The sequence below is a fragment of the Microchirus variegatus genome, assembly GCF_963457635.1.
Source record: "Microchirus variegatus genome assembly, chromosome: 6".
Lineage (NCBI taxonomy): Eukaryota > Metazoa > Chordata > Actinopteri > Pleuronectiformes > Soleidae > Microchirus > Microchirus variegatus.
In genome coordinates this window covers 1,116,555-1,390,084 of record NC_139807.1, presented here as the reverse complement: position 1 = coordinate 1,390,084, position 273,530 = coordinate 1,116,555, and the positions used below count along the sequence as shown (strand labels likewise).

The 273,530-nt window shown below is 39.7% G+C and overlaps 4 protein-coding genes across 7 annotated transcripts; 3 read left to right on the top strand and 1 right to left on the bottom strand.

Moving 5' to 3' along the window:
- Positions 1–30,636: 30,636 nt before the first annotated feature.
- atp11c (ATPase phospholipid transporting 11C (ATP11C blood group)) lies at positions 30,637–72,201 on the top strand. The gene is made up of 30 exons (XM_083890637.1): positions 30,637–30,768; positions 45,397–45,516; positions 49,584–49,673; positions 54,653–54,733; positions 56,373–56,480; positions 57,866–57,994; positions 58,078–58,166; positions 58,762–58,812; positions 59,731–59,795; positions 59,915–59,996; positions 60,083–60,233; positions 60,732–60,929; positions 62,042–62,212; positions 63,184–63,392; positions 63,490–63,561; positions 63,654–63,727; positions 63,827–63,930; positions 64,346–64,527; positions 65,164–65,430; positions 65,511–65,685; positions 66,677–66,779; positions 66,927–67,072; positions 67,810–67,869; positions 69,236–69,363; positions 69,490–69,625; positions 69,718–69,783; positions 69,872–69,975; positions 70,062–70,218; positions 71,398–71,488; positions 72,105–72,201. The coding sequence occupies exons 1-29, from the start codon at positions 30,742–30,744 to the stop codon at positions 71,485–71,487; spliced, it is 3,435 nt and encodes a 1,144-aa protein (XP_083746763.1). The 5' UTR covers positions 30,637–30,741; the 3' UTR covers position 71,488; positions 72,105–72,201.
- Positions 72,202–79,545: 7,344 nt separating this feature from the next.
- On the top strand, positions 79,546–116,316 carry mcf2a (MCF.2 cell line derived transforming sequence a; the record flags this gene model as incomplete). Its single annotated transcript, XM_083890595.1, has 30 exons — positions 79,546–79,651; positions 84,786–84,854; positions 84,952–85,066; positions 85,821–85,911; positions 88,075–88,194; positions 89,182–89,298; positions 90,027–90,176; positions 90,256–90,371; positions 90,512–90,626; positions 90,767–90,886; positions 90,970–91,161; positions 92,425–92,616; positions 93,333–93,504; positions 95,677–95,753; positions 95,840–95,925; positions 96,172–96,238; positions 97,220–97,323; positions 97,969–98,038; positions 98,151–98,243; positions 98,326–98,418; positions 99,673–99,798; positions 99,885–100,106; positions 101,371–101,463; positions 101,599–101,677; positions 102,619–102,682; positions 103,891–103,991; positions 104,480–104,577; positions 115,848–115,960; positions 116,082–116,185; positions 116,276–116,316. The coding sequence occupies 30 exons, from the start codon at positions 79,546–79,548 to the stop codon at positions 116,314–116,316; spliced, it is 3,306 nt and encodes a 1,101-aa protein (XP_083746721.1).
- Positions 116,317–119,487: 3,171 nt separating this feature from the next.
- On the bottom strand, positions 119,488–123,687 carry f9a (coagulation factor IXa; the record flags this gene model as incomplete). The annotated part of the gene is made up of 8 exons (XM_083891378.1): positions 119,488–120,080; positions 120,882–121,008; positions 121,092–121,432; positions 121,512–121,643; positions 122,597–122,710; positions 123,064–123,088; positions 123,173–123,354; positions 123,633–123,687. 8 exons carry the CDS (start codon positions 123,685–123,687, stop codon positions 119,488–119,490), a joined length of 1,569 nt encoding a protein of 522 aa, XP_083747504.1.
- A 13,831-nt stretch (positions 123,688–137,518) lies between these two features.
- fgf13a (fibroblast growth factor 13a) lies at positions 137,519–224,204 on the top strand. 4 transcript variants are annotated; one of them, XM_083891158.1, is made up of 7 exons: positions 137,519–137,703; positions 139,327–139,489; positions 177,156–177,323; positions 203,717–203,827; positions 209,193–209,296; positions 218,049–218,247; positions 222,161–224,204. In XM_083891158.1, exons 2-7 carry the CDS (start codon positions 139,441–139,443, stop codon positions 222,295–222,297), a joined length of 768 nt encoding a protein of 255 aa, XP_083747284.1. In that variant the 5' UTR covers positions 137,519–137,703; positions 139,327–139,440; the 3' UTR covers positions 222,298–224,204. The 4 variants fall into 4 exon arrangements, with proteins under 4 accessions (XP_083747284.1, XP_083747286.1, XP_083747285.1 ...); XM_083891159.1 differs by lacking the exon at positions 137,519–137,703 and adding an exon at positions 138,992–139,084; XM_083891160.1 differs by lacking the exon at positions 177,156–177,323.
- Positions 224,205–273,530: the final 49,326 nt, after the last annotated feature.

The following is a 273,530-nucleotide window of genomic DNA, read 5'->3' as shown; positions in this document are numbered from 1 at the left end:
TGGAGGGTTATTTTCAGCACGAGTTCCCCCTCCGCGGACACTTTATCCACGCGAGCGACGCGCTCACCTCACATTAACTTTCAATAAGCTTTTGTTTGCGCGGAATGCAGATTGTTGATTTCCTCGTAAATCAATTATACTGAATTAGTACGAGCGCCAAAATAATCGAAGCGGGCAAAACCTGTTTCGGCGTTCACGTAGTCGGGCATCTGACTGAGGAAATGAGAGCTAAAGATATAAATACAACTGTAAAATAGGCAATAAAATAATACAACAATAAAGTAGACAATCTGGAAATATACAGACACACTACTTTGTTTTCCTCTCTCGTCGTTTTTTTCCCCTCCGCTTTGGGCCTCGAACCAAAAAATTAGCAGTTACAGGGCTGGAATATTCGGTTACAGATGCATTTCCATTCGATTGTCCTAAAAGGGGACGAGAAAAAGTAAGCGATACGACTTGGGGGGGGATCATATTAATGTAACACACACACACACACAGAGCGTAATCCCACAGGACTTCCTTCCCATTCCCATTAGAAACCACACCCAGGAGGACAGGTAACAGGAGAACGCCTTTCACAGGGTCACAGTGGACGAGGTGGGAAAAACAGGCACGGCTGCTTTTTCTGCCTTATAGTTTCGCCTCTGTTTCGTTTTTAAATTTAAAACAATCTCTCTCTCTACGGCTACGGATTATTTTAATATGCTGTCTGTGAGGTTCTGCCGTATATGCAAACTGATCAGCAAGTTCCTTTTTCTCTCTCTCTCTCTCTTTCTCTCTCTCTCTCTCTCTCTCTTTCCTGCTGCAGCATTAGCCTGTGAGCTCTCAAAGAGACAGTAATATGCACTGATGAAATGTGCAAGATTGGGATCTTTTGTGCCGCCGCGTTATAAACTGTCATCGTAATGCGAGTGCGCAGGGAGTTTGGTGGAGGGGGGGGGGGGCGGTTGGATGAAGGGGTGGGTGGATCAGGCCGTGTCACTGGAATCCGCAGTGTTGTGAGAGAGCCCCCATACCTTTCAGCTTCATTAAACCAATTTCACGCAGAGGTGAGCTAAGAGAGGAAGCTCCGAATCTCGGCACAGGCAACAATAGTGCATTGAAGGGACGAGGCGAAAAAAGTAAATTAGATACCACTTCACAGACGGCAAATTAAAATCCGAAAGTTGGAGAGGAAAAAGTTGAGGGCAGATGATTATGTCTTTATTGTGCCCTCCCCTCCTCAATCGAGATAACCCTCCCTTCCTTTTAGCGGCCACCTTTGCCCCCCCCTCCATCCCCCCCAACATCCTCACAACCGCGAGAAAAAAAAATAATGATCTATTTCTTGTCTGGTAATTGGTTTCTAAAGATGCTCGATGTGAAATAGCGACCTGCTCGCGGCCGTCCTTTCACAGCCACTTAATTTGCCGGAGCTTATCAGTTAGATTTGATATCCAGGGGAAAATCACATTCATTAAATATTAACACGACGCTTATTTCTGCCCCTCATCGCCGCTCTATCAGAGCCAGAGTCACAGTGTTTGTCACTGCTTCAAAACCCTCAGTAATAACCAAAAGTAATATATTTGGATAAATATTAGTTTGGATTTGAATTAAATACAAAATAATAACATTAAATACAAAGGTGTTGCTTTAATTACACCCGAAATCTGAATTATGTCACATTACAATAACACAATACTATGGTGTGATTGCAAATTTAATCAACTTTTTATATACTATTATACAAATACATCATCATTTGTTCATATAGTCATACACTACAGTGTATTTTGTTGTTTTTAATGTGACCTGCAAATAGAAATAGATACTAAAAATGTAGATGCATAACATGGAAACCCTTCACATTAGCAACATTAGCAACATTAGCAAACATCTGCACTACCATTCAAAAGTTTGGGGTCACTTAGAAATGTACTTTTTTTCAATGAATATAACATTAAATTAATCAGAACCAGACGACTAGCTTGTTTGTGAACAGCGAGGCTTGTTTTTAAGTCAAGCTAAGCTAGCTAAACTCGGCTAAACTCGCTGCAAACGTCTGGTTTTTAATGGAATATGTACATAGGTGTATAGAGGCTCATTTCCAGTGTTCTAGTCGCGTTAGAAGGCTATTGGGTGATTAGAAAACCCTTGTATTTGGAATAAAAATCATTATTTCTAATCTTGTCAATGTCTTGACTATATTTTCTATTCATTTTGCAACTCTTTTGATGAATAAAAGTGTGACTTTTAATGGAAAACACAACAAAAATTGTATAGGTAAGCCCAAACTTTTGAGCCGTAGTGTATATATATGTGATTTAAAGTAATAAATATAATGAAAAAGCTATAGAAAAGAAGACGGAAAGATGGCAGCAAACAAACACTTGTTAACGCCGTGACTTTCATCTCCATCGTCTATGTTTTTGATGTAAACTGTGTCCACGTGAGTGTCCAGTGTTGGTGCACTTGTAGTGGGCACTAAAGCTGGCCCTCGCTCTCAGACTGGCTGCTGGTGGTGGTGGTGGTGGGGTCACCCTGGGAGCCACGGGGGCCCCCACACAATGCCCTGGCAGCAGCAGCAGCGTTGCTTTTTTTTTACTAGGCCTCGCGCCGCTAGCTTTACGAGAGAGCCAGACAGATCCCCTTCATGCCATAAAGCCATCAACAAGGGGAACAAAGAGGGCAGGTGCTGAGGGCTCGCATTGAGAGCTCACCTGCACCCAGCGGGGGAACACACTGTGTCCAGCCAAGCCAAGAGGCCTCTCCACATTCACACCCCCCCCCCCCACAAACACACACACACTCACCAGGCACTAACGGGCCAGCGTGGCTCTGAAAGAACCGTTTCCAATCAAATCTTAAGCTCGTAGTGTACGGGAACACACATTCACCATGAACTAGGTGCTCACTAACATGCATATAAGTCGCATACTAGCCCTTTATTAGTCAATATCAAGCACAAATTAACACCTTATGTAGGAAAAATCTTCATTCATTTCATAATAGAGGTAGAATACGGTGTTAATATGTGTTTAATAATTACTAATGAAGGACTAGTATGTGACTTATATAATTTAGTGAGCTTCTCGTTAACGGTGAATGTGTTTCTTAATCTAAAGTGTTACTGTAAATGATGATAAATGTGATGAAATGATTGACCCAAAACAAGCTGCAACAGGTCGCTGCTGAAGTGTAATTATCATCAGTATTTGGGAGTGAGAGCTTTGGGAGTCGGCCAATTAGGATTGCTTTTCAGGATTATTTTTTTTTTTATTTCTAAAAGATGGAATTTTAGACGAGGAGGATGACATGTGGATTTACATAATAAAGAAAATGGAGCATTTATGTGGAAGAATCAGAGGTACGCTCTTAGAAATAAAAGTGCTAAGTAGAACCATGTCAGGTTCTTCTGCTTGTCCTCACAGGAGAACCCTTTTTGGCTCCAGGTAGAACCTTTTTTATAACATTGGTTTTACCAAAAACAAACCTGGAAACGGGTACACTGCCGTTCAAAAGTTTGGGCTCACCTATACAATTATTTTGTTGTGTTTTCCATTAAAAGTCACACTTTTATTCATCATAAGAGTTGCAAAATGAATAGAAAATATAGTCAAGACATTGACAAGATTAGAAATAATGATTTTTTATTCCAAGTACAAGGGTTTTCTAATCATCCAATAGTCTTCTAACGCGATTAGCAAACACAATGTACCATTAGAACACTGGAAATGGGCCTCTTCACTGAAATAGAAGTGCTAAGTAGAACCATAAATGGTTCTTTGGCTTGTCCTCATAGGAGAACCCTTTTGCAGGGTTCCACCAAGAACCCTTTTAAAGCCCTTTAGTCAAGAAATGGGTTTTAAAAGGGTTCTCTGGATCAAAATGGTTCTTACTGGAACCATTAGTGTTACCAAGAACCCCTTGAAAAACCCTTTCTTCATCAAAAGAGTTGCAAAATGAATAGAAAATATAGTCAAGACATTGACAAGATTAGAAATAATGATTTTTACAAGGGTTTTATAATCATCCAATAGCACTAACGCGATTAGCAAACAATGTTAGAACAGTGGAAATGGGCCTCTATGTACATATTCCATTAAAAAGCAGACGTTTGCAGCTAGAATAGTCGTTTACCACATTCGCAACGTATCTCTGATTCATTTAATGTTATATTAATTGAAAAAAAAAAGTGCTTTTCTTTAAAAAAAAAAAAAAGGAAATTTCTTAGTCAACCCAAACTTTTGAACGGTATGGGGGTGGAATCAGAGGCAGATGGCAGAGCTGAGGATGAGGATGAGGAGCAGACTAAAGCCCAGCAGCCACAGGTAGAGTCATGGTGGCGTCAGTGCAGACAGACTGTCAGTGGGGGCAGACGATGAGCTCCAGTGACAGATGTGTGGTGAATCTTTAACTCTGCTCGTTCCTGCATCTGTCCTCCCCCCCCCCCCCCCCCAACCTCCTCCTGTGTGAAAGAGGCGACGAGAAAGGCAGAGCTATCACTAAACTTATTGATTAGTCCGCGCCGACCTGGCCGACTTCATTTAACGACCTCTCGGGGAGTCATTAATGAAACGCCATTGTCTTTGTGATCACTTCACACTTTCCTTCCCTGGACATGTGGGGAAATCCCTCCTGTTGCAAACCTCAAGGCTGCGTTTTAGAATTTAGAATAAAAGCGCACTTGTTGAAAATGTTTGATGTTGTTTTATAGATTTAATCCTGTAAGAAAATGAGGTCATGCTGAGCGACATGTTTAACAACAGTAACATAAATTAGAGGCCGGCGTTTGCTCTTAACTGAAACAGCAGCCCCCCCCCCCTCCTCTCGTCATTGTCTGTGCTTAAATCCCACGACAGAGAAACCTATCAATGACAGTATAAATGATACATCCCACTTTATTCTGATTTATACATGTGCTCTAATCTCCTCAGAAGGAAGGGGACAGTGTCCCCTCTCTCTTTCCCCACTCAGCCATGGCCACTGGCTGGAGATGGTTTATTTTAATTGAAAATTAGCAAAACAAAACAAGGGCAAGAGGATCCCTGAATGGGGCCCCTTTCTCTGGGAGCTCCTGTGCCGTTGAATAATGCATATGGGAGAAAGTAAACAGCAGCCGCGGGCCTTGCTGGGGGAACAATGGGCCGCACACAGCCCAACCAGGGCGCCTGATTTTATTACTGGCCTGTCAATCCCCCCAGCCTGGGAACTGTGGGACCTCGGCCAGGCAGCAGCTGCTGACCGCTCCGACACTGACCCAACACACCCAACAACCTGCAGGGTGAAAGTCTGACACACCGGTGCATACCTCCACTGACCGCACTGTCCACACCGCATGGTGCAAGAGCACTGACATGCATCCATTTCCTGTTTATCAGTCTGAACACATCAGGAGTTGAAATGAAAGGGGGGGGGAAAAGTTCTTTAAAACTTTTAATCAACAATTAATATTAACGTTTAATTAATATTAAATTCAAACCCATCCCACCTCAGAGGCTGTGATATACTGGGGTAAGTTTTTTCCCCTTCCACTAGACTTAGACCGGTCTTTGTGTGTGCTGTTCCCTCGCCCGGGTCGCATTGAGATTCTGGTCTTGCTTCTGGCTTCAGCCAACAAGTCCCAGTTGCCATGCCGACTGGCAACTCGGTCTCCCAGGATGGATGAGTAATGATGTGATGTGGCTGCCGCGCTCCAAACTTTCCAACAAAGGCCTTATTAACGTTGCCGCACCTCATAACGCGCCATTGTTGTCAAGGGCTCCTGATATTAACCTGCGTGCACCGGGGGCTTTACTTCCTTCACAGCTGAGATGGGTCTGGGGTTTGGTGACGGTGTGTGTGTGTGTGTGGGGGGGGGGGGGGGGTTCTGATAAAAGTTGGCTGGAAAAGTGCCACCACGCTCCAAATTTTTGCTCTCATTTTAAATTTGGATGCTAGTAAACGGGTCAATTTATCGACAGTAGCTCAGTGGAGTAGAGTGAGTTGTCTTGGGTTTGACTCTCGGCTTGTGACTCGACATTACCCATGTGTCCTTGAGCAAGACACTTAACCCCCCCGTTGCTCCTGGTGTCTGCACTTTATAAAAGTGTGAATGAATGGGTGAATGTTTGTGTATCTGAGCATCTTTAGAATCTGCATCTAATATATGTATGTGTGTATAAATAAGCATATATGTGTATATATACATATATATGCCTATATATCTAGACATATATGTGCATATACATATATAGTCACAAGTATGTCTGTATATATGCGTATATATACATATATGTCTAGATATATTGGACATACATTTGTATGTACATATGCCTATATATAGACATATATATGTCTAGATATATATTTGTGTGTATATATACATATATATGTCTACATATATATATGTATGCCTATATATTTAGACATATATGTACATATACATATATAGTCATATGTATGTCTATATGCGTATAAATACACATGTCTAGATATATCTAGACATATATGTACATATAGACATACATTTGTACATATACATATATATGTCTGGATATATATATGTGTATATATCTAGACATATATGTACATATAGACATATACATTGGTATATATACATATGCCTATATATAGGCATATATGTACATATATGTGTATATATACATGTATGTCTTGATATATATATGTATATATATCTAGACTTATATGTGCATATAGACATACATTTGTATATATACATATGCCTATATATATAGTCATATATGTACATATATGTGTATATATACATATATATGTCTAGATATATACATATATATGTCTAGATATATACATATATATGCCTATATATATACGGATATAATGTGCAAATATACATACGTAGGTATGTCTATATGTATATATACACATATATGTACATATATATGTATATATAGTCGTATATATGTATATGTACAGTATGTATATATATATATATATATATATATATTATAATTATAATAATAAACTGGCACAGTACATAGCATCAGAAATGGAATGATTAAATTACAGCTGCAAACTTCAGTGGCTTCAATAATCCCAGTCAAACTGTAAACCTCCTTTTTTATAGTAATATTATTATTATTTTTACGGCTTTTGCTCGTTCTTTTCATCATGAAAAACTCTCCTCTGACCTTTTTTATTCAACACTATTTGGTTATAAGTGAAGTGAGGTGAGCGTTCAGAAGTCTGCTCAAAAACCAAATCCTCCTTCACCTCGACAAACAAGCAGCACTCTGTGGCCCGTGAACCGTCTACAGTGGTCAGACCCCGCACAAGTGTGAACTGTGCCGTAAAGGCAGAAGTGTGCGTGTGTGTGTGTGTGTGTGTGTGTGTGTGTGTGTGTGTGTGTGTGAGAGGGTGATGCCACAGGATGTGTGAGTGTTTGACTTGGTTTAACAACATCCTCTGACAGAGACACCACAGGCTGCAGATGAGGTGAGAGATAAGAAACAACTGTGATCCAGGCCTTCACCCCCCCCCCCCCCCCCCTCCAGTCCATTGTCCTGCTTATCTCTAATGTTGCACTATCTGCTAATAATAGGGAGGAGATGGAAGGAGGGGTTGTTATATCATGATAAAGAACAAATACACCTTTTTCCCCCTCTCTTAATTAAGGTGTGGTTTGGGGACACACTTATTCTATTAGAGCTCATATGACTCCAGATATCAACACGTCGTACAGCCATTCGTTAAACAGCCGATCATGTGATTCTGATGAGTGTAGATGAGTGCAGCTCCTCCCTGTTTTCAGCCTGTTGAGTCAAAAACGCTCAGGTGCATCTTGTCCTCTCCAGTTTCCCCCCTCGCCCCGGTTGAGAAAGGATGCACCGTCGTAGGTTATCGGCACACAGAATCACCACCGCTCTACCTCCAGACTCCACCGTACAGAGGAGGAGAACCAGGGCAGGAGGAGGAGGGGCTTCTGGCAACGTGTACATCTCTGTTGCCACGGGAAACCGCATCCATCAAGTAAAGTCAAGCGTTTACCTGTGTGGCTCAAGTGACAGTGGAGGAGGAGGAGGAGGAGGAGGATGAGGAGGAGGAGGAGGAGGAGGAGGAGGGAGTGAGTGAGGGGGAGGGGTCAGCAGCCCGCGGCCTCAATCTCTGTCCTGGAGGAGGTACACACACACACACACACACACACACACACACACACACACACACACACACACACACACACACACACACACACACACACACACACACACACACACACACACAGTTGTGAGTTGTGGGAATGTTTGTCCCCTGAGACGCTGTCCCCTTCCTCCCTCCTCCTCCCTCCTCCTCCTCCTCCTCCTCATCTCTGCAGCTATAGCTCCAGCAGGGCTGGGCGAACAAGTTCAAACACACTCAGCGGAAGCTTCCAGGGCTTTGGTGTGTGTCATTCTCCAATTAAGTTTAGTTGTATATCAGAAAAAAGGACGTTGTTGTATCACAATGTTTTACTGTTAAAGCTCCAGTGAAAAACTTGCTAACACATTATCTTAAGGAACACATATTCACCATTAACTAGGTGCTTACTAACATGCATATAAGTAGCACACTAGCCCTTTATTAGTAAACATAAAGCAAGAATTAACACCTCATGTTAATTCATGTCATGGGAGAACAAGGTTATTTAGTCTAAAGCCCAATTTATACTCCTGCGTAAAGTGCTCTGTGTAGGTTATGCAGAGACTCTGCGTCGACGCAGAACCTGTCGAAGAGCCTCTGCGTCGTCTCCGACTCCACGAAAGTGTCCGTCACTCCATCAAGGGACAACGGAGACGGCCAGAGTTGCGATTGGTCCTCAGGACAGGCCGAGATATCGCTGCTCTGTGCCGGCTCACAGTGAGCACCGAGCGTCCACAGAGGCGGAGCTGAACACCGCCGATAACGCCGCTGCCAAACTATAAATACGTCATATCTTAACACACACAGCACATGTTTAGACTCTAAATGGACAATTTCTCGCCTCAAATTATCTTAAAACTGCGTTCCGTCACACAGAAAAGTGAGAAACGGCCACTGTTTCAACAACAACAGTCTTTCTCTCTCTTTCTCTCTCGGACGCCATTGCTCACTGTAGCCAGAAGCACAACAACCTTGCGCAGCGACCCCTACTGATCGGGTGGGAAATTGCAGCATGTATCCGTCACCACGACGCAGAAGTATAAAGGCTCGAGGCGTCTCCGTGGTGACGCAGTCGGATAACGCATTACGCAGTCGGAGAAGTATAATGTGGCCTTAAGGTGTTAATATGTGCTTAATGATTCCTAATAAAGGGCTAGTATGCGACTAGTAAGCACCTCGTGAATACATGTTCCTTAATATAAACTTCTGTTCAGCTTACGGCGGAGCATGTGTCTTCCATTTGAGACGATCACATTCTGTCAGAAGCCAAAAACCAGGAAAACAAGGCCTGTAAGTAGCATACTAGCCCTTTATTAGTAAATATTAAGCACATTGGGCTCAACTATACAGTTTATGTTGTGTTTTCCATTAAAAGTCACACTTTTATTCATCAAAAGAGTTGCAAAATGAATGGAAAATATAGTCGAGACATTGACAAGATTAGAAATAATGATTTTTATTCAAAATACAAGGGTATTCAAGGGTTTTCTAATCAAACAATAGCCTTCTAACGCCATTAGCAAACAGTGGAAATGGGCCTCTATACACCTATGTACATATTCCATTAAAAACCAGACGTTTGCAGCTAGAATAGTCGTTTACCACATTATCAATGTATAGAGTGTATTTATGATTCATTTAATGTTATATTCATTGAAAAAAAAGTGCTTTTTTTACAACTTTTGAACGGTCGTGTATTTGTTTACATTTAAAAGTCACACATTACACCTTTAAACAACGATGCAAGGACTTCCTTTCCGCCCTATCAGCTCCGTCTGACGAGGCCATGTTTGTATCTTCGCTCATCTGGACTCACATGGGCGTCGAAGCGTGTCCATGTGTCATTTATTAAAACATTTTTTAAAAAGCGAGCAGTGAGGGTGTGGCGTCGGCTCAGCTGTGTCATCTTTCATGGAAACACTCGCTTATTTCAAAAATTCTCATGGAAGTAATTAAAAATAAATCATCAGAAACTCTGTTATAGATACCGAAGAAGCATTAATTACACCCCAGAGCCATTAAAAGTAGACTAGTCTCCGCTTTAATTACAATCATTCTTTAACGCGATCACTTTTGAGAATTCATCATGTTCCTCAGACTCTAATGAAGCCAACTCACAACTTCTCTTGTGCGACGTTACATTATTTATACTGGGAATAAAAATAAATCACTGCCGTGACAACGCAAAAAACAGAGCTGAGGACACTTTGGGTTTGATAAGAGGGATATTTGGTTACACCTGGTGATATGTAGATAAGATTAAAGTGGAGACAGTGGTGTGTGTGTGTGTGTGGGGGGGGCAGAAAGGTTTCATCACTGGTGCATGAAGAACAACATCTTAAGGTGGTTTTGGGGCCAGTGGTCAGAGGAGGTGAGACTCTTCGCTGGGCTGCAGGAGCTGCGGTTGAGCTAATCCTTGGATTTGGAGCGAGACGTGGCTCCAGGACAGGGACCGAGGGGGGCGGGGTCAAAGGGTCGTGTTTACCTGCGGCAGGTATTTCCTCTGGGAACTGATAAGACCCAGGGAGGGGAAGTGCTCTGTTCCAGGTGAGTGCAGAGAGGGGGCCTGCAAAATGACACCGTACACAACCATGCACCACCCCCCCCCCCCTTTTTTTTTTTTTTTACTCCGCCCCGTAGGCTCCGCCTCCAGACACAAACGGGTCATCTTTAGTGCTCATTCTCTGACCTGCTCTTTTGATTGTCACTTTATATTTCAGATGAATGTACATGACGGGTCAAAAGTTTGGGGTCACTTAAGTCACTCAGAAATGTCCTTATTTTTTGAAGGAAAAGCACTTTTTTTTCAATGAATATAACATTAAATGAATCATAAATACACTCTATACATTGTTAACGTGGTATTCTAGCTGCAAACATCTGGTTTTTAATGGAATATGTACATAGGTGTATACACTCTTAGAAACAAGGGTTCCAAAAGGGTTCCTCTACAAGGACTGAGGTTCTACCTGTACCTCCCATCCAATGTACAATGTACCATTAGAACAGTGGAAATGGGCCTCTATACACCTATGTACATATTCCATTAAAAACCAGACGTTTGCAGCAAGAATACTCGTTTAATACATTAACAATGTATACTCTTAGAAATACTGGTTCCAAAAGGGTTCTTCTACAAGGACTGAGGTTCTTCCTGGAACCATTTGCTTCTGGAAAAACCCTTCCCCAAAGAAAGGGTTCTTGGTAACACTAATGGTTCCAGTAAGAACCATTTTGATCCAGAGAACCCTTTAAAACCCCTTTCCTGAATAAAGGGTTTTAAAAAGGGTTCTACCTGGAACCAAAAATGGTTCTCCTATAAGGACAAGCCAAAGAACCTTTTATGGTTCTACTTTCTAAGAGTGTATAGAGGCCCCTTTCCACTGTTCTAATGGTACATTGTGTTTGCTAATGGCGTGAGAAGACTATTGGACGATTAGAAAACCCTTGTATTTGGAATAAAAGTCATTATTTCTAATCTTGACTATATTTTCTATTCATTTTTCAACTCTTTTGATGAATAAAAGTGTGAATTTTAATGGAAAACACAACAAAATAATTGTATAGTTGAGCCCAAACTCTTGAACGCTAGTGAACCTGTTTTCAGGTTTGTTTGTTGACAAATGAAATGAGCTGCAGTACCGAGCAGCTGAGGTGTCACTGTGTTTGTTTTTCCTCCTCTTCTTCCTCACCCTCACCTGGAGGCCCCCCCCCCACCCCCCCACCACCACCACCCCTGGGTGCTGAGAGGGGTCAGTGAGCTAGAACATGTTAACAAGCAGAGCCACAACTGCTGTAGTGAAAGACACACACACACACGTGTGGCCCTCATGGAGAACGTGGGCTCATCTGTCAAATTTAGATGAAAAAATTGAGTTTATAGTATGTTTTTGTTGACATTTAATATATATAAAAAAACAATATTATAAGGACACGTTTTATTGTTTGTTTCAAAAAAACATTAATGGATTAGTCTAAGCTGCCAAAGCAGGTGTGTGTGTGTGTGTGTGTTCAGTGGAAATATCAAATAACCCAAAGATGCTTCTGTGAATCTTGACACCTGTTCATGTTAATAACTGTGTGTGTGTGTGTGTGTGTGTGTGTGTGTGTGTGTGTGTGATCTTCAGCTTGTGTCTTGAAGAGTTACCGTCGCTGTTATCAGCATAATAGACGAGAGCGCCGTGTGAGGAAGGTGTGTAGTGCTGCCCTCCTCTCTCCTCTTCCTCCTCCTCCTCCTCCTCCTCCTCCTCCTCCATCGCTGCAGAAAGCCTCATTAGTGCCCGAGGAGCTGCGGAGGTAGCACACGGCTGCCATTGTGGCCAATCCAAACATCAGGGTCCTCTCCATCCGAGTCCCCCCCCCCCCCCCACTTCAGAGCCCCCCGACCAAAATCCCATTTTCAGGCTCTGCAGCTGCCCGGCTCTGCCAGAGCACTTAGCTGTGTCATTCTATCCGGCTCTCCAGGCGGCCCCGAGGAAACAGTCCTGTTTTGTGCTTGGCATTCTCTGATATGACTCCAGAAATGGAAATGAAGCAATGGATCTTCATTAGGAGGAGAGGCAGGTGTCCACACAGACCCAACCCCCCCCCCCCCCACCCTCCACCCACCCCCCCCACAGCCCAGGTGAAGGAGGAGTGTGAGGACGGGTGACGCCGGGTGAAAGGGATTGTTGGGAGTTTCGACCCAATGATGAGCCCATGTTCCACACACACACATATGTACCTTCTCTATCGTCCTCCCCACCCCACACCTCCACCCCCCACCCCCCCCGGCACTTAATTGCCCATGTAATGAGCCTCAGTGAATGGGATTACTTGTGTGCAGGCACTTGAGGACCCTGTGCATCGGGTGCACCTCCTGCAGCCCCTCATCTCCAGGGAACACACAGAGGACGAGGATGATGTTTTCTATGAAGAACCCGGGGGGCAAAAACCTCCTTCCTCGCTGCATCTGGCCTCGTTGCATTAGGGCCCTCCACACCCGCGCTGCCTCTCCTCCACCGCCCTCTCGCCCCCTTTTGTTTCCTTAATTATTCATTACAGGAGAGGTGGCCTTCGCTTTGAAACCTGTGGAGGTGGACGAGCCACAAAGCGGCGGAGGATCCTGGAGCCCGAGACGCCCTCGTCTTCTTTGTGACGGAACACCTGTTATTTCCTCTGTCCTCGATCAACTTTGGCCCCTTTTTTACCACATATTAACAAATCAGAACCACGCGTCTTTGCAAATGCTAATCTATTATACTTACATTAAGATGATGCCCGTCTTTATTTTCTCCAAGGTTGTGACCATAAGATTAGTTAAATAGTAGAATATCGTGTAAACGCAGAGTCCTGCACTAAACTGAATGACCGTATACGCTGCTGCTAATGTGTCTATAAACGGAGAAGAAAACACTCTCCATGGTGCCCAGCTCTGCTTCTCTTCTCACACTGTTTTTGGTAAAATATTAGCCCCCGCAGCCCTGTGTGCGGGGCGGCTGACAAATAGAGGCCTGTTGTCCCCCTTCTCTCACAGGGCTGAGGGGTTAATGATCCCAGTTTCTGGGGGTTAAAACCTGCCAGTAAGCCTTTCTCCGTGCACCCCGACAGATGTTGCTAGGACTTTAATGTGGTTATCAAATCGAGTGCCCTCCAAGCCCTGGGAGCTCATTGTGTGCCGATGCATTCCTGGGCTTTGCCCCGGTGACGAGGCACCCTGGGCCCACGCTGGGCTCCTGCTGAGTTTTCCAGCAGCCCCTCAGAGCTGACAGCTCGGGCTGCCCCCTCTTCCCTCTCCTCTCTCCCCCACACCATCACCACCTCCTCCAGGCCCTCTCTGTTCCTGCCCCCCCCTCTCTGTTCCTGCCCCCCCCTCTCTGTTCCTGCCCCCCCCCCCCCCCCTGATCCTGTCCCCTCAGTGTCACAAAGTCATCCTCCATCTCCCCTCTATCCCACAGTCACAATGCTTTCACTCACTTTCTCCAGCTCCCACTCACATTAACATTTACCCACATAGAGACAAACATTTAGCGACGTGTTAAAATACTACATATATTTTGAAGAAAAACGAATTACCCCGAACCATGTGTAATTGTCATTTTTTTATTATTATAATAATAAATAAGAGCTTTATTTGTATAGCATCTTTAAAAACAGCAGTTTACAAAGTGCTTTTACGTACAAAATATACACACACATACATAACAGTATAAATAAAATATATAATAGTTGGTTCAAGGTGCTTACAAAGACAGAGCAATGAGATAAAATGATGAAAAAAAAGATAAAATGATTAAAAGAATAAAACGATACAATTATTTAAAAAAATTAATAGATAAAATGATAAAAAGGTAAAAAAGATACATTGATTTAAAAAATGATACAAAAAAGAAAATGATAAAAAAAGATAAAATGTTAAAAAAGATGAAATTATAAAAAAAAAAATTATACAAATAACATCAAAATGATAAAAAGGTAAAAAGATAAAATGATTAAAAAAAATGATAAAAAAAAAAGATATAAAGTTAAAATGATAAAAAAAAGAATTAAAAAAAATTAAATGATAAAAAGAAAAAAAAATGTAATGATACAAAAAAGATAAAATGATAAAATGATAAAAAGATAAAAAGACAGCATCACATAAAGGCCAGTCTATAATAATGCGTTAAAAGAAGACACTTTTTCAGGCCGTTCTAAAGCGAACAGTCTCATCTGAGGTCATCGTGTCTGTGATGTATTGACGAGCTTTAAAAGTGATCAGTAAAATCTGAAAAATCAATTCTAAAACGTACAGAGTGAAGCAAAGATTGTGATTAATGTGACGCCGTCTGTTAAAAACCAGTGATTTATCTTTGCCAGGTTAAAAAAATAAATCAATAAAAGGTCAACTGTGCATGAATGTACTGTATATATACAGTAGATTACCTCAGCGATGACCTGGAATAAACTGGTATGGAATGTACACACAGTGTCACAGTGGTGTGTGTGTGTGTGTGTGTGTGGTATAAGATTGTGTTTCCACCTTAAATCGCTAAAAGGGAGAAAATCACTCTTGTGTGAATAGATTATTTGGGGCAAGTGTGTAATGACACACACTGGAGACACACACGCTGCAGAGAGACGCAAACATTTATTCCACGGTAAACAAGTACGCGACGGCTCATTTGAAATGGTAAACAGGTCCCGGTGTTCGTGGTGTCGGTGTCGCAAACGCGCTCTCAAAGAGCGGCGACGCTGACGGCCCTCGGGCTCGACCTGGTCTTTCTCTGCAGATACAGTGTCAGTGCCGGCAGCTGTGGGATTGTTTGTACACACATGTACGCGGGTGCTTGATGATAATTGCCTCGCAGCTGCACTCTGGGTGTTGTTTAGTGGCTCATATTGTGTGTGTGTGAGGCGTTAAGAAGAGGTGGGGGGGGGGGGGGATGTGGGAAACAGTCGTCATTAAAGTATTCAGTAACTCAATTAAGGACTCACAGTTCCTCAAGCCCCTCCCTGCTATCCTACACCTATGTCCTCCTGGATAAGACCAGAGTCTGTGGCCCCGGGGCCTCGAGTGTTTAAGGTCGCTTTCACACCTGTAGTTCGATTGTTTTGGTCCACAAACAGGCGTGGGTACGGTTTACTTTCACATATGCAGAGTTCTAAACGAACCAAGAGTAGACCGCGAAGACCGTCGGCACCGAAACTGGACTAACCCCTGATTTCCGCCGCGGAACGTAAGCGCCGTACCTTGACATGCTTCTGCTTGGAGTTGGAAGATGAATTTTTGTAGGCGGTGATGAAGTTTTGTTTTTCGGTAAACACAGCAAACACCATCATTAACTTGTTCAGAACATTTAAATTGGCACATTCCCGGGACGGACTGAACTGCTGCGTCTTCATCCATTGTTTCGTCCATTGTTTCGTCTCTCAACCAAATCTGACCATGGAGTTGGGTTTCTTTTTGTTGTTTTTTTTAATAGAAGAAGTAGTAACGGGTACTCATGGTTATGGATATAAATGTAGTGGAGTACAGAGTATAATATTTGCCTCTCAAATGTACTAGAGTAAAGTAAAGAGTACTCCCCGAAAATGTTACTCAAGTAAAGTACAGATCCCTTAAAATTGTACTTACTCAACTTACTGTACTCTGTTACTGTCCGGCTCTGAATCAATGTGAGCATTTCCACCGGGCACGCCGCTGAGGTTCCGAGGCGCTAGCGCACCCTGTGGAAATCCGGGATTATCCTGTATTTCATACCCATAATGCATTAAACTAGACCGCTTCGTCCCATTTGGTAAGGTTGCTTTCACACCAGAGGAACCGTACCAAGGTAGGGTCCGAGACCAACCCTTCAGGCAGGTCTCGGACCAGTTTATTTGGTGCGCACCAAAGGACCGAGATTACATTCACACCTACGCAAACGAACCGAACCACAGCCACAAAATGCTGTAGGTGTGAAAAGCACCCCAAAGGCCACATTATACTTATCCGACTGCGTAACGCGTTATCCGGCTGCGTAACCACGGAGACCCCTCCCCGCAGATACGCACTGCAATTTCCCGCCTGATCAGTAGGGGTCGCTACGCTAACGTTGTTGTGCTTCTGGCTACAGTGAGCAACGGCGTCCGAGAGAGAAAGACTGTTCTTGTTGTTGTTGTTGTTGCAGCAGAATAACATTGAAAAACAGTGGCCGTTTCTCACTTTTCTGTGTCCCGTAACGCAGTTTTAAGATCATTTGAGGCGATAAATTGGCCATTTAGAGTCTAAACATGTGCTGTGTGTGTTAAGATATGACGTATTTATAGTTTGGCAGCGACGTTGTCGGCGGTGATCAGCTCCGCCTCCGGTTCGCACAGTGGCCGGCACAGATCGGCGTTATCTCGGCCTGTCCTGAGGACCAATCGCAGCCCTTGGCGTCTCCGGATTTTGTGCACCCGGAGATGACGGAGAGACTCTCCGACGGGCTCTCCAGCGACGTACAGGGGTCTCCGTAACCTACGTAGAGCACTTTGCGCAGGAGTATAAATTGGGCTTAACTCATTAAGGTCGAGAGAAGACGGCAGAGTGGAGTTAATAGGAAACTGGTGTTCCGCGGCGGTGCTGCCAACCTGGTCGTCACTCTCTCCGAGTTGAGACCCTCATTATGGTCATTTTTCATAGAGCTGTTATCAAGTCACTGTGCGCAGAAGATGGATGGACAATTACACCGATAGGAACCTCACTCAGGGACAGAGCAGTCAATAAAACTTACTTTTTCCGAACAAAAACTTCATTTTCAAACATATTTTTTTAACACACATGATTATTTAAAAGTGTCACATTTCTCTAACAGTCTATTTTAATTGAGTGAAGCGGCTGCAGGCTGCGGTTGCCAAACGATGCATCTAAGCACTCTGAACAATGACGGGCAACAATCAAGGTGTTCAATTAACTGTATAATGATTAAGGCGTCAATTACCAAACTGATTGATGGCGCCAAATGATCCGATTCATTTTCTCCATCCAGCGTGAAAATTGGACGCAGCAATATGAGAAATTGTGCCGATTAATGGCGTGAATGTGCCGGGAAGCTCTGCGGCCGTGATTTAATGTGGTAGAAAAATAGACGTAAACACTTAAATGCGTATGCGTTAAGAATAATAAGAGGATTAAAGTTGAAGAACGTCATTTTATTTACTTTTGATTGACTAAAAGAGGTCGGCGTATCATGGCTTTCTCCTCTGTGTTGCCGTAGCTGGTGATGATGTTCCGCCGCCGCTGCAACAATGGCCAAAACAATGTTTGAAGAGCGCCTTGAGACCAGCTTGGACTAAGGCTTTAGTTTTTATTCTGTCCGTGTTGTCAATGTGTAGAGGGATAATTGAGGCGATCCTTGACTATGGGATCTATTTATACAGAGCATAATTCCCCCCGTATTCAGGCATTATCATGGTGTCAGAACACGCACAATGGCACAATAAGGTCAATATAATGAAACTCCAAAACAATATGGTGTCATTGGTCGGAATAAAATAGTGAGCCACTCCCGGGTTTGTTTTGTTTTGTAACAGTCGTTTTGTCTGCGACAATACTGAACTCATTACACAAATGTGATTATCATTATGTGATAAATAAACGGGGATATCTCATGTGTACTTTAACACACTATGTGCGGGAAATTTTTTTAACTGAAATTTTATTTATGGAGCTGCTGATTTTCCACAATATATCAATAAATTAAACATTTTAATTAATTTGAAAGCATATATGAGATGATGTTGATGTATTTTTTTGTTCATTAATTTGCAACAAACACATTACTTTCTTTAAAACCAATATTATCAGCTATCTTTTTTTGTTTCTTCCGTTAGCTATTTGACAAATCCCCCCCTTTATTACATCCCCATATCATTCTGCTTGACTTTCCCTTGAATCCCCTGAATTCAGTTATTGATTGCCCCGTTCAGTTTCACTTGGAAAAGGTGGATAAAAGGAGGTTTTCACTTTTTCAATTCGATGTGACAGCACCCTAACAAGAATAATGGAGCGCTCCCATTCACAGGCAAATGGAGCTAATCCGGCGTGGCCCCTCTGCTCTCAATGGAGAAGTCACAGTCCTTCCCGACCCATTCCATCACAAGCCCCTCTGTTCAGAAAACATTCAAAGTTAGCTCCAACTCCTCCAAAAAGACAACACCGCTCTTTGTGTTCGCCTCTCAAACGGGTAAATAGGTCCATAAATGTATACAGAGTCAGAGAGGAAACAAAACTCAAGCATATAATTGGTTTGTTTTATGTGTAATCTGGTTTCACTGATTCCTCACTGTGCATTCTGACCGCTGTCAGTCGCTGTTTGACGGATATTCGCGAACCCGTTGGCGTCGAAAAAGCGGAATCTGGACATGAGCGACGTAATAAATCTAAAAGATGAATTAATTTAATCATGATTGTTGTAATTCCAGCAGCATGAGTTTCCTGCTCTTGGTATCTTCTTCCTGTACAGGTGTAAGCACTTGAGCATTGATTTAATAGCTGTCATTTTTGACATACATTACAGAGATTTTATTACAGCTGATATTCTTACATTACAGCTGCAGCAGACGCTCATGATATAATCTCAAATCCTGTACTCGTCCTTCACTAATAGGGTCCTTTGGTAAAAGAGGCGGCGCCGTTCAGGGCAAATAAACTCAGTGTAACTGTTGTAGTGTTTATGTTTACACTTTAAAGAACGCGTCAACTTTGTATTCTGCTGTGGGTCAAGAAACACAGAGGCCTCATTCACTCTGGTTTGACTTTACCAAGACCAAACAATGACTTTGTAAGACGTTGGGCAAGACCATTAAAGTGCCACAGGTTCACTTCCAAAGAAAAGAGGAGATTAACATGATTTTGCTTTATCCGCCGCATACAAGCGGCGTCACAAAAACCATAAAACACAAACCCCAAAGGCAGCCCCCGTCCCGCTCTGAATGTGCACTTGTTACCGCTCTCAATTCAGCTTTCAGCCGCCTTTAAAGAGACAAGTCCCAATCACAATATTGTCAAGGCTCTGTTGGTTTTCTGGTTCAAATCCTTGTTCACGCTGTTTGCTGAGTACTCATCTGCTGTGACAGCCTTCAGACAAACAGCTAGTCCTGAAAGAGGTCTCCCACAACCAGATCTTTCCTGCTGAAATGTTCTATTCTCTCTCCATCAAGTGGAACCCGGGCTATTGAGTTGGCCCCTGGGATCCCTCCATTGAGGTGGGCTATGGGCCAGTGCTTCGCCCCTCCTTGCCCCAGGCCACCCTCATTCTCCCAGGACACCTGTACCCCCAAAAAGAAAAAAACCTCCATCGTGGGAACCTTCTCAGTGTCTTTGCCACCTGAGCTGCTGGCTGTGCCAGCTGGGAACATCTGACAACACCATCGTGGAGTCACCAAAGATAGTCACAGTGTGATCGAGCTTTTAGAACTTTATTTTTTTTTTTTTTTTTAAACCGAGCGCTTCTTGAAGTCAGAGGAAGATTAAGGAATCTCCACCGAAAGTTATGAATCAAACTTGTGTCAGCTCGTGATCTATCGCTCCCATTTGAGATTTGCATATCTGGAAGAAAATATGCTCACAAAAACCCATTTGCAGCCTCCTCGGATCACACTTACACACACACACATATACACAACCTCCCTCGTTGCACCCCTACCCTCTAAATCTCCATGGCACACTGCAAAAAATGGCATCAATTAATCAACATTCATGAACCGTTTACTTGAGCTCTCCTTTGTGTGCGGCAGGGCCTAATCCAGACAGAGACCAGGCTGTTCTGCAGCAGTGCAGACTGCGTCACTCCACCCTTTGTGGGAGAAACCCATCAACTGGTGTTTCAGGGAAATGTCTCCCCCCACTGAGAGCTTGGCCTCCCCCCCTCTCACCCTCTTCCTCTTGTGCCCTCTCGGTACTCAGGGGCAGGAAGCTTCTATCTCTTAGAGGAGGCCATCCTTCCATCCATCCATCCATCCATCCATCCATCCATCTTCCAATCCAATTCACAGCCGCTCCACATGTATGAAGACATCTGTCCATATTTGAGCAGATATTCCATTTTGCAGCCGTTTTGAATGTGCCGATACTTTCCCGCATAATAACCTGCCAATTCTTCGCCGGGCGCAGAAGAAGCAAGTTTAATTGGGGCTGTGCGTTTAGAGCTCCTTCTACAATCGCACAATTACGGTTAAAATGCGATGTTTGCCACCAATTTGCTGCACTTTTCATACAGTTTAGCCCTGGTTCTCTTTTCACAGGATGCAAATTTGGCTCATTTGGCTTAAAATGGCGCGTAATTGCTCATATTGAAATCCACACCTTTCTACAAGAGGTTCCTGCCGGTTAGTTCTCATTAAACCTCACGGAGAACAAAAAATTCAACTCCCGATTCCGTTTCAGCACCATCTGTGTCAACTTGTGTTAAAAGCAAGGAAATTGGAAGGAGATAAAAAAAAATGGATCCTGAGTGCATGGATTGAAAACTTAAAAAAAACCCAGTTTGTTCAAGTTCGTCATTGCATTTTTTTTTCCCACCCCTGAATCACGTTTTCTAAATTTATCCCAAATGAGTAATGGATCCATGTGTAGATTGGATTAGTAAAAGGATGTATCACCAGCGAGTGAAAGCAAAACAAAACAAAGCAACATTGCTGATTAAAATGAAAGCTTTTTTTTTTTATTTTCTTGTGTTTGCCCCGTTCGACCTGAAAAGCGTTCAATTAAAGCACGGCCCTAATTAGTTCGGAGGGCATGTACGGCTGGCCTCTCTACATTCAATCACAAGAATGGTGTGTCAACCCCGACATGTGATCACCATCAAAGTGTTTTCCACTCTTTCCTCTTTCTTTTATATCACTGTCTTGAAAGTTATAGAGAGGAAAAACTCCCTCTTTTTTCCCAAAAGGCCCTCTGAGGCTGAAGTGGTGGCCTGAGCCCACTCCAAACAATGTCCTACAAGACACTGTTTAAATTCATATCCGCTCGTCCTTTCTTCGCGCGGCGACAACACAACAAACCGCTGACCCACCGGTACACAATTAGAAGTGATGCGGCAGTTAAGGCTACAAGCAACCTCCGTTTAACAGTCTGTCTTTGACCCTCCGCCATTGAATAAATATAATGCCCCCAATGAGAGTAAGACACTGAGGTGAGTGAAAGGGGAGCCCGGGGAAGATTTTAAGCCACAGATAAGTAGTTAAAGACCTTTATAGAGTATAACGCCATTATCCCTGCTGAATAAAAATAGGATTTAGTGTTTTTTCCACTTAATTTAAATCAAAAGAGTCCCCACCTTACATATTGCACTGGTAATGTAATGGAGAGAGAGCCACAAAAAAGGCATTGTGGCTCTGACACCTCCTATAGTGGGACTGTGTTGTCCTGTTAGCAAAGGCGAGAGAAAGGTTTTTCTTCGCTGCATTGCTATCTGCTAACACATTCTAATTGATGCTGCAGCATTCCTCCACTGGATGCATTCAGTGAATAACGAGCCTTGGACTGAATACCCATGAATTGGTCCCCACCAAGCAAAGCAGTAAAGCCTTTGCCCCCCCGCGCCCCCCCCCCCCCGCCCCCCTCCCATCCCCACACTGCCACCACCGCAAACCTCGACCAAACACCACCTCCCCTTCCAAAAAAAAAAAACCTGCACCCAAAGCTCTACTCTAGCTTTACTGCCCATTAAAGCACAACCATTGTGCACAGACTCAGTCCACAAAAGCTGTCAATCTCTCCCCGCTCCTCCAAAAGCTTGGACTCACACAGACTGGAGTGACAGACACCCCCCCACACCACCACCACCACCACCACCACCAACCCCCCAAAAACCCACCCCGGTTCCCCCCCCCAAAAAAATCCTCTCCCTGAAAACTTCTCAGCTAACTACCCCCCCCCACACCACCACCCTCTCTATCTCACTCTTGCTCCCTCTCTCTCGCTCTCTCCAGCCCCAGTGCACAAAGCATCAATCTGTCTTCAGGCCCAGCACCCTTGGCCCTTTGTCCCATCTGCAGGTGCCTCTGAAAGCACCCACGGTCGCCCCCAGCCTCTGCACACGCCACGCCTAGTCCAGGAACAGGAACTGCTGACAAAGGCCCAGTGTGGGAATGAGGGATGCGTGGAGGGAGGGTGGGTGGCGTGGAAGAAGAGGGGGGGGGGGGGGGGGGGGGGGTCTGCTCCAAGACAGATGGCTGGGGAAGTCTCCCAACTCCACCACAGGGGCTGTCAGTTTAAATTCACAACTACCGAGGAGACACATGGGCAGAGGCAGTAAAGAAATGTCCACCACGACGTTCAGCAGCTACTGTACATGAGCACAGACGCAGCAGGTCATACAAAGTTATCACACACACACACGTCTGCTTTCATGTATTTAAATGTGTATTATTTAACAAAAAACACCACCATATATTTATGCTAACTTAAGTTATCTATCTGTTAGCTTAAAGTTATCTATCTATCTATCTATCTATCTATCTATCTATCTATCTATCTATCTATCAATCTATCTATCTATCTATCTATCTATCTATCTATCTATCTATCTATCTATCTATCTATCTATCTATCTATCTATCTATCTATCTATCTATCTATCTATCTATCTATCTATCTATCTATCTATCTATCTATCTATCTGTCTATCTGTCTGTCTGTTTGTCTGTCTGTCTGTCTGTCTGTCTGTCTGTCTGTCTATCTATCAGCAAATTTATCTATCTGTTAGCTTAAAGTTATCTGTTAGCCTAAAGTTATCTATCTATCTATCTATCTATCTATCTATCTATCTATCTATCTATCTATCTATCTATCTATCTATCTATCTATCTATCTATCTATCTATCTATCTATCTATCTATCTATCTATCTATCTATCTATCAGCAAATGTATCGATCTATCTATCAGCAAATGTATTGTATCTATCTGTTGGCCTAAAATTATCTATCTATCTATCTATCAATCTATCTATCTATCTATCTATCTATCTATCTATCTATCTATCTATCTATCTATCTATCTATCTATCTATCTATCTATCTATCTATCTATCTATCTATCTATCTATCTATCAGCAAATTTATCTATCTGTTAGCTTAAAGTTATCTGTTAGCCTAAAGTTATCTATCTGTTAGCTTAAAGTTATCTATCTGTTAGCCTAAAGTTATCTATCTGTTAGCCTAAAGCTATCTATCTATCTATCTATCTATCTATCTATCTATCTATCTATCTATCTATCTATCTATCTATCTATCTATCTATCTATCTATCTATCTATCTATCTATCTATCTATCTATCTATCTATCTATCTATCTATCTATCTATCTATCAGCAAATGTATCTATCTGTTAGCTTAAAGTTATCTATCTGTTAGCTTAAAGTTAAACGGAGCATAAGCAGCAGTTCTTTTCATTTATCATACACAGACGTCTGGTTTCATTCATATATATATATATTTATGCTGTACATTAAATAGTTTTTATTTAACACATACATTATAAAATGGAACAAAAAAACATAAACAATAACTAAACAGAGCTGTTATCATATACATCCAAGACATATAATGTCCTCCATCTTAAATGGTCCTTAACCTCTAGTCTCCTGCTCTTCTTTCTCTCCACAACCACATTTAAATGCTAAAATCTTACCAAACACAACACTTAAAGTGCCAGCAGCCTGTGTTTTTAATATATATATATATATATAGTTTTGTTATATTTAAACGCCACTATACAAGAGTCTGCGCTTGTGACAACAATGAACTTTAGAGAAAGTTTAACTTGAGAACAAATTGTCACTATCACAGTGCTGCAGCTGCCTTCCTCTGTGCAACAGGTTTGACATGTCCACTGAGGATGTAACTGGGCTGCCACCATGTGGACACACGCTGCGTTACAGCGACTAGTTGAACTCAAATCAATTCAATAAAGCTTTATTTGTCCCTGAGGGGCAATTCAAAAGATACAGTGAAGCAGACACACACACACACATACAGTTGATACAACAATCCACACACTGTCTGTCTGTCTGTCTGTCTGTCTGTCTGTCTGTCTGTCTGTCTGTCTATCTATCTATCTATCTATCTATCTATCTATCTATCTATCTATCTATCTATCTATCTATCTATCTATCTATCTATCTATCTATCTATCTATCTATCTATATGTTAGCTTAAAGTTAGCTGTTAGCTTGAAGTTGTCTATCTGTTAGCTTGAAGTTATCTATCAGCTTAAGTTATCTATATGTTAACAAAGTTATCTGTTAGCTTGAAGTTATATATCTGTTTGGCTCAAAATGATATATCTGTATCTATCTGTCTGTCTGTCTGTTAGCATAAAGTTATCTGTTAGCTTGAAGTTATCTATCTGTCTGTCTGTCTGTAAGCATAAAGTTATCTGTTAGCTTGAAGTTATCTATCTATCTATCTATCTATCTATCTATCTATCTATCTATCTATCTATCTATCTATCTATCTATCTATCTATCTATCTATCTATCTATCTATCTATCTATCTATCTATCTATCTATCTATCTATCTATCTATCTATCTATCTATCACCAGGGAAGCTGTTAAATGAAACACTTCTCAGTTTAGCCACATGGTGGCGACATAGTCCAACCTACACCAGTGTGTCCATTTGATGGTAACATTGTGATGTAACAAGTCCTCTTATCATTTCTTCTTCTTCTTCTCATTTTCAGCAGTGATGCTGTAATTTTCCCCATTCGTCGGTTGTGTTTCCTTGAATATAATCACATGTGTGGTTGTGTTAAATCACAGCGCTGTAATGACCACAGACTATAATTGTTTCTCAGTCACTTTATTGGCTCACAATCACAAGTGTTTAGTGTGACCTACCTTGACACTGGAACAACAGCGTTAACAGTTAACACACTCTCCTTAATCTGGAGTGACACATTAATTAATGTTAGTGGCAGAACCTGTGTTTGTCGTGCTATTCCTCGTCAACAAGTATCTATCTGTGAAAAGACCTATTACGCCAAGCTGTCACTGAGTTTAAACTCATTTGACAGCTTGATAATACGTGAGACGAGGTTACAGTCACATCATGTCAATCCAAACGCCACAGACGTCGACAGACAGCATATACGGTCGTGTGTTATTATAAACGGTGTAGTGTTAACCTTAAATACATTTGAAACATTCACACGGGGACCTATAGATCATTGTTTCTCAACCCTGGTCCTCAGGAAACACTGCCCTGTCATGTTTTAGATGTTGCCCTGCTCCAATACACCTGATTACATTTTTGTAAAAAATGGACAAAAGTTGAAACATTGCATTGAAAAAAATAAAAAATTTAAATATGATTTTTTTTTGATTTGACAAAAGTTGAAACATGACATTTTTGAAAAATAATTAACAAAAGTTGAAACATGACATTTTTGAAAAACTTAAAAGTTGAACCATTAAATTTTGAATTTTTTTAACAAAAGTTGAAACATTACTTTTTTCTTTTTTTTTACAAAAGTTGAAACATTCCATTTTTGATTTTTTAAACAAAAGTTGAAACATAAATATTATTTTTTAAACAAAAGTTGAAACATTACTTTTTTTTTTTTTTACAAAAGTTGAAACATTCCATTTTTGATTTTTTAAACAAAAGTTGAAACATAAATATTATTTTTTAAACAAAAGTTGAAACATTAAATTTTTCTTTTAAACAAAAGTTGAAACATTACATTTTTGATTTTTTAAACAAAAGTTGAAACATAATTATTATTTTTTAAACAAAAGTTGAAACATTACATTTTTTTTTTAAACAAAAGTTGAAACATTACATTTTTGATTTTTTAAACAAAAGTTGAAACATTACATTTTTGATTTTTTAAACAAAAGTTGAAACATTATTATTATTTTCTAAACAAAAGTTGAAACATTAAATTTTGATTTTTTAAACAAAAGTTGAAACATTATTATTATTTTTTTAAACAAAAGTTGAAACATTCAATTTTTAGATTTTTTTTTACAACAAGTTGAAAAATTAATTTTTTTAAAAAATAAATTAACAAAAGTTGAACCATTTAATTTTTTTTTTTTATTATTATTTAATTTTTTTTTTTACAAAAGTTGAAACATTAAAAAAAAAATTCAACAAAAGTTGAAACATTAAATTTTTTTTTTTTTTTTTTACAAAAGTTGAAACATTACATTTTTTTTTTTTGTAAGAAAAGTTGAAACATTAACTTATTTGAAAAAAAAATCTGCAGAGCTTGATGACGAGCTAACCACTTATTTGAATCCGGTGTTTTTGGAGCAGGGCAACATCTAAAACATGGCAGGGCAGAGTTCCCTGAGGACCAGGATTGGGAAACACTGCTACAGATGACAGCTAAACAATAGCTCATTTAAGATGACACTAAATGTGACTGTCTTTGTTTGATGACATGTACACAGTACATGCTGTGTCTGCATGACAGCCTTGCGTGTCTTAAATTATACAGAGATGATTGTAAATCCACACTGGGTAAATGGCTCTTCCTGATTAAAACGAGGCAAACAGGATTTTACAGCTGTCACGTCTTGAAACTGCAAATATTTGCTGATGAATAAGTTAAACATTGCTCTCGATACACAATCGTATTTGACCGTATTGTTTCTCTGCCATCTATAAAACCTTTATCAGCTCTTTGGAGTGATCACTGATCGTTTCCACTAAAGCAGCCAGTGACCATGTGATGATCCGATGACACATAACATCCTGTGTGTCCTCAGGCCGAGCGAGCCGTCGCGTGTCCTTGAATGATTTAATATTCTGTATACGTCTATGTTTTTCTCCGTCTGCTGCACCCTCACTACAAATGACCACACTTTCATTAACAGCAAGGATGTCACCGGGAAAAAAAAAAAAAAAAAAAATGCAAAGTCGGGTGCCACATGCAAAACAGCAGCTAAAGGGTGACTCATGTAGTAACACGGAAAAACACAAATCACCTGATGGACTTGTTGACCTCCACGCCCCTGAAACCCACAACACGTCGCCGGAGCGTTCGTTTGATTCATGACCCGAACAACATTAAGTATTCTGCATACTGTAGCACGTTATGGTTGCTTTTCTGTCATTTCTCTTCTTCTCTGTCCTTCCTCTGCATTTTCACCTAGAGAACTGCTGCTCACTGGGTATTTACTCTTTTTTTTTTTTTTTTGCCTATGCAATGATTAAGCATGAATATCCCAGTAGATTCATGAAGGGCAATACATGCAGATTTGGGGATTGGGCAAACTGGACACTCTGAGTTGACTGTTATACAGTATATATAACACACAGACTTTATCACCACTTCAAAAAACTATCCCTTTAAAGATCCACTGTGAATCAGTGAGATCATAGAGATTAAAAAATAAATAAATAAAAGCATGGACAAATCCTTCCAATCTGCCAGTTGAAGCTAATCAGGAAATAAAAATATAGTCAGTAGCAAAAAGGGGTGAATTATAGATAGATAGATAGATAGATAGATAGATAGATAGATAGATAGATAGATAGATAGATAGATAGATAGATAGATAGATAGATAGATAGATAGATAGATAGCTTTAAGCTAACAGGTAGATAGATGATAGATAGATAACTTTAAGCTAACAGATAGATAACTTAAGCTGATAGATAGATAGATAGATAGATAGATAGATAGATAGATAGATAACTTTAAGCTAACAGATAGAAAACGTGAAGCTATCAGATAGATAACTGAAGCTAATAGATAGACAGACAGACAGATAGCTTTAAGCTAACAAATAGATAACTTTAAGCTAACAGATAGATAGATAGATAGATAGATAGATAGATAGATAGATAGATAGATAGATAGATAGATAGCTTTCAGCTAAGAGATAACTTTAAGCTAACAGATTAGATACATTTAAGATAACAGATTAGATCATTTAAGCAGGTAGATAGATATATAGATAGATAGCGTTAAGCTAACAGATTAGATAACTTTAAGCTAACAGACAAATAACTTAAGCTAATGGTCACGACTGCAAGTTTGTGGTCTTCTTAAATAGCACATGATTCATTTTTGTAAATGATGTTCCCATTTAGAGGACAAATAGATGATAAAGCAAGGCACATAATTAGCGAACAGGTGCTAGGTCCAACAGGTGGCTGGCTGCAGGTGATGTCTGTGAACGTCTGGTTGCAAACGCTCAGCACGACGCCGGTCAAACTGCCAATCTCTAAGGCTTCAAAATAGGAGTTCAGATGGTTATGGTTGACGTGAGACTGAGACTCTCCCCCTCCTCCACCTTTCATTACAGTATGTGGGTCAGAGAACTATAGTGGCCTTTGCATGCCAGAGATAATGTTGTTCCTCTTTGTTTGCGTTGCAGGCTTTTGTTTCAAAATGTCACATGAATGCTCTGTGGCTGATTTGTCTGTTCTGTAAAAAAAAACATGGAGACAGACAGCCTCTGTGAAGCAAGGCCTCTGTGTAAAGTGCAAATAAAAGGTTTGATATAAAGCTAAAGAAACCATCCATCCATCTTCTACTGCTTTATCCTCTACACGAGTGTCGCTGGTGCCAATCCCAGCTGACATAGGGTATGTTTAGGACTGTGGTAGGAAACTGCAGAACCTGGAGCAAATCCACCCATTTTTAAGCGACTGTACACTTAATCACAAACACACTTCATGAATGTTTACACTGAATGTTTCAGTGTTGTCACAAGCTGCCAAACCCTGCTGCTCCACACCTTCATCCTAGAATCTAGGAAATAATTCAGGGGCGTCAAACTCAAATGACCCGGGGGCCAACGAGCGTCTAGTCTGGTCAAGAGGGTCCGGTTTAGAGAAGAAAAAACCACAATATGAGCTTAAAATTATAACACAATATGCATATTTCACAATAATAACATATATATGATGCTAAATAATAATAATAATAATAATAAATATACATGAGTACATGTACTTATATATACATGTTTATGAATGATAATATATACATAAATAAAACCAAATATGTTATTATTATAAAATAGAAAATTGTCATATATATATAATAATAATTAATAATTATCATTATATTCTGCACAATATTTTACAATAATAACTCATATGATGCTAAATAATAATAATAATAATAAATAGCAAAAACAGAACTATATCGAAAACGAAGTAAAACTACTGTGGGCAACTGCAATTATGCTTATATATGTATATATATAAATATGTAGTTAATACCAAAAATGAAATTATTATTTAAAACAGAAAATTGTTATTGTTGGATGTCAATAATTACAAAAAAAAATTTTTTTTTAAATGATCATGATATTCTGCCTATTTTCATGATGATATGATACCGAGTTTTGGGCCACATGTCATCCATTTCGGCGGACCGCGTGTGGTCCGCGGGCCGCCACTTTGACACCTATGTCCCGTAGTTATCCGGGAAATCTTGGACAGAGGAGAGCTTGTAGTTTTAAGACCGAGAAGACCACACCACATTACCCACAATGCAGCTGGAGCGAAACTCGCCGCACCTTCTCTCCGGGTGGAGCCTGTAAACGTGGGAACGTCTGTGCCTGTGCTCGCTGCTGCTGCTGCTGCTGCCGCCGCCGCTGGAGGAGTGAAGCCCGCCTGACAGAGGGGGTGGTTGAGGTGACTCGTACACGGCAGGGATTTTTTTAAAAACAGGAGTGAAGTTTATTGGACGCGCGTGTCGCGGCGCAGTTTCCGGGGTCAGCGCCAAGAAGACGGTCTGAACATCGACAAATGATTTTTTGTACGAGTCTCAGCAACAGGGCGCACCGGGGAATGTCAGCCGCCGTTACAGCCGCGAGCACAGGGAAGCGCGACGAGTAAATACACCGCAGCGCCGACACATTTCCTCAGGGGTGTGTGGTGTGTTGTAGTGGTGGTGGTGGTGGTGGTGGGGGGGAGAGAATGCGAATGGTGCGAAGGTACCGGAATCAAACGAAATGGAAACCACCATGTAGCGTCTGTACTGCGGCAGTCCGTGTAGCTAGAACTAACGTTAGAGTAGACAGGAGTAGATTAGCCACAGTTAGCTAACATACATGTAAAGTTATCACCGGGAGACGCCGGAGCAGCGGAGCCTGGAGGGCGTGCGTCGAATCGGGGAAGAGTTTCGCCAGTGTCACGACATCAACGAAGATAAACAAGAAGATGCTTCGGAGAAGACTCAATCGTTTGGTATGTACACACACACACACACACACACATATACACACATATACACGGACACACACATTCTCTGTTAGCTCCTGACATCAAGCTTCTCTTGCTAACATTTGTAACTGCTCTAGTTCCGCACTCAGAGAAAGTAGGTTGATGGGTCGAGTGTTCTCCTTCCTTCCTTCCTTCCTTCCTTTCCTTGCTCCCTTCCTTCCTTCCTTTCCACATTTGTTGCTGCAAAATATATGTTTTTATTTAACTGGGTGTTGTGCAACAAACTCTTCCTTCTCATATGAAACAGATGCTGTTTTTAACAAGTTGCTTAGCTCACTGTTAAATGATGACCAGTCAGGAAGTTGCGACACATGCAAGCTGTGATTAATTAAATAAGTAGTGATTAAACTGCACGTTTTTTCCTTTCCTTCCATGCTTGCACTCCAACATGTGACCTATCACCTCTCACCTGTTATTAAATGGACAGTGAACACATCATGGCAGAACAACCCCAAAGACATGTTTATTTTTTAGTTTTAGTATTTTATTCACTTGGCACTTGATCAGTCAGTGTGGCAAACAATCACCAGAAAAAGTGTCCCAGCTGAGGTTTTTAAAGAGTTTTTAAACTCCAAGTTCCAGGGATTGTTTTTTCCTCCTCTCTGTGCTTGCGCAGCAAATTATAGACTTGTCTACTGTTGGAGAGTAAATATGCAAAGACACCTGTGTCTCCTAAGACGTGCCAAGGATTTCCTGATTGAGTGTTTTATTTTTTACTCTTTAGAATTCACATGTCAAGGTTTTGGACTTGTAAACTCAACTTTTTGTTATAAATGACCAAATGAACTGCAAATACAGGTCACATTGCTTCTTTTTCTGGTGTCTCAGATGGAAACGGGGATATATATATAGTATGTGTGTATATATATATATACATATATATATATATATGTATACGTATATCTATGTATATATGTATACGTATATATGTATACGTATATCTATGTGTGTATACGTATACATCTATGTGTATATACGTATACATATATGTGTATATGTATGTATACATATATCTGTGTGTATATGTATGTATACATATATCTGTGTATATATGTATGTATACGTATATGTATATATGTATGTATACACATATATACATGTATGTGTGTTTATGTACACATATATACATGTATGTGTATATATGTATACATGTGTATATATAGATTTTATATGTGTATATACAAATATATTATCTTATTACACACTGCAACAAATAGCACTCACAATAATTGAATACTGGTGAATGAACATTACCACTTTAAAACAATTCATATATATATATATATATATATATATATACATACATATATATATATATATATATTTAACCAATATTATAACAGAAATTATGAAATGTTACTTTTTTTTGAAGGATGTGTTAGATTACATCTCATGTCATTTCGCAGACATTTTTAATCCAAAGCGACTTACAATAGAGTACAACCAGCCAGGGGTGGAGTTGAACTTGTGATCATGATGTCTCCTGCCTGCAGCTACTCCACCCCCATATATGTCCTTGTAACATTTCATCATTTGTGTTGTATAATGTTGGTTCAATAAGTCATGTGAACAACAGACAATTCACCAAACACTCTCCAGTGTGATGAAATGGCTTTGAAGCTCTTAAAATGGCTTTGAGGATCTTATTGGACATCAACGTTTCCTCAGAGCTGACTCTCTGGCCAGGGGTAGTGTGTTCTCGGGGTGCCCGTCTTCACAGCAAATGTCTTCTATAAGTTTATAGATATGTTCCTATTGAAGGTAGAGTAAAGCTTATATATATATATTTTTTTACAGTCATTGCAACACTTTAGTGAATCCTATTATTTCTTTCAAGGTTACTGTGATGTTACATTTTCATTTTGTGCCATAGTTGTGGATTCTTTTTTATTATTCTTTACAATCATGTTTGAAGTTTTTGGACTGAAGACGCGTTATAGCGTTTTCATAGATTTGACATAACAATTATGCTAATTAATTGTACTTTAAGTACAATTTAATGCACTTTTGCTGTTGCCGTGCGTCCCGCCGTTTGCCATTTGCTCCTCAGTACAAGAAGAGGTTTGGCACTTTGCCCGCACAAACTGCATTGACATCATGTTTTCACGATTGGCCGTTCTTTTAATGCATACCCTTATAAAGTTCATCCGTTGCTTTTTTTTATTGCCCCCTCCGTACAATAATCCGTCATAAATGAGCATCGTTGGAATTGGCGTAACTATCTGCAGAGCCAGGTTTGTATGCATAACTGCTTTTAATGCGTCTTATCATCCTCTTGTGCACAGTAACCTGTTGTCACCAGCAGGTTGAATCCCCCCACTTACTATCTGAGGCGCATAGATACTGGCAGTCACCAAGGAGGAGCCATATAATATATAATAATTATAGTGCTTGACCCCCCCCCCCCCCCTCCCAGTCCCTCTCTGTGATGTTGCCAGGTCAGCTGATTTTCCTGCTTGTGGAGAGGATTGCTGCTGTAATTTCTCCTCAGTGTAAGCAGTAAATAATATTTTTGTGCAGAGCAGCCAGCCACACTGTCACTGATGCACACAGTGCACCCGTTATCTCTTAGCTCTGCCTCACACCACCCTCTCTTTGCCCACGGCAGCTACATGTGCATCATGAAATGTAGACGGAGTGACTGACGACGCCTCATGTGTCTCGCGATGATGCACCGTGCCACTAAACCTCCAATGTGTCTTTGGGAAATCAGTGGAGATGGCTGACAGTACTGTGTGGTGGGGGGAGGCGGCGGTGGCGGCGGCGGCGGCTAACGCTCTGACAGGAATGCAAAATCACACAGTTGGCTTTGATCTTTGCTCAAGCCCTTGAAGGGCTGCAGCGGTGTGATGATCTGCAAGAGGTGGAGCCTGGTGGAAATGTGTGTGATGGTGTTCATTGTGGGAACTGGTCAAACCGTACCAACACATCAAAACACCTTCACCCACATGACGTCACGTCGCTTATTGTCGTTATAACCAGCGCACTGGACGCTCCTTTTAGCTTCTTAAACTACACCGACGTCTGATTTAAAGCCCTATAAATGGGGAAGTTTATCACTTTGTGCTGATTTGTCACGCTTGAGTATCAAGACCCCTTCCTGGCAGGAAACAAACGTCCACATCGTAAGCGTAGAACAGAACATAACATAACATAAAAAAAGTCCAAACAAACAATTTCCCCCTTTTTCCCCAGTGTGTCAGTGTTCTTTGCCGACTGCAATAAGCCGTGACGTTTTGTCTGCCTCTGTGATAAATGTTGCCACCTGTCAAAAGTCGTTTTTTTTGCGTTTTCATGTGGACAGGATTATTTATGATTCTAAAAATCCCCCTCCTACATGTGGACTGTCCTGAGAGCTTAGATGTGATTGTACACTACTGAGGTAACCGACATGTTACTCCGTCATGGTAATTTCAGTTGTTTTAGGACAACCCTTTTAAGTCAAAAATATTTTCTGCCCGTTATCTTGGTGCAAAACTACTTGGGTTTGCCTCTTTCTTAGTACCTTGCAGGCTTTTAGCCAGCAGGGCGTCTGGGTGTCCTGGGGACTGAAAATAATATATGGAATTAGACGCCCTACTTTTAGGCAGGACGCCTTATTTTTTTCCTTCCGTTTCCCCCCGGTAATTTCGCTGAATGTGATCAAAATTAGGGCCCTGATGTAATCGACGAGCGCTCCCTTGTCCAGGTGCCGATTGGACCCCAAGTCACACGATCAAATACCTCATTATTACTAGTGCTGGGCACTAGGTTAACGCACATTAACTCATGACGACTGACCGGGAAAAAGACGCGCATGACGTCATGTTTACGTGCCGCGACACCGCAGCCCAGGCACCGTTTACCAGATAGCTCCGTTAGCTGCATTCGCTCCTTTAGCGACGTTAGCGTGCCTACAGTCTTAACTGGAGCCGTCTATTAGAGTTTAGTGTTACTTTAGAGCAGGGGTCACCAACCTTTTTGAGACAGAGAGCTACCGTAAGGGTAAAAAATAATATGGAGGGCTACCATATAATATTTTTTTGTTTGTTTACCATTTAAATGATTAATATTATGCATTCAACTGCATACACATTAATTCCAGTGCTTACTCCTAACGATTACCAGTTTTTATAAACAATATCAAAGATATTTTACTGAGAGATCATACGGATACATGCAAGTGAGGTGAAGTGAAGTGAGCCCGCGGGCACCGTATTGGCTGCCTGCGGGCTACCAGGTGCCCGCGGGCACCACGTTGGTGACCCCTGCTTTAGAGACTCATTTTAACGTTGCGGAGTCACGTAAACATTTCTGGTAAGTCGTCATGGAAACTCTATGATGCGTTAATGTTGACGCTGTTAACCGCCATTAACGTGCCCAGCACTAATTATTACGGTTATATTGTTCTTGCCAATAAAGATTGTATATTTAGGGATGCACCAAACATTTGGCGGCCAAAATACTTTTATCGCCGAAATGATGTTGTGATGACGCACGCAAAAACTGCGGCCAGCAAGCGCCTGTCTATACCCGCTTAAAGTCTGTCCAAGATCAGGTTGGAACGCCCAGTAAAACGGTTCCAACAGGATGCCAGTACACGGTGGAACAGCACCTATTAAATGCTGGAAAGTGAATACAACGCAGTTTATGAACTCCCCCGCGACCGAACATTCTCCATCTTCTCATCTCCTTTGAGCAGTTGACTGAAGAGATCAGCTCATCTGATGCATCCGTTATTCCCTTAGTTGCAGCGCTAAAGCGTCTTCTACACAAAGGTTGAGACCACTGAGTAAAAACAATGAAAAGCGCACTCTTAAACCCTCTAAAAAAACCTTGGCCTCTCACCCTTCTGCTTTCCACTCTCTCTTTTCAGTGCACTCATTAGGTCTGCTAGTCTCTACTTGACTGTAACCCATGGCGTTAGCGAACAGGCCTCTACCTGGATGGAAATGTTATGTGTGTGACGTTTTGTGAGGGATCGCATTTCAATTTGGAGTCTGGAAGCCCCGAGGGCTTCTGCAAACCTGTTTCTCAGGTCAGCGTATGGCACCCACAAAGTACGGCGTACACAAACCTGTGTCAACTCGCGTGCAAATCACTGACGTCATTGCAGTGCAGGTAAACATTGACATGTATACAGAATGACTGTGGCCATCTCAACGCGCATGTTCAAAACATGTTCAGTTATGTCAAATTTGCAGACCTGATCTTGCTCTATTAGCTCGTCGGGCGTAGCTTCTTTTATGCCGCGTGTGAGTTGTGTGTTAGTTAGCACTGCCTGCTGGAAACACATTTGCTGCTTTAATCAACTGATGGGATACAGGAGTCCTTAAAACAGAGTTGTCACTCTTGGTGCGCAGTGAGGGTTAGAGTGCATCCGAAGGCCACACGCCCTACAACCGTTTGATTTATTAGGCCTGTTTGATTAGGAGAGAGGCTTATTGATCAGACCTGTGCACACTTTTGCCACATTAGTCTTGCACTGTGAATTGGCTCGCAAGCACAATTGCTTATTTTGATTTCTTACTCTTGCTTCCTCTCGCCATCTGGTCTTCGGTGCCATGTCCAGGAGTCGGTCGTCTCAGCCAAAGGACCTCGTCTGCAATGTAGAGCGGGTTATTAACATATATTCCGTTGTTTTGAGGGAGGCAGTGTGAAGACATCTGGCCGTGGGATGGTGAAAGTGTGGTGTGTGACTCAAACCTGAGAAAGTGAAGCGATGCACCTAATGCATACTCTCTTTCAGGGCTCTTGTAGTGGTGAGTTTAGAGTGGGTGGTTCAGGTATAAGAAGAGGGACCACGAATGACCGTTCCAACCGTCTAAAAACCTCAGTCGAATCCTCAGTTTGTACCTCTAAATAATTCACGCAGCCTCATTTATTTTGAATTCCCCTCACATTGCGCCTCCTTTTCTTATCCACGCATCCTTGCCAGACCAGTTGCATTCAAAGTGCACCCTGTCATCCATAAATGTATAAAGGCACGTCCAGATATATCCGCTTCGAGCATTTGCAGTGAGATGTGAAGGAAATGCTGATATGCGCGTGATTTGGTGGCGGTTGTTCTTTTCTTTGGCGACGTCTTTTCTCCGCGGACGGCAGCGTCTGTGATCGTCCCCGGGTTCTTCATTGTCACCTGAAATGATTCTGCTATCTGCTGACACAAGAGGAACAGCAAAGTCCATGTCAGGATTTTACAAGCACTCAAAGACACGCGGACATGCCGCCGCCCACTCGCTCGTTCAAACACCCAGGTTAAGCCAGCGGCCACAATAATTATCTGTACAGCAAACAGTCAGCAGTCACGGGGGAGAAAAATGGCTTCCTTTTCATGTGGTGACAGTTGAATGGGAGGAACTGCTTGGGTTAGGAAACGCAAACTGAAACCCAACATTGATTTTTGTCATTAGTCTTGTTGCGTCTCAGGATAATGAATTGAATAACCAGGTGATGACATCGGCAGTAGCTGAGATGGAGATTTTTAAGGTTTGTCAGCACTGGGATGTACAATAAATGACATTTTCTTTTTAGTATTACATGGCTCTCTGCCAGATATGATGGGTGCAATTGTACTGCTTTGCAGTTTACTTAATTTACAACCCAACATGGAACAGGCTGTATATCAAAGCTAAGTCGCTGAATCACACATAAAAACCTAAGTACAGAGATTGTGTGCTCTTAGTTGGGGGGGGGGGAGAAAAAAACCAAACATACTCCATTTATGGCTACACCACTTTAAATTCTCTTTAATTATAGATTAAGCGTGACAAGGCTGCAGCTCAGAATGTGCCTGCTTTACTTTTCTTAAAACAATGTGTGTGGGTTTTTCTCCGTAGGAACCTTTCAGAAAATAACGCACTTTTAACTTTTAACGTCTTCCCCCATAAGTATTTTAATCTCTTTGGGTATTTTAAGCTTCTTTGCTTTCTTTACTCTTATTTTGCACCTTTGTAATGTCTTACAGCCACTAGTTTTATTGTTTATCCCTTCGTTTTAGTTCCTTTTATTTGACCTTGGTGTTTCCTCATTGATGATGCCGTTTCCTGACTATCTCTTTTAGGATGTTGTCACTCTAAGTCGAGTGTTTTATTCAGCTGTGTTTTGAGGAAGAACACGTCTTGAGACGATGTGAACGACCACAGACCTCTGTCAGCATTGTGTGACTTCCTGTCATCTCCCGACAGTGCTCATGCTCATTTACTGGATATTTGTCGTTCATACAGAAAACTATGACCTTATCCTTTATTTTAGTTTGTGGTCTTTTCATCAAAATGTCAGCACCATTTTTATTTGAATGTTAGTCATTGGGCGGGCGTCGGTAGACGATAGTATTGCACAACATGCCTGGCACATGTGTCTGTGGCTTTTCGAGGCGGTTAAATGATTGAGGAAGTAGCTCCCACTGCAAGGTCTGAGATGAGTTCCCCCCTCCTCCCCTCCATTGTCGAGGGACCCAGTGTAATGTAGGCCAGTACCAGCCCATGGTACAGTGCGCCCTGTGTCTTGTACAGCTGCAGGGATGCTGGTAGAACAATGGGCCTTTTCCTGATCCACAACAGCTCCTTAGGATCAGCCCCTCAGTTCAAGTTGGACTGTTATCACTGCTCTGTGTATGTGGGGGTTATTCAAACGGCGGACAAAGGAGCGAGAGTAGCCTCTGATATGGGGTCTGTAAGTTACGCTATAGGCCAAGTGTTGGTGAATCCATGATGAAGGTAACACCTGTTACAGTTACTGCTACAGTTATCAATCAGCTTTTTGACCAGGAGGTATATTGTTTTTGTCGTTTGTTTGTCCGTCTGTGAGAAAGATAACTCTAAAAGTCGCAGATGGATTTGGCTGAAATTTTAAGGAAATTTTAGGCATGATCCGTAGACTAGCTCTCACTATTTTTATCGCTATTTTGATGGGGGGGGGGGGGGCTGAGCTGCCCTGGTGGAGGTCTGCGCTCTCTGAGTGCTTCTAGTTCTTTATAATGTAAACTTTTTGTGTCATGTACTTTGTTTGTGATGTTATTAGTTTTGAGAGAGGGTCTCTGTTGAGTCATTTTCCTGTTTGTGCTAAGCTGTGACATGGACTTTGGCTTTTTGTTAATTTAATCAAGCTGTTCAGCAATATCTAATATGATCTAATTTTTAGTCATGTTGAGGAATGGAGGGGGACTTAAATGTGTTTCATTTTTCACTGTAAAAAGAAAAAGTTGAGAACTCAACATTTCAAGGCAAAATTTTTGAGTTTACAGCCCAACAAAAGATCTCAAATTTTGATATTGTTAGACAAACTTGTAAGTTTTCCAACTCAAAATTCTGTTTTCAAACAGTTTGGCTCACTAATCTTGTTCAGATAATTAAAAAATTTGATTAAAAGAAAGTTGAAATTTTGAGTTTTCTCAACTTTTTCTTTTTTACAGTTGCTTTTAAAAAAAAAAGTGGATGAAATCTGTAGCCAACCAACCTGTAAATTAATTTAGCTTTGGGTAGCTACAACAAACAATATATTAATAGATATTTAATGTGTCTTTAAGAGACTGACACAGAGAACGAGAGACGCGAGAGCCTGATACAGTAGAGTAAGCTTTATGTTGCTGTTCGGCTGCTTTAACAGTTGTCATCAACATTTCTGGAAATGTTTTATCGTGGCTGACAAATCTACTCCGGAATACTATTTGGTGTTTAGGCCTGTACAATTTAATGTCACCGTCTTCTCATCGTCAATCTTTCTTTTCCTTTTATGGTTTGTGGTTTGCGGTGTGAGAGAAGCGCTAACAGATTATACGTTGGACAGAAGATAAGGTTGACCTGCGATGACTCCACTTAAACGAAGAGCCTTATTGTAAAACTGGATAGAGCAGATAAGTCGGAGCAAATGCACGACTCACTGAGACACTCTTAGTATGTGCAGTTGCATGGATTTAACAACAAATCCTTGTTGCAGAGTGTAGTGCAGTGTTTATTACTGCACATGCAGGACTTTAAGAAGTACCACTGTTGGTCCCGAGTGCTCTCTCGTCTTTGCACGGCTCCCTCAGTCCTCATTCAATGTGTTCTAAGTAGATTTTCTAAGTGGATTTGTAAGCTCCATGTACTGAATGAGCTTTGTTTCTTGTCAAACGCTTACAAAACCACAACAGCAGACTAATCGGTGTACAGGCCACTGTGTATTGTGACGTTTTCCAGTCTACAGCGTTGGATATGTTTGTGTCCGGGTACAGGGGTGTCTGTGCTCTTGTCAGCCCTGCAGCTTTGGCACTGCTCATTTTTCTTTTTACACATCACAGAATCGTCGTTTGCAGTTTGCTTAGAAAGACTTGTCGACATCAAACACGCCATGCTTCATTTAAACCGTGATGTCAAGCATAACAGCTTAAGATGCAGAGCAGTCCTCGGAGCCAGAACTACTTAAAGTATGCACTCTGGAGGACTCGTCGGCCATAAATGGCAATATGTTTATGTCAAGAGAATAAGGGCTATGTAAAAGGAATCGTTTTATTGATACTAATATAGGTTAAAAACTAGACTCTCAGATGAATAATCCTCCTAATAAGAGTGTCTCTACAATTTGTTTTCCTTTAAACCACCTCATCCTACAGGGTCAGCGTCAGTTTATGAATAAAACTATCTTTTAAAAACTTTGACAAAGCTCTGACTGTTAGAAAAGGACTGTGGTTTTTCATTACGGCGTCTACAAGCCTCGTCATTCTCTGGTTACCCGGCTAAAAACACACAGATTGTGACTAAAGTGGGATAGTGAATAGTGAGATGATGTGACAGGACACGGTGTCATCAGACCCGGGTCATCATCGGGATTTTGGCAGTGGCTGAATGCACTGCTGTATTTCCCCAGCTCTCATCCTCTGCACTAATCTGTTTTTGTTCCGCTCAGAATATGCCTGTCTTCTTCTTCTTCCACCATGAACCTGGTGTTTTAGAGACCTAAAAAATGAGAAGATTTTAAAAAATGCTGCTTGAAACGGAGACCTGTGGAACCTGTATCTGCCACAATGTTGTCTTTGCTGAATCATCATGTTTGTGTGTGGGGGATAGCACGATAACGATATCTCAAGCTTGAGTATCTGCCGATGCCGATATCGGTCTGATGCAGTAATTTTAGACCTTTAAAACCACAAAGCTGTTCACAACACATTTCAAGCTATTCCAAAGACCTAATTCTCCAACTGTGTAAAGCAGAAATAAACAGCCCACAACATGACTCTGCTAAAATGCTACTGCTGAGTTTTATTGACATTTTACAGTCTGTGTATAGTGAAGCGTGATATAATATAGGATATTATCTGATTTTACAGATTTGGATTTGTACCAGCCCGCTATCCGATCCAGTGATTTTGACCAGTATCATCCCGACTTGTGTATAGGGTAATGTTTCCAGGCACTGTTTACCAGTTAGTCGTGTTAGCCTACAGTCGAACTGCGTTCCTTGAGAGACTCATTTTACCAATCGGGAGTCACGTAAACATGACGTCACCCGTTAGCGTGTCCAGCACTAGCATAGGGCTGTAATGACTGATTTAGTTGTCTGGTCCACAAAATGTCAACAAATGTTAAACATATATTTGTCTGTGTTTCCCAAACCTTAAAATTATGATTTTTTTTTGTTTTGTCCACAAACTTGATTTCGTCATTGGTTAATAATTGCTGCCGTACCTGCTCTTGCCACATGACCCCCCCCCCTCCCCCTTTCCTGGAAGACAACAAATGGCCACTGTAGAACACAATATGGAAAAATCTGATGTAGTACTTGGACTGGCAGGACTCCCAGTCACCGTTTTTAATGTGTTTTGGTCATTTTGTATTCTAGTGTGATGTAGAGGAGTTAGCTCGATGGCACTTCATTGTTGTTTGCCTCCCGGAACGAGCAGCGTCTGCCCGTCTGATTCTGATTGTTATGTCGCCACCTGTTGATCTGACATGCTTTTGACTATTTTTAAAAATGGGGAAGGGAAACCTCTGTTTCCAAATATATCCGTCCACATATGGACTCAGTCTTAAAGGCTTACCTTTCCTCCCTTGTCCCAAAGTGAGTCCATATTTCCATTTAGTGTGCAGTATATATATGTGAGGTACAGTCAGTTCTCTACCATAATTACTGACCGAGCAATTAAATCTTAGCTCAATTGAGCACTGGGTGCAGGCTTTACTGATCTCCTCTTAGTTTTTGAAGCTGATGCTTTGACATCAACAATTATGCTGCGTTGATATCGACATATTGGCGCTTGAATCTTGGCCGTTTTTGCTTGATTTGCACACTTCCTTGGCATGGAACGGCTTTATTTGACCTCTGACAACAAGGCAAAGACAATGCACTCACACGTTCTATTTTTTTTTTTACTTGCGTTAGCATTTCTAGTGCAATCTATTTTGCTCAGCTCATTTTGGAGATGAGCATTTCTGCTGCACATCTTAAAATTGAAGTGGGCCCTGTGGTCCGGCCCTGTCTTTATATTTTACAGTGAATCTGTCACTAAATCAATGATTGTTTTAATAGTTCTGTTATCTTTAGGACCCCAGGGCATGGACTGTTCCCTAATTTTATATAGCGTCTCATTTTAATCATGAATTATGTTTGGGGCAGGTGCCAACATTTCTTTTGTCATCCCATAGCTTGCTTTTGTAGATTGTTGGAGAGCTTTTGACCAGTTGTCTTGAGCTGTCCCACGAAAATGCTAATCATGTCTAATCCTGTCCATCCTGGTCACTCCCAAACAAAAAATCTCAGCATCTTCAGCTCTGGAATCTCCAGCTCTGCCTCCTGTCATTTAGAGAGTGCCACTGTCTACATCCGTCTGTCACACATGCACCCTCTCTCTTGTGCACTGTCCATTTCCTTGTATGGTTGACCCCAGGTAGTGAAACGAAATCCTAACCCTAACCCTAAACTGGTCCACTTTCATTACCTCCCCAAAAAGGAAAAACTGAAAACCATTTAACTTAAAAACAGATGATTTGTTTATACCATCTTTGAAACCCTAACAGTAGCATGACTCATGTTTGTATAATAGTGGGAGCATAGTTACAGTAATGCTAGTGGAAGCTAGCCAACTAACACTGTTGAGTGTCTGACCTGTAACCCCCGAGTAAATCCTTTGCTTAATGCGAATTTGATTTGTAAATTGTTCCTTTGCTTGCATTTTCGTCTTTGCTCTGCACAAATAGCTTCCTGTAATTGCCCTGCATTACATTTACATAAACGGTAACTTTTCAGAGTACATGGACGGAAAAATGACACAACGTCCAGAAGCATTGCATTGAAATAAATGAACAATGGTATAGTCCACGGGGGTGTCCTTGGCTCACGGCTCCTGCTGCGAGGCTGATTGTTGTTTGACAAAGAAAACCATTGGTGATGTTTGTGTCCTTGGATCCTGTTGTACTTCCTTTCTCCCTTCCTCTCTCGTCCTCCCACTCCTTTTCTCTTATCTCCCTTCATCCTCTGGCAGCCAGGTCTGTTGGGTTGAGTCGGAGGAGTGTCGGCGTGGGCAGGGAATGGTGCATTTGAATGCCGTGCTGAAGTGTGAACGTTGCTTCTCACGTACGAGTGTTATGTAAGCCTGTGGTTGTAAATATGTCAGAACGAAGGCACGTTGTTTTTGCCTTTATGTTAATGAAGATGGCAAATTATGAAGTGAACAGAAGTTGTGTAGTCTGTGCTCCTGCACTCTCGTGCATGAATTAGACTTTCAAAACACCGCTTCATCCAAACCTTGCTTAGTAACAGACGTTTGGGAGCTCGCTGTCCAGGTGGCCGTAATTCACACTTTCGCTGGCGCTCGTCCAGGTTCCGATGTTCATGGTAATCTGTTGCATAAATTCTACTCGAGCAGAGGACGCAGCTACTTTTGGAAAGTGGGGGAGGGAGGGGAAACGTTGATTGGTCAACATCTTATCACTGTAAGATGTCTGACGGGTCATTTAGTTTACTTTTATTGGTGGGAAAAATAGTCTATGGTTGGTGAATTGGTGATGATAAGAAATAAGTGGAAAGTGCTAAATAGGTGTATTAGTTTTGTTGCCATCGTGCTCCTCCAACATGTTCCCATGGAGACAGTTAGGTGACAGAAAGAACGTAGAAAAGAGCGTAGCTTACATTTTTCAAGTGGTCACAATGCGTCTTGGGTGTATTTGGACAGCTTTTGCACACAGGTGTGATTGTGAACATGATCGAGATGTGTTGATGAAGGCCACATACGGTGGTGTGTACTCAGTGCGTCCTTGGCCACACTGAAGTGTGACATCATGCGGCTTCATTATGAGGTTTATAATCACCAACAACGCTGTCCGACCCAATATCAGCACTCGCGTCCTCAATTCAAATCTTATTAATTCTAGCGCTGCGCACAGCATTGATCTGCTCAACACCTGCTTGTCTTTCTTTGGCTCTCCAACACGTACTCATACTCCCACATGCACATTTTTTCTTACCTCTATTTCATTAGGAAATCACGTTTAGATGTCAATTATTTTCTCGATGAATCGCTTGGTCCATAAAATGCCCAAATTTTTTAAAAACCATTGATCCGTGTTTGTCAAACCTGGAAATTACGATGTTCTTGAATGTCTTGTTTGAATGATTAATTTTTTAATGATTTCTTTGTTATGTGGAGCAAAGAAACGAAGACAATATTCACATTTAAGAAGCTGAAACAACCAGAAATCTTGTTTTAATTGTTTCAGCTCTACTCTCAACTTATGATAAAAGCACCTGAGACGCGTGTAAATACCAGACATAAACATGGCTTCGAAAAAGAATGTTAGTGAATTGCATGATATCTAAGCAGTGAGCATCAGGTTACCTTATGCACAGGACAATAAACCCACTTGTTTCCACACAGTGTGTGGGAAATGTTTTAAATTCCAAAAGGAAAAGGAACCAAACTTATCTATATTATTATTGTTATGCATGTTTGGATAGCTCCTGAAACACTATGACAACAACCCCTGGTTCAGTGTCCTTCCTTTGTGATTCACCCTAACGACCATTTATGGAAGAGGAATGCTTCAGCGACACAATAATGAGGGGAGCCCAGTGTGTCTTTAGCTCCTCAGTCAGTGTGTGTATATATATGTGGATATATATATATATATATGTGTGTGTGTGTTTGCTGGTGTACGCATCACCAATACATCATGTAGCTCAAACCCTGTAAATCTAAGGGGAGCGTCGTCGCCCCCTCCAGCTGCCCACGCTCATTACTTGTCATCGATGAGTGACCACCTGGGAGAGAAGAAATTAAGTTATAGTTCACGCACAATCACCGTTTTGGCCTTGGTGACCCTCGCCATCATTTTTCTTTTCCCCCCTCACGAGTTATTGGCTTGTACTCAACATTTCGTGATCAGGGTGCTTTTTCAAATCGTTTATTGTTCATGCTCCACCGTAGAAGAAAATCTAATCTTTTAATTCTTGACCTCGCTTCTTGAGGAATGTAACCCTTTTTTTTTTTTCAAGAATGGATTTTTGTGATCATTGTGTGTTTGCTGAATCTGAAACAACAATGCACCACGAAACCGAGGTTGTATTTTCTCGATTGTGATGTACATTTGAGTCTTTGTTGGATGTGATGGATTGACATTTCTTCTCCTCTCCTCCCTCTAGCTTGGCAAAGATGAGAGAAGAGCAGACCGTAGGACAATCTATGTTGGTCATCAATCAGGATCCACCAACGATGCCATCATCCCTCCCAAGTTCTGTGACAACAGGATTGTGTCCTCCAAGGTAAGAACAGGGTGTCCGTGTGGGGTCTTAAAAAGTCTAAAATCCAATAATTTGAATTTAAGGCCTTAAAATGTCTTAAAATCTCATAAATACAATTTTGAAAGGTCTTAAAAATCTATCAAAGTTACTTTTATTTAAAACATGCATAAACTTTAGACTCGCTTTGAAATGTTTCTGTTTTTGAGGATGCGATAACACAACTACAACACGGAACTAAAGTAGGCCACCTGTGTTCCCCCGGTGAGAATTTATCGAGCACCACTAGCTAGTGTGCTATGCGCGCGCCGCAGTGTGTTACAGCTTAGCTTAGCATAGCAGCGGAGAACGCCCACAGCTAAGCCGAATTTCAAAGATTTGTGGCTCCAATTCTCCTTCATGTCTTTTGTACTTTTTTTGCCAGTATGGATTTGAAATGGGTCTTAAATTGTATTCATTGTGGTCTTTAAAAAGTCTTAAAAAGTCTTAAATTTGACTTGTTGAAACCTGCAGAGACCCTGATGAAGCACACTCTTTTTGAGCAAGAACATGGGATAAAGAAACCACGTTGTGTTAATACTGCAGCACTGTCTACAAATTGATCATTGCATTATCACTAGGAATTGTAAAAATACTTAAAGTTCATTATGAATCTGTATTGGATCAGACATCATCAGTGGAGTGGGCTTGCTTTACTTCATCTTGGGGTACAAATACATTACTGTTCAAAAGTTTGGGTCCACCTATACAATTTGTTTGTTTTCCATTAAAACTCACACTTTTATTCATCAAAAGAGTTGCAAAATGAATAGAAAATGTAGTCAAGACATTGACGAGATTAGAAATAATGACTTTGCTTTCGTCAAAGAACCAGCAAAACTGTTTTCAGCTGTGCTGACATCATTGCACAAGGGTTTTCAAGGGTTTTCTAATCATCCAATAGCATTCTAGCGCCATTAGCAAACACAATGTACCATTAGAACACATTAAAAACCATCGTTTACCACATTCACAATGTATAGAGTGTATTTAATGTTATATTCACTGAAAAAAAGTGCTTTTCCATCAAATATTGACATTTCTAAGTGACCCCAAACTTTTGAACGCTAGTGTATGGGTTCATATAAAAGAATCTCTTGCATGTGGACTGTGTACAAGACACATTTTTAATAAATATGGCTTGAGCGATTGGAACCGAGGACGCATTCCTTGACACGCCCTTCCTTGCGTTCACGCCTGTGTTTCATTTATGATCTTATCACTCAGAGCAGGTGTTTGTTCCAGAGCGTGAATATCGTCTCACACATGCAAATACCAGAGTTTCACTCTTGACTGAATATCGAGATGAATTTTCTCACACTTCCGAACACTGCGTTCCTCTTATCTAACGCTTGGAATGTAGAACGAACTGTTGTGTCCTTTCCGTGCTCCTCCTCCCACTGACTGTCCACATGCTTGTCTTCACTCTCACAGCAGAGGGTGATTATTTGTCTGTCACTGGCTGAAAATGCATGGCTGCTATTAATGTACTCGCAGGGTGGGCAATTTGTTTGTTTTCCCTCTGGACTGTGATAGATTGCACCCCACTTGTCTAAATGTCACCCCTCAGCCCTGTGTCAGCAGCTGGCTTTGGGCATGTGTTGTGCTGGCTAGACCTTTGAATATGAAGGGGGTAAATTATGGGGGAGAAAGAGACAGAGTAGGACAACAGTAGGATTTATATTCGGGGTGTGCACCCTTCCCTCTAATGGAGGGATTACCTTCAATTGATAGTTCATAAAAGACCTAAATCTGACTTAATTTATTTCCATTTACGGACACATTAAAAGAGCGATGATTTCAGAACTATTTACACTACCGTTCAAAGGTTTGGGGTCACTTAGAAATGTCCTTATTTTTGAAGGAAAAGCACTTTATTTTCAATGAATATAACATTAAATGAATCAGAAATACACCCTATACATTGTTAATGTGGTAAACGACTATTCTAGCTGCAAATGTCTGGTTTTTAATGGAATATTTACATAGGTGTTTAGAGGCACATTTCCACTGTTCTAATGGTACATTGTGTTTGCTAAAAAAAATGTGTCTTGTACACAGTCCACATGCAAGAGATTCTTTTATATGAACCCATACACTAGCGTTCAAAAGTTTGGGGTCACTTAGAAATGTCAATATATTTAGTAGGAAAAGCACTTTTTTTCAGTGAATATAACATTAAATACACTCTATACATTGTGAATGTGGTAAACGATGGTTTTTAATGTGTTCTAATGGTACATTGTGTTTGCTAATGGCGTTAGAATGCTATTGGATGATTAGAAAACACTTGAAAACCCTTGTGCAATGATGTTAGCACAGCTGAAAACAGTTTTGCTGATTCTTTGACGAAAGCAAAGTCATTATTTCTAATCTTGTCAATGTCTTGACTATATTTTCTATTCATTTTGCAACTCTTTAGATGAATAAAAGTGTGACTTTTATTGGAAAACACAACAAAAACTGTATAAGTGGGCCCGAACCTTGGAACGGTAGCGAAAACAGCACATTTTCTGTCTGTCTGTCTGTCTGTCTGTCTGTCTGTCTGTCTGTCTGTCTGTCTGTCTGTCTGTCTGTCTGTCTGTCTGTCTGTCTGTCTGTCTGTCTATCTATCTATCTATCTATCTATCTATCTATCTATCTATCTATCTATCTATCTATCTATCTATCTATCTATCTATCTATCTATCTATCTATCTATCTATCTATCTATCTGTTGGCTTAAAGTTATCGCTCTGTTAGCTTAAAGTTAGCTATATGTTAGCTTAAATCTATCTAATGTTCTTTGCCAGTGCAAAGCAATAAATGTCCTCACATTAAAATACAGGCCATAGATTGGTTCATAGCACATTTATATTGATACTGTATTAATACACCGTTGTATAATGTATCTTTTATTACAGATTACTGATTTGTATTGTTTTTTTTTTAATTATTATTATTATACCCCTCATTTATATTGATGCACAAAGTCCCAGTGCAGAGCACGTCGGTGAACACAGTCTTAAATGACCCCGGCTGTAGTGTTTATGCTCCTCCATGTCTCTGCTCTCAATCATCCTGTTGCACGATGCAACGACCAATCTCTGTCTTCACGCTCTTTGCTTGTGTTTCTACATCACCTCCACCACAGCCACCCCCCTCCCTCCCCCCGCAATCTCATTACTTTCATTCTTTTTTCTCTCTCTTGCAAAATGGGATGGATTATTCTGCTACCGCTGCATTTCAACACTCTCTCCCTTCATAAACAGTGCCTTATTGCTCTGTCTCTGTCAACATGTGTGTGTGTGTGTGTTGTTCACCCTGATACTTTGTTTGGTGGCAGTGGCACAAAGTTGCTCGCAGGATATTGTCGAGCTGCCGCTCCAGGGATTTAGACCGATAATTGTGATGCTGTAGTAGCACTGATGGCATCAGCAGTCACAGCCACTTGAGAAAAAACAACAACACCACACACAGAAAACATACGGAAGAGGATAAGGGCCACACAGGAAACAAATATATACAAGTTCTGACATTAAAGTCAGAATTTCTGACTTTAAACTCAGAATTCTCACTTCATTCTCAAAATCCTGACTTTTGAAACACAGAATTCTGACCTTATTCTCCGAATTATGATTTTATTCTCAAAATCCTGACTTAAAAACATAGAATTCTGACTTTATTCTCAGAATTCTTACTTTATTCTCAGAATTCTCACTTTAAAACTCGGAATCCTGACTTAAAGACACAGAATTCTGACTTTATTCCCAAAATTCTGACTTTATTCCCAAAATTCTGACTTTATTCCCAAAATTCTGACTTTATTCTCAAAATTCTGACTTCAAAACCCAGAATTCTCACTTTTAATTCAGAATTCTCACTTTTAACTCAGAATTTTAAGGGAGTTAAAAGTCACCTTGTTCTCTTCCTTGACTATTGAACACCTCAACGCTCTTTCCTATTGCAAGTTTGACAAAGACATCATAGAACAAAGAGCAGCTAGCAAAGTTAACAAAGTATAATATCTGTTCATGTGACTGACATGCATGTTTTCTTTTGTTTTTCTACAGTATACAGTATGGAACTTTCTACCAAAGAACCTGTTTGAACAGTTTAGAAGAATTGCCAATTTCTACTTCCTCATCATCTTCCTGGTGCAGGTAAGGACAAGCAAAGAAACAAAGAAAATATTCACACTGATGACGCTAAAACGATCTGAAATCTTGTTTTAATCATGAAAAAATGCCTCAAACCAATTAATGGATTATCAAAATAGTTAATAGTTAATAATCGTTTCAGCTCTAGTGTCACTTTCTCTGAAGTGGAAACTGTGAGCTGGCGCTGACTAAAATACGACTGGTATCTTTAGTCCCCTGCTCTATGCTCTTATTTGAACTCTCCTCTTCCTCTTTCCATGGAGATGGAAACTGTCCTCTCTTCTTTTAGCAGTAAGCTAAACTATGGCAGCAAACTATGGCCTCACTCGTGGAAACAGGTGGTGGAGGGATGTTCTCTCTCTCTGTAGTTACATACTGACAGACTTAAGTCACACAGTGACTGCAGACAGAAGTGCGGTAACATTCTAAACCTGACAAATCATATCTATGTGCAGAGCACTAACCATTATTCTCTGTCGACGGCAGATCGGTCGATGTGTTTATTTTTCCACGAGGGTTTCCATCCACGGCACGCGCACATATCCGAAAACCAAGAAAATAGAATTAATGATCGTATTATTGCAAACGTATTCCAGTACTGATACACACCGGCATCATCACAGCAGAAAGAAAGATGAACTAGGACCGCTCGGAGACATTTCATGTAGTTCTGCTTTCAAAATTTTGAATTTTAAAGTACTTTTCCTGCCATTTTAACGCCAAATTTGTCGGAGCGCTGAGGCCATGGCTTTTGTAGAGAAAATCCCTTGATAACTTATAGTCAATACTTTGTCTCGGACATACGGACCGAGTTTGACGCGGCTAGCTCAAACATGCTAGGACGAGTTTGTTCAAATGCGTAGGCTAGCCATTTTCCGTTTTTCCAAAATGGCTGAATTCTGGGTGGGCGGAGCTAATGGAAGTAGATTAGAAATTTGTTGAGAGCAACCAGTGTACCAAGTTTGGTTAAAATCGGAACAACTATGTGCGACTTGGATACGATAGGAAAAAATCTGAAATTTAGCATTTAACGCACATTTGGCCACTTTTTTTCCCCCCGATCCGGCGACTTTTGTCTAATCATGACCCCACTTTTGGGGGCGCTATAGAGCCCTGGTGCTACAAACAGCTTTGTGCCCTATGCTACTGTGACATTTGTCACCAACCCTACTTCTGTGCCAAATTTCAAGAGTTTTATGCACGTTAACGTCCTCAAAAATGAGCGCAACGTCGGAGAAAATTAATTATCTCAACAGGAACAATAGGTTCCTGGCACATTCGAGCTTGGGCCCTAATTGTTTCAGAAGTATTTAATTTTTCTCACTTACTATATTGTGCGACACATAGTTTCCACCTGTATTTGAAGTCTTTATTTCCCACTCTATAACTCTATGACTCTATATTATTCCCAGCTAATGGATGCACGTTTAAACGGCGTTTGTTGGATCAGCTGAAGAGTTTACACTGAGCTAATGCAGCACACTTATGTGGGAGTGAACCGCCAAGCTTGTTTGCACCACTCGCACTAAACTGCCTATTGCTTATTAGAGTGGGATGATGCGTGCAGTGTAGATATTTGTGTGTGTGTGTGTGTGTGTATGATGAATGTGTGCATGGGAAAATGTGACTCAGTGGGTGTCCGTGGTTTGCTGCTGATGTTGTTTACCCAAAGCTGCAGCGTGGTTGGCGTTTCTCCACTAATCCAGCGCCTCCTCATCCTCGCCATTCACTTTTCCTCATGCATTATATTAGAGTACAAGTACAGTACATGTAGTGTGCACTCATATGCAGAAATAAAGCCTCTGACGTCCCCTGAGAGGCGTCATGCAAATGGTCTTTCAGCGACTAAATGTCACGCATCATCAAACTCTGTTCTCCCCCTTGTTTTATCTCTCTCTCTCTCTTTGTCACTCGTGCCCCTCCCCTCCCCATTCCACTGCACCCCCAAATCTCTCCGCAGCGTTGCACTGCTGACGTCAGCAGGCAGGAAGCCCTCTGTACTTTCTGAGTGCCACAAATAGACACCGGCTGATCTAAAAGCACCACTCGTCTATAAATAGCCCTGCGTGTCTTTGCTTGAATTTGATCGAATGGGAAGAGAGTCGGAGGGGGAAGAGAAACGTTGATGCAAGAGTAATGGAGAGGGTGACGATGAGAGGGCGACGGGTTAGGAGGAGGATGCGAGTGCCCCTGCAGCGCCGCCCTGGAAGCCCGAGGACCCGCTGTCTGTCACTCACTCTGACACACTTCCTGGCTCAGAGGAAAAAGGGCTTTGTGCTGCTCCGCTTTGCTGCTCCTGATATTATAGCAGCAGTATATATCGGGATCAGCACAGTTCCTCCTCTCCTCATGCTGTGATTTTCTTGTTGTTCATTTCACGGCCAAGTGGAAAAGGTTGTGTTAAATGGGACATATTATGCAAAATCAAACTTTTTAATACCTATATTTGGGACTCTGGAGGCCAAGTGTGAAAAAAGATGACTGGCTCATGTTTTTGTGGTCTAAAAACACAGCATATTCTTGTCTGCACAGTGCAGCACAGAGTTCTACACAAACTTCCAGCCTCAGAGGATTTACATTTTATATCTGAAGGCAATGTGCCAGCTAGAGTCTGCAAATGATCGCGTTTCCAAATGCTAACTGCTGTTAGCTGCCGGAGCCTCAGTGACGCTGAGGGGGTCACTGAGAAATGTCCTTATTTTTCTAAGTAAAATTAATTTTTGGTTTTTAATGGAATATGTACATAGGTGTATAGAGGCCCATTTCCACTGTTCTAATGGTACATTGTGTTTGCTAATGGCGTTAGAAGACTATTGGATGATTAGAAAACCCTTGAAAAAACCTTGTAAAAATCATTATTTCTAATCTTGTCAATGCCATGACTATATTTTCTTTTCATTGTGCAACTCTTTTGATGAATAAAAGTCTGACTTTTAATGGAAAACACAACAAAATTTGTACAAATTCAACGGTCGTGTAGTTTCCTGTGTCTCATTAGCATATTTAAAGAGACAGACACTCAAACAGGGCTGTATTGTCAGGGTGATTGAACTGCTATGGTGCTTCATCCCTAAGGTATTTTGACCAAAGCAGGTTCACTTGGACAAATAGGCTATAATATGTCTACTTTAACCATCTGGCTAATAAAGACGGAAGAGAACATATACAGTATATACTGACTTTTCCAAAATGATAGCTGTCCTTGACACAGTTTACTAGTATGAGTTCATAAGATGATCCTGTAGTGAGACATTAAAAAAAAGTGTTTTCTTTTTTTAGAATCGCTGTTGATGAACTGATACTAACAAAAAAAAAACAGCCACCACCATAATTTCTCTTTTTATAGTCTCCAGTTGAACGGTCGCCAACAAAACCTTGTCCTGAAAGTGCCAAAGACTTTATCAAAATCAAACGACGTCCAGGCTGAAAAGTTGGCTCTGTGAGTTTGGCCATCTGGCTGCTGCGTCAGAAGGACACGCCGTCCTCGGTCTTTTCCGTCGTTCCATTTATATAGCAAAAGGAGAAAGAAAAATGCTGCTTCATTTACCTTCTCTGCTTTAAAAATGGTCATGCCAAACATTAGAGTGCTAACATGATTGGGGTTAACTTCACTTTTCCCAGGGGACCAAACACTATACGCTGTATGAGTGCAGCAGCCAGGTGTTCTAAGTGTTTGCTTCACACACTGCTCTTTTGAAGCATCGACGACTCTCACAGCACACACACACACACACACACACACACACACACACACTGCAGCAGAATTGTTATTTTATCCTCTTGTCTCAGAGGAATTGTTAACTACTACAAATATAATGCAGACTCTCCTCTGAATCTGCACTCTCCTCCGTGTGGTCGATGCACACGAGTCCATCTCTGCCTTGTCATTGATTTATTCCTGCAGTTAATTATAACCACAGTGAAGCTGACTCTTGTGTGTGTGCATACGTTTGTATTGTTACAGTGTGATCAGCGAGCGAGCAGCGTTTCTGTTTCATTCTCGGTCGGAGCACAGGTGGAGGGAGTACACTGGAGAGTACTCGAGGAAGCATTGCCCGTTTAATTCTCCTGGTCGGAATATACAAATAAAAACAGCTTAATGTCTCCTGCCTGTGTGAGCTGTAATTCACACGCCAGCTCATTCCGCAGCCTCAGAAATGCCACCACTAAATCCGTCTTATTTAAGTCAATATTATGCCCAACACTCCAGGCCTTTTGTGTACTGTGTATTTTTATTTTTTTTAGCCTGTTCAGCCTTGGCTTAGCCGCCGCCGTCCCTGAACTGTTTGGGATTACGTGATCACAGGTCCACGTACTTACCACTATTATCTCTACTTGTCTCCTCGCTCCCGTCCTTCAAAAATAAGTGCAATCCTTTGATTCCCCTGAAAACATTTAGAGAACAGGCGAAGAAACGGACAACACCCTGCATTTAGAGGCCTATCGTCTCAACCCTAACCACAGGCTCCTCCCCCTCCTAGAGCCACACACACATACACTACTGTTCAAAAGTTTGGGGTCACTTAGAAATGTCTTTATTTTTGAAGGAAAAAGCGCTTTGTTTTCAATGAATATAACATTAAATGAATCAGAAATACACGGTTTTTAAATGGAATATGTACATAGGTGTATAGAGAACCGTTTCCAGTGTTCTAATGGTACATTGTGTTTGCTAATTGCGTTAAAAGGCTATTGGATGATTAGAAAACCTTTGAAAACCCTTGTGCACTGATGTTAGCACAGCTGAAAACAGTTTTGCTGCTTCTTTGATGAAAGGGCAAAATTATTATTTGGAATAAAAATAATTTTTTTATAATCTTGTCAATGTCATTTTGCAACTCTTTTGATTAATAAAAATGTCAAATCGGTGAGCCCAAACTAAGTGAAGTATTGAGTAAGGTCACACTTTGCCCTTTTTGTGTGTTATTAACTTGATATTATTTTCACTGAGCTGATTTCCCTCCACTTTCCCTCCTCCACAGGTGATAGTAGACACTCCCACCAGCCCCGTCACCAGTGGCCTACCCTTATTTTTTGTCATCACCGTAACGGCTATCAAGCAGGTAAGACGCTGCCACCATCAGGTGTCACTAACACACAAACTCTCACTCTCTCTCTCTCCTCACCTGCCGTTGCTAATTGTCTAATTTACATTTTCCTAGAGACGCGCCAATATCCTCGCGTGTGTGTGTGATTGAAAATCTATTGAGTTAAGAAAACACGGAGAATAGAGATTAGCCGAGCCAGTTGATAAGATAAGATGAGATAATCCTTTATTTGTCCCACAATGGAGAAATGTATACACTGTCATAGCAGCAAAGACAGTAAAGGTAATCTATGAATGTACAATAAAGACGTTAACTATTGATTATTAAGATTATACAAAGTAGAATTGACTACACAATATATACATTAAGAATAACCAGAATATATACAGTATGGTTTTAATATGTACAGTGTAAACTAGGCTTGCACTTGAGATATTGCACCTGGGATTAGATTAGATTAGATCAAACTTTATTGATGCCACAGAGGGGAAATTCACTTGTTAAAGCAGCTCAGAAAAGGAGGAAAAATATATTGCACACACGTGTAAAATGACAGTGTTATATTGTTTTTGGATGAATATAGAGCTGGAACTAATGATTATTTTAATAGTAGATGAATCTGTTGATTATTTTCTCGATAAATCAATTAATCGTTTGGTCCATAAAATGTTTTAATGATGTCTTTGTTATGTGGAGCAAAGAAACGAAGAAATTATTCACATTTAAGAAGCTAAAACAATCAGAAATCTTGTTTTATTAGTATAAATTAATAATAATAATTTAAAAAACACTTTCTTTTGTGTTTTGTGCATTGAGAGCAGAGGCCTGTGTCTATTTCTGTGACTGCATTACTCCTACATCCCAGCTTTAGATGTGTATTGTTTCAGCTTTGTGTCTTTGAAATATCCAGCGGGTGGACCGACTTCCCTCTGAAAATATATGTGATGCACTGATAATAACACGGGCTTTTGAAGTCTGAAACCACGGCGATCTGATCGACCCTTATTATTCAGACCAAGAGTGGAATCCTCCCCTCTTCTCTAACCCGTGGTATCGTTCCTCTGCAGCAAACATCCCAGAGACTTCCTCTCACATTTCACCGTTTTTACACCAGTTTCTGGGCCGAGCTCCACCTTGGCACAGGAGTTTGTCTCTCTCTGCATCTCTGCACCACTGCCTCTGTCTCCATCACTATCTTTAAGCACTTATGAAGTATACATTAGGCTTTGTGCCGTATGCTGCTGCAGCTCCATGAATTATTTTTCTTTCTTTCTCAGTATTTTTCGTGGTGCACTGTTCCGGTGCAGTGCTGCTGCAAGATGTAAAGATTGTATAGTATAGATTATATAAAGATTATTTTGGTAATCGTTTGGTTCAGAAAATGTAAAAAAAACGTTGATCAGTGTTTGTCAAACCTGGAAAATGACGATGTTCTCGAATGTCTTGTTTTGTCCACAAACCAAAATGATTCAGTTTTAATGATTTCTTTGTTAAGTGGAGCAAAGAAACAAAGAAAATATTCACATTTAAGAAGCTAAAACAACTACAAATCTTGTTTTAATCATGAAAAAAAGCTTCAAACCCATTAATCAATTGTCAAAATAGTTGTTTATCTGCACAATACGTTAATTCTGATGTTGTACTGTTGCTGTAGGGCTACGAGGACTGGCTACGGCACAAGGCTGACAACGAGGTGAACAAGTACCCGGTGACGGTAATAGAGAATGGCAGAAGTATACGGAAGGAGAGCGAGAAGATCAAGGTACTTTTCAGCAGCAGCAGCAGCAGCAGCCGACGTCTTTGCGTCACTGGAATAAATATTTCCTTAGAGACACGAGCGAGAGATAATATGCATATGGCAGCTTTGTCATGACAGAGTTTGAAATTCATGCACAGACGGAGACCGTGCTCTGTCTACTGAACTGATTAGATGTTCAAACATGGTCGTCTTGGTATTTAATGTACACTACCATTCAAAAGTTTACATTTTACATTTAGAAATGTCCTTATTTTTGAAGGAAAAGCATTCTTTTTCAACGAATATAACGTTAAATGAATCATAAACACACTCTATACATTGTTAATGTGGTAAAACGACTATTCTAGCTTCAAACATCTGGTTTTTAATGGAATATGTACATATACTATTGGATGATTAGAAAACCCTTGAGAAAATCATTATTTCTAATCTATTCTAATGTCTTGACTTTATTTTCTATTCATTTGATGAATAAAAGTCTGACTTCTAATGGAAAACACAACAAAACTTGTATAGGTGAGCCCAAACTTTTGAACGGTAGCGTAGTTTTGTTAAACGTGTGACCAAACTCTGGAGACGCCGCTGGAATTCGACATCCAACTGTCAAAACCCAAACACAGCTGTTCACAGCTGCTCTCGGCACAGTTCACACAAGTCAGCCGTAAAGTTACCTCCTGGTGTTTTAGGGTCAAGAGCTGAAGGAAACATTGTTTTAGCGACCTTAGCGAAGAGAGACGGCTTATTTATTAGTTGTCAGAAGCAAAACAGAGTCCGAGAATCAGTGAATCGTTTGTTCATACGCTGCCGTTCAGAAGTTTGGGGTCACCTATACAATTTTTGCTGTGTTTTCCATTAAAAGTCAGACTTTTATTCATCAAAAGAGTTGCAAAATGAATAGAAAATATAGTCGAGACATTGACAACATTAGAAATGATGATTTTTAAGAATCAGCAAATCTGTTTTCAGCTATGCTAGCATCATTTTTCTAATCATCAATAGCCTTCTAACGCGATTAGCAAACACAATGTACCATTAGAACAGTGTAAATGTGCCTCTATACACCTATGTACATATTCCATTAAAAACCAGACGTTTGCAGCTAGAATAGTCGTTTACCACATTAACAATGTATAGAGTGTTTTTATGATTCATTTAATGTTATATTCATTGAAAAACAAGTGTCTTTTCTTAAAAAATAAGGACATTTCTGTATGTAGTGAACCCAAACTTTTGAACTGGTAGCGCAGATGAATTCATTAATGAAGCTAAATAATTGATTATTATTGATTAGCGGCTGCCAGTGGTGTGCTCATGAATAATAGTGTGAAAGCACACTTTGAAATATTGTGATGTTGATACATACTTACACGTTTATTGTCTTTGATCAGGTGGGAGATGTTGTGCAGGTGGAAGAAGACGAGACCTTTCCCTGTGATTTGATACTGTTGCACACGAGCCGCGACGACGACACGTGTTTTGTGACCACGGCGAGTCTGGATGGAGAGTCCAACCATAAAGTGAGAGGTTTCTCTGAATGACTAAACCTGAAACCTGCGCGTGTTGTCGAAAGCTCAAACTTTGCTTCTTCCCCTCCGTCCAGACACACTACACCGTGCCAGACACAGTGAGGGATCTGGAATCTCTCAACGCCACCATCGAGTGTGAACAGCCTCAGCCCGACCTTTACAAGTAGGCACTCATCATGTGGGCCCGAGAAGATTTACACTTCATGAATGCAATGCCTGTGGTTTGTTGGGAAATGGATTAACACAATGCCTGGTGGAAATACCCTGAATGAGTCTATTATTAACTTCAACAGTGTTAAGCGGAGCAGTTGTTGTGTGCTTATGTTTCATAGGTTACATATTAAGAATGGTGAAAGTGGGCCGGTATTTCTAGTCGTTAATTTTTATTCTTGGTGTCGGAATCTCAGTGGAGCCTAAAGGAACCTTTGTCTCCCTCTTGGGGCCAATATTTTTCACTCAGCCCAACGTTTTAGTCGTGTTTGAGATGTGCCAAGTCAGCCATGGCAGCAAATGCTTACTGTTGAGCCTCAGTGAAACTGACAGCATGCTGCAGTCTAACCACCAGTAATTAGTTGGCTCTGAAAGAACTACACTTGCTTTTAGGTAATTTACTGCTTATAGTCTTGTCAAGTAAATGAACTCTGTCTCAATTTCGATACCTCAAGTTAATTCCCACTGTACTTGTAACAAACGCAGAGCTAATATCATTATTAATGTTGTGTTATTCAGTCGTGTGTCTGTGATTTTTTTTGTTTCAGATTTGTTGGCCGCATGCACATCTACACCAGTAATCAGGAGCCTGCGATGAGGTAAAATCACTCCTTTTCACTTTAAATAAGAGCAAAATCAAAAACACAGCTGCTCAAGGACTCATTTGTTTACCTTTGCATCACCAACAAATCATTATTCCATTGATTGCTTCTTTGTCAGCGATCATTAAAATTCAATCGGGCTGGCATGGCTTTAAGTGACTGCTTCCAGAGCTCCCCCCTCCCCCCCACACACACACACAGGCATTTGTCATTGACAGCTCTGTTATTGTCATGTAAACAAATGACAACCAATGTTCTTCTCAAGTACACTGGGACTGTGGTTAGAACAGACTACAGTCATACAGCGTAGACTACAGTTATACAACGTAGACTACAGTCATACAGCGCAGACTACAGTCATACATCGCAGACTACAGTCATACAGCACAGACTACAGTTATACAACGTATACTACAGTCAAACTACAGTCATACAGTGCACAATACGGTCATTTAGCGCAGACTACAGTCATACAGTGCACACTACAGTCATACAGCGCACACCAGTCATACAGCGCACACTACAGTCATACAGCGTAGACTACAGTCAAACTACCGCCGTACAGCGCATATTATAGTCATACAGCGCACACTGCAGTCATACAGTGTAGACAACAGACAGACTACAGCTGTACAGCGCAGACTACAGTCATACAGAGCACACTACGGTCATTTAGTGCAGACTAGTCATTTAGCGCACACTACAGTCATACAGCATAGATTACAGTCTGTATACTGTCTACACTGTATACAGTGTAGACTAGTGAGTGAGTGAGTGAGACTGTGTGTGTGAGTGAGTGAGACTATATTACACACACACACACACACACAGTCTCACTCACACACACATATTATGTGTGTGTATGTCACACAGACTCTCTTGGACTAAAGCGTTTGTCCTGATGTGATTGTTCAGGTCTTTGGGTCCAGAAAACCTGCTGCTGAAAGGAGCGACTTTAAAGAACACTCAGAAGATCTGTGGTCAGTCAAACAGATATCGACTTGAATTCCAATCAAACTATCAGTGTTAGTGAAGAAGCCTCAGCGTCTATAAAACAAAGCCTCTTCTCGTCTTTCTCTGCTGTCTTGTCTACCTTCAGGTGTTGCTATTTACACTGGCATGGAGACAAAGATGGCTCTCAACTACCAGGGCAAATCCCAGAAACGTTCTGTCGTGGAGAAGTAGGTTAATTAAAGAAAAACTAGTTTAAGAGGTGGGCGTGTCTTTGGTGTTCTCAAAACTGTATTTAACTTATGTGTGATTCCAGGTCTATAAATGCCTTCCTACTCGTGTACCTGTGCATATTGGTGAGCAAGGCCCTCGTGTGCACGACGCTGAAGTACGTTTGGCAAGGCACGCCGGGACAAGACGAGCCGTGGTACAACGAGAAAACACAGACGGTCAAGGAAACCAATTTTGTGAGTACGACACAGACAGACTTACAGTGTATTGTGTTTTAACTTGGATTATTTATTTTATTTTAGTTCTATACATTTAATAAGTGGGAGTAAACATAAATGCTTCAAAAATGACCCCCCCCTGCTGTGTGAAGAATAAGTTATAGCAGGAAACGGGGAAGAAATATTTGACTTTAAAGTCAGAATTCCACTCGTGAAGCGTCTCACAGTTAAATGGCGGCTGCAGACCTACAGTGTGATATGGTCCATTTCACCAGCTGTTCATCTTGCTTCCCCTCGCTGTTTGTGAACTGTGAACACGGCGAAACAACCTCGCAAGTGCAGCGCGTTTCCTGTTCGTTGTTTGCATCGTCTTGGATAACTGATTCCCAAATGAGGCTCTGTGTAGTTGCTGCAAAAGTGATGCAGCAAATATTGCCTTAGTGGGGTAATCTCATGTAATCCAATATTGTTTAATGTGATTTACAGATTACATTTCTTTTTTCTTTTTTTAATCAGTACCTAAAGATGTTCACAGACTTCCTGTCGTTCATGGTGCTCTTCAACTTCATCATTCCGGTGTCCATGTACGTGACGGTTGAAATGCAGAAGTTTTTGGGATCCTTTTTCATCACGTGGGACAAAGACTTCTTTGACCCGGAAATCAAGGAGGGGGCGCTGGTCAACACCTCCGACCTCAACGAGGAGCTGGGACAGGTCAGGAATTCAATGAAATGAAATGAAATTTTTTTGGAAAGAAACAAAACCTGGACCTGGATTTCTCAGCCTGTGGTGGAAATGCCAAAAAAGAGTGTACAGAGAACGCTACATCTTTATAAGATTAAAACAAAACTAGGGCACTTTAATGGCGTCAATGCTAACGCCGTCAGCGTTAACACACTTTAACGCATGACTGCTTTTCAGTGACGACTGACCGGAAAAAGACGCACGTGACGCCATGTTTACGTGGCATTGCACAATTTTCCAGTTAGCTGCGCTAGCTCCTTTAGTGCCGTTAGCGTGCCTACAGTTGAACTTGGGTTGGTCTGTTTATTAAACGAGAAAAAAGGCAGCGCTACAAGTAACCTGTGTACCTGTGTATCTGTGTTAGCTGCATTAGCGTCGTTAGCATGCCCACAGTTGAACTGGAGCAGTCTGTTTATTAAACGAAAAGAGTAGCGTTACAAAAAACAGCGTACCTGTGTAGCTGCGTTAGCTCCTTTAGCACTATTAGCGTGCCTACAGTCAAACTAGAGTGGTCTGTTTATTAAACGAGAAAAAAATCAGCGCTACAAATAACCAGCGTACCTGTGTAGCTGTGTTAGCTGCGTTAGCGTGCCTACAGTGGAACTGGAGTGATCTGTTTATTTAAGGAAAAGAGCAGCGCTACAAATAATCCGCGTACCCGTGTACTGCGTATGTGTGCCTCTGTTTTTAAAGTTTGACGTTACTTTAGAGACTAATTTTAACAATCAGGAGTCACGTAAACATGACATCTTTTTCCGGTCAGTCGGCGTGGAAACATGTCGTGCGTTAACGTTGACGTTTTTTTAGCGCCCTGCACAAAAAAAAAACATCAATGACGCAATGAAAAATTAGAGAAAATTAGCATTTTAATCACTCAGAAGCACCATTTATAACTTTGTTCATGGAAAAACACTTATCTTAACAGATCTACTATTAAACATTAGCTGTTTATAGTAGTAATCATAATAATGATCAATAATTGGCTGTACTTCTCTGACCTCTAAAAGTGTTTTTTTTCCTCATCTTATTGTTCTAACATGTGGAATTTTAAATCTGTCATTTATTTTTTTTCCATCATCCAGGTGGAGTACGTCTTCACGGACAAGACGGGCACCCTCACGCAGAACAACATGGAGTTCATCGAGTGCTGCATCGACGGCTTCCAGTACAAGTACCGCGACGCGAGCTCGGAGCTGGACGGCTTCTGTGTCACAGATGGGCCTGTGAGCAAGCTGCAGCAGAAAGCTGGCAGGGTGGGTTGTTGTTGTGGTCGTCCCCCTCCATCTGTTGAAAAAGTCACACCAACGGCAACATATGGTCATTCATTTGCACGCTGATCAGAAAAGACCCTCTTCTTAGGTCACCGCATGCCCAGACTCCTTAGACATTTCAACATATGCACTCAACATGGAGGGGGGGGGGGGGGCAAAGTGGTGGCACGCTCCTGACACGAGCACCTGATAACAGTTGTAAAGACATCAGAAGTCAGACGCTTGTAAATCCTGAGCTTTATCTGAACCTCAGCTACTGTTTATGACTCTGTGTGTGGCTGTAAATGTGCCATTAATATTACAACTATTATTATTATTACTATTCATAACCCTTAGAGGCTCCTTCAAAAAAGTTACGTTTACACACCTCGAGCACCAAATGGTGCACATAAAAGTACACAGCTATACAAATAGTATAAATTTGTATTTTTTTTGTCCTTTCCATACATATAAATTATTAAGGAACGTTTTTAATTTTTAACCCTTAAACTACCTTATTTTATGATACAAATAACACAAAAAAAAATATTTTCAATAAACTTCATGCAAACTGGATTTTTATTTTTTGGATTATTGCAGCTTGGTATATGTTTTTTTATTTTATTTTTTGCATTTTTTTTCCTTTTTTTGTAATCAGGTCAGGTGGCCTTAAATGCTACCACTAGCACACCTAGAACACCAAATGGTGCTCATCAAAGTACATGGCTAGAAATACGTTATTTTATTTTTTTATTTATTTTTGGTTTTAGACAAACATCTGTCCTTTCCATACATATAAAATATTAATTTATATTTATATATATATTATATTTGTATCCCTTAATGTAATACTAGTTGTCATTTTTAACAAGGCTTTGTTTTTCCCAGATCTTTTGGAGATAGTGGAGAAGCTTCCCGTTCTCTTGTAATAAGTTAAGTTCCTATATAGTTAAGTTCGTATTTTTCTTTTTTAGGAGAGGGAGGAGCTGTTCCTGCGTGCCCTGTGTCTGTGCCACACAGTCCAGGTCAAGGAGCCCATCGAGTGTCATGACCAAACAGACGGACTGATGGACCAGGTCGACGGCTTAGAGGTCGACGGACAGGAAACGTCGTCGCTGCAGGAGCAGAGGGGCTTCATCGCCTCCTCGCCTGATGAGGTCGCTCTGGTCAAGGGTGCCATGAGGTAAGAGATGAGTTACGATGACGCTGTAGAACAAGCGCGTCGTTTTAATACAGTACAAGCTCATTTTGATTTTGTTGTCATTTGTCTCAATCTGCAGGTACGGCTTCACATTCCTGGGCCTTGAAAGTAAAACCATGAAAATTCTCAACAGGAACAATACTGTAGAAATGTAAGTTTCAGTGTCTGTTTGTTTTTCATTCACATAATTATGCTCTACAGCTTTAGAAGAAAATAAAAATCTTTATTTTGTACCTCCCAAAGGTATGAACTACTTCACGTGTTGAACTTTGACCCGGTGAGAAGACGAATGAGTGTAATAGTCCGATCCAAATCAGGTGAGCTTGAGATTAGACTTATTCCTAACCACACAGTCTGTATATAGAGCCGATATATAAAAGTTATTTTATTTTATTGTCTCCCCTGTCTGTCTGTAGGTGATATACTGCTCTTCTGTAAGGGAGCAGACTCGTCCATGTTTCCCCGCGTCAGGCAGGAAGAGGTGGAAAGGATACGCATGCACGTGGAGCGTAACGCAACAGTGGGTGACCACAGTTCCTCTAATTTATATCAAAGCTTAAATGTATACACTACCGTTCAATACAATGTACAATGTTTTTGTGTTTTCCATTAAAAGTCAGACTTTTATTCATCAAAAGAGTTGCAAAATGAATAGAAAAAGAGTCAAGACATTGACAAGATTAGAAATAATCGTCAAAGAAGCAGCAAAACTGTTTTCAGCTGTGCTAACATCATTGCACAAGGGTTTTCTAATCATCCAATAGTCTTCTAACACCATTAGAAAACACAATGTACCATTAGAACACTGGAAATGAGCCTCTATACACCTATGAACATATTCCAAACATTTGAACGGTAGTGTATACTTCATTTCATTGATTCTGCGAAGGACTATTTTATGTGCACCTTTTTAAATATGATCTTTTTTTTAACAGGAGGGCTACCGGACACTCTGTGTAGCCTACAAATATCTCAGCGCTCAGGAGTATAATCAGGCAGACAAAGGACTGAGGGAAGCGAGACTGGCTCTGCAGGACAGAGACGAGAAGCTCATGGCTGTTTACAACCAAGTGGAGACTGGGATGAGTCTGATAGGAGCCACCGCTGTGGAAGATCGGTGGGTGTTGGGCTGAATGTACAGTATCGTAGAATGTTTGCATGTATAAATATGCAAGTATTTTCAAAAACCTGGCTTTTGTTTCCTCTTATTATTTGACTAAAAATATATGAAGTCTAATAGTAACATGGCACACTACCGTTCAAAAGTTTGGCCTCACTTAGAAATGTCCTTATTTTTTGAAGGCAAAGCACTTTCTTTTCAAAGAATATAACATTGAATGAATCAGAAATACACTCTATACATTGTTAATGTGGTAAACGACTATTCTAGCTGCAAATGTCTGGTTTTGAATGGAATATGTACATAGGTGTATAGAGGCTCATTTCTAGTGTTCTGATGGTACATTGTGTTTGCTAATGGCGTTAGAAGACTATTGGTTGATTAGAAAACACTTGAAAACCCTTGTGCAATGATGTTAGCACAGCTGAAAACAGTTTTGCTGGTTCTTATTTTGAATAAAAATCATTATTTCTAGTCTTGTCAATGTCTTGACTATATTTTCTATTCATTTTGCAAATGAATGATGAGTAAAAGTGTGATTTTTTTTATTGGAAAACAAACTTTTGAATGGTAGTGTAGATCGTTTTTGGTCAGCCCACTCGCTCATTTGTACTTGTTGTTGTTCTCCTCCAGGCTCCAGGAGGAGGCAGCAGAGACCATGATGGCTCTCCAGGGAGCCGGCATTAGCGTTTGGGTTCTAACGGGGGACAAGATGGAGACGGCAAAGTCCACGTGTTACGCTTGTCGGCTGTTCCAAAGAAACACTGAGCTGTTGGAACTAACCGTTCGCACACTGGAGGACGGTGGACGGAGGCGTGAGAAGCGACTGCATGACCTCTTGAATGAATATTATAAAAAGGCTGTGCTGGATGCACCGCCAGTGAAGGGAGGAGTCACCAGGTTGGGAAAGCAAAAAGTGGAAATGGATCAAATCTTAGCGATGATTACATGTGAACTCATTTGTCGTTCCTGTGTCACAGGAGCTGGTCTTCTTCAAACCAAGACTATGGTTTCATTATCGATGGAGCAACGCTCTCGATGGTGCTCAACTCCTCCGAGTCCAACTCCAGTCGCTACAAGAACCTGTTCCTGCAGATCTGTCAGAACTGCACAGCCGTGCTCTGCTGCCGAATGGCTCCACTACAAAAGGCCCAGGTCTGAACCATCGAGTTAAAAAGAGCAAAGCACATATTCATGAAAGAATTGACACTTATTATATTAAATATATATAACTGTTCAAAGTTTGGGCTCACCTATACAGTTTGTTGTGTGTTTTCCATTAAAAGTCACACTTTTATTCATCAAAAGAGTTGCAAAATGAATAGAAAATATAGTCAAGACATTGACAAGATTAGAAATAATGATTTTTATCACTCTACGACCAAGATTCACAGATCCAGCCGCAAAATCAGAGCAAAACACCACCTCACTTTCAAGAAATACAAGCAGAAATGTTGTCTTACCTTTGCTGTTTATCAAAACAAGTTATTTCAAGAACTACTCTTCCCAGCATGCTTTGGGGACAAATCCCGGTCTGATTGATTGAGTTGTTGTTACACTCGGCACAGGGAGCATCGATTTTTATTTTTTTTTCCAAAATAAGTTATTTTTAGACCAAGAGTGACATGTAAATAAAATTAAATGAGTTTTAATAAGTTGGTACCTAAGAACTTTCAAATGGTGCCAAACTGTGCCAAAGGAGAGAACGCCTCGACATCTCTTTACTAAAACCTCTGTCATTTTACTCTGCTTCGCTTCAGCAGCATCAGGCTTTGCACAGTTCATGTCCACATGTTGGTACCTGACCTCCATGTGTTTTTAAGCTCCTACTGCATATTTTAAAGGTGATATTTACTTAAAATCTTTTTTTAGGCGAGGGAAAAAATTCTTTCATTTATGCTGTGTTCCAAGTGCATTTCCTCTGACACAGTGCTTTTGTTTAGTTTGATACCAAGATAATCCACGTAGAGCTTGTTCCTGCAGAGATTTACTCTATTTAGTTATTCTAGTCTATTTAGTGTATTCATTTAATGTTATATTCATTGAAAAACGGTGCTTCTTGTTCAAAAATAAGGACATTTGTGAGTGAGCCCACACTTTTGAACGGTAGTGTATAACGTTCTTGTATTTCTTCCTTTATATAAAGATCGTTAAGATGGTGAAGAACTCCAAAGGCAGCCCGATCACACTCTCAATCGGAGACGGTGCCAACGATGTCAGCATGATTTTGGAAGCTCATGTTGGCATTGGTAAGAATTCACAAGCTGGCACAGATGAACAGATTTCCTCTTAATTTCCCAAAATAGAAGCAAGACTATTATTCCCGGTAAAGGCAGCGTGTGTGTGTGTGTGTGTGTGTGTTTGTGTGTAATTGCTTGCTGTTGTGGTTGTTTCAGGTATTAAAGGTAAAGAGGGCCGACAGGCGGTGAGGAACAGTGATTACGCCATCACCAAACTCAAGCACCTCAAGAAACTCCTGTTAGTTCATGGGCATCTCTACTATGTCCGCATTGCACATCTGGTGCAGTACTTCTTTTACAAGGTAGGTGGAACACATGCTTTATTTGTTTTGTTTTTTTATCAATCCAACTTTATTTATAAAGCTCTTTAAAAACAAAGTGAGAGATAAATAAATAAAACATACAAGCGTGTGACCTAATAGACCTAAGAACAGACGATAAAAAATCTTGTAAAAAATATAAAAACAACACAAATAAACAGGTCATACAATAAAACTATAAAACGGATAAAAACCAACATTTACACATTCACAAAGGTGACGTACAGCTAGTTTTTCTAACTCTTCATACTTCCTTTAAGTGTTTTGCAGCATGAAACGACGGTAATCTACGTCCTAGTGAGTTTAAAACGTTGGAAAATGTGTCTTTATGTGATCTGAATATCCAATTCAATCTAACTTTATTTATAAAGCACTTTAAAAACAACAGCTGAAACAAAGTGCTGTACATCAGAGATAAATAAATAATACAAACGTGTGACCTAATAGACATAAGAACAAACAAAACAATAAAAATACTCTAGGAAATATATATAAACAAACAGGTCATACAATAAAACTAATAAAACCAGCGTCTCGTACTGGGTCCAAAGCCAAAGAGTGAATTATCAAAACCACTCGCACACTTGATTTGAGGATCTTTTTCGTGAGGAAACACAGATTCTTATTTTGCTCGTTCATTTCTGTCCCACTGAGGGATTTATTTCATGTCCTTTGATGTTTTTTTAATCCATCTGTTACTCTTTTTTATTTCCTCTCAGAACCTTTGCTTCATCTTACCTCAGTTTTTGTACCAGTTCTTCTGCGGCTACTCCCAGCAAGTGAGTATGAGTCTCCCCCCACCCCCACCCCCACCCCCACCCCCCGAGGCCCTTTCAGTTCAAAGATGGTCTGAACATGAAACGGAGGCAGCAGCTTCCCTTGATTTCCCCACATGTCCTCGTCCTCCTGAATGCACAGACTCTTTCCCCCTCAGATTGTCCTTACATCAGTGTCCCCTGGAACGTTTGAGCTGTGACTGAGTTTATATACAGCCTCAGTTTTATCTTTATTTCATGGTAAACGTAGTCTCTCTGTTCAGGAATTCAGGTTCGATTCATTGATGATTTTTTATTGTACTGTGACCTACGCTATCGTTCAAAAGTTTGGGCTCACCTATACACTTTTTGTTGTGTTTTCCATTAAAAGTCACTTTTATTCAGCAAAAGGGTTGGAAAATAAATAGAAAATATAGTCAAGACATTGACAAGATTAGAAATAATGATTTTTATTTTGCCCGAACCAGCAAAACTGTGTTTTAGCTGTGCTAACATAATTGCACAAGGGTTATCAATAGTGCTGGGCACGTTAAAGGTGTTAGCGGCGTCAACGTTAACGCACAGTGTGTTTCCATGCGATGCCATGTTTATGCGTCACGGCACCGTTTACCAGTTAGCTGCGTTAGCTTCTTTAGCGCCGGTTAGCGCGCCTACAGTCGAACTGGAGCAGTCTGTTTATTAAACGAAAAGAGCAGCGCTACAAATAACCAGCGTACCTGTGTACTGTGTATGTGTGCCTCTGTTTATAAAGCTTAGCGTTACTTCAGAGACTCGTTTTAACAATCGGGGAGTCACGTAAACATGACGTCACGCAAGTCTTTTTTCCGGTCAGTCGGAAACACGTCATGCGCTAACGTATATATAGCCATCTAACGCGATTAGCAAACACAATGTACCATTAGAACTATGGAAACCAGACATTTGCAGCTAGAACAGTCGTTTACCACATTAACAATGTATAGAGTGTATTTCTGATTCATTTTAATGTTATATTCATTGAAAAAAAAAAAAAGGGTGCTTTTCCTTCAAAAATAAGGACATTTCTAAGTGAGCCCAAACTTTTGAACAGTAGTGTAGAAAAAGGCACATCTGGTTGTAAAAGGATGAAGGAGAATCTGATATTCTTTCATATCACACAGCCCCAGCTTAGATGTTTCATAACGTACATGAAACATTTATAGAAGCTTTGCCTATTTCACATTCTGTACAAGTATGATGGTGTGTATGAGTTTTGTCCTCTCCATGATATTAACCCCAGTTGCTCCATCCATTCTCCTCCTCCTCCTCCTCCTCCTCCTCCTTACCAACCCTTCACCCCCTCATTCCTTCCTTCCTTCCTCCTCCTCAAATACCCCCCCCCCCCCTTCAGCCCCTGTTTGATGCGGCCTATCTGACGATGTACAACATCTGCTTCACCTCCATGCCCATCCTGGCCTACAGCCTGTTTGAGCAGCACATCAGCATCGAGGTTCTGCTGGACAATGCTACCCTCTACAGGTGAATCTGGGAATCTTCACTTATTTGCATCGCTCTGAGTGTTTATTTATTTTTTTAAAGTTTATGTTCACATTTTATGGTTGATTTAATTTGCAAATGGATATTTTTATTTGTCTGTTGTTTTAGAGAGATTGCAAAGAACGGCATGTTACGGTGGGGACCGTTCTTCCAGTGGACGTTACTCAGTCTCTACCATGGTTTGCTTTTCTTCTTTGGTGTTCGTTTTCTGTTCAGTAACCCAGCTCTGCAAGACAATGGCCAGGTTTGTCCTGTTAATTTAACGTTCAACAAATGTTTAACTGATTTGTTGTCTGCAGATTTTTCACTTGCTTTTGTGTCTTTACTTAAATCCAGGTTTTTGGAAACTGGTCCTTTGGCACAATTGTCTTCACGGTTCTTATCTTCACTGTTACACTCACGGTAAAAATCCGACTGGGTCTTTCATGAACGCAGCGTTTCGCATCGGCTTTTACAAACATGAACATGTTGTGACCTTTTTGTTTTTAAGCTTGCTTTGGACACGCGGCACTGGACGTGGATCAACCACTTTGCAATCTGGGGATCCCTGGCCTTCTATGTGTTCTTCAGCTTCTTCTGGGGAGGAATAATATGGTTAGAGACCGGTTTTGGTTTTACCTGTTATTTTCCATTCATTTCTTCCAAACAATTGTAAAGCACCGTGTTTCTCTGTCTCGCAGGCCGTTCCTGAAGCACCAGCGTTTGTACTTTGTGTTCGCTAACATGCTGAGCTCAGTGTCCACCTGGCTGGTCATCATCTTGCTCATCCTGCTCAGCCTCATGCCAGAGATCCTGCTCACGGTGTTCCGTAAGCCTCGCGGCTCCCACGCTCGACAGGTATTCAGACACAATTGTTCCTCCTGCTTTACTTTGGTTCCCTATATGGCAGGTGTAGTTATGTGTGAGATTTGATGCCATCTAATGGCAATACTGAAGATTGTAAGAAATTTGATTAAAAAAAAAGTAAAAAAAAGTTTGTTGCCCAAAATTTGACAAAGTCATACTGCGATATGTTGTCCAAAATTTGACAAAGTCATACATGTTGACCAAAATTTGACAAAGTCATACTGCGATATGTCGTCCAAAATTTGACAAAAAAGTTGTTAAAAAGTATGTTGTCCAAAATTTGACAAAGTGTATGTCGTCAATAATTGGACAAAAATGTCATACAAAAGTATGTTGTCCAAAATTTGACAAATAAGTCATACTGCGTATGTTGTCCAAAATTTGACAAATAAGTCATACTGCGTATGTCGTCCAAAATTTTACAAAAAGTCGTTAAAAAGTATGTCGTCCAAAATTGGACAAAACCGTCATACAAAAGTATGTCGTCCAAAATTGGACAAAAAAGTCATACTGCGATATGTTGTCCAAAATTTGACAAAATAGAATGTCCAGAATTTGACAAAAACGTCATACAAAAGTATGTTGTCCAAAATTGGGGAAAAAAAGTCATACTGTGATGTCGTCCAAAATTTGACAAAAAAAAGTCATAAAAAAGTGTGTTGTCCAAAATTGGACAAAAAAGTCATGAAATAGCATGTCGTCCAAAATTTGACAAAAAAGTCAAAAAAAATTGTCGTCCAAAATTGGACAAAAAAGTCATTAAAAACCTCATGCTTTTAGCTACTCCCCTTGTTTATTGTGGGAGCTAATTAAACTACAAAGGCACAAAAAACCCCATAATATTTTGCTTTAAGTCCCATTTCCTCCAGATGACAAATTCCCCAGACAAGTTCAGTCCATTTTTCTCCCCCTGAAGCCAAACACTTGTTATCCAAACAGCTGGAAATGTTTGCTGGTGTGCGTGTGCTCTTGGGTTCTTTCCACTCATTTATTCATTTGGGAAATGTAGTAAACCAAACCTACGGAAGAGGGTCAGGGCCACACAGGATACAAATATATAAGAATTTCTGACTCATTTCCAACTTTTGTTTTCCTACTTCCTCTTCCTCTGTCTCACCCTCTGATTTCTTCCCCTCTTCTTCTTCTTCTTCTTACCTGCGTTCCCTAAAGATGAAACATCGCCTCCCGTCCTCGGGGACGTCCACCATCTTCATGTTGTCGCAGACCACTAGCACTCACAGCTTCTCCTGGAGTGACTGAGGTCTCTTTCTCTCAGTTCTTGCACTTGTGAGACTCTTGATGCAGTTTGTGTGTCTGCCGCTCTGGTTTCTGTCCTGTTGTTGTCGTCGTCCTCTTCCTCTCCCACTGTTTGACTCCTTCCTCATCCTCTCAAAGAACTCTTATGTAGCTTTTTACTCCGTTGTGGAGTTTATGAAATTGGGAGGTTCGTTGTGGAAGTGTCCGTCTTCCATCCTTGTCCACGTGTCTTGAGTCGGTCTTCTCCCAGCTGCCTGTGCTGCCTGCTGCCTCCGCATGTCCACAAAACGACGACTAAACTTTAGCTGCATGAGGCTCAAGTCGACCTGGATCCTCACCACAATCTCTGTGTGTGTGTGTGTGTGTGTGTGTGTGTGTGTGTGTGTGTTATGTTGTGTAGCGTCAGGCTGTTGGAAATAATCTAGAATTTCAGCTGGACTGAATTCCATTGTGTCCACGAGTCTTTGTCTACGTTTGTTCCCTGTGTGTGTGTTTTTTTTATGGACCAAACGATTAATTTGAGAATGTGTGTGTGAGAATGAGACATAAGTGTGTGTGTGTGTGTGTGTGTGTCAGCAGCAGTGATGTCATCGGTGTCTCTTGCCTCACCCCCTTTCCAGAGAAAGCTGGTTGAGTCGAGCGTCGGGGACCTTCCGTCTCCCCGGTCCTCAGCCAGACCCCTGCTCATGAGAACCTTTTCAGACGAGTCCAATACGGTCATTTAAGGCAGGTACCAGACCACCAGACCACCTTCAGGCCTCTCTTAGCAGCTCTGGTACCTAACGACTACGTTTTTAACAAGCGAATCAAAGGCATAAATGGCATTCGGATCACTTCCTGGAACAAAAACAAACAAACAAACAAACAAACCTAGTGTTTGTGCTTGTGTGTTGTCGTAGCTGCACTTGGTCGGCTGAAGAGATGCACTTTTTCTATGTCGGTCCTCAGTGTTTTTTTTTCTCAATTTAAACGGTCATTCGCTGAATGACGAGATCAGATGTAGTGTTTGAAGACATATAATAGCTTCTTTCAGCCTCCCATTGAAATCTGCTGCTGCATGAGCTTCTAAACTCTCATTTAATTTCAGTTTCATTTCCCTTTTTCGCACGAGGAATGTCTGAATGTTACTCTCTGTGTGTGTTACTATGTGTTTGTGTGTAACATGGTGGTTTTCTCAGGGTTGTTTTGTCCAAACCTGTTTGTGGTTGTTGTTGTTTTCGTCGTCGTCTGCTTACTTTCTTGTAATGGAATGGATTTGTGAGTTGTGTTGAACTTTGCTCACTGCATGTGACGTGATGCTGCCTTTCACACAGGGGCTAGACGGGAAATAAACAGAAACACCTATATATGTAAATATATATACATATATATACATATATATATATATATATATATATATATATATATATGTATATATACATGTGTGTCTATATGTATGTGTATATATACACTGATGATGTATATTTCGATGTACATATACATACACTATATTGTTCAAAAGTTTGGGCTCACCTATACAATTTATTTTGTGTTTTACATTAAAAGTCAGACTTTTATTCATCAAAAGAGTTGCAAAATGAATAGAAAATATAGTCAAGACATTGACAAGATTAGAAATAATGATGTTTATTCCAAATACAATAAAATAAAATAGCCTTCTAGCAAACACAATGTACCATTAGAACAGTGGAAATGTGCCTCTATACACCTATGTACATATTCCGTTAAAAACCAGACGTTTGCAGCTAGAATAGTCGTTTACCACATTAACAATGTATAGAGTGTATTTATGATTCATTTAATCTTATATTCATTAACAAAAAAGTGCTTTTCCTTCAAAAATAAGGACATTTCTAAGTGAGCCCAAACTTTTGAACGTCCGTGTATATTCATATGAATATTTGGGCTTTAAATATGTGGTATTTAAACAAATAGGTGGTGTTTTCTGTGTGTTTTCTCTCGTCGTACCTCCTGTCGAATGACATTTACAACATCCTCCCGTCGTCACTGTTGACCACGGTCGCCTCCATCGTCTGTCGTATCTGTTCTCAGCACAGAGTGTTTTTTTTTTTTTGCACTGGCTTTCACTGAGTAACCTGCATTTCTATTCTCCCTGTAGCTGTCAGATCATGGCCTTCTGTGGACATCCAGGTAAAAACATAAAACATAAAAAAAAAACTCCGGCACATTTTAATAACTTAAATATCAAACAGATCAGTAGACGTGGATGAAAGTTTTCCTTTACTAATATCTCTTGATGGGACGTGTCCATCTGTGGCCTCTCATCACTTCTTTTGATGATTTTTGTTTAGGTGATTTCAACGTGATTCACTCTTTTTGTCACAAGATTATTATGGCGATATTGAAGTAACATCTTGTTGTTGTTGTTTTTCCCCCCCAGAATGCAGCTGTGACGCCGCTCTCCTATAAGCACCTGATGGGCCGCGAGTAAACTCTTAAAGCAGCAGTGACATTAGCCACAGTCAGGACGACGATGGTCGACGGGTAAGAGCTGATCTGAAGACGGGATGAAAATGACCAGAAAAAAGGATGAACATGGACGTAGCAGCAGCAGCAGCAGCACTTTTCTGTTGTGCTTCATCCTAAACGCATGCCTGCAGAGCCGTGCTCCTGCGTTACCTTTTTTTTTTTTAATGATATCAACAAAGATGACGGGCATGACTTTTCTTTATTTCTTTTACTTGTTTTTTTGTTGTCGTTTTTTTTTGTTTGTTATAAATACTCGCTTCCTATTGAATGCATTTACACATGGGCCTTGTCAGTAGCTCTATCCACCTGCTGTGTTTTAAAGAGCAGTTGTTATTATCCACTCCGAGAATGGTTCACCTGCATGAAAGAAAAAGGCTCAGAAAGGAAAAGCTTTACTCCACTGTTTCAGTCACTGTGTCCTTTTTATTATTGTTTTATATATATATATATATATATAAAGACATCATGTTACCTTCCTCAATCATTACAATTAAAATAAAAACATTATTATACTTTACAGGTACTACTTCTTCACAATTTCTCCAAAAATGCACTCATCCACAGGTCAAACGGTTAAAAAAACGAAAAAAGGTTGCTGAGAATTTAAATGACCACTCGATCCAAAAAAAAGTGTGAGTGTATATATATATTTATAAATATATATATATATATATATATATGCAAGATTAAGAGATAGATTAGAGAAATATGAAGTATATATATATATATATATGCTGGAAATATTCTGGTGAGACAAAGAGAATTCCAATGAGAAAAAAAAGAGTAATATAATGTATTGTTGAATAGCTTAGAGATGTTTGACCGAATCTGCTCAAAGCCAAAAACGTGACGAGTGTGTGTGTGTTTGTGTTCTTGTATTTGCGGCATACAGAGGACCAGTGAGGGGTTTTAACCAACAAAGTGGGGTCATTTTTACAAAGTGGAACATTTTGGCCGGTCCTCCCTTTGTTTTCATTGAAATCACTTCCTTAGGTTGTAAACATGCTATAATCTGTTTTTAGAAAAAAAAACCTGTTCAAAAATCCAGCCCTGGTGTTTCACGCGCTTTTTGCTCTGGGGCTCCACCTGCAGACATTTTGTGGTACTGCGCCAAGTAGTTCTTTGTAGATGTCATTCATTGAGTAGATATTTATGATTGTGTTGATTTATAAAGTGGAAATGCTGGTCCTCACTGTGTCAGCACTTTTACCTGGTCCTCAGTATACAGCAAGTACAAGAATGTGTGTGTCTGTGTGCGTCTGTGTGTGTTTTCATGAAAACCAGGATTACATGATGTCGACGTAGTTCTGTTAGACGGTTTTTTTCTTGCACTATTAACAACGGTTTTTCCAATGGAGGAGATTGCTATTGAACATACAATAGCAATCTACACAGGCACATTATTATGGTCTGCTCAAATGAGGTTTATACTGTTATGTCCATGACCCATGTAATTTATTCTTGTTTTGGATTGTTCAGCCTTTACGTGAGTGTTTTGTTTTTTTCATACATTCCATTTCAACACGCCATACTTTCAGACTCTTAAAGATACTGTTTTTGTTTGTTTTGTTTCACTCCACAAACATATTATTGTCTTTTTTGGGGCATATTTATTGTTCAGTGTGATTTTACTCACAAATGTTATATTTTATTACACAAATCTCTTTTTTTTATTATTATTATTATTATTATTATTGTGGTTATTGTGGAGGAGTGGAGTTTAAGCCTGTGTGACTCCAGCCCTGATGTGAGGCCGTGCCAATAAAGTTTGATCTTTGTCATGATGTAGAAAAACAGGCAGCCCCGCCCACATTGACCTCTGAACCCTCTCTTTTTGCCACGTGACGTTAGCCACCGTCGCTAATCACTGACGTATTGCTCGGTAGATTCACAGAACACTACAGTTCAAAAGTTTGGGGTCACCTATACAATGTTTTTGTGTTTTCCGTTAAAAGTCACACTTTTATTCATCAAAAGAGTTGCAAAATGAATAGAAAATAAAGTCAAGGCATTGACGAGATTAGAAATAATGACTTTTAAGAACCAGCAAAACTGTTTTCGACTGTGCTAACATCATTGCACAAGGGTTTTCAATAGTGCTGGGCACGTTAAAGGTGGCGATAACGCACCACGTGTTTCCATGACGACTGACCGGTAAAATACGCGCTTGACGTCATGTTTATGTGCCTTGGCACTATTTACTATTTAGCTCCGTTAGCTGAGTTAGCTCCTTTAGCACTGTTAGCGTGCCGAAAAGAGCAGCGCTACAAATAACCAGCGTACCTGTTAACTGCGTATGTGTGCCTCTGTTTTTAAAGTTTAGCGTTACTTTAGAGACTCGTTGTAACAATCGGGGAGTCAGGTAAACATGACGTCATTCGTGTCTTTTTCCGCTCAGTCGTCATGGAAACGCGCCGTGCGTTGACGTTGACGCCGTTAACGTGCCCAGCACTAGTTTTCAAGGGTTTTCTAATCATCCAATAGGCTTCTAGTGCTATTAGCAAACACAATGTACCAATAGAACACTGGGAATGGGCCTCTATACACCTATGTACATATTCCATTAAAAACCAGACGTTTGCAGCTAGAATAGTCGTTAAACACATTAACAAAATTGGAAAAAAAGTGCTTTTCCTTCAAAAATAAGGACATTTCCCCAAAGTGACCCCAGACTTTTGAACGATAGTGTATCCGATATAAGCGACAGTCATAGCAGCGATGTTTCTCAGCGCCGTTTTCTACTCCGTAAGTCTGTCTGATGTGAGCTTTGTTGAGCCCGAGGACACGGACGTGAAGAGGACGCGTAGAGAAGGGGCTCGCCTGCTTTGTTAACTGATAAAAAAACAACAACCTTTAAGTGACATAAGAGATGCTATTTTCTTCAAATCTAATGTTTTGCCTGTCTTAATGAAAAGCATAAAGAAAAAGAATGAACTGTATTTTTAATGCAACCTTTTTCCAGCCACTTTTTTGTAAGAAAATCAAAAACGGGAGGAGGCGGGGGATGGGAGGGAGAAAAGAAAAAGCACGAGAGGCTTCTCTTTGGTTTGTGGATGCTGTTCTCTGTGTGTGAGGAGGGAGGTGGACACCTTCACACAGGGACACACCTCCAAACCTCAAACACCTCACACCTCCCAATCAATGAATGAATGAATGTACCTCTTTGAAACTATAGTATATTCAAAAGCTGAAGATTTTCCTGAATAAAGCAGACTGTTTTGAAGATAAACCTCCGCGTTTTGTCGTGCTTTGTGTTGATGTCGGCAGAGGCGCAGCTTGTGAGCAGGCAAGGCAGGCAACCGCTTGGGGCCCCGAGCCGATAGGGGGCCCCCCGACACTCGGAGCCTGGGGCCTGTTTTTACTGAAATAAGTTATTGTTCTGCAAGTTGGAAAATGAAGAGGATTTCTTACAGTGAAATGTATTTTTTACTGAGTTTATATAGTTTTTTTAAAAGCTATTTACAGTTTTTTATTGTTCTTTACATTTATATTCTCACATACTTTTTAATTACAAGGTTTTTCCATGTTAGTTCATTCATTTCGACAAAAATATATATATTTTGAACTCATACATGGTTCGTTGGTGTCAGATTATTTGTAACGTAACGGTGATGAACACCGGTTGGAAGGAAGGGCCCCCTGGGAATTTTTGCTTAGGGCCCCTACAGACTCTAGAACCGCCTCTGGACGTCAGACGCTTCTCATTTGTTTGTGTGTTTGTGTGGATTTGACTACACTCGATGCTAATCTGGAGCCGAGCGGCTCGCTGCTCTTCCCACTGCTCCTCGTGTGTGGCCTCGCGTCAAGTTTTTACATATGCATGTGTCATATTTCTGCAGCTATGATCCATTCATAGCAGCCTGTGGGCCGAGCAGTGTGTGTGTGTGTGTGTGTGTGTGTGTGTGTGTGTGTGTGTGTACACACAAAGACGCCCTTTCATGTTTGTTCTTCTGTCTGAATGTGATTCTTGAACGTGAAGGCCGAGCTTGTTGGCAGTCGGAGGCATTTTCATTTTCGTTTTTTAACAACACATTTGTTCTCCGCTGTGAGCATCGTGTTCATACACTGCTGACAAAAAAAGTTAGGGATGTTTGGATTTGGATTCAGTTTCAGAATGCACCGAAAATGCACTATAACCTTTCCACTTTCACTTAAAGGTGCATTATGTCATAAATGATAAAATCCTCCTAATATGTCACAGAGACTCAGGAATAATGTTCATATAACAAACTGAACTCACCAACAACAACAGTACAGACAAAATATTTGCATTAAAAAAAAAATATTTTGCAGACTGCAAATCATGTTTATGTTTTGAAATCATGTTTTGGCGTCATGTGGCGCCACCTACCGCCGTCTACCAATCATTGCAGTCGGTAGAGTCTCAGCTGCCGAGCGACTGCGGGTTGCCAGTTACGTCAGAAAACGAAACCTTAAAAGACCTCGGTATTTTGATTTTGAATGTAGTAACTGTTTTTGGCCACATTCTTACATATGGTGCCTTTAAGTTCATCTTCTCTAAACTTTTGAACGTCCAATTGTTCAATGTTTCAGAACTTATTGAATAACATGCTGTTCTCCAACAAGGGGATTAACTGTCCGATGTCGTCATTCAATAGTCGTCTTCATCGTGACGCTCAAATGTTGACTTCGATGAAGTTATTGAGACATTGAGATGTTTTGTTGTTAGCTCTTGTTTGAGATCAAGAAATGACCATTGCATCCTTCTACTTAAAGGTGCATTATGTAATAAATCTACTGGCCATAAAATCCTCAGGAATAATGTTCATATAACAAACTGAACTCACCAACAACAACAGTACAGACAAAATATTTGCATTAAAAACATCTTTTGCAGACTGCAAATCATGTTTATGTTTTGAAATCATGGTTCGGCGTCATGTGGCGCCACCTACCGCCGTAAACCTAAAAGACCTCTGGTTTTTTGAATTTGAATGTAGTAACCGTTTTTGGCCACATGCTTACATATGACACCCTTTAAATGCTAGAACATCACTGTCGCATGAACTTTTCATAATAGGGATATTCTAATTATTCTAATATGCCTAACTTTTTGCGAGTACACGTGAAGACGGAGAAAGAGAAACATGACGGCCAACAATTCCGCCCCCACTGGGATCCAGTCAGCGATATTAAGGACAACGACGGGGAGTGTTGAAGAGAGAGGGAAAACGGTCGGGAGGGAGTCGACTCAGTGTGTGAGTCTTGAGCTGCTGCTCGGTGCAGAGCTGACGCACTGAAGCTCACACACTCACAGCGAGGGGAGGGCGAGGAACAGGAGCAGCAGAGCAGCAGTGACCAGATGGAGCCGGGTTTGTTTTTGGAGTAGCAGAGGACAGTCAGTGTGGAGCAGCCTCTCTATGCAGCCTCTCAAGGTCGGAGCAGCAAGATCCAGGGACTGTCCCGTCTGGATCCCGGGACCCTGAATCCCCCCCCTCGTCCCCCCCTCGTCCCTCTACACTGCAGACACGATGGAGGAGGGCGACGGGACTCTGAAGAGGACGTCGCGGTGAGGCCTGGACCGGACAACGGTGTCCCACAATCGAGGGAATGGGCCCGGCCTCGCTCCAAGAGGAGAGGGAGACGAGCAAAGAGGAGATGGAGAGCTACCACTGCCTCCTGCAGGCCGGCTCGCAGCTCCAGAGCACTCTGCAGCGTGAGTACATACGACCGCACTGTTGTAGATTTACAGAAGGAATAGAGCACGTGATGTCATTTACCTTGTCGCTGTTATTGATGAACCTGCAGCTTTGCTCCAAATACAGGCCATCGCAGGGGGATTATGGCAGCTATTTTAAGCCATTACACATTAGCCCGATAATCTGTAGACTTGTGAGTTGTAGATCAGCGATGGGCGGAAAAAAAAACACAATAGGAAGTTAAAAGTGTGAGGAAATTCGTGTGAATTATAGTGAAATAAGTGAAGAAAAGTAGGTCGTAGCACCTTTTTTTTTTTTGGGGGTCATATAATAATGATGAAATCTCAATTTCATAAAGACCTGACACACACACACACACACACACACACACACACACACACACACACACACACACACACACACACACACACACACACACACACACACACACACACACACACACACACACACACACACACACACAGACTCGTCGTTTGTCAGGAGTTGTTCTCAGGAGTTGAAGAAACCTGAGAACGGAGACGAGCTGATGAATAGAAACGTCTCCTGATGTGAGTGACGGCTCCTCCAGAGGCTAATGTGATTAAGTTGGGATCTTTAGCAGCGTCGAGCTTTTGCTTAATTTATGAACGTTTGCCTCTCGGTGTCTCCTGTGGGTTCAATAGGTTCTATTTATACCTGGTGAAGTGTTGTTTCTTTATGAAATGTGAGTGTTGTTCTCCTGGTTTGTGCGAATCTACCTACAGGGAATTCAGTGGTGAGAACTAACAACACAACCACTAACCACACAATCATCATTTATTGCACTGTCAAATTTATTTCCAACATTGCAGACCTGCTCTAACCGACTGTGTGTCCATGTTTTGTGCAGCAGCATCGTGGATCACCTCACAAGCTCCGAGGTGTCAAAGTCATTTTAAGTTCAACGACCACATACGGCACAATTTAATCTCAAGTTACTCCGGACCTGTTAAATAATAGCGTAATAACCAACAAACAATATCATGATAGACGTATATAAAAGAGCAAATCAATAAATGTCTACCAGGGAGTTTTTGAACTAAAATAAACAATTCAAACTAGTTTTTAAAGAATAAAAACAGCATCACAGAGTCATCAGTTCAGTGCTTCTGTCTGTTCAAACCTAACATATCTGACTCTTTTGGTTCACAGTTTGATTAATATGTTTTTCTAAAGGCGAAGAGCAGAGAGAAGGTCATCTGTTCCATGAGCTATACCCTCTTAGAAATAAGGGTTCTAAAAGGCTCCTTCTACAAGGGCTGAGGTTCTACCTGGAACCATTTGCTTGTGAAAAACCATTTTTCCCAAAGAAAGGGTTTCTCAAGGGTTCTTGGTAACACTAATGGTTCCAGTAAGAACCATTTTGATCCAGAGAACCCTTTAAAAGCACTTTCCCGAATAAAGGGTTTTAAAAGGGTTCTTGGTGGAACCTTATATTAAAAGGTTCTATCTGGAGCCAAAAAGGGTTCTCCTATGAAGACAAGCCGAAGAACCTTATATGGTTCTACTTTATTTCTAAAAGTGTACCTATCCACTCCTGTATCGTGGGTGAACCTCAAAAAGCAAGATCAAAATATTCATATACTGAATGTTTCAACCTTCAAATTTCAATAGAAACAAACTAGAAACAAACACTGGCCGCGGCAAACTATTCCACCTATTAAAAATAATCCACAATTTCCTTTTCAAGCCTTGAGTTTAATCCCCTTAGCACTGAAAGCTCCGTTTGGCAAAATATCTCGTGACCTAAAAACGACGTGTGCGTGCGTGTGTGTGTGTGAGGCTAAACCTCTGTTTGTGTGCATGAGCATGAGTGATTTGTTGCCGTCTGCTTTTTTAAGTCCTGAAAGATTAGGACACAAACTATGATTGGAATTCATAACGATCGGTCAGTACTCAGTGTTATTTCAGTATTATTTACTATATTTAACATAGAGCAGTTTCTAATTGTCTAAGTCTGGTTGTTAGGAGAAGATGGAGATGTTTGATTGTACAGAGTATCAGTACTAGTTTTGAAGGTGGCACCAAGAATAATATCTAAATATGGATAATGAATGGGTAGATGATGATGACTCTAATTAGAAAGTTTTAGAATTGAACTTTGATTTTTGTCCAAGAAAGAAGTTATAGTTATAAGAAGTAAGATGCTTGCGTTATAACACCTACTGTTTGGGTGTATGTACTGCAGAGCAGACCTACACAGAGCTAACGCTGAGGCGTAATCACAAGCAGCGTTGTGTGTTCTGTACACAGTCTCACTGTGAGAGTCCATGCAGAACAATGAGCCAGTAACTTAAAGAGAGAGAGAGAGAGAGAGCAAATCATGTGATGTCTGGGAAATGCAAATTCCAAGGTCTCAACCAAAGGCTGGACCAAGATTCTCTCAGGATAATCACTTGGAATTGGTCCTTGAATTTGATAACAAGTAAGGTGTTAGAACCACGTCTAGTGTATGAGGTCAAAGGTCGTTAGACAGAAGAATAGAGTGTCAGGTACATCGACTTAACTACTTGGATTGGATAGAAATGGGATTTTGGAGATTTTCATAAGCAGCCATCTCTTTGTTTTACAGAGAAAATCCAGTCAGTTATATTCTTACTTTATTGTTTATTATCGGGAAAGACCTGATTAATGGATAATGCATCATTGATTTGGCTTTGTATTCTGTTACATTCAATCGTGCCAGGAGTTGTCGGTCAGGCAGAGGAGGAGGGAAACATGTCTTTATTTGATCAAGTACAGTGTTCAACTGCAACCTTTGTTTTTACACTACTGTTCAAAAGTTTGGGCTCACTTAGAAATGTCCTTAAATCACTTTTTTTCCAATGAATATAACATTAAATGAATCATAAATACACTCTATACATTGTTAATGTGGTAAACGACTATTCTAGCTGCAAACGTCTGGTTTTTAATGGAATATGTACATAGGTGTATAGAGGCACATTTACACTGTTCTAATGGTACATTGTGTTTGATAATGGCGTTAGAAGACTATTGAATGATTAGAAAACTCTTGAAAACCCTTATAAATTCATTATTTCTAATCTTATCAATGTCTTGACTATATTTTCTATTCATTTTGCAACTCTTTTGATGAATAAAAGTCTGACTTTTAATGAAAACACAACAATAATGGTATAGATGACCCCAAACATTTGAACTGTAGTGTATGTAGAGTCTTAATCATGCAGCGTAATAAACACACTCCTCTGGACAGTGTGTTGGTTATATAACCCTGACAGAGCCACAGTAACTTTATCCTCCTCTTGTCTCTGTTACAGACACACATGAAATATTTAGAGCCACATATCAGTGAAGCTCATGATCAGACACTATTACTGCAGTAGACTGATGTAAAACAACACCTGATCACTTCTTCTTCTTCTTTTTCTTTTGGTTTCTGCTCCTGTTTTCTGTCTGCGTTTTTCCTCTCTAGTCGTGTCCATCTATCTATCTATCTATCTATCTATCTATCTATCTATCTATCTATCTATCTATCTATCTATCTATCTATCTATCTATCTATCTATCTATCTATCTATCTATCTATCTATCTATCTATCTATCTATCTATCTATCTATCTATCTATCTATCTATCTATCTATCTATCTATCTATCTATCTATCTATCTATCTATCTATCTATCTATCTATGAAATTGAAGTTGTGATTGAAAGTTCATTTGACTTGTTTTTATGAACTAAAAGAAAAGAAAAACGCTCTATTTGTGTGACTTCTGCACAATTATTGCTACTTTATATCAGGACTAAAAATACGTTATAAAATAAATCAGAACATTGACTCAACAACACATAAGACGACAAAAAAACAACATTTTTAAAGTTTGAATATGTGACCTATAAACACACACATCTATATAAGGAGTTGTGTATTATTCCCACAGTAATTTACCATGTGTGCACCGGGTTAAAGTTAAAAGTAATAAACACATGTAAAGAGTCTTAAGCACGAGTCAGTGAGTATATGCATCCTGAAAATGGAGCTAAAATAAAACTCTTTTCAACTTCACTGGCTGATCAATAACAAGAGACACATACAAACATTTATCAGCTACAGAAAGTCCAACATTAATAGCACCAATGAAAGAGAGTAAACGTGATGATCTGATATCTTTTAATGATGTCATTGCACTGAGACCATGAAAGAGTCAAAATAGATTCACAATGTTTAAGTTTCAGAGCTGTTAGCTTTAATTAAACTATAGATATTAGCCAGTGAAAACCACAGACTGTTGCTCCAGCTGCTCTGGAGGAGACTCTGCTGGTTGTAGAAAGAACTTCATTTGAATGGAAATCAATGGAAATGTTGTAAATTATGTTCCAGGAAAATTAAGAGTACGTCACATATGAAGGGTAACCTTTGTGATTGACAGCTGAAGTCTGTGTGAACTTCTGTGGTTTCAAAAACGTCCACATGACGAAGGTCATAATCATAAATGTTGAGGCTTCTAAACAGGAAAACTGTGATTAAAATGTGTAAAACTGACATTAACTGGGAATGCATTGGTAAAAGGTTTGAAACCTATGTTGTATTTATTGTGTTTTGTTTGTATTTTGCAAGTCACGTAAGATTTTTGGGAAAAAGATTAGGGATTATGATATTTTGTGTGAAAGTTCATCAAATGTTGTCACTTTCATGTCAAACCTTTGTGTTGCTGTGTTACTGTGTGTTTTACAGACCTTTTTTGTTTTTATATGAAAGAACAACACATACAACAGATACAAGATGTTAAAATACAGAAATTTCAATTTAGATTCCAGGTTTTTATTATTTTTAGCATCAACTGGAAACCCATAAGAATCTGAATTCCTATTTTGACAATAAGTTCCTATTGTACGATACAAACTGTTACGTCCACTCCTATGTGTGTCGTGCTTTATTGTTTACTTTCCTCTAAATAGGAACTGACTTTACAAAATTGACATAAAGAAAACCTCAAGTGAGAAGTTGACTAATTCTCCCTTAGAAAAGTTTTTAAACATCCCTTAATAACCACAGTTTCTTTCATTTAAATGTTTTTGTTGTCACACTACTGTAAAATAGTGTATTATTACCTCCTCTAACTGTAGTTTGTTGATCTTCTTCCAGAGGTCTCAGTCCCTGTGAGCTTGCAGGAGGTGGGAGGATATATAGAGAAACAGGTGGCATATCTCTCAGGTGAGGACTCTGAGTTTCATTATTTCAAAAATCCGGCTAAAAGCACATCTGTTATCATAACATCTTTAGTCTTATAGTCTCATGTCTTTATTTCCAGGTGGTCGTGGTGAAGACTCCAGCGTCATCATCACTCTCCCAGAATGCTCGGCTTTCAGTGACATTCCAGAGGAAGCTTTAGCCAAAGTCTTCACGTACCTCACTCTCATTCCTCGGTGTGTCACACTTTTATTTATTCCTCTCTGTGACTCTCTCTCTCTCTCTCTCTCTCTCTCTCTCTCTCTCTCTCTCTCTCTCTCTCTCTCTCTCTCTCTCTCTCTCTCTCTCTCTCTCTCTCTCTCTCTCTCTCTCTCTCTCTCTCTTCTGCTTCCTTTCTGCAGTGCGCCAAAAAAGAAAATTGTATTCTGATCACAGCTGGCCTTCATTCCTGATCTGTCCTAGTGATGCCCTCTATCTATCTATCTATCTATCTATCTATCTATCTATCTATCTATCTATCTATCTATCTATCTATCTATCTATCTATCTATCTATCTATCTATCTATCTATCTATCTATCTATCTATCTATCTATCTATCTATCTATCTATCTATCTATCTATCTATCTATCTATCTATCTATCTGAGTCATGACATGACATATTTCCACATTTCCTCATTTTTCTTAAGCAAGATATAATTTTAGATGACAAGAAAACACAGCTAGCTAGCAAGTCTCTGTCTGTCTGTCTGTCTGTCTGTCTGTCTGTCTGTCTGTCTGTCTGTCTGTCTGTCTGTCTGTCTGTCTGTCTGTCTGTCTGTCTGTCTGTCTGTCTATCTATCTATCTATCTATCTATCTATCTATCTATCTATCTATCTATCTATCTATCTATCTATCTATCTATCTATCTATCTATCTATCTATCTATCTATCTATATATATGAGTCATGACATGACATATTTCCACATTTCCTCATTTTTCTTACAGAACAAGTCAACCCGGAGTCAAATTCATCATCATTTTAGACCGAAGACTGGACACATGGACATCTATCAAAACTGCACTGGCCAGAATATCAGTGAGTGTCTTTTTTTTTCTCACTATTATACATAACTAGACTGTTGTGATCATCCTCGTCATCATCATCATCATCATCATCATCATCATCATCATCTCCCCCACACTGTTCTTACAGGCTGGTGCTTTTTATTATGTGTTGCTGTCCATGGTGCTGAAGAAGTAGCAGCACTTCACTGAAATAAGGTCATTCTTGTTATAAGTTCACTTTCTACTTTCCATCCAACAAAAATATTTACTATTAGAGGCCATTTATTCTTTTATACATACAATAAAATCTGGCACGACATCTTTTACCATATTTGAGCAACTACTTTCCTCTTCTTTGTGACGTCTGATTACTCTTATTTGGTTGTTATGGGCTTTTATTCTGTATTGTTATAGGTGTTAGTTGTCTATGTATCTGCAGAATGGGAGCCTGGTGTAAAGCAGTTTTAACTCTATCTGGACAATTTACCTGGTACTTTTAATCTTTTGCTGTTTAATTAAATGAAACGACATATTGACTTGATGTATTATCACATTAGATCCACTGCTGAGAAAACCTAACACTAACAGCACTTGGTGCTTATTTAATGCACATTAGAAATAGCGTTGAGCATTGAAGAGTTTAGTACTTCTTGGGGAAAAAAAAGACATATAATCTAAGAAATAACAGTCCTGCAGGGAGGAAGACTATTCTACACCTTCACTCAGAAATGTCCTGACTTTCCTGCACACACAAACAAATACATAAAACACATAAAATATATCAATTTATCTCAAGAAACAACACAAAACAGGATTGTATCACAAGATGCAACTCAAATATCTCCTATCAGAGACCATTTAGAATACTTTCTTACAGATTTGGCAACACAATCTGACATATGGTCACCAACATCATCATTAGATGTGATATTTATCTTCTTCTACTTCCTTTAGTTTCCTTTATTACTCTACTCTTTATGTCTGGGGTATAAAAGTATAATGAGAGGGAGAGTGTGTGTGTGTTTATGTCACTGTGTTAGAATATATAATACATAATGTATATTTATATAGTGATATAGTTTGTTTTCTACTGAGCCTTCTGTATCACTGCTGCAAATGAATGAGTAAGCAAAAACTGTGTGATGACGCGGGAAGCTGAGGAGGAGGAGGAGGAGGAGGAGGAGGAGGAGGAGGAGGAGGAGGAGGAGGAGGAGGCACAGAAACATTGCAGTGAGCTCTGCCTCTGCAGGCAGCAGCAGCAGCAGCAGCAGCAGCGGCGGAGCTGCGGCTGTGCTCAGAGAAACGGCCGCATGAGGGAGCTGCGCACCTGAGCTTTACGCACCAATTTACGCACCGGACACACGGGACGGGCCGACATGTCTTCCCACACCATGGCTGACTGTTTTTACCGGCGGGGAGTGCCGAAGATCCGGAGGAGCCCGGTAACGAACTGCTGCTGTTGCTGCTGCTGCTGCTGCTGATGATGATGATGATGATCAATGGAGGAGTTTAGGGAGAAGTTTTTTTTGGGAGGAGGGAGGAGGAGAGGGCGGGTGGAGAGAGAGAGTGAATGCTGCAGTGTCTGCACTGCGGTGTGCAGACACTTGTGCTTGGTCATGCAGTTTGTGTGAGCTGAATGAAACCTGACTCAGACTGTGCGCTGGTTTATTTATATTTGAGTGCACATTTATGTTTGTTTTACGGCTGCTCGTCGACCTCTGTGTCGGAACTGCAGGAACAAACCAATGTCAAATGTCGGTGGCATCTGCATCATGGGAGGGGGGGGGGGGGGGGGGGGGGGGGGGGGGGGCTCAATAAAACGTTCAAATGTAATGTGTAATCAGAGAAGTCTGCATGTTTTACGCCTGAACAGACACGGTGGTTTACTGTGTTGTGCGTCTCCCCACGTTATTGCGCAATCGTTACCTCGCACAACCTGGAGACGATGACGTGTGCAGACGCTGTAGAGACTGAACATTGAATCCATTAAGGCTGACACTAATCTACTGAGTGACAGACGAGCTGAGAACTCCAGTCCATCCTCTCAGATATGGAGCATTTAAGTGTTTTCTTTCTCTCCATCAGCCTCTTATGATGTTATATCTCTAAATATGTTTGATGATTCAGTCCAAAGTTTTCATGCATCATCATCGTCATCATGAATGTGACAGTGACCATGTTTTCCGTCTTGAAGGCTTCCTTCCCTGGGAACCTGCACCTGGTCCTGGTGTTGCGACCGACCAGCTTCTTCCACCGCACCGTCACCGACCTCGGCTTCCGCTTCAGCCAAGAGGACTTCATGCTCAAAATGCCAGTAAGGCGACTCTTTCTGTTTCCAAGCATGTGTCACATGATCACAACAAAGATTCAGCTCATTTATTATATTTTGCAGGGGTGTTTCAAGAGAGTTTGGACTTTCTCCAATAATAAAACTGGAGCAAACTAGTGACATTTAGCCGGGTTATGGGGTTTCCAACCAAGATGTCATTGCAATGTCCTGTGAATATCCACTTATAACATTTAAGGATGTTCTTGGGGGTCACACTCTTGACTCAGGGCCCCAGGTGGCTTCCTGTTTTGCCTATACCTGATACTTCGGTGGATGGAGCCATTCAAAGTTTGGGCTCACTTAGAAATGTCCTTATTTTTTAAGGGAAAGCACTGTTTCAGTGAATATAACATTAAGTGAATCATAAACCACACTCTATACATTGTTAATGTGGTAAACGACTATTCTAGCTGCAAACGTCTGGTTTTAATGGAATATGTACATAGGTGTATAGAGGCACATTTCCACTGTTCTAATGGTACATTGTGTTTGCTAATGGCGTTAGAAGACTATTGGATGATTAGAAAACCTTTTTGCTATGTTTTGCTGCTTCTTAAAAATCATTATTTCTAATCTCGTCAATGTCTTGACTATATTTTCTATTCATTTTCCAACTCTTTGGTGAACAAAAGTCTGACTTTTAATGGAAAACACAAACAAAATTGTATCGTTTTCATATTTGTGATGATCTATCATCGCAGTGATATTATTAGCAATGTTATAGTGATCTCTTGTGATCACTTGTTTTTATTGAGTTCAATGGTTGTGCCAAAGGGGATTAAGTCAATTGGACACTAAATTGACCGTAGGTGTTGAGTGAGATAGGATAGTAGATATGATAAAGCAGTAGAAGATGGATGGTTGTGTCAAAGAACAGTTGAAATCTACCTCAGGAACATTAAAATCTTATCTACCTGTGTGTGTGTGTGTGTGTGTGTGTGTGTGTGTGTGTGTGTGTGTGTGTGTGTACAGGTGGTGATGCTGAGCTCCGTCACAGACCTGCTTCACTACATCAGTGAGAACCAGCTGACGTCAGAGTTCGGAGGAACCCTGGACTACTGTCACAGCGACTGGATCGTTTTACGAACGGTACGATACAGATACGCGCTGAAACTCAGTCACTGTAAATGGACCAATAATATGATTCTTACCACATACATAAAAAAACCCTAACCATTTTATACAAAATTACAGTGGAATATGTACTAATACGATAACATATAAATGGAAACCATGTCCCAATTTCTCCAAATCTACAGACATTTTATTGTTTTTAAAAAAAGAAGAAAAAAAAGAAAAAATCTGTAAGAATACTGAATTCATATTTTATGTAAATTTGCATTTGAATGTGAAATAAATATGTTAAATTATATTTTTAAAAACCATAATAATAATGTAATATCATATTATGGTTAATTACTTGTAATTCTAAAGGTAAATCTTTAAATTACTGATAATATCTGTTAATTTACAGTTATTTCACTGGAAAATGGAAATAAACCTGTAAAAATACAGACAATTGTTAAAGATGAAGCCTACAGATACAATAAATTATCATGAAAAAAACCCCATAATATTAAGGTAATCTTACATTATGGTTAATTAACTGTGATTTTAAAACCTAAAATTACTGAACATATCTGTACATTTACTAGCATTTCATTGTTTTATTGGAAAACAGTAAAAATCTGTTAAAAATTACATTTTTTGATTTCCTGTAAAATGACATTGTTTTCAACAGCGTGTTTGATATAGAAACTCTGCAAAAATGGATGTAAAATTATATTTTTCTGTGTGTTTTTTTTTTTTCACTACAGGCGATTGAAGGTTTCGCTGTGACGGTCAAAGACATCGCACAGATGCTTCAGGGCTTCGGCACCGAGCTGGCAGAGACGGAGCTGCCGGACAAAGGGAAGGCCATCGAGTCTCTGCTGGAACTACAGACGGAAAAATACAAGAAACTCAAGGTAACGATTCAACTGTGTTCACATCACATACAAGTATCATAACATTGTTTCCATTATAATGTAAACTGTCCGCTGACAGGATGCAATCAGGTCCGTGTCAAAGGAGGGTCGTCATCTCCTCTCCAGTCTGGAAAACTCTGGGAATGAGGACGACGCTCACTGGGACGTGAAGCTGGACTGGGAGACGGTGCAGAGGTAAGACATCGTCCATCAGTGTCTTCTTTTGTCTGTGAATGGTTTAATAACCTAAATGCTAACATGTGGACACTGTGAACACCTGCAATACTTTTCTGATTTCTTGACACGTGGCTATGGCAAAGTCCCATTTTTTGTAGGCTCCTGGCTCAGCTCCGGGACATGGAGTCGGCGTTCGACGGCTTCTTTGAGAAGCATCATCTGAAACTTCACCAGTATCTGCAGCTGCTCAGATACGAGCAAAGCTTTCAGGAGGTACAGAGTGACTGATTTTATGTTATATTCACTGGAAAAAAGTGCTTTTCCTTCAAAAAATAAGGACATTTCCCACACAAAGTGACCCCAAACAGGGGCATAATGTGCTGTGTATGTGACGGTATGTACTTCCTGTTTAGATGGAGTTTTGTCTGGAGCACCTGACGGCTCAGGAGAGGGAACTGTCTGTATCTGTGGACACTGAGGCTCAGACCGAACACGCTCTTAAAAAGCTGGACAGTCTGGAGTCCAATGCACAGGTTAGTCGTTAAATCTGTAAAGAACTTGATTTTTTTAACCACATTTCAATTCAATCTGACTGTTTCTTGTTTGGCTGGATCAGGAGGTGGTGTCTCGAGCTCAGATCCTCATCCTTCACGGACACCAGCTCTCAGCCAATCACCACTTCGCCATGGCCCTCATCATGCAGCGCTGCAACGAGCTGCGTCACCACTGTGACACACTCACCGCTGCACTGAAGTGCAAACACGCTCGCCTTCTGCACACACACCAGCTGCTGCTGCACCTCGGACAGGTACTGAGACACACACTTACACACACACTGTGTAGTTATAGTCATTTAAAAGTCGTTGCATCAGTAGAAGGGACTTCTGTTCAGGATGTTTAACAGACTAATGTCTAAAAATATGGCTCGATGATCAGATCCTCAGATCCCTCTTTATCAGCCTTTTACTGTTAACTTGTGAGTTAACGAGTGTTACCTCGATGCAAAAACACGACAGAAGCCACAATATTTAACATTCTAAAGAAGAAAGAACAGAGAGAAGAGCAGAGTCCTGCTGTGATTAAACAGCCACCGAAATGGTGAATATTTCACTTCTTTACGTGTCTGTGAAACAACTCGTCATACACTATCGTTCAAATGTTTGGGCTTTGTGTTTTCCATTAAAAGTCACACTTTAATTCATCCAAAGAGTTGCAAAATGAATAGAAAATATAGTCAAGACATTGACAAGATTAGAAATAATCGTCAAAGAACCAGCAAAACTGTTTTCAGCTGTGCTAACATCATTGCACAAGGGTTTTCTAATCATCCAATAGTCTTCTAACACCATTAGCAAACACAATGTACCATTAGAACACTGGAAATGGGCCTCTATACACCTATGTACATATTCCATTAAAAAACAGTGTATTTCTGATTCATTTAATGTTATATTCATTGAAAACAAAGTGCTTTTCCTTCAAAAATAAGGACATTTCTAAGTGAGCCCAAACTTTTGTACTGGTCGTGTAGACCCGAGCGTTAAAGTTTATATTTTTGTACAAAACCTGACGAATGGCGATGTTCAACTGCTAAATCGTATCTCTCATACTCACACTCACATACACGCTTTAGTGGGAACCAAAGCAGGTAAATGTTGCTTCTCTAGATATTGAATTAGTCCTTCATAAATAACCCATTCTCTACTAGAAACCCTCCTGCAATTAGGAGCAGCAGGCAGGTGAGGACTCAAACCAGCAACCCTAAAGTTACAAGTCAAGCTCCCTTTCCCCTTACTGACCAACATTTGTTTGAACACATGTGGTTTGAACACCAAACACCTGCAATGCTTGTCTAATGTGTCCTCATGTGACCACAGACGTGTCATGTGACCTCAGGTGACTCCTATAACCATCAACATGAACTCTTCCAGCGACTCTCGTTTACTCTGTAACGGCAGTTTCTCTCACACCAGGACACGTTTTCACAGAGGTTAAATTCTCGGGTTTCATCACAAACTTTCAGAACTGACAGAACCGTCTGCATCATTCATCTGCCGTCTCCTCCTCTCAGGCTCAAACGTGGTGTGATGATGGAGCGTATCTGCTGGCCAATCAGCTGGTTGAAAACTTCCAGTCCAAGGAATCGGCCCAGGCTGCTTTAAGGGACATCGAGAAATTCCTGGAGGGGGCGCCGTCCATACTGAGCTCAGGACCTGACGTCTTGGCCATTGAATACGAGGCAGTCATCACTCCTAATCTGCAGGTCAGGTCCCCGGACTCTGTAACTACTATATACACTACCGTTCAAAAGTTTGGGCTCACTGAGAAATGTCCTTATTTTTGAAGGAAAAGCTCTTTTTTTTCCAATAAATATAACAAGCTGTGAAAAAAAGAAGAATACAATCTTGAGGAAAAAAAATTTTTGGAGAAAAAAAAAACATTTTGTGAAAAAAATCCAATTTTGTTAAAGAAATTAAAATGTTGAGAAAAAAATTAAAACGTTGAGAAAAATTTTGAAATTTTGAGATTTTTTCTGAAATTGTGAGATTTTTTTTGAAATTTTGAGTTTTTTTTTTGAAATTTTGAGAAAAAAAATTAAATTTTTGAGAAAATGTTTTGAAATTTTGAGAAAAAAATAGAAATGTTGAGAAAAAAAATTCAAATGTTGAGAAAGTTTCAAATTTTGAGAAAAAATTCAAATTTTGAGAAAAAATTCAAATTTTGAGAAAAAATTCAAATTTTGAGAAAAAATTCAAATTTTGAGAAAAAATTCAAATTTTGAGAAAAAATTCAAATTTTGAGAAAAAATTCAAATTTTGAGAAAAAATTCAAATTTTGAGATTTTTTTTTGAAATTTTTGAGAAAAAATAATTAAATTTTGAGAATTTTTTTTTTGAGATTTTAAAAAAAAATAAATGGTACATTGTGTTTCCAAATCCATGTCCTGCCTCCACATCATTCTCCTTGTCTCTGTTTTAGGTCCAGATTGGGAAAACCTTTGAGAAACACGCCACAGTGCAGCAGATGGTCCACAACCGTCAGACCTGTCTGAGGAAACAGGCCGACAAACACGTGCGACCCGTGCAGCTGGTCGCCCCCAGGTCTGAAAACCCACCGCGAGCCAAGTCCCCGCTCTTCTCCCCCAAACACGGTACACAACAGACAACACTCACACATGTGTAACAGGGCGTCCGCGGGGTCTTAACAAGTATTACAAGATGATAAATACATCTTGGGAAAATGAAGGCCCTTAATTTAAATAGTGTCCATAGAGTTTTACTGCAAAAAATACATTATACATGAATGTATTTATTTTCCTCCGCTGCAAGATCGGCTCGGCACGTGACGTTAAGCATCTTGCGACAGCGAACAAGCTCCTCCTGGTGCGAAATAGTATCTGAAATCGCACAAAATTAACCCCAGAATCGTCAGATGTGGGAAAATGTAGGTTTTTTATCGATTAATTTGCAAACTAAAACTAAAAGTTTTGTAAGTTAAATATGTGTTGCTGATTACAGCTGATTATAGTGGTGATAAAGTCTTAAAAAGGTATTGAAATTAACTTCAGGATTCCTGCAAATACCAACATAAAGAATCACTGTTGGAATCGCAAGTTTGGGCTCACCTATACAATTTTGTTGTGTTTTCCATTAAAAGTCAGACTTTTATTCATCAAAAGAGTTGCAACATGAATAGAAAACATAGTCAAGACATTGACAAGATTAGAAATAATGACTTTTATTCCAAATAATAATTTTGCCCTTTCGTCAAAGAACCAGCAAAACTGTTTTCAGCTGTGCTAACATCATTGCACAAGGGTTTTTAAGGGTTTTCTAATCATCCAATAGCCTTCTAACGTTATTAGCAAACACAATATACCATTAGAACACTGGAAATGGGCCTCTATACACTCTTAGAAATAAAAGTGCTAAGTAGAACCATATAAGGTTCTTCAGCTTCTCCTCATGGGAGAACCCTTTTGGAGGGTTCCACCAAGAACCCTTTAAAACCCTTTATTCAGGAAAGGGGTTTTAAAGGGTTCTCTGGATCAAAATGGTTCTTACTGGAACTATTAGTGTTACCAAGAACCCTGTTCCCAAAGAAAGGGTTTTTCAGAAGCAAATGGTTCCAGGTAGAACCTAAGCACTTGTAGAAGAACCCTTTTGGAACCCTTATTTCTAAGGGTGTACACCTATGTACATATTCCATTAAAAACCAGACGTTTGCAGCTAGATTAGTCGTTTACCACATGAATAAATTTAATGTTATATTCATTGAAAAAAAAGGTGCTTTTCCTTCAACAATAAGGACATTTCTAAGTGAGCCCAAACTTTTGAACGATAGTGTAGATTTTTCATCTATATAAAATATATATAGTCCTGATCAAACATCATCCCTGGTTCCCATCATGCTCAGTCGACTTTTCCCACAGATGAACTCCCTCCCTCCTCCTGTTTCCTGCAGCCCAGTATGAGGTCTTATCGCGGCCGCATGGGGCCTGGCACCAATCCCCTCTTCCACTTCCATCTCTCCATCCTTTTAGACACCACGCTTACATTAGCACATCACAGGGTCCCACAGAGCAGAGCCTAAGGTGCTGCTGAATGGGCTCTGTGGGGTTACCAGGGCCACCTTTACAAACACACGGGAACAAAGGTAGACGGTATATAATCAGCCCTCTGGGACTCTGTGAAGAGACTGTCCTGTTAGTCGGGATAGAAACCGTGAAACCGTACGCGCTTCGTATACTGTATACATTAAAGAGCGTTTCATCTCCCCCTCTGTATCTCATGGGGTTGGTGCACAAAGCTGCATATATACAGTGGTACCCAATTAATACTGTATGTGTACTCTGGTAAATTCACATTTGGTTTGACTTTATTTTTAATTGTATTGTCCCTTTTTTGTCCAGCGAGAGTCTGAAGTTGAAAGGACGAACGTAGGCCTCGTCCTCTGCGTCCGTTCATGTCTTCTTCAAGGCTTCAAGAGAGATTTCAGAGAGGAGATGGAAGACAAACGCTGGTTCACTTTGATTGAGCCGACACATGTTAATGAATATCATATACGACACAGTTCTTACTCGAGCTGGGATTAAAAGGAGCGATGAGCGCTGTGCAAAAAACGTTAGATCTGGTTCCAGGCTGAAGCGTTAATGGAGAGGCAGCCTATCGTCACTGATTATGTCATATATTCATCCTCCTCGTGGATTTATGAGGAATAAAGGGAAAAAAAGGTCATCGCCAGGGCAGGCACATGTCTGTGTGATGCTCAAGGTCATATATGGAATCATGTATGTGAATGATCCTCTGTGATGTTTTCACAGGAGACGGTCTGAAGTTCACCTTCGACCTCTCTTTGCCGGGGAAGAGAGGCTCACGCAAGAGCCCCAACTCTAGAAAAGTAAGTCTATATTTTATTATATTTTTTATCAATATTTCGGTGAAAAAAAAAATTAAATAAATCAGCGTTTGGTGTTTTTCGCTCAGATCGAAGTGATTCACGACTATCAGGAGAGCGGAGGCTGCGTCTCCTACAGTCTGGAGGGAGAAGACAGTCCTGACCTGCTGAAGCGGTGAGGAGGAGGAGGAGGAGGAAGGAGGGAGGAGGAGGAGGAGGTGGAGGAGGAGGAGGAAGGAGGAGGAGGAGGAGGAGGAGGAGGCGTCAGTCCACACATCTGTTTTGTCCTCACTGCTGCATTTGATGTTGTTTTACTCTGTGATTCTCTTTGTTCAGAGATAATGATGCCCTCTGGCTTCTGTGTGTGTGTGTGTGTGTGTGTGTGTGTGTGTGTGTGTGTGTGTGTGTGTGTGTGTCACAGCCATGTAATGAGGGAACTCATAGAGACTGAAAGAATCTACGTGGAAGAGTTGCTGTCAGTGCTGCTGGTGAGTAAACAATAAAAAAACACACTTTAGATTAGGGAACACATATACACCATTAAAGGTGTCATATGTAAGAATGTGGCCAAAAACAGTTACTACATTCAAATTCAAAATACAGATGTCTTTTAGGTTTCGTTTTCTACTGACTGCAGTGGTTGGTAGACGGCGGTAGGTGGCGCCACATGACGCCAAAACATGATTTCAAAACATAAACATGATTTGCAGTCTGCAAAATATATTTTTTAATGCAAATATTTTGTCTGAGTTCAGTTTGTTATATGAACATTATTCCTGAGTCTCTGTGACATATTAGGAGGATTTTATGGCCATTTGATTTAGATTTATTACATAATGCACCTTTAACTAGATGCTTACTAACATGCATATGTCGCATACTAGCCCTTTATTAGTAAATATTAAGCACGTATTAACACCTTATTCTACCTCTATTACATAAGGTGTTAATATGTGCTTAATATTTAGTAATAAAGGGCTAGTATGCGACTTATATGCATGTTAGTAAGCACCTAGTTAATAGTAAATATGTGTTCCCTAATCTAAAGTGTTACCATTAAAATATGTAGCAAAAGAATGAATCAAGTTTGAAAACACAAGGACATTGATATTAATTAGATTATTGTGTCATTAGTCAGATTATCCTCATTATATTCATTTAATAACTGACTGTGTCGCCTATTATTAGTATCAACGATTGCTATTAAGCCTCTCGTACTCTTCTGTGTGTACAGTATATAGTGACTTCAGTCTGTGTATACAATAATATGTGTGTATATTTAGTTTTTTAATTCATAAGCACTTATATTATCAACATTACTGATAAATATGTATAAAGGACGGCGACTGTAGGTGGCTAAGTGTGTCAAGGTGTGCAAATTGTACTCAGTATGATGTTTTTTCTTTTATGATGTACATATTCATAAGTGATTATTACTTAATACTTTCTTATATGTCTGAATAATCCAGGGTTACAGGGCTGAGATGGACAGTCCAGCTCTGTCAGGGCTCCTGCGCAGTAAGAGAGACGTCCTCTTTGGAAACATGCCTGAGATCTACAACTTTCACAGCAGGCAAGTCATAAATATGTATATATATAATGAATATATTGTAGATTAGCATATGAAAGGTTGACCATCACACAAAGTCTCTCAAAGTCAAACTTCTGACTGATATTAGACTTTAAATCTGCAGAGTGTGACTTTCAGTGATTTTGTTGTTGCCGTTTCCTTTGCTGCTCATTTTTATTAGGTTTTTATTTTAACTTATTGTATATTTTATTGCGTCCTTTAACTCATACAAAAGCACTTTGGGTCAAACTGGCCTGACGTGAGTCTCACTTTACTCGAGCGATGTTGCTGTTGCGTCCGCACGTCACCGAGTGACGAGATCCAAACACCGCTGTTACTCAGAGACACAGACTATTTTGACAGTGGTTTAAATGTATTTATTTACATTTAAAAGTTATGTTTTAATGAGCTTTATTCGTAAATAAGCTAAATTATATGCAAACGTTGCTTGATTTGGAATAGTACACGTTTAGAAACTGTTGTAGTCCACACGTACAATATCTTTTATTCACCATGTTTGTCACCATTCTAGCTGTAAATAATGTGTAAGTTAAGTGATATATGCACCTGTACAGTGTGTGCATTGAGGTTGTTGTGATGAGGCTTTTGTTGACACGTGTTTTGCCTTTGTCCTCTCTGGAAATCCAGGGTCTTTCTCCAGGATCTGGAAGGATGTCTGGAGGCCCCTGAAGGTGTGGGAGCTTGTTTTCTGAAGCGGGTGAGAGGATAAATGTTGATGTCGTGATCTCCTTTATGTTTTCGATCATCGAAATGTGCATCAAATACGAAGTGTATGTATGTATTGTTTTTCTTTGTCCGTTCTCTTTCAGAAAGAGAGTTTTCAAATGTACGAATGCTACTGTCAGAATAAGCCGCGCTCTGACGCGCTGTGGAAACAGTTCTCTGACTGTGCCTTCTTTCAGGTCACTGAGTTCACCTTCACACTTGTTTGTTAGCTGTGATCTGTCGCTGCCAAACTAAACTCAAAACGTCCTCTTTCCAAAGGAATGTCAAAAAAAGCTGGAGCACAAACTGGGCCTGGATTCATATCTGCTGAAACCAGTGCAGCGTCTCACCAAATACCAGCTGCTGCTTAAGGTGAGACAGAGAACACTGTTTAATAACAGTTAACGCTTTTATATTGTACGTAAATGTGCAGTTCCTTACAACACAGAGAATTTAGGTTACCTTTTTCCATTACTGTGTTAAAACACACACTACCGTTCAAAAGTTTTGGCTCACCTATACAATTTTTGTGTGTTTTGCTTTAAAAGTCAGACATTTATTCATCAAAAGAGTTGCAAAATGAATAGAAAATATAGTCAAGACATTGACAAGATTAGAAATAATGATTTTTATTCAAAATACAAGGGTTTTCAAGGGTTTTCTAATCATCCAATAGCCTTCTAACGCGATTATCAAACACAATGTACCATTAGAACACTGGAAATGGGCCTCTATACACCTATGTACATAAAAAACCAGATGTTTGCAGCTAGAATAGTCGTTTACCACATAAACAATGTATAGAGTGTATTTATGATTCATTTAATGTTATATTCATTGAAAAAAAAGTGCTTTTTCCTTCAAAAATAAGGACATTTCTAAGTGACCCTGAACTTTTGAACAGTAGTGTATATACAGAGGCTATAAGAATATGAATAAGTACAATATAGAATGTCTTATATCCTTTTTATCCCAGCACAGAAAATATATATTTTTTTTCATTTTCACCAACTATATAAACACACCTGAGCAAAAAAAAAAGCACTTAAACTTTTAAAAATCTGGTTGAATTTGTGAAATTTGGAAATACGTCACAAAATATGAACTGCACAAAATGCAATTTAAAATTATTCATAACTTTGAATCAACAACAAATAAAAAATGTTTTAATTAAAGCCTGACGATGTGACTTATAAACACACATCCACAGGATGTCCATATAAGGAGTTGTGTATCATTCCCATGGCAATTTAAGGGTGCACCTGCAGCAAAGATTCATTAAAAGTCAGACTTTTATTCATCAAAAGAGTTGCAAAATGAATAGAAATATAGTCAAGACATTGACAAGATTAGAAATAATGATTTTTATTCAAAATAATAATTTGTGTATTTGTGTATAATATGTACATGTTCCATTAAAAACCAGACGTTTGCAGCTAGAATAGTCGTTTACCACATTAACAATGTATAGAGTGTATTTATGATTCATTTAATGTTATATTCATTGAAAAAAAGTGTTTTTCCTTCAAAAATAAGGACATTTCTAAGTGAGCCCAAACCTTTATTTATGGTAGCGTACATTCCCACATGGACTTTATGTTGTGTGTGTGTGTGTGTGTTTCTCAGGAGCTGCTGAAGTACAGTTCAGATTGTGAGGGGACTTCTGAGCTGCAGGGGGCGCTAACAGCCATGCTGGACCTGCTCAAATCAGTCAACGACTCTATGCATCAGATAGCCATCACAGGATATGAGGTGAACCTGATTTATTCCTGCTAAACTGTCATAAATCTGTGCTTTAACGTAGAACTCTGACACATAAATACCTCCTTTGATTATAGGGGGACATTTGTGAGCTGGGCCGTGTGTTAATGCAGGGTTCCTTCAGTGTGTGGATCAGTCATAAGAAAGGTCCCACACGCATGAAGGAGTTGGCTCGATTCAAGCCCATGCAGCGACACCTCTTCTTGTACGAGAGAGCGCTGCTTTTCTGCAAGAGGAGGGAGGAGCACGGAGACGGCTGCGACAAGACGCCCTCGTACAGCTTCAAGCACTGTCTCAAGGTCAGTGTGTGTGTGTGTGTGTGTGTGTTTTAGAGCTCCAACTAACTGTTATTTTTGGAATCGATGAATCTGTCGATTATTTTCTTGATTAATCGTTTGGTTCATAAAATGTCATAAAATGTAAAAATAATTAATTAATACAAAAAAACAAAACCTACTTAAGTATGACTTTTTGTCAAACTTTGGACACTTTTTTGCAAATTATTTTTTAAAACTTTTTTGTCAAATTTTAGAAACATTTTTGTCTTATTTTGGACAACATATTAACCTATGACTTTTTTTTGTCAAATTTTTAGACATAATTTCTTTTTTTCACTTTCTTATCAAATTTTGGACATATTTTTGGGGCACTTTTTTTGTCAAATTTTTGACGACATTTTATTTTTGTTACTTTTTTTGTCAAATTTTTGACGACATTTTATTTTTGTTACTTTTTTTGTCAAATTTTGGACGACATACTAAAGTATGACTTTTTGTCAAATTTTGGACAACATTTTTTTGGGACTTTATTTTGGGCACAAAATGTCATACCTATAGTTGCCATACTTCTAAAACATAAAGTTCCAATAGAAACTTTTTTGTGAAATTTAGGAAAAACATTTTTGTCATATTTTGGACAACATACTAACCTATGACTTTTTCGTCAAATTTTTTACATTAAAAAAAAAACATTTTCATAAAATTTTTGACAACATTTTTTGGGGACTTTGTAAAAATTTGAACGACATACTAAAGTACGACTTTTTGTCAAATTTTGGACAAAATTTTCTTTGGACTTTTTTTTTGTCAAATTGTGTATGACATACTAACCTATGACTTTTTTGTCAAATTTTGGAAAACATTTTTTTTTTACATGATTGTCAAATTTCAGATGATATACTAAAGTATGACTTTTTTTTGGGACTTTTTTTTTTGGCACAAAATGTCACATACCTATAGCTGCCATACTTCTAAAACATAAAGTTCCAATAGAAAATTGAGGAAATATAATCTGCTGAAGCCAATCTCAGCTGACATTTGCTGAGAGTCAGGATACTGGTGTCACCACCAGCTGCTGCTGCTGCTCTTGATTTATTATTGAGGATGTGGAGAGGAAGCAGTCACACAGCACAGGGTGTGTGTCTGAACACTCGTGTTGTGACAGGACAGATGTGTTACATGATGTAAGTCTGATGTATAGCGTGGTGCTCTTCTTCTACTGTCATCTGTGTGTGTGTGTGAGTGTGTGTGTGCGTCAGTGTAATCAGTGTATGTTTCTTGACAGATGACGGCCGTGGGGATCACAGAGAACGTCAAAGGAGATGTGAAGAAGTTTGAGATCTGGTACAGTGGCAGGGAGGAGGTGTATGTGGTGCAGGTAAGGAGTCTAAAAATAGTATATTAAAGATTTGGATAAGCAGACATTTTACATTTAGAACTTACATATGGTTGTTTTGTTATGTTGTAATGAAAGTCTAGTTTATAATGTTCCAATGTTCCTTTTGCCTCTCAGGCTCCCACGGTGGAGGTGAAGATGGCCTGGCTCAGCGAGCTGCGCAGAATCCTAACGAACCAACAGAAGCTGCTCAGAGGTCTGTGGAAGCATGACGTTACTTTGGTGAAGAGAGTCTAAGCACATGGGTTCACTTGCTGACTTTTGAGCTTTGAACTTGCTTTTCTTCAATCCCCCTCAGATAATATGAGATGTGATCAAAAGCTCTGAAACCTGTGAGTGGGCCTTTGTGCTCAGGTCTTTTTTTCATCATATACTGAACTACAAAAAAGATCCAGAAATCGTGATCAATCTTAATGTCTCTTTAAAAGACCTTGTTTTTCCCCCGTTTCATAGATGAAGTGTATCGACATGGACAACATGACTTAAGTATGTCGTCCAAAATTTGACAAAAAAAATCATACTTTAGTATGTTGTCCAAAATTTAACCAAAAGGTAAAAAAAAAGAATTGTCCAAAATTGACAAAAAAGTTAAAAAACCTATTTTTGTCCAAAATTTGACAAAAAAAGTCAAAATGTAGTATGTCGTCCAGAATTTGACAATTATTTTGAAAAAAAAGATTTTGGTCCAAAATTTGACAAAAACGTCATACTATACTATGTCGTCCAAAATGTGACAAAAAAAAATCTTACTTTAGTATGTTGTCCAAAATTTTTCAAAAAAGTTAGAAAAACATATTTTTGTCCAAAACTTGACAAAAAAGTCAAAATGTAGTATTTCGTCCAGAATTTGATTTTTTTTTTTTTTTTTATTTTGGTCCAAAATTTGACAAAAACGTCATACTATACTATGTCAAATAAGTAAAAAAAATATTTATTTTGTCCACAATTTGAGAAAAAAAATTTGTCCAAAATTTGAGAAAAATGTTTTGTCCAAAATTTGACAAAAAGTAAAAATAATTTTTTGTCCAAAATTTGACAAAAAAGTAAAAAAAAACATTGTTGTCCAAAATTTGACAAAAAAGTTTGTCCAAATTTTTATGTCTCTTTACACGACCTTGTTTTCCCTCCATTTCACAGATGAAGCGTATCAACACGGACAAATGGTGGAGCACATGCAGCTGTCTCCACCAGTCTCTGAGAGGTCAGTGCTCGTGGTTGTTCACAGATGTAGTTTTGACAGAAGTAGAACAGAAACACACACATGCAACAGTCGCAGCTCTTTATTATCATTTGTTGAGTTGTTTTTCATATTTTTTTTTGTTAGCTCATAGCTTGAGTGAATCTGAAAATATAATCTCCCGTTGCTGTGGTTAAGGCTCAGTGTGAGTGCGATGTGTGAGATAAAGAGGGGGGCAGGGCCCCACTCTTGTCCACTGCTGTGTAGTTGCCTATCCCCATTGCTCCCGTCCCCTCACCTGCAGGGGCATGCGGCCGTCCAGAGGGGTCCCCAGGGGCTGTCTGCCGGGGCTGGACTTTGTCTCGCTGTCGGCCGACGTGTTTCTGTGCCTTCGCTCCCGGAGCCCCCGTCCCCGAAGTCCCCGGCAACGGCCCCGGCCACGCCCCCGTCACCGCCCCCAGCGCCACTGACCTGCCCTAACGCTCAGTGGTAAACCTTGCCTGGCTCACCTCGCCCTGGCATGACCCCCGACCAAACCTCCGAAACCTCCAGGGGCTCCTGTGTTTGCATACTGATCCTCATTCTGGTTCATAACTGACTCCCTGTGTCTCAGCATCTCCTCCCATGGTGTTTCTAACTTAAAAAAACAAACAAACAAACAACCACTCTCAGTTCTGCATCACAGATCTTGCTGTTTTGCATGTTGATGCAAAAAAAGAAAAAGAAAGAAAAGAAAATGCCTTCATTTCATGAATTGTGTTAATTTCCTCATGACGGCTGCTTTTTTTAAAAGATGGGGCTCATTTTTTGAGATCAAGCCACTGAACAATTTACTAATTTGAATGATTTGAAATCTTTAAAAATGTTTGGATCTTGATAAATCGAGACCAGATCTTCCCTTGCATTGACACGTGCAAACTCCCTTGTGTCAATCAGCGGTCACCTGTGACTTCTAATTCCCACCTTTGACAGAGAAGCTTGCACATGGCTGCTCTGTGTTCTGTCCTGTTGTCTGGCTGGTTTCTCCTGAATGGTCGTCGCTGTGTAGGAAACAACAGGACAGAGTTGGTTCTTGGCACTGATCTGGGGTCAGCTCTACTGTTCTCTTGTTGACATCATGGATCAGGAACTGTCCCGAGATTGCGTGGCCGAGGATGACGTCTATCCTGAATGTGTCTCCTGAGTCGTGACAATGCTTGGCCTTCACTGTTGTGTCGTGTTGTTTGACCTAGCAAGCAGCAGAGGGCGTCGGTGAGCTCAGAGGACACAGAGTCGGGAAGGAGCAGTCCAGACCCCCAGCCTCACTCCCCGAAACACCAGCACAACCGCAGGAGTGAGTCAATCTCATTCACACATTTATACGCTATGAATCACATGGAGTACACCACAACAGTCCATCATGATATCACAATAAAGATATTCATGATGATGATATTGATGATATTTCATAGAATTTTAAAGCAAAAGTGCTTGTTTTGTTTACGGAAGGACGTATACTACACAGTAACAACATATTCTTGATGCAAAATAAGTATTTTAATGCCAAAAACAGAGAAAAACACCAAACAAGCTTCTATATACATATGCAATTTAATGTTGAATGTAATACATTTAATAATGTGATAACGCAAACTGAATGTCTTATAATAATAATAATAATAATAATAAAAATACTGTTAGCAAATATAAAGTATTTAGTATTATTCTGTCTATATTCACTCTGTATTATAACGTGATATTGGTGGTGGGCCACATGTAACTGACATGATGCCTTTAACACAGATTGTGCCAATAACAGGCAAAGTGTTGTCTGTGTGACAGGTTGGCCCGGAGCTCATCACTCGGTAGATAACTGCTGCAAAGGTCAGGGGGAGTGGCCTGGAGGTCAAGACGCAGAGGAGGAGCTTTTGGTGGAACTGGTAAGACAGAATACAGTTAGTGACTTTTTAGTTGTGCAATTAAAGCTTTTCACTGAGGATAACTTAGTGATCGAGTGATGACATCTGATGAATCAAAAAAAATGTCATCGTCCAAAAAGTCATAGTTTAGTATGTCGTCCAAAAAGTCGCAGAAAAGTCATAGTCGTCCAAAATGTGTATGTTTGTATGTTATAAAACATTATTTTAGCCCAAAATGTCATATTATACTATGTCGTTGACCTCAATGTCATACTACACTACGTCATCCAAAATCTGACAATTTTTTTGAAAAAAAAAATTGGTAAAAAATTTCACCAAAACGTCGTACTATCCTATGTCGTCCAAAATCGGAAAATCAAAAATGTCATACTATACTATGTCGTTAACCTCAATGTCATACTACACTATTTCGTCAAAAATCTGACCATTTTTTTTTTTTTATAAAAAAAAATGGTCAGATGTCGTCCAAAATTTGAAATTTTGGACGACATAGTATAGTATGATGTTTTTGTCCAATTTTGGACAAAAACATCATACTATACTATGTCGTCCAAAATTTGAAATTTTTTTTGGAAAAACAATTTTGGTCCAAAAATTTACCAAAACGTCATACTATACTATGTCGTCCAAAATCGGAAAATGTTTTTGAAATTTTTTTTTTCGCCCAAAATGTGACCAAAACGTCATACTACACTATGTTGTCGACCAAAATGTCATACTACACTATTTCGTCCAAAATCTGACCATTTTTTATAAAAAAAAAATGTTGGTCCAAAATTTGACAAAAACGTCATACTATACTATGTCTTCCAAAATCGGATAATTTTTTTGAAACGTTTTTTTTTGCCCAAAATGTCACCAAAACGTCATACTATACTATGTTGTCGACCAAAATGTAATACTACACTATTTCGTCCAAAATCTGACAATTTTTTTGAAAAAACTATTTTGGTCCAAAAATTGACCAAAACATACTATACTACATCGTCCAAAATAGGAATTTTTTTTTTGCCCAAAATGTGACCAAAACATCATACTTTACTATGTTGTCAACCAAAATGTCATACTACACTATTTCCTCCAAAATCTGACCATTTTTTTGGAAAAAAAATTTGGTCCAAAATTTGACAAAAACGTCATACAATACTATGTCGTCCAAAATCGGAAAATTAAGAAAACATTTTTTTTTAGTCCAAAATGTGACCAAAACGGCATACTATAGTATGTCGTCGAACCCAATGTCATACTACACTTCTTCGTCCAAAATCTGACAATTTTTTTGAAAAAAAAATGTTTGTTCAAAATTTGACCAAAACGTCATACTATACTATGTCGTCCAAAATCGGAAGATTAAGAAAACATTTTTTTTTTAGTCCAAAATGTGACCAAAACGTCATAATATACTGTCGTCGACCTCAATGTCATACTACACTATTTCCTCCAAAATCTAACCATTTTTTTGAAAATAAAAATGTTGGTTCAAAATTTGACCAAAACGTCATACTATACTATGTCGTCCAAAATCAGATAATTTTTTTGAAAACAATTTTTCGCCCAAAATGTGACCAAGACGTCATGCTATACTATGTCGTCCACCTCAATGTCATACTACACTATTTCGTCCAAACTCTACCCATTTTTTTGAAAATAAAAATGTTGGTTCAAAATTTGACCAAAACGTCATACTATACTATGTCGTCCAAAATCAGATAATTTTTTTGAAAACAATTTTTCGCCCAAAATGTGACCAAGACGTCATGCTATACTATGTCGTCCACCTCAATGTCATACTACACTATTTTGTCCAAACTCTAACCATTTTTTTGAAAAAAAAATTTGGTCCAAAATTTGACCAAAACATCATACTATACTATGTCGTCCAAAATCAGAAAATTAAAAAAATATTTTTTTTTGTCCAAAATGTGACCAAAACATCATACTATACTATGTCGTCGACCTCAATGTCATACTACACTATTTCGTCCAAACTCTAACCATTTTTTTGAAAAAAAAATGTTTGTTCAAAATTTGACCAAAACGTCATACTATACTATGTCGTCCAAAATCAGATAATTTTTTTGAAAACAATTTTTTCGCCCGAAATGTGACCAAAACGTCATACTATACTATGTCGTCCAAAATCGGAAGATTAAGAAAACATTTTTTTTTTAGTCCAAAATGTGACCAAAACGTCATAATATACTATGTCGTCGACCTCAATGTCATACTACACTATTTCCTCCAAAATCTAACCATTTTTTTGAAAATAAAAATGTTGGTTCAAAATTTGACCAAAACGTCATACTATACTATGTCGTCCAAAATCAGATAATTTTTTTGAAAACAATTTTTTCGCCCAAAATGTGACCAAAACATCATACTATACTATGTCGTCGACCTCAATGTCATACTAAACTATTTCGTCCAAACTCAAACCATTTTTTTGAAAAAAAAATTTGGTCCAAAATTTGACCAAAACATCATACTATACTATGTTGTCGACCTCAATGTCATACTAAACTATTTCGTCCAAACTCTAACCATTTTTTTGAAAAAAAAATTTGGTCCAAAATTTGACCAAAACATCATACTATACTATGTCGTCGACCTCAATGTCATACTAAACTATTTCGTCCAAACTCTAACCATTTTTTTGAAAAACAAATTTGGTCCAAAATTTGACCAAAACATCATACTATACTATGTTGTCCAAAATCAGAAAATTAAAAAAATATTTTTTTTTGTCCAAAATGTGACCAAAACATCATACTATACTATGTCGTCGACCTCAATGTCATACTACACTATTTCGTCCAAAATCTAACCATTTTTTTGAAAAAAAAAATGTTGGTTCAAAATTTGACCAAAACGTCATACTATACTATGTCGTCCAAAATCAGAATTTTTTTTGAAAACAATTTTTTCGCCCAAAATTTGACCAAAACGTCATACTATACTATGTCGTCCAAAATCAGAAAATTAAAAAAAGATTTTTTTTTGTCCAAAATGTGACCAAAACGTCATACTATACTATGTCGTCGACCTCAATGTCATACTACACCATTCCTGCCAAAATCTGACCTTTTTTTTAATATATATTTTTTGGGCCTTTTTACCTTTAATGATAGTATAGTGGAGAGAGACAGGAACAGTAGGCAGAGAGATGGGTAATGACACGCTGGCAATGCTTGGTGTAGGAATCGAACCAGTGTCACCTGCAGTAAGGACAACAGCCTCAGCATATGAAGCAGATGCTCTACCAACTGAGCCACTGCTCAGAATAGTCAATATACTATGTCGTTGACCTCAATGTCATTCTACACTTCTTTGTCCAAAATCTGACCATTTTATTGAAAAAAAAAATGTTGCTTCAAAATTTGACCAAAACGTCATACTTTTCTATGTGGTCCAAAATCCGATAATTGTTTTGAAAAAAATGTTTTCGCCCAAAATGTGACCAAAACGTCATACTATACTATGTCGTTGACCTCAATTTCAAACTACACTATTTCGTCTAAAAATCAGACCTGTTTTTGGAAAAAAAATTAAAGGTCCAAAATTTGACAAAAACGTCATACTATACTATGTCGTCCAAAATCGGAAGATTAAGAAAACATTTTTTTTTTAGTCAAAAATGTGACCAAAACGTCATAATATACTATGTCATCGACCTCAAAGTCATACTACACAATTTCCTCCAAAATCTAACCATTTTTTTTAAAATAAAAATGTTGGTTCAAAATTTGACCAAAACGTCATACGATACTATGTCGTCCAAAATCAGATAATTTTTTTGAAAACAATTTTTTCGCCCAAAATGTGACCAAGACGTCATACTATACTATGTTGTCGACCTCAATGTCATACTAAACTATTTCGTCCAAACTCTAACCATTTTTTTGAAAAAAAAATTTGGTCCAAAATTTGACCAAAACATCATACTATACTATGTCGTCGACCTCAATGTCATACTACACTATTTCGTCCAAACTCTAACCATTTTTTTGAAAAAAAGAATTTGGTCCAAAATTTGACCAAAACATCATACTATACTGTCGTCCAAAATCAGAAATTTTTTTGAAAACAATTTTTTCGCCCAAAATGTGACCAAAACATCATACTATACTATGTCGTCGACCTCAATGTCATACTACACTATTTCCTCCAAAATCTTACCATTTAAAAAAAAAAAAAAAAATGTTGGTTCAAAATTTGACCAAAACGTCATACTATACTATGTCGTCCAAAATCGGAAGATTAAGGAAACATTTTTTTTTTAGTCCAAAATGTGACCAAAACGTCACAATATACTATGTCGTTGACCTCAATGTCATACTACGCTATTCCTGCCAAAATCTAACCATTTTTTTGAAAAAAAAAGTTTGGTCTTACTATGTCGTCCAAAATCAGAAATTTTTTTGAAAACAATTTTTTCGCCCAAAATTTGACCAAAACGTCATACTATACTATGTCGTCCAAAATCAGAAAATTAAAAAAATATTTTTTTTTGTCCAAAATGTGACCAAAACATCATACTATACTATGTCGTCGACCTCAATGTCATACTACACTATTTCGTCCAAACTCTAACCATTTTTTTGAAAAAAAAATTTGGTCCAAAATTTGACCAAAACATCATACTATACTATGTCGTCCAAAATCAGAAAATTAAAAAAATATTTTTTTTTGTCCAAAATGTGACCAAAATGTCATACTATACTATGTCGTCGACCTCAATGTCATACTACACTATTCCTGCCAAAATCGGACCTTTTTTTTAATATATGCTCTACCAACTGAGCCACTGCTCAGAATGTGTTACTATACTATGTCGTTGACCTCAATGTCATTCTACACTTCTTTGTCCAAAATCTGACAATTTTATTGAAAAAAAAAATGTTGCTTCAAAATTTGACCAAAACGTCATACTATACTATGTCGTTGACCTCAATGTCAAACTACACTATTTCGTCTAAAAATCAGACCTCTTTTTGGAAAAAAAATTATAGGTCCAAAATTTGACAAAAACGTCATACTATACTATGTCGTCCAAAATCGGAAGATTAAGAAAACATTTTTTTTTTAGTCCAAAATGTGACCAAAACGTCATAATATACTATGTCGTCGACCTCAATGTCATACTACACAATTTCCTCCAAAATCTAACCATTTTTTTGAAAATAAAAATGTTGGTTCAAAATTTGACCAAAACGTCATACTATACTATGTCGTCCAAAATCAGAAAATTAAAAAAAATTTTTTTTTTGTCCAAAATGTGACCAAAACATCATACTATACTATGTCGTCGACCTCAATGTCATACTACACTATTTCGTCCAAACTCTAACCATTTTTTTGAAAAAAAAATTTGGTCCAAAATTTGACCAAAACATCATACTATACTATGTCGTCCAAAATCAGAAAATTAAAAAAATATTTTTTTTTTCCAAAATGTGACCAAAATGTCATACTATACTATGTCGTCGACCTCAATGTCATACTACACTATTCCTGCCAAAATCGGACCTTTTTTTTAATATATGCTCTACCAACTGAGCCACTGCTCAGAATGTGTTACTATACTATGTCGTTGACCTCAATGTCAAACTACACTATTTCGTCTAAAAATCAGACCTCTTTTTGGAAAAAAAATTATAGGTCCAAAATTTGACAAAAACGTCATACTATACTATGTCGTCCAAAATCGGAAGATTAAGAAAACATTTTTTTTTTAGTCCAAAATGTGACCAAAACGTCATAATATACTATGTCGTCGACCTCAATGTCATACTACACAATTTCCTCCAAAATCTAACCATTTTTTTGAAAATAAAAATGTTGGTTCAAAATTTGACCAAAACGTCATACTATACTATGTCGTCCAAAATCAGAAAATTAAAAAAATATTTTTTTTTGTCCAAAATGTGACCAAAACATCATACTATACTATGTCGTCGACCTCAATGTCATACTACACTATTTTGTCCAAACTCTAACCATTTTTTTGAAAAAAAAATTTGGTCCAAAATTTGACCAAAACATCATACAATACTATGTCGTACAAAATCAGAAAATTAAAAAAATATTTTTTTTTGTCCAAAATGTGACCAAAACATCATACTATACTATGTTGTCGACCTCAATGTCATACTAAACTATTTCGTCCAAACTCTAACCATTTAAAAAAAAAAAAAATTTGGTCCAAAATTTGACCAAAACATCATACAATACTATGTCGTACAAAATCAGAAAATTAAAAAAATATATTTTTTTGTCCAAAATGTGACCAAAACATCATACTATACTATGTCGTCGACCTCAATGTCATACTAAACTATTTCGTCCAAACTCTAACCATTTTTTTGAAAAAAAAATTTGGTCCAAAATTTGACCAAAACATCATACTATACTATGTCGTCCAAAATCAGACATTTTTTTGAAAACAATTTTTTCGCCCAAAATTTGACCAAAACGTCATACTATACTATGTCGTCCAAAATCAAAAGATTAAAAAAATATTTTTTTTGGTCCAAAATGTGACCAAAACGTCATACTATACTATGTCGTCGACCTCAATGTCATACTACACTATTTCGTCCAAACTCTAACCATTTTTTTGAAAAAAAAAGTTTGGTCCAAAATGTGACCAAAACATCATACTATACTATGTCGTCGACCTCAATGTCATACTACACTATTTCCTCCAAAATCTAACCATTTAAAAAAAAAAAAAAATGTTGGTTCAAAATTTGACCAAAACGTCATACTATACTATGTCGTCCAAAATCGGAAGATTAAGAAAACATTTTTTTTTTAGTCCAAAATGTGACCAAAACGTCACAATATACTATGTCGTTGACCTCAATGTCATACTACGCTATTCCTGCCAAAATCTAACCATTTTTTTGAAAAAAAAAGTTTGGTCTTACTATGTCGTCCAAAATCAGACATTTTTTTGAAAACAATTTTTTCGCCCAAAATTGGACCAAAACGTCATACTATACTATGTCGTCCAAAATCAGAAAATTAAAAAAAGATTTTTTTTGGTCCAAAATGTGACCAAAACATCATACTATACTATGTCGTCGACCTCAATGTCATACTACACTATTTCGTCCAAACTCTAACCATTTTTTTGAAAAAAAGATTTGGTCCAAAATTTGACCAAAACATCATACTATACTATGTCGTCCAAAATCAGAAAATTAAAAAAATATTTTTTTTTGTCCAAAATGTGACCAAAACATCATACTATACTATGTCGTCGACCTCAATGTCATACTACACTATTTCGTCCAAACTCTAACCATTTTTTTGAAAAAAAATTTGGTCCAAAATTTGACCAAAACATCATACTATACTATGTTGTCGACCTCAATGTCATACTAAACTATTTCGTCCAAACTCTAACCATTTTTTTGAAAAAAAAATTTGGTCTAAAATTTGACCAAAACATCATACTATACTATGTCGTCCAAAATCAGAAAATTAAAAAAAGATTTTTTTTGGTCCAAAATGTGACCAAAACATCATACTATACTATGTCGTCGACCTCAATGTCATACTACACTATTTCGTCCAAACTCTAACCATTTTTTTGAAAAAAAGATTTGGTCCAAAATTTGACCAAAACATCATACTATACTATGTCGTCCAAAATCAGAAAATTAAAAAAATATTTTTTTTTGTCCAAAATGTGACCAAAACATCATACTATACTATGTCGTCGACCTCAATGTCATACTACACTATTTCGTCCAAACTCTAACCATTTTTTGGAAAAAAAATTTGGTCCAAAATTTGACCAAAACATCATACTATACTATGTTGTCGACCTCAATGTCATACTAAACTATTTCGTCCAAACTCTAACCATTTTTTTGAAAAAAAAATTTGGTCTAAAATTTGACCAAAACATCATACTATACTATGTCGTCCAAAATCAGAAAATTTAAAAAATATATTTTTTTGTCCAAAATGTGACCAAAACATCAAACTATACTATGTCGTCGACCTCAATGTCATACTAAACTATTTCGTCCAAACTCTAATCATTTTTTTGAAAAAAAAATTTGGTCCAAAATTTGACCAAAACATCATACTATACTATGTCGTCGACCTCAATGTCATACTACACTATTTCCTCCAAAATCTAACCATTTTTTTGAAAAAAAAATTTGGTCCAAAATTTGACCAAAACATCATACTATACTATGTCGTCCAAAATCAGAAAATTAAAAAAATATTTTTTTTTGTCCAAAATGTGAACAAAACATCATACTATAGTATGTCGTCGACCTCAATGTCATACTACACTATTTCGTCCAAACTCTAACCATTTTTTTGAAAAAAAAATTTGGTCCAAAATTTGACCAAAACATCATACTATACTATGTTGTCGACCTCAATGTCATACTAAACTATTTCGTCCAAACTCTAACCATTTTTTTGAAAAAAAAATTTGGTCCAAAATTTGACCAAAACATCATACTATACTATGTCGTCGACCTCAATGTCATACTACACTATTTCGTCCAAACTCTAACCATTTAAAAAAAAAAAAAAATTTGGTCCAAAATTTGACCAAAATATCATTCTATACTATGTCGTCGACCTCAATGTCATACTAAACTATTTCGTCCAAACTCTAACCATTTTTTTTGAAAAAAAAATTTGGTCCAAAATTTGACCAAAACATCATACTATACTATGTCGTCCAAAATCAGAAAATTAAAAAAAAAAATTTTTTTGTCCAAAATGTGACCAAAACATCATACTATACTATGTCGTCGACCTCAATGTCATACTACACTATTTCGTCCAAAATCTAACCATTTTTTTGAAAAAAAAAATGTTGGTTCAAAATTTGACCAAAACGTCATACTATACTATGTCGTCCAAAATCGGATAATTTTTTTGAAAAAAATGTTTTCGCCCAAAATGTGACCAAAACGTCATACTATACTATGTCGTTGACCTCAATGTCAAACTACACTATTTCGTCTAAAAATCAGACCTGTTTTTGGGAAAAAAATTATTGGTCCAAAATTTGACCAAAACGTCATACTATACTATGTTGTCCAAAATCAGATAATTTTTTTGAAAACAATTTTTTCGCCCAAAATGTGACCAAAACGTCATACTATACTATGTCGTCGACCTCAATGTCATACTACACTATTTCGTCCAAACTCTACCCATTTTTTTGAAAAAAAAATTTGGTCCAAAATTTGACCAAAACATCATACTATACTATGTCGTCGACCTCAATGTCATACTAAACTATTTCGTCCAAACTCTAACCATTTTTTTGAAAAAAAATATTTGGTCCAAAATTTGACCAAAACATCATACTATACTATGTCGTCCAAAATCAGAAAATTAAAAAAATATTTTTTTTTGTCCAAAATGTGACCAAAACATCATACTATACTGTCGTCGACCTCAATGTCATACTAAACTATTTCGTCCAAACTCTACCCATTTTTTTGAAAAAAAAATTTGGTCCAAAATTTGACCAAAACATCATACTATACTATGTCGTCCAAAATCGGATAATTTTTTTGAAAAAAATGTTTTTCGCCCAAAATGTGACCAAAACGTCATACTATACTATGTCGTTGACCTCAATGTCAAACTACACTATTTCGTCTAAAAATCAGACCTGTTTTTGGGAAAAAAATTATTGGTCCAAAATTTGACCAAAACGTCATACTATACTATGTCGTCCAAAATTGGAAAATTAAGAAAATATTTTTTTTTTGTCCAAAATGTGACCAAAACGTCGTACTATACTATGTCGTCGACCTCAATGTCATACTAAACTTCTTCGTCCAAAATCTGACCGTTTTTTTGAATAAAAAATGTTGGTTCAAAATTTGACCAAAACGTCATACTATACTATGTCGTCCAAAATCAGATAATTTTTTTGAAAACAATTTTTTCGCCCAAAATGTGACCAAAACATCATACTATACTATGTCGTCGACCTCAATGTCATACTAAACTTCTTCGTCCAAAATCTGACCGTTTTTTTGAATAAAAAATGTTGGTTCAAAATGTGACCAAAACATCATACTATACTATGTTGTCGACCAAAATGTCATACTACACTATTTCGTCCAAAATCTAACCATTTTTTTGAAAAAAAAATTTGGTCCAAAATTTGACCAAAAGGTCATACTATACTATGTTGTCCAAAATCAGAAAATTAAAAAAATATTTTCTTTTGTCCAAAATGTGACCAAAACGTCAAACTATACTATGTTGTCGACCTCAATGTCATACTACACTATTCCTGCCAAAATCTGACCTTTTTTTTATATATATAATTTTTGGGCCTTTTTGCCTTTAATGATAGTATAGTGGAGAGAGACAGGAACAGTTGGCAGAGAGATGGGTAATGACACGCTGGAAAGGCTTGGTGTAGGAATCGAACCAGTGTCACCTGCAGTAAGGGCTACAGCCTCAGCATATGAAGCAGATGCTCTACCAACTGAGCCACTGCTCAGAACATCATACTATACCATGTCGTTGACCTCAATGTCATACTACACTATTTCGTCCAAAATCGGACAATTTTTTTGACAAAAAAAATTTTGGTTCAAAATTTGACCCAAACGTCATACTATACTATGTCGTCCAAAATCGTATAATTTTTTTGAAATTTTTTTTCGCCCAAAATGTGACCAAAACGTCATACCATACTATGTCGTCCAAAATCGGAATATTAAGAAAACATTTTTTTTAGACCAAAATGTGACCAAAAACGTCATACTATACTATGTCGTCCAAAATCGGAAAATTAACAAAACATTTTTTTTTTCGCCCAAAATTTGACAAAAACATCATACTATACTTTGTCCTCAACCTCAATGTTATACGAGACCATTTCATCCAAAATCTGACAATTAACAAAAAAAAAAAATTTGGTCCAGATTTTGACAATTTTTTTGAAAAAAACATTCTGGTCCAAAATTTTACAAAAATGTCATACTATACTTTGTATAGTATGACATACCAAAGAGTCATACTATATAGCATGTAATCCAAATTTTTTCCAAAAAAGCCAAAAACAAAATTTGACCAAAAATTATAGTACGTCATGCAAAATTTGACCATAAAGTCATACTTTAGTATGTTGACCAATATTTGACAAAAAGTAATTTGTTAGTATTAAAGTGTTACTGTGTTTTCTTTCAAAAACTGTCGTATAAATGAAAGAAATCAGTAATGAAAGATTCTAACAAGTGAGTTTCCCTCTGTGTCAGTCTCCAGGCAGATACAGAGCTTTAGCTGACTGTTTTCAAAATGGACCAGACAGCATCACGATTAAACGTGGAGACGTAATTCAACTCCAGTATGAAGACAACAGGGGGCGCTGGTGAGGTTGTTTTTTTTCTAGCTTTTAACACACAGGATGACATTATATTGCAATGATGATGAGTTATTAACAAAGTGTCCAGTGACTTTATTTCACTCCTAAATCTTCCGTCGTTTTCCAGGCTGGTGAAAAATCTGAGTCGACGACTGGAGGGCTTTCTCGGAGCTGCCAGCCTGCAGCTGATCGTCGGAGACTGCAACCGAGGACACTCCTCCAGACTTGGGGGTAAAGAAAAAAAGAAAAGACGTGGACAAACTGCTGCGGTATAGCATGTCCTCATTTATTTTTTTAACATCTGTGTGTTGTCTTGTCTAGACCCAGGGAACCTGAAGTTGAGGAAGCTCAGCTCGCCGTAGAGACGAAAGCACAGACTGTGAATCTGATTTACCTGTGGATTAACAGACGACAGGGATTGACTGAGCCATTACCTGTTCCCGCACTGATGCACTATATCCTCAGTCCCTGCTGTTCTTCAGCACACCCCAGTCATCGAAAAAACAAAAGTCGGATATGTGGCGATTTGTTTTTTTCCAAGGTTTTGATGTGGACAATCAACCTGGACCTGGGTCACGAACGAGTCCTGTGGCATCAGCACAAAGGCGGAGGAACTGTTGAGCCCCTTGTGGACAATCAATCATCAATGTTTGAGTCCTGATTGGTCTTCCTCCTCTCTGATTGGCTCACTCCATGTCGTCAGGATGTGTCGGTCGCTGCTGCAGGAGTGAAGACTCTTGAACTTATGGCACCGCTGAGCGTTTATGCTCCTCTTGGACGCTCACCGAGGATTTGCCTAAAAAACTTTTAAAAGCAGAGGCTTTTGTACGTCATTTAAAAAAAAAAAAAAAACGTAGATTGTACCACAGTGTCTCATCTTTTGTGTGTCAGGGGGACGTTTTTTTTTCTTCCATGGAATACTTCACTGTGCTTTTCTCACATTTCATTCCTGAAAATGGCAGTCTAGGAAGTTCAAATGCCAAAATGTGCCATGCCATAATGCCTTTCTTTTTATCTCGTGTGTGTGTAGGGTTTGCAAAAATCAGAAGAATCTTGCTTTAACTAGAGCTGCATCTATTATTTTCGTCATCGTTTGCTCCATAAAATGTCGAGAAAATGTTGATCAGTGTTTGTCAAACTTGGAAATCACGATGTTTTAATGATTACTTTGTTACGTTGACCAAAGAAAAGATGAAACAATTCACATTTAAGAAGCTAAAACAATCAGAAATCTTGTTTAATACATGAAACGTCATACTATTCTATGTCGTCCAGAATTTGAAAAAAATGTTCTGGTCCAAAATTGAACAAAAATGTCATACTATACTATGTCATCCAAAATTTGCCAAAAACGTCATACTATGCTATTTTTGTCCAGAATTTAATAATTTTTAGAAACAATTTTTTTGGTCCAAAAACGTCATACTATACTATGTCGTCCAGAATTTGACAATTTTTTTGAAAAAACATTTTTGGTCCAAAATTTGACTTAAATGTCACACTATACTATGTCTTCCAGAATTTGACAATTTAAAAAAAAAAAATTTGGTCCAAAATTTTACAAAAATGTCATACTATTCTATTTTCGTCCAGAATTTGAAAACATTTTAGAAACATTTTTTTGGTCCAAAATTTGACTAAAACGTCATACTATATACTATGTTGTCCAGATTTTGACCATTTTTTTGAAAAACAATTTTTGGTCCAAAATGTTTACAAAAATGTCATACTATACTATGTCGTCCAAAATTTCACCCAAAAAAGTCCAGAAAAATGTTGTATCCAAAATTTTACAAAAATGTCATACGAATATTTTCGTAATCGTTTGCTCCATAAAATGTCAGAAAATGTTGATCAGTGTTTGTCAAACTAGGAAATCATGATGTTTTAATGATTTCTTTGTTACGTTGAGCAAAGACAGGATGAACATATTCACATTTAAGAAGCTAAAACAATCAGAAATCTTGTTTTAATCATGAAAGCTGCAAACCGATTAATTGATTATCAAAATAGTTGACGATTAATAATAGATGAATTGTTTCAGCTCTAGCTTGAACCTGACCTATGGCACTTTAATAACGTGGAAGGACAATAGAGGAACCACCTATCGTCTGCTGAATGTATTCTGCTGCTTTTACCTCGTTTACCGTGTATTTCCCTCTCATTCATGCTGTTACTTCCTTTGTTTACGCTTGAACGACGTGTTCGGGAGACGACAGTTGACCTTAAAGTGTCAGTGATCATAATGTTAAACACAGACAGACACAAACGTATTCCTTGGTGTGAGACGTAAACAAATCTCTCGTCGCTCTTTGCGTGGAGAAAGGGAGTCAGATTAAGAGAAACAGAAAGAGAAAAGGCAGATTAGGCTGTGTTTGCCACATCATCATTAACAGCTCAGATAATCCCGGGTTACAGCCAACATGAAATAAACCCCTCTATGTCGAACGCTTAATTAAATATTGATTGCAGACTTATATGAATTTACCACATCAAATTGAGGCCCCAGTCGGAGGGCTGCCTTTGATACGCTGTGTTTGATATGGAAATGAGCGCGGGAAGCAGCAGGGGGCGCTTCGTACGACACGCTTTCCTGTGGTGTTCATTTATTTATTTTTGCTGTCATATTGTGAAGTATCTGTGCATCTGTTCGGAATTACATTTTCTCCAGTTTCTATGCATTTACAGGCGCTCTGCTTGACTGCACAACCGCAAACCCTCTGAATTGTATTGATTTTTTTTCTCTTCCTTAAACTTAAATCCAAAATGCTGCAGATTATGCACAAATTCTTCAGAAATAAGATGCACTGCTCCTAAGCCAAGGAGCATAAATACGTTGCTTTTTAGAGTTTCTTTCATATGAAAATGCATGGCAACTGAGCAACTGAGCAACGGGCCACTGTCACTGTTCTGAACTGTTCTTTTTGTATGGCTTCAATTATTCTGTACAGTAAAACACAAATAAAAACAAACTATTTATTGCTATAGTTGTTTTGTTTTTGGCAGATTCGAAATGTTATTTCTACTAACTTCAGTTTATTTTATACAATTATTCACATTTATTTGTGAGCTCTCTTGAGTTAGGATTTGCTGTCCTCCTCTTTCACCAGCAGATGGCAGTGTTGCACGTAAATAACACTAGATTTGAACAGACTGCTTCTCAAGATATTTGGTGGAATTTAATGTGTTTTCCGTTAAAAGTCACACTTTTATTCATCAAAAGAGTTGCAAAATGAATAGAAAATATAGTCGAGACATTGACAAGATTAGAAATAATGATTTTTACAAGGGTTTTCTAATCATCCAATAGCCTTCTGACGCGATTAGCAAACACAATGTACCATTAGAACACTGGAAATGGGCCTCTATACACCTATGTAGATCTGTAAGATATGTCGTTTACCAATGTATAGAGTGTATTTATGATTCATTTGATGTTATATTCATTGGAAAAAAAAAGGTGCTTTTTCTTTAAAAATAAGGACATTTCTAAGTGACCCCAAACTTTTGCACAGAATTTCCTAAGGTTTAAACTATACAAGGACGGGATCTTCCACGTCAAACGCGAGCCTCTGTTTGGTTTGTCCCATCACGTGGTTGATCCAGCGGTAGTACAGCGACACTCGCGTGTACACGCCGTACTTCCCGTCCTTGGCGCACTCCTCGCCCCAGCTCACGATGCCCGTCAGGAACCACGTGTCGTGCCGGCTGTTGGCGTGCGGCCCGCCGCTGTCGCCCTGACAGGCGTCTTTGCTCTCGCTGTGGTAGCCGGCGCAGAACATGAACGGGCTGATCCTGGAGCTGCTGCTGTGCTTGCACTGCGTCCGGTCCACGACGGGCACCTCCACCTTCTGCAGCGTGTCCGACGTGGCGCCGAGGAAGCGCGTGCGGCCCCAGCCGCTGACCGTCGCCGGGGACGAGTCCTTCACGAGGCTCTCGGTGAAGACGGTGGGGCCGACGCAGATGGGCCGCACCGTCGCGGAGAAGGCGACGGGGGTTTTGAGGTAGAGCAGGGCGATGTCGTGGTTGTACAAGCTGACGGTGGCGTTGTAGCGCGGGTGCACGTGGTGCCTCAGCACCTCGTAGTCCTGCTCTGTGCCCTCGTGGATGTTGACGTTGTACTCTCCTGCAGGTGGAGACACAGAGACAGTGAAACATGCAGCAGGTGACCCACAGTCAATCCCATTAGATTATATTCATTCAGCTTCTACCGCTCAATCCCAGCTGACATGGAGCGAAAGGCCAGATAGAGACAAACCATTCACGCTCACATTCTCTAATCCTAATCCCCACATCTGTGTGTCTTTTGACTGTGGGAGGAAACCGGAGAATCTGGAGAACACACAGGTGAGCATGCTAACTATGCCAACTGCCAATCCAATCCAATCATTTTCTTCATAATCCAGTTACCAGGTCAAAGAGAAATAATCTCCAAGTTGCTCATTTTGTTCTACCAAGGGCAGAGTTTTACCCTGGTTATTTGTAGCGCTGCTCTTTTCGTTAAATAAACAGACCGCTTCAGTTTGACTGTAGGTGTGCTAACGGCACTAAAGGAGCTAACAGAGCTAACTGGTAAACGGTACGCTAACATGTTAACAGCAGTTAATGGCATTAGTGGCGGTTAACGCAAATTAATTAATAACCCTAACCCTAACCCTTGGAAACGATTTGTGCGTTAACATGCCTTGCACTAAAAAAAAAGCTAAAACTAGCACAAAAACGAATAAAAACTAAGCATTTATAATAAAAACCTCAACTAAATGAAAACTCAAACTATTGAAAAATTCAAAACTATTAGAACCATGGTCACCACAACACGAGTCATCAATTTTTAATAATTTATAATATTTACTTATAATAATAATAATTTATAATATTGAAAAATATGATATATATATTTGAATAAATGTATAAACGTGACTCTTACCCACTCGGACGACAAACGCCGCCCCGTCGACCTCTGCCATGCAGTGAGCAGCAGTAATAATCCAGCTCTTGCTGAGAATGGAGCCCCCACAGAATAACTCGCCGCTGGGATGTAAAACCAAGGCTACCTGCACAAAAACATGGAGGAAAGGATCTGTGAACAGAGAGTAATTGTGACAATTATACACTTTTATGCTTCTATTTACATTACCTGCCATGGGATCTCTCCTGGAGTTACCGCCTCGCCACCTACGATGCGTTTGTAAGGACGAATGGGCTCCTCCGTGGGGCCCTTGGCCTCCTCCTCAAACACCCACAGTGGCAGTTTCCTCAGGTCGTTACGGTCTTCAGGTTCTGTGGTGGCTGGAAACGAGGCAGCGGAGGTGGTTTGAGTCGAGGGAGAGGATGTAGTCGTCATGGTCGTCGTGGTGATGGTGGTGACGTTGCTCAGTGACGTGTCGTTTGACAGACTCGTATTCTTACGGCCGAGCAGAGACCTGCTGTAGACGTCGCTCACTGCCGTCAGAGCGGTTCTGCCGCACGGGAATTCATCTGGTGACGTGAGAAGCAGTTAAAGTTTGAATTAAGTTTCAGAATCATCTCATTCGTCGACTGAGGACAACACGGTTACCTTCTGGTTCACAGTCTCCTTCCTCCATCAGTTTGTATCCTGTCGCACACGAACATTTGGCTCCAAAGGTTCCCACCGACTCGCAGAAGTGCATGCAGTCTCCGTTGTTCACATCGCAGCGTTTAGCAACAACTGAGCAGAAAAAGAACATGACAAATGGTAGTAAAGTAAAGTAAAAAAAAAAAAAAAAGGTTGTCCAAAATTTCACAAAAGAAGTCAAAACTTTTTTTGTCCAAAATATGACAAAAAAGGAAAAAAAGAATTTGACAAAAAAAAGTTTTGTCCAAAATTTGACAAAAAAAAGTTTTGTCCAAAATTTGACAAAAAAAGTTTTGTCCAAAATTTGACAAAAAAAAGTTTTGTCCAAATTTTGACAAAAAAAGTTTTGTCCAAATTTGGACAAAAAAAGTTTTGTCCAAAATTTGACTTTTTTTTCAAATTTGACAAAAAAAAATTTTGTCCAAAATTTTACAAAAAAAAATTTTGTCCAAAATTTTACAAAAAAAATTTGTCCAAAATTTTACAAAAAAAAAAATTTGTCCAAAATTTGACAAAAAAAATGTTTGTCCAAAATTTGACAAAAAAAAATTTTGTCCAAAATTTGACAAAAAAAATTGTCCAAAATTTGACAAAAAAAAATTTTGTCCAAAATTTGACAAAAAAAGTTTTGTCCAAAAAAAAAAACGTAATAAAAAAATGTTTGTCTAAAATTTGACCTAAAAAGTAAAAGAAAAGTTTATTAATAGTATTAATAAGGCACCACTTCCTGTAAATGTTTGTTTTGTGATTGTTGTGATTCAGGAAAAACAGTGAGAGACAGAGAAAGGTCACGTTGGCTGCTGTAAATGGAACTTCTAAAAATACAAAGCTATTTTCGGAGCCTAAAAACCACACACACACACACACACACACAAGCCACTGATTCAATTTGTAAACCAGGGGAAAAAAAGAGAAAAAGCATCTGGCGTCTGTGGTGTATCCGTCGGGACTTGACACGTGATCACATCTCATCTCATATTCTCAACAGCACACGCATATATCTGATTTTATTCATTTTATCCAGCCGCAGGACTGCACTGACTTACCGATCTCACATTTCCTCCCAGTGAAGCCGTGCAGACACGTGCACGTGAACGAGCCAAGACGGTCTTTGCACGAGCCCTGGTGCAGACACGGGTTTGGCTTACACTGGTTTCCATCTGTACGATTAAATGAATCAGGAATACACTCTATACATTGTTAATGTGGTAAACGACTATTCTAGCTGCAAACGTCTGGTTTTTAATGGAATATGTACATAGGTGTATAGAGGCACATTTACACTGTTCTAATGGTACATTGTGTTTGCTAATGGCGTTAGAAGACTATTGGATGATTAGAAAACCCTCGTAAAAATCATTATTTCTAATCTTGTCAATGTCTTGACTATATTTTCTATTCATTTTGCAACTCTTTTGGTGAATAAAAGTCTGATTTTTAATGGAGAACACACCAAAAATTGTATAAGTGACCCCAAACTTTTGAACAGTAGTGTATAGAAACACAGTCTTACCTACATATCCAGCCCAGAACTCCATCTAAAACACAGAGTAAAGTCAGTAAAACACAACTTACTGTGTGTTAATATAATAATAACAATAAAGAAAACAAACACCGAGCACCGTCTTCTCGTCGTTCTCAAACGTCTCCCTGGCTTCTTCCAGGTCGCAGGTTTCCTCCATACACTCTCGCTCCAGGTTTCCCTGCATCAACTCCTCAAAAATGCCCGTGTTATAGCGTCTGTGTCGCCTCAGAACGCTGCCGGCCGCCCGGCCTGAGAGGAACACCGGGCCTGAGGCTGGAGCTGCAGGGACAAAAACTCACATGTTACAGCTGCAGAATCACCATTATTATCGTAATCGATTCATCTGTCGATTATTTTCCCGATCAATCGATGAATCGTTTGGTCCAGAAATTGTTAAAAAAAACGTTGATCAGTGTTTGTCAAACCTGGAAATAACAGTTATAATTATATCGTGTTCAGAGAGGTGTAATAACCACACCTGCCACACAGGAAGTACTAAAATAAACCTCAAGCACACGAGCAATTATTTATAAAGATCAAAAACACTGGTATCGTACCTCCAGAGAGCAGCTCAAAGCCCCAAAGCAGCAAAACCAAAGACAAAAACTCCATTTCAGAATTGCAGTGATGTCTCGACAGACGCTCCAAAGTACAAAAATAATGTTTGCACATGTGCACACACACACACTCTGAGTTTTTTTGTTTGTTTTCCCCCTGAACAAACCACACACTAGGTTTGTCTGGCAAAAATGGCAAAAACGTAGAAAAACACCAGCTTATTCATAGATTACTAACAGAACAGAACATGATGATTCACCATTTAATGCAATCCTGGATTTTCTGCTCTGACCAGAGTCTGAACTGTCTCCTGTTTCACATTTAAATAACTTATTCCATGACGTACGATAATCTACAGCCTCAGTATTCTGTCATAGTTTGATATGAGTCTGATAATATTTGTTCAATACACAAAAAAAAATAATTTCATGTAATAATTACAAACAACTTTGGGGCAGTATATGTAAGCCACAAAAAAGAGCCGTTAAATAGAATACACTTTGGACTTTTAACCACTAGATGGCAGACATTCACCTCAGTCCTACAACACAACACAAGACAGTATGAGACAATCTCATGTCTAAGGAAGAGGATTAGGGTAAGGAAACAGAATTCTGACTTTATTCGAAGAATTCTGACTTTAAACACTAAAATTCTGACTTTATTTTTAAGAATTCTGACTTTAAATTCAGAATTCTGGCTTTAGACTCAGGATTCTGACTTTAAAACTATAAAATTCTGACTTTCTTCTCAGAATTCTGACTTTAAACAGAATTTTGACTTTATTTCTAAGAATTCTGACTTTAAAGTCAGAATTCTGTCTTTAAAACTCTAAAATTCTGACTTTATTCTCAGAATTCTGACTTTAAATTCAGAATTCTGACTTTAAAACTCTTAAATTCTGACTTTAAACTCAGATTTCTGACTTTAAACTCAGAATTCTGACTTTAAAATCAGAATTCTGACTTTAAAACTCTTAAATTCTGACTTTAAAATCAGAATTCTGACTATTCTCCCCGAATTCTGACTTTGGAACTCTGTAATTCTGACTATGAAACTCTGACTTAAACTCAGAATTCTGGGCACCCATAGTTCTGAGTTTAAAGTCAGAATTCTGAGTTCATTAAGCATGTTATTCTACATAAACTTATTCTACCTCTACGACATGAATTAAGATTTTTCCTACATAAGGTGTTAATACATACTTAATATTTACTAATAAAGGGCTAGTATGCGACTTATACGCATGTTATAAAACACCTAGTTAATGTTGAATATGTGTTCTTTACTATAAAGTGTTACCACAAATTCATATAATTACAGGATCCTCATCTCACCTCCTCATACATGTTCATATTCAATAGAGTCGATCAATACACAAGGTCATTATTAAGTCGCCTTCTGCTGATTCAGCACTCGCTGCTCGCTGAAGATTTAACTCCGGTGTCATTTTTGTGGTGGAGCGTTGAAGACACATCATCCCATCACTGGATGTGAAACCCCTCCTCCCCAGAGAGAGTCCACAGTCTCCTCAAGTGTTGGCAACGATTGACTGCAGACATTTATATTTCATCGAGTCGTTTAAAAGGCTGAATAATTCATCCGCGAGTAATTAATACTGTCTGTTCAATACGAGAGCTCCTCCATCACTTAAGCCCAATTTAAACTCCTGCGTAAAGTGCTCTACGTAGGTTACGCAGAGTCCTCTGCGTTGACGCAGAACCTGTTGTAGAGTCTCTGCATCGTCTCCGACTGCACGGAATATTTTTTAAGTGTCCTTCACTCCGTCAAGGGACAACGGAGACGGCAAGAGCTGCGATTGGTCCTCAGGACAGGCCGAGCGAAGCTGCTCTGTGCCGGCTCACAGTGAGCACCGAGCGTCCACAGAGGCGGAGCTGATCACCGCCGAAAACCCCGCTGCCAAACTATAAATACGTCATATCTTAACACACACAGCACATGTTTAGACTCTAAATGGACAATTTCTCGCCTCAAATTATCTTAAAACTGCGTTCCGGGACACAGAAAAGTGACAAACGGCCACTGTTTCAACAACAGTCTTTCTCCCTCGGACGCCATTGCTCACTGTAGCCAAAAGCACAACAACCTTGCGCAGCGACCCCTACTGATCGGGCGGGAAATTGCAGCGCCTATCCGTCACCACGACGGAGAAGTATAAAGGCTCGAGTGGTCTACGTGGTGACGCAGACGGATAACGCATACGCAGTCGGAGAAGTATAATGTGGCCTTTACAGTTAAACACTTTTCCACACATATATTGTGATTTGTTTCAGATTACTGTTAAAGTAGATATATTATATTATAGCCTATTTCTCCAAGTTAAGCTAGTTCCCTGGTGTCCTGATGAACATGTCTGTGACATGCTTTTTGTCAAAATACCTTAAGGATGAAGCACCACAGCAGTTCAATCACCCTGACAAAACAGCCCTGTTTTGAGTGCCTGTCTCTTTAAATATGCAAACGAGACACAGGAAACTACGTCAGCGTCACTGAGGCTAACGCGAGCTAACAGCAGTTAGCATTTGGAAAACGCCATCATTTGCAGACTCTAGCTGGCACATTGCCGTCATCATATATAAAATGTAAATAAATCCTCTGAGGCTGGAAGTTTGTGTAGAACTCTGTGCTGCACTGTGCATGTCCATAATATAATAATGGCCCATAGTGTAATAAATGACATGTAATAAAAGTTCATGATGTAATAATAGGCTTATAATGAAATAAAATCGTGCAACGTAATAACAACTTTGCGCACAATGTAATAATGTAACAATTTATTACATTATGAGCCCAACTATATAGCAACTCATAATACTGTAATAACAGCTCATAATGTAATGATGGATTAGATTGTTAAAAAAAAGTGTTCCATTATCATCATTTAAAGACGTTATTACGTTGCGCGCTCGTGATTTTATTACATTATGAGCCAATTATTACATTATGAACTTTTACCCGGACCACAAAAACATGACCGAGTCATCTTTTTTCCACATTTTGCCTACTCACACGGCCTCCAGAGTCCCAAATATAAGTATTGAAATGATTAAAAATGTCATTTTGCATCATATGTCTCCTTTAATTTAAAGACAGAAAAAAAGCTGAAGATGCCACAGAATGTATTAGAATAGTCTTCTCGCTGCACTGCAACTCAACGACGAGTCATCTTTCTAAAAGTAAGTCTTCACGGACAAATCCATGACACCTTTTCCACACACACACACACACACACACACACACACACACACACACACACACACACACACACACACACACACATACCCCCCCCCCCCCCCCACACACACACACACCACACACACATTCTTGTACTTGCTGCATACTGAGGACTGGGTCGCTGTCAAAGTGAGGACCAGCATTTCCACTTTATAAATCAACACAATTACAAATATCTACTTCATGAATGACATCTACAAAGAACTACTGGATGCAGTACCATAAAATGTCTGCAGGAAGAGCCCCAGAGCAAAAAGGGCTGGAAAACTTTCGTTTTTGTTTTTTTTTGACCAAAATTTTACAAAAACCTCATACTATACTTTGTCGACCAAAATTAAAAAAAAAAATTGACCAAAAATTTTTGGTCCAAAATTTTACAAAAACGTCATACTATACTATGTCGTCCAAAATGTGAAAAAAAAATTTGACCCAAAATTTTGGTCCAAAATTTGACAAAAACGTCATACTATACTATGTCGTCCAAAAATTGAAAAAAAAATTTGACCCAAAATTTTTGGTCCAAAATTTTACAAAAACCTCATACTATACTGTCGTCCAAAATTAGATTTTTTTTTTTTTTTTGGACAAATTGAGTATAGCATGTCATAACAAGTAACAACTGTAGTATAGTATAACAACTGAGGAAGTGATTTCAATGAAAACGAAGTGAGGACCGGCCAAAATGTCCTCACTCCGTAAAAATGACCTCACTTTGTTGGTTAAAAACCCTCTCTGGTCCTCAGTATGTCGCAAGTACAAGATCACACACACACACACACACACACACACACACACACACACACAGACTATAGTTTAATTGGCGAGTAGATGTGTGAGACTGGCTGAGCTTACTTTAGCAACATTTTTATGGGACAGAAAATAGCAGCGGTAATTTCTGCCGTTAGCGCTGCTGCAGTGAGGAGGTGAACATGCTAATGAGCGTCTCACAGACTGACAGTCAGTGTGAACTCGTGAACGGACAGGAGCAAAAATTGCCTGCGACTTGACTATTGATTTAAGAAGATCTCCCTGACATCTCCCCGTCTTCTGGCCGCCTTTGGCAGCATCACATAGACGGTCGGGAGTCGGTGTCTGCTCCAATTAGATCAGTCGCTGCAGTGAAGGATCGAGTCACGGCCTCGGAAATAATAAAAAACTCCGACGCCTACTTCGCGCTGTAGATTCTCAGCGTACGGCGTCTCCCGGGCTGTGAGGGAGAGATGAAGCGACCCTGACCTCAGTCTTTCACCGAGGACGTGGCGTCATTAACAGAAGGTTTACGTTTTGTTGCGATAAAATCGTCCTCTGTCAGTTTAATTCACAGAGTTTTTATAGCTCACACTTGGGCAGTGTGAATGAGAAAAAAACTGTATGTGGGTAAATACAAAAGTACGGAAGAGGATTAGGGCCACACAGGAAAAGTAGAGTTCTGACTCAGAATTCTGACTTTAAACTCAGAATTCTGATTTTATTCTCAGAATTCTGACTTTAAACTCAGAATTCAGACTTTTCTCAGATATCTGATTTAAAACTCTGAATTCTGACTTCATTCTCAGAATTCCGACTATTCTCAGAATTCTGACTTTAAAACTCAGATTTCTGACTTTAAAACGCAGAATTCTGACTTTAAATTCAGAATTCTGACTTTAAACTCAAAATTCTGACTATTCTCAGAATTCTGACTATAAACTCAGAATTCTGACTTTAAACTCAGAATTCAGACTATAAACTTTATTCTCAGAATTCTGACAATAACCTCAGAATTCTGACTTTGAAACTCAGAAATCTGACTTCATTCTCAGAATTCAGACTATTCTCAGAATTCTGACATTAAACTCAAAATTCAGACTATTCTCAGAATTCTGAATTTAAAACTCAGATTTCTGAGTTTCAAAGTCAGAATTCTGAGGTTATTGTCAGAATTCTGAGAATAAAGTTTATAGTCTGAATTCTGAATTTAAAACTCAGATTTCGGAATTTAAAACTCAGATTTCTGACTTTAAACTCAAAATTCTGACTATTCTCAGAATTCTGACTTTAAAACTCGGAATTCTGACTTTGACCTCAGTGCATCTGCGTCGTCTGTAACCTTAGCAGCTAAACGTTCACCCAGAACGACCCAGTGTGATCTATACTCGTCACACTCTGGATGCGTTTTGGCAGCAGCTCTCGGCTGCTCAGACACTTTGCTGTCTGTGGACTGAATAATCCCTGTGTGCAGTGGATTAGGCATCGGTTTTCAAACGTATATCCTAACCACACGGTGATCGGAAAACAAGATTTCTGATGGTTTTAGCTTCTTAAATGTGAATATTTTCTTTGTTTCTTTGCTCCACATAACAAAGAAATCATTAAAAAACTGTATCATTTTGGTTTGTGGACAAAAACGAGACATTGGAGAACATCGTCATTTCCAGGTTTGACAAACACTGATCAACGTTTTCTAACATTTTCTTACATTTTCTGGACGATTCATCGAGAAAATAATCGACAGATTAATCGATTCAGAAAAATAATCGTTAGTTGCATCGCTATAGTCGTCTATTTTTAGTTTTTCTCATGAACACTATTTTCCCTCTGTGCCAGTTTTGGATAATCAACCCACTGTCAGCCTGGTGGAGATGAGATGCTGACGCAGCACTTTACTAAACCTGAAGGCTGAACGAGAAAGCGTTACACGCCGGATTCTTCTCGCTTTTGTTTGTGTGCAGAGTAAAACACATGCAGCGTCGTCTCAGGAAGAAGCAAAGGAGGTGATTATTTTCAGGAGAAATTCTATTGAGACAGAAAAATAAAATAAAAAATCTCACTGTGATGTCACCTGCTGGAAAAGAGCAATGGCTTTTTCTTCTCCAAACAGAGATAATGATGGGATGGTGCGACTGTGTTTCACTGAATGTGGGAAAACGAAACGCCAAAAAAAACCCTACAGACCTGCACAGAATGTGTTCAATCAACCTCATGTCTGACTGTTATACTTGTGCTGTAGACTGACTCTATATGCAAAGGCAAAATAAACCACTAAAGATCATTTATAAGTGTGTTAGAGCTTTGTACATAAACCCGAGCGTAAAAGTGACAGGTTTTATTATGGATTTTTGGCTCACAGCTCGCCAAACTATGAGTTTTCTCCCTGCTTTTGTACGAATGCTGCAGTTGATTATGGAATATTATTATTATTACTATTATTATTATTAATAATAATAGTAATCATAATAATAATAATGTTAATAATAATAATAATAATAATGATGGCTTCAGTTTAACATCTTGCAAAGACGAGCAGCTAACCAGATGCATTCAAGGACCCTAGCAAATTTCTACACTACTGTACAAAAGTTTGGGCTCACCTATACTGTTTTTGTTGTGTTTTCCATTAAAAGTCAGACTTTTATTCATCAAAAGAGTTGCAAAATGAATAGAAAATATAGTCAAGACATTGACAAGTTTAGAAATAATGATTTTTACAAGGGTTTTCAAATCATCCAATAGCCTTCTAACTGATAAGTGATTAGCAAACACAATGTACCATAAGAACAGTGGAAATGTGCCTCTATACACCTATGTACATATTCCATTAAAAACCAGACGTTTGCAGCTAGAATAGTCATTTACCACATTAACAATGTATAGAGTGTGTTTATGATTCATTTAATGTTATATTCATTGAAAAAAAAAGTGCTTTTTCTTAAAAAATAAGGACATTTCTAAGTGACTCCAAACTTTTGAACGGTAGTGTGTAGTGTTTTCATACTCAAAAGAGTCCAAACGTGTATTACTGAGCGCCGCTCACTGCACTTTGTATAATAAAATATAAACACTGCGCGCCTGAAAGCACACGCACACGCACACACACACACACACACACACACACACACACACACACACACACACACACACACGCTATCTTCTCAGTATAAAGTCATTGACATTAATGTGACATTTGAGAGCGTTTCGCTTCGTTAATTATCAGAGTCGTTTCTTTCATTTGAAAGCCTAACGTTGTGCGTCCGCGTGCCGACGTCCTCGCCTGAGCCAAACTCCCTGACATTTCAAGAAATTGGCTTGATATTTTCCTGACGACACAGAGGTATTTGTTTGGAGTCACAGCTCAGACTGTTGGAGGCATTTCAACTGTAATGATGCCAGCAAAGAAACAAAAAACAACCGTAGTTACACTCAGTGTTGTTGTCTCTTGACTTCCAGGACTTTTGACTCGACGATGACACGGATTACAGACACAGTTAAAGCAGATCTGAATATAAAATGTCACATTATGTACATTTACATGACAATTCAATATGATTTCTTCCCTTGAAAGACATCAGATGTCCATAAACCCTTTCCAGTCAATGGGGAGAAATAATGTAATTTCCGTTCTAAAATGCAAGAAAATGAACCAATGCAGTATTTTCTGTCTCAGGTATGGATTTCAAACGTATTAAACTAGGTAAAGCAAAGTGGGACAGTGACCCACTAATGCTGTTTCTCTAATTAGTCCATGGCTTGAGATCATTTTTGTAAATGCATTATTTATGCATGCACACATTTGCCTTAAACATTTCTTTTATTATTTTTTATTTAAAATGCACACGCTGTGAGACAAACGACACTAAATGACTAAAAATAATCCAGTGCTGCGGTTTGCAATAATAAACTCCTCTCCTTGCTCTTGCCAATAGCGACCCAGAAAAGAAAGAAAGTGCTGTTCTGAGTTGCTAAAAAAACCCGGAGAGCTCAGATCTACTCGTGGCTCTTGTGAGCCGTGATGCAGCCGAGCTGACAGACGCTGGCGGCTCTGGGATGTTCAGCCACCGTTAATGAAAAGTGGAGCTTCCATCGCTCCTGGTCACAAAGTGCCTATAAAACTCACTTCTTTTTTTTTTTTGCTGAATGTCAAAAATTAGTTTGCAAATAAAAAAAAAAACACGAGGTGGAAATCGGTCGAGTACATTTTTCCCATTATAATGAATACATTTTAAAGGAGCCATATTATGCAAAAAAATCTACTTTTTAAAAATCATATTAATACTTATATTTGGGACTCTGGAGGCCCTATGAAGAGGCAAAGTGTGAAAAAATATGACTGTCATGTTTTTGCGGTCCGCCTCAGTCTCAGTACAGGAGATAAAACACGCCATGTTGACGTCTGTGTCATTGCTACGTCATTAGCATCCAGAAAAGCGGAAGTCGGCTAAGTGTTCTATTGTTGTCTGCACAGTGCAGCACAGAGTTCTACACAAACTTCCAGACTCAGAGGATTTACATTTTATATATGACGGCAAAAACGATGGCTTTTTCCAGATGCTAACTGCTGTTAGCTGCCGTTGGCCTCAGTGACGCTGTGTCTCATTTGCATTTAAAGAGACAGGCACTCAAACATAGGGCTGATTTGTCAGGGTGATTGAACTGCTGTGGTGCTTCATCCAAAGCATGTCACAGATATGTTCATTAAGAGAACTTATAGAACTAGGGTATAATATGTCTACTTTAGCTTAACTAATAATATAGTAATATAGCAACTCTGCTGCCACTGGACTGATGGAGTCTTCATCACCAGTGTCACATCTGTCCCAGAGCAGGAATAATCAGACTCTGTCACATTAGAGATATATATATAAAGAAAATGCAATCTGCGGAGCAGCCGAGTCGATAATGCTGAGGTTTATACGACCACCTGACAGGAATAAATACGACACACCTTCCGACCCTGACGCTGACCCCGTTCTGACCTTTGAGGTCAATGCGCTTCAGCTCCGCGAGGCGCCGAGATAAATGAGCCGGCGCTACAACAGTCAACAGTTCTGATGAGTATTGTTGGAAGTAATTCATCACTTTTATGTGCAAGCCTGCAGACGCTAATATGACCACGAGAGAGGAAAAAACCAAACACAAACGCTGATCAGGACTTTCAAGCGTTTGGCTTAGGAGGTGGAAGGAAATGTCATATTCCACTAGTACATTAACTCTGTGGAATTACGTGAATCTCAGATAGGGCTTATGAGTTGGGGAGGGCTGTCACTTTTTATATCTTTTCAGAAAAAATCCAAACTTAAACCTTGAAAAAACCTATTTGATTTGAAAATGCACAGGCTGGAAGCACAGCAGACATTCTGAAGTAATAACTGTGTGGTTTTAATCATGTGTGGTTATAATCGTCAACTATTTTGATAATCGATTAATTGTTTTGAAGCTTTTTTCATGATTAAAACCAGAAATCATTAAAACTGATTCATTTTTTTAAAAATGTTCTGACATTTTAGGGACCAAACAATTCATCGATTAAACGTTTACGAAAATAATCGTTAGCTGCAACTCTAGTAACGGCCACTGGGCGTCGCTACAGAGAAACTTGTGCAGAAGTTACCTGGCTGAAGAAGAGGGAGTTTACAGCGTGATAATGGCGGAGAAAGCTACGTTCAAAACATGGACTTTATACACGTTGTTCTCTGTGTTGTGAATAAATAAATAACTTTTCACGGACGATAACTTTTCTTCAGTTAGGGACAGATATCACGATGTATCGCTATGTGATCGTCTTGATTAACACAGAACCGTTGTATCGTGATAGTGGACCACGTATCGCGTAATTGTATCGTGAAGTACCCTGCGATTCCTGCCCCTTGTTTCTGAATCGTCACATCATATATTCATATTTCTGTATTTTATATTAAACGTAAAACCCGTAAAATATCCAGTCTGTTCACCTGAAAAAAAAACTCCTCTGATAAGAGCGAACGTCACAAGATGAAACGGTTCACGGGACAATCTGAGCGTGAAACAGATGCTTGTTTGTGATAAATTTAATCCATATTACGCCCAGACACACACACACACACACACACACACACACACACACACACACACACACACACACACACACACACACACACACACACACACACACACACACACACACACACACACACACACACACACACACACACACACACACACACACACACACACACACACACACACACACACACACACACACACACACTTGACGACCTCCAGCTCGTATATATCCACCGTCATTGTTGTCCCTGTAACAGAACAAGCCCTGATGGTCTTATCAGCCGCACACAGAGCTGGAATCAAGCTCACAACTGCTCTGCAGAGACGGACGCCTCTCACCACTGGAACATTAATTACACTCAACAACACCTCCAACACTTTTCCTTCCTCCTGACTCTTCCCTGCTCTCATCATCACTCTGGGTGATTTTCTGTCCAGCTCTTGTTAAGAAGCTCTTGTACCACTGGTCCAGTGATACTCGTACAGTATATGCAATGGACGTGTAAACCAGATCAGATGGGAGGTGTGACGAGTATCCATTAATACACACATACAGAGAAGAGAAGACATGAATCTGAGCTGTAAGTTGTATCCAAGCTGCTTATTTTAAGGCAGGGGTTTGAAGCCTTTACTATGAAAAGAGTCGTTTTTGACCCATATTCACCAAAATAAAGTGAATCTGGGAGCTGTAAAACCTATTTGACCCATATAATGAAGATAATATCACATAGAAGTTTTTTTATATACAAAATAATGATCGTTTGTTGCATTAAGAACTAGAAAATGGAAAATGTTGACGTTTCATTGCAACCTTTAATATGGTGGAGAAAATGACGACTTTGAAATAAAAACAGAATTATGTATAACGAGCGCTACCTTTGTTTGTGGAAATTAAATGTAACCCACTTTGAAATAAATAAAGCAATATTTGGATTTTTCAGTGTCGCAGAAAATATGAAAACACCTTTATTTATTTTTTATATTCAAAGCTACAAGGAGGAATTTTAGTTCAGCTTAAAGGTGCCATATGTAAGAATGTGGCCAAAAACGGTTACTGCATTCAAATTCAAAATACCGAGGTTTAGCTTTCTGACGTAACTGGCAACCCGTGGTTGCTCGGCAGCTGAGACTCTACTGACTGTAATGATTGGTAGACGGCGATAGGTGGCGCCACATGCCAAAACATGATTTCAAAACATAAACATGATTGGCAGTCTGCAAAATATATTGTTTTTAATGCAAATATTTTGTCTGTACTGTTGTTGTTGGTGAGTTCAGTTTGTTATATGAACATTATTCCTGAGTCTCTGTGACATATTAGGAGGATTTGATCATTTATTACATAATGCACCTTTAACACTTTTTCTGCATGTATCCTATGTCACTGCTTATTTTTTGTCCTATGTTGTACTTGACACTTGTCTAACCCTGACCTTCTTTTACTGCTCTAACAAGAGAATCACCCTGGTGTCGGATCAATACAGTCAAAATCAATCAATCAGTCTGTCTGTCTGTCTGTCTGTCTGTCTGTCTGTCTGTCTGTCTGTCTACCATGTTCTGTAGCGCCACTGAGTTTTATTGTCAGTTCTCACACATAAAACAAGTCACTGGTGCATTTTTATTTCCAAAGCATGAGCAGTAAATATGTATAAGTATGATTTTGTTCACGGACACAACAAACAAAAACATCTGCCGTCTCTTTCCATCGATGTCCACTTTAGGAAGTCAATAAATCAGAGAGTTATTAACTATAAACAGAGTAAAGACTGGGTATAAGAACTCATCGCCTCTCAGGAGAACATTTGAATAAATATTTCATCAAACATTAATAAAACATTGTGCATCCTGACACTTCACGCTGGGAAACAACACAGTATGATCATTTGTTCTAATAAAGAGGCGCTTCTTCGTTTGTGCTTTTACACATCGTCACGCTTTAACGCTTCTAACTTGACATTTATCAAGAGAAATTGTTTTTTTTTTATTTTACACGGCAAACAAGAGGAATTAAAGCACAGTTGTGCAGAAATGCTGCGAAATGTGGAGTGATTTCAGGGGCGAAGGACATGATCACAGGTGATGAGTGTGTGTGTGTGTGTGTGTGTGTGTGTGCGGCAACAACCAGGTGTGAGGACTTTACTTCAAACAGGCCAGAATGAATGTGGCGCTGCAGAGAGTGTGTGTGTGTGTGTGTGAAAGGTCAGAGGCCACAGCCTGTGGTCACAGCCCACTGACATTTACACTCTTTATACTTCACCCCTGACATAGGCTCATGGACGTGATGATGAGTCAGAGCTGGATCTGGAGTAAACTTACACACTCTTTCTGAGGATCAGTGATCGGTGCTTAAACCCGAATTATAACTGCATGAACTGTAAGTAGAATTTGGAACTGTAAGTGGATTTGGGAATGATAAATAGTATATGGAATTATACATAGAATTGGCAACTATAAGTAGAATTTTGAATTATAAGTAGAGATTGGAACTATAATTAGATTTTGGAACTATAAGTAGAAATTGGAACTATAAGTAGAATTCGAACCTAGAATTCGAAATTGGAAATATAAGTAGAATTTGGAACTATGTGTTTATATGTGTAGTTTAAAATATATCCAGTCAACAGTCAGCCATTGGTTCAAATCATGTTCACAATCTCTGGAAGATTTACTTTATTGTTGGTGCGTGATAGCTAAAAGTTTAGCATTAGCATTTGAAACCCCCCCCCAAAAAAACCCAACAACAACAACAACAACAAAAAAAACTCATATTCCTGATGAACTTTTGCTTTCAACCATTTAGCAATACACCAACAACAAAAAGGAAGAAAGTTTGGGAAAAGTTTGACGAGATAGTGAGTTTACTAAAGATAATCCTCGGAAAGACTCCTCGTTATCGTTTATTGTTTCTTTCTTTCTGTAAATGACTATTGATATTGTCTGTATTTTTTAGATTTGCTCTTAGTTGGATCTTATCGTTTTGACTTGTCTGTTCTATTAAGCTGCACTTACTCACAAGCAGTGGAGAGAAAAACTCCTTTTTAACAGGAAGAAGAAATCTTTGACAGAACCATGTGCGGCAATCTGCCTCGGCCGGTTGTGGTGAAAGGAAAAATGGGGGATATACTGTATATCCTATATCAGGTTTATGATTCAGAAAACGAGAATCCTTGAAATCCATGGGTGAATGTTTTCCTCACCAAGAAACTGACAAATAATGCTAAAATCGGCATGAATCAATAAAAGTACATGCATTAAATGACACGTTATGTGAATAATTTATAAACGTGAGTGCACATGTTATGAAGACATCCGCTCTGCGTGACCTCTGTGACCTCACCGGTTTCTGAGCAGTCAGTGATTATTGATTCGCCGTCTTCTCCGTTTCCAAGATAAATATCCACTGTCAAAAATAACGACCACTGCAGCCTGTCAACGCCAGAGCGCTCACTTCTCAGGGATTTAAGGAAGAACAGAAAAGGGGGGAGGAGACTAAAATAAGAGATGTTGCCGTCTCTGAAGGAAGGAATTAGGGGAGAAATCAGCACCGCAGCAGATCTAACAGGTGTAGATCTACATTCAGTGACCTACTGTACTTGAATTCAGGGAGAATGATCTTTTGCAGCAGTGATGAGTGGAACAACGCGCTGAGACGCTGCTAAAGACGCCACACTGGGCCTTAAATGTCTCAGCGAGGTCTGAGCGTGTGAAGAAAGTTTGAACGCTCTCCAGTTTCTTCTAAAAATAGTAAGCGTATAGATCTTGTAACCCTGGACCCACAGATCTGCTGCCACTGAGGGATCACTTCCTCATGTCGAGAGCAAGAGATGTGACATGAAAGTCTGCAGAGATTGGGCTGAGGAAGAAAAACACTACAATCACACTCATAATCACTCATATAATAACTAAATAACAGTGGATTCAAGCTCGAGGAAGAAGATATTTGGAGTTTGGGCTCCGTCAGCGTTCTGGAACTGGACGGTTTCATGCGAGTGCAAACGAGGAATGAAGTTTTAAAAGGTAAGAACTTTACTTTACTTTTAAATTCACACATATGTGAATATTAAGAGAAAAAACAAATCAAAAATAGCCGTTAGTTCACGTGATTCTCCTGACACTAAATGTGTGGTTAATGATGGGCAGCATTTCCTCACAGTGAGGTCTCGGTTATTTTTGCTTCTTAATGCTAAGGCTCGCAAAGTTCCTTATTTCACGCCTGCGTGGTTATTATTGTGTCGTGTATTTAAAGAAAGGTAGCTGTTATTTCTATGTTGTACGTTTATTTGCATATGTTTTCATGCTTTGGATAAGAAAATAAGGCAAATGTGAAAGATTTAAAGGTGCTGTTTACACGCTACATGCATTTAGTTTGGCTGTTACTATATGAAAAATACAATATAATCAGTGATTTGCACTTTGCATTGTTTCAATTAACGCCTTGTGAAAACATGAGCAAACAGAACTGCTTCCATTGGTCAGTAAGACAGTTTCTGTTTGTGTCATTTGGCTCAATTTACCCTTTAAATTGTAGATTAACGACAAAACAAAGAGTGCACGTGCAGTCATTTGAAGAAATGAGAATCAGAGGAAGAAGAAGAAAAAACAAGCTTCATATCATATGCAAACTAAATATTCTGACATCTGCTGCAAAACAAACACACAAATAAAGATCGAACACAGCAGCTCAGATGATTATGTCACGAGGAAAAATGCGCAAACTGCGTGTGAATGTTTTTTCTTCTTTTTTTTAAACGCGTCATTGCGACACAAGTGAATGATGAGCAACAATGATGATGATGATGATGATGATGATGATGAGCAGCCGCAGAAAACGTGGACACTTAAAGCTCACGCGCTCAAGGATGAAGTCACAGGACAAAATTGCGCGCGTTGTGAATGCACGCGCTCTCTCGCTCTCTCTCTCCTGTTGATTGTGGCTGCTGAGCGCGTGGAGGAGCGCGCGCACACACACACACACTCTCTCTCTCTCACACACACACTCTCACACACAGACACACAGACTCAGCTCGTCAGTGGAGAGAGCATCAAACTAGAAGAGAAGCAGGATTCGCTCTGGATGTTTCATTTCTCGCGGGTTTCGCTTGTAGAAAAGAACGCGTCAGTGTTTTTACTCCAACAGTGTTGACTGAAGACCTCAGAGGGAACAAAACAACAACAACAACAACAACAACAATAATAATAGCAATAATATAGTCTCTATAGTCTCTTTTTTTACCCGCAGCTTTATTTTTGCGTGTCTCCTTTGTCACATCAGAGCAGGTCGTGATTTGCGTGTGTTTTTTTTTTTGGTTGTTGTTCATGTAACATCACGGGATTCACGGTGGGAGCGTTTCCTTCCATCAATGTGCATTGATGTAGCAGAAAACGTGGAGGAGATAAGGTGGGTGATGTTCTTTGTCCTGTGTGTGTGTGTGTGTGTGTGTGGAGTTGGTGTTTTCATTGATATTCACACACACACACACCATGCAGCTCCTCTCGTGCTCCATTGTCTTCGCCACACAGCGGAGCCGCCGCCGCGTCCGCGTCCGCGCCACACGTTGCAGTTTGTTGTGCTATGAACGGATCTATATCCGATGTCTGTGTCTTTAACCCCAACGACTATTTTTCTCTGTCCACACACAGAAGCCTTATCTCAGCACCCGGAACCATTGATACGGATTTCATTGAGGACGTTCGCCAATTAAAGGGATTTCGATTCTCATCCAAATCGGGATTTACACATCCAAACTGGGATCTATGAGCGGAAAAGTGGCGAAGCCTAAAGAAGACAAGGATGCTTCCAAGGGTAAGATGAGAACCTTTGTCTCAGTGCCTCAGACTGCTTTACCCCCTCTTCCTCCTCCTCCTCCTCCTCCTCCTCCTCCAGAATAACAGGTTTTAACGCGGCCGTGCGAACCATTCATTCCCCGCATGCAACAGCAGCCAGCACGGTGCATGTGGACACTGCTGTTTGAGATCCAAGCCCCTCGCTATGATATTCTCCTGTTATAGGCCTTTATGCTGCACGTTGCCTTGGTTTGGAGATCACACGCTGGCTTTATACGCGCTGCAGACCTGTAGCTATATCGTGGCACAGATTACGCACAACAAAATAAAGCCTGAGTATGATTTATTTACACGGTAATGTAAAGATTATTAGGCTGCAACGTCACAGTGAAAGCACAATAACGCAGCCTTTGTGGACGAGGAAGGCGCGTGAGCTTTAATGTGACCTTAAAGCGCAGAAACCGCGGGGTCCTTTTGCCTCTGAGTGAAAAAAAGGAGGTAAACCGCCGAGCCATTGCCATGGAGACAGAGCGGAGGCAGGGTTGCCAGAGAAACCTGGCGGGGCGGCACTATAGTAAATGTATATGGCCACTCCATCACCAGGGGCGTGTGTGCACGACACTTTACGCACCGACACACACACACACACACACACACAGGACTGCACCTTTGTCTTTGTGCTCGGTATTAGAGGAAAAACACATTATTTATATAATAATATATAAATACAACACGTGGTGGTTGATAAAGGGGGAAAATCCTTCTTTTGTGTTTGTCCTTTTGGATTCACGACTCTCTGTTGCCCAAAGACGCGTCTTTTTTTTTTACGGTCATTGTGTACAAACACGACTCGTAACATAATAACAGCGTGCGTGGCCGCGTGCCCGCTGCTGCAGCCCGTCCACGTTTATTTACAACAACAACACAACTCTGGATGTGCGTGTTGTCAGGTTACACAGCTCTGTTTAAGGTCCTCGCGACAGATCAATACATCTAATTGGGTTATTTTGGCAGTGATGACGTGGCCTATTGATGTCAGGAACTATAAGTGGTACACACACTAATAATGGCACTGCATTAAAGAACTGCACTTTATATATATATGTATATATATATACATATATATATATATATATATTTAACCCTTAGGTTATTGTTATTAATAGATAAAGTACAGCTTTAAAAGCAGTATTACAACAACCAGAACTTAACTGTGTGTAATAATGATGCATTTATCGTGCAAATGTTGTACAGTGGCTCGACAAGGACACGTTTAATCTCATCTGTTTAGATCAATTTTGTTCTCTTCGTACGTATAAGTAAATAAATTAGACGAAAATAGACACCGATCGCTGCAGAATTATGAATAAGAGGCAACAGCTCAGCATTTTCTTCACAATAGATGCTTTGAAGGATTGATTTGTAGATTAACCTCCACGCCAACTTTCCCTCTATAATCTCCCTGTGGAAATCAATGGCTTGTGAGGATGCCTGAGCTCTCAGGCAGCAGCAGCAGCAGCAGCTCAAAAACTCTTAAATACCCTAACCCAAAAAAACATCTTCACCTTAACAAAGAACAGCAGAGCGAAGCTCATTCAAGGTTTGAAGTCGTAGCTGAAAGCCAAACAACTGCCTTCCAGTTCAAAAACAAACAAACAAAGAACCATCTTTCACTTACAAGGAACAAAACATTGTGTTCGAGACAAAAAACCCTGAATTGATTGGCATTAAAAGTCAATGAGAAACGTTTCACTTCATCCAGCGATAGAGTTTCTCGTCCCTCGCCGAGACCTGAATGGTGCACAAGTTGCAGAGAATTGCCAGAGAAATGTGAGGACGGACCAAAACGCTGCCAACGCTGGCATCGACCACCTGTCACACAAATTATTTCAGGCAAACGGTCCATTAAATACAAGAAGCTGCTGCCATCACACGGCTTTTATTTCCTCTGTTTGGCCGACACAGACGCCCCTCCCCCCCCCCTCCATTTTCCTTTCATCTACCACTCTGAAAAGACACTGAAAGTAAAGCTTTTGATTCAATATAATCCACAACTGCAGGAAAAATTAAATTATTAAATGATAGGATTTCACTCCAAGAAAACAACAACAAAAAAGTTGACATAAAGAAATTGGAAGGACGGTGAAAGAAGTCGTCTTTACACTTTATAAAAATATATTGAATAGCAGAAGGGGAGAGAAACAGCCATGGTGGTGTTTAAAGGAGGAGGTGTGTATCAGAGCTTCAGTATCAACACCAGTGAATCACGCTGTGTTAGGTTCTTCATGTCCTTGTGAACCTGAGATGTGTCAAAGTGTGACACGCACACACACGCACACACACACGCACACACACACGCACACACACACGCACACACACACACACACACACACACACACACACACACACACACACACACACACACACACACACACACACACCCTCACAGGTTCAATCAAAGCAGCTAACCCTTTTAAGGACGTCCGTACGTTTGGACAGCCTGAACAACGCTTTATCCCTGACCTTAACCCTAACCTTGTCGTAACCACCTGGTTGAGTTTTTTGAGGGTCCTTGAATGCATCTCGTTAGCTGCTCCTCTTTGCTGTAAACCCTGCATACACTTCACTAGCTCTCATGCACACTAATAATCCGGTTGACTATTCAAATGGGATTTTTTTGTCTGTCCATCCCTAAAGGACACATTTAGAAGCAACACTTGCTTCATTGTTGGATAAATGAAGCAGACGTCGAGGTATTTCTACTCATCTAAGCTGAAGCCAAAAAAACTGGTGAGGCTCTGCAGCCTAAAAACAAACAAACAAACAAACAAACATCACTTACACTACATTTGCAAGGAAATCAAAAAACAACAACAAAACAAGTCATTTGTGTATTTCTACTCATCTAAGCTCAAACACGCCATAGATATAGACATTTACCAGGGTCCTTGAATGCATCTCGTTAGCTGCTCCTCTTTGCTGTAAACCCTGCATACACTTCACTAGCTCTCTCCCTAAAGGACACATTTAGAAGCAACACTTGCTTCATTGTTGGATAAATGAAGCCAACGGCGAGGTATTTCTACTCATCTAAGCTAAAGCCAAAAAACTGTTGAGGCCCTGCAGCCTAAAAACAAACAAACAAACAAAGAACTATCTATCACTTACACTACATTTGCAAGGAAGTCAAAAAACAACAACAAAACAAGTGATTTGTGTATTTCTACTCATCTAAGCTTAGCCTGCCATAGATATAGACATTTACCAGGGTCCTTGAATGCATCTCGTTAGTTTCCATGAGGTCGAGGTCACACACACACTCTATTTCATGCGTGCAGCGAGATTAGCGTAATGATTTATTTACGTTTTCATTTTAAGAAAGCCAACGCATTTAATTTTAATAACCATGCCTCTGTCTCGCAGATTATATTATATTATAATCTGCACCTCCTCAGTGACTCTTGGCTCTCGTCAACACATGCCAACGATTCATGGCCGGCCTTAAATTGCAGGTCCAATCGGAGCAGGGACCGAATAAGTCTCGCATATTTGCAGGGGGCGATTAAGTCGGCCACAGAAGCCACAGAATCGATAGCTTTCCCCGAGAGGATTTTGAAGCCGTTTCATTAATCACATTGTAGGCAGCGGCTGTCCTCTTCCACGCCGACACCTGCTCTAATCTCATCTGCAGAACCACAAGCCGTCTACAGAGGCACGAAGATCTCTCCGTTTAACGGCTCTTTGTTGCCGCTGTAGAACGGAACGATTACGACGTCACGCGACGACGTTCGACACTGTTGTCTCCTCTGGGTGAAAGTTTGGATGACGGCACAAACGCCCAAGGGCTTGTTTTGATGTGACCAGCTGTCAGCGCGGTGCACATGCTGCGTATGCGTCGGTCACAGCAGAGTGTTGTGTTTCACACAGCTGTGTGCTGGAAAAGACGGATATTTTCATGTGGGGTTTGAGTCCAAAATAAAATCTTTTACTCAGCAATTGCAGGATTTTCTCGACAGGGATCAGGTTAAATCTGAATCTAGATTCTCATCCAAATATTATTTCACTTCCTTCTCAGGGGAATGTACAATCTGAGCTGACTTTTTCAGACTTGTAGTAACCTGTAGCAATCATGAATTTACTTAAAGCGGACCTAGACCGGAAGTTCCAATTAACGCTGTTTTTTGAATGTGTATCTGCGTCATTACCTTGTTTATGAAGCCCTGAAGGTTCTAAACAAACAGTTCAGCCATTGCTGAGAACGCTGTGTTTTATTGTAATCTCGGGCTCAGTGAGATCTCTGAAAAAACCCGGTCCGGTTACGTAAACAGAGGTTCTCCTGAACAGCAGATTGTCCTGCTCCGGGCACTAGTCCGGGCACATCCGGTTGCGTACATTGAACCGCAGAAGAAGAAGAACGTCCGTTGTGGAGGTGTTTCACGAGCGACAGTGTCTTCTGACTCTGGGTCTGACTCCGGGTCAAAGGTCGTCAAAGGGACTGAGGCGGGGAGTCGTGAAGAAGCTATTTTTAAACACTGTTAAAACAATGTTTTGATAATGAAGAGCAGTGCATCCACCGTTCCAGAGGGGGGAGCTGTGCTTCTGAGAGCGGGGCGTGCTGAATATGTCACTTCTGGGTACTGGCCAATCACAAGACAGTTGGGAAGGCTCTACGCTGGCTGGCCAATCACACAGTCTTCTGTGTGTGAGATTTATGTCTGAAATATCGCGACTGAGGAGAGCATCAGAAAAGAGAGATTTTGATCAGCAACTAGGAGGTTTTTGAGCATAAAAACAAGTTAATGTATGTAAGTAGACCTCCATAACTAACATATATGTGCAACAGGACCACTCCACACTGTGAGCTTTAAAATAACTCAAATATCCAACACATTTTAGGCACATTTACTGCACCACACTGGGGTTTTCGAGGACACGTTGAGCGGCGTGACAGAATCTGGAATGTCAGGGTGCTGGAGTGTTTTCCGTGAGATGTTTCCCTGGTACTGACGCAGATCAGGCCACACTGCCCGCAGGAAACTGGCTCCTCGCCTCGCATCAGAGATCTGCCACTCTCCATCGCCGACTTGGACACTGATTGGTGTTTGTTAATGTTGAGAGACTCTGTCTCTCCTCGGTTCCTCTGTCACATTGGGTTTCTGACACGGCTTTGCCCTGTAAATGACTTCTGCTTCTCTTTTCTCTGGGGTTTTTCTACAGTTTGTTTCCCTGAGAGGAAAAAGTTGTGTTGTTTTAAGTATGCCAGCCACACAGTTGTTGGCGGCGTTTGTGCCAAAGTGGTTAATATTAATCGATTAGTGGTGAATTACATCTCCAGGGGGAGAAAACACATTTTTTCATCCCGTTCCATTTCTTTCGACTTAGAAAGGGAATCACGTTCACTGTTACATCACCACTGTCGTAAATGTGCTCTGCCGCCTCAAAGCTCTAAATACCTGGATGTTCTGGTGCATCAGTCAGTTTGCGGCTGATAATCCACAGAGCTGTGTGTCTTCTGAGGTGAAAAGCTTAGTTATGACTCGTCTGTCCACTGTTGTTTGAAAGGTCACAGGACGAGTGGAGACGCTGGGTTGCTTTGTTTTTTAAGATCGTCTTCTTCTTTGTTTCTACGTCATCTTACGTCTTTTCCGCCTTCGTGTCATAATAATACTTCTATAGACATTGAAATTTACCATTTTATTTGGCTTATTGTCACTTGAAAGTACTAAGAGTCCAGATGTTTTACTAAACCACTCAAAAACACCAAATGATTGTGTATTTGTGACGTAGTGCCTGTGAGGGACAAGTTAGATAGAGGTCAACGACTTTAAAGACTGAAATGGACAATACAATAATTCTTACTATAGCCTGTTTCACACAAAGCTTTCTATATGAAGTTTATCTTCACTTGACTGCTGTTGATTCACAAACTCACAGGACAGATTTGGTTAATGAATGCCTCTTTTTTCCCCATGGGTAAACCACTTAGTCTCGTGAGATCAGGTCATGTGACAGAATAGCGAGAGACACAGAAAACATGGCAGGAGTCCACCGGGAGGGTCTTAAACTGAAGACAGTGCTGCACCTGAAGCAGACGTTTGGTCTGATTAAAGGACGACAAAAGCAGAATCTAATCAAACTGAATAAAACAAATAAAAACTCTGGAAAATCAGTGATAATTATCACTTCAAAATGCTTTCATCAGAATAATGGCACAGATCAGACTTGAATAAACAGGAGTGGGATTATCGTCTACAACCTGTGGATGGTCAGAAATGCACTCCAAGCCACAGTTAATCCCATCTAAAGATAATCCAGCATTATTGTAATAGTGTCAAACTGCCCTAATAACAATAAGTGAGTTTTTTTCTATTCTATTCTATTCTATTTTTTCTATGGACCATTTTCTATAAATGTAAATGCCTACAGAAGCTAAGTGGAGGTTAGCCGTATTCCTGTTGCTGCAGCTTTTAATAGGACATAAAGATGACATCTGCATAAAAACTATTCTTAATTATGTCTTTATCTGGTTTTCCGTCTACTGCGATCACACTTTCACGGCATTTTATAGTTTTTTTTTTGTAATGTATTCATGATATGCAGGAGTTGACAAATGGCAGACAGAAACCATCAAGCACACCTCACACACACACACACACACACCGCCAGGTATTTGACATTCCAGCTCAGCGTGCTAATAAGCTCAGTGCAGATCAAATGCTTTTAGCCCATCTGAGATGAAGGAAGGAGCTCATCTGCTCAGCAGAGCGTGAGGCAGCACTGACTCATTTGTCTGTAAGCCTTCACACAGCCCTGTGCTCACATTCACATTCACACTGGCTACAGCGGAGCCTCAGCAGTTCTGCCCGAGCCAAAATACCTCTGACGTCTGCTTCGTTTATCCAACAATGTAAGTGTGTTCTTCTAAATGTGTCCCTCAGGGATGGACGGACCAAAAAATATAAAATATATAATATTCAACTGGATTAGTCGTGTGCATGAGAGCTAGTGAAGGGAATGCAGGGTTTACAGCAAAGAGGAGTCGCTAACTAGATGCATTCAAGGACCCTGGTAAATCTATGGCATGTTGAGCTTAGATGAGTAGCTTCAAAAAAAACGTCTTAAATGTCTTCACATCCGCAAACAAACATGGAAAAAATGTTTTGATAATTACAAAGGGTCACATTAACTGATTGAGTTCATGTATACAAAGCCACAGACTACACTTTTTTGCAAAAGTTAAAAACCAAAACTGAAGTATCCGTGTACAACAATGCTCTTATCTTAGTGCTTTTTCCCCACCCCGGTTTTCAATGAATAACTGAATAAAAAGCCTCACAACAAACCACGTTATGACACGGCGGAGAGCCATCGTAGGCCGAGAGGTCACTGGAGGTCACAGAAGCAATTATAGCATCCCCGAGGTTAGCGCCGAAGCTACGGCTCGCTGCAAGTTAGCCATGTCAACTTGAACCTGAACCTTGAGGTTATTGAAGCAGCCTCAAGTGGAACTATTGTGGGTTAATGATGGAGGAGATGAGGGTTTTTCTGGTCAGAGTGACACTGATGTACAAAGTCAAGGCCTCATGGTTTTGTGGCCTCCTGGATTCTATATTTGAAATTGTGCACAGGATTAATGGCTTCTGTGGACAAACTAATTCAAGTTCAGATTTTTCCTACATAAGGTGTTAATTTGTGCTTAATATTTACTAATAAAGGGCTAGTATGCTAATTATATGCATGTTAGTAAGCACCTAGTTAATGGTGAATATAATAGTACTATTATGTCCTAGTATTATATACTACAATATACAAGTTAATGGTTCCCTAATATAAAGTGTTACCAACATCTGGATAATGAAGAAATTAACATTTTTAAATTACAACGTTTAAAAGTTAGCATAGCCTGACTGAGGAATATGTAAAACATGAGTCCATGCAGGAATATTGGGTTTCATTAATTTTTAGCACTGGAAAGGAATTGGGCTCATAACTGGATGGTCGATGGTTCAATCCCAGGGCGAGCCAAAAGCTGGGGTGCCCTTGAGCAAGGCACCCAATCCCCCATGCTCCTGCGCCCCCGGCTTGTGTGTGTGTTCACTTCTGTTGTGTAATAAGCACTGGGTTAAACGCAGAGGACACATTCACTATCACTAATTGGTGTGTGTGTGCAAAAACGACTGATTCTAATTGAAAAACAGTTTTCACTGAACACTTTGCAATATCATTAACTGCCCATGAAATGTCGTCGCTCATGCATATGCGAGACATATCAGCGTTGCCGTGTAAGAGACGCTGGACGTGGAGAGCAGGAGTAAACAAATTGAGTTATTGCTCATTAATCAGGACATGGACTCCTCTCTCAAAGCTGCCGCGCACTTCATCATCGACCTATATCGATCTGTGGGTCACTCACTCAAAATAGCCGTTATATCATCATAGAAATACAGACAGTCTCTTATGTGAAGCCTGAAGAAAGGCATGAAAGTTATCACAGCCTAAATATTAATGAGGATTAAGTCTTGAATGAGCTTCGACACAATCTGCAGGGACAGTTCTTCAAAGACAATTATCATACGACGTCTAATTTAAAGCTATACGTGTACGTGTATTGTACAGATCCGTGTCTTCGGGGTCATGTTTAATGTCTGGAATGACCAGGGGCACTTGGTACTGGCTTCTCTTGAGCTGGAACATGAAAGATGATATAATATAATATAATATAGCGAAAAGCCATTAGTAACCATCCCTCAGAGAAACGTGTAGAACAGAGAAAGACGTGGTGACGACACGTGCTGCAAAAATATTAAACATGGAGAAGATAAAACAAACACGGTGGACGTTTAAAATCAGTGCATTAAAACCCTGAAGTCGTAAAAGTCAAACTCATCAAAGCTCAATTTACCAGGGTCCTTGAATGCTTCTCGTTAGCTGCTCCTCTTTGCTGTAAACCCTGCATTCGCTTCACTAGCGCTCATGCACACGAATAATACGGTTGAATATTCAAATGGCATTTTTTTTGCCTGTCCATCCTTAAAGGACATATTTAGACACACACATGCGACACGTCAGAGGTATTTCTACTCATCTAAGCTCAACATGCCATAGATAGTGACATTTACCAGGGTCCTTGAATGCTTCTCGTTAGCTGCTACTCTTTGTTGTAAACCCTGCATTCGCTTCACTAGCTCTCATGCACACGAATACGGTTGAATATTATAATTTTTTTGCCTGTCCATCCATAAAGGACACATTTAGAAGCTTGCGACACTTACATTGTTTGATAAATGAAGCAGACGTTAGAGGTATTTATACTCATCTAAGCTCAACATGCTATAGATATAGAAATTTGCCAGGGTCCTTGAATGCATCTCGTTAGCTGCTGAGGCAAGACGTGGTGCTGCAAAAATATATTAAACGGGGAGAAGATAAAACAAACTCGGTGGACGTTTAAAATCAGTGCATGAAACCCTGAAGTAGTTAAAGTCAAACTCATCTAAGCTCAATTTACCAGGGTCATTGAATGCTTCTCGTTAGCTGCTCCTCTTTACTGTAAAACCCTGCGTTCCCTTCACTAGCGCTCATGCACACGAATAATCCGGTTGAATATTTGAATTTTTTTATGCCTGTCCATCCATAAAGGACACATTTAGAAGCAACACTTACATTGTTGGATAAATGAAGCAGACGTCAAACTCATCTAAGCTCAACATGCCATAGATATAGTAATTTACCAGGTTCCTTGAATGCATCTTGTTAGCTGCTGAGGTATTTCGCTCCAGCAGAACTGCTGAGGCTCCACTGAACCCAGTGTGAATGTGAGCTTACAGACAATGTGTAGAACAGAGAAAGACGTGGTGAATACACGTGCTGCACAAATATTAAACGGGGAGAAGATAAAACAAACTCGTTTAAAATCAGTGCATGAAAACCCTGAAGTCGTAAAAGTCAAACTCTGGAATGAAATGTCGTTGTATGCACGCCGCTTGCGTGTCAACAATGAATCAAGCACGAAATGTGAGCAGCAGCTTCTGTCTTGACGATGTGAGAAAGAATGGCGTAAGAAAAAAAAGAAAAAAAAGACGGTTGAGATGAACGCTAAATATAGCAGTGGTCCTTTACGCGCGTCCCTGAAGCCAGTTTTACAGCAGTCTGGAGCGACGTGAACACTTTGGCTCCGCCTACCTCCGTCTAATCAGAGAGACACCATTTGCATAATGAGATGCTGCCACGGCAACAAAGCCCCCAATGAGTATAGGAGTCATCAGTCACAGGGGGGGAGGGGGAGGGGGGGGCTGGATTCCTAACATTCACTCTCGATGAGCTGGAGCCGCAGCACTGTGAACGCTGTCACTCAAAGCACTCACACACACACACAGACATACGCTGTGGTCGGAGGTGTGCATAGTGTTCCTGTTCTGAGAGGATGGTGAATACGTGGTGTGAACATTACACACAGATATTTGTGGTTTGGTGTTTGCATGTCTCCGTGGTCATGGAGCTCTTACGGCTTTAGGGTTGGGACGGCCGACGCCGTGGCAACGAGCGACCACCGACCACGACCATTAGCTCGCTGGGCATGTGTTCGCGCACAGAGCGTCGACCGTAGCAGAAAACCAACCAACACTTAGATGACTGTGAGTCTGTGTTTTCATTGAGAAATTAAACTTTACTTGGAGGAACTGGAGGCTACTTGTACCCTACTGTAGGGTTTTCCATTACAAGTCACACTTTTATTCCAAATAATCAGTTTGCTTTTACGTCAAAGAACCAGCAAAACTGTTTTCAGCTGTGCTAACATCATTGCACAAGGGTTTTCTAATCATCCAATAGCCTTCTAACGAGATTAGCAAACACAATGTACCATTAGAACAGTGTAAATGTGCCTCTATACACCTATGTACATATTCCATTAAAACCAGACGTTTGCAGCTAGAATAGTCGTTTACCACATTAACAATGTATAGAGTGTATTTATGATTCATTTAATGTTATATTCCAGTGCTGCGGTTAACGCATTACACGTTTCCACGACGACTGACCGGAAACAGACGCGCATGATGTCATGTTTACGTGCACCGGAGTCCAGGCACCGTTTACCGTTAGCTCCTTTTAGCGCGGTCAGATCTGATGAAAGGGTTAAATAAAGTTCAGATTCACTCATAAACACATGCTTATATTAACTATTTTTTATAATAAAACCATGAGCTGAATGTTCCTCTCCTCCGGCTACATGCTGTGTTTTTCATTTGTCATTTGTCGTTATGCAACAGAAAAAAACCTGAAAGTTGGCGATACAGTAGGAGTGTTTTTTTTTTTGTCTATTCAAATGTGACGTTCCAGAAATAGCTCACTGTCAGCTCCATCCAGTTTAGCGCTCATTGATGAATAATTCAGTGCAGTTTTTACAGGTGAAAATGAGCTCATCCTCACCCTCCTACCCCCCCCCCCCCTCCCTTCCCACCTCCTCCACTCACATACGTCCAAAAACAGTACACGACGACACCAAACACTAACATAATGTGGTGACACACAGAGAGAACGTGCCAATTCAGGCAAATCCCTGCATTTACAGACACAATTAATGCGGCGTGTTCCCATTCTGCACGTATAGCCTATATATTATGACTTGGATGTTAGAAAAGGGGGCAGGGAGGACACTGAAACACTTCTTTGTGTCTGCTGCCTCAGGCCGGCTTTACACGACAACGCTCCCGGGTGAAAGCGACAAAATATTTTGTCAGATGTGCCTTTCGTTTAGACGGCGATGGCGGTTTTTTTTGTGGCTTAAAAACGCAAAAAAATGAACCCACCCTCCAGAGTGGAAATCTTAAAAAACGCTCCGCCGTCGTTGAAAACGCAAAAGCGTGCTCTGAGCTGCTCACGCTGGCTATCCTCCCGTACGCGTTGACGTCAGATCCATGGGCAGTACAGACAAACAACAACAAACATGTCGGATTACAATCCATCAGTCGCACATTCAAGTCGCCTTAGCCGCTCTGATACCTGTCCAGGAGACATTTCAGCAATTACGCCGAGCTAATGTTTTGGTTTTCGACTGTGGGCGACTCAGCGCTACAAGAGAGACGCACGCTCCTGGTGTTGTTGTATGACAGTGCTTCACAGTGCCACCTAGCTACCTGGCATGCATACTACATCAAATTTCACACACTTTTGCGTCACCGCGCGCATGCAGATTTCCACCCAAAGACGCTCGTCTAAACGTGGAATAAAAAGTGGGAACGCAACGCCACTTTTGCGTTGTCGTGTAAAGCTAACCTCAGTAACATTCTCCAGACTCCCGCCTTCTTCTCCCACATGCTAAGCCCCGTAGTGAAGCCTTGTTGATCGAGCCACATAAATATAACTCTGCAGACATGAAAATTCAAGTCAGCTCCCATCATGTAAAGGAATCTCCCTCTTTGCATTCAAACAAATCTGTGTGTAACAGATTTAAACGCCGCACAACATCACACAAAAACATGAACTAATTGAGATTTTAGAGCAAGGATTAAAAAAAGATCAGTCCAAACGAGAACAATTCAATTCAAGCCTTTGAGATGTTGCTGATTGTGTGATTTTTGATTTGAAAACAATGATCTTAGTTCAAGGAACAGTTTCTGCTTCACATGGTTTAATTGACCAGTTTGAGCTTAAGTGGGACTGAGTATAACTGGGCTGGTCTGATCTTGTCTAATGTGGGCCGGGTTGTTCTGGGTCTGTCTGTTGACTGTCCTCTGCCTCAGCACTGACACTTTTTACCCAGAGGGCCTGTTATTTTGGGAGCTCAGCTGAGAAGAGATGACAACGTCGTGGAGCTGCTTTAAGCTGCTTACATTTCCTCAAGCCCTCACCGTGCACCATGGGATCCACACCAGCATCATGTGTTGTCCATACTTTTGTCACTTTTGCTCCACAAGCAGACGGACGTCACTGTGGGGGCTATACCTGGTGTGTGTGTGTGTGTGTGTGTGTGTGATATCCAGTGATGAACGTTTTGAACTGGTTCTGTTGCATATTCACACAAATGTTTATGTTTGCTAGGACAAGGCAGTACTTCAATAACATAATATATTGCACAATAATTTATTCAATATCACTATAAGAAAGGTTCAATATACATTTATTTATTAGTGCTGGGCACTAGGTTAAAGCACATTAACGCATCACACGTTTCCATGACGACTGACCGGAAATAGCCACGCGTGACGTAATGTCGTGACACTGCTGTCCCAGTCACTGTTTACCAGTTAGCTCCGTTAGCTGCATTAGCTCCTTTAGCGCCATTAGCGTGCCTACAGTCGAACTGGAGCGGTCTGTTTATTAAAGGAAAAGAGCAGCGCTACAAATAACCAGCAGGAACCAGCATGGAAACGCGACATGCGCTAACGTTGACGCCATTAACCGCTGCTATCACGTAAACGTGCCCAGCACTAGTATTTATGTACATATATATATATGTTGTGTTCAAAAAACACAGTTAAGTGGTTTCCTCAACTTTCAATCTTTCATTCCCTAGCATTTCATTGTGCTTTAAGTTTAGCCCTATATATATATATATATATGTATACATATATATATATATATATACATATACATATATATACATATACATATACATATATATACATATACATATACATATATATACATATACATATACATATATATATATATACATATACATATATATATATACATATATATACATATATATATATATACATATATATATACATATACATATACATATACATATATATATATACATATACATATATATATATATATACATATACATATATATATATATATACATATACATATATATATATATACATATATATATATATACATATACATATATATATATATACATATACATATATGTATATATATATATATATATATATATAAAAAACAAACAAAAATAAAAAATGCCATTATCATATTTTATTTTACTACTTATGGGTCAACCGTGGTCTCTGAAGCAAACACAGATGATGCGTTTACTGCATAGTTAATGAGTTATTGATCAAACCAATGGTCAACGATGGCTCACACAATAATGAGACGAGTCAGAGTCGATGCTCAATCATTCCAAGGATTCTCCTTCAGGAATCTACAGGAGGATTTTAGAGTTACTTCTTCAGCTCCAGAACTCCTGCAGATCCTCACTACGTGCACGACGGCAGCGCTGTGGTTATTAATGCTCGTCCTGCACTGGCACAAACAGGAGAGACAGCACACTGTAAAACTCCTGCTGGCCCAGGTTATTACAGGCTCGTTGGCCGGCAGAGTAATATAAAATTTGACGGCATGAAATCTAAGAGTCACCGGGGTTTAAAGAAGGGGGCATTCGGGGGGGGGGGGGGGGTTATTCTGAGTCTGACGCTGAGAGAGTAAACTAGAGTGAAAGGAACAGAAAGGAAAACAGGGGAGAGCGGTGGGATTGTCTGTTAGGAATGGTGAGGACTAAAAGTTTGCAGAGATGATGATGATGATGATGATGATGATGACATTACTGAGGCAATGAAATAAAATGTTTATTTTAATGTCAAAACATTCTCCCTTACGGACGAGGATTAGGGTCACAGGAAAAAAAGTTTAAAGTGAGAATTCTGAGAATAAATTCAGAAATTCAGAGTTTAAAGTCAGGATTCTGAGTTTTAAGGTAAGAATTCTGAGTTTAAATTCAAAATTCTGAGAATAGAGTCAGAATTAACTCTGATTCTGAGAATAAAGTTAGAAATGCTGAGTTTAAAGTCTGAATTATGGGTTTTAAAGTCATAAATGCTGAGAATAAAGTCAGAATTAAATCAGAAATCTGAGAAAAGTCAGAATTCCGAGTTTTAAAGTCATAATCCAGAGCATAAACTCATAATCCTGAGAGTAAAGCCAGAATTCTGAGTTTAAAGGCAGAACTCAAACCTTTTTTCCTGTTTGGCCCTTATCCTCTTCCGTATTCCATTGAGGCCAAAAATGAAACTTGATAGCGGGTAAAGAAGTAAACATCAGCTGCAGTCGCAGCAGCAGCAGCAGTACGATGTATCCCTGATAATCCCCCCTGGTGTGAATATATAAAACCATTTCACTTACTAAGCCTATATAACACACTATCATGTTCACAGTAAGCTAATGGACTATTTTAGCACAAGGAAGCAATATGTGGTTTTAGTAATGGACTTTGTTTCTAAGCCGTGTTTAATAAGTGTGTTAACATGCAGCGACGCAGAGATACGTTTACAGGCTGTTAGGGCTGAAGATGAGGTGATAGAGACGGTGATAGCAGGTTATCTGACATTCAGCTGAGGCAGCAGCCACAGTATAGCCTGCAAAAGAAAGTCAGACAGACAGACAGACAGACAGACAGACAGACAGACAGGGAGAAGGTAGAGAGAGAGACACCTTAAAGTCTGTACGGACCACCATGCAAACTCTGCTTTAAGTGAGTGGGTGATAAAAACACTTTGCCTCGAAGGGAGGTAACGACAGTCTTTGATGTTCTATTTATAGTCTAGTGTCTAATAATGGCGCGTCGCCTCAGGTTTAGTGATCACTTTTAGCACCAAAGAAAAATCTAATTTAAGACTTGAAGTAAAAAATACACACTGGATGCCACTATATGAGAAGCAGAATGACCATACGTAGATTATTCTGAGCTGTGACTTGAATTCACAATCCTCACATGCTTTTGCACGTTATCCATGCAAACATTCATCACCACAAAACAAAACAAAACAAAGGGAGATTACGGCGTTTCTTTCATCAGATATAACGTAGACACTGTTGTTTCTAGTAACGTCTTCATAATAAACTAAAATTAAACCCTCCATGTTGTGTATTAGGTGACATGCGAGAGCAGTCACAACAGATGGGAAAGCCATTAGATTTATGCTCGATCACCCCCCGGGCTCTGAGGGTTTGATATTACAAAGTCTGAGGCAGGGGTTCAAATACTGACCCTTCAAAATAAAAGCTGTGATTTAATGATCTTCTGCCAAGAAGGTTTTCTTCATCCAAACTCTCGTCAAACTCTTTCCACTTTCACTTAAAGGTGCATTATGTAATAAATGATAAAATCCTCCTAATATGTCACAGAGACTCAGGAATAATGTTCATATAACAAACTGAACTCACCAACAACAACAGTACAGACAAAATATGTGCATTAAAAAAAATGTTTTTGCAGACTGCAAATCATGTTTATGTTTTGAAATCATGTTTTGGCGTCATGTGGCGCCACCTACCGCCGTCAACCAATCATTGCAGTCAGTAGAGTCTCAGCTGCAGAGCAACCACGGGTTGCCAGTTACGTCAGAAAACCAATCCTAAAAGACCTCGGTATTTTGAATTTGAGTGTAGTAACCGTTTTTGGCCACATTCTTACATATGGCGCCTTTAAAGCAGTGGCTCTTCTGTGTGCAGTGGTAGAAAATGTTCTGCACCTTCAAAATCTGTAGATGTTGTCAACTGATAAAGTTAGTTATTTAGTGTATGACTTGGTCCCAGCTCTACAAACTACTGACTTTTTACTGAGCGTTTAATAGTCCAAACATAATTTTGAGAATGGAATATTTATTTTCCTGCTTCTAATTGTGCAAATGTAATGAATCAGACTGCAGTGGCGGCAGCAGCGTTTCTCTAAAATAAACCTCCATGCTGTTTAACTGAAAGATGCGTGTGCTGTCTGTAACCTCCACGGGAACGCACAAACGCACAAACCCACAAACCCACACGACTGCCTGTTAACAAGCTTCATGTGGCACGATGCAGCGACACGTGCAGCAGCAGCAGCAGCAGCAGCAGCAGCAGCAGCAGCAGCAGCAGCAGCAGCAGCAGCAGCAGCAGCAGCCTCTCAAGCCTCTCAGCCGCCGCCTGATAGAATATTATCTGCCATCATCGGGTCATTTTTTTCCCTCCCATTTTTCATGCTTTCATCCCCCCTTCAATCATCAAGCACGGTGCCGTGACACCACCACTCATTAGCGAGCAGCAGTGGGCAGACGGAGGCCGCTTATGAGAAGACAAACAACTTAATTAGCGGCGGCGTAGCTTTAATAAGTTCAGCTTGAAATAGTTTTGGAAAAGCAGGGGCGAGAAACCAGCTCGGTAATTACGTCTCGGTTAGATTTGGATTTGGCAAATGAAGCGGACGACACTGTTGTTGTGGCTTTTTACTGCGTTGTTGTTATTCTCCTGAATGTGGCGTCAACAAACCCATAAGTGAGGCGAATGTTTAAATTGCAATAATAACATCTTCACGAGCTTTTTCTGTGCGTGTACAACGTGCAAATGTACGGCATTCTCAGTTTTCATTAGGCCACTGTCTCTGCACGCCGCGCTGTTAATCACCAGAGTTAAATGAACACGTGGCAACACGCTTCACACACTGCGTCTTTAATTCAATTTGTGCTCGCAATCTGCCCGTAATTAGTGCTTAGATTACTGAGGTGAAGGCTAATTACACAATTAGGAACATTTTCTGGGTCTTTATCGTACGTGCAGCGCAGCGAGGTGAGGTCCAGCAAACTTTATGAAGCTTCGTAAAGACGCTCTGTAACTGTAACGCCGTCAGTACACAGCAGAGTTAATGCCATACGAGAAGGAAGTAAACTGTCATTACAAGGAACGCTGACTTTAAGCTGTGTTTGTTTCATGGTATGGTTTGGTTTGGTACAAGCGTTTCCACAGAGAACGGTACCTTTACTTGGTAGGGAGTAGGGATGGGGCCGATCCGATCCGGTATCGGGATCGCGTTCCGATACACATGCTATTCACGGATTGGACATTTCTGATCCAACTGTAGAGATTTCCGATCCGATCCGTCTGTACTTTAATGCCGTCTCCACAACTGATTTTGTGACTGCTCTGCTAGCTGGCTGCAAAAAAGTGGAACGGATTTCCTGAACGGATGCGTGTCTCAATGAGGTAATGATCTATGCCTCCGTTCAGGAAATCCATTCCACGGTTTACAGCCAGCCGACGTAATCCCGGCCGTCACCGTTTTAAAACGCCTGCTCGCTGAGGAGAACAGTACTGACAGCGGCATAAAAACAATGAAAATCACACTACTCCAAGCCAGGGTTTACGTTAGCCGGTATATGCCGGCTTTGGGCCGTTGTCATGTGAATTTAGCCGAAAATGTCCAATGCCAAATAATGAAATCAATGATTCTGTCGCCCAATCAGCTCACTGTCGTGGGTCTAGCTCCAACACAACACTACCCAACTGTTCCACTAAGCAGTAGGGATGTGAATCTTTGGATGTCTCACGATTCGATTCAAAATCGATTCTCGATTCAAAAATTGATATAAAGCATAGTGTGTTAAGGCAAATTATGGCATCAAAACAATACAGTTTGTATAAGATAATGTGATAATGTGATCACACAAAGGCAAACTTAAGACAAAAGGTGAACATTTATTCATTCAAAACAAATAAAAACTGACTTACTGTACAAACAATAACTTGCATTAATAAAAGCTTAGACGAGCTGCCTTTATCTACAAGAAGTTATAAAGATAAACTGTAAACAAATAACACAAACTGGTGTTTTGTGTAGATTTTCTTAACAGAAACAACAACAATTTTTTTAAGTTTATGAATCGAGGATTGTGGATGATTAGAATCACGATTTTGTATGTCTACTAAGCACTGTTGCATTTAAAGGTGAAGTAAGTAGTTTATAGTGACATCTAGAGGAGAGGCTGAAATTTACAACAAAGAACTGCTCCTCTGCTCACCCCCTCCCTTCCCTGAGCGCTACGGTGTCCTCAGCCGGTCAAATGTCGTCCTCGTCGTCTTTCTCCGTGTCACCAGATGAGGTTCGTGAGGCGAGGGAGAGGGCGAGCTACCAAGTGGAGAGAGTGGAGGCGGGACTTACGCTACAAGTAAAGAGACGCTTGATTTGTTCTCTCGCGTTTGTCCTTACAGGCTCCGGTAGAAACATGGCGTCTCTCTGCTAACAGTGGCTATGCAACCGCGGCCCGTGACCATGTTATTTTACATGACTTTTTGAAACACTACGAAAATAAAACAAAAACTATTATACATCGACTAGACAATGCAGGAGCATATAATATGTATAAAAGAGTGGATTTTGGGTCATATAAACCCATAAATACTACACAGTGTCCCTTTAAGTCCATGGTTTACTTTTAAAAAATGACAAAACTGCTTCAGCTTTCATCTGCTTGAAAAGTGATGTCCTTAAGTTTAATGAAAACCTGTGTTAGGAGGTCACTGCAGCAGCAGCAGCAGCAGCAGCAGCAGGGTTAGTGGTTATCACAGAGCAGCAGCTTGGTTACTCTGCAGGGAGAGGGAACTCAAGATACTTCTGCATGTGTGTGTGTGGGTTTGTGTGTGTGTGTGTGTGTGTGTGTGTGTGTGTGTGTGTGTGTGTGTGTGTGTTGTGTGTGGGTATTGCTGTGATGCTACAGCCAAGACAGGATGGAGACCCAGAGCCAAAGACCAGTTGACCGACTCGCAAAGAGATACTGAACAGCCATCTGTCCCAGAGCTTTAGCAACGCACACACACACACACACACACACACACACACACACACACACACACACACACACACACACACACACACACACACAAACACAAACACACACACACACTCTCTCGCTGAATCCCCAGTGTTGGTCCTCACTCTTCGTCCGACAGGACATCCCTCACCATTCATGAATGAAGGCAAAAAGATAAAACTGGGTATATTTTATAAGGGAAGCATATTTTCCACTTCACAAATCATCCACTGTGCTAATGTATTACAGACGTTTTTCACTGACGCCACCGTTATCATGACACATGGAGAGAGGACTGATTGTTATTTACATCTTTTTCTCTCCAAGATTAAAACAAGAAAGCGAAGTAAATACGCCATAAATAAAGTTCAACGACTCCACAGACTAAAAATAATCTCCTTATCATTGCCCATGTCTCACATAGCGTTGTTTAGCAGGTGTGACAGCCGGCTTTTAACGTAAGTGTGAGGTCTGCCTCCACACGGTGTGAACAACACATTCTGTTCATATAGCACCAGAATACACACAAGTGTCCAAATACAGACACAGTCTGTAAATGTATCCCTTTGCAAGAAGGCAGCTCCAATGTGAAGACGTCATAATAATGTTTAGATTATTGATATCGTCTGAACCGGTTATTATTTGTCGGGTCGACAGATTCCTGCTGTCATACAAGATCTAAATGTGCATGTTTTTAAACAGCATGTATAAGATATTTAAAGAGGGTCATTATCATAGTAGTATCATATAGTTAGAGTATCTTGTCACAATTTAGAATGTGAAGTGGGTCACTAGGTGGCATCTTTAAAAAAAAGGAGGTACCCATATATAGAAGTTATACGGGTTACCCTATTTACAGCAATATGTTACAGTTGTTTTGTGTTTTCACCGATGACGAAAAACCACTTTACTACTAATGACGTGAAGACGTGCGAGTAGATGAAAAGCGTCTACAGATGTTTTTCTAAATGATTCCTGGTGCGTGAATAATTGAGAGAAACATCTGTGGACACTTGCGTTTATGTTTTATAGTTTTATAGTTTTATAGAGCAGAGACCAAGCGTCTTCCTGGTCAGTGAAGAGAAGAAGTGAAGAAAGAGAGGATGCACAAACATTCCAGCTGGTAGAAGGTTCAGGTTAGCTATTTATACAACGGCTCAGCTGTTTTTGTGGCAATAAACTCGTGCCTGAACATAGAGAGGGGAAAGCCAGGCACAACTTCCTCTTTGTTTGTGTAAAAATGATCCAATTTAATAAGTGGAAACCGGCCAAAATTGGACTGACTAAGTCATAGAGCGCCTTATGTTAACACACAAATTCATACGTACGCTGTACATGAGTTGTTCTATTAATGTATGCAAAGGTTAGCGCTAGGGTTAGCTACCGAAAGCCACCATTTACTGAGAGAGAGAGTCGTCACATGTCGTGTTCTAGTCGAAACAGGGCGACGGGCGACTCGCGACTCCTCAAAAAGCGCCTGCTTGTCGTTACCCTTCCGTCTCTGGCTAGCGTTAGCCGTGTGGCTAACCCTGTTAGCTCACAGTCAGTCCACAGCTGATTGTGAGATCACTTGTTTATGACAAGTGAAAGGTCTAGTTGTTGTTGACCTGGTCCAAAATGTTCTATATTTATTTCTAACTAACGTTTATTGACCTCCTCCAGGAGGTTTATGTTTTCACTAAAGTTTGTTTGTCTGTCTGTTAGCAACATAACTCGAAATGTCGCATTTGGATGAAAGGAGGTCTGCGCTCTCTGAGTGCTTTTCTAGTTTGTTTATTTTTTTCATTACTGTTCTTAAATCTTCTTCTGAAAGAATCTGAAACTTTGTCTTACAACTGAAGAAAAAACATTTTAAAAGTACTGAAATAAGGTACCATTTGGTACCGGTACCGAATTCCAGATTACTGGCACCGTATCGGTTCAATTACGAACGGTACCCAACACTAGTTAGCACACAGAAGACTTTCTCAATACACAAACACAGCAACGGAAAAAGAGGGGTAAAATCTGGACTATGAATAAATACAAGACGCTTTCCAGTCTGATCTACAGAGTGAAGCCAAATCCTGGGATAACACTGGCAAACCAGCCCCAAAACACACCAACACACACACTCACATGCACATACAGACAGTTCTACTGGGGCCATGTGTGATAAACAGGAGCCATAGTAGTCGTCTTCCTTCGCGGTCACGTACAGTATGTTCTAAAGGTTACCGTGATACACATGTCGTTGTGCTATGAATAGTGTAACCAAGATTAAAAAAACAAAAAACGGAGGCATAAAGAAAGCTTCTATTGTGTAAGACGAGAAGTGACCGCACCTGACAGGGACGTGACACACACACGCACACACATTCTTGTACTTGCTGCATACTGAAGACTGGGTTGCTGACAAAGTGAGGACCAGCATTTCCTCTTTATAAATCAACACAATTACAAATATCTACTTCATGAATGACATCTACAAAGAACTACTGGTTGCAGTACCATAAAATGTCTGCAGGTGGAGCCCTAGAGCAAAAAGGGCTGGAAAACTTTTTCGATGTTTTTTTTTTTGGTCCAAAATTTGACAAAAACGTCATACTATACTTTGTCGTCCAAAATTTGAAAAAATCTTTGACAAAAAAATTTTGATCCACAATTTGACGAAAAAATTTCATACTATACTATGGCGTCCAAAAATTGAAAACAATTTTTTTTGGTCCAAAATTTGTCAAAAACGTCGTACTATACTATGTCGTCCAAAGTTTGAAAAAAAAAATTGAAAAAAAAAAATTTGGTCCAAAATTTGACAAAAAAGTCATACAATACTATGTTTTCAAAAATTTGATTTTTTTATTTTTTTGACAAATTTAGTACAGCATGTCATAGCAACCTAAGGAAGTGATTACAATGAAAACAAAGTGAGGACCGGCCAAAATGTCCTCACTCTGTAAAAATGACCTCACGTTGTTGGTTAAAAACCCTCACTGGTCCTCAGTATGCCGCAAGTACAAGAACACACACACACACACACGCGCGCGCACACACGCACGCACACACACACACACACACACACACACACTTACAGCTGGCTGCACTGGAACTCGACTGCTCCTGTGAAATGACGATTTGCTGAAGGGTTGAAAACGATCAAACTGTAATACGGAATAAAATACTGAACAACAGAAGGTGGACGAGCTGCAGTGATGTCATTAATGTTCCGCTGTAACCTTTAAGGAAAGCCGAAGCTTTAAGTCATTATTGCGTGTAACCTTTTCATGTCGCCTACAGCACCGTTCCTCTCCTTTACGGTGGCCACTTTCTGCGGTTATAGATTATTGTTAGTCAGATCACTGACGACCATCTCGCTCTCTCTCTCTGGTCCTTTGTTTCCTCCCTCTGTGCTGCAGTGTAGGCAGAGAACTTGTCTCTATAAATTAGCCTGAAAATGACGTGGTCATTCACGGCAATGAATCTCTGATGACATCTGACCAAACAAAAAGAAAAGTTAGTGAGATCCGGACGCTGAATCTATTTGAATCACGCAAACTAAAAGTCTGGGGAAGTTTTGTTGCTCTGCAGCTCCAGTTTTTAGCTATTCCTGAAGAACCGAGTGTCAAATCCAATGAGTTTTTAATGCGACAGTTTGTGTCTAAATGAATGCTGATGCTATCGTTTTAGCTTCTTAAATGTGAACATTTTCTTTGTTTCTTTGCTCCACATAACAAAGAAATCATTCAAACTGAATCATCAACAAGACATTCGAGGTTTGACAAACACAACAAAACAAAGTTTTTTAACATTTTCGGACATTTATATGGACCAAACGATTCGTCGAGAAAATCATCGGCAAATTAATCATTAACGAAAATGGGGATTTTAACCTCGACCCTTAAATTCACAGCTTGGCCCCAAACGCCACCTCAAACACGGCGTTGGCAGTGTTTTCAGATGGAAACCCACTGAGAAATCGAGTGTGTGTCCATATGTACATCAACAGACATTTGGCAGCCTCTACAAGCCCCAGAACAGAGGGGAACAAGGATGAATTTAAGGCAGATTTTGTAGCATTGGTGCAAATTCGGCAAAAACGCCAATTAGCGAACGTTCAATCCAAGATGGCGGCTTCCCTGTTTGTTTTAGAGCAAAGGTCTCTGGTAGATTTTTTGACCGTCCTGACTTAATGAACACGTGTACCAAGTTTTGTGCATGTACGTTAAAGCTGATGTTGCCCCTCCCACTTCCAATTTTCCACGATTTTTCCCCGAACGACTTTCACACGCAAATGTTCACCAGGTCTGATGCGGTTGAAAAAATCTGTGTGTTTTGGTGCACGGGAAAGGCCTCAAAATACTCAATTCATTCCACACAGACATGCTCCAACCCTAAGTAGAACATGGCAAACGCATGGACAGCTAGAAGGCTATTCAGAGAGTAGAGGAACACCCTATCCTCCATAATTGAGTTATGTCAAACTCTTCCATCAAATGTCATGGATTTAATTGTCTCGCTAACAGACAGACAGACAGACAGACAGACAGACAGGTGTGTTTCATGGCAGCCGGACATAACGAGTAACACAACACCGACTAGTAAATATCCGCCATTCCTTTAAGTCACCAAACCCAAAGGGTGCGGTCACGTTTGCTATCTCAGGATTCCCTCATTTGTGCGAGGCATTGATTGGTTGCTAAGCTGTCATCGTGCTCTAACCCGCGGAGGGAACTGTTCACAGTTTAGCTTCCACATGGTGTCTTTATTACACCCGTTTATGGCGCGAGGTCAAAGGGCAGAGCACTGAGTAGACGGGAATGCGATGATGGATGGATGGAGTGGATGTGACGCTGAGTATTTTGGCCATGGTGGTTTCTTTCTTTCTTTTGAGGGCGAGCCCTGAGGTGTCGGGGGGTGAGACAGGTGGAGAGTTAAAAAATATAAGCAGGTGGTACAAGTGAAAAAAAAAGAAGAAGAGAATTAGGTCAATGGGGTTATATAACTTCACTGTGCTATGTTTATTACCAAAGAACCTTTGGCTCCTTCTTTTACTGAAGCAGAAATGTGCAGTAAATAGAATGACATGTTTGTCGCATACTCTATTTATAACAGACTGCTGTTGTCCCGTCTTTATACTAGTGCTGGGCGCTAGGTTAACGCACGCTAACGCATGACGCGTTTCCATGGCGACTGACCGTAAAAAAAGACGCATGTGACGTCATGTTTACGTGCCGTGACACTAGAGTCCAGGCACCGTTTACCAGTTAGCACCGTTAGCTGCATTAGCTCGTTTAGCGCCGTTAGCGCGCCTACAGTTGAACTGGAGCGGTTTGTTTATTAAAGGAAAAGAGCAGCGCTACAAATAACCAGCGTACCTGTGTTAACTGCGTATGTGTGCCTCTGTTTTTAAAGTTTAGCGTTACTTTAGAGACTCGTTTTAACAATCGGGGAGTCACGTAAACATGACGTCACACGCGTCTTTTTCCGCTCAGTCGTCATGGAAACGCAACGTACGTTAACTGCTGTTAGCGCGCTACAGCAGTACTTTATACACTACCGTTCAAAAGTTTTGAGTCACCTATACAATTTTTGTTGTGTTTTCCATTAAAAGTCAGACTTTTATTCATCGAAAGAGTTGCACAATGAATAGAAAATATAGTCAAGACATTGACAAGATTAGAAATAATGATTTTTATTCCAAATAAAACTGTTTTCAGCTGTGCTAACATCATTGCTCAAGGGTTTTCAAGGGTTTTCTAATCATCCAATAGTCTTCTAACGCCATTAGCAAACACAATGTACCATTAGAACACATTAGAGGAAATGTGCCTCTATACACCTATGTACATATTCCATTAAAAACCAGACGTTTGCAGCTAGAATAGTCGTTTACCACATTAACAATGTATTGAGTGTATTTATGATTAATTTAATGTTATATTCATTGGAAAAAAAAAGTGCTTTTCCTTCAAAAATAAGGACATTTCTATAAGTGACCCCAAACTTTTGAACAGTAGTGTCTCTCTCTCTGTTTCTTTGGTTCAATAATGATCTCAGTGTCTTTTCTCCATCTATTTGTTTGTCCTTCCTGAATGACACCTCCCATCATACCCACAGTCCCCTGTGGCTGTAGCTAAACTGCAGCCCAGCAACAGCAAAGGTCACAGGAAACCGCTGTCGTCACTTTGTTCAGTCGTTGTTTCTAACCTACAAAATTAAACCTTGTTGTTAAAGCTTACTCTGCTATAGTTGATGATATTCTACTTCCCCTTTTCTCACTGCTACATTTTTGACATAACCCTTTAAGTTATGCTGGAGAAGTTCAGTTCAGGGAACAGCACCAGATCTGAAGTGCTTTATCTACAGAACTACCTCTGTCCCTCTGGGTTTTATGGCTTTCAAATGTTAATGGAGTGTTTGTGGTCAGGTCAGGTGAAGGACAAAGGCTAATCCAGTCTTTATTAGATTGAAACCTGATGTAGTGTCTGGAGAAACCAGCAGTTATAAGGTCTGACATGATGTTGAGCAGTTGTGAGTGTCGCAGTGGATGCGTGACCCCCAGATGACGTAAGGGTTGCCATTCCTGTCTATTAACTCTTTCATTTAGTTCAGTATGAAATGTCACTAGTGCTGCAACAAACTAACTATAAATGGATTACTCTGTTGATTATTAAAATAGTTGATGATTAATTTACTAAGCCGGATTTTAGTGATTAATAATCGATACATCTATTAATTGTTTTAGCTCTAGAATTAGAGTGGTTGGTGACATGCTAACTGACAAATTAATTATAATTAATTAATTATAATAACTAATACTAATAAGATGAAATGGCGGCATATGGCCACCTAGTGGCGTGGAGGCAGACTCATGCCAGTCATTAAACTGACTCCCTCATACTTTGTACAAAAATTGACAGAAAAAAAAAAAAAAAAAAAAGTTCAAAATTTGACAAAAAAGTAAATAAATTTAGTCGGAAATTTTACAAAAAAGTAAATAAAAAATTTGATCCAAAATATTACAAAAAAGCATACTTTAGTATGTCGTCCAAAATTTGACAAAAAAAGTACATAAAACATTTCGTACAAAATTTGACAAAAAACGAAATAAAAAATTTCGTACAAAATTTGACAAAAAACGAAATAAAAAATTTCTTACAAAATTTGACAAAAAACGAAATAAAACATTCCGTACAAAATTTGACAAAAACGTCATACTTTAGTATGTCGTCCAAATAGTGAGGATCATAGTCCAATCCACTGGCAGCTAAGACTCTGCATAGGATCATCATTGATGTACGATGCATTTATCAAAATTGTTGCAGTTCCATTTTTCCGATTATTTTAGCTAACATTTGCAGCACTGATGAAAACACAGCAGAAAAAGCCTTTGACACTGATTGACTGAGACGTGATATTGACTTTGATCTGTGTAATATTCAGGGGTCACGACGAGGTCAAGTTCCGGGGCTGCAATTTAAGACGAGACACACGCTCTGCTATTGATCAGCGGGTCATTTCAAATGCTGCACAGTCCACGCTAATATGTTTGTGCGGCGTAATATCACCGAGCACCGAGGAGATTGGGTTTATTCTTAGAAATCTCTTCATCTCGGGGCTGAATAGGCCATCTGGCTCTGTCACAATACAACCACAGAGAGAAGTGAACGTCTCTCAATGCCATTTTCACTGCTGCAGCAACAGTCCATGTGGCATTTGCTTCCAGTTTGCTGCTAAAACTAAAGGGCAGCACAGCTAGCAACAGATATATTACAGCAGTGCAATCAGTGCAAAGTGAAGTGGATACGATCATTATCATCATTATTGTTATTATGATGATAATCATTATCTGTTCATTTTAACAAGCTGTGATTATATCATTTTCAGGTCAATTTCCATGTCGCACCTCGTATACAACACAGAATGATTCTGTCTTTGCTGTTTCTGTACCCTACCCTTCAAAAGTTTGGGCTCACTTTGGGGGAATGTCCTTATTTTTGAAGGAAAAGCACTTTTTTTTTTCAATGAATATAACATTAAATGAATCATAAATACACTCTATACATTGTTAATGTTGTAAACGACTATTCTAGCTGCAAACGTCTAATGCTAATGGCGTCAGAAGGCTATTGGAGGATCAGAAAACCTTTGAAAACCCTTGTGCAATGATGTTAGCATATAGCTGGTTCTTTGACGATTATTTCTAATCTTGTCAGTGTCTTGACCTTATTATCTATTAATTTTGCAACTCTTTTGATGAATAAAAGTCTGACGTTTAATGGAAAACACAACAAAATTGTATAGGTGAGCCCTGGAGTGGTTTTATAATTTACTCAACAATGTAAACAACACATAACTCCAGCAGTTAATGCTGCATTTTCATAACCGCTGCTCATTAAACTTATATCAAATACACTAACAGTCCACGTCCCCTGAGATAAACTGCCTCATTTCATAGTTTTTTCTTTTTTTCCGTCACACTGCAGTGTTTATTCTGAAGCTTCTCCACCTTGTTTCTACCCTTTAAAGTCATGGGTGTTGTCATGGCGATCATTATCTGCAGCACTGTGAGGCAGTTAAGTGTTTTGTGACCTTGGTCGTTCAAATACGCAAACACAAACACACAAACATCCACGCGCAGCTGCGAGGCCATTAATGAGGGAAGAGAACAATAATGTGTCTCCGTGCAGATGGATAATGGATTCAGCTCAGCTCAGCTCGCCATTCCGACATTAAATGAACGAGTGAAGGAATGAAATCAATGAAGTCGTTTAAAATAAGAAAATATAATATGCAGGGGCTGAAGCAGAGGTTTTGGACTCGCTCTCTCTCTACATTCCCCCCAGGCCTCGTCTGTGAAGACTGATCTGTGAGACCATCTTCACACGGGGATCATCAACAACTGCTGCTTTCCTTCACGTCACACTTGGAGCCTTTGACGCTCACATGATATCAATAATAATAATAATCATAATAATAATAACAACTCATTATAAAATCTGAAAATGTTCCACTGTGGTTTTTCAAACGTGGTAAACTTGATTTACTCGATAGTCACAGAGCTGAACAGTTGATGGGAACAGAAAATGATTATGTTTTTAATCACAAATACACATTTTTTTTGTTTGCGTCTAATTGGATGAAAACAGATAATTTTTTTTGGCTTGTAAAGCTATTTTTTTGCTCCCAAATTATTATTTTTGCTTCCAAATCAATTTTTTTTTGTTCTCAAATTTATTTTTTGCTTTCAAATATAATTATTTTGCTCTCAAATAATTTTTTTTGCTCTCAAATAAATTTTTTTGCTTGAAAATTATTTTTTTTGTCTGCAAATCTATTTTTTTTGTTCTCAAATGTATTTTTTTGCTCCCAAATTATTATTTTTTGCTTGTAAATCAATTTTTTTTGCTCCCAAAATTTTTTTTTAGCTTCCAAATCTTTTTTTTTTGTTCTAAAATATATTTTTTGCTTGCAAATGTGATTTCTTTTTTTCTCTCAAATTTATTTTTTTGTTTGCAAATATTTATTTTTTGTGTGCAAATAAAAACATTTTGTTCTCAAATTTATTTTTTTTGCTCCCAAATTGTTATTTTTTCTGGAAAATCCAATTTTTTTTGCACTCAAATTGATTTTTTGCGTGCATATCTATTTTTTGTGAATCACGTTAACATGACTTCACTCGTGTCTTTTTCCCCCGTCAGTCGTCATTGAAACACGTCATGCATTAACGTTGACGCTGGGTTAACTTTCCCAGCACTACTTATAAATGATGAATTCAATATTTATTCATGCTTAGCTAATGCTAATAGTGCGTGCTTATTATAAAGTGTTACCAACAAAGCGTATAAAGAGAGCAGAATCATTTTGGTTTGTCAAAAAAACAAGAAACTGAACTGAGAAAATAATAGCCGACAGATCCCAGTGACATCTGTGTCTGTGTAAGTGAGCAGAACCATGTTGGCCGACGTGGTCCGTACTCTTTATCCCGTCTGGGCTGAGACTGAGGACGAAGTCTCCTGTTACAGGACAGTAAAGCATGAGGAGGACAACTATTCTGGATTAATTACTACTTATGATCACCACTGGCAGCTCCCCTTCATTGTCTGTGTTGTGTATAGAGCGCAGTGATAGATGACCAGCTGCTGTGACTTGGCTTCTGAGGTTGGAAATATTCACAGCTGAATATTATGGGAACAGCTGCGCGCTAACACTTACCTCACAATGTTCCTTTCAAAGCACTTTTGGAATATGGTTTTCTCATCTGTTGTCGTTTTATCGTGTGGGTCAGATTGTGTGAAGTGAATCTAGCAAAGGAAAACAAGTTATGAACAGATTATGTGGGTCAGATTACGGCTCGTCCTCAAGTCCATCATCCAATTTTGAGCAGCAGAGGTCGACTGATATGGATTTTTGCTGAGGTCAAAGCTGATTTTTGTCAATATTTGGCCCATATATTAAGGTGATAATCTGTTTTTCCCTCCATCTGATAAAATCTCCACTTCTACGGTCAAAATATATATTTAATTATATTTACTTTATATCTATCTATCTATGATTTTAGCTAGCAAGCTATCATAGCTAGCAAGCTATCATAGCTAGCAAGCTATCACCAGAAAACACAGCGAGCTAGCCAAGTATCTATCTATCTATCTATCTATCTATCTATCTATCTATCTATCTATCTATCTATCTATCTATCTATCTATCTATCTATCTATCTAAATGTTGCTAATGATAGTGATAACAAATAATACCAAAAATGCTTAACTTCAGTAACCAGCTGTCTCTTCAAGTTACATTTCCCAGTTTATTATATTCCGTATTCTGGATAAAAATAATCTATAAACTAAATATTTAAATGGTAATACATTAAAAAATAAATCACAAATAGACTTTTGGATGAAAAAAGTGAATTCTCAGAAAATGTATCAAGTTTTTCTGAGAAAGAAAATGTAACAAAACAAACTTTGTAAAAGAATAGTTAGATTTAAACAGAGTAAGAAAATCCCTGATCTCATGTTTTCCACACACTCTCAGTCTCTTGCTGCTGATTCACACACAAAGTAGAACTTTGACACACAGCTATGGGTTAGTGTGTGTGTGTGTGTGTGTGTTTATGTGAGTGTTTGTGTATTTGTTCCTCTTACTGTAAAATGCACTCTCAGGAAACTGAGTCATCAAACACTAACGCTCTGATATTTGAAGATTCAGACAGTTTTTGGCATCAGTCGTTCCTAAATCTCCTCTTTCTGAACGACTGGATTTGAATCCTTTATGTCATTTTACACAGCTCTACACAGCCGAGCTAGAGGATGTAATAGAGCCGTAATAATTCTATATAATCTTTTTTCTCTGTTGGTGCATTTTTTATTCACTTGGTCACATGGTCCTTTTAGCTCAACACCTGATTATTCCTTATAATCTATACTTACACTACTGTTGAAAAGTTTGAGGTCACTTAGAAATGTGCTTATTTTTTAAGGAAAAACACTTTTTTTCCAATGAATATAACATTAAATGAATCATAAATACACTCTATACATTGTTAATGTGGTAAATTCTAGCTGCAGACGTCTGGTTTCTAATGAAATAGGTGTATAGAGGCACATTTCCAGTGTTCTAATGGTACATTGTGTTGGCTAATCGCGTTAGAAGACTATTGGATGATTAGAAAACCCGTGAAAACCCGATTATTTTGAATATAAATCATTATTTCTAATCTTGTCAATGTCTTGACTATATTTTCTTTTAATTGTGCAACTTAAAAGTCTGAGTTTGAATGGAAAACACAGCAAAAATTGTACAGATGAGCCCAAACTTTTGAATGGTAGTGTTAGGGTCACCCTCACCTTGTAGTGTGGTGTTTTTATGTCCTGTATCTGGGATGTGACCTGGTGTGAGGAGAGGCAGGAGAAGCCGTTGCTCTCCATATGTGCTCTGCCAAAGTCAAAAGGCTTGGATCCAGGTCTATTTCTGCCAGATTAAGCAATTAATAAAAGAGGCTGCTGGTTATGACTTATGGTCTCAAAACGTTTACGGCGACTTTGGTGTGCGGTGCAGAGGAGGCGATATCGAGCGCTGAGGCGGAACACACTGCCGCGCTGACGCTACACATGAACTCGTGGCGATGGATGGGAGCGGAATGGGCTCGATCACTTACTCAGCCGTTCAGCGCTACATTAGCGAAGGCACCGAGGGCTGCGACAGAAACAGAAGGTCGCCGACGGTCACCGCCGCCGCACCTGCGAGCGAGCAATTACGTAGCATAATGCTATTTATTCTCCGAAAGAACAGAGTTGACGTAGCGTTCGCAGGGTTACTTTTTTTTTTTTTATTTAATGCCACATTTGAAAGAGTTATAACATCTAAAGGCGCCATATGTAAGAATGTGGCCAAAAACGGTTACTACACTCAAATTCAAATATACCGAGGTCTTTTAGTTTTCGTTCGCTCAGACGTAACTGGCAACCCGTGGTTGCTCGGCAGCTGAGACTCTACTGACTGCAATGATTGGTAGATGGCAGTAGGTGGCGCCACATGACGCCAAAACATGATTTCCAAACATACGTAAAACATGATTTGCAGTCTGCAAAAGATTGTTTTTAATGCAAATATTTTGTCTGTACTGCTGTTGTTGGTGAGTTCAGTTTGTTATATGAACATGTGACACATTAGGAGGATTTACGACCAGTTGCTTTCGATTTCTTACATAATGCACCTTTAATCTTTAATCTAAGTATAGCTGCATTTGCCGTATCGTTCAGTTGCTGTTGACAGAACTTTCTTTTGGTAACTTAACCATTTTAAATATAAAATGTCTTAAATATAGTTGATTCAGTGACTTGAAATCACATTCTAAAGCTGAATTATGCAGCTTTTGTTGGTTCATCGTTGCCTTTATGATGTTAAAAGTGATAACACAGTGTAACAGTGATCGTTTATATTGGCCCACAATTAGCCTCATCTAGTATTTGTCATATTTATTCCACACAGGGATAACTTCTTATGACACAACACTAGCTGTGAAGACAAGCACACTAAGGTCTCAAAAGTAGTTTAAAGTTTTCAGAATATGAAATGAGGAACAATGCAATTCAGTGTTCTCATTAATCTTCGCACATTATACAACACACTTTTTCGGCAGGTGTCAAATGAGATGAGGACAAATGGCAGCAAAGCACAGAATCAACCAGATGAGACGACAATGGAAGAACTGAATGTGTTTGGATACAGACTAGTCTCGTCATATTGATTTTTCTCTCCGTGTTTGGAATGTTTCCAAGGCAGCTGATTTATTCCAGGGATTTAAACTCATTGTGAAACTAATGGGTGCAAAAATAGTTTCCAGGGTGAAATGTGGAGCAAGGAGACTTTTCCCCCGAGTGCAGTTGTCAGTTAATGTGATTTCTAGTTGAGAAAAATCACCAAAAAGTCCACAAACTTTTTTTATCGGTCAGGTCAAAAGTTCTGTTTCTTGTATTTACTCGATGCGAGATGAGTTTTTAAAGATGTGTACTGTATGATACTGTATGATACTGTATGATACTGTATGTTTCAAATGTTGGAGATTTGGAATTAAAATAATTATTAGAAGGAACCGTTCCTTTGAATCAGAAACAACATTTCTTACCCCATCTACACTAGTTACTATTCAAAAGTTTGGGCTCACCTATACAATTGTTTTGTGTGTTTTCCATTAAAAGTCAGACTTTTATTCATCAAAAGAGTTGCAAAATGAATAGGAAATATAGTCAAGACATTGACAAGATTAGAAATAATTTCTTTTTATTCAAAATACAAGGGTTTTCAAATCATCCAATAGCCTTCTAACACCTATGTATACCTATGTATTCCATTAAAAACCAGCTAGAATAGTCCTTTACCACATTAACAATGTATAGAGTGTATTTTTGATTCATTTAATGTTATATTCTCTGAAAAAAGGGCTTTTCCTTCAAAAATAAGGACATTTCTAAGTGACCCCAAACTTTTGAACGGTAGTCTACATTCACAAACATACTGTACACTGTGTGTGTGTGTGTGTGTGTGTAACCCTGAGGCAAATAAAGCTGTCAGACAGAGGTGAAACTGGCTCTTCATGGCCGCTCTTTGACGCCCGGATCAATACTTTTTCAAATGAGCGCTGCACGCGTCTATCACGCGGGCGTTCGCCGACTTTTTTTTTTATCCCATTGGTTACTGCAGACGTATTGGCAGCAGCAGCAGCAGCAGCAGCAGCAGCAGCAGCAGCAGCAGCAGCAGCAGCAGCAGTAGTGTGTTGCTGCACATGCTCTCCTCTCTACTGCTCTTGTGTAAACAACAGAAACCTCATCGTCAGGTTGTTGCCGATTCAAAAATGGGCCACAGAGGGAAGACAATAATGAGAACATGAACCAAAACACAGCAGAGGATGAAAGAAGGTGTAGCTGTTACGGCAATAAACATGAGTAAAGCTATTACAATGGAGTCATTGTGGAGTATATGTTTACGTTTTTATTTACTCGTTAATCTGTCGGTGTTTGTGCCGTATAGAGTCAGGAGGAGGATTTCCTCTGACAGCCGCTGACAGGTCAAAGCGACGTTTGCATTAAAACACAGCAGGACGCTGTTAGCAGGTTCACGGTGAGTGGGCAGGACGTTATTCAAACACTCGTAGAATAATACACAACCACTGTCGACGAGCATGTCCTCGATGTCCTTATTTTTGAAGGAAATATGAATGAATATAACATTAAATGAATCAGAAATACACTCTATACATTGCTAATATGGTAAACGACCCATTTCCAGTGTTCTAATGGTACATTGTGTTTGCTAATGGCGTTAGAAGGCTATTGGATGATTAGAAAACCCTTGTATTTTGAATAAAAGTCATTATTTCTAATCTTGTCAATGTCTTGACTAGATTAATTGTGCAACTCTTTTGATGAATAAAAGTGTGAATTTTAATGGAAAACACAACAAAAATTGTACAGGTGAGCCTAAACTTTAGTGTAAAAGAAGTCAACGAACAGTGAAATATTACATTTTGCATAAAACATTGATATATTGAATATTGGAAGCACTAAATACTGTCACCATAACTTCCTTGTACATGTTTTTATTTTGTTTACCGTTGCTCTGGTTATATAGTGATCATTTTTGGGCTACAATATCAGCGAGTGAGAGAATAAAAACATGCAGACTCATTCTGAGCTGCCCGACTTCAACTCGACTCACTTTCCTCTGCTGCCTGCAAGGTGACTTACAAGCAGAATAAAACTATTCTTTCTTGGCGAGATTGAGCCACGCTAAAACCAAAGGCCTCCCAGAAGACAATGTGCTAGATTCTGCTCTTACCACATCCAGGCCAAGCTATTTTTGAAACAATGCAAACCTTCGGCTCCACAGACCTGTTTCTGTGCTTAATTCTGATTCTAATTTAGGGAAAACACGCTGTGTGTCAAAGTGATGATGATGATGATGAAAGTCGTTGTGTTGTAAGTGTTGTAAACAGACGTGCGGCGCTGCTGGTTTACTCTCTTCACTCGATGACACGCGTCCTTGAACCCCATCTGAACGTGACGTCAGGGGCGTTTGCGATAACGCGTCCGTCACATTACACCTGCTCACACACACACACACACACACACACACACACACACACGTATCCATACGCACTGCGGTGTAATTGCACAACGCTACATGAGGTTAAACGCTGCCCACGCAGGTAAAGCACACCCTGCCATACTGTTGCTGCCCCGTCATTCACCAGGAGCCTTAAATAGACGAAGTAAGACTCACCCTCTAACCCCCTCCTCCTCCTCCCATGTGTACCTGTTTGTCCTCACTGTAAGATTTATTCCATCTTCCTCCTCCTCCTCCTCCTCCTCCTCCTCCTCCTCCTCCTCCTCTTGGAGATTTATCCCTATCAGAGGGGCAAGGACATCTATTGCAGTCTTCTGAAGGTCCAGGGGGTGGCAACACTGTCGCCTGTAGATCACTGCCTATCATGGACGTAGGTGACAGCTCACTCAAGAGTGAGGTCCTGGGCCTCGCTGTGATATCCATCACCGATCCTTCGATCCTAATATACATAGTTCATCAAGGCTTGGGGGGGGGGGGGGGAGACCGGCTGGTAAAAGATGGTTTTTCCAACACCATTCAGTTTTATTACCTCTGATGAGGCTCTGGTTAGAGGAGGCTCCTTAATAGATGGGAACTGGATTCAGATCTTTATTGGAGTTTCCAGACGTCGATACCTGCATTTACCACCTCAGCTATATGTGTCCACTGATCCACTGAGGAACACTTTGTAGCAGACAGAGTCGAGAGGATGATGACAGTACGGAAGAGGATTAGGGCCATACGGGGAAAAACGTAATTGACTTCTGATTTAAGACTCAGAATTATGATGATGTTTAAAGTCAGAATTCTTAGGCAAAAAAAAATGAAAAATTCTTCAAAAGTTTCAAAGCCCAAGTTTAAGGTCAGACTTCTGAGAATAAAGTCAGAATTATAACTCAGAATTCTGAGTTTTAAAGTCAGATATTTGAGAATAAAGTTAGATATTCTGAGTTTAAAGTCAGAATTCTAAAAATGAAGTCAGAATTTTGAGTTCTAGTCAGAATTCTGAGAATAGTCAGAAATTCTGAGAATAAAGTCAGAATTTTGAGTTTTAAAGTCAGAAATTCTGAGTATAAAGTCAGAATTGTGTGTTTAAAAGTCAGAAATTCCGAGAATAAAGTCAGAATTCTGAGATGAGTGAGGGGAGAAGGGGTTTCTTTGGGGAGGAAATAATCTCATTGGGGACTAGTCAGGCTAGGAGTGATTTAAAGGATTCTGAGTTTTAAAGTCAGAATTCTGAGAATAAAATCAGAATTTAGAGAATAAAGTAAGAACTTCTGAGTTTAAAGTCAGAATTCTGAGAATGAAGTCAGAATTTTGAGTTTTAAAGAGAATTCTGAGATGAGTGAGGGGAGAAGGGGTTTTTCATTGGGGACTAGTCAGGCTAGGAGTGATTTAAAGGGACATTTTTTTCTGTATTTATTGTTATATCATTGTTTTTTACCTTTTTAAAAGCACTTTCTTTCCTTGTATGGCGTTACATCCACTGGTTTAAGTAGAGTATCAGCACCTCAGTGGTTCCAGGGGTAGCAGGGGAATTTGGTCATAAACCTAGAAGAAAGGCCACATAGATTCTAAAGCTGTGGTTTGACTGTGTTCTGTGGTAAACACTTTCTTTCTGCTGCTGTGGAGGTGAAAGAGTAGCAGGTTATTCAGGATCCTCCTGAGGAAACACAGAGATACTGATAAGTTCTGTAGGAGAAAAGGCAGCGGGTGATTAATTGCACCGGTTGTGGAATCGTGATTATCTTGTGCCTGCTGGTGCGTTTGTTTTGTACATCGGGGAGTCTTATGTCAAGCACCGGCCCGGCCTGTTGTATCGTGGATCTTCTCTCAAAGAAAATAAATAACACATTCCAGTTGAATTTCTCCTCCTTCGATATAGTAGATTAAATGAGGGACGACATTCGTCCACATGTGGACACACAGAGGACAGTAGATCCACCACATGGAGACAGAAGATTGCTGTTATTTATCAAACTTCCAGTAAAGCATGGCTTCACGAAAAAGCAGATCCATCCACCACAGTGTGACCTCGGCGCTTGTGCATGTGTTTCTGCATCTGCTTGTCCACTAATACATAGAATTAGGGCTTGTATACGTGGTGATCACGGGGCCGTAATCACACAGCACCTAAACTCTGCCTTTAATCACGGCTGAATTGGTGTTCATACAGTGGCTAATTGCACGTTTTGCCTTGCTGTCCCACAGCCTGTCTGCTCTGCACCAACCATATAATCACATCACACTGGAGTTTGAAAATCAACCTTTTTCTTATTTTCTCTTTGTCCTCATTTCTCCGTCATTTTTTACTTCTTTTTTTTCCAGCAACCGAAGATATATTTGACAGAGTCTTCATTGTTGTGTTGAATTTGAGTTATTTTGTGAGCTTGGCCTGTTTCTTGTTTCCTTCCTTCCTTATTGTTCTATTGTTCTCTCCATGTGCTGTAACTGTTATTTAAAGCTATTACTACCTTTTTTTTGTGTTTTTTTTCCTGTGCCTTGTGTGTTTCTGTGTGCGTGGTGAGCTTTCTAACCCTGGTTCATTCTGTTATGGCACCACCACAGTCCAGGATGACGCTGCCCCAGGTACCCAGGAGTACATTATGTTACGGCAGGACTCCATCCACTCCGCGGATATAAGGAGTAAAGGGTCCCCCTTTCGTGCTAAGTGTCACGAAATCTTCTGCTGCCCCCTGAAGCAAGTCGTCCACAAAGAAAGTGCAGAGCCCGAAGGTTTGTTCGCACCCCCCTCTCTGTTTTTATTAATTTGCTGATGCTCCTCGTCTCCTCTCCCTTGTCCCCCCCCCACCTCCTCCTCCTCCTCCTCCTCCTCCTCATATTCTGTGGTCCTCCAAAACTAAATTCTCTTTCATTCTTGTCCCATTTTTAGACAGCATCTGCTGCGCTTCTGCCCCTTTTCTAGCATGATGCGTGTGCATGAACGTGTGAACGCGTGTGTTTGAGCATAAATGTAAGATAAGATTTGCTAAGACTGCTCGGGGCGTGTTCACATGTAGAGAAGCAAAGAGGCCACTTCTGTCCTGTGTGTGTGTGTGTGTGTGTGTGTGTGTGTGTGTGTGTGTGTGTGTGTGTGTGTGTGTGTGTGTGTGTGTGTGTGTTGGACTGAGGAGCATAGCATCTGTAGCCCCCCCCCCCCCCCCCCCCCACCCCCCGCCCCCCCGCCAATCCCAAACCATTAACTTGGTCATTGCCAGCCTGAGGCGCATGCACAGAGCAAAACAAAACAAAGTGCAAAACCAAAAAAGGGGGCAGCTGCTGCCCTAATGAGTTCTATGACTTTGCAATTTGAGTTTCATAGTTGAACAGAATACATTTAAAAAAAAAGGAAACTCTTTTATCCTCCCCTGCTGAAGACTATGTGCACGTTTGAAATACTCAGCTTCAGTTCCCTCCTCCTCCTCCTCCTCCTCTTGTAAGCTGTGCCTCTGTCGTCTTTCCTACTCTCTTCACTTCTTCTTCTCCCTTGCTTAAGATTTCTGTCCCCGTCATGCTACTTCTTTTTCCTCCTCTTTAATGCTTGCAGAAGCTTGATAAAGAAAAAAAACAATACTGCCTCCTGTTTACGTTGTCTGTCTTTACACGTACAATATACACCACCGTTCAAAAGTTTGGGCTCACTCAGGAAAAGCACTTTTTCCCCCAATGAATATAACATTAAATGAATCATAAATACACTCTATACATTGTTAATGTGGTAAACGACTATTCTAGCTGCAAACGTCTGTTTTGTTATATGTACATAGATGTATAGAGGCCCATTAGCAGTGTTCTAATGGTACATTGTGTTTGCTAATTGCGTTAGAAGACTATTGGATGATTAGAAAACCCTCGTATTTGGAAGAAAAGTCATTATTTCTAATCTTGTCAATGTCTTGTCTATATTTTCTATTCATTTTGCAACTCTTTTGATGAATAAAAAGTCTGACTTTTAATGGAAAACACAACAAAAATTGTACTTTTGAACAGTAGTGTATATGTTTAACACATGCAGTAGAGTAAACTATATTAAAAAAAACAAGATATATATATTCTTTGTGCTGCAAGCATGCGACCATATCATGCACTGTCTGGTACTCAGGGCTCCCTGAATGCCTCATTTATCATCTCCGCCCTCTCCACCTCCAATACAGTGCTAAGATTGTAGAAAATTGCCTTCTTTTGCAGACTTCCTGCTCGGTAAGATATGAACTGTGTCACTGCTGATGCGTTTTCCTGCTCTGTATTGGATGTGTGATCTAAAGAGGAGTCACGTGCAGCGCAGCAGCACCTCTGAACTTAAACATCGGCTAACGCGTGAAGGTTGTCCGTGTTACAGCGCAGCAAGTGGAGCACACGCTCGAGGAGAGAGATAAAAAACTAGAATCTCCAGCAGAGGACTGGCGAGAGACGTACAGATGTATTATTCAGTTTGGCTGCAGCTCCGCTTGGACGTGACTGAATTTACCAAGGAAGAGAGAGAGAGAACACAGCGCTTATGTAAGGCCGATCGCGAAGATGTCATTCATTTTGATGCATGATGTCAACGGAAAAATGTGTTAAACCATGTGTGGAGTGAAGCTGCTGCAACTTACAATACAGGAATGTTAAGGCAGGTGCAGCTTTAGTGTTTCTTACTGGCTTTGATTTGTTTATTACTAATCTCTGGACTGTACTGGAGGGATTAGCATCAGAGTGCTGTCAAATACAGTGCATCGGTCCATGATCTGGTGTCTTAGAAGGCCACAATTCACTGATAAACCCGACGGATGGAGCCGCGTTGTCGCTCCGCTCATATAAGTATAATATAATCACGTTTGTTGATGATGCCGGAGATTTATTTTGAAAAAGAAAGGAAACCGAAGAAGGTTATTTTGTTGTGTGAGATCTGAGCAGTTACGTCAAGTCTTATCAAGTTCCCACTGCTGTGTGTTCAACACGTGTTATTCATGATCGTCGTAGATGTCTGTGGCTAAATGCTGTCGAGTTTAAAGGTGGATTTCAGTGCACACACACACACACAAACATGCAGACAAAACCTTAACAAAAAGCCTCAGTGATAACACACACAGATGGATCCTGTACAAAAGAGGTGGGAAGGGAAGCTTTTACCCGTCTCTGCTCAGAGGCCATTTGTCATTTAATCTATTTGTCAACCTGGATCTTTTATTTTCTTTTAATTAGCTGCCTAGCAACTACTAAGCTAGCCAAAAATGATGACTAATGTCTCTTGTCCAGCTGCGAATGAAATTTTAGGACATTTTAATGCGAGAGCAGCACGATATGGTCGAGAATCAGGTCGTAATTGTTTTTTGACTGATACTGCAATTGTGATGATAAATGTGAAATTTTTTTGGTCAACAAACGCAGCATATGCCTTCATCTGAAGAAGGGATTTCTGCAAGAATGATTAATTTATCTTAATCCTATAATGGTAGTGTCTATTGATTTGGAAAATGAAATTGGTAATGAATCGGTATCGGTCCGATACAGGTCAAAATCAGTGGAAGGGATATCCTAAATAGACTCAAGACGCAATTCAGCTGTTTATTTCCTCTTTTTGGGAGAACAATATTTGATACACGGTTACACAGAATTATAATTCATAAATGGTCTAAAATGACTGTATCAGACTGATATCAGTATCGAGTTTGAGACAAAAAGTGGTATTGTCCCATCACTAATATATATAATTATATCGACTTTTTCAAATCCCATACATACCATAAGCTGTAAGATTTAGCTCCATCATCGTGTCTTTGACGAGTCGGTTATCGGCGATATCTGACTTCATACTCCAGCACTACTTTGACGTGACTGATACAGACCAAGATATGGGTTTGCCGACACCACTGGAGACGGCAGAACATCATACCAGCAGCAGGCTTGGACCAAACATCCCAGAGTACAACATCAGAGGTGTATTCAAGAACACAGAGGACACTGGACTGTGTTTGCTTCAGTCTGTCGTGTCACCACCTCTCGTGTTGACTCTTCGTCCTCCATCCTCACTTCACTCTCAAATCCCTGTGACCTGTTTCACAGCAGAGAAGAAACACGGCGCCTGAGGAGCAGACATGTAAATATCTCATCCATAATTCACACGACTGCAGCAGCGTGTGCTGATAGTTTCAGGCTGAGACTGAGACACATATAGGGATGTAAACACAAGTTTAAAGCATCATACATTTTTAAAACAAATCATGCACCAGACCAATAATATGACTCGTTTTAAGACATTTACGTAGTTTTCAGTCTTTGTCTTTTGATAATTTTGGCTGCGTTCATGCACAAGACATGGATTTTGGTAAAGTTGTGTATTTTTATTTGGATCTTGTTATTTCCAGTTCAGCTCACACACTGTGTACAAACAAGTGTCGCACTCGTAGTGTTAAGTGCAAAAAATGTGCCATTGAAACCCATTCAAACTGCACATTTTTGATCTCTCGTCCATTAAAGCATAATAATAAATGCATTTTATTATACTGTATCTGGGCTTTTTACCGCTCTCCACCAGATTCCTTTCATTTTGGCCATATTCGACATATGGAGAATAAACATTAGTAGTATTTCCACTAGATGGCATATCATTGACATATAATATATTATTTCAACATAATTAAATTTTTACTTTGAATTAAGTATATTGAAAATAATTCACATTTTCTGTTTTTTTTAAAAAACATGGTGTCATTATGACAAAAAACTGGCATTCAAAGGGTTAAAATCTTTAAAAATAACACTTTAGATTAGGGAACACATTTCAACATGTACCAAGTGCTTACTAACACGCATATAAGTCGCATACTAGCCCTTTATTAGTAAATATTAAGCACATATTAACACCTTATGTAGGAAAAATCTTAATTTATATCGTAATAGAGATAGAATGAGGTTATGTAGAATAAGTTGTTAATACATGCTTAATAATTGCAAATAAAGGGCTAGTATGTGACTTATATATGTTAGTAAGCACCTAGTTAATGGTGAATGTGTGTTCCCTAATCTAAAGTGTTACCTTTAAAATATAATAATATAAATATAATATATGATGTTTTTTTTAATAGCTTGCTTTTAAAATGCTAATTTTCTTGTGCTTATATAGCAGCAAAAGTGTGACTAATATGGAACGCGGCCCTAAGGGTTAATTGTGAACTTTAACGCATTAAATATGTAAAGTGATGTAATAAAATGTTATTTGTCCATTGAGACGACATAAAAAAGGGTCGAGCACTTGAGCTGCACGACTTTCAGCCTTCTGTCTAATCACTTTTAGTCTTATTACCAAAATAACTCATGTGTCATCTGCTGCCCACTCAGCTGGGACAATGGAAGCAGAAGTGTGAGCACAACTCACTCACTCACTCACTCACTCACATGCAGTAATTCATCACAAAGTTGATGTGAAGCAATTACATTTCAGGGGCCCCAGCGTTGCTCCCCCTGCACATGCACACACACACATGCACACACACACTGAAACGTCGACACAAGACAAACCACGCAGCCTCGGGATGCACCCATGCCCCAGTTAAACAGCCAGATTCGTTTTCCCGTCATTCCTGCGACGAAAGCAACAGCTCTGTTTGTTGAAGTCGACGCATGAATAGACTACGCATGAATAAATAATGCATACGATAATGTGATTCAGAGCCTAGAGAGAGTTACGCTGGCTGTGTCAATGTCACAGCAGCACTGTAGGTTATTGTAGAGGTGACGTGACCTCAGTGAGACCATTGAGTCATTTCAACAACTGATAGTATGAAGAGCAAGTTAGTTGTTGTCATAGTAATTATCATCTGCAAATGCAGAAAAATGGCCACAGCTAAAGCTGCAATTGACGTAAATGTTTTTATTTAATTAATTTTCGATTATTTTCTTGATAATCGATTAACGCATGCAGGAGGCAGCTGATGAACAAACGAGCACTGCAATTTCATTTAGTCTATTCATTATTTACATAAAATGCATGTTGTGCAGGAGCATATGAATGTAAGGAATCAAAAAAAAAAAAAAAAGTATCTCAAAATGACTTGAAATTTACCATCATAATAGTCGGCATCGACCTGAACAAGGATCCGTTGAAATTATTTGCAAACCTCTAAAGGAATAATTTTAATGAATTTTTGAAATTCAGGAAATGATCCATTTGCCCTGATGCACTTTGACAGTGAGCTGAGTTTCTTCTCAAAAACAAAAAGTATCTCAGAATTACTTGAAATTTACCATCATAATAGTCGGCATCGCCCTGAACAAGGATCTGTTGAAAATATTTGCAAACCTCTTAAGGAATAATTTTAATTAATTTTTGAACTTCAGGAAATTATCCATTTGCCCTGATGCACTTTGACAGTGAGATGACTTTCTTCTTGAAAACATAAAGTATCTCGGAATGACTTGAAATTTACCATCATAATAGTCGGCATCGCCCTGAATAAAGATATGTTGAAAATATTTGGAAACGTTTTAAGGAATAATTTTAATGAATTGTTGAAGTTCAGGAAATTATCCATTTTCCCTGATGCACTTTGACAGTGAGCTGACTTTACAAAAAAAAAAAAAAAAAAAGTATCTCGGAATGACTTGAAATTTACCATCATAATAGTCGGCATCACCCTGAACAAGGATCTGTTGAAAATATTTGGAAACAAGTTAAGGAATAATTTTAATGAATTTTTGAAATTCAGGAAATGAGCCATTTACCCTCTTCAAAAAAACAAAAAGTTCTGCTCTAATCTGTGGGCCCACTGGGGCTTGGACTACAGGCACAGACAAACAGCAGGAGTGGGTGTACATGGCGACATTAGTGAGAAACTCCTCAGGAGACTCAGGAGCAGAGGAGTGAAGCTAAGTAAAGTTGCCAGGCCTCATTACATTTAATCACTGTCAACTTAATTAGCGCTTCTCTTTATTTCACCTCCACGTCGTCGCCGGGATCCTCTGCTTGTAACAGGACTCGGTCACAGACGCATTATAAGGTAAAAGGAGCAAATCGCTGTGTGAATTGATTTGTATAATCGTTTGTTTATCGAGTGACACAATGCAGCAGTTTACAGACTCATGAAGCGAGTCATTGGACAATGAATAGTACACTTAAGTAGTGCACACCGAAGCACACTGCTCGTTGTTCATTGACAAAATACAGCAACGGAGATTGGAAGAGCATGAAAGTGGAGAGCTAAGCTCAACCAGAGGGAGGTTTTTAGAGCTTCAACTAACGATTATTATCATAATCAATAATATAATATCAGAAAATGTTAAAAAAAAATGTCAATCAGTGTTTGTCAAACCTGAAAATGACGATGTTCTCAAATGTCTTGTTTTGTCCACAAACCATTATGTGGAGCAAAGAAACAAAGAAAATATTCACATTTAAGAAGCTAAAACAATCAGAAATCTTGTTTTAATCATGAAAAAAGCTTCAAACGGATTAATCCATCAGGAAAATTTAAGCTAAATAATCGATGAATTGTTTCAGCTCTAGAGGTTTTATCTCAGTATGCTGCATCTATTCATTTATTTATTCTTAAATTCACAAAGTCTGTACACACAGGTTTATCTCCATCATTCTCACAGCGTGACTCAACGATGACACAGACCCTTTTACGGCAGCGTGACGCTAAAATCCCAGCTTATGTCACACTAATGGTCTTGGACTTTAATTTGTGTTTGTTCAGTGAAGATCTTTTTTTTTTTTTTGGCCTCTAAATCAACCTCAAAAAAAAGGAGGAGCGTCAGTAGAGCGGTCAGGTTGTAGAAACTGTGACTGTGAGTTTTCCCAAGAGCATACGAGGCATTAGGCTGTTTAATTGGGGCAATGGGGGCAAACTGCCGAGTCATGTTTTTGTTAATAGTAACTGTGAGGACAGAGACCGCTCATGTGATACAATACCATTCAAAAGTTTGGGCTCACTTAGAAATGTCCTTATTTTTGAAGGAAAACACTTTTTTTTCAATTAAATGAATCAGGAATACACTTATATTGTGTCTGCTCTTGCACAACATGTATTTTATGTAAATAATGAATAGAGTTAATTGACGCAGTGCTCTTCCGTTCATCGGTATGCGTTTTGTTGGCCGAGGTGAACATTAATCCCAAACCAGGTGTTTTGTCAAACGAGCAGCGATGTGAGCGATGTGACCTTTACCTTCTACAAGCTCCAGCTGAGTGCAGCTCTCAGCCCAGAGTCTCTCTTACGCCCTTTATTTGCTCTTCTTCACTCTCACTGAACGCTGGGTGTTTCTGCATCAGTATGCCATAAACACGAGGGCCCTGTAAGTCATTATCGGAGACTCAAATCTAATTTTAAATCACGCATGTGAGCGATGAAGTGAGACAGGTTTGGTGCAGAGGAATGAATAAACAACAACAACAACAACAGAGAGGTGTTGACAGGGCTTAACCTCAGCTGTCAGGTGAGGAGGCTCGCTCACGCACAATTATTCTACATTCTGAAAAATGCGTACACTAAGTTTGGGGTCAGCTATACAATTTTTGTTGTGTTTTCCATTAAAAGTCAGACTTTTATTCATCAAAAGTGTTGCAAAATGAATAGAAAATATATTCAAAACATTCACAAGATTAGAAATAATGACTTTTTTTTTATTCCGAATAATAATTTTGCCCTAAAATGGTAAGCTAACCTAAGCCTAAACCACATGCTAATGAGCGTTTATGTCAGAAACATGCTTTATAAATGATGAATTCAGTAATCCATAACTACTGTGCTTATAAACGATGAGTGAAACATGTTTATAGAATGAAAATATGATGAATTCAATATTAATTAATGCTTAACTAATGCTTAATAGTGTGTACTTATTTTGAAGTGTTACCTAATAGGGTACAAATACACTACTGTACAAAAGTTTGGGCTCACCTATACACTTTTTGTTGTGTTTTCCGTTAAAAGTCAGACTTTTATTCATCAAGAGTTGCAAAATGAATAGAAAATATAGTCAAGACATTGACAAGATTAGAAATAATGATTTTTAAGAGCCAGCAAAACTGTTTTCAGCTGTGCTAACATCATTGCACAAGAGTTTTCTAATCATCCAATAGTCTTCCAACGCCATTAGCAAACACAATGTACCATTAGAACAGTGTAAATGGGCCTCAAACACCTATGTACATATTCCATTAAAAACCAGACGTTTGCAGCTAGAATAGTGGTTTACCACATTAACAATGTATAGAGTGTGTTTATGATTCATTTAATGTTATTTTTGTTGAAAAAAAAAAGTGATTTTCCTTTAAAAAACAAGGACGTTTCTATCTGAAAACCAAACACCCGTGATGATCAAACTCACATCATATTGTAATCATTACTGAAAAGCACAACACTTTTAAAGTCTTCCCATCGTGGCGACGTGCCAACAGTTATTTTAGGATAAGATGAATAAGGAGAGAGACATAACGGCACAAATAACTGTCGCTGACACTGAATTAAAGTGCGTGTGAAGCGATGGGAAATGTCTCTTCTGTTGCCAAACACCTTTGCCAAATCTGAGTGATAAAAAAAGAAGAAAATGAGGTTTTTAAAGGTGAGGCTGTCTGCTTATAAACACTTTAGTGTGGACTAAAACAGCCGAGCGTCGCTGTTTGTACAGAATACGAATGTAAACACACGTCCTCCTGTTTGACATTCACCTGCTAAAGTTTTATGCAAGTGCACGTCTGCTGGAAAAGCTTCGTCCTTTCTGTCCAAGAGTGAACACTTAAAGTGCCCATAAAGCACTCTGAGGGCTTCTATTCTGTTACAGCACTTGAGGAAAAGTTATGCCAACAAGTCCTGAAATGAGCCACTGGAGAGAAACTCTTTTACTCCTCTACATTTGTCCTTTTTTTTAAAAATAAATGATGTGTGAACGTTTACGTGCACTTTAGGAACGACACGCACAGAATCGTCAATCACATTTGTGTGTGTGTGCATAAAGCATGGCACGCCGCGTCTATACTAAAAACTTATTTTTACGTGACAATAAAGCTTTTATTCCAGCGAGTTTACAATCACAGAGACGAAGGGAATACAAGGTAACATAAAGCACATAGAACAAATAAACTCCAAACTATGAAATCATCATATTCTAAGAGTAGTGTATTGGTTGTAAAAACATAAACGCATGGATGGAAATTTGAGATTATTTTCTAAAAAATAGCATTTTAGGTTTCAGTGTGGATAAAATGCTTTTATTTGCTTATTTTAACCATAAAAGGGAAACAGAAAATGTCCTGTGAGTGTGTTTTTGCCCATTTTTCCATAATAACTATCAATATCTGGCAGTTATTTACAATTTACTGCATGTTAATGCAAAATAGTGTATTAAAAATGCAAAAAGTTTTATTTAAAATAAAAACCTCCAGTGTCGTTGTACCAGATTTTCTGTGCTAAATTTTAAATTTGTGTAAAACAATGTAAAACATATTTAAAATTCTCATTCTAAAAGTCTCAATCTTCAATGTTCCCCGCTTTTTCCCTATTACTGGCGACAAAGACGCTGCAACGGCGTGGGGTGAAACTACCGTAATAACCACACGTTGGATTTGACGTGCAACTTCTCAGCTTTCCGAAAAAGAATTCTTCCGATAGCACAGAATGTTGCGTAATTGCGGTAATAAAAAAAAAAAAAAAAAAAAAAACGTGCTTCGAACGCGTCGTCTGCGATACGCTCGGTGTTAAAGGCGACTGTTGCAGGTGAAGAAGAAGTCAGGAAGTCAGTCATTCAACTTTTGGCCTTTCCTATTCAAGTTTCCTATAGGGTCTCATAACATCTCTAGAGAATTGTTTCAGCTCTCGACAAAATCGAGATGATCGAAAATCGAAATCAAGAAAGTAACGGTTAGTTGCAGCTCTAGTGTACTGTAGTAAAGTGTGTGTGAGTGTAGGAGGTCACAGGCCTTAGATCAATGGTCTCTATGACGTAATGGGCAGCAATCAGACAGAGGCAGGAGCAGTGATGATGATGATGATGATGATGATGATAACACCCTCCAGCATCATCACTCCACACCAGGCCAGTGTCACGCAGCAGTCTCTCATCTCTAATCTGTGTTCCTGAAAGCCAAAGCAGTGGTTCTTGTGTCCTAATCTCCTGGTTTAATCTGCTCAATTGCAAACGCACACACACACACACACACACACACACACACACACACACACACACACACACACACACACACACACACACACACACACACACACACACACACACACACACACACACACACACACACACACACACACACACACACACACACACAGTGTGTGACGTTGGAGAGGTCATCGTCATGTCTGGAGATTTTAGTCAAATGGTGGTAAACTAACACTACAGCAGCTATAGTGCTATAGTAGGAACTACTATATCCTCAGTAGTCATATGGGCTGAGGGCTCAGTGAAATCACCCGGTCATGGTGAAGCCTGACCTTTGACCTGCTGCAGGGGTCAGTCTGACAACAGGGGCTGATAGAAAGGGGGGGGGGGAACCAAAGAGAATGAAGGACACTGTGCTGCTGTTTCAGTCTGATAACTCAAAAACTGCTGTTAAATTCATCCAAATCTAAAATGTGCACTGTGTTTAGAGCTGAAACTAACCATTATTTTAGTAATCCATGAATCTGTCCATTATTTATTAAACTGTTGATTACTTTCTCAATTAATCTGTTGATTATTTTCTCAATTAATCTGTCGAATATATTTTTTCTCGATTAATCTTCAGATTATTTTCTCGATTAATCTGTTGATTATTTTCTCGATTAATCTGTCGATTATTTTCTCGATTAATCTGTCAATTATTTTCTCGATTAATCTGTCAATTATCAATTAATCTGTCGATTACTTTCTTGATTAATCTGTTGATTATTTCTCGATTAATCTGTCAAATATATTTTTTCTCGATTAATCTTCAGATTATTTTCTTGTTTAATCTGTCGATTATTTTCTCGATTAATCTGTCGAATATTTTCTTGATTAATCTATTAATCTGTTGATATTTTCTCGATTAATCTGTCGATTATGTTGACGATTAATCGTTGTCAGAAAATGTCAATGATTTCTTTGTTATGTGGAGCAAAGAAACAAAGAAAATATTCACATTTAAGAAGCTAAAACAATCAAAAATCTTGTTTTAATCATGAAAAAAGCTTCAAACCGATGAATCGATGATCAAAACAGTCGACGATTCATTTAGCGACGGGTGAATTGTTTCAGCTCTAACCGCGTTTGTGCTCGGCCAATCGTCGTCGCAGATTCTACAGGTTGTAAAAATGTCTCTAATGACACAAATCGCTGCTTAAAATATACTGAGAGAATAAAAAGGAGTGACAGGGAAGAGGTGGATGTCACAGAGGAGTCATCAGAGCCAGAGCAGCAGCAGAAAAGTCTATTTTTTCCTTCACCACCACAGACAAGACACTGGAAATCGTATCTCCACACATAGTGAGTGTATAGATACACACACTATACCATACAAACACAACATTTTAATCTGTGTCACGGGAATACAAATGAAAACAACACCAGCAGCAGCTGCAGCAGCAGCAGCAGCAGCAGCAGCAGCAGCAGCAGCAGCAGCAGCAGCAGCAGCAGCAGCAGCAGCAGAGCATGTACAGTAATGTGCTGCCTTTCAATTTTTTGGATCGTCTTCCACCTTTTCTTTTCGACGGCTTCACATAAAGACCCACGGGATTAAAAGGCGGCGGCATGAATATTGCACACGCGCATCTTCCATATTTAACCGGTCACAACCCAAATCAAAAGACAGGAATATAAATATATCATCATGCTGCGCTGCTTTTAAAAATTAAGCCAGACTTTGGCTATATTTAAAAATGTAGTAACGCTCAATCGTCTACATCTAATTGTGCTGTTAATTCTTTCTGTTCTATTTTCATCTACATTTGTCATGTTTCTACCCCGGCTAACATACTCTAGCTCAGCTGCAGACACTTCAAAAATCAAAACTCTTCCTGCAAGCTTCTCTTGAAAAATATGTACATTTTTAGCATTTATCACTGGCCCAGCTGGCTCGGCTGGCTGCTGCAGAGAATGAGTGATGCAGTCGTCCCCAACAGGCAGAAATGAATGCATGTAACTATGCTGTTTTGCCAGAGTTCTAACATTTCTCTTAGTTTGTGACACTTGTGCATATAAAACGGCGAACATAGAAACAGCGTTTTAGGCATGTAACGGCATGTATTGTGTTTTGATTGTATGTAAAAGTCCTGTTGTCTCTCTGTGCCACAGTACACCAGCCTTCTCTACAGAGAGACATCCCTTCTTTACCGCTGTGTTTTGCCCTACTTTCTTCATGCCTCTGTAGAGTTCTCTGCAACAGCTCCTCCCACATATTAGGCTCTAAACACTGTTTCCACGCCACTGTCAGCCGGTTGCCATTATTGTTGTTATTATTATTATTATTATTATTATTTTCCATTGATTTTGTCTGGTTGCTGACTTCACTAACCCAGCAGAACATGCAGGGAGCGGGAAGTGCGTAAGGGAACATGACCTATTTATTTACCCACCCACTCCCCACATGCAGTTGAGTCACGTCTAGTGTCGTGTGTCCTGTCACTTGCAGCTCAGCCCGATCTGTTCCACCTCACACATCGGGCTTTTAAGTGGACTGTAATAATCCATGCCAGATTTTTCTTTTTTTTTTTGTAAATATACATCATCTTTTAACCCAGATATCTTTTTTTTTTTCTAGAAAATCTATCACAAGTGGAAAGAAGCAGCATTTGTCTGAATCAGGGTCTCTGCAGGTTTCAACAAGTCAAATTTAAGACTTTTTAAGACTTTTTTAAGACCGTAATGAATACAATTTAAGACCCATTTCAAATCCATACTGGCAAAAAAAAGTACAAAAGACATGAAGGAAAACTGGAGCCAACAAATCGTTGAACTTGCATTTATCCATCTTATGCAAGCAATTCGGCTTAGCTGTGGGCTTTCGTTAAGTTAAGCACAGCCCGCTAGCTAGCTGTGAAACGTTTCAAAGCGAGACTGAAGTTTATGCATGTTTAAAATAAAAGTAACGTTAATAGATTTTTAAGACCTTTTATGAGATTTTAGGAGAATTTAAGACATTTTAAGGCCTTAAATTAAATTTATTGGATTTAAGACTTTCTAAGACCCCGCGGACACCCTGTGAATGTACCTCTTGGGTCATTCTTTTGAAAACTCCCATTAGCCACGTACATTTCAAAATGCCATTTTCCAACCGTCTTTTACGTCAGAATTTAACTTCCTGGGACGATTTCAGTGAATTTTCAGGTAAAATTTCAAATTTATAAATCGATGTTATGTCTCTTTCTGCCATTTACTCGGTATTTTTTCTAAAATAATGAACAGAAATATGCACAAACACAACGGTATTTGCTCACAAGGAGCTGAATTCTTTGCTTACTACTGTACATATCATTTGTACAGCTATCACACAACAAACAACATGTTAGAACCAATTAGAGCCTGAACGTCACAATCAATGGACATTTTTCACATTCACATCTAGAATGAGAATAAACCTTTTGTTCATTATTTTAGAAAATATTCAGAGTAAACGGCAGAAAAAGACATTTGACACCAAAATCACTGAAATCGGCCCAGGAAATGATATTCTGGTGTAAAAGACAGTTGATTTTTCAAACGCCTTGATATGTGTCAGTGTTTCACTGTTCATTTCCACATTAACAGACGACAGAAACGCGTTCTTTTCTCATCCTAATGAAGAAGTGTCTGTCACAGACGACGGTAAAATGAGCGTGACCTTGTGTGCAGGTCCCACAGGTTTCCTTTGTGTCTCCATCAGCATGTTGACACTTTAGGTGTCTGCAGCGATGCCTCTGATGTGTCACATTGAGGAAGTGATATGTAGGACAGCATGACATCATTATCTGGGACTTTGGCGGACATTTTCCGCTCGATAGATAGATGCTGTGTGTGTGTGTGTGTGTGTGTGTGTGTGTGTGTGGATAATTAGCACAGCATTATGAATCCAAACGCTCAGAAAAAAAAAGTCTGAGCTTCTGTATTTTGGCTGCAGATTCCTCTTTGATAGCAGATGTCCCCTCTTTGCCGAGAGCCTGTTTCCCCGCGTGCATTCTGGGTAATAATCGAGATGGGGAACGACATGAAAGAGCAAGTGTAATTTATAGAATTTCAACTCCCCGAATGCTGTTTCACTGCCGCTTTCTAATTATGATGGATATTGATAAAAAGAAGCTGCCATTGACTCACCGGCTTTGGCAACGGAGATGATCTCCCACACTTGACTTAGATTTGGCAGAGCAGACTATCTGTGTGTGTGTGTGTGTGTGTGTGTGTGTGTGTGTGTGTGTGTGTGTGTGTGTGTGTGTGTGTGTGTGTGTGTGTGTGTCTGAGCTATATGCATGCATGTTGAATTGTTAATGCAGCCTAGACAATAGGATGCGTATGATCCTATCTTCCACGTGCGACTCAGCTGGGCTGACGGCGCAGTGTGTGTGTGTGTGTGTGTGTGTGTGTGTGTGTGTGTGTGTGTGTGTGTGTGTGTGTGTGTTCCACGTGTGCTCTCTCTGCTTTACAACTCTGCTTGTTTTGATTTACCCCCGATCCCCTTAGGGACATAATCTGCAGGGTCATGCAGGTGGCGCTAACATCGCCGTGTCATCATCACATTCAGTTGTGAAGCTTTTCTCTAATTACGTCCGTTACATAAATTTAGATCTAACGGAAGTGAAAAATATCCCACATCAAACTTCCTCAGTAGCTTCATCAAAGCAGCAGTAAAGAGTCAGGCAGACGCTTCACTCTCTGACTCTCAGAGACATATTTAACTTTTACTGATTTATAAAACAGACGCGAAGTCTCGCTCTGGCTCGACAGTTATTTACGGTCGGGGGATAAAACACAGGCAGCGTCTGATCGGCAGAAGTTGTTTCTACAAAAAATAAAAAATAAAACAGATAAGAGGGTTCGATGACAAATGCCAGACATTCCGTCTGCTGCTAATTCATTTTAGAGTTTTAAAGTGAGGTGAAGTGGTTTAGAGAGGAGGAGGAGGCTCGACGATGGATATTTAAAAAAATATGGTTCACTTTCTCTGCAAAAGTGCTGAAAATAATGAACAGACGATACAAGAGATACATGATATTGTAAAAAAAGAGATTATTTTTGACAGATATTGCAAGTTATGATTCAAATTTGGTCTGACTGATCAATTTTGCATCTTAACAGCCATTTTCATAACATTGTTTTTATTAAATCATGACAATTAAAACACATTTTCGTCATCTACACAAGAAACAAAACATTTTTCTCATCTGAAGAGCAAGAGTTTTCATCATACACTCATTTTATTAGCTTATATATTTTCTTTTTAATCCGACAGCTGATAAGAGATCAATGTATATATTTATTTAGTCATTGAATGAATGAATGAATGAATGAATTAAATTAATTAATTGATAAATAAAAAAATTAAAAAGTGCTGATACCGATATGCGTCAAAATGGCGAGGATCAGAGCTGATATTCTGTATTTTGATGCATATCAGCATCAGTCTTTTTTTAAAATCCGACAGCTGATAAGAGATCAATTTGGGTATTTATTGAATTAATTAATTCAGTCATTAATTGATTAAAAAAAATATGCTGATACCGATATGCGTCAAAATGGCGATTATCAGTGCCGATATTCTGCATTTTGATGCATATCAGCATCAGCATTTTTTAAATTCATTTATTTTTTTAATCCGACAGCTGATACGAGATCAATTTATGTATTTATTCATTTAATTAATTACTTAATTAATTAAGATTTCAGTTAACTTTATAAGAGATGCTGCTGACCCTGGGAACTCCCTGCACATTTTGTTTTTGTTTGTACTTAAAAACAAAGATAAGTGAAAGACAAAATAACATTTCAGTTATATTGAACTTTGGAAAAAACTTTATTAACCATTGAAAACTTTAGGGAGCTAATTATTTGTCTAAGATAAAAAAAAAAAAAAACTTTAACATGTTGCAAATCTGAAAAGCTGTTTAATAAACATACGCTTAAAGGCATTTAAACGTTAAAGTGTTGGCGTTTGTATTATTCAAAATTTTCACTTTTACTGCAAATGAATAGCAGCTCCAAATATCAATTATCGGCCTCCTTGACTACTAATAATCGGTATCGGCCCTGAAAGAAACATATCGGTCTATCTCTACATTCTACCTTTATCATCATTTTGGATATTACACTCAACTGTATTGCGACTCTGATGAGTTAACATGTAATGGTGAAGCCCTATGATGTGAGGCAGCGTTCAAACAGTCAGAAGAGAAAGTTCCTCAGCTCCACACAGGACTTCCCTGCAGGACCTTCAGTGTCCCCACAGTGGAGATCATCCATCTATTTACCCACTGGGAGGAGGGAGGGGAGATAATGGGAGTCGTATCCTCCAGTTTCAGTCCACTGACTCCTTTCTACCCTGCACCTCACACAGCCTCCTCTCTGGAGCAGATCACACAGTCAGCCATGACTGTATTATAGTCTGTATTATAACCCTCCTCCTCCTTCCTCCTGGAACCTTGAGTGACTGATGGTTCCCTGTTCCGCAGAGCACCCAACCCCCCGTTCTCAGTGTATACGCATTCTCGCCCCTTTCCATCTTTATCATTCACACACACACACACACCCTCTATTACGTATGTGCAGTCTCCATGGCAACGGCATGGTATCACTATGGCACTGCGAGTGCACTGTTGTAGTGGATTTACTGTACCAGTGTGCGCACACACACACACACACACACACACACACACACACACACACACACACACACACACACACACACACACACACACACACACACACACACACACACACACACACACACACACACACACACACACACACACACACACACACACACACACACACACACACACACACACACACACACACACACACACACACACACACACACACACACACACACACACACACACACACACACAGAGACGCTGCCAAGAGGTTGAATGGTTTAAACCCTGTGGTAACACTTCACACTGTGTTCACTCACTCTGCACCAAAAGGTTAAAACAAAGAGTGTAAACATGTGCTCTCTCTCTTTAACGCCACCAGAAAAGGTCCACGGGCCCATTTATGTATTCAATATTTGCAATTGGAGGTCACTTTTTTTTTTTTTTTTTAGAATATAAAATCCCCTGTGTGTTTTCATCATGAAAGACTCTGGTTATTAGTAAGAAGCGATAGCTTTAATTGTTTAGTTAAAGGTCAACACACAGTGATCACAACCTCTGCTGTTCTGAGCAGCAGACGCTGACACGTTTCTACAAGGAAATCTAAATAATGATGATTAATGTTGATATTTGAGTATAACGCAAAATAAAAATGATGTACACTCTTAGGAATAAAAGTGCTAAGTAGAACCATATAAGGTTCTATGGCTTGTCCTCATAGGAGAACCCTTTTTGGCTCCCTTTTGGAGGGTTCCACCAAGAACCCTTGAAAAACCCTTTCTTCTGGAAAGGGTTTTTCAGAAGCAAATGGATCCAGGTAGAACCTCAGCCCTTGTAGAAGAACCCTTTTAGAACCCTTATTTCTAAGAGTGTAGTTGTAGTTTAGGGAGTTGAGGCCATGGCTTGGAGTCATATTCTTATAGATATACTCTCTCACTTTGTGTGTGTGTGTATATACACTACTGTTCAAATGTTTGGGGTCACTTAGAAATGTCATGCAGGTGGCGCTAACATCACCGAGAACTTGTCCAATCCTTACCGTTAGCTCCCCTGAGTATACACTACTGTTTAAAAGTTTGGGCTCACTTAGAAATGTCCTTGTTTTTGAAAGAAAAGCTCTTTTTTCTCCAATGAATATAACATTAAATGAATCATAAATACACTCTATACATAGTTAATGTGGTAAACGACTATTCTAGCTGCAAACGTCTGTTTTTTAATGGAATATGTACATAGGTGTATAGAGGCCCATTTCCACTGTTCTAATGGTACATTGTGTTTGCTAATCGCATAAGAAGACTATTGGATGATTAGAAAACCCTTAAAAACCCTTGTATTTGGAATAAAAAAATCATTATTTCTAATCTTGTCAATGTCTTGACTATATTCTCTTCATTTTGCAACTCTTTTGATGAATAAAAGTGACTTTTAATGGAAAACACAACAAAAACGGTATAGGTGAGCCCAAACTTTTGAACGGTAGCATAAGGGAATTTAAATTAAATATTTAAAAACAGACTGACCACATTAACTTGTCCACTGCAGCTGCTCCTTTAGCTCAAAGACAAGTGCTCGTAGTTGAACACTCAACACTATCAGGAGTGTGCACGTTTGCACTCTCTTCACTATCACCTTACAGTGAGTGATTAGCGGCGCTGTTGTGCGCGACAGCCCGACTCTCTTTACCTCCCTCTGTCCTCTTCACTGTCAGTGATAAACTCAGCCGTCCTCGTTGAAGGGCCACACTGTCCACTTGACTGATGGACCCCGGTTTATCAGCGCTGAGACGACTGAAGCAAAAAAAAAAACCCTGCTATCTGCTTCCGCCTGTCTCTGTTAGCTCAGGGAGGCAGAAGTAGAGGTATCAGGTAATATCAGTCACGGAAAGCGATCGTTAGGAGTATAAATCAGATGGTAAAGATGTCCATTAATCAACGTATTTTGAGAGGGTCGTGTCACCACAGATCAGAGGGAGGGAACACAGTAGGCCTGCTGTGTGCTTATCAACTCTGGAAGTTAGTGCATGATGAAAGAGTCTAATATAGAGCTCATTATGATTCACAGTATTAGAGCCCTTCATTAAAAAAACTATAGTGGCAAATGAGCTTCATTTACTCTATTAACAAAGTGAGCTAAGACGCTATAGTTAGCATTAGTTGTTTTTTTACGTTATATGGTCACAGTTTACATTAGGGAACACGTATTCACCATTAACTAAGTGCTTACTTACATATATAAGTCACATACTAGCCCTTTATTAGTAATCATTAAGCATGTGAATTAAGATTTCCTACATATGGTGTTAATATGTGCTTAATATTTACTAATAAAGGGCTAGAATGCTACTTATATGCATATTACTTCATTCAAAGTAAACACTTTATTATGTCGAATATTACATTATATGTCAATGATATGCCATCTAGTGGAAATACTATGTTTTTTCTCCCTATGCTGAATATGGCCAAAATGATGGAATCTGGTGGAGAGTGGTAAAAAGCCATGGAAGAGAGTAGAAAAATGTGCATTTTGAATGGGTTTGTGAGTGCGACACTTGTTTGTACACAGTGTATTTTAGCCTTTACTGTCAGAGCTGAACTGGAAATAACAAGATCCAAATAAAACTAGACTAGACTTTGTAGCGCTGGTGCAAATTCGCCAAAAACGCCAATTAGTGAACGTTCAATCCAAGATGGCGGCTTCCCTGTTCGTTTTAGAGCATAGGTCTTCACTATATTTTTTGACCGTCCTGACCTAATGAACGCACGCACCACATTTCGTGCATGAAGGTTAACGCTGATGTTTTTGCCAACCCCTCTTTTGTGAGGCGGAGCAGTTATTTGCTCCTCCCACTTCCAATTTTCAACGCTTTTTCACCGAACCTTTTAAATGTGTACATTTTCACCAGGATTGATGCGGTTGCAAAAATCTGTCAGTTTTGGGGCATGGGAAAGGCCTCAAAAATGCGATATATTTAGAGGAAAAATAATAACAAGAAGAATAACTCCTTCAGTAGTGATCGAACCCTAAATACACAAGCTTACCAAAATCCAGGCCTTATGCATGAACACAGGCAAAATTATCAAAAGACAAAGAATGAAAACTGCAATTAAATGTCATAAAATTAGTCATATTATTGGTCTGGGGCTTGATTCTTTAAAATGTAAATAAAGTATCCTCTTATCTCTATTACTGCTGCCAAAACGGTTGAGTTTTCTCTGTCTTTTTGTGAGCAGCATAACTCAGAAAGTCAAGAGACGATTTTATTGACATTTTATTGTTTTCTCTTGGGGTCAACTTTATTTTTGGGGTAAAGATCTGTAGACGAACACATGTCAAAGGTACATGAATATAGTGACACTGTGTGGTGGGCAGTGTATAAATATAGTTTAATACTATATTGCAGTTTCTGCGTTACACACCATTACTTAGTGTTGGAGTAAGGTCTGCTCTTATACCTGCAGGTAATAAAATTCTAATCAGATGGTTCCATAAAGCCTCGTTCGACCTTGAAAGCAACCTTTAGCCGCCGTGGTTTCATATCATAGCCTGTGCTGCAGGTCAAAGGTCAGACTGCAGCGGCGGAGGCCCATCAGTGCCAGTGAGAGGGAAAACAAATGTGTTTCTGTGTGTAATATATGTCGCGTCATTGGAGCCGTGCACATCCTTTGTAAATCAATATGTTATTGACAACAGGCCCATCTACCATTTATACACCTATCAAGTGACGTGGACGTACAAGCGGCGAACATAAAAGTAAATTAACCTTTTTTACGAGGGGAGGACGGTTTGTTTATGGCCGACTCGCGTTATCACTTCGATATCTTTAGTGTGTTGTTGTTACTCAAATAGTTGGTGAATCGTTTCCATCGTTTACTTGGATGTAAAGATCTAAAACAATGGGATGCGCATAAAATGTATACCCTTTGCTTATCAGGGTGACATTTGTAAAATAAAAAAATAAAATAAATCATGAGTTTATCAAGTTAAATTAAGTTAAAAGGATTATTTACTAATTTGGCTTCAAAAATGAACTGAGCACTTTCCCTCTAATTCACTGCTTGAGATAGCTAGTGCACTTGCTCCATCTAGTGTTCACATGTGTGCACTGCACGTTGCATCAACGCTCAGTTAGTCTTCACCATGTGTTTGTTTACATACATCACACCACTCTATTGACTTATAAGGCGTATATTTATTTACTAGAATAACATTAAAGTGGCGCAGTAGAAGCGCAACATGAACATTACATGATCATTCCTGCGTTTTATTGACAGTAATTTGCGTCTTAATGACGTCAAACCAGAGTCATATTTGTCCAAACTCAGTATTTGCTGAGCGATCTGTAAAATCTACAGTTTCACAGAACACAGAATTGTCTTTCTTAAAAAAGCAAAAAAATAGAATAAAGAAGCGCAGTCTAATGCACATTGTTGTCTCGGTTGTTTGCTCGTCGATATTCTCAGTCCAGAGTGACCCGGCCTGTGTAACCGGTTTAGACAACGCATTATCGGATCGTTTTACATGATTTTTTGTAACACGAGAACAAAGTCTTCTCTTCCATAAGAAGGAAGTACAATCCCAGCCTACATTTTCGATCACTTTCCCTCTCAATCTGTTGCCCCCGTCGTGCGCAGGATCGCAGCGAACACGCCCGCCTGGATCAACAAGACCTCGAGATGAATGTTTAATGAGGGTTTTTCGGAGTCATAATGGCATGTCGCTAATGTCCTATAATGATTCTTCCTGTTGATGGCCACGCCTCGGCGCATTCTCAGTCTCCACTGTCCGCCGCAAACAGTTGCCTGACAATGTTCTGAACTTTCCTGGATTAGAAGTAGACTCTGTTTTCTCGCTTCTCCGCTTCTGATCAACGACTGCAAGTATCCAAGTCACAGCTTTTGCGTTCGCAAATAAAAGGATCATGACTTTTCCTTTGAGGAAATCCACTTCAGGTAGGGTTGCTATTCTCTTTACGGTTATAAAAAAAACAGATCTAAATGTAATCAGCATAAATTTTCACCGTTTATCTTAATGTGGGACTGTGTTTATGTTCAGCAGACAGTGTTTATCTGTGTCGCCCCTGAGACTTCCAGATTTGTGGATTGTCTTGGAGCTGTCCGTGGTGCTGAAGTGACGGCGGCTTCATTGTTGCAATGTCAGCACTTTGTTTTTAGACTTTAAACGTTCTACATTCAGAACACATGTCATGTTTTCATTGTTTTTGAACTCTATAGTGATTTAGTTATTATTTATTTATTTACTATGTATATAATTACGCGCGTAACTGTGCCACACCTCGTTTTAACCGACGCATAATCCACACGCTCGTGTTCGACAGTGGGTCCTATTATTGATGAGATTAAATACATAATAATACAAAAAAATGTCTATGGCAGTTTTGCGCAGAGACTGTAGATGGCAGTATTGGTTAGGCTGTTAACTGGGTGAGTCCAGGGCTGAGGGGGAAAAGCAATGTAGAGAAGCAGAAAAGACACTCTGTTTGTTTTAGATTAAATATCATTAAAGCGACTCGACCACTCTTTTTTTATCTGACATGTTCTAATAGCAAATCCATTATTTATAAGTGAAAAAACTATAAAAGTATAAAATATCTGTAAATAGCTGTTGTTATTGGTGTTACTTTTATTTTATTCTTATATTTACTTTCCATCAACCTGCCTAACAGATATAAAATATACCAGTGCCATGTTTACATGTTGATATCATTTCATGTAAACATGCCCCAACTTAAACAAACAAAACGAACATCGATTATTCCATTATATTGATTTTTATGACAGCAATATGTGATGGTGGCTATTTGCCCCTAGGCAATGACTTTAGTTAAAAGCGTTGCGTTTAAATCACTGTAGATATTTAGTTAATCACATTTTAAATGTTCTACTTGTTGGTGAAACATGATTTACGAGTGAGTTGCATCATTTCTTTTTCGTGAAATCAAATGGAAATTCGGTTGATATTCGTACTATTATCTCATCTTTTCTGGTGTTTTTTCTCCTCTTCAGCGCCCCCACACACCAACCACACCCCCTTATTATATTAACATGAATTATAAAGACCTTTACAAAGATATGAATTGTCCAACTGGGCACTTGGTTTGTGTGTCACTACAGTCCTGGCCGTCGTCACCCTCCTCCTCTGCTGTTGGAGGTGATGATGATGATGATGATGATGATGCTCTGAGCAGCAGCAGATACTGCGTCCATTCGGCGCCTCCAGCTTTTTACCTTGCGATGCTTCGCGACTAAAGACAGATGGAGTTTCTTTAGTGGTTCGTTCACATTAGAGAAACCCGACAAAGAGCTTTGCAGCCACTCCACAAACCGGCGTCTGCAAACAGGTGTTTCCATCCTACGTGACTGCGCACTGAGCCGCGTCCACGACTCATCCGCCAGCCCCATTTGCGCGCACATGCAGCGTTAGTGTGAGGATGATGCGAAACCACTTGCAGGGACTGGATTTGTGCGTGTGTGTGTTGTGATGCAGGTGTGGGGGACATGCAGCGGGCTGAGGTGAAAGTCTGTGTACAGCCTCGCGGCAGGATGTGCGTTTTTCATCTTTTGAAGTTTTCCTCGGATATGCAACGGACGATTTCCCGAGTTACAACTAAGAACCACGAGCAATGATCCACTTGGACATTATCTAACAGGCTCCAGCTGCTGCTGCTGCTGCTGCTGGGACTATTTTATCGTCCCTTCTTCAAACAACACTTTTCAAAATTTAACGACTCGCACTCGGCTGAGCTTGTTTTTGGCACCGCGCGCGGACGTTTCCCTTCAGAATCCAGTGATCTGGATTCAAAGGGAGCGATTGTTCTCACGCGAGTTTTGACCAAACCGTCGCCAAACTGGCGATGGCTGCAGCGATCGCCAGCTCCCTCATAAGACAGAAAAGGCAGGCGAGGGAGCGCGAGAAGTCGAATGCCTGCCGCTGCGTGAGCAGCCCGAGTAAAGCCAAGGGAAGCTGCGAGAAACCCAGTCGACTCAATGTTTTCTCCCGGGTCAAACTCTTTGGCTCCAAGAAGAGGCGAAGGAGACGACCAGGTCTGTTGAGCTGCAGTTTGATTGGCCTTTATAGGATGCTATAATATATATATATATATATTTTTTAAAAGCATCAAAGTAGGGTAAGATTGAGCAGATGTGCTCAATTTGTACTTAAAATGAACAAATATTGACGCAGCCAAAGTTGGCAGGAGAACAGGATGCGTGAAGTTTGTCCACTTCACTGATTATACACAGGAATATGATGAGTTTATGATGGATTGTGGAAATAATGTCATGGTCAATCATTTCCAAGTCAATTCAAAATTTGCTGCATAATCAGTTTTTATTCCACAAGTTATATCACAAATAAGAGAAACAGATACACACAAGTGTTGTATCCACAAATTCAAGCACCTGCTGAGCTCAAATATAATAAAAATGTATGTATTAGAACAACAAAATGCTCGAATCAAAGCAAAGCGACAACTAACAGTATCATAAGTGACAGAATAATCCCTTACAAATCTAATGCAGAAGTAAGAGTTTCCGCATCTGATGTGATCGCTCGGCTCCAAAGGTCACATTATGTTTAAATTGCATCCGTTTCCTGGTGTGTTTACGTTCAGCTCCTTCAGTCTTTTTGTGTTTACCGTGTCAAACTTGCTGCTCATTTCCATCCCCATCGCTCACAACTAAGTTTGTTTGATAACTCTCGATATCTGCTGTATAGAATCTGCAAACCTGCACAATAACTCCTTCACTTCCAATTTCTCTTTTTCCACCGTGCATGCGTAGGAAGCGATACATGCCAAGTAGAAGGCGTTGTTGTCTGAGTGAGACTTACAGATGGTGCCTCACTGAAAACAATCCACTGGCATATTTCACAAAGACTGTATGGATAAACACTTATGCCCTGCATACATGACATACGCGCTGGGTTATTAGCACACATACTCTGTGTACTTTTATTTGAATTTGTGTCTGAGTACTGCCTCATTCTTTTTCTTCTCTTTTATAGAAATAAGGTTTTTTTTAATCATTACTTTAGCAAACCAAACGTGAACTTAGCACGGATATAAATGTCAATATGCAGAAAAGTGAGATGAAAGGCTAGATGAAAGGTGTGGTAAACCACAGTAAAGGACACTCCACCAGGGACACTAACAGAGGATGGAGAGCACTTAGCTCTTATCAGACACTTCAAAAGTAAAAGCTCTACCACTCTACACACATTGTCTTTTAAACTTCCTGATGCCTGATTGTACGTCAACACAATTACGAGTAATTGCCAGGGTTTGTTAAATCTGAGACAATCTTCATTAATCCATATTCTTTCTTTCCAACAAAATGTACTCCCGCTGAAATAAAACTAGAAGATTTTATTGAATTTCGGGTCAGGTATTTTTATATTTATATATCCGTATATTTCTTTTGAAACCAAGGAGAGTGACGGAGAATTAGAAGAAGGCAGTGAGGGTGGCATGCAAGAAAAATCCTCAGCTACACTCTTAGAAATAAGGGTTCCAAAAGTGTTCTTCTACGCGGGCTGAGGTTCTACCTGGAACCATTTGTTATTCAAGAGTTCTTGGTAACACGAATGGTTCCAGTAAGAACCATTTTGATCCAGAGAACCCTTTAAAATCCCAGAATAAAGGGTTGTAAAAGGGTTGTTGGTACCACTAAGGGTTCCAGGTTCCACCTAGATCCAAAAAGGGTTCTCCTATGACGACAAGCCGAAGAACCTTATATGGCTCTACTTAGCACTTTTATTTCTAAGAGTGTATAGACTATACCTCACCACTCATTTTTAACCAAATGTTGCTTTGGAAAAATTAAATATTTCAGTGTTTCTGATCATTTAATCCATGAATATCGTTTACTTTGCCGCTGTTTCTTCACATATCTTTGCTTTTACTTGTTAATATAAACTGGGAATGCATTAAATGGCCATGTAACGTGTTAGGGGATCAGCAAGAGTCGTGAATCCATAGCCTTTCAAAGCAGTCAAGCGATGGTCTTGAATTGTAGCTCCTGCAACAAGATTCTCACTTCTCGTCAGGATTCAGTGTAATGTGCAGTAAATGTGTAACTCTAGTCCAAGACCAGATCATAGTAAACCTGACCTGTTTTAGTGGTGAAATTTGGATTGTTTGCTTTATGGAGGTGTTTCAGCCGCTGTTAGTAGTGGTTTTCTCCCGCCTCTGCTCTGCTCAGGCCCAACTAATCTTTCACTAAATTGGATTTGGAGGCTCCAGGAAATGGCGGCGAGCAGCCCAACTGAAAGTGAAGCTACAAAATGTCCCTTCAGAACGGCGCGAGCGACTACGTCCATGCGTTTCTGCAGTGTAACGGTGTGTAAAGTCTCGTTTCTCTTGTGCATCCCTCACAGAGCCCCAGCTGAAGGGGATCGTGACAAAGCTGTACAGTCGACAAGGTTTCCACCTGCAGCTGCAGGCGGACGGAACCATTGATGGAACGAAGGAGGAAGACAATGGTTACAGTAAGTTTCAATCTAATATTCTGTCATTTAATGAGGACGATGAGCGCAGCACAGCAGCAGATACTCGTCACTATGCTCTAATAGACGATGGGCGTCCAGAATCAATCCTAACCCTGGAGTCAGTCACAAACAAGTTGACACATTGACATGTCAAATATTTAGACGTGGGCTCATAACTGGTTTCAAGTTTTACCACAGTGTTGAAAAAAGGTACCAGAACCATTAAAGGCTGCTGTGCCCGAGGCGTGAGCCGTCTTTAATGACTCGAGTAACACAAACCTCCTCCACCTCCGGACTGGTGCGAGCAGTCAGTCAAGCTGTGTTTACGACGCTATACGGCGGAAAAGGAGGTGACATACGAGAGCTGTAATTGCAATAATGTGATATTCTTTGCTTACGGATTAAGATCATCTGATTGTTTTAGCTTCTTAAATGTGAATATTTTCTTGGTTTCTTTGCTTCACATAAATAAAGAAACCATTAAAACGGAATCATTTTGGTTTGTGGACAAAACAAAGACATTGGAGAACGTCGTCATTTCCAGGTTTGACAAACACTGATAAACGTTTTTTTAAGCATTTTCTGACATTCATTGATTAATCATCAATTAGGAAAATAATTGTTATCGTGTGACGTCAACGTATAACTAACAATGAAGTTTAAATACAGCTCAACAAGCATCTAAAAACGGCAGCCTATAATCTGAACTAAATCGAGACTTTGAGTAAGAACACAAAATTCTTAGCACGCTGAGTTGACGTCATGTTGTATTCAGGCTCTCAGCGCCGTAGCGTAGCACTGTAGTTAATCTGTCAACATCAAATTAATGCCCACCAGTGCTGCAGGACTAAGTAGCTGTTTAATCTGATCTAATCAAAGAAGTTCTCTATAGTAACCTGAGCACAGATGATCATGACTGGCTTTTTCACTCCTCCTCCAGTGGAGTTGTGTCTAATACCTTATACTGTGTGTTTAAACATCCCCTATCATTGCCATTACACCCACCAGCACTTTGTTTTCCAACAGACAGATTAAAGAGGAGGAGATCAATGGTGAGATTAGCAGCAGCAGCGCCTCGTCTGGTAGCGACACAGCAGACACGAACTCAACTTCCTCATGTTTGGACACCTTCAAGCTTTTTAGAGATTAGATTTCTCTTGAGCGGTTAGCGAGCTCAACGTTGACGTTCCTAAACAATTATGTAGAGAGAGACGTATAGCGCGCTGAAGCAGCTTTGATGTAACGGTGCGTAATCCCAAAGCAAAGCAGCATGTAAACACTAACACAGGCGGCGTTCAATTAGTCCCTCAGTGGAAACGGCGAAAGTTCTGTGCAATCTTTGTACGTCAACTGTGTAGAATTGTCCCAATAAAATTAAAGCTACGTTAAATACATCTTCAGCATATCAGTTCACACACACACACACACACACACACACACACTGAGTCCGCTCACTTTCCTCAGCGCACATCTCAAAGCAGCTGACCCGATTTGACACCAAAGTAGTTTTTGAAGAGGAATATTAAAGAGTGGAGCTGAAAAGGAAGAGGAGAAAGAGTGAAGCTCTTTGCACTGCTCCAAAAATAGCATTGTTAGGCGCTGGGTGCACTTGTCTCCATGGTGACGCAGAGCACAGTCCTCTTAGAGCTACTGGTGTCTTGTGATGGTGGGAGAGGACCTACTCAAATAACTGCCAGCGTCTTTGTGATCCTTTGCTGCCGACGATGACTTTGGATAGATGAGAACTTTGATATTACTGTGAATATTTGTCATAAATATAAAGCCTCAAATCCCCGTGGAATCCGTCCAAAACATCTCCAAATCCTTTTCTATGAAAGCAGGTTACTGTTTTGATAGATTTGTCAAATATTGTCTTGAATAACATTTGCTGAGCATTCATTTCACCGATTCAAATTAGGTGAAGAACTTTCCATTTCCGATATCCTACACGATAACAAAACAAAATCCCGGATACAAGTCTTACATTATTTACAGTGATGGAGTCTCTTACATTTATCTTTAAGTAACCCAGTTTCCCCTCCTCCAAAGACGCGCCGTAATTAAACATCAGAGCACAGAGTGGCTGTGCAGCATCGTCCCCGCAGCTCGCTTTTAGCTCCGATACTTTGTCGGGGTTGTCATATTCAGGCTAATCCAGCGCGCTGCTCCCGGGAACCATGTCACATTTTGACTCGCTGTTATTTGTCACCTTCGGGTCAGGAGTAGACAACAAATTCATGTTGGAACTGGAGACAATTATCAATTGAGAAAACCGTCTCCCAAACCCTCATCACCCCTGTGCTTTTCTACACCTAGTACGTCCGTGAGTGGGTGGCTCGACTGTGTGCTCAGGTGTTTACAGGAGCCAGGAAGTAATTGAGTTTCCCCCTCTTGAAAAGCTCCATCAGTGCACCGCCTGGTAATCCTTCTGAAATGAAGTGTTTCTGCGGAAGTGTACGTGCGCCTCGTGGTGGTGGAGGGAGAAGACTCGGCGAGTGACACATCGCTGTCACAATGGACGAGAACGACTAAAATCATGAAACACCTTAACTACGTACAAGAAAATCAATAAATGATGCTATGTTATACGTTTACAATGATCCATAAATAAAGGCATTGAATTCAGACTGTAAATCACGTGGGTTTACCACAGCGGTGAAGAGAGTTTTCTCATGAAAACACCCTCCAGCTCTGTATCCAACGGAGCAAGGATGGATCAATCTGAACAGTGGTTGCAGAGAATGTTTGCTGATAGTGCCATCTGTAACCCGGAAGCATGAATTTCTGGCAGGGAATCGATCAGCCTCTGCACTGCAGCATCAGGAGAATGTTCCAAAAAAAAAAAAAAAGCAAGATTTGGGAAGACGTTTGTTAAAATGAATAAATACAAACCCAAAGAAACAATACATGCTTTTGCTGTGTGTGGTGGAGTCTTGTTGTTGATAGCCTTCTGGTTTCAATTACATGATAACATCCAATTCTTTGATGGGAAAGTGTTTAAGGGGATTTGTTGTGAAGTCACATCATTTACTGTCTGTAAACAAGGTATCGGTTAAATCAGGGTCGAGAGGAGGGCTGCAACGATCAATCGAGTGATTCGAGTAACACGATTGCAAAAATTCCTCGAGGCAAAAACTCTTCGTTTAATTCCAGTTTTTGAAAATATCTCCTGCCACCCCCATAGGGTTCCTTTGGGCCTTGAAATCCTTGAAAAAAATTCAAGGACCTTGAAAGTTTTTGAAAGTGTCTCCTGCCACACATAGGGTTCCCTTGGGCCTTGAAGGTTTGTGAATTAAAAAAAAAAAATTCAAGGACCTTGAAAGTTTTTGAAAATGTCTCCTGCCTCTATCTATCACTATCTTGTGTTGCCTGTTCAGCGCAGGGCTCGTTGTTTCACACGGACCGTTTTAGCAGACGCGCACCGAACATCCATATTTTAGCTGACGCGATGACGGAGAGTGAAACAGCCCGTAAAAGGCAGAAAATGTCCAAAGTGTGGGACCATTTCCCGCTTCAACAAGAAGCCAACACGGTGCTGTGTAATCGCTGTCAACTACAACTGTCCTCAATGATTCAGCATCTGAGCCCAAAGCATCCAGTTGCTAATGCTAACTCTTCCGGCCCAAGCTAACGTAAACATTGATGTTAGCTGATTTAATGTAGCTTACTCGGGCTGCAGCTATCGAATAGTTTTGTAAATAATTGGTTGAATTTTACAAATTCAACCAAATTTCGATTACAAAAACATTGGATAGCTGCAGCCCTAGTCGAGAGCACATCTGTGCAGCCCGACTGTGACCTGTTATTAAAACAAAGCTTTTAAATGTATCATCTTATTACTCTGCGATCCACACAATACAAATCACACAAGCGGATCCATCACCGGTTTGACGGCTTAATGTATGTACGAGATTATCGAATCTAAAAACGACCGCAGATAATGAGGTTGTAAAAAAAAAGCCGTGCAGCTCCAATCTGTTTGATGTATACGTTTCACTGGCAGCGTCGACTGCACAGAGATCTGCCAAAGGAAGTGTCACCGCAGATATTGTCCCCGAAAAGACCAATCCGTCATTTACAAACCTTCAAGACCACCACATTAAATGTGTGTTACGGTATCAGATAGTTCTACAGAACAGAGCAGCATCAGTAGTGAAAGAGTGAGTGCTTTTGATTACTACATTCACCATATAAAAGTAACAGCCGTTTCAGAAGGACCCCACCCTACCACTCCACGATGATGCTTTTTTACTGTTATACCACAGCCATTACATTATTTGAAACATCTCTGTGGAGACATGAGAACAGACACGAGTATACGTCTTCTGGGACTTCAACGACGACAAAGAAACCACTGCCAATGTCCATTTGTGTGCAGTTAGTGAGTTAAAGTGATGAGGGCCAGATGAATTAGCCCATCAGAAACCCTCTATAGTGCACTTCACTCAAAAGGAGTCAGTGTCTGCTAGATAGGATCCACTAATTGGCTAACAACAAGACAACAGGCCTATAACTGATGTGAGAATTAGGGTTCAATTTCTCTGCCTCTGAATTGGGAAAAATCCTGTAACTCGATCATTCTCAATTCATCCTTTACTGTGATGGTTATCATCAAAGTGTGCTGATGGTATCAGGGTTTTGTCAAACAGCAGTTGGAACAAGAAGTTGTCCTTTTTTTGGGGGGGTGGGTGGAGAGAGGCACCGCTACAGACTTTGAGGTGGACGTTCATGTGCTGCTTTCTGCTCGTCAGAACTGCCAGTGCCAGCCTCTTATGAAACAGACAGACAGACACGCTGCTCAGGCAGACAGTAATTACATAGCGGCGTACTTAACTGACCAACTGGGCTCTCTCAGCCTCACGACTCACTGATTTACCCGTGAGTGTGTGAGTGTGTGTGTGAGAACGAGCAAGCAAGAGATTGTCTGAAGTCTGTGCACAGAGAGTTTCTCTCTCCTCACCATCATTAATGTAAAGCTGTGTGATAACTGGTTTATCATGACATGATTGAACTAGCAGAAATGCATCATAGATACATATTAAACAATTTTTTATGTAATTTCAACATATATATATATATATATATTTATATACAAGTACATATTGTGTTTGCGGCACTTACACTAAACGTCTGAAAGCCTTTCAACCCAACTTCTGTCTTCCTGACTTCCTCAGTTTCTGTTTTCATGTCTGCTTTTTTTTAAAAAAAAAACACATTTGGCAGAGAGTGAGTCGTCGATCCCTTGAGCGGATGTTTCTGCCCTGAAATAACTCATTTTGTGTCTGTTTTAATAGTCGCTGAGTTTTGTGTTGAATTGGGGATGAAAACATTCATATGTTAACACTTTACCGTCCATCTCTTTCAGCCATGTTCAACCTTATTCCAGTGGGACTGCGAGTGGTGGCCATCCAGGGGGTGCAGACCAAACTCTATCTAGCGATGAACAGTGAAGGCTACCTATACACATCAGTAAGTTCAATCCATCCATTCATTATCTACCACTTTATCTTCCACCAGAGGGTCGCAGGCGGTGCTGTGCCTATCTTGGCGGGCATAGGGCGATAGGCGGGGTACACCCTGGACTGTTTTAAAGCTCACATATATGTTAGTTATGGAGGTCTACTTACATATATTAACTTGTTTTTATGCTCAAAAACCTCCTAGTTGCTGTAAACGAGCCGATGGAAATCCTCTTTTCTGACGGTGTTTTTCTGCTGCGAGATTTCAGAGTGAACTTTCACCCCCAGAAGACAGAGTCTTGTGATTGGCCAGTACTATCCAGCACATCCGTTCTCAGAAGCGCAGCGCCCCCCTCTGGAACGGTGGATGCACTGCTCCTCATTATCAAAACATTGTTTTAACAGTGTTTAAAAATAGCTTCTTCACGACTCCCCGCCTCAGTCCCTTTGATGACTTTGACCCGGAGTCAGACCCAGAGTCAGAAGACACTGTCGCTCGTGAAACACCTCCACAACGGAAGTTATTCTTCTTCTGCGGTTCAATGTACGCAACCGGATGTGCCCGGACTAGTGCCCGGAGCAGGACGATCGGTTGTTCAGGAGAACCGCTGCTTACGTAACTATTACGGGATTTTCAGTGATCTCGTTGAGCCCAGAGATTACAATAAAACACAACGTTCTCAGCAGTGGCTGAACTGTTTGTTTAGAACCGTCAGGGCTTCATAAACAAGGTAATGACGCAGATACACACCAAAAAAACAGCGATAATAGGAACTTCCGGTCTAGTTCCGCTTTAATATATATTGACAAACAACTATTCTCTCACACATTCACACCTACGGTCAATTTAAGAGTGACCAATTTGCCTAATCCCCAAATCTGCATGTATTTGGACTGTGGGAACCCACACACACACAGGGAGAACATGCTAACTTCATGCAGAAAGGCCCTCGTTCCAACCGGGGCACAAACCCGGGTCTTCTTGCTGCAAAGGCATGAGCTCTAACCGCTCCGCCAACCGTGTTCAACTCAATTACATGTTATTTGTATCGCACTGAATCACAACGTACATTATCTCAAGGCACAGTGCATAGACAACATTATAGAGAGCAGAGAAACCCAACAATTCGCACAGCGACCAAGCAGTGGAGAGAAAAACCTCTGACAGAACCAGACTCAAAGATGGGAGCGGCCATCTGCCTCGACCAGTTGTGGTGAAGGGATCGTATCAAGTCTCAACTTGTTGAGTTATAAGTTCAATGTGTGACGGAGTGCATCGAAAAAAAAACATAATTCAATATGCATCCATTACGATTATTTGTATTATTACTTATTCTAACGCATGGACATTCAGTCTTAATGACAGTTTTGTGCGTCACAGTCATTGTTTGAACGACGCTAACATGATGGGAACAAAAAGCTGAGTGAGATTGAGATTGGGTAACGTTTGAGTCATGTGTTGTTTTGCAAGAAAGACAAGAGCAGCATCATGAGATAATCAGGTGTCAATTGACGTGCACGGATTGTGTAAGCAGGTGGAGCGGTGACATATTGGATCACAGCAGCTGGCTCTTTTTCGTCTTTGATAGAAAAAAAAAAAAAAAGGTGCTATTTCATGAATAATTCAGTTCCCGGATAAACAATGTTTCTGTTCGTCATCCTCCCAAATGCCACCATCTCGTCGTGAGGCAGGCATCGGCTGAGAAGACTGACAGGCTGGCTAGATGAGCGCCCAGAGGGCGAGCACACACACACACACACACACACACACACACACACACGGTCGTTTTAACTGTTGTCAGACAATCCTCATAGTCAAATTAGTAAAGATTGTTCTGTACGGAAAAGGTCTCAGAAGACAGATTCAATGGTGACTGATGGAAACAAGCGGCGAAACCAAGCCACGAAGATCTAATGATCTCGTAGCTATTCTACACTTGCTGCTGACAAATCACCTGTGGCGTTTGTCGGCCTCTAATGTGATGAGCGTTGAAGGAGAGGGTCTCTCGTTCTCTCCCCCGAGGTCGACCTTTCGTACGCACAAACTGACAGATTAATAAATAGGGTAAACGTGGTAAAGCTCTCACCAAGCATTAGATCACTCACAGATATCTGCGTCAAGGAAGTGCAAACGGTTTCACAGTTACATTTGATAAAATATTCACTTCTCTTTAGAGGAACTGTCATTTTTTAATCCACGAAACCCTTCACCAAACCACGTTATTCACCAACGTGCTTTTAAGGATGAAAATAATATCGCTATCATTTCAATAATAACGGTGTATAATGATTAAACTATGTTTTTGAAATGGAAATGAGTGAATCTTAAAGATGAAACTGGAGTCTAAAGCAGGTGTTTGTGGTCAAAAGAGCTATTTAAATACAGACCATTTATATTCACACGTTAAGAGTTTACAACTGTGTTGTTTTGCCTCCACAGAAACGTAATGTATGCTATTCAAATATGCTCACCGTCATAATTTTACTTTAAATTCGTGCTGGGCGCGCTAACGGCGTCAACGTTAACGCACGTTAATGCATGACGCGTTTCCATGACGACTGACCGGAAAAGGCGCGTGTGACGTCATGTTTGCGTGACTCCCGATTGTTAAAATGAGTCTCTAAATTAACTCTAAACATTAAAAACAGAGGTACGCATACGCAGTACACAGGTACGCTGGTTATTTGTAGCGTTGCTCTTTTCGTTTAATAAACAGACCGCTCCAGTTCCACTGTAGGCGCGCTAACAGCGCTAATGCAGCTAACGGAGCTAACGGAGCTAACGGAGCTAACTGGTAAATGGTGCTTGGACTCCCGTGTCGCGGCGCGTAAACATGACGTCACGTGCGTCTTTTTTCCGGTCAGTCGTCATGGAAACGCTTCGTGAGTTAACCCAGTGCCCACCACCACTTTAAATTGAACAAATCTCATTCATTGTAGTCAATAGAACGATTGACGACATTAGTTTGACAACATATTTCTATATGTGGGCTGCGATAGCTAAACACACCCGAGTGGGAATATACAGGAATAATTTGCCAAAACAAAACAAAACACAAATATACTATTTAAACCCCTTGCACCACGCACACACCATATTTGGCAGCAGATCAAAGCTCCCTGTGAGTGATTTTATTGATATGAGCTTGGCTGGCAGTAATTAAGCACACACACAACAAACTGTATGTAGGATTAATTTAATAAAGAGGGATCCTGCTGGTAAGACTGTGCATGCAGAGAGAGTAAAAGCCCCCATTGTTGCTGATTTTAGCTGAAGTATATGGCGAGATATGTAAGTTTATTGCACTAAAACAGCCGTTTGCCGTCTTTAGCGACACGTTGACGCACATTCGATGCTGTGCGCTGCCCCACATGTGTTCAAAAGTGCCACGCTGAAAGTAACATGACATCAGTTATGCTAATACAATCAGGGGTGAGTGGCGTTCCAGTTTCCTTTCAAGCCGCATCAATGCTTTCTAGACTCACAAAAGCCATATACGGCCGGGGCAGCGACGGCAAATCTGACTAAATCCGGCTTTTCTGTGGCCCATTCTTTTCAGATGAGTGGAAGTGGATTAAAAAGCTCCTTTTTTCCCTCTCTCTCTCTCTCTCTCTCTCTCTCTCTCTCTCTCTCTCTCTCTCTCTCTCTCTCTCTCTCTCTCTCTCTCTCTCTCTCTATTTCGCTAAAGACAAAGTACACTCATATTGTTAATTTGTTTGGGAATAAATTGGAGAGATTTAAGCTTGTGGAAAAGTCCCTCACAAATACAAACACACACACAAGTTAATGACACAGCTCAGTGGAGTGAAACCTTACAGCAGTAGTTATTTACCAGGGGCTTTGTGCTTCCTAAACGGTTGAAAGGCTATGGCTGAGAGCCAACTGCACATTTGAACAGACTTTTGTTTGCCCTGTATTTGTATTGATTCTCAAATATTGGTATGGCACTTGCAGAGTGGCATTTAAAACACGACGTTTTAACTTGTTTTAGGTGGATTTAGTGCGTCTAAAGTTATATCTCCATCCTAAGAGCTATGAGCTCCAATTCAAATATGACACAACTTAACCCCTAACACTAAAAAAACTACTCATTAATCTAAAAAAATAGAGAGAGATGCAATGAAACCTGCATATAAAATGTTGGAATGGTTCGTGTTTTTGCTGAGAATATGCCAGCAACACATTTTTTTTTTTCCGCTCTCAAACACTTCTGTTGTTCTCGTGCTCTGAAGTTCCTTCTCAACTTTTGCAAAAGTAGAGAGGGTCAAACAGAAAACAGAGCATAGTAAAGTAAAATACATATTAATTGGTTCTTCCTCTCCCACACACTGATGCTGATGGATGAATATATTTTCACTGGTGCATTCTGCTTCTCCCACACACACACACACACGTACGCACTCTTTTTTTTTTTCTCACTCCTCATTTCTCTCACTCTGTTTTTCCTTCTCGGTACATGTGAAGAGCTCTTACGTGAAGAACACGGTTATGTGAAAACAGATGCAACTCGGTCGTCTTTGTCGCTCACTCACCATTTACTCATACATGCGGAGAATAATCACAGACATCCAGATCTCGGGGGGGTTACGTCGAGCACTCCACCCCCCCCCCCCCCCCAACCCAACATACGTCATCTGTTGTCTCCCCACTCTCGATTGGGAATCTCCGTCTCACACTGACCTGCCATTGGCTCGTATAATGTGCGCTTTCAACTATGCTATAGCAGCGATCGCAGCCGCCATTTGGCTGCCAGCTACGCACTCAAATGCATTCTCTCTCTCTCTCTCTCTTAATTTAGTTTGAAGTAAAAGCTCTACAGTGCAAACCATCCCCCTCCAATTCAACACACCTATAAAGATATACTGTACTTCACATACAGGCTGGCATTCCGTATAAGTAGACTTGCATAGCGGATACGCTGCACGTCAGCAGTTATCGTTTCTCGCTGCTAAAAAAGACAACGGATTTAAATAAAGTGAAATTCAAATTCGGCGCTTGCAAGAAAATATTTGCTTTGCTCAGTGTTGTGGAAATTCTCTGCTGCTGGTGAAGAATGATTCTTCACAGGAGTGATCCTAGCTGGAGAAAGAACCCAGAGCAATGTGTGCATTTATATCCAATAGGCAAAGAGTCTGCCACTCCAGGCGGTGTTTTCACACCTCTTTTTCTACTGTAGGTATCGGGGAGCCGACTCCCTGCGGATGTTGCAGGAAGGTGTCAGTTCAGGCTCGACACATGACTCTCGACGAAAATTAATATTTGTAATGGATTTGAATATTGTTTTTTTTACGTAAAGGTCCGTCTATATTCTCACCTCTTTATCGGTTTCCTTCAAACTAAGTGAGGTTTACAGCTGTGCGTCAGATGTGTCATAAAATAAATGTAAGGTAATAGGATCATGAAAATTCAATTTTAGAGCTGCAACCAACATCATCGATGAATCGTTTGGTCCATAAATTGTCAGAAAATGTTAAAAAGCGTCGATCAGTGTTTGTCAAACCTGGAAATGACGATGTTCTCCAATGTTGTGTTTTTGTCCACAAACCAAAATGATTCAGTTTTTGTTGTGTAAAGCAAAGAAACCAAGAAAATATTCACATTTAAGAAGCTAAAACAAACGGAAATCTTGTTTTAATCATGAAAAAAGCTTCAAATCGATTCATCAATTTAGCATTTACCATTATAGAGAAACGGGGGGAGGAAGATGACAATACTGATTATTGTTTTTATGCAGATAGTGTCTTCTTCTCTCTCTCCATCTGGCACTGGATTCGTGATTAAAGACGTTTTTTTTCATGGGGAGATTAATTTCAGAGAACAATAGGTTTGCTGTTGACTGAAGAAGAAGAAGTGCAGAATTGGGGATCCCCTTGTGTCACAGTCTTGAGAGAACTGTTGTCGTCCTTCGACCGACTCCAATACAGCATTTTGTCGCCAGCAGCTTCTCCTCCATCTTGGCTCTAGACGTGCCTGTATCTATCTGTAAGCATCTGTTTATCAAGAGACTCTTCTTCACCAGGGTGAGTGTAAGCGGCCAAATCGGCATAAGCTAATTATGAGATGTAAAAAAAAGTGACTGCTGTTCGTACATAACTCTCAAAGGCTGCTGTCGGTGAGAGAAAGCCAAACAGAAAGGACACGGAGAAGACTCAGTTTAGAGAGTACATTGCAGTATAGATATAAATATTAAATAAGCACTAACCACTTAAAGAATACTGGTAGTTCACTCCCTAAGAGACTTTTGCTAGAATTTTGAAAGAGACAAATCTAAGTTTATGTTGACATCATACTGGATTAGAGGGACAATGCCAAGATGTCAACAGGGAGGGCCAGAGGCCGTCTATTTGGGACGCTTGGTTATTTTTACATCATGTGCTGCTGCTGCTGCTGCTGCAGAAAGAAAAGAAAAAAAATTGCATAACCCCTTTCACTCCGTTACCGTGAAAGCAATATTGTCGTAGTCTGCTGGGCAGAAGTACGAGACCTGGCAAAGGCGAGCAAACTGAATATGCTCATCAAAAAGCACCGCAGCTGCGCTGGAACAACTCTGAGGCTGTTAACGGTTCAGAGACGAGGACGCGCTAACTGCTGTTTGTCCTGGAAATAAAAAAATGTCTTGAATCCTCTCCAAGATCTTAAAAAAAGATACTTAGCCAAAACACACACACACACACAAGCTATCATCTGTATCTAAAGCTAGGAGTGAAGCGGTCTCACATCACAACATTAGTGACATCTGTTACGTCGGAGCAGAACCTCTGTTGGAGCTGGACAAGATTTCTGATCGTTTTAGCTTCTCAAATGTGAATATTTTATTCCCTTTCTTTGCTCCACGTAACAAAGACATCATTAAAACTGAATCATTTTGGTTTGTGGACAAAAACAAGACAACATTCTTAGCATGCTGAGTTTATGTCATGTTGTATTCAGGCTTTCAGCGTCGTAACGTAGCACTGTAGTTAATCTGTCAACATCGAATTCATTTTAATTTTAATTTCCAGGTTTGACAAACAGTGATCAACGTTTTTTCACATTTTCTGACACTTTACGGACCAAACGATTCATCGAGAAAATAATCCAATGATCTAATCTGACTGCAGAAGCTCCCAGCTGGTTCTCCAGCCCTCCTAGGGGGCTTAGCATTTACTCAGATGAAGCATTTTGTAGCCTGTTGATACTGCAACTCAACTGAGAAACTATGACCCGAGCCAACAGTGTGTGTGTGTGTTTGTTTGCGTGTGTTGTGATAAAACATTTGTTTGCCTGTTGTGGTCTATGAAGGACAGACTGTGTGGGAGAGGATGACAAATGAAGGTCTTCTGTTACTACAGCGAGGTCTGGCGTCTTTAAAAAAGGGGGCGCTGTGATCGCGTGGCACAACGCGGTCGTTGCTCTTTTGACAAATTCTACAAAAAGAAAAACATCCTTTGCTGGTTCGATCGTACCCACGGACCTCGTTCACCCGTGTGAAATCTTCATACCGCGCTGCACGTTAAGAGCGACGCCGTCGAGTCGTGAAGAAAGAGAAGCGAGGTTATGGATGACTCTTCGTCTGTCGGTGGCACGGTGGTTTGTCATCGTCTTACGGGGAGCCTTTGGCCCCCGAGGACACGTCGTCGCTCTCAACACCGACACCCACCAAAGTGAAGTGTTTTTCGAGATCCCGACGAGAGTTTGAAAAAGACATCCATCCTCCTCTTTCCGAAGAATGATCGCACCGATCCCCGCTCTGAGTTAGACGAACGGCGTTCACCGTTTTTGTGATGAAAGCGTTCGACTCCGAGAAGAAACTTGGCAAGCATGGCCCAAAAAAAAAAAAAAAAAGCTTCACCTCTCTCTCTTTAGTTTCCCGTCCCTCAATCTCTCTTAAGAGGAAATTGTATTTGAGCAGATTAGACTGTTTTGTACTTCCACGGCCCAAGCAGCACTGCAAATTGGACAACCACACACTCATCTGCACTCTCGACCATGCAATCACACAAAGGCTTTGCCCTCGGGGAAATAAACCACTTTCTGTTAGCGTTAAGAATCCTACATGGGGTTGTAAAGCAAACAGGAGGAGGAGTTAACTCCGGCACAGTATGGAGTTATGGAGTATGGAAACTAAAGTCTCTAATGAGCCTTTCATATCAGCGAGTTCATTAGTGGAAAAGATAAGATTTAGAGATAGGCAAATAACACACACACTGCATAAACTACCACAGGTGCCAACAGATGCTATCAAACACACTTTGCCAGAGCATTTTATAATTAATGTTTTTTTTTGTAATTTAAAAGGTCATATCTATAATATGGTGCACGCCAAGTCAAAAAACTGTAATAAATCAACACGTCTAACAATATTAGAAATACAACGGCTGAGACTGAAAGATTAGCGAACTGTCCATATATAATTAACAGCTGTGAGCAAAATGAGACATCTTCATCTCGCCATGTTTTATTAATGCCCGTCTGTATCTGTCACATTGCCTTTATCTATACGATAAAGTGCTGCATTATTCACTCGAGTAAATGGAATGAATGGATTTGGAAGATTCTCAAGAGACGGAAATGTTAAAAGACGTTGGACGGAGCGTTGAGTCGGCTCCTCGGCCCCGAACTCGTGCCCAAAGTAACGCAGCGCACCGCAATTAATCTGCTCTCTTAAGTCGTCGCCCGCTGCGTCTGGTCGTAACGCGTCAGAGACTCGTGAGATCTTGTGAATCACTGTCCCGACAACTGCTCTGCTACTATACACTGCTGCTTCTCCTCTCTCCCGCAGGAACACTTTACGCCAGAGTGCAAATTCAAGGAGTCGGTGTTTGAGAACTATTATGTGACATACTCCTCCATGATATACCGGCAGCAGCAGTCAGGCAGGGGCTGGTACCTTGGTCTGAACAAGGAAGGAGAAATCATGAAGGGGAACCACGTCAAGAAGAACAAGCCAGCAGCCCACTTCCTCCCCAAACCTCTCAAGGGTAAGTCGGCCCATATATAACATCAGAGTTTCACGCTGCTAAAAGTAAAGTAAAAAGTAGTTCCTTCTGAAAAGCACACTGTTCTGCAGTGTTCTGCCTCTCTTTTCACCAGGGTTAACCCTGACTAATCGTCAACTATTAGGCTTTTTTCATGATTAAAACAAGATTTCTGATTGTTTTAGCTTCTTAAATGTGAATTTTGTCTTTGTTTCTTTGCTCCACATTAACAAAGAAATCATTAAAACTGAATCATTTTGGTTTGTGGACAAAAACAAAGACATTGGAGAATGTCGTCATTTCCAGGTTTGACAAAAACCCATATCAACGTTTTTCGGACCAAACGATTCATCGAGAAAATAATCGACAGATTAACCGATTACAAAAATAACACTGGTCAACATCAAATTTATTGTTCAAGTTTTTTTTTAGCTGATTTAGGATCATTTTCATGTGCTGAATCCAAAAATCACATTGGTTTTGCTCAATCAGGTCAATTTTCTGAACAAAGCAACATATTTGCAAAATTATTTTATATTTCTGGCAATAAACAAATTCTGAAGATTTTGCATGTGCCAAATTATGACTAATTGTTTATATATATATATATATATATATATATATTACAAGTGAATGAAATGGCTTCGACGAGGCGATCTTGCAAAAATAAGCCAGACGTATTCTGCTACATCTGCGGTGAATACACCGTTGTTCCTAACAGGAATCTAGTCACTAGTCAGTCAGTAAGTTTCATAAAGCGTGCTTACCACGCTTATTTTGGTATTAAATGTGGTATAATGTCACAAAAATGTAATTCATTTAGTCAGAAGATCAAATTAGCATAAAAACCTGACCTGATTGTGAAAAATGGATGTTATTTTTGGATTCAGCGGTGCAAAACGGTATTAATTCAGTTGAAAAGACATAGACAACTTACAATTTTTTTTTTGTAACCCAGTGTAATCGGAGTTCTAACCCCAGCCCATCAAACGAGCAGATTTGAGGGATTACAGGTTACAGAGTAAATAAAGTTGCTGCAGCTACATAATCTATTGAGCCAGTTTTCTTCAATGTTACTTTTCTTACGTGTTTTTCTCAATGTGAAACTCTCCGTGAGAACCACTACATGTTCTGGATTTAAATGTCCCCCCGAATTTCATTATACTCCATCAGTGTGGGCGTTCTTAAACTAAAGTGCACCGCTGTCAACGTGACGCTGCCATTTAGCAGATTCCTCAGAGATGCCGACAAAGACACACAATCAGCAGTTTTCCCCTCACCGGTCACACTTCCCCGCAGATAAAGAGCTGAATGAGGACGAGCCGTTTGTATCTGACCAAGATCGGCAAAAACAATCTGTGAAGTCGCACCCTGAAGAACCAGTGAGTGTTAAAAGATATGTTTGAGAGGATAATGTAGAGAGAAAAACATAAAGAATGATCTCTTTTGAAAAGGCCACAGTTCTTTCATCTTCAACAAGACGCAGCGTTACCTGTCAAAAGTAGAATCTGTGTTTCACGATTTTCTGCAAAATATTCAAACGATGACAAAAATGGGACATTTTTTTTTTATGCCGTTGACTGTGAAGTAGTCTGATGTTGGATCTGTCACAGCATAACGCTCTATTTATAGCTCCACTAAGTTATTACTAAGGTCAATATCAAACATAGTATTTTTATATATTAGATTACTAGAAAACTAGAAACGTCTTTCAACGTCTTGTAAGAACAACAACAAAAAAGGCTTCTGACTTTGATGAATCAGAATAAAAATGTGCAGTATAATAGAGAGGTATAATTTTGGCATACAGGAGATCAAGGCACACACATCTGAAAAAATAAGTCACTCAGATATTTTACATCATTTTCACTGGTGTGTTCAATTCTTATTTTCTTCCCTCTGTCAGCGTGATTCCGTCTGCTTCAGCCCCGGCATCTTATTAAGAATCCACGTCTGCCCTCCGCGTCCGTCACCGTAATAGCTTTTCACTTCCATTTAACAAGCCGTCCAGGGGTCTCAAACACACTTAAGAGCAATTGCCAAAGACAAATTGTCTTGTTTTTCACCGAGAGGAAAATACCAATAAAGAAAATAACTAGGATAAATATGTGGATTAAAAATAAAACATGCTCCCATGTGCCTTTTACATTAAAAGCAGAAATAGAATACGCCACGCAATATTTACTGAATGTTTTATATTATTTAACACCAAAGGCACATACTTGTATGGAATGCACTTTGTGAGGGAGAGAGTGAGAGGATGTGGAATTTAAAAAAGGACAATTTGTTCCAGCAGCTCATAAGGATTCAGAGGCAGCCGTGTTACAGGGGGCGCCAATTAAGAGGCTGTCTCTGCATTGGCAGTGGCATCTCCTGCAGCCATTACTCCTGTCCGGGTTCCAGTCTGCAGGTCTCAGCCCTGCAGCAGCCTCTCACTCACACTACGTCTTCCTCCTGGTTTGAAGCGAGTGCAGCTCATGTTATTCAAACTCAAACAAGAAAATCCTCTTAGAATTCGTCAAGGATGTCTTGTTGCCAGACACAAAGAGCCGAATTTGTCAGGACGGAGTGAAGCCCCGTCAACTGGGATCTTTCCCTGATGTGAGAAATTACAAGCTAGACTTGTTGTTGAGGGGATTTACGTTTTTAAAAATGAATACCAGTCGTTTGTGTTGTGGCAGAAGTGATATCATAATCCTGAGATCACTGCACAATACTGTCACTAATGAGACTAGTATCAATCATCAGCAGTTTCCCATAAAAACCCTGCCATTGATTGACATACTGTAAAAAAAAAACAAAAAAACAAAAGCGTCTCTGGAACGATGCTCTAAGTAAAACTGCTGGGCTAAGTGAAGTATCTGAAGGACTACGTTTGCTGTTTTAGCCACAGATTCCCTGAGGAGAGAACATCAAATAGCATTCTAGGCAAGAACGATGTTGACAACATCCTGAAACCAAAGACTCTGAACCTCAGATTTCTGATATTTCTTGTGAAAAGCAAGTGCTGAGATGCAGATTGAACCAGTGCTGCATACACAGCAAAGCTAAAGCACTGGCAACTACTGAATTTATAATGCCATACTCTATATATCTTTTATTTTTTACACCAACAAGGTCGGCCCTGAACTAGAGCTGAAACAATTAATGGATTATTAATCAATTACTAGTGCTGTCAAACGTTAATGCATCAACGGCGTTTAACGGCGTCAACGTTAGCGCACTTTAACGCACGGCGCATTTCAATGACGACTGATCGGTAAAAGACGCGTGACGTCATGTTTACGTGACTCCTGATTATTTGTAGAGCTGCTCTTTTCCTTTAATAAACAGACCGTTCCATTTCTACTGTATGCGCGCTAGCGGTGCTAAAAGGAGCTAATGCAGCTAACGGAGCTAACTCGTAAACGGTGCCTGTACTCTGGGTCGTGGCACATAAACATGACGTCATGTGATACCTCTTTTTTTCCGGTCAGTCGTCAGGGAAACGTGTCATGCGTTAACATATTGCACAGGACTATCGATTACCAAATGAATCGACAACTATTTTGATAATTGATTAATTGTTTGAAGCTTTTTCCACGATTAAAACAAGATTTCTCATTGTTTTAGCTTCTTAAATGTGAATATTTTCTCAGTTTCTTTGCTCCACATAACAAAGAAATCATTAAAACTGAATCATTTTGGTTTGTGGACAAAACAAGACATTGGAGAACATCTGATCAATGTTTTTTAGCATTTTCTGACATTTTCTGAACCAAACAATTAATCGAGAAAATAATGGACAGATTAATCGATTAGGAAAACTTGGTTGTTTTATGAGCATCTGTCAACTATATTTCACAGTTCTTGTTTTGTGTGGTTTGCCTCGTTCAGATTGTCTAATCAGAGTCACGCATTCCTTGTGTTTCCACAGTGGCAATGTACAGAGAACCATCCCTCCATGACTTGACCGAGTTCTCCCGCTCTGGCAGCGGCACGCCCACCAAGAGTCGGAGTGCCTCGGCCGTGCTCAACGGAGGCAAAGCCGTGAGCCAGAACGAGTCGACGTAGCCCGGTTAGCGGAAGAAAAAAAAAAATCCGGGCCTGTGGTTGAACCATGAAAACCTTACCTCCAGCAGAGCGTGAATCCAAGCAGACTTCTCACTGATCAGCGGTTCAGGACTTGCTACAACTAACAACACACAAAACACCCACACAACATCTATGAAAACACAACAACAAACAACGACGACAAGAAAACAAAAACACAGCTAAGCTCCATCTTGGTCAATCATCATTTCCGTCTTAATATAATGTAGTATCGAAAGTAAGAAACTTGACAGAACACAAACCATTCTAGACTTTAAAAAAAAGCAATTTATACATTTGTTTTGGCCTTGGGATTTATTTATTAACCTGATTACTCTCTTTCGGGGATAATTGCATACCAGTTAGCGCATCTTTATCCCTATTCTTTCTCCTAATTTTGTGTGGAAGGTTACTTTTCTTTGGTCATGTAGACATCAAGCACTCGTGCATCAGACAGTGACAGGAAGTTAGACATGCAAGTGTTCAGGGGCAGCCAGTGACGACGCTGGTCTAACAGGATGCTGTAGTGATACAGTGCAAACCCTGCTTCTGTGAAAACAAAGCCTATAAACTCCCTGGTATGGCGCAGCCTACAGTTGCTGGGACTGTGGCCAGCCAGAAGGTAGCTCTCCTGCATCCTAGTGCACACGCTCAGAGACTGAGCTCTCTGTAGCACAGGAAAACGAAGCCTATGTTCAGCTGACCTGATATATATATATATATATGTATATATAAAGGGACAGTGTGGCTCTCTTGCAGTTTTTTCCCCCCTGCGATACCACACCTGCACCTTGTTTTTTTGTTTTGCTAATTTACGGAATTAGCAGAGAGCTTTTCATTTGATAACCGGTTTCGTTATCGTCTTTTTCTTGTTCTCCGACCCCCTCGCCATTGTTCAGTATTTGTATTTCTGTCGCCATTTCGTCATTGAAAAGGAGTTCCAGGAAAACCAAAGACAGAACCTATACGAGAGTCCCTTTAAGCCACTGAAACCAAGTCAGAGTTAAGGCAAATCTGGAATTGTTGTGCATTGTACATTTTTGATGAAAGAACGTAAAGACTGTGTAGTACAAAAAAATAAAAAAGGAACAATGGACAAAGGAAGTGATTTGAAACAAACTTTACAGTTAGCAACGTGCTTAATGTGATGCTTTTTGCTGATGTGCTCAGTGGCTAAGTTCTGAAATGATAACTGAAATGATGTCCCCATTACCTTCTGTTACTACTGTGTTCACCACGTCTTTGTCTTTTGTCCTCGTGATCTGTCCCCCCCCCGTGCTTGTGTCATGCTTCGTCCATCCATTTTTGTCGACTTCTATCGACCGATACAGTTCACCGTAGAAATATGGTGCAACAAGCCCCCTTTTCCCAGGATGCTTGTTATGTGTTTGAGTAACTTATTGTGGTGAATATATTTTCTATATTTCAAAAAAAAAATGGAAGAAAAAAAAGAAGAATACTGTGGAATTTTAGGTGGCTTAACATTTTATAGGATACGTCATATTTGTAAAAGTGAAAAAAGAAAAACAAATTAACCTTCCCTTTCTTGCACAGGGCATGTACAAACACTACGATGTACACACAGGACCCTTTTTGAGGGCTACGTACTCTTCCTTCAGCTACATAACGTTTTTCTGGTACATGCTTCTCGGAGGCTTTTTTTTTTCTTGGTTTCCTCCAGGAGGTGGGTTTGTATAAGGTGTGAACCTATTTGTTGCATGGGAGAAAGCAGGCACATTCTGGTCTAGAGCTGCATGACGTAGGCTACGTGTATTAACCCATGTTGGATCATGTGTTCCAAACTACCAGATCTGATAAAACAACATATACAGGCAGGCATTGTGGCTGCCTGGTAACTTCCAGTTGTTTATTATTTGTTGTATACACAAAAATGCACTGAATAAAATGTTTATATTAAGATATACTTTTAAAATGTGTCAGACCTGCTTGTTTGTCTCTTTTTAGTAAAGTACAGTATATTGTCATGGGCAGGATCAGTATAAATATGTGGTGTAGAATCATCGATGTTGCTGTCTAGTTTGAAAATCTTCCTCCCTGGAGGAACTCCATAACTAGAACCTCTCAAATTGGTGGACATTGAGCTGGGATGTAACCTTAATTGCTGCACTGTTGTGGCCGGTGGACAAGCTTATAACGGCTCATTCTATCAAATAAATCAATCTCCTGGATTTTTAGGAAGTTGAAGAGTAGATTCGGCAAATTGCTTCTTCTACGTGTGCGTGCGATTGTTGCTTTTGGCTCAGTAACATCACAAAGTTTTACTCTGCTGACCTTGCAATTGGCAAGAAAATATACTTCATATCGTCGCTCCTCGGAGAAGAAATTCTGTAAAGCCCAAGGCACAACATCACACAGGAGCACTTGAACTTTGGATTTCACTGAGAACTATACTGTGCACGTATGAAATCACATTCGGGTAAAATAAGAACACTATAGCGTGTTCTAAAAGACTATAGGGTCTTCACATGTGCAGACATGAAGCCAATTAGCACAGACGTCTATCACATCTGAGCTGGAGGATGAGGATGACGGGTTTCTATCAATGATGACTCCGTCAGGGATGATATATCTAAAGGGTGTCAAAATATGATAAAGAAAACGATATTTATTCGTATAAAAACCTTGACAGCATTCATTCATTCATTCATTCATTTTCTTGCACTAAAACTGGGATAACGAGGGAGCTAGAACCGATGCCAGCTAAAGACGTTCGCAAGGCGAGGTACACGAGGGCTAGATGAGGCTCATTGTAGAGTGTGTAATTAACTTAATCCCTAATACGTGCCTCATTGGACAGTGGGAGGAAGCTTGAGTAAGTGGAAGAAACCCACATACACACAGGGAGAGGAAGCAATCTCCACACAGAGAGGCAAAAAACAGGATTCAAGCTGGTGACTTTCTTGCTGGGGAGGTATTGATGACCACCATCAATCACCATCCCACTGTGTGGTCAATATCAAGACAATTTTAGCGTTTCCATGACGACTGCGAGTGACGTCATGTTTACGTGACTCCCGATTGTTAAAACGAGTCTCGCTAAAGTAACGCTAAACTTTAAAAACAGAGGCACACATACCCAGTGCACAGGTACGCTGGTTATTTGTAGCGCTGCTCTTTTCGTTTAATAAACAGACCGCTCCAGTTCGACTGTAGGCGCGCTAACAGCGCTAAATGAGCTACCTGGTAAACGGTGCCTGGACTCATGTAAACATGACGTCGCGCGTGTCTTTTTCCTGCTGCAAGCGTTAGTGTGCGTTAACGTGCCCAGCACTACTTTTAAGGTAACAAAAAAGTAGGATTTTATCACAGGGTCCCCCCCTACAGTTTGCAAATGGTATTTTTTGTTACATCACTTGCGTTTTGTTGGCAAGCCAATAGTAACAGATGTGTTGACCGTGATCACACACACACTAATAAAACCCATGGAAAATGCAATTCCACTACCCGGTGATGGATAATTATGACAAACTCAAATGTAGAATGAGCTATAAAAACATGTCGACTGCTCAGCTAAAAAGAGACTCTAGATGAGTCTGTTAGTTTCATACAACATAACTCCTGCATTGAATAATCTAAAATGTGTTTGTTCAGGGACACTAAAATGGGTATAATTATAAACGATTATAAACTGTTGTATGTAACTGAAACCCATCACACCGTAGTCACCTCAATCCCAATCTTAACCCTTGAAGTGTGAGATAGACGATGGTTTCCATTTGGTCTTTGCAGAGTGCCTCATTACACCTATCTCCAACAGAGACAGGAGAACTAATAGGCCGCTGTAATATAGGCCCTGGCGTGAGCTACTTCATCGTTCATGTCGTTTGACATCTCCCTACTCCCCTCATTTCCTTTCTGCTCATCTCTGGCATTAGCATGGATGGATTCAATTTATTAACCGAGGCTGCCTGGTTCGTTACGGAGACGGTGATGTGAGGGGCAGCCACTTTTCCTCTGCGGTGTCTCTTCTTTTTCTGTCCCTGACTGTCCCTCTCGTTCTTTCACTTGCGGATAGGAAGGAACAGTTGATTGTTTTTTTTATACGAGAGTCGATATTTGAAAGTACAATTACTAAATGACAAAGGCTGCAATTAAATGTTTCTATTTATGTCTTCTATGCAAATTAAGAAATGTAGCACGCATACAAGTTTTAATATCTCATCTTTCTTGCAAGCCGAGTAGTTTATGTCAGTGGCAGTGTTGTGTGGTAATATTAGGGGTGAGAATGTTTCACTATCTCACGATATTTAGGGCTACGATTCGATTCAAAATCGATTTTCGATTCAAAATGATTTGATTCAAAATGATATCTGCTTCAATCTATAGGTGTGCAAACAATGGGCTACTCCAGTCTGCTTTGCAAGACAGAACGACAAATGGAGATATATTAAAGTCAGATTTATTACATTTTAAACATTTATCCATGCCGAGATGGAATTGTTTCAAATGTTGCATAAAAGCAATATCACATATTGCATAAGTAACAAAGTGCCTCTTAATTAGTGCTGGACACGTTAACGGTAGGTAACGGCGCCACTGCGTCAACATTAACGCATGTTAACCCATGAAGCGTTTCCATGACGACTGGCCGTAAAAAGACGCCCATGACGTCATGTTTACATGACTCCCGATTGTTATAATGAGTCTCTAAAGTAACGCTAAACTTTAAAAACAGAGGCACACATACGCAGTACACAGATATGCTGGTTATTTGAAGTGCTGCTCTTTTCATTGAATAAACAGTACTACTCTTCATAAACAAAAAATGTATTCTGGGATATTTTATAATGATTCTGAATCGTAGTAAATGAGTCAATTTCTTTGGCACACTCTTAGGTAATAACAATTGAGTTTTAAATCAGAGGAAAAAATTGGAATTGGATGTTATGCCCAAATATGTTGAAAACCAGCAGACTCAAGGGAGTGGTGTCTCACATTCTCACACATCAAGTATTGGACTGGAGATGTTGAGTCAGATGATAATCTGTCACTCATCACACCAAGCTGACGGAGCTGCGATCCATGTGAGCACTGTGTGTACCTGTGAACGCTGTAACTCATTACCCTTTATCACAGTCAGCACACGCTGACTGGCTTTAGCTCTCTCGCTCCCACCCAGTCCTCCCTTCATGCCTTTGTCTTTGTTATCGCCTTCACAATTTCTATTTTCAGTGAAACTTTTTTTTTTTTTTTGTCGTGTACGGAAATAAACTGAATGGCAAAAGGCTCAGAGCATCGTCTGTCTTTCTTGAAACGCTTCGTTAACATGCGCTAGTGCTTTTTACATCAATGTTTGATCAATTATACACTACACTCACACTTAATTCTGTATTACAGTCAATTGTTAAGAACACAAGGTTATTTAATGCATAACAAGCTGCATGTTAAAGTTAAATGCAGCTTCCAGGAAGCAGTGATGCTCTTATAACCTTGGAGAAGACAAACACAACTGAATTTAATTCAAATAGCTGATGCGCAGCCTCCCACAAAGGGCTTCTGCAGCTGCAGCTCTCACTCTGCAGCTCTCATCCTATCCGTTTGCTGTACAGACAATTTAGCAATAATTTACTGTGTAATCAGGTGACGCCACTCACAGATTTAAGCAGCATTCTGCGTGTTGTCAAGTCAAAGAACAAAAACGTATCGGGACAAAAAACAGACAAAGTTTAATTAAATGTGCTTCTGCTAAGCCCTGTTGTGCATCCAAGTGCTCTCCTTCTATAAGATGAGACTCCAAATACAGTTTACTGCCGTTTGTCGCCGTAACAGCCTCTGTTCCATCATCCTCCCTTCTGTGGCTCCGGCTGGCACAGAGAGCAGTGGCTTCATTCTCCACAGATTACCGTGAGCAGAGAGCGTCTCACACCTCTGTTTATCTGCTCTACCAGCACATCAGAGCGCCAGCGACGGGCAGAAAAGACGGGCAAGACACACGCTCAGGGAAGGCACTTTGATAACATCCACCACAAATAGCATCACACGTTACTGCTCCCCCCCCCCCCCCACCCCCATTAGAGGCGCAGGATAGCTTGGGTGCCAGCAACTGCTTATTGTTCAGAATATAGATGAATTGTTTATCAGAGAAGAGAGCCTTGACCTACTTGTAATTACGGTAAAGAAGAAAACAACATCTGAGTTTTGTTTTCCTTGTGTTGGCGTTGTGTCCTGCAGTACATTACAAATAATCTGAAAGGAAACAACGCATATAAAACCACCATAAATATACGACTCAAGTGGCGACAAGAGGAAAGTGTGATCACCAAGGACTGAAGGACCAAAGTCACCAGTTTAACAATTAAGGAAAAACATCTTTACGTTTGGCCATTTGACAGTGCTGCCTTGCAGCAAAAACACCCACGTGGAGTTTGCATGGCTTTATGAGCCAAGTACAAAAACAGATTATGGATTAAGGTCAGGTGATTAGTTTGGCAGAGACTTAAGAAAATAAAAAAATAAGAATAAATGTAAGAACAACAGAGATTTATTTTAATATAATGCAGCGCCACAAAAGCCTGAGAGGTTTATGATCCACCATTGAGTGATCACACATCTATATCTCAGATTAACATAATCCAGATGACAACAACCCATTACTTTATTGAAAAATCCCCAGTTAATAACACAGGAGAGCAGTTTAGAATACAAATTATGGAAAATGTAAAGAAGAAACTATGAATGATTTCTGTTACATTAAACAACAGCTTATCGCCATTTTCATTAGATGCATTTTCATTGTTACATTATAGTCAGCAGTGCAGTGTCCGTACGATGTATTCCTATAGTGGAAGCTGAAGAAGATTTTTCAGTTATGGTAATTCATGAAGGAACATAAAGGCTAAAATAATACAAACACTGTGCAACCTCATGAGGCACAACTATTATGATGTTAAATTTCAAGTCATTCCGAGATACTTTTTGTTTTTGAGAAAAAGGTCAGCTCACTGTCAAATTGTATCAGGGCAAATGGATCATTTCCTGAATTTCAAAAATTCATTAAAATTATTTCTTAAAAGATTTGCAAATAATTTCAACGGATCCTTGCTCAGGGCGATGCCAACTATTATGATGGTAAATTTCAAGTCATTCCGAGACACTTTTTGTTTTTGAGAAGAAAGTCAGCTCACTGTCAAAGTGCATCAGGGCAAATGGATCGTTTCCTGAAGTTCAAAAATTAATTAAAAATATTCCTTAAGAGCTTTGCAAATAATTTCAACGGATCCTTGATCAGGGCGATGCCGACTATTATGATGGTAAATTTCAAGTCATTCCGAGACACTTTTTGTTTTTGAGAAGAAAGTCAGCTCACTGTCAAAGTGCATCAGGGCAAATGGATCGTTTCAAGAATTTCAAAAATTCATTAAAATTATTCCTTAAGAGGTTTTCAAATATTTTCAACGGATCCTTGATCAGGGCGATGCCGACTATTATGATGGTAAATTTCAAGTCATTCCGAGACACTTTATGTTTTTGAGAAAAAAGTCAGCTCATTGTCACATTGCATCAGGGCAAATAGATCATTTCCTGAATTTCAAAAATTCATTAAAATTATTTCTTAAAAGATTTGCAAATAATTTCAACGGATCCTTGCTCAGGGCGATGCCAACTATTATGATGGTAAATTTCAAGTCATTCCGAGACACTTTTTGTTTTTGAGAAGAAAGTCAGCTCACTGTCAAAGTGCATCAGGGCAAATGGATCGTTTCAAGAATTTCAAAAATTCATTAAAATTATTCCTTAAGAGGTTTTCAAATATTTTCAACTGATCCTTGATCAGGGCGATGCTGACTATTATGATGGTAAATTTCAAGTCATTCCGAGATACTTTTTGTTTTTGAGAAAAAAGTCAGCTCATTGTCACATTGCATCAGGGCAAATAGATCATTTCCTGAATTTCAAAAATTCATTAAAATTATTTCTTAAAAGATTTGCAAATAATTTCAACTGATCCTTGTTCAGGGCGATGCCGACTATTATGATGGTAAATTTCAAGTCATTCCGAGATACTTTTTGTTTTTTTGAAGAAAGTCAGCTCACTGTCAAAGTGCATCAGGGCAAATGGATCGTTTCAAGAATTTCAAAAATTCATTAAAATTATTCCTTAAGAGGTTTTCAAATATTTTCAACTGATCCTTGATCAGGGCGATGCCGACTATTATGATGGTAAATTTCAAGTCATTCCGAGATACTTTTTGTTTTTGAGAAAAAAGTCAGCTCATTGTCACATTGCATCAGGGCAAATAGATCATTTCCTGAATTTCAAAAATTCATTAAAATTATTTCTTAAAAGATTTGCAAATATTTTCAACAGATCCTTGATCAGGGCGATGCCAACTATTATGATGGTAAATTTCAAGTCATTCCGAGATACTTTTTGTTTTTTTGAAGTGCATCAGGGCAAATGGATCATAAACACACAGACATCACTTCACGTGTCAGGGATGTGTGATAACATAGAAAAATAACTGTTTTGTGGGTGATTATTGAATGCAGGAGTTGTGTTGTATGAAACTAACAGACACTTATAATAGATTACAGTTACTTTCTTGTGCCTGTATCATATCCTGGTCTTTTTTGCCACTGGAGTCTGAAGAGAGTCAAGTCTGTGGTTCATTAATGATGCAGTTCTCCCTGAAGGATTATTAAATGTCAGTGGGAGATGTTATCTGGCAAAGTCTCTGCCTCTATTATATCCAAGAGACTGACACACAAGCCTGATGTTTACTGCAGAAATGTTAGGTTTCCTTATTTGTGCCAAATAAATTAAAGTATTCTAAATGAACTTGACATTATCTGTGATTTTCATATACTCCAGTTACCCTAACAGCCAGTTAGAGTTGAAATGGATTATGGATTACTAAATTAATCATCAACTATGTTGATAATCGTTTTGAAGCTTTGTTCATTATTAAAACAAGATTTGTGATTGTTTAAGCTTCTTAAATGTGAATATTTTCTTTGTTTCTTTGCTCCACATAACAAAGAAATCATTAAAACTGAATACTTTTGGTTTGTGGACAAAACAAGACATTGGAGAACATTTTCTGACATTTTATGGACCAAACGATTCATCAAGAAAATTCAACAACCAACAAGTTGCTGTGCAAATAAATTCTATCAAATCTTTCCGACACAAAAAATTGCATTTGCTTTCTAAAAATCTATTTCAAATCAGATAAATTCAAGATCACTAAAACAAAAAACAGCATGGGGTGTTATGCAACTGTGGTGCATTTTCAAAAACAGCTTCGAGTTTTTGGTTCATGTCCTTCCTTACCTGCTCTGACTGGATTAGCTTCAGTACTTATTGAAATCTCAGTCATCCCCTCTGGACTAGAGGAAACACTTGGTGTCCTACTCATTTCCCCGTGACTGACTAACATACTCGATATAGCCTCTCCAGCACAATGAATCACCTAAATCCTATTCAACATAAAAATCAGGCCGTACAAATGCAAACATCACACCACACATTTTAAAATATTGCCTCATTTGCATCGCAACCGAATCCTGAAGTGTTTTCTTTCAATTCTGCATGTCGCCACTCCCTTTGTAATCATCATTTTTTCCTCTTTGTGCTGCATCTCGTCCTCCCCCCCCCCCCCCCCTCCCCACATCGTCTGCCCACTGTTTGCCATGTGCAGGAGGGAATCCCGACTCTTCGCTTCACTGCAGAGGATGAAGTCACGGATTACGTAACGGAGAGCAAATGAGCCAGACAAACCGGCACTCACCTCTGTTAACATGCAGTCAAGCAATCAAGCAGACAGTGAGAGCTAGGCATCCAATATTTATAAAGCCTCTGCAGCATAAATGCATTCTCCCCCCCCCCCCCCCCTCTCCTGCCCAACAGTATAGACAACACTTGTTAAACCGCTGTGTAGGAGAAAAACATTTTTTTGCCTCCAGTCCACCATCATCCACTCACTGCACCAACTCCCCAGCAACAAATAATGAGGTACAGTACAGTGTACTGACACTGGGATACAATAAACAAAAAGAGCCTGAGGGAGCATTAATGAGGACACAGATCACCAGCCTGTCTAACCAGCAAACATGCATCTCCATCCAAAATAACTTGATACCATCAAACCAACAAAATGAGATGCGTCGTAATGTCTTTGGATCGTCTCGTTTCACTGCTGCTGCACTTGCGCAACAAATACACGTCTTTGAATCTTCATAATACACTGAGTAATCACTGCCGGTAAAGAGCTACAGACTAATATAGCTTGTGCAAAAGTCGAGATGTGGTCTGTGATGTCTGTCGCCGTCATCACAAACAACCAGAGCACCGTTAATATCCTGCCGGCGTCGACTTCCATCAGCCAATAATCACAGCATGATTTACTTTTCTGATATAATATGTGTGCAGAGAAAACATGACAAGACACCGCGAAACATAAACAAACGGCCGCAGTATTAAATATGTGAATGTGCAGCAGATAGAGATAAGGACTTGAGACTTGAATGAGCCAAAAAAAAATGAGGTGAGGAGACAAATTATAATATGAAGACAACAGAAAAATGGGGCAAAGCTCCCTGGAGGGAATCCTCTTAGGTTGTCTACTTGCTGAACATTTTGTGAGCGAAGCATCGAGGTTATCGTGTGGTGTGATGCAGCACAAAATCTGCAGCACCAAGAGCTTTGTTAATCATAGTAGAAGTGAATGCAGATGAAAGTCAAGACAGGAGCTACGATTAATGTTAACGTTAACCATCAGGGGGGCTGAAAAATGTGATCTCGATGAACATGACGTGACGTAATATTTGTGCCATATGGCTGCGTCAACTATTTTGATAATCAATTTATTGGTTTAAAGAATTAAAACATATTTTCAGCTTCTTAAATGTGAATATTTTGTGGTTTCTTTGTTCCATACAACAAGTACGTACTTATGTGCTTCCAAGTACGGAAGAGGATTAGGGCCAAACAGGAAAAAACATAAATTTGAGTGACTTTAAACTCAGATTTTCTGACATTAAAACTCAGAATACTGACTTTATTCTCAGAATTCAAAAGTTTCAGAATTCAAAGTTTTAAAGCAGAATTCAAAGTTTTAAAGTCAGAATTCTGACATTAAAACTTTGAATTCTGACTTTAAAATCAGAATTCTGACATTAAAACTTTGAATTCTGACTTTAAACTCAGAATTCTGACTTTAAACTCTGAATTCTGATTTTATTCTCAGAATTTCTGACTTTAAACTCTGAATTCTGACTTTATTCTAAGAATTTCTGACTTTAAAACTCTGAATTCTGACTTTAAAACTCTGAATTCTGACTTGAATCTCAGAATTCTGACTTTAAAACTCTGAATTCTGACTTGATTCTCAGAATTCTGACTTTATTCTCAGAATTTCTGACTTCAAAACACAGAAATGAATCCATTATGAAAAAAATCGTTGGTTGCATTTGCAGTGTTGTTGTTTTTTTAACTCGCACACCAAGCATCAAGCTCCCAGATCCAGATCTCTTTCCTCTCATCACGATCTCTCTCTCCTCTTCTATCACATAACTGCACCGTCTTCCCTCTCCTCTTCCTCACATCACCCAAACATTCTCAGTTTCCCTCATGTCTCTCTGCCTGGTCTAACGTCTTGGCAACAATCACTTTCTCCCTCCTTCAGTTGAAGTTTCCTTGTGCTTTACACTCGCGCCTCACAAAGTCTCTATCTTTAGGGCGATCGTTGTCTCTTGTGCTTTACACCGGTGGAAACAGCCTTCATCCAGTCCCAATTTCCCCCATTGTCTTTGTTAATTTGGTGTTGATTCTGCTTGTCAATAGTGGGACTAGTGTGGTTAAGGGAGAATAATGCACATGCTTGGGTATCTGTGGCTTAAATGCCCATTAACAGCTCAGCATCTGAGCCAGGAACCAGGATGTCAATACCTTGGCCAACTGTCTCGCTTTTAAAGTCGAGCTGCAGACAGCGGCCTTCGGGGGATAACGTATCAGCATTCAGTGAAACAACTCGCACAGAATCTCTTTAGTCTGTTGCCAGGGTCACAGTAGAATGGACAGTCATTGATAATCGTTAGCATTAGCTCATGTCAAGGGTTTATGACTTAAGCGAGTACTTTAGAGTGTGATTTATTTAAAAATGAACACCAAGGATGTTTCTATAACCAAGATGACATATTTCTTAAAAAGGGGAAAGCAAATAATTTTTTGGACAGACGGAAGTTGAGCGGATCTTCAAAGTGGCATCACAAGTACATCTCCTCTAGGGGTGAGGGGGTGTGGGAGGGGGAATCGATTCACATAGGAATCGCAATTCTAATCATCCATGATTGTGAAATGATTCGTAAACTATCATATTACTATATATTATAAAAAATATATATATATATATATATTTTTTTTTTTAAATAAATAAAAATGGAAAAAAAAATTCTATATAAGTTTCTATTTTGGAAAACCACAGAAAACACCAGTTTGTGTTATGTGTGTACATTTTATTTTTGTAACTTCTGGGAGAAAAGGGTTATTTTTTGTACACTAAGTAAGTTTTTATTTGTTTTGAATGAATAAATGTTAACTTTTGTCTTAAGTTTGCCTTTGTGTGATCACATTATCACATTATCTTACACAAACTGTATTGTTTTGATGCCATAATTTGCCTTAACACACGATGCATTGAATCAATTTTTGAATCGAAAATCGATTTTGAATCGAATCGTGACCCTAAGAATCGGAATCGAATCGTGAGCCTCCCAAAGATTCACATCCCTAAGCTCCTCATTGTTGGACCAACACATATGCTAGTATGCTTGAATGGATGCACTGACCACCCTGCACTCCTATTTCACCTCGTAGTAGAACTCTCTTCCTCTTTGATTAACTCAGCGATTCCGAAACGTAGGCAGGAGTGGATCAACTGTAACAGTAGATAGATAAAAATAAACAGGCTGACAGAAGGATACACCGATCAGGACGGTACAACTCAACTCAAAGGAGCCGACTGGAGGATAGTGTGTGGTTACCATGGAGACAACTGAAACCTTTCCACCAAAGCATACATTGAAAACCTCAAGCAAGTGGAATTAGAGTTGGTGACAAAAGTGGAGTTTAAATCAAGCATAACTTTTAGCATGAATTCAAATGGCGTGATTATGAAAATGCACGACTGAGCAGCTGCACGGTTATAGTTGCGTGCATGTGACTTATAGACAGAATATGTCATCGTGAGTGAATCTTCCCGACTTTGTGTTAAAATATTCACCAGTTTCACAAAGCGCCGGTGCCGTCTGCCAGCCTTGCAGGGTGAGCTGGCAAGAAGAAGACATCTCTGCCACCCACTGTTAATCAGCAACACATATGTACGCTCGAGCACAAAGATTTGAAAATACAGGCCCACACAGAACAACAGGACTGCAGAGCATTGCCAGAGAATATTTCAAGACACAGAATCAGAAACACTTTATTGATCACAGGGGGGGGGGTACATTTGGTTAGTCTACAGGAACATGCAGATAAAGTGCAGTCCAAGATCTGTTCAGCAGTAGAACAGGACATGCAGCCCATTACATAAAATGTAATGTAGTCACTCAGCATTTCTGGCCGCACGCTAAACGGTACAGCAGATGTTTTGCCTTTCTGTGGCAGCTGGAGAAACCAACTGCTCTTCACTGATCGCTCAGTTTAATCGAGCTAAGGCCATAGTCCAAGTCGGACAGGTGACCGGACAACTTCCTCGAGTACGAGTATACATGAACGGAAGATATACACGATTTGTTGGTGTATGTCTGACTCCGCCTCCATAGGTGGCACTGTATCTTTCTATAAACTAACCATTTGATCAGTTTCCTGGAAAATTTGATCAGGAAATTTTGGTGCTCGTGCAGAACGCCAAGTCCGAGTATCCGGACTATGAATAGCATTATCCAAGGATGCAAGTACAGCCAAGACTAGCTCAATTTTAGTCAGACTAACATGTTTACATGACCGTAAGAAAACCAAATTATTATCCAACTTAAGCCCAATTTATACTCCTGCGTAAAGTGCTCTGCGTAGGTTACGCAGAGTCCTCTGCGTCGACGCAGAGCCTGTCGAAGAGCTTCTGCGCCGGCTCACAGTGCGCACCGAGCGTCCACAGAGGCTGAGCTGATCCCCGCCGATAACGCCACTGCCAAACTATAAATACGTCATATCTTAACACACACAGCACATGTTTAGACTCTAAATGGCCAATTTCTCGCCTCAAATTATCTTAAAACTTGAAATATGTTTTTATATGATTTTATATTATTTTTGTTACAAGAAATACGGCAACAAATTTTGTTTTAGTGTTTGGTCAATATATTTGAATGTATGTGAATGTTGTTTTGTCTTTTCACAGAAACACAGACTTGGTTCCTTAAAGCAACACCGTTTCTCTCGTGAAAATCAAATCTCGTATCTGCACGCAAACACATCAGTGTTTTTTTTATGGCTTTGAGTGTTGCTGGGCCAATGGGAGGCAGACAGCTGGTTGCCTGACAGCAGCAGATGGAGTAACGCAGGTTTCCAAGAACACACAGACACCGTCCCTCGCCTACATGTGTCATATCACTCTGGTCATCATTATTGCATCAGAGCTTGACAGTGTTTTCCACGTACATGTGTGACTAAAAATACTGTGTGCAAACTGTCAAAAGGTTTTTTTGACATAATGAAAAATGTCAGAAACATACAATGACAATGGGGGTGACATGGAAAGCAACAACACTATCCTACAAGTTGTAAAGTTACCATTTCTATGTACACTATCCATTATTAGAGCACCTGTATGCATTATCAGGTGGGTTTGGGAGTGTATTTTTTGTGTGTGCTGTTGTTATTTTTAAAGTTGAAAAAGCAGAGGAGGTTGTGTTGAAAACAATAAGCAGAGGATTACTGAATCCACGACTCTGAACTTTAATAACACCACAGGCGTGAGCTCTCTCACCCCCGGGGGCAAACTAAGTGTAAACACAAGTCGAATGCACAGGATATACATTCACTGAATGGCATCAAACCAAATACACAACATTAAATGTAAACTGCAAGGTTATGCAAGGGGAGAACAAATGGAAGATTATACTATGCTTGTTTTTTGTTTCATCACGACTGAGCTTATTTGTGTGGTTGCTATGGAGAAAATAATTAAGAGTCCAGCATGATGGCACTCTTTCCAATTAGAGTGTGGCTACGGACCAAGCCACGCCATGCCAATTGGTTGCTTGGTTTTATAATATAATATAATGAAATATATATACATATATAGTGTTAACCTGAACCAAAATGATGGCTGGAAAGAGGAGGAGAGGAGAGGGAAAGAGAGAGAAAATAATAGCTGCCATCACAATAACAAAGGGCTTTCTTTTGTGTTTGGACAGCAGTGACTTGGCCGACCTCCCACAGATGAGTGAACAGTTAAAAGATTGCTCAGCCTGAGGGACGCCCCGCTCATAACAGCTAATTCATATCCATTACATTATGCCTTGATTACTCATTGGACAGCTGCCCACCCCCCAACAGAATCTCTCTTGTTGTACTTGCTTAAATGCAAATGAAAACGTCGTTTGTGTACTTACAGATCGTTCAGTCGAGTTCGTATAAACATCTCTATAGCTTATGGACATTTAATCGCTGCGGCCATGTCTCCGTTCGACTCAGTCACACATTTCATCAATCTTTGCCCCCCCCACATGCTAAATAGGGTGAATTGGAGTGACAATGGGATTAAGCCCATTAGAATAATTCATTTCCCCAGGCGGGCAAAAATGAGAAAGTATCACCGTTATTAATAATATGGTAGCCAGGTCCAAAAACAGCCCCATGATGACAGAGATGAAGGAGGCCGGTTTAATTAAGCTGGGGAAGAAAAAAAAATCACCACAGGCTTCAGGGTGCTGCTGAACAGCTTTTTAACAATGAACACCAAAGACCTTGGAAAGTTACTGTATTTTACTTCAAGGTGGGGTCCGACATTGGCTTATAAACCCTATTTGTATACTGATAAGTGTACATAATTGTATAAATCTTCACTGCACAGCATATGAGGTCTGGAGAAAATAACACAACAGCACTGAACTGGACCCTTACATCCCCCCACGCATGTCTTACGACCCTAGAGTGAGAGACCACCAGTAATTTATTGTGTTGACAGCAAACGTAGACCACGACCTGAAAGCTTTACGTAAACGAAACTATGCTCGTCAAGCCGTACTTCCTGTTGCCAGTAGGTGGCACAGTGAGCGGCTTTGCACGTTTGGTGAATTCATTTACGTATTGACTTGTACGGAACACATGTAGAGCGCCATGACACCGATGTGTGAACTCACTCCCACGTGTATTCGCTCACTGACAAGAATATTGCATGCAATTCATCATTTCTATAGGAGTGTGATGCATTTTCCTACACAGCTATAAATCATGCTCTGTAACTGCCCACAGCAAAAATATAGTCGAATAAGTTAAGTATTTGTGTTTTTCCTAACATATATTCCTTCCAGTGGGAATTTAATCTGTCAATACTAGGTTTGCTTTTGTCTTTTCAGCGTACAATAAAAAAAAAAAAGAGTATTTCAGGTAATTGGAGGAGCTGAATTTCACACACTAAAATGATATGCTAGGTGTTGACCTAATAAGGCAGGCAAAAATATCACTTGATTAATCAATTATTAATTGGTATAAAGCTTTTTTCATGATAAAAACAATATTTCGGATTGTTTTAGCTTCTTAAATCTGAATAATTTCTGGTTTCTTTGCTATTTATAACAAAGAAATAATTTGTCGTTTGTCATTCCAGAACATCATCATTTCCAGGTTTGACAAACACTTATGAAAAACTGAAAAACACTGGACTAGTGACCAACACTTGATTTTATCCGTCATTATTGTTAGCATGAGCATCATTTTTGTTGAAAAGAAATTATCCAACAAACTGAAAAGGGTCACTTTGACTGATCAGAAAGATTCTTATTAGAAAAACAAGAAATTGGGAAAAAATAATACACAAATGTGAAGTGAAATAAAAACGTGAACATAGTAATATATACATAAACATTACATTTTACAGAGTATTATACATATTGCACAGTATTTTTACTCTGCAAGTTGTGTTTTTTAAGGCAAAAGGACAAAGAAAGAGCAAAAGAAACTTAATACTTGAGGGAGGGTTAAGTGTTTAGTCTCTAGCTGTGGCTCTTAATTGCAGGCTGATGTTTCACCTCAGCATTAAACCCTTGCAGCGTCTTAAATAATTGATGACCTCAGCAGAGCCACCACACTGCTATGTACACTTTTTTTGCAAGATGACCTCAACTTTCAGCTTTTCAAAACTACTACTTCAAGGTGCAAATCAGTACACAGCATTTTGCGAAAAACAATTACAACATTGTACACTGTTTAAACAGTGTTGGGGGCAAACGCATGTGCATACTTATATATTTTAACCTCTTAGAATGACCCCATGCGAGATATTTTGATGAATCAAAAGAAAATATAGCGATGAAAAGAAGTTATTTATGAGTGTGTGCTCCAAAGTGCAGCCCTGCAGTCAAAGAGTGACACTGGGAATGCATGCAAAAGGTTTTCTGAAACTTAAAACCATTAAATTTTAATTGTAAGCACAGGCTTTCAACTTGTCATCACTTTGGTGTACTTGTCTGTGTACTTTTATTTTTTGACAGGCCTCGCAAACTCTGCAGGCTGAAGGGATTTAGGAATATTGTGGAATATAGAAGACTTTCTACACAAAGATAATCAAGTTAAAAAAGAGTTTCGTCAAACTGCCACAGTAGGACATAGCCTCTAATACTACAGATGGAATATGCATTTAAATACACTCAGGAGCCACTTTATTAGGTACACCAGTTCAACCGCACTTGACCTGCATCGGAATGAAGTGTTGCTGGTGCCAGAAGAGTTGGTTTGAGTTGTTCCAAAGTTGCTAAACTTTAAGGGTTTTTTTTAAAAGCACAGGCATCTCTAGGGTTTAAAAAGAATGGTCAGAGGCAGAGCTGCAGCTCTTTGGGTGAAAATACCTTGTTGATGCCAGAGGTGAGAGAATAATAATAATGTCAGGCTGGTTGACGACAAGAAAAGTAAACTACTGGTAACAACCACATCTTGCAGAACGAACACACAACAGAACAAAATCATCTATACATAACATAATACCAAAGAGTGTAAAATAACAAACCTTATATTACCCAACAAATATCAAACATGAGACAGACAGTCCATCATGAAAACACAGCACTAATAAAACAATAACAGGCTGTGCTTGTAAACAGATTAAGCTAACAACAACAACAACAACAACAACAAGCTCAACACTGCAGCTAAATTACCTGGCACGGCGACCAACAACAAAACACAACAGGAAACAGGCATAAAGTTTAAAAAGTCTTGCACTTACTACTATTAGCAGCAGGTCCACAGAATTCATCGGTCCATGTTCCATCAGCTGACCGCGGTGGTGACACCTCAGCTAACAGGTGTTCAAGCTAATAACGTCCATCAGCTGAAAGGCTGTTACGTCCACTGCTAGCAAACACTTCTGTCAAAAGTAACTTTAAAATCCGTTCGTTTGACTTTGAAAACTATCATAACGTGTTCGCTACCGCCTCAAACGAGCTTTAAGACGTTAAACAAAGATTAAAACATCAGTTTAAGAGGCTACGACGTGCGTTAAACTCTCACGAGCCGCGTCTTAATTGACGCGGATATTCAAATCCGGAAACCGGAAGTGATAGCCGGTTCTTATCGTCTTTTTTTTTGCCTGTGCTCTGATTTTGTTTTTTTTATGTTTGTATTTATCCTTCTTTTGTTCACTGTTGTTACTCCACTGCTCCATGTTGGATTAAAAAAAACAAAAAAAAAAAAACATATATTATTCTTTTTATTTATTTCCTTTCCGTTATAAATTTCTCAGCGGATCAATTTTTCAGCTTTATTTAACCAAAATAATAATAATAATAATAATAATAATAATTTAATGACAGTAATTAAATACACCACCCATAAGTAATTTTCTTTATGTGTAATGAAATAAAATAGTTTGGATACCTATTAGAAGAGGGGAGCCTAACTAATTTTATGCCAGGGGCCACAAACCAGTAAAATAATAAAATAAATATATATATATATAAACAAACGTCTCTCTCAACCGGAAATTATCTGGAAGTGAAAAATATATCGTTTATTTCATCGTAATTCATACCGCGTGGTCGGATGTGTGCACTTGCAGTCCACACACTCACCATTAGATGTCACTAATTCTTACACACTAGACCTGTAAGCACGTAAACCCGCCTGATGTGTATTTATCGACTGCAGCGTAGGGAAGCGTATCATCATATTCTGTTACTCTACAGGCCTAATTGTCAGTAATGATGATAAGTGAGTGAGCTGGCCCTGTCCCAAACTAATATGCACCAGCTTTTTAAAAAAAAAATATATATAAAATTCAGCAGTTAATTGCTCGTTTAGGTAATGGGTTCATGATGTAATGTTATCACACTGATTAAATATTAAACATATTCATGCAAAACAACGTCCAATCTGTGAGTAGCATAGCCGCGGCTGTTATGTAATAATTATGTGTCGGCGACCGCAGGTAATTAAAATGAAGAAGAACAGAGTCAGTGAGTCAGTGATTAAACAGAGATGTCAGGTAAACATTACCGCTGTTTTGTCATCTCGCGGCGTTTGTGTACATACTGTACAGGTAGGTTTTGTGTCGGCTTTGAGTGCTCGAGTGTGTGTGTCCACGTGTGTGTGTGTCTTTGTGTACTTGTTTATCAGGTTGTCAGGGGCTGTCCTCCACTCCTAAGGGTTTAATGGGCACCCCCGCGGTGCCTCTCAAGCCCCCCTGGAGTGGGGCACACTCGAGAGTGTATGAGCGCACAAAGGCGCAGCCATGTCTCTGGAGAGGAGTGTCTTTGTGACGGCGGGGGCCACTGCTGTGCTGACTGCTGCTGGCCTCATGGTGATTACCCTCACCGGGGGGTCTGCATTGTGGGCACTGAGACCCAGAACGTCACCTTTACATACCCTCCTACTGCGCCTCCACGGGGGGTTGAAATGCACCCCTGTCGATCACCCAACTCAGTGGAACGACCCCACTCGCTAGCGATCCACTGAGCACGACTCCATGACTTTTCCTGATCAAGATCATCAAAGGTGAGTAATAAGGACAGGTTAAACCACTAAATGGTGTGTGTGTGTGCATCTGAAAACAGATTCTAATTCACTTCTTTAGACACATGTTTGGAGTTTAGAGATGGTCTTCTTGGTCGTAACCTTGATTGTAATGTGTGGTCTATCAACTTGAACCAGTCATGTAATTGTCCATGGACATCACAGTGGGGAGAACTTGAGCAGATCGTCAATATGTCCATGTACACCACCGTTCAAAAGTTTGGGGTCACATAAATATGTCTTTATTTTTGAAGGAAAAGCACTTTCTTCAATGAATATAACATTAAATGAATCATAAATACACTCTATACATTGTTAATGTGGTAAACGACTATTCTAGCTGCACACGTCTGGTTTTTAATGGAATATGTACATAGGTGTATAGAGGCCCATTTACAGCATCTCTCCAGTGTTCAAATGCGTTAGAAGGCTATTGCATGATTAGAAAACCCTTGAAAAACCCTTGCATTTGGAATAAAAATCATTATTTCTAATCTTGTCAATGTCTTGACTATATTTTCTATTCATTTTGCAACTCTTTTGATGAATAAAAGTCTGACTTTTAATGGAAAACAATACAAAAATTGTATAGGTGAGCCCAAACCTTTGAATGGTGTATTATTGACTGATTGAAAAGGTGTAGTGACTGTATAGAACATTATAACAATCTAATGTAAACATAAATGCAGTGCAGCCCATGTTCCTCTCTGTATGACCCACTTATAGACCAATATATTGTATACATCAGTTTTAAGCTCAGTACACAAATCCAGTCCCACACAGTTTGCTCACTGTATTTCACACCAAACTCCTTGCGAGGAAACTGCAATCGTGTGTCGACTGTGTTCCTTAATAATCCCGAGTCTTCATATGCTGTTGAGGAGGCTGTAGCCTGGAGCAGAGGAGGGTAAGGAGGGTGGTGGTGGTGGTGGGGGGTCATCTCAGAGCCTGGCTCCAGGTCCAGGCCAACGGAGGCGAGCAGCTTAGTTCCTCTGATTGCACTGATCAGGGTCACACTGTGGAGGCCAGTCCCTGGTGAATAGTTGGACGCCCACTTTCGGATCTCGCTGTCATGGAGACTGCAGTGGACTCCTCACATTTTCAGTTTTTTTTTCTCCAGTCTTATTGTACTGGATTCTGAGAATAGTGTGTTTTTGAGCATTTTACACCATGCATTTCACGTTCATTTTGCTTCACACCCCAGTTTACAGAAATACACAGTCTTAATATGGAGCGATGCAGTAAACACACGCACCTTTGAAACAAATCCAATCATCCTCGATGGCGACGCTTTGATGTAAAGGATGACAGACGGTGTTAAGTGAATAAAGCTCTCCCCTCGTGGAACATGTTTGTCTACGTCGCGGCAGCATAACCAGATCATGCGGGTTGTGTTTGAGATTTACGGAGGCGCTGCCAGGTCATTGAACTGCTACATGTGATGTGACATCTCCCTTCATGTGTTTTCCTGAAAGGAAACAGACGCCTGGTGACGTACGATACGATCGTCCACGAACAGCTCTTGAAACGAAGCTGCGCACCTGTCGTACGGATAAGCCAACAAGTGCTTGTGATGACCCCACTGTTCACCATCAGTGGTTTCCCACAGTGTTGTCATTGTATGGACACGATCATTCACTTAGAAATGTCCTTTATTTTGGAAGGAAAATCACTTTTTTTTTCAATGAATATAACATTAAATGCATCAGAAATAGGCCCATTTCCAGTGTTCTAATGGTAAACTCATAGAAATAAGGGTTCCAAAAGGGTTCTTCTACCAGGGCTGAGGTTCTACCTGGAACCATTTGCTTCTGAAGAAAGGGTTTTTCTGAAGAAAGGGTTTTTCAAGGGTTCTTGGTAACACTAAATGTTCCGGTAAGAACCATTTTGATCCAGAGAACCCTTTAAAACCACTTTCCTGAATAAAGGGTTTTAAAAGAGTTCTTGGTGGAATCTTTACCTGGAGCCAAAAAGGGTTCTCCTATGAGGACAAGCCGAAGAACCTTTTATGGTTCTTAGCACTTTTATTTCTAAGAGTGTATGTACACAGGTGTAAAGAGGCCCATTTCTAGTGTTCTAATGGTACATTCTGTTTGCTAAGGCTATTGGATGATTAGAAAACCCTTGTGTAATTATGTTATTTATGCAATTATTTTGAATAAAAATCATTATTTCTAATCTTGTCAACGTCTTGACTATGTTTTCTATTCATTTTGCAACTCTTTTGATGAATAAAAGTCTGACTTTTAATGGAAAACACCCAAAAAATTGCATAGGTGACCCCAAACTTTTAAACGTTAAAGTGTTAACTTAGTTGTTGTGACTTGACATCAGCAGATAATGTGGTGCTGGATTTTCACGGAAGACAAATATAGAAATCCACTAAGTTCTACCATTAAGTTAATAGTAACTTTAGACGATTCAAACGACACCTTTACTCTCAAACTGCTGGTGTTGCAAACTCAGGTGATTCAGCCCTGACTCATTATGTTGAAATGTGAGTCCAGTCTGCATGAGTCTCACCTGGCTCTCTCTCTCTCTCTCTCTCTCTCTCTCTCTCTCTCTCTCTCTCTCTCTCTCTCTCTCTCTCTCTCTCTCTCTCTCTCTCTCTCTCTCTCTCTCTCTCTCTCTCTCTCTCTCTCTCTCTCTCTCCAAACTCTAAACTATCATTAGATTCCCATGCTATCGTACGGACATGTTTAATTTTGCTCTGGATGATTAAGGATACATCTGCGGTGTCTGGCTGTCCACCGCGGTCGATAAGCTCTGCGTGTGCAGCAGTGTCTGGGAACAACATTAGTGTAAAGGTCTGCTTAATGTGGAAATCAATGATGGGGACATTTCAGTGGGAAATGCTGACATGAAAATAGACAATTATTTTTGTTTTACTTATTTTTTTCATTCATTTGTCAGACGGGAGCATCTTCCGTTCCTGGCCTCTGTAACTGGATGTGACAGCGAGCACTCTTTGAAATCTCAACAACTGATGCACTCATTGATTTTTTCTTGTTTTGTTTTGTTTATTTTTATTCATCAACGCCACTGTGTAAAATGTTTTGCTGTCGCCGGCTCTTGAAACTAATGATGCTGATCACACTTTTTGCACACGTTTGTTGCAGCGGTTTAAAACCAGCACGACCAAGTGTTTACATTCAAGTCTGTAATCGTGTACTATTCTAAATAGAAGGTTACATTTCTGGGTATCTAGGATTTAATCCATCTACTTTGAGCCTGAGGATCTGCAGACATAAACACAAACAACTTATTATACACTATACAGACGCTGTTTCCTTGTTTTAATCCTCTCCCTGTTGACAATCCACATAGAATCATCGCTGCAGGTGCTCAGATGGGTCAGAAACACTGTAAAGGTACAAAGTGATCGAAATGCAATTTACCTTAATTAGTATAGAGCAGATTAGTAAAAAAAAAAATAATAATTCACAACTGGAAAAATTGACTGAATGTACCTCCTGGGTCATTCTTTTGAAAAACCCCATTAGCCATGTAAACAGGTAAATTTCATTTAAACTTTTACATCAGAATTTCATTTCCTGGGCCGATTTCAGGGATTTTGGTGTCAAATGATAGGTAAACATTCTAATTTATAAATCAGAAATAATCCTTTATATATCTCTTTCTGCCATTTACGCTGAATATTTTCTAAAATAATGAACAAAAAGTTTATTCTCATTATTTTATTGACAGTATTGACTAAAAGCTGCTAAATTCATCTTATTATTATTATTTAAGGGTTAAAAGAATTGAATTCATAATACAGTCTGATATTGATTACATACGATATTGAATTTCTATTTGTCAACAGAGAGTTCACTTTAAGAAAGCAGCATGTCCCATAATGCTTTGCGTGTTTACCCCAATGTTTTTGTTTAGAAAAGACCGGAAGTTTTTCTCCCATGCTACAGTGATTTTCTGCTCCTTTTTGTGTTGAAGTGTATGAACAAAGATGAACACCATCAACACAGCTAATCTGTGGTTCTTACATGTTTAATTCTGACTCAGCTGATTTCTGTCCTGTCTGTGTGAGGAGTATGCATTGAGAGGCAAACAGGAACTTCCTCACGAGAGGGTTTAGTCTGCACCCAGATGCATCACCTAAAACCTGGATGCAACAGAAGCCTGTCTGTTAGTCCTGAACAATGCATAAGGTCAAAGAAGTACAGATGTTTCCTGTTTGGACCAAATAACACCAATGTCAAAACTTGTATATGTGTACGTTTGTGAGAGGATCGATTCTGAGACAATCGTGAGAAGGTATAGATTTGGCTGACACAACTTGTTTCACAGGAAAGCTACCCTCATAAAAGTAGGAGACAGGGGCAACCGCCAAATGTGGGGTTTAAGATAAGGAACTCAGAGAATCCTTAAAAACTAGGTTTCTGCTCTTTGCAGGGAGAGTTGTTCGGAGATTCGACATGTGCACACTCTCTCGAGTATCTGCAGTACTCGATCTGACGCTTTACTTGTGACAAATAAAATTCCCTTTGTTCGATATGAGTCTTGTGTCAGAGGAGTTTCTTACTACATCATCATCTCATCACCTGGTGTTCTGAACAAGAAGGAAGCCTGACTAAAACGACAGTGTCACCTTTTTTTTTTAAATATATTGAATAAATATAATTATTATATTTATTTTTTGATCGTAGTTAATCTACAATGACTGTTGTAGAAGTTGCACGTCAAAGCCAGAATGTGGTTATTACGGTAATTTCACTCACGCTGTTGCAGGAAGCCTGCGAATCAGCGTCTCTGTCTCCAGAGAGGAGATGCTATTATTTGACATTTTTTGGCCTGTTTTTGGACAAATGTGTTTTATATTTATGTTCAAATTTCAAATTTAACACTCACAATCTGGTGTTCATGTACAACTACAGTGGTTTTCTTTTTGTTTTTCTTGATTTGAGATAGTTTAACTTGCAGTAAATTGAGAATAAAAATGGACAAAAGCACTCAAAGAACATTTTCTGGCACTTTTGGAGGGGTTGACGTGGGGAGGTGGGGTTATGTAATTCTGGAGGAGTTCTCACTGTAAAGCCAAGCAGCAGTTTGGAGGCAGTACGGTGCTGCTGCTGCTGCTGCTGCTGCTGCTGCTGCTGCTGCTGCTGCTGCTGCTGCTGCTGCTGCTGCTGCAGGAAAAAAGCTGCTATGAACTATTTATGACACTTCCATTACAGTCACAGAGTTTCTTCATGCTTTCCTACTTTTTAACCGCCGTGAAAACTTGGGAATGGTCAGTAACGGTTAAAATCATTCTGTGGCAGCAATGTGTGTGTGTGTGTGTGTGTGTGTGTGTGTCAGCAAGTCCTGTAGCTTTAAATCACCAAGGCGACAGTGCAAATCTAAAATACTACACCTGGTACACATCTTTACATTGCATGAATCAAGTTGACTTGTTTCAGCCAGATCCCTTCATCCTGCACAGCTTATAATTAGGGGTTTGGAGCGTTTGACTCTGTGATAACTACACAAGGAGGAGAGAGAGGAAATTGAATTGTTATGGCTAATCCATTGTTAATGGCCTATCACAGCGTTTCCACAGCTTTAATGGCACACAGTCTTTCACTGTGAAGCTGGATAAAGAGGAGGAGGAGGAGGAGGAGGAGGAGGAGGAGGAGGAGGAGGAGGATGAGGAGGATGAGGAGGAGGAGAGGGGGCCGAGACTGGGAGAGATAAAGCAAAGAAGGAAAACAGAAAGACTCAAGAGTCAGAAAGAGCAGGAAAGTAAAAATGTACTTTGTTGTACATAAAAAAACACTTGGTGCAGTAGAAAGAAAGAAAGAAAAAAGAAAAACACACTTTTTTTCTCCCTGATCATACATTATATAAAAAGTTGGAACATCACTGTAGATGCTGAACGCTGCTTCCTCAATTATTTGTGAACTATATTAACTATATATTGCCATATTTGGACAAGTACAATATGAAACATTTTAAGTCGAATGTTCCCTCTCATGCAGTGGCACCTAAAACATTTTTGGGACTGAATTAAACATATTCTGGCCCACTTTTCTCAGAAGAAAGCGTCTTTTTAACAAACATCTGTCTGTCTATTAATAATAAAAGTCTAAAGAGTATAGAGAATGTTTCGGTGCAGTTTTCGATGAACGCTATAGGAGTGGACTGATTTTTGTTCTGCGTCGATGTTCTCCAGCTCGCAGCAAACAAGGAAAAGGCGACGTGTCGGTCTGTTGTTCTGCGAGGAGTTGCTCAATATTTTATGAGGTTGTTTTGGCTTGAGAAGGAACAGTCGTGATGGGGGAAATCCAAGCGGTGCGTAAGTAACTGCTTTAATTTGAGCCATCAGCCTAAATACCTCTGAGCGTCGGCTGCCATTAAAACACACTGAGCAGGAAAATAATTAACAATAATAATAACTAGGACTGCACGCAGTCACGAAAGGGCCCTCACTCAACGGTCATCTTGCTTTATTTTCATTCAGGGATACACTTTGTGCCAAATAATTCAAAATAAACAATTAAATATCAAATGACTCACCATATTTGATGACTGCGAGAAATATCATGTAGTTCTGTTCATGTTAAATATTTCAAAAATTGGAATTTAAATGTGCAATTTTAGCACTGAGGCCACGCCTTTTGATGTAGAGAAAATCCTTTGATAGTTTTTAATCATTAACTTGTCTAGAACATATGGACTAAGTTTGGCGGGGCTAGCTCAAACGTGCTAGGAGGAGTTCTTTCAAATGCATAGACTCGTTGTTTTTCCAAAATGGCCGACTTATTGGTGGGCGGAGCTGATAAAAGTACATTAGAAATTCGTTTGGAATCATGAGAGCAACAACTGTACCAAGTTTGGTTCCAATTGGAACAACTATGTGTGACTTATACACAAAAGAAAAAATCTAAAATGCAATTCTTTTATGCAAATTTGACCACTTTATCTCACGTCGAAAAATCCCAAAAAAATCCTCAAGACAATTTGGACTCAGCCTAACACACTCACCAAATTTCGTCCCGATTGGACTACTTTTGTCTGATCCTAACCCGACTTCTGGGGGCGCTACAGAGCCCTGGGGCTAGGCATGGATTGGGGCCTTATGCCACTATCACATGTTTTGCCTACCCGACGTTCATGCCAAATTTCAAGAGTTTTTATGCATGTTAACCCCCTCAAAAATGAGCCCAACGTCGGAGAGAAAAAAAAAACTTTGTTGTGCTAAAAACTATTATTAAAAAGAATGAACCATATAATACTTAAGAGCTTTCTAAGAAAAGAGCTGCGTGTCATCAGTGTTTGTTGCAGAGTCTATAATGAGGTGCATTCAGGTGCAGGGAGCACCCATGGTATCCAAAGTCCTCGAGGGTTTAGAGATAGAAAAAAAAATCTATTAATGATCACACACAACAGCCTCATGCTGCCTAATGACACTAGAGAGATGACTTGCAGAGTTCCACCCCTTTAATTGGCTCCAAAATTGAATTTCCCTCTCTGTAACAACAGCAAAGCATAACCTCGGCGTCTCTTGTTCAACTTATTATTCTCAGAAAGAACGAGTGACTGTCAATAAGTGCTTTACCAAGTTTCAGGTCAAAGTTTGCATTAAGTTTGTGTCAGAACTGAGACATAAAGCAGATTTAAAAAGAGAATCTTGCCGACTTCAAACTTTAATTTAAAGTTTCTCTTCTCTCTTCTTTCGGCAATGGAAATGAAATATTGATTGTAATCTTGCGTCGCACCCTAGCTTGTTTACGGAGCCCCCGAAGTGACATGAGAAAAAAAAAAAAAGAAGAACAAATTTTTTTTTTTAGTTTCCAAAAAACTATGATTTTTTTTTTTCATATTTTTTTGGGAAACTCGAGATTTCCAATTTTTTTTTTTTTAATCGTCATTTTTTCTTTTTCATTTTTTTTTTCAAAAAATCAAAGTCGAGATCTCGAGTTTCCAAAAAAAAATTGAAAAAAATGTTTTTTTTCATAAGTTTTTGGAAAACCAAGATCTCCACTTTGAAACTCGAGATTTCAAAAAATCATTTTTTTTCTTCATTTTTTTTCTTCAAAAAATCAAAGTCAAGATCTCGAATTTCCCCAAAAAATTGAAAAAAAAAAATTGAAAAAAAAAAAAAAAATATATTTTTTTGTAAAGTCAAGATCTCGACTTTGAAACTCGAGATTTCAAAAAAATCTTTTTTTTTCTTCAAAAAATCAAAGTCAAGATCTCGAATTTCCCCAAAAAATTGAAAAAAAAAAAAATAAATTTTTTTTTTGGAAACTCAAGATCTCGACTTTGAAACTCGAGATTTCAAAAAATCTTTTTTTTCTTTTTCTTTTTTTTTTTTTTTCCTCATGTCACTTCGAGGGCTCCGTACTTGTTGGAGTTTGGCAACTGTACGTCACATAAAGTAAAACCACCGTCTTGTAACTTTGAGAGTTGCAGCTAAAAGCTAATCCATTAAAGAATTGTTGTTATATTAAAAAAGATGAAATACTTTTCCTGGGTTTCAGCATCGCCTCTTTCATTTGCATCACTGAACATTGACTGTCTTGCCGTATGGATACCTATACCTATACCTACACCTACACCTATACCTATACCTATACCTATACCTATACCTATACCTATACCTATACCTATACCTATACCTATACCAATAACTATACCTATACCTATACCTATACTTATACCTACACCTATACCTACACCTGAGCCACTGCACCATGTGTTAAAGGCAAAGCTGAGATGAGAAAGCAGGATAAAAGGGTCAGCTGTATCCAGTGTGCATTAAGTGTCAGAAAGTGTGCAGATCTGCAGCAGACCTTCCTGCGTTATGTAATGGATGATCCTGTCCTGTGAAGTCTCTGCTGTTATCATTAATTCATGTCGCCCAGGACAACATGCACAGGAGCTGAGGAGCCACAGATGCTGAGGAAGAAGATGGAGGTGGGGGGGGGAAATGAGCGTTAGGGTGTGGTCAGACATAAAGACGCAGACACAGTTATTTACAGCGACGTGTCGAGAAAGAAAGCGTCGCTTTTTCTAAAGTTACAGCGGTGATTTGGATGATTTGCTTGTGTTCTTGCAAATGAGATTTAACCTCATGAGACGGGAACAGCATCATGACATCATTAGGACGCTCTGAAACCTTTTGTTCTTCTCCTCTGCAGCTAATCCTCTACATTATACGTCTAACGCTCTGTGACAAATGGCGGAAGCTCTGTGTTTTCTGTTGTATCAGTGATGTAACAAGGGGAAAACATTCTACACAGTATATACAGTGGGTTATTTGGGGAGGGGGAGACGTGGAAAAGGAGGAGAGTGAGGGATTTAACAAGTGCTCCTCTAATGAGCAAAATGTGTTATTGCTGAATGTTGTAGTAGGAATCTAATTTAGAACAAGGTTGCCAGTGGTTACAGGTGACAGTGTTGGCAGAGGCGGCTTCACACAAACATCCTGTGTCAGTGGTGAACTGATGATGATGCTGCTGCAAATAAACACATTCAGCTTTGATCACTCAATATAGCTTTGGATTTAATACGTTTGATTTCTAATCTGCACACGTGCAAATTATACACGACCGTTCAGAAGTGTGGGCTCACTTAGAAATGTCCTTATTTTTCAATGAATATAACATTAAATGAATCATAAATACACTCTATACATTGTTAATGTGGTAAACGACTATTCTAGCTGCAAACGTCTGTTTTTTTATGTACATATGTGTATAGAGGCACATTTACAGTGTTCTAACTGCATTAGAATGTGATTGGATGATTAGAAAACCATTGAAAACCCTTGTGCAATGATGTTAGCACAGCTGGAAACACTCATGCTGGTTCTTTATTTTGAATAAAAATCATTATTTCTAATCTTGTAAAATATAGTCAAGACATTGGTCTTGACTATATTTTCTTTTTGCAACTCTTTTGATGAATAAAAGTCTGACTTTTAATGGAAAACACAACAAAAACTGTATAGGTGAGCCCAAACTTTTGAACGGTACACTCTTAGAAATAAGGGTTCCTAAAGTGTTCTTCTACAAGGCCTGAGGTTCTTCCTGGAACCATTTGCTTCTGAAAACCTTTTTCCCAAAGAAAGGATTTTTCAAGGGTTCTTGGTGGAACCTTTATAAAAAAGGTTCTACCTGGAGCCAAACAGGGTTCTCCTATGAGGACAAGCCTAAGAACCTTATATGGTTCTACTTAGCACTTTTATTTCTAAGAGTGTAATGTATATGTAATGAGATTCCCCTCCAAATTTGTAATAAGCTGGACATTTGCCAGAGAAATATTAAAAATACTTTTTTTTTTACACCAGATAAAGGCATATTTCTTATTTCTTATTTGGTATCTTTATGAATTGATTTATTTATGTATTTAAAAATCCATCTTCACCGATTACAGTTAGAGGCTGAAAACAACCCCGTAAACCGTCTTTTTGCAACTCTTTTGATGAATAAAAGTGCGACTTTTAATGGAAAACACCAAAACTTGTATAAGTGAGCCCAAACTTTGGAACGGTAGTGTATTATTGGCTGAGTAGACACAATAATTTTGCATTAAACAGTTGAAGTGGTGTCCCTAATAAAGAGGCCAGTGACTGTATAGAACATTATAATGATCTAATATAAATATATGATGTTAAACACATGTATGACCCACTTATAGACCATTATCATTTCTAATCTTGTCAATGTCTTGACTATATTTTCTATTCATTTTGCAACTCTTTTGATGAATAAAACTGTGACATTTAATGGAAAACACAACAAAAATTATATCCGTGACCCCAAACTTTTGAACCCTAGTGTACATTTACACGTTCAAACGTTAAAAAATGTGATTTACTCGCCCTCTCGTCAAGTTTTAATAGCGTTGCCACTGTCCGTTCAAACTTGGCGTAGTTACAGCTTTATGACATGGGAATGAACGGCTGTGCTGCAGCTCCAGAGGAGACGAACCCGGGGTCTTAGTGACACATCAGAGGGCAGTCGCTCTCCTTCCATATGGTCCACAAAGCTGATGTAGCACCGATAAGCCTTTGTTCGCACAGTTTTACAGTTAACAGAGGGGGCATAAAACGCTCCACTTCCCTTCAACACAGACTGGTATTCAGTTGCTTTCTGTAACAGCGCTTCCATCTTTGTGATTTACAGGCTCAGCCGCGTCACCCGTGGCCTTAACCCCGAGCCGCGACCTTTGACCGCACTTAGCCCCGTCCTCACCACTCCCAGGAGGACGGAACATCGCGGTCAGACGCTGAAAGGCCAATAAACTCCTGACTCCTGCAGGAGAGCAAATGTCCCGTGAAGACGTCTCAGGACATAAAGTTGATTTTCTCTTTGCAGCAGCAGCGGAGAGAGAACTTTAAACTTTAAGTTGCTTGTATTTCGTCATATTTTGGTTCTGGTGAAGAAGAATCCTGTGCCGCGGCAGCATCAAAAGCTCATTTATTTGAACTGTGGCCGGACGGCAGGTGGCTGAACTCCACGGGAAAGTTATAGTCATCGGTCAATAGTGAGTAAAATAGAAAGAAATGCACCAATGCTCCTCCAAGAAATGAGAAAATCAAGGCCAGGAAATCAATGATGCTTCTTCTTTTCGGAGGTTTTTATATGGACACGCCTGAGCTGGATCAAGGTAAGTATTCTTCTGTGGAGGACAATTCAATTTGAATTATCTATCCGTTCATTATTAACTGCAAAGTGCAGACTGATCACCGTTAGATTAGCCCGTTATTGGAAAAGTAATAATGCTGAATCTGACACCGTCAGAGACTATTTTAGGACGAACGTCGGCCTCAAAAGAGATGATCACGTGATCACTGTTCAGTGTTGAAGTTTGTGTCTCTGATCTATTGTTGAGGATGATCACAGAGTCGGGGAGGAGCTGTGGGTAATTATCTCCAGTACAGAGCGTCTTCTCGCTCACTCTCACGTCCTGATTATGTAATCGTAGCACGGCAGTTTCTGTGGAGGCTGGTACTGACAGTGACAGTGAGGATGTGGATATAAGAACTCTGCTTTTATTAAAAACCTGAAAGAGAGAGAAATCTCCACCCTCTAAATTACAGAGGGTTTGGCGGATCAATCAGGGATCGTCATTCTGGAGTTAGAGGTGCAAGTATGGAAAGGTATATGACGGGGGGGGGGGGGGGGGGGGTCAAGACAACCTTTGCTACCTTTAGTGATTTTATCAGAAATGACAGACGTTCAGAGGTTTGTGCGCAAAAAACAAACACATTTTCAGTTCAATTCTGTTTGTTTGGTGGATTGTGTTAGACGTCACAGTGCTTTTCATTGTTTACTTTCAATAGCGTGTGTGTGTGTGTGTGTGCGTGTGTGTGTGTGTGTGTGTGCAGGTACATCTACAGGTGCTGGCTCTTATTTTGTGCCTGAATTAAAGTCATAATTATGAGATAATAGTCAATTATGAGAAATGAAGTTGTAATTTTGAGATTTTTAGTCAAATTTATGAGAAAAAAAAGTCACAATTATGAGATAAAAAGTCGAACTTATACTATTATCTCATAATTTCAACTTAAAATCTCATAATTTTAACTTTTTATCTTATAGTTATGACTTTCTGTCTCATAATTGTGACTTAAAATCTCAAAACGATGGCTTTGTATCTCATAATTTTGACTATTTATCTCATAATTTCGATTTTAAATCTTAAATTACGACTTAATTTCTCATAATTATGACTTTGTATCTTATAATTATGACTTTTTATCTCATATTTTCTATTTAAAATCTTAAAATTACAACTTAATTTCTCATAATTTTGACTTTTTGTCTCATAATTTTGAATTTGTATCTCATAATTATGACTTTCTATCTCATAATTTCGATTTAAAATCTTAAAATTACAACTTAATTTCTCATAGTTATGACTTTGTATCTTATAGTTTTGACTTTTTATCTCATATTTTCTAAATAAAATCTCAAAATTACGACTTCATTTCTCATAATTATGACTTTCCATCTCATCATTTTGACTTCATTGGGCATCATTGGGCTTCCATAAACTCCATACTTTTGCAGTTTGTTGTTTTTTTTGTTTTTTTTTATTCTTTAAAGCAACAACAACAACAGATGAGACAAGACAAACAAACATCATATACCTTGTGATGGTGTCCTCTGCTCTGCTGTTATTGCTCCATGTGCTTCAGCTCATCTCCTACACTGGGCTTTACAGTGGGTGAAAAAGCCCTGGGCTCATGTTTCTCTGTCTCTGAACAGCTCCACAGCGCCTCCTTGTGGCTCCACGCTCCACTTCTTCCCCCCTTCTCTCTCTCCTCAGCCACATCACGTTATTATCATCATCCCATTTTTTTTTTTGCTTGAAAAACCCTCTCATTTCCTTTTAGGTGCATTAGGCGTCCGCAGCTCAGTGGACCACAGCCTGTGTTAGTGCTCTCAGTGGTTCGGCCTCACAAGTGCATTGATATTCCCTGCAGGTTTACAGCAGATTAGACTGATCCATTCACACTGAAGGGTCAGTAACAAGGCCTGTGTGATAGAAGACGCAAGAGGGGCTCTTATTATTATTATTATTATTATTATTATTATTATTATTATTACAGTTCTATATTAGCTTTGTTTCGATTCTTTTTAAATGAGCACTGTACGAAAGATGCTTATAAATAAAGTCTGATCTTCCTATTACACTAATTCAGGCCTGCAGATGTTTTTTAGCTGATGTTTTCGCTGCAGCTTCGTTAAAAAATCTTTTATATTTGCATATTTTGTTGTCTGTATTTTTTTTTTTTATGATTAAAACAAGATTTCTGATTGTTTTAGCTTCTTAAATGTGAATAAAACTGAATCATTTGTGGACAAAAACAAAGACATTGGAGAACATTTTATTGACCAAACGCTCTATTTGGTATATTTTCCATTAGCTCGCCTGTTGTTCTGCAGTCACTGCACATAAAGACATTATTGAGACGATAAGAGGACATTTGTGTCCCCTGAGACTCAGCGTCAGAACAGGTTCTCTCAGGTTCTGTCGTTGTTATTCGTGAGCGGTAAAATGATCCGAAGAATCTCTCAGTGTTTGCCTGATAACGACCAGAATACGGTGTGTTGTATAAATACATCGAGGAGACGGAGACAGAATTCACTCTGACCCCAGTGACATGTTGTTAGGGGTTTTTGCTTGTTCTTTGTTGAGGGGGGATTGCATTTCACGTGCAATGCTGCCATCTGCTGAAATACACACAGAACTGAAGAAAATAGAATTGACTGCAAAACAAAGTTTAAATCAATGATTTTATTGTTACAGGAAAAATGTGAGGTGTATATCGTTAAATGCAGTTACTGTTTACAAATTAAGACTGTGTGTGTTTTGTGTCTAAGAGTTTACTGATTATTTTCTTTTATTGTACATATAGCTGCTCTATGTCCTCACCACTGAACACTGATGAAAATCTAATTTCCTTGAGGGAGTCAATAAAGTCTAGTGATCTGTCACATGGACCAGAAACAAAGAATATCTACAGCATAACATTTAACATCTATGTATTTTAACCACATGTCACATTTCCATCCTGTTGGAATACACTTTTAATACAGAAACAAACAAATACATTTAATGTCTGTGAAGTACTTATGGGATATAGAGCACTCGTTCAATTAAAATGTTGTGTTCGTGCTCTCATGAGAACTCAGTTTTGCTCAACTGGTGACTTAGTTATATACGTTTAGTGACTGACGTGCAAATAAGGCAAATGAATATCTTACTTGGTAGATACACTACCGTTCAAAAGTTTGGGCTCACTTAAAAATGTCCGTAATTTTTCAACTAATATAACATTAAATGAATCATAAATACACTCTATACATTGTTAATGTGGTAAACGACTATTCTAGCTGCAAACGTCTGGTTTTTAATGGAATATGTACATAGGTGTATAGAGGCACATTTACACTGTTCTAATGGTACATTGTGTTTGCTAATGGATGATTAGAAGACTATTGGATGATGAGAAAACTCTTGTATTTGGAATAAAAAATATTATTTCTAATCTTGTCAATGTCTTGACTATATTTTCTATTCATTTCGCAACTCTTTTGATGAATAAAAGTCTGACTTTTAATGGAAAACACAACAAAAATTGTATAGGTGAGCCCAAACTTTTGAACGCTAGTGTAAATACATCCCCTCCTCCTCCTCCTCCTCCTCCTCCTCCTCCTCCTCCTCCTCCTCCTCCTCCTCCTCCTCCTCCTCCTCCTCCTCCTCTTCCTCTCTCGTCCTGTCTCCTACACTATAACCCATAAAGTGTGCTGCACTAACCTTATTTCCCTGAGCTCCCCAGTGAGAACTAAACTCCATACTGGAAAAGCACATGCAGGGAATGTAAAGACTCTTTGATGTAATCCAGCAAAGGCCAGTGAGACACACCCTCTAACCTATATTATACTATACTATAGAGTCTATACTATAGAGTCTATACTACAGAGTCTATACTACAGCCACACTGAGGTCCAGGCTGTTTCCTCTGCATCATAGAGGTCTGAAGGCTGCACAGACGCACACATGGTTCCATGTTTAAAGGCAAAAACAGTGTTTGGACATGAACTGTAACTGTTTGCAAAGACAGAGTTTTTCAGTGGGAAGTTGAGGAAAGATGGCAGCAGCGGTGGTGATGATGATGGTGATGATGATGGTGATGATGGGGCTCGGCTTAGCTGTTCCATGTCTTAGACTTTCCTGCGTCTTTTAAATTAAATGAGCACACGGCACAAGATTGTGATGTGTGGAAACCCCGGGAGATTACACTGTGGTAATTAATAGGAGTAGCTGAGATTACAAAAAGCTTCCTTGTACACGTGTGTGTGTGTGTGTGTGTGTGTGTGTGTGTGTGTGTGACACACTGACTGTCTGGTCAAAGTCACTATCTGATTGTTTTTCCCTGCTATTCTCTGTATCTCTGCCCTTTTTAAACAGACAAATTAACACGACGACGACGACACGAGAGCGCAGCACTTTTATTAAGAACTGTTACGAGTGATAAAAGTGCGTCTAAGTGAAGAGTTGTTGAAGCTGCTGAAACACGAGCAGACGTCCTCTGACGACCGTATTGATCCTGACAGGAAATCGTTCCAGACTTGATGAGTAAATACAGCATTTATTATAGAATAATGCGAGTGGAAACACAATAACAGCACAGGAAGACGAGCTAATGACGATGACTAAATTCTGTCTGAATCCAGATGTGATGAATGCATGCACAGATCTCTGGGATGGAAGGAAGGAAGGAAGGCCGAGGGGAGGAGGGAGAGAGGAGAGAGGAGGGTTTGAAGAAAGTGACATCAGTCTTTCATGTTTCCACTTTCCCTCACTGTCATACACAGATTCACCAGCTGTGGCCTCGAAAACACACAGTTTTCACCTCAGATCCAACTCTGCACTCTTTCATCTGTGTACAGTAGACAAGAGATGGTGCTGTGTGACACTGGGGCTCCCTCTAGTGGTACAGTCACAGCAAAGAAGGAGAGTGTGGTTTGTACCATTTCACTCTCTGGGGGGGGGGGGGCAACACATGATACAGTGAGCAATGTATGCCTTAAGACAGTGTTTCCCAACCCCGATCCTCAGGGAACACAGACCTGCCATGTTTTAGATGTTGCCCTGCTCCAAAAACACCTGATAACGAACGTTTGTCTTTTTCTTTTTTCAAATAATTGAATATTTCAACTTTTGTCATTTGTATAAAAAAAAATGTATATTTAAATGTTTGCCAATTTTTTCCCCCAAAAATGTAATGTTTCAACTTTTGTTAGAATTAAAAAAAAAGAAAGTAATATTTCAACTTTTGTTAATTTAATATATATATTTATATATTTACATTTGTGTAATTTTTTTTCCAAAAATGTAATGTTTCAACTTTTGTTAAAAAAAATTTTTTAAATGTAATATTTCAACTTTTGTTAATTTAATATATATATATATATATATATATATATATATATATATATATATATATTCCAATGTTTCAACTTTTGTTAAATATTTTTTTTTAAATGTAATATTTCAACTTTTTTTTTTATTTAAAATATATTTACATTTTTGTCCATTATTTTTCCAAAAATGTAATGTTTCAACTTTTGTTAAAAAACTTTTTTTTTTAAATGTAATATTTCAACTTTTGTTAATTTTAAATATATATATTTTTTCATTTTTGTCCATTTTCTTTTCAAAAATGTAAAGTTTCGTCTGAATCAGGTGTTTTTGGAGCAGGGCAACATCTAAAACATGGCAGGGCAGAGTTCCCTGAGGACCAGTGTTGGGAAACACTGCCTTAAGATACAGTCAGAGCAGACTTTATCTTAAGGACGAGACGTGTCATTTGTTAAATGCAGTGCTTTTTCTCGTGTTTCCACACTGTGATGCTGTTTGATAAATAACCTGCACCAGTTTGCTCTTTTTTTCTAGGGTGATAAATCAGACGCTTACAGTGTAGGAGGCCCACTCTGCTCCATCGTAAATGACATAATGAGATTAATTAATTGACTCGATTAATCCAGGTGACCATCTGTTTGCCAGTTTGCGGTCCAGACACAGCGTCCTGCTGTGGACGTGTCCTTAGAATCACAGAGAGGGACATTTAGTGTGATTTGAAAGAAACCGATAGAGGAAAAGCACACGTTTATTTTGACACGGATGTGTCAGAAAGATGTCGTTTCAGATGTCTCATCGCAGCTCAGCTTTCACACGGTAAAAGAAATGTGAAGAGCGACGCGGCCTTCAAGCTACTATACACTTATAGACGTGATGCATGCATTTTCTACAGCCTTACCTAAGCATCACAAATAAATGCCTAACCCTTAACCTTTACCTGTGTCCTAAAACCAGGAATTAACCTCCAAAAGGCCCTTTAAAGCTCACATAGAGTGGTCCTGTTGCACATATATGTTAGTTATAGAGGTCTACTTACATACATTAACTTGTTTTTATGCTCAAAAACCTCCTAGTTGCTGTAAACGAGCAGATAGAAATCTGTCTTTTCTGACGATGTTCCCTAGTCGCAATATTTCAGACTCAACTTTCACCTCGGCTTCCCAACTGTCTTGTGATTGGCCAATACCCGGAAGTGACGGAAGTGACTCAGAAGCACAGCTCCCCCCTCTGGAACGGTGGATGCACTGCTCCTCATTATCAAAACATTGTTTTAACAGTGTTTAAAAATAGCTTCTTCACGACTCCCCGCCTCAGTCCCTTTGACGACCTTTGACCCAGAGTCAGACCCAGAGTCAGAAGACACTGTCGCTCGTGAAACACCTCCACAACGGACGTTATTCTTCTTCTTCTGCGGTTCAATGTACGCAACCGGATGTGCCCGGACTAGTGCCCGGAGCAGGACGATCTGCTGTTCAGGAGAACTGGTGTTTACGTAACCGGACCGGGTTTTTTCAGAGATCTCGTTGAGCCCCGAAATTACAATAAAACACAGCGTTCTCAGCAGTGGCTGAACTGTTTGTTTAGAACCTTCAGGGCTTCATAAACAAGGTAATGACGCAGATACACACTAAAAAAACAGCGTTAATTGGAACGTCCGGTCTAGGTCCACTTTAAGGCTACATTTACACTCGCTGGATATTTTTTTAAAAACAGATATTTTCTTCCCTCCGTTTTCCAAAATAACTTCGCGCACACATCATCGTTTTCAAAAAAGTTTCCGTTTATATTAACCCGCATAAATAAGCTGTCCAGAGCCGTCATAACTACGCCAACAACAACAACAACAACAACAACAACAACAACAACAACAACAACAACAACAACAACAACAACAACAACAACAACAACAACAACAACAACAACAACAACAACAACAACAACAACGACTGACCTCTCACCCTCGATGTATGGACGTAACTATACAGCAGCGACGATCGCGACATCCTAAAATTCTCACGCCACTCCTCCGGGACAATGACCTCATTCTCAAAGTTCTCCCACCTGACAGCAGTCCGCTCAGGTCGGACCTGATGCTAACAGTGGCGCGGTCTGACCTCTGACCTCCGAGCCCTAACACGTCTCCGTTCTTCTACGTAATATAAGAGCTGTGTTTGCAAATGCAAACATGTAAAAATGATCATAACCAAATGTAAAAAGGTCGTATTTTTGGAGCGTAGATTGCCTAAAAAACTATTTTTCTCCGTTTACGTGCAAACGCGTAAACAGAGTTTTCCAAAAATCTCCACTTTTGCCGGAGATTTTTAGAAAGAATCGTTTTCAGAGGCGAAATCGCCGTTTGTGTGTAAACGAAAGGCACAAACGCAGAGGAAAGTCTCCATTTTTAAAGAAAATACCCGTGCTGGTGTAAACGTAGCCTAAAGAAGTGAGGACCAGGCAAAATGTCCCTTCACCGAGCTTTAACTTAACCTGTAACCTCTGCTCATGAGGACAACTGGTCCTGACAAGGTCACTGTTCATGGTCCATGAGCCTAAAGAGGTAATAGATGCACACGTCCACCTTCTCTCCTGTGTTTCAGTTTAAAAACTGCCACCTTATCACATTCAAAGCAGATTTACTGGTTTTATTTATTTTCTTTGTGACAATTCTATATGAAGACCTGGCACCAAATGCCCATTGGTGTCAATACTGATGATACCGGTTCACAGAGGATGCATACGTGGGATTTAGTTGTAAATATAAAACTCTCTGTGTTTGTTTTTAGTCTTTATCATGTTCAACATATCTGGCTGTTGCTTTCATTCCTGTCGTTCTTCCACGCGACACAGTGACCCGTTCCTTTTCAAGTAAAGTAAACATACATTATTGAATTGAAGTTGTGATTCCACGTCTGCCAAATTTAATCTGTCAATGAACTGAGAGAGAGAACACAAAACACACACTTGCAGGTCTCAGCCAGCAGAGGGCGACACGCAGCCTCTTTCCAAAGCCTCTTCAGAGAGGCGGCCTCAGCTGTTCACACTCAGTGCACTTAAAAACAATTGTAAAGCTGCTTATACTGTAATATCTGCCTATTTACCCAAGAACAGGCGAGGTCTGTTTCCCACTGCAGAACACATATTGTTTGCATTTTTTTTTTTCTTTTTTGCACAAAATGTCCTCGTCCCTTTGTGTTTAAGGGGATAATCAGTGTAGAAAAGTGTAGGTTGTGTCACCTTAAACCAGCTCAGCGTGCTCACAGACACCACCACACGTCTAAAAAGGTACGGCACAAAAACAAAAACCAGTATCTACGCCTTGCCTTTGCTCCGCCGAGCCTTTTTTTTATTTTTTTCCCCCTTCTTCTTCTTCTTCACTAAATAAATCCTTTTCTTTTTGGGGCCGTAATGAGCAGGAGGCGTATAAAAGTCTAAAGAGGAGGGAGAATAGAGATGAGATGAGCGAAGCGAAGGCAGAGACGAGAGGAGACGGTGATGGTTTGTGCCAGATCTGTGCAGGGAAAGAGGGAGTGAGCGCTCTCCTCTAGTCTTAGCCCCATTTGAAACAGATGCTGTTTATAACCCAAAAGCCTTATTGGGGGAGCTCTATGGTCTGATGCTGGCCTATGATCATGTTCCAGTCAAGCTCCAGTGCCCATTTTTTTTCTGTTTTTTTGTATGGTGAAAAATGCCACTGGAAAAAATAAAAAAAATAATTAAAAAAATGGACACTCTCTGCCTCCTGTAGCAGGGGCACCTCCTCTGTGAAGACCTAGATTTACCCAATCCAGCCCAGCTCTGTGTGCTCTGACTTCAAATAGCTGTGCACTAAAAGCAGCCCTCGTCTTCCCCGTGTCCTCACGGCAACACGACCAAAGACACACTGTGATCTCTGAGCATCACCTGAGAGTGTGGATTCTCACGTTTACATGATGGTCCTACATGTGATCCATGTAGGAGACAGTTGTTGGTGTTAGCGCCATGCACACATGGATGCTGCTGCTGATGTTTTGCATAGTTTTTATTTATTTATTTCTTTATTTAATTTAAAAACCAATTCAAGATTTATTTCCCATTTCCTGAACCTTTTTAATCTTCTTCCTGGTGAGTGCAGCAGATCAAAGGAAGAGCCGACCACAGCTCATCATGCAAGAAATAACATCATCTCTGTTCCATTACTGACAAACACTGACAGCATTAGGACACATGATTACTCCTCTATAGGCGAGTTCATGCAGAGAATAAACACATATCTCATTTTCTTATTTTGTGACAAAAATTAGATTTCAATTTAGCAACGACGCTATTAGCAATCTCGCATCAGGAGGTGGATACAGAGCAGCTGCAGAGAATCTGCCCACGCTGTTTCCTGTCTTGTTCTTAACTTGGTTTGATTTTCGTTTGTTTACTTTCAAATGTTTGAAAGTAAGCGTGGATTCTTAGCGCGAGACGTTGTGATGAAAGCGCGCCGTCACTGTCCGCCGGACGCCGCCTCGCATCCTCACTTCCTGTGGAGTTGTGAATTTGAGATTTCAATGAGCCAACGGTTAAAAGAATGATTTCAGTGTTTATGCAAAAACAAATAGTAGACTTTTTCTGAGCAATGTGTGGCAACTATGCCGAAAAAAATGCACACTTTTTGACTGACTGTGGAGATCCAGGGTTCTGGATCTGACTGACACAGAAATTACAGACAATAATAAGATATAATCCCAGTTCCTCCTGGATTAACCTGTGCAGGCTTGATCTCCACAGTCACAATGAACTTGAGGTTCCTGAAATGGATCCTGCTGATTTTCCCTCTGACACACAGTCTATATTCTCTGAGCACAGCCTCAGGGCACGTACGTCTACACTCTGACCGAATGCAAACAGTGCAAAAAACACAGAGCACTGGGGAATTATGTCTTTGGGCTTGAACATTAAAATAAAAAAAACACTTCACATTCAAATAAAGAGCCAAACTTTAGAGTCACAGCCTGTGAAACGGCGTTGGAGCTCAGAGCTGCTTCCCTCTGGAGGACTGGATTACTTGACTGGTATTGAGGAATGAAAGGTCTTAGCAGCACCTCAACAGCTCAGCCTATTCTGGGCGACAAAAAAAAACAAAACAAAACGAGGACAGAGACAATGGAGAGGATTGTGGAAGCGTTTATGTAAAGTTTTTTTTGCGGTTGCAAAGAACTCGCGGTCATTGTGACGAACTGTGTGAGGTTTGAGAGGCGTTTTCAGCTCGTGCTGAGAAGGAACTTCTTGTATGTTTCCAATAAATGATCCTTTTTATATTTATATCTTCTGTTTATGCATTTATTTGTTTGTTTATTTGTATCAGAGCAGGGGTCTCAAACTCGAGGCCCGGGGGCCACATGCGGCCCGCCAGTCCATGTCCTGCGGCCCTAACACATTTTGAAATGACAAAATTCCACATTTAATTATATATAAGCCTGTCTAGTGTTTTAATTAACAATTGTCTACATGTATATTTTGAGTTACGGTTTTAATTCTGTCTGTTTTTTTATTTACAGATTCATTTCGAGCCGTAAATGTTTTGTTTTTTTCACTTTCACTTTGAAATGGTGTGCGACGTCAGCCTTAATATTTTATATAGTTTATACATGTATGTGTTTGTTTGTATCAGAGCAGGGGTGTCAAACTCGAGGCCCGGGGGGCCACATGTGGCCCACCAGTCGATGTCCTGCGGCCCTAACACTTATTTTGAAATGACAAAATTCCACATTTAATGATATATAAGCCTGTCTAGTGTATTTTTGAGTTAATACGTTTTAATTCTGTCTGTTTTTGGCTTGAACTATCTATCAAAACAAACACTTTTACTTTGAAATGGTGTGCGACGTCAGCCTAATTATTTGTAATTGCACCATCATGATGGATTATCAACATATCATTTTCATTTCTAACTGCTCATTTTTTACTGAATTGTTGGACTTTATTCGCCCCTCGTGACCAAATCCCTTGTTTTTGTGCACAAACACGGTCAATAAAGTTAATTCTGGGTCTGATTCCAAACTCCGGCTCTTCGTTTTTTATCTTTTCTTTTCTTTTATTGCTGTTCTACAGACATTTTTAATCCTTAAATCTTCAAACATTCATCCCTCTAGTTGTAATTTACAATAGAGTCAACTGTTTTTTACAAATGCATTATCCTCGGATCACAGGCCCCCGAGGTTCAGACATCTCTTTTCTCCACACAGATCAAATGCAGTCTGCTAATCAACACAGTGAAATTCCCTTGCAAAGAAAAGTGCGGTTGCATAAATATGTGTGTGTGTGTGTGTGTGTGTGTGTGTGTGTGTGTGTGTGTGTGTGTGTCTTTTGTCTCCACCCCTATTTTTTTTTTGATGTGGCCACATTTTCAGGCTAAAAATGTGAATAACATCTTAATCAGGGTTTGACGCCCGCTCCATTATGTGCTTAATAAAGATCTTTAATGACTTACGTAAACATGGAGTAGTGTGTGTTTTGCTTAATGCTGGGGAACTAACTGCTGGAAGGAAATGAAAAAAAAAAAAAAAAAAAAAGCCAAGAATGTATACAGCCAAGTGTCTGTGATTGACTTTTCTCATGGAGCAAACCACAGACAAAGGCTCTAAAGGGGGTCCAAGTGGGAAAGGCCGAAAAAATGTGCCCAGCAAGCTCCTTCAGTATTTTCCAGCCGCCTTTTGTGGCCACGGCCACATTTCTTGAATTGTCACTGACTCTCTGGCACCATCCATACACATCAGTCACAGGGGCTGTCTTATTTATTTTATCTGTTGTTAGCGCTCTTTCTCTTTGTTTTTGTCTCTTTTCTTACTGTCAGGTATTTAAGCAGCCTGCCGGTTTTATAGAGTCCGCTGAATGGTCTCGATGGACCGGAGACTCAATGGACAGCATGTGACCCATCTGACCAAAGCTCCTTTATGCGCCGCGGCTCTCTTTGTTGTTTTGTTTTTGTTTGTCTGTGAGAAAAGAGAGAAAAGACCACTTCATTGGGTAGGAGGTTACCGACTTGCTCCATTAAGGCTCTGGGGATTTCATTAGCCGCAGTCAAACAAGGCAATAAATAATAACTTGTGACCTCTGAAGTCTTTCACACCGAGACGTTCGCTTTAGCGCGGCTATAACAAATATAAAATAAAGCTTCTTTTTTTGAGTTACACTATCGTTTTATCATCACCATCACAACAGTGTAAACATATCTGTGTTGGTCAGTGCAGTGAGTTAACGTGGCTGAGTAAAAAACGCTTCATTATCAAGTGTTTTTGAGAAACGGTGCCTTCACGCTCCACTTCACACATTTGCTCGGGGGCCGATTAACTGACCCCTGAAGAGGAAACGCTATATTACTTTAGCCACTGTGTGCGACTCTGAGTGGCTCAGTGTTACACTAAAATAAGTCGTTTTATGGAATAAAGAAGTGCGACTGCAATATTCCCTCCACTCATGCATACGCTACTGTTCAAAAGTTTGGGCTCACCTATACAATTTTTGTTGTGTGTCCCATTAAAAGTCAGACTTTTATTCATCAAAAGAGTTGCAAAATGAATAGAAAATATAGTCAAGACATTGACAAGATTAGAAATAATGATTTTTATTCAAAATAAAGAACCAGCATAAGTGTTTTCAGCTGTGCTAACATCAGTGCACAAGGGTTTTCAAGGGTTTTCTAATCATCCAATAGTCTTCTAACGCTATTAGCAAACAAAATGTACCATTAGAACAGTAGAAATGGGCCTCTATACACTCTTAGAAATGAAGGTTCCAAAAGTGTTCTTCTATAAGGGCTGAGGTTCTACCTGGAACCATTTGCTTCTGAAAAATTTGCTTCTTTTTCAAGGGTTCTTGGTAACACTAATGGTTCCAGTAAGAACCATTTTGATCCAGAGAACCCTTTAAAACCCCTTTCCTGGATAAAGGGTTTTAAAAGGGTTCCTAGTGGAACCCTCTAAAATGGTTCTCCTATGAGGACAAGCCGAAGAACCTTATATGGTTCTACTTAGCACTTTTATTTCTAAGTGTATACACCTATGTACATTAAAAAACAGACGTTTGCAGCTAGAATAGTCGTTTACCACATTAACAATGTATAGAGTGTATTTATGATTCATTTAATGTTATATTCATTGGAAAATAAGGATATTTCTAAGTGAGTAAACTCTAAAAAGGAAACACATTTATTAAATCTTCTGAGACAAACATGTGAAGGCTGTTTAATTAAAGATTAGAGCACGACCCTCCCAAATCACACTCATTGGCTCCTAAATGTGCGTGACCTGGCCAGGATGGGGCTTTTGCTGAGTTGTCCCATACAATGGCCTCTGGGAATTCACTGCCTACCGTGCCCCAACTGAGTCCCCTCATAATACAGCCGCCCACCACCACCACCACCACCACCACCAACCCCCCCCAAAGTCCTCAGGTCCCCTGCAACTCTGCACCACTTCCTGTAATCATCCCCACATGTGGTGGTGGCATTTAGCCTCCTCTACCATGGCACACGTCATTAGGGCCGGGGCTTCAAGCAGGTCTACCTTGCTCCAGGCCAAAGGGGAAACTTTCTTTATGGAGGTGGGGGGTGGTGGTGGAGGGAGGTGGAGGGAGGTGGGGGTTAATGAACCACCGACTGAATCGTACCACCTAGAGAGACTGTGACATGCTGAGGTAGCAGTGGCTGCCTACACACCGGCCCCGGCAGTGGCTCTTGTCCAGCTCCGCGGCCTGGATTCACGTGAAGGGAGTGTCGATAGGAGTGTTTGGGAGTCAGGGGGTCAAGCCAGTGAAAGCTATAAATCCCAAAGGGGGGAGAGCGGGACCTAAAGGTCAGTCAGTCATGGTGATTAGAGGAGCCATCGACAAGATGCGAGAGAATCGGGGTGGGGGGGGGGGGGGGTGGGGTGGGTGGCACAGGAGAAGAAATCCACCGCGGTGGAGGACAGACACAATTGTTTTGTGACACTGCTTGGTTTATATTTCAGGATAATAGAGTGAACTTCCTGAATGGAGAGAAAGGATCACCTAAGCAAACATATGAAGAACACGCGGCGGCGGCGACGTCTCTCGTGTGTCGACAGCGTTTTGTGATGGTCAGAGCTCTGTTGACACAGTTCTTCTGTTCTGTATCGTAGCCTTTCAAAGTTTAATTTTGTTTATCTAAAGCATTGGTTCTCAAAGTGCGGCCCGGGGGCCAATGGCGGCCCGCAGGAACATTTCTGGCGGCCCTGCGATGAATTACAGTTGATAGTTTTAATCCTGGAGCGACTAAGCTTGTTAAATGTTTATTGGACATTACTGGATACAGACCAATAAGTGTAAACAACAATACTGGGTATTTACCTGGTTTCTATATGGTGAATTTTAGTGTATTATTGGGTTATAAGCTGGTAATAAGTTATTAATTACTAGCTATTTACCCAGTAAATATATGGTAACAGAAATGTGTTACTTGGTATTAACCTGTAATTAGAAGGTAAGAACAATGGCCAAAATACTGGATAATTACCCAGTAAATTATAAAGCGTTATTATATTAATGCTTAAATTACTTAAAGCTAAACTGTAGAACTGCAATCTGGTCATTAAAATGATTACAAATTGGTTTTCTTTCTGGGTTTTTTTCCTTTGGTGGCCCTCAGTCCAATGTTGGGTTCCTAAATTGGCCCTCAGGTATCGAAACTTTGAGAACCCCTGATTTAAAGTTTTAAAAAAACCCGAGGAGAACTCCCATAGCTTTAGAAGTTACGGTCATAAATAATCAACAGGACTTGAACAAACAGAACCTGCGTGACTGACAGGGGAACTGTTGATTTTTCTGTAACACACAACACAAATATTACAAATGTAAGTGTCCATTAAAAAGCATGCTGTTACTAAAAAAAATCAAACATATGACAAACTGTCCAGAGATGATTCAGCTTCCATGGTCGTAAATGTCTTTAAGTGTGAGAATGCATGTTTTCGAACGGCCATTTTCTCTCTGCAAATCCTCTCATCTGTGCTCGACTGTATTTTCTGTGCTCTGGAGAATCACTGGTGAACACAATATCTATCAAACTGAGTGTAATTCTGCTCCGCTGTTGCTGTTTCACTCCTCACATCCATCAACGCTCACAGGAGACACGTTCAAAAACTAAACTGAAGGACGGTTTCCGGGGTTGTTTTCAGCCTTTAGGCTTTGTTTCTAAAGAGTTAACTGTCATCGGTGAAGATAGAGAAGGTAAAGAAGATAAAGAATACTGCTCACTAAGTACAGGCCAACATTCAATCAACCACAGTACATGAATAAACCAAATAATCAAGAAATATGCCTTTATCTGGTGTAAAAAATAAAGTATTTTCAATATTTCTCTGGCAAATGTTCAGCTTATTTTTATATTCCAAATACAAGGCTTTTCTAATCATCCAATAACCTTCTAACGCCATTAGCAAACACAATGTACCATGGGCCTCCGTCTGGTTTTCCGTCTTAAAAACCAGACGTTTGCAGCTAGAATAGTCGTTTACCACATTAAACATGTATATTCTGATTTATTTAATGTTATATTCATTGAAAAAAAAGTGCTTTTCCTTCAAAAATAAGGACATTTCTAAGTGACCCCAAACTTTTGAACGGTAGAGTATTTATCTGTATAGTAAAGATCTTTTAACTCTTAAAAAAAAACATGTAATGATGCCATTTAATTGTCTATTTTATGATCAGATCTACAGATACAACATAGTGTGTCCTCCACACATTAAACGTGTGCTGTCTGGTGCAGTTTGTGTACGCTGTGGAGTGTTTTAACCTAATTATTTTGGACACAAGCCTCTCGCTGAATGGAGCACTTTGAGGTGTTCAGTTGAGAGTTAAGTCTTCCCCTTTTGTCCCCACAAAGGCTGTAAATTCTCCCAAACCCCTATCAAGGGAGCCTGTGCTCCACTTCACACTCACACTGGCCCTGACCTCTTTCACCTCCAGACAAGTTAACTATGCCCCGTCCTCAACCCCACCCACCCACGCTAACCCCGGGTCCAAACCCAGGGAGGATGAGATGTGCTCCACTTAAAACGAGCCGGCCCCGCAATAGAGGCGTAGCCATCACCTCCCCACATTCACAAATAGCCCCTTAAACGAGGAGAAGTCAAAGACGGGGATTTTAATCACTTGCCTTCCCCTCCTTTTTTCGGCGGAGGGAGATAAATAAAGAATAGAATACAATTTGAACTAAGGCCAAAGGCAGCGGAGGCACTCTAAGTATTGTTGGATGATCTCCACTTAGTGGAGGCAGGGGCTGAAAAGGCTGCTGTCTTGTTAGTTGGTGTGTAATGAACAACTTTCACAAGCCAGTTGGTCAATGGGAATCACAGTGTTCCCATTCTTGTGCTCTTTGAAATTCACATTGAAGATGGCTGGCACGCACACACACACGCACACACACACACGCACATGCACAAGCACACGCACACACATTCTTGTACTTGCTGCATACTGAGGACCAGCATTTCCACTTTTTAAATCAACACAAACATCTACTTCATGAATGAAATCTATCAGGAACTACCGGGTGCAGTACCTTAAAATGTCTGCAGGTGGAGCCCCAGAGCAAAACGTGTGTGAAACACCTGGGCTGGAAAACAAAAAAAGAGTTTAAAAAAAAAAAGAGTATAGCATGTTTACAACCTAAGGAAGTGATTTCAATGAAAACAAAGTGAGGACCGGCCAAAATGTCCTCACTTCGTGAAAATGACCTCACTTTGTTGGTTAAAAACCTTCACTGGTCCTCAGTATGTGGTATAAGTACAAGAACACACACACACACACACACATTCTTGTACTTGCGGCATACTGAGGACCAGCATTTCCACTTTATATATCAACACAATTACAAATATCTGCTTCATAAATGAAATCTATCAAGAACTACCGGGTGCAGTACCTTAAAATGTCTGCAGGTGGAGCCCCAGAGCAAAACGTGTGTGAAACACCAGGGCTGGAAAACGGGTTTTTGTACCAAATTGACAACCTGTTTAAAAAAAAAATTTTTAAATAGCATGTTTACAACCTAAGGAAGTGATTTCAATGAAAACAAAGTGAGGACCGGCCAAAATGTCCACACTCTGTAAAAATGACCTCACTTTGTTGGTTAAAAAAAACCCTCACTGGTCCTCAGTATGCCGCAAGTACAAGACACACACACACACACACACACACACACACATTAAACAAATGAATTAATACTAATGTCACGATGCACAATTCATTTTCCTCTGCTGTGTTTTCCTCCTGTCGGCCATGACAGACGTCCGTTTCATCTTCTCTGGGTTTAAAGAAGTGAAGACGCACAGAAACTGTGTAATCGTTCTCTCTCTCTCTCTTTCTATCTATCTATCTTTTCATACGGCCATCTTCTTCTTTTTTTTTTTACCACAAAAGAAGAAGAAGAAAAAAAGTTTGTCGCTCCCCTGTTTCTTTTGTTGTGAGCTTTCTTCTCCGTACTCTTTCTACTTTTATCCTAATCCCAGCCATGCATGAGCGATCAGTTGTGTCCTGTTGTTTCACTGTTCTGCTAGTTTTCCATCAGTAGGGTTCCTCCTTTGTTCCTTTTCTTTGGCCAAACACAGGAAAGGTAAGGAGAGAGAACGAGTAATGAAATCTCTTCTGTAGACTTAGGGCCTTTGTATCCCTCATCAGGATTTTTCAATATAGCGCTGACTGTAATTAAGGGGGATTGTTGCTGTGTTTGCTGCTCTCTGCTGCCTTTCCTGTTGCTCTGTGGAGAGACAGACAGAAGAAGAAGAAGAAGAAGAAGACGAAGGCTGCATCAAAGCTCGTATCTGGAGTCCAGCGATCACGGAAACGCCTCTGTTTTGATGTGTGCATGCAGTAAAAAAACAACAAAAAAAGATCAGCGGACATCAGACCTTGTCGGCACCTGTCAGACCGAGACATGACTGTTTTTGTCTTTAAAACACAAACAGGCTGAAGAAAAACACAACATACTCATGCAGGACGCCAAGCAGACACGTCAGGAGACGCTTTGATCCTCAAAAAAAGTGAAATTAGAGTTTCTTCTTCTTACAAAAACACATTATCCTGGTGATTCAGCTGTCAGTACAGGTATAAGGGCCAATTCCAATTCCTATCTTAACCCTTCATCTTAAAGTGATAGTTCGGAATTTTGGACATAAGACCTGTTTTCCAACTCAGCCGGTGTTGATGGAGACGTTTTCAAGAAATTGCATTCAGTTTTTCTAGTTGCCGAGTTCGCTGATGCTATGGCTAGCGCAAGTCAATGATACAAGTTAGCATGGCATTAGAAACACTCATGCAGACTCCACAGTGCACCCGAGGCAAATCGATTGTAACGGCAGACTATCGATGTTCATATCTGTGTTGATGTCTTATGTCCAAAATTCCGAACTATCCCTTTAACTGGCCCTCAAAACCAAGTGTTGAGGGTTATTTTGTCACTTAGAAATGGGACACCCCTTAAATGCAGATATGTCTTCAGACTGTAGGGGGCAGAATAACGCGAAAGCTGCGTCCAGTCTGTCAACTCCAAAAAAGAAGAAGAAGAAGAACACATTTACGTCAGGATTATTTATTACCATCCGTTTTACAAGTCAGTTTTTCTGACTTTTTTTTACTTGTAAAAAAATCTGTTTTCCATTATCCAAATGTGCCCTACTGTGAGTCAAATGACGCGTTTTGCATCACAGTAGGGTACATTTTGAAAATGGAAAACAGATTTTTTTTTACAACTCAGTGAAAAACTGAGGGAGGGAAGCACATTTTCTAAAAAATACTACTGATATTCTAGCAATACAAAGCCACATTCAAATTGGTGAAGTATCCCTTTAAGACTTTTTCAGACCCCGCGGATACCCTGAAACGATCACTTGTCCGCACCGGCCGGCTATTTACAAAATATCGTAAAATAAAAAATAAATGTTACGCAACAATGACGTAAACCTAAACCTAAACCTAAACTAAGATAATACGATGGTTTTCATAATTTTTATATTAACAAAGAAAATACTTCATTTGTAGCGTACTCATTAATCTTTTAATCTTTGTTATGTCAAAACCCGCAATGCATTCTGGGTAGCCCTTGCTCCCAAGGGTGGTCACGGAAAATCTCAATATTGAGGGCGATACAGCCCTTAAA

Bases quoted from the DNA above. Each gene is read 5' to 3' on its own strand.
- atp11c (XM_083890637.1), top strand. From the start codon at position 30,742: ATGCTTCGGAGAAGACTCAATCGTTTG. The intron at 45,517-49,583 runs GTAAGAACAGGG...GTTTTTCTACAG, and splicing joins ACAGGATTGTGTCCTCCAAG to TATACAGTATGGAACTTTCT. The intron at 67,073-67,809 runs GTAGGTGGAACA...ATTTCCTCTCAG, and splicing joins TGCAGTACTTCTTTTACAAG to AACCTTTGCTTCATCTTACC.
- fgf13a (XM_083891158.1), top strand. From the start codon at position 139,441: ATGAGCGGAAAAGTGGCGAAGCCTAAAGAAGACAAGGATGCTTCCAAG. The intron at 139,490-177,155 runs GTAAGATGAGAA...GCACCACCACAG, and splicing joins AGACAAGGATGCTTCCAAGG to TCCAGGATGACGCTGCCCCA. The intron at 177,324-203,716 runs GTTTGTTCGCAC...CATCCCTCACAG, and splicing joins AGAAAGTGCAGAGCCCGAAG to AGCCCCAGCTGAAGGGGATC.